Source organism: Marmota flaviventris, chromosome 7 (assembly GCF_047511675.1).
Source record: "Marmota flaviventris isolate mMarFla1 chromosome 7, mMarFla1.hap1, whole genome shotgun sequence".
Classification (NCBI taxonomy): Eukaryota; Metazoa; Chordata; class Mammalia; order Rodentia; family Sciuridae; genus Marmota; species Marmota flaviventris.
This window is the reverse complement of record NC_092504.1, coordinates 96,896,127-97,184,484: the sequence shown is the minus strand read 5'-3', so window position 1 is coordinate 97,184,484 and position 288,358 is coordinate 96,896,127. Positions and strand designations below refer to the sequence as shown.

General features: G+C 38.4%; 5 protein-coding genes, 1 long non-coding RNA gene and 2 pseudogenes across 10 annotated transcripts; 2 read left to right on the top strand and 6 right to left on the bottom strand.

Annotated features, from left to right (window-relative positions):
• Positions 1–37,766: 37,766 nt before the first annotated feature.
• C7H4orf54 (chromosome 7 C4orf54 homolog) lies at positions 37,767–43,121 on the bottom strand. The gene has a single exon (XM_027935401.2). It carries the CDS (start codon positions 43,119–43,121, stop codon positions 37,767–37,769), a length of 5,355 nt encoding a protein of 1,784 aa, XP_027791202.2.
• Positions 43,122–105,820: 62,699 nt separating this feature from the next.
• Positions 105,821–140,383, bottom strand: LOC117794762 (uncharacterized). The gene is made up of 2 exons (XR_004618631.1): positions 140,134–140,383; positions 105,821–106,823 (listed from the first exon to the last, which is right to left on the bottom strand). It is a non-coding gene; the product is annotated as an uncharacterized lncRNA (long non-coding RNA).
• On the bottom strand, positions 121,324–122,688 carry LOC139706534 (zinc finger protein 232-like; annotated as a pseudogene).
• Positions 131,472–131,681, top strand: LOC114092885 (UPF0729 protein C18orf32 pseudogene; annotated as a pseudogene).
• A 16,089-nt stretch (positions 140,384–156,472) lies between the features above and the next one.
• On the top strand, positions 156,473–206,751 carry Dapp1 (dual adaptor of phosphotyrosine and 3-phosphoinositides 1). Its single transcript, XM_027935376.2, has 9 exons — positions 156,473–156,717; positions 174,157–174,279; positions 177,119–177,252; positions 188,030–188,160; positions 198,029–198,076; positions 199,906–199,968; positions 200,753–200,838; positions 203,404–203,491; positions 205,129–206,751. Exons 1-9 carry the CDS (start codon positions 156,617–156,619, stop codon positions 205,195–205,197), a joined length of 843 nt encoding a protein of 280 aa, XP_027791177.1. The 5' UTR covers positions 156,473–156,616; the 3' UTR covers positions 205,198–206,751.
• Lamtor3 (late endosomal/lysosomal adaptor, MAPK and MTOR activator 3) lies at positions 202,007–231,536 on the bottom strand. Of its 2 annotated transcripts, none has more exons than XM_027935378.2 (7): positions 231,411–231,536; positions 231,034–231,079; positions 229,411–229,445; positions 222,270–222,328; positions 220,716–220,849; positions 219,034–219,097; positions 202,007–202,184 (listed from the first exon to the last, which is right to left on the bottom strand). In XM_027935378.2, exons 2-7 carry the CDS (start codon positions 231,040–231,042, stop codon positions 202,177–202,179), a joined length of 309 nt encoding a protein of 102 aa, XP_027791179.1. In that variant the 5' UTR covers positions 231,043–231,079; positions 231,411–231,536; the 3' UTR covers positions 202,007–202,176. The 2 variants fall into 2 exon arrangements, with proteins under 2 accessions (XP_027791179.1, XP_027791178.1); XM_027935377.2 differs by lacking the exon at positions 202,007–202,184 and adding an exon at positions 211,682–217,574 and having other exon boundaries at positions 231,411–231,530.
• Positions 231,537–239,166: 7,630 nt separating this feature from the next.
• On the bottom strand, positions 239,167–281,713 carry Dnajb14 (DnaJ heat shock protein family (Hsp40) member B14). Of its 4 annotated transcripts, XM_027935444.3 has the most exons (8): positions 281,201–281,703; positions 267,004–267,175; positions 259,378–259,523; positions 247,876–248,061; positions 245,871–245,965; positions 244,884–244,993; positions 243,755–243,927; positions 239,167–240,758 (listed from the first exon to the last, which is right to left on the bottom strand). In XM_027935444.3, exons 1-8 carry the CDS (start codon positions 281,331–281,333, stop codon positions 240,634–240,636), a joined length of 1,140 nt encoding a protein of 379 aa, XP_027791245.1. In that variant the 5' UTR covers positions 281,334–281,703; the 3' UTR covers positions 239,167–240,633. The 4 variants fall into 4 exon arrangements, 3 of the variants coding, with proteins under 3 accessions (XP_027791245.1, XP_027791246.1, XP_071470612.1); XM_027935445.3 differs by lacking the exon at positions 267,004–267,175; XR_011708011.1 differs by lacking the exons at positions 239,167–240,758; positions 243,755–243,927; positions 244,884–244,993; positions 245,871–245,965; positions 247,876–248,061 and adding an exon at positions 263,624–263,714 and having other exon boundaries at positions 259,445–259,523; positions 281,201–281,713.
• Positions 281,714–282,816: 1,103 nt separating this feature from the next.
• On the bottom strand, positions 282,817–285,031 carry H2az1 (H2A.Z variant histone 1). Its single transcript, XM_027935477.2, has 5 exons — positions 284,887–285,031; positions 284,379–284,456; positions 283,986–284,099; positions 283,513–283,642; positions 282,817–283,259 (listed from the first exon to the last, which is right to left on the bottom strand). Exons 1-5 carry the CDS (start codon positions 284,887–284,889, stop codon positions 283,198–283,200), a joined length of 387 nt encoding a protein of 128 aa, XP_027791278.1. The 5' UTR covers positions 284,890–285,031; the 3' UTR covers positions 282,817–283,197.
• Between the last annotated feature and the right edge of the window lie 3,327 nt (positions 285,032–288,358).

Genomic DNA, 288,358 nt, shown 5'->3' with positions numbered 1-288,358 from the left:
TTAGGAATGGAGTTGCCACATCAAATATAACTCCACATTTAACTTTTTGAGTACTGTCAAATTGTTTTTTCAAGTGACTAAACTACTTTATATTTCCAAATGCAGCATACAAAGGTTCTATTTCCACATTCTAACCAACATTGTGTCGTTCTTTTTTATTATAGACATTCTAGTGGATATTAACTGGCATTCACTATGGCTTTGATTTATATTTTCTTTTTTTTTTTTTTTTTCTCAATTAAAAGCATTTATTTATATTTTTGCTAATTTAATGGATTCTAAGGCCAAAGACAATCTGAAATTAAAATGTAAGTGTTCTGCTGAAATACAGAATCTTTAGAAAATCTGGCTTCCAAATGATGGAGCTGTAAAATATTCCTCTGCTCCTTTTAAAGAAAAAAAAGAAGAAGAAATGTATAGTAAATTAACTCCAGAGATTGATTTACATTTTAAATATTTATAAGGCAAACTGGCAAGTGAAAAAGATTTAGGGAACAGAGTTTATGTCGATGTTGATATCTGTGAAACTAAAATACAGCTGTAGAATAAATAAATTATTAACTTCATCATGAATGAAACCTTTAAAACATATGGCAGATTTTCACCAACTACTTGCACAAAGAAAAGTAGGAAGGAGAATTACAGTAGCTGAAATAAACTCTTTTTTTTTTTTTTTTTTTTTTTTTTTTATTTTTTTTTATTGTTGGTTGTTCAAAACATTACATAGTTCTTGATATATCATCTTTCACACTTTTCTTCAAGTGGGTTATGAACTCCCATTTTTAGCCCATATACAGATTGCAGAATCACATCAATTACACATCCATTGATTTACATATTGCCATACTAGTGTCTGTTGTATTCTGCTACATTTCCTATCCTCTACTATCCCCCCTCCCCTCCCCTCCCCACCCCTCTTCTCTCTCTACCCCCTCTACTGACCTTCATTTCTCCCCCTTGTATTATTTTTCCCTCTCCCCTCATTTCCTCTTGTATGTTCTTTTGTATAACCCTGAGGGTCTCCTTCCATTTCCATGCAATTTCCTTTTTCTCTCCCTTTCCCTCCCACCTCTCATCTCTGTTTAATGTTAATCTTCTTCTCATGCTCTTCGTCCCTACTCTGTTCTTAGTTACTCTCCTTATATCAAAGAAGACATTTTGCATTTGCTTTTTAGGGATTGGCTAGCTTCACTTAGCATAATCTGCTCTAGTGCCATCCATTTCCCTGCAAATTCTATGATTTTGTCATTTTTTAATGCAGAGTAATACTCCATTGTGTATAAATGCCACATTTTTTTAATCCATTCGTCTATTGAAGGGCATCTGGGTTGGTTCCACAGTCTTGCTATTGTGAATTGAGCTGCTATGAACATCGATGTAGCAGTGTCCCTGTAGCATGCTCTTTTTAGGTCTTTAGGGAATAGACCAAGAAGGGGAATAGCTGGGTCAAATGGTGGCTCCATTCCCAGCTTTCCAAGACATCTCCATACTGCTTTCCAAATTGGCTGCACCAATTTGCAGTCCCACCAGCAATGTACAAGTGTACCCTTTTCCCCACATCCTCGCCAGCACTTGTTGTTGTTTAACTTCCTAATGGCTGCCAATCTTACTGGAGTGAGATGGTATCTTAGGGTGGTTTTGATTTGCATTTCTCTGACTGCTAGAGATGGTGAGCATTTTTTCATGTACTTGTTGATTGATTGTATGTCCTCCTCTGAGAAGTGTCTATTCAGGTCCTTGGCCCATTTGTTGATTGGGTTGTTAGTTATCTTATTGTCTAATTTTTGGAGTTCTTTGTATACTCTGGATATTAGGGCTCTGTCTGAAGTGTGAGGAGTAAAGATTTGTTCCCAGGATGTAGGCTCTCTATTTACCTCTCTTATTGTTTCTTTAGCTGAGAAAAAACTTTTTAGTTTGAGTAAGTCCCATTTGTTGATTCTAGTTATTAACTTTTGTGCTATGGGTGTCCTATTGAGGAATTTGGAGCCCGACCCCACAGTATGTAGATCGTAGCCAACTTTTTCTTCTATCAGACGGCGTGTCTCTGATTTGATATCAAGCTCCTTGATCCATTTTGAATTAACTTTTGTGCATGGTGAGAGAAAGGGATTCAGTTTCATTTTGTTGCATATGGATTTCCAGTTTTCCCAGCACCATTTGTTGAAGATGCTATCCTTCCTCCATTGCATGCTTTTAGCCCCTTTATCGAATATAAGATAGTTGTAGTTTTGTGGATTGGTTTCTGTGTCCTCTATTCTGTACCATTGGTCCACCCGCCTGTTTTGGTACCAGTACCATGCTGTTTTTGTTACTATTGCTCTGTAGTATAGTTTGAAGTCTGGTATCGCTATACCGCCTGATTCACACTTCCTGCTTAGCATTGTTTTTGCTATTCTAGGTCTTTTATATTTCCATATGAATTTCATGATTGCTTTCTCTATTTCTACAAGAAATGCCTTTGGGATTTTGATTGGCATTGCATTAAACCTATAGAGAACTTTTGGTAATATCGCCATTTTGATGATGTTAGTTCTGCCTATCCATGAACAGGGTATATTTTTCCATCTTCTAAGATCTTCTTCTATTTCTCTCTTTAGGGTTCTGTAGTTTTCATTGTATAAGTCTTTCACGTCTTTTGTTAGGTTGATTCCCAAGTATTTTATTTTTTTTGAAGATATTGTGAATGGAGTGGTTGTCCTCATTTCCATTTCAGAGGATTTGTCGCTGATATACAGGAATGCCTTTGATTTATGCGTGTTGATTTTATATCCTGCCACTTTGCTGAATTCATTTATTAGCTCTAATAGTTTCTTTGTAGAGCCTTTTGGGTCACCTAGGTATAGAATCATATCATCTGCAAATAGTGATAATTTAAGTTCTTCTTTTCCTATTTTTATGCCTTTAATTTCTTTCGTCTGTCTAATTGCTGTGGCCAGTGTTTCGAGAACTATGTTGAACAGAAGTGGTGAGAGAGGGCATCCCTGTCTTGTTCCAGATTTTAGAGGGAATGCCTTCAATTTTTCTCCATTCAGAATGATGCTAGCCTGAGGCTTAGCATAGATTGCTTTTACAATATTGAGGTATGTTCCTGTTATCCCTAGTTTTTCTAGAGTTTTAAACATAAAGGGATGCTGTACTTTGTCGAATGCTTTTTCCGCATCTATCGAGATGATCATATGGTTCTTATTTTTAAGTCTATTGATGTGGTGAATAACATTTATTGATTTCCGTATATTGAACCAGCCTTGCATCCCAGGGATGAATCCTACTTGATCATGGTGCACAATTTTTTTGATATGTTTTTGTATCCGATTCGCCAGAATTTTATTGAGGATTTTTGCATCTAGGTTCATTAGAGATATTGGTCTGAAGTTTTCTTTCTTTGAAGTGTCTTTGTCTGGTTTAGGTATCAGGGTGATGTTGGCCTCGTAGAATGAATTTGGAAGTTCTCCCTCTTTTTCTATTTCCTGAAGTAGCTTGAAAAGTATTGGTATTAGTTCCTCTTTAAAGGTTTTGTAAAATTCTGCTGTATACCCATCCGGTCCCGGGCTTTTCTTAGTTGGTAGTCTTTTGATGGTTTCTTCTATTTCCTCAATTGATATTGGTCTGTTTAGGTTGTCTATATCCTCCTGACTCAAACTGGGCAGATCATATGACTTCAGAAATTTATCGATGCCTTCACTATCTTCTAATTTATTGGAGTATAAGGATTCAAAATAATTTTTGATTATCTTCTGTATTTCTGAAGTGTCTGTTGTGATATTGCCTTTTTCATCCCGTATGCTAGTAATTTGAGTTCTCTCTCTTCTTCTCTTCGCTAGCATGGCTAAGGGTCTGTCGATTTTGTTTATTTTTTCAAAGAACCAACTTTTAGTTTTGTCAATTTTTTCAATTGTTTCTTTTGTTTCGATTTCATTAATTTCAGCTCTGATTTTAATTATTTCTTGCCTTCTACTTCTTTTGCTGTTGTTTTGCTCTTCTTTTTCTAGGATTTTGAGATGAAGCATGAGATCATTTATTTGTTGGTTTTTTCTTTTTTTAAGGAATGAACTCCAAGCAATGAATTTTCCTCTTAGAACTGCTTTCAATGTGTCCCACAGATTCCGATATGTTGTGTCTGTGTTTTCATTAATCTCTAAGAATTTTTTAATTTCCTCCTTGATGTCTTCTATAACCCATTGATCATTCAGTAACCTATTGTTCATTCTCCAAGTGATGTATGCTTTTTCCTTCCTTCTTTTATCGTTGATTTTCAGTTTCATTCCATTATGATCAGATAAGATGCATGGTATTATCTCTACTCCTTTATATTGTCTAAGAGTTGCCCTGTGACATAATATATGATCTATTTTTGAGAAGGATCCATGTGCTGCTGAGAAAAAAGTGTAACTGCTTGATGTTGGGTGGTATATTCTATATATGTCAATTAAGTCTAGGTTGTTAATTGTGTTATTGAGTTCTATAGTTTCCTTATTCAACTTTTGTTTGGAAGATCTGTCCAGTGGCGAGAGAGGTGTGTTGAAGTCTCCCATGATTATTGTATGGTGGTCTATTAGACTCTTGAACTTGAGAAGAGTTTGTTTGATGAACATAGCTGCACCATTGTTTGGGGCATATATATTTATGATTGTTATGTCTTGTTGGTGTATGGTTCCCTTAAGCAGTATGTAGTGTCCCTCTTTATCCCTTTTGATTAACTTTGGCTTGAAATCTATTTTATTTGATATGAGTATGGACACTCCTGCTTGTTTCCGAAGTCCATATGAGTGATATGATTTTTCCCAACCTTTCACCTTCAGCCTATGTATGTCTTTTCCTATCAAATGCGTCTCCTGTAGGCAGCATATTGTTGGGTCTTGTTTTGTGATCCATTCTACTAGCCTGTGTCTCTTAATTGGTGAGTTTAAGCCATTAACATTTAGGGTTATTATTGAGATATGGGTTGTTGATCCAGCCATATTTGTTTATTTATGTTACTAAACATGGTTTGTTTTCCTCTTTGATTATCCCCCCCCCTTTACTGTCCTACCTCCCACTGTTGGTTTTCATTGTTATTTTCCATTTCCTCTTCCTGTAATGTTTTGCCGAGGATGTTTTGAAGAGATGGTTTTCTAGCTGCATATTCTTTTAACTTTTGTTTGTCGTGGAAGGTTTTAATTTCATCTTCCATCCTGAAGCTTAATTTCGCTGGATACACAATTCTTGGTTGGAACCCATTTTCTTTCAGTGTTTGAAATATGTTATTCCAGGATCTTCTAGCTTTCAGAGTCTGTGTTGAAAGATCAGCTGTTATCCTTATTGGCTTGCCCCTAAATGTAATCTGCTTCCTTTCTCTTGTAGCTTTTAAAATTCTCTCCTTATTCTGTATGTTGGGCATCTTCATTATAATGTGTCTAGGTGTGGATCTCTTATGATTTTGCACATTCGGCGTCCTGTAGGCTTCTAGAATTTGGGATTCTGTCTCATTCTTCAAGTCTGGGAAGTTTTCTCGTATTATTTCCTTGAATAAATTGCTCATTCCTTTGGTATGGAGTTCTATACCTTCCTGTATCCCAATGACTCTTAAGTTTGGTCTCTTAATGTTATCCCATATTTCTTGGATGTTCTGCTCATGGTTTCTTAACAATCTTGCTGAGCTGTCTATGTTCTTTTCAAGTTCAAATACTTTGTCTTCATTGTCTGATGTTCTATCTTCTAAGTGTTCTACTCTGCTGGTAGTACTCTCAATTGAGTTTTTAAGTTGGTTTATTGCTTCCTGCATTTCTAGGATTTCTGTTTGTTTGTTTTTTATAACCTCTATCTCCCTGTATAATTGATCCTTTGCTTCCTGGATTTGTTTGTGTAATTCCTTGTCGAAGTGATCTTTCATTGTCTGATTTTGCTGTCTAATTTCTTCCTTGATACTCCAGATCATCTGAAGCATATATATCCTGAATTCTTTATCTGACATTCCATCTGCTGCAGCTGTTACCTCTTCTAAAGTTGAGCTGACCTGCATTGCTTGTAGTCCTTTCTTTCCTTGTCTTTTCATACTGCTTGCGTTTCTTTCTTCTTGGTGAAACTGTTGTGTTTTTGAAAGTTTTTCCCCCCCTATATATTTATATTGCTCTTGTATAGTTGAAAAGTCTCCCTTGCAGGTGCGGGCAGGGGCTCAGCTCTGCCCCTCCTCCAATTGGTGTGAGGTGTCTACCACGCCCGCGGACCCCTGGGCCTGATCCCCCGTTCTGTCGCAGGTCTGCCTACCTTGCAGGTGGGGGCGGAGGCTCTGCCCTGCCCCTCCTACCACGCCCGGGGACCGCTAGGCCTGATCTGCAGGTTGGTCGCAGGTCTGCCCACCTTGCGGGCTGGGTGTCAGTTCCGCTCCGCCCCCACTCCAATTGGGGTCACTTGACCACCACACAGGCGGGCTGCTGGGCCTGATCTGGGCGCGGGCGAAGGCTCTGCTCTGCCCCTACTCCAGTTGGGATGAAGTGTGTACCGCGCTGGCAGGCCGCTGGGCCTGATCCACCGGTCTGTCGCAGGTCTGCTTACCTTGCCAGCGCGGGCGGTGGCTCTGCCCTGCCCCTCCTACCACGCCTGCAGACCGCTGGGCCTGATCTGCAGGTTGATTGGTCGCAGGTCTGCCTACTTTGCGGGTGCGGGCGGCAGCCCCTCTCCTCCCCTCTGGCTCGACGACAAAGCGAGAGAGACTCGGGTATCTGTGACTCACCCTCCCTACCAGGGGACCAACTGTTTCCGTCGCCGCTGGCACCGATGAAGTTTTCACCTCGGCCGCTCTCCGATGACATCAGATCTCTGCCATGCTGGCATCCCCTGTTCTATGGCTGAATCCCATTTTCTTCTCTTCCAATAGGCGGAGCTGTGCCCTCTGAGCCGAGCTTCTGCCCTCTATGTGCTGACAGAAATCCCTGTACGGTGGCTCCTGGGAGCCTCTCAATCCTGTTAGTCCATAGCCCTTTCACTTATCCGGCCCCTCCCCCTGTTCCTCCTCCCAGCCAGCCAGCCAGGTCCTTTTCACCAGAGGCGGTTCCCCAAGGATCTGATTACACTTGCAGCCCCACCGCGTGTCCTATATCCCGAACAATGAACACCCTCTCTGTCATTCAATTAAGCCCCAGTGCTGTGGTGGGGTGATCTGGGAACCAACAGTTTAATTTTTCCGGACCCCTTTGGTGGGCACGCCCCCAGAAACTGGCGGCTAAGATCTTGGGTGTCGCCGCTGGTGTTAAGGGGAGGTGGGGATCTGGAATCCCCTCTGCTTCCCTACAGACACGCCCTCGGTGGTTTCCTGGCTGCTTGTATCTGGAGGGGGTGGGAGTCACACACCTGCTAATGTGGATTCCGCTGGGAAGGAATTCTGTCGGCGGAACTCTGGTGATGTCACCACTCTGCTATGGCGGGCCCCAGGCTCCTTGCCGGAGTGTCCGAAGGGAGGGGTGGGAATGGTCTGTCTGGTTGGTTTCAGCTCCCGGTTTGCTATTTCATGAAGGCTTGGCGAGAGACCTCTTCCTAGAGTCCCTGCACTGCTCCTGCTGCGCTGCGCCTCGGAGGCTATCCGCCCTGACGCGGGGGCCGCGTGCAGGCAGCCGACAGTCGCCGAGTCGCGCGGGCAGCGGCTGGCGGGTCTGGACCTCTGCGCTGCGTGGCGGAGATTCACTCGTCTAGCGCAGACTGTCACCTCCAAAAATCCTTCCAATTCCCGGCCGGTCTCTCTTTAGTGGAATTTTGCTAGGAGTTTCTCAGCAGGTCGAATCTAAGCGTATCCATGCGTCTCTCTGACCCCGTTGTTGAGGAGGTACTGAAAGCACTGCCTCCCCTCTCGCCGCCATGTTGGATCCCCTGATTTATATTTTCTTAATGCCTAATGATGTTGAGAATCTTTTGATGTACTTGTTGACCATTTATCTTTTTTAAAGAAAAAGTTATATGGATTATTTTCCCTTTAAAAAATTGAGTTACTTATCTTTTTATTGAATTGCTAACATACTTCACATATGTTAGCTATAAGTCCCTTATGATATATATGATTTGCAAATATTTTCTACCATTCTGTGTATTTTCATTTTATTGATAATATCTTTGAAGCACAACAGTTTGTAATTTTAATGAACTCTGTTATTTCTTTCATTTTGTTTGTGCTTTTGGTATCATATCAAGAAAAAGTCATTGCCAAATCCAAAATCACAAAGATTTATTCCTATGTTTCCTTCCAAGAATTCTGTAGTTTAAGTTTTTAAATTTAGGTACTAGATTCATTTTTGTACATTGTGTGAAGGAGGGGGTCCAAAATCATTCTTTTGTATATGGATATCTAGTTGTTCCAATAGCAATTTTGAACAAATTGTTCTTTCTCCCTTGAATTGTTTTGATATCCTTGTTGAAAATCAATTAACCACGAATAGGGAAGCTCAACTCTGGATCGTTCATTTAATTCCACTATTTGACATGCCATATTTATGCCATTACTACACTGTCTTGATAACTGTTGCTTCATACTGAGTTTGAAAATGGGAAGTATGAATCCACGTATTTTGTTCTTTTTCAAGATTATTTTGGTCATTCTAAGTACTTTGAGTTTCTATATGAATTTTAGAATCCGCTTGTCAATTTCTACAAAGCCCAGTTGGAACTGATAGGGATTGTGTTGAAACTGTGCATAAATTTGGAGAGTATTGCCATCTTAATTATATTATTTTTAACCAATAAACATAAGACATCTTTCCATTACTTATATCTTTAATTTCTTTTAATGTTTTGTAATTTTCAGAGTATAAGCTTTACCCTTCTTTTGATAAATTTATTCCAAATATTTTAAGATTTTCAATGCTGTTATAAATGCAATTGTGGTTTTTCAACTGTTTATTGCAAATATGTAGAAATACATACTTTTTGCATTTATTGTGTACGTATCCTGCAACCAAGCTAAACTCATTTAATAGTTCTAATATCTTTTGGGAGATTCCTTAGAATTTTCTGTTTTAAAAAAAAAGTGCACAGAGATAGTTTTACTTATCTCTTTCTAATCTGTATGGCTTTTATTTCATTTTTATTGCCTAATTTCTCTAAATGCAATCTCCGGCACAATGCTAAGTAAAAGCGGCAAGAGTGCACATAGCAAAGATGACAGTGTTGTGAAAATGTGACAGGCTGCCAAGAGCTACAGAGTAGGAAAGCAAGGCCCAAATCATGCAGTCATCACATTAGTTCTCTTTTCACTAAGTACAAATAAATCAAAGCCCATTTGAAATCATCTCAGTGGCCTCCTGTTAAAGGACGGGAACACAGAATCCAGGGGACCTATCCTAGCATTCAGAATCTGTTCAAGATTCAAATTGGTTGAAACCTCAGCATTCCTTACCAGTGGAGCTGTCCCCTAAATAAGGCAGTGAGAAGAAAAGGGAGCAGGAAAGAATAGAGAGGCCAGGCCTGGAATCTCAGCTCCATTACCTACTGGCTAAATGATTTGGGACATGCGACTCAGGTTGTCATTGCTGAAAGAGGTATGATAATTTCTATTTCACTGTGCTGTTTAAAGATCCAGGAGATAATGCCTATAAAGCATAGTGCATGGCACACAGTAGAATTTGGTTAATGTGTGTGCCATCAGAGATGCAGTGAGCAAGGTTCTCATCAATGGTTATTGATAAAAGAGGTTTTTATTGCACTTTGTTTCTATTCCCCCCTTACAAGTAATTGGAGAACCCAGGGTTATTTCTTCTCTAACTTTCAGGGCTGGGAGTAGTACAGCATTAGGTATCGTTCACACACAACATCCAGGAAGGTGGGACGAAGGAGAGTAAGGCAGAGAAGGAGATTTGGAGCAAGGTACTCCTGTACATCTGAAATCTTACCTCTTCCTCTTATTATTGATATAAAATTTTAAACCTCTAAACTTCTCAGCTTCTACATCTGTCAAACAAGCATCAGCCTATAGGTGGTTGTGCAGATGAAATAAGGTCAAGGGAAAGTGCCTGGCACTTCATTAGTATTCACTAATGTTAACTTTTAATATGCAGTCCTATAGCACTCCTGAGTGTCATGTTCTGACTTTGGGGAGTGAATCTATTTTTTGGACTTTTACTCATGAGCATATGAGATTTGGAAAGGTTACCAGTTTTGTTATTTTATTTACTTATCATGTAAACACTACTTTCACAATATAACAATTTTTTTCATTTTGTGTAAAACATGACTTTTGTCCATTTCTCCATAGGCCCAAGTTAACTTGAGGTTCTACTGATTTTTTTCATCAAGTTCTATTGCCTCTGTCCTCTGTGAATGTGGTAATTAATAAGAGGAAAGAATGAGTATTTTCATGAGGAAGTATGAAATGAGTCTAAAATTCAGTCTCAAAATAGGCATTTTCCAATAAGAAGTTCTTGAAAACCGTATTAAGAGAATTCCATGTCTGTTATGGTTTGGACGTGAGGTATCCCCCAAAAGCTCATGTGTGAGACAATGTTAGAAGGTTTAGAGGAGAAATGATGGGTTGTGAGACCCTTAACCCAATGAATGAATTAATCCCCTGATGAGGATTAACTGAGTTGTAACTGAAGGTGGGTAGGAAATGGTGGAGGAGGTGGGCATTGGGGGACTTGGCTTTGGGGTATATATTTTGTATCTGGTAAGGGGAGTCCCTCTCTGCTTTCTGATCATCATGTGAGCTGCTTCCCTCTGCCACACTTTTCCAGCAGATGTTCTTCCTCACCTCGAGCTCTGAGGAATAGAGCCTAGTGTCTATGGGTCGAGACCTCCAAAACTGTGAGCTCCCAAATAAACTTTTCCTCCTCTAAAATTGTTCTTGTCAGGTCCTTTAGTCATAGCAGCAAAAAAATAAATAAAACAATGTCATAAATGAAATAGATAGTTTTATGAAAGGGAAGAAAATGCCAGAAGACCATACTTCAGCCTAATCATTATCTTTCTCAGAACTTGAGCATAAGACTATTATTCTTAGTCACTATCTCCCTATCAGTTTCTTTTTCTATGCCAAAATCCATGCAAGAAATAGAGTTACTACATGAAACCTTTAAAACTTGATAATTTGAGAAGAACTCAGTAAACTTCATAAAGATATGGGCAAGGTGTAGGAAAACCACAGGGTACAGTGTAGCACCCTGAGACTCAGAACAGCAGGGAGCCTGACAGGTCAAGGAGTGGAAAGAGCTGTGGTTTGGGGTTGAGGGCATGAACAGCCTTCCTTATCTCCACCAGGAGAGAAACAAATACCTGACTTCAACTTCTTCCCTCTGATCACCTGAGGATAATACCCATTGAAATAGCCAGAGGGCAAGAGTTCTTAATGTTCTAGACTAGGCAGAGCTGGTAGAGAGAGTCAAGAGTGGTTTGGAGGGGGGAAATAGAAGAAATCTAGCCCATACATGTGATGGGTTCTTTCCTGCAATTTGTTAATGGAGGGTCCATTAGGATGAAGAAATGTACTAGGTTGAAAAAGAATACCAGCAAGATAGATTGCCTTACCTCCAGAAACAGGGCAACGAGGAAAGCAATACAAATAAAAATAGTTTTGTGCCATTTAGCACAATGGTATAAATGTTACCCCCAAAAAATGTGTTCAAAATCTTGAGGTTGTACTAATTTTCATCATCAAGTTCTATTGTCTCTGTCCTCTGTGAATGTGGTAATTACTAAGAGGAAAGAATAAGTATTTTCATGAGGAAGTATGAGATGAGTCTAAAATTCAGTCTCAGAATAGGCATTTTCCGATAGGAAGTTCTTGAAAAATGTATTAAGAGAATTCCACGTCTGTTATGGTTTGGATGTGAGGTGTCCCCCAAAAGCTCATGTGTGAGAGAATGTTACAAGGAAAAGATAAAGAAAACATCTCTGAGGAGGTGATATTTGAACTAGGCCCCATGATTTCTTTGTTGTTACCTCAGTTACTACTTACCCAGAACTGGCCTTTGGCTTTGGCTGTGTGTATCAGCTTCCTGTACTATCCATGGCATCCAAAACCCCAGGGTGGAGTCAGTCCTGTTTATCTTCAGCTTGGGTGTGTAAACAATTTGCACACTCAGAGATCTTGCTGTACAATTGGAAATTCATAAAAATTCTACCACTGAATGACATCAGTAATCCTTTGCTACCCTCCTATTAATAAAAGTTTAATTTATTCACAATTGACTTGGAACATCACATAAACCTGTAAACTCTTTTCACCCTTCTATTTTTATTAGAAAGATTCCTGCCATAATCTTCTAGGATTACATGTAAAAAGTTGTGGACATCTCTTTCCAGAGTAGGCTTCAGGTTTAAATTACCTGATTTGTTTTTTTAGTGAAACTGAATCAACTCCAGTCTGTTTCAGAGTACCTATTTCCACTTTAAAAAAAAATGTACTTAAATGTATTTCTCCCACTTAGTTTTCTTAAAGATTAACCATGTAAACACAGTCATAAAATAAGAAGTCAGTGTGAGAGAAAATATTCAAATTGTTGAGATATACAAAGATACTTAAAGATAGAGCTGTTCTTATATATTCCTTAACTAGAAAAGAAGACTTTAGCACTTTAATGAGATCTGAAGCACGGTAAATACAAACTACTTGGCTAATCAGACAAGTCCTCCAAATTAAAATTATTTATGCCCAACCAAAGTCTCCCTCTATCTTTATTTCTTAACCAACATTTCATATTGCATTTAAGTGTCAGGTATTACTACAGGCACTTCATAAGAATCAAATCAGATAAGGGCTATTATATCCTCTGTCTATGAGAATCAAAGCACATAAAGTGTTAGAGAGGTTATGTGTTTCATTCTAGCCTAGGATGCATGACATTATGAACAACATTGTCTCTTGTCCCTGCAGGGTGGCTCTCCCAAAGAGACCTTACTCTTGAGTGTTCTTCTTTTCTTATCGTTCTCCTGCCTTTCTGCCTAAATGGATCTTCCAAAGCCCAGCTCCTATCCCATTTCCTGTGCCTAGAAGCTGCCAGCCACAGAGATACCTGCTTCCCAGGTATGCTTATTACATATACCCGCATAGGAATTAACCATACCAACTTGGATGACTGTTCTTCTCCATTGCCTCCTGTTGTTATATTCTAGTTTTTATTTTTTTTAATATATTTGTTTTTCTTATGTAAGTATTTTATCTTCCCAAATAAAAATGTAACCTTCTCAAACTAGGACGATGCATATAGTCTTTAGTATCCTCCATGCAGTGGGTGACAAGTGTTCAATGACTACCAAACTACTCCCAGGGCATTTTTAACTAAGAGTGCTCCTCAAGATGGCCAAGGTGTCATTTGAAGAGGACAGATTTGTGTCACAACCTCCACAGCAAAGCAATGTACTCTGCCTCCATAGCACAGTGCTCTTATTACTCCCCTTAAAAGAATAAAACTAAATAAAATGTCAAAAAATAAAGGCTGGATTTAATTTACTAAAAAGGAGTGTTATAATCAACTTTGTGTTGCTGTGACTAAAAACCTGACAAGAAAGATGGTGGAATAGCGGGGGTCTCTTTCCTGGCTGATCCGTGAAACCCTGAAAGCAGACAGGCAGCTTCTCTGCAAGGTGGGTGAACAACAAAAAAAAGAGGGGGCGCTATGCAGGAATTTAAAACCAGACATTCAAAACAGACCAAGGACACGGGAGGTTGAATATAGTAAGGTAAGGGAAAATATCAACAGCGACATACCTGCTGCTGTGGCCAGGCCAAAGAACAGCCAACGATCCCTCCATGAGCATAGTGGAGGGTAAAGGAACCCATATTTTTGGGAGGCTTGAGGCATGTCTGGGTATGGACTGTTTCGAGATCAGGGACATTGCCCAAAACAAACCTGAAAGACACACTGCATAATATCTGTGTGCAGGGAAAGAAGCGGCCATCTCTCCAGGTAGCCTCATCGAGGAGGACAAAGGAAGGAACCATTCTGCAGCCATGGCACAGGTGCTGGCAGTTAAGGGAGTAGATTCCTGGCAAACCCAATTTTGTCCTGAAGTACAGGCCCAGGAGGCATAGAGTATGCTTAAGTGACCAGGAGAGAATCAAATGTGGAAAGAGGTTTATGCAGGGGACAACTGGTTGCAGAAACCCACTCAGCTCTACTGCTCCCACTCCAGTCGGATTGCTTGGCGGATCTGCTGGGAGAGATGCCTCTGGCCAGGAACTCAGAGGGGTTGGAGCAGGAGAGACTGAGACCAGGAAACGTGGGATCTGCAGATGATGTAGGAAACTAAGAATTGGCTCCCCTACCACAGGAGTGAAACCCAGGGGAGATCCCTGGGGTACAGTCTTCCAGCATGGACTAGCAAGTACTGGGTCCTGGAGGTGAGCAGATTTAAATCTCCAGAACAATTGACATTAACCAAAGAGCCTGGAACCTGCCTAAGCCTAAACCCTAACTCCAGGAATTCCACAAGGGATTACCTCTCTCTCTAGCAATCCAGAGGGTGAAGCATCAAGCTCCAGATGACCCTACCAAAAACTGCTGAAAAGAGAAGCTTAGAATATTTTGAACTTCAATGGAAAGAATTCTTTAACTCTTCATCAAGATCTTTTTTTCCCCACTTTTTTTAAAAAATTCTTTTTCTTTGTTTAATTGACCTTAATGGACACTTATACATTTTTTATATATTTTTTTCTCATTTCTAGCATTTTTGAAGTCAGTTATTTTTCATGGACTAGTTTTTTTTGTGAACTAGGATGTTTGATCAAAATATTTTATTTTGGTATTGTATTCTACTATTTTTTTAAAATTTTTGCTTTATATTTTTACTTTATATATTTTTTTCTCCTACCTGTTTCCCTTGAGTCTCCTTTTCTTCTGCTAACAGCCAATCTCTATCTTTCACTCTTCCTTTAATTTTTTAAACTATCTTCTCTCCTTCTCCCTCATAACCATAATGTCATATATCACTTCTTTTCTCTCCCTGTCCACCATTTAAACTTGTAAACCCTTTTGCAAACTTGTTGTTTTTATTGTAGTCAATAACTGATCATATTATTTCTGCTTATTGTGATAATTAACATTATAGACATCATAGTATGAACTATTTTGTTGAATGCTGTACCTTGTTTGAATTAGTTACAGTTATTATTTGTCTCCTCCTGAACAGTGAGGTACTGGAAACCTTCAGGGACACTGTAAGTCCACAGGGTAAAAACTTAACTGTCTCAGATCCATACTGTTAGATGGGTAGACACACAAACATCGTGAAAAAGCAAGGGAAAAAGTCACCCCAAATAAATCAAGATAATAATCCAATAAGAGAATCCATTGATAGCACAGTGGAGGAAATGTCAGAAAAGAGTTTAGAATGTAAATAGTTAAACTGATCTTCAAAGTAAACATGGTGTAAGGAATAAAATCAGAAAGAAAATACAGGAAGTGAAAGATAACTTCAATAAAGAGGCAGAGATTTAAAAAAAATCAGAAATTCTCAGAATGAAGGAACTGATAAACCAAATTAAAAATTCAGTAGAAAGCATCACCAACAGACTAGACCACTTAGAAGACAGAACCTCAGGCAATGGAGACAAAATATATAATCTTCAAAACAGAGTTGTCCATGGAAAGATGATGTTAAAAAACCATAAAAAGAACTTCCAAGAACTATGGGATAACATGAAAAGACCAAACTTAAGATTTATCAAGATAGATGAAGGTGCATAGATAGAAACGAAAGGAATGCACAATCTTTTTAATGAAATAATATCAGAAAATTTCCCAAACCTAAAGAATGAAATGGAAAATCAAATACAAGAGGCTTACAGGACCCCAAATGTACAAAAGTACAACAGACCCACACTAAGGCACATTATCATGAAAATGCCTAGCATACAGAACAAAGATAGAATTTTAAATCCTGTGAGAGAAAAGTATCAGATTACGTATATGGAGAAACTAATTCATATCTCAGGTGATTTCTCAATCTTTATAGGAATTTGCAATTCCTATAAAGAACCTTAAAGCTAGGAGGTCCTGGAATAACATATACTACCAAGCTCTGAAAGAAAATGGATGCCAAACAACCCTATATCCAGCAAAATTAAGCTTATATTTGAGGATGAAATAGAAACCTTCTATGATAAACCAAAGTTAAAAGAATTCGCAACTAGAAAGCCTGCACTACAGAACATCCTCAATAAAATTTTCCATGAAGAGAAAATGAAAAAAAAAAAAGAGTGAAAACCAGCAAAGGGTGGAACTGCACTAAAGGAATAGTCAATCAAACAGAAACTAATTCAAATTAAAAACTGGAAATAAACCAAATTGACCAGGAATAATAACCTTGAATGTTAATGGCATAAACTGCTCAATCAAAAGACATAGGCTGGCAGATTGGATTAAACACAGGACCCAACAATATGCTGTCTCCAAGAGACTCACCTCATAGACAAAGACATCCACAGACTGGAGGTGAAAGTGTAGGACAAAACATATCACTTACATGTATCACATAAACAAGCAGGGATTTCTATCCTGATATCAGGTAAAGTGGACTTCAAGCCATAGCTAGTCATAAGATATAAAGAAAAGCACTTCATACTGCTTAAGGGAATCATATATCAACAAGACATAACAATCATAAGTTAACACCCATAAATCAAATGTATTCCTATATATCAGTGATGAACCCACTGAAAGAGAAATTAGGAAAACTACCTCATTCACAATAGCTCCCTCCCCCACAAAATTAAATATTTGAGATTCAATCTAACAAAAAAAGTGAAAGATATCTACAATGAAAATTATTGACACTAAAGAAAGAAATTCAAGAAGACTTTAGAAGATGGAAAGATCTCTCATGCTCTTGGATAGACAGAATTAAAATTGTCAAAATGGCCATAATTCCATTTTGACAAAAGCGCTGTACAAATTTAATGCAATTCCTATAAAGAACCCAATGGCATAATTCTTAGAAATAGAAAAAGCAATCATAAATTCATTTGGAAAAAAAGAGACCCAGAACAGCCAAAGCAATCCTTAGCAAGAAAAGTGAAGCAGGAGGCATCACAATACCATAACTTAAATTATATTACAGAGCCATAGTAACAAAAACAGCATATTATTGGCACCAAAATGGATCTGTAGACCAATGGTACTGAATAGAAGACACAGAGACAAACCTACATAAATACAAATATCTTATACTATACAAAGGTGCCATGAACATACAATGGAGAAAAGATAGTCTCTTCAACAAATGGTGCTGGGAAAACTGAAAATCCATATAAAGCAAAATGAAATTCTCTCACCATGCACAAAAATCAACTCAAAGTAGAACAAGGACTTAGACATTAGACCAGAGACCGTGTGCCTAATAGAAGAAAAAGCAGGCCCATATCTTCACCATTTCAGCTTAGGAACTGACTGATTTCCTTAACAAGACTCCTAAAGCACAAATAGTAAAATAGAGAATCAATAAATAGGATGGAATCAAACTAAAAAGCTTCTTCTCAGCAAAGGAAACAATGACTAATGTGAAGAGAGAGCCTAAAGAATGGGAGAAAATCTTTACCACATGCACCTCAGATAGAGCATTAATCTCCAGAATATATAAAGAACTCAAGAAACCAAAAATCCAATCAATAAATGGGCTAAGGAACTGAAAAGACACTTCACAGAAGAAGAAATATGATTTGTCAACAAATATATGGAAATATGTTCAACATCGTTAGCAATTAGAGAAACGCAAATCAAAAACTACACTGACATTCCATCTCACTCCAGTCAGAATGGCAATTATCAAGAATACAAGCAACTATAAATGCTGAGGAGGACATGGGAGAAAAGGTACACTCATACATTGCTGGTGGGACTGCAAATTGGTGCAACTACTATGGAAAGCACTATGGAGAGTCCTCAGAAAACTTGGAATGGAGCCACTAGCTATCAAAATCAGCATACTACAGTGACACAGCCATATCAATGTTTATAGCAGCTCAATTCACAATAGCTAAACAATAGAACCAACCTAGATGCCCTTCAAAAGATGAATAGATACGGCTGGGGTTGTAGCTCAGTGGTAGTTTACTTGCCTAGCATGTGTGAGACACTGGATTCGATCCTCTGCACTACATAAAAATAAATAAATAAAAATAAAGGTATTGCATCCATCTACAACTAAAAGAATATTTTTAAAAAAAAGATGAATGGATAAAGAAATTGTGGTATATATACACAATGGAATATTATTCAGCCTTAAAGAAGAATGAAATAATACAATTTGCTGGTAAATGAATAGAGCTGGAGAATATCATGCTAAGTGAAATAAGCCAATCCCAGAAAAACTAAAGGCCGAATGTTTTCTCTGATATACACATGCTAATCCACAAATGGGGGGCAGCTAGGGAAGAATAGAGGTACTTTGGATTAGTTAGAGGGGAGTAAAGGGAGGGTAGGGGGTATGAGGGTAGGAATGATAGTAGAATAAATTGGATATTTTTACCCTATATACATATATGATTACAAAACCACTGTAACTCTGCATCATGTACAACCAGAAGAATGAGAAATTATACTCCATTTATGTATGATGTGTCAAAATACATTCTACTGTCATGTGCAACTAATTAGAATAAATGCAAAAAATGCAAAAAAAAATCTGAAAAGAACAATTTAGCGGAGGTAAGCTTATTTTGGCTTATGATTCAGAGGTTTAGTCCATAGTCAGCCAAGTCCATTGCTCTGGACCCAAGTGAGCAGAACATCAGGGCTGAAGGTCACGGTAGGGGAGCTGCTCCATTCATGGCAGCCAGAAAACGTTACAGCTCTCACAACCCAATCATTTCACCTCTGAACATTCCTGCATGAAGACAACAGCTTATCCAAACCATAACAGGAAGGAAAACACTCTTTTCTTAAACTATATTTTAAATATGTTCACTAAATTTCTGGAATACCACTAGTGAACTCTGCATCATGTACAACCACAAGAATGGGATCCTAATTAGAATAAGGATAGGCTCCAGGTATATAGAATACATCAAAACACACTCTACTGTCATGTATATCTAAAAGAAAAATTTAAAAAAAGATACTTCCCCCCAATAAATAAATAAATAAAATCTCGAGATGGGCATTTACTACCTTCATTTAAAAAAAAAAAACGTGGAAAAGAGAATTCAAGAGAAACTGTCTCGTTGGGTACTATTGCACTAGCTTAATGGGTCAAAAGCAGAGTTCTCGCCTCAAAATATCAGCCTTCCTCCTGCCCTCCAGGAAAATATTCAACCTGTGGTGGTCACTGCCCATGGTCCATAGCAGCAGTTCTTAAATTTATACAAGAAGCACCCAGAGAGCTTGTTAAAACACAGATTGCCACTTCTCATCCGTCCCCCTCCATTTCTGATAAACAGCCCTGGAGGGGGGCCAAGGATTTGCACTGGAAACACATAAGCATCACAGGTAATGCCTATGCTGTTGGCATGGCAACCACACTTTGAGTGCCCTGCTTGGTTGAGAGCCCTACTCCAGAGAAATTTTACCCAGGGAGGAAGGAAGACACTTAAAATCTTAAGATCATTAGTCTTTCCAGTGTTTATAAACTGCGGGGTGGTGGTGGGTAGACATAAAAGCCAATTCTGTACTTTCTGCAGTAAAATATGTATTTCTACAAATCACAAGGAGCCTCTTATCCTTCCATTTCCAGGATAATATCAAAGGAAACACAAAAGCAGAAGTTTCTATCTGGGGTGTTCACATGGCAACTCTTCATTAGAATCAAATATTTCTAAAGAATTGAGAATAGTGGAATTGGGAATCTCATGTCAAAGTTTTAAGAGTGCTCATGATCTTTATTCAGTAATACTAAGTAGAGAACTTGATCTCATGGAAATACTCAGAGGTGCTTACAAAGATTTACATTTAAAGACGTTCATCACAGCATTATTTTCATAGCCCAAAACGATAAAAAGCCAAATAATTAAAATATGAAATTAGTTAAACATTATGTTGCAACAATGTGAAGAAATAAGATTCAGTCATTAATATTTGTTCCTCCAAGAATATTAGAAAATAGAAGAGATAAATTCATAATATTATGAAGCAAAAAGTAGACACAAAATAACCTGTAAAATATGAAATACCCTTATAAATATTTATTTTTCTGAATCAAGTGCTTAAGAATTCTTTCCCCGATTTTTCAAGTATTCAACTTTTAAAATATTTTCCAAAGTTCCTTCAATGAATTTGCATTATTTTTATAAATGGGAAAAAAATCACAATAAATGGTTTGAGTATTTTTTAAGCAACCTATGTAGCAATGAATTTGAATTTTTGAGAGACAGAAGTGCTAAAATAAAGAGGTATGTTGAAGTAGTTCACATTTCTTAAAAGGTAACTAGAGACTAAGAATAATATGTATTATCTCATTATAATTTTCCCTTTATGATAGTATCTACCATATGTTATAACAGTATATTGTTCTGTAATACTATAGAGTACATGTGCATACATACAATATTCTAGTATGTGATTATGCTAGTTTTAAGAGAAGATAACATAGGTTTAGGAATTCAAAGTAACTTGATAATAAGGGGTTGAAGTGAATTTTGCACCTGGGCATCTCTGACTTGAAAAAACGTGTTCTTTCTTTTTATCCCATGGTGTAAGAGGTAAAGATATATAAAACTTCAGAGAAGATTAAATTCAAGGGATGATCATTGATCTGGCTATAAATTCAAGGGGCAGAAAACAAAATATTAGTTTCTGCTAAGTTTTTGGATGTCTACTTTTTATACTACTTCTGCTTGACAAATACTTACTAAAAGGTTTCGATTGTACTGCGTCCTTCATTCCACCTTCTGCGCCCTTCGGTGACTGACCTGTACCTGCAAAGCCAAACGGCTTTGCTTTCAATCCCTTGCCTTGCTCTGGTTTTCCTGGGGCTGTTCACACCTAGCCCTCTTTACTCCCCTGCCCACCCCATGCTGGGTGGTGGACATGAATCTCTTGTCAGTGGCTGCTGTCCAGTTTCCTCTTTGAATCTCCATGCCTCTGGCAAGGCTTAAACTAGACAGCTTCATCAGCATATCAGGCATGCTCACCATATTTAAAGGCTTCCTGAAATCCTAACCTCTTCAGGAATTAGAGAACCTGGCATATGGTAAGCATTTGTTCTATCCCAAAGAAAGTTGATTCCCTCACATCCAAGCGATTTCTGCCCTCAAGACCCCAAAATATTGCTCAAAACACAAAAAACAAACATGTCCACCAAAACTTTTTGTGGTGGGTGTGGTGGGGGGTGGGGACTGAACTCAGGGGCACGTTACCACTGAACTATATCCCTAGTCCTTTTATCTATCTATCTATTTATTTATTTTTATCTTGAGACACGGTCTCACAAAGTTGCTGAGGTTGGCCTCAAACTTGTGATCCTCCTGCCTCAGCCTCCTGAATCACTGGGATTATAGGGGTATGCCACAGCACCTAGCCCACCAAAATTTTTATAAACTACTCTCATTCTAGGTTTTGCTTTTTTCCCTTAGAATGAGCCTACACTAGAACTCCTTCTTAAAAGTATCTGTTTGCCAGGTGCTCTGTTGAAAGCCTGTAATCCCAGCTACTTGAGAGGCTGAGGCAGGAGGATCACAAATTAGAATCCAGCCTCAACAATTTAGCAAGTCCCTGTCTCAAACTAAAATACAAAGGGCTGGGGATGTAGCTCAGTGGTAGAGCAGCCCTGAGTTCAAATCCCCAGTATTGGAAAAAATAAGAAGTATGTATTTAAAATGCTTCTTAATGAGTATGATTTTTTTAATGTGTCCCCAAATTCTTTGGCACTCTTCCTATTAAGATATGGGAATTGTGTTCCTGATTGTTGAATCTTAGTTCTGCAATTGCTTGTTAAATAGAGAATAGAAAAGTGATGCTGTTCGTGAGATAGGCCTTAAAAAAACTAGCAGCATCTGCTTCCTGCCTCTTGGGATACACACTGTTGGAACATAGCCACCATGTGTTTAGGAAGCCCAAGCAGCAAGAAATTCAAATGAAAAGGAATTCAAGCCATTTGCTCTCCATCCCAGCTGAGCAAACAGCTGACCTCTGGTATCAACTTCTCAGGCATGTGAGTGTATTCTGCAGTCCCTTCTGTACTGCTGTGTGAAGCAGAGAACCTTCCGTGTTGAACCCTGCCCAAGCTGCAGATTCATGAGCTAAATAAATGATTTTTATTGTTTCTAAACCACTAAGTTTGTGGGTAGATTGTTGCTCAGCAATATGTAACTAGACAATAGCATGCTTGGGTTTTGAAGATAAGATCTTCTGGATAGAAGATAAAGGGTCTGCATTAGTAGGGCTTAATTAGGTGGCTAAATTGTTCTATAGAATAAATGACAGTAACCTGGCATGGTGGGACACACCTGCAATTCCAGCTACTTAGGCAACTGAGGCAGGAATATTTCCGATTTGAGACTACCCTTAGCAACTTAGCCAGATCCTATCTTAAAAAAAGAAATGGGGTTGTAGCTCAGTGGTAGAGTGCCCCTAGGTTCAGTTTCCAGTAACATACATACACACACACAAAACAAAACAAAACCAGAAAATTGAAAGTTTTCGAGCCAGCAAACTAGAGAATAGAGGAAGAGGAGGGAGGGCTAAAGGAGAGAGAGCTCTAGCCATAGGGAGAGTGGTTGATGCATCTATGAACTCAACAACCAGTGAAAATTACCTTGGCATGGGACTATTAAAGAATAGGAATTTGGTAGTTCAGGTTTAAGGTGTTTGATAATGCAGCTTGCCTGTCATGTGATGGACCTCTTACTAATCCCTATCCTGTTTATCTAACGCTTCAGCAAAATCCTGCCCCGCCCCAAGCCTGTGAGTCTGGAATACTTGGGATCGGGTCGGTATGCTGTCATAAAAGCTACTGCAGCAACACAAGGCAGAGAACAGTAAGCACCTGAGCAAAATGGAGACCGTAGTTTGAAATGCATTGAAAGGAAAAGCTGGAAGAGGTAACTTGAAAACATAAGGTCTGTAACTGAACTCCTTTTTTCTTGTAGGCTCTGTGTACCCCAAGCCCTGGACATATATGAGGAATCCTGGATATCATTCTTTCTGGGGTATCGGTTAGAGTGTCTTGGGCTTCAGTCCTAAGACTTAGTGTCTTCAGGTGACTGGTGGATGATTTAATAAGAGATACCTCACAGCACTGAGCATCACTTTGCAGGAGGTATTTAAACTGTGTGCCTGTGGTATCTAGTTTTAAGAAAGATGACTATTATTTTCCTGGGCCTCTAGGTGGCCCTCAGGGACACCTGTTGTCCAGGTAACTCTTTGGTGTCGGCAAAGCATCACATACCCGGGTAGGTGCTCCTCAGAATGCTGCTTACACCAGACTCAGGTTGGCCAGGTAAAATTTTCTGAGTATAGGTAAAAACCTATATGAGACTTCTAATTTCCAGAGATGTAAGATCATAAATTTGCATTTTCTTAAGCCACTAAATCTGAGAACATTTCTTGCCACCACAATAGAAATGAATTGAAATTAAATAAAATATTGAGTAAATGAAGGATTCAACCTAAAAACCAGGAGAAAATGAAACTGTTGAAAATGTCCAAAGGATTGTTTTGTTTTGTTGAAGTTAAAAAATAAAGACAAATGATGCATGTTTTCTTTGCAGTCACTTTTACTGGAAAAAAAAAGAAACAACAAAACATTTTTTTTTTCAAAACAGTCAAAATAAAAAAACCAATGCACAAGATTGCACAATCGTTTACAAATGCTGGCAATTAAAGGCAAGTAGTCTAGTCTCACAAGATCCTTGTCTAAGTAGTTTTCTCCATGTGCTGAAAAGGTAATTCTTGGAGCTGTAGAGTTGGATTCAAAGCCCCTTTAGCCAAATTCACTGAATTCTGTCATTGAATAACATCAAACCTCAGGTAGGAACTTTTCTACCAAGATTTCTATGTTGATTGTAGTTTAAAATTTCACATTCTTTCCATATGCCACCAGGTTTATTCATAGTCACCAGTATAATTCAGTCTTCTCCAATGTCCTTCTGTACATATCACACAATGTCCTCTCTTTATTCATACGTAACTTCTACAGTCTTCACATTCTTTTACAGCCACCACTGTCTTTACTATACAATAATATAATTTATACGTAAATACAGAAATGCATATTTTCATGGGTGGGGGTGGGGGTGGGGAAGGGGAAGAGCCTCCTGTTAGAAAATGCATACAAGTATGGCAGGTAGTTCAGGAAACCCAAGGAAGAACTTAACACTAGCTTGTAAAAAGTAATTCAGAAACTTTAAAAAAAAATCAAACTAGATGTGTGTGTGTGCATGTATGTGTGTGTGTGTGTGTGTGTGTGTGTGTTTTATTCTGCACCATTATGAATTAAACAGGAATAAATCTAATGATGTACTCTAGCTGCAACATGAAACACCGAATGCTAACACCTGATAAATGATGCTGTGAACATTCAGTTTTCTTCTGAGATGTGGGGCATACAAAGGAGTCCAATTTTCAGAATCCTCCCCTGGGCCTTGTCCTCATATATGTCACAGATGGACATGATCCCTTTCTAGAGGACGAAAGTCTGCAATTCTGATTAGATTCAAGCTCAAGGCACTATGTAGCAAATGCTACGTGCTTCGTTAATGATTTTATGCACCTGTAAGGTCTACTTGGGACCCAGAAGTTAAAGAATATATAAGCAGTCTCTTGAAAATATATATCTTATCTATGTATATATCTCCTTAGAAATCATGTAAAAGTCTAACATAGTTTATGGGATTGATTTTTTATAAGCAGTTTTCTCAAACAAACTTACACATAATTTTCCCCTTCAACAGTACTGATAAAATACAGGGCACCTTTTTCTTTCAAGTATTTGGGTAAAATAACATACCCTGAGAATTTGGGGTGCAAACCTACACCTTGTAAACTGTAGAATGAAACTCCTCAAGCACCACATAGGAAAATATATAGCATGATAGTTTTATACAAAGACTATTGTTGACTGTGTTTTCCCATGCACTTACACAGACTTATCATGAGGTTATAGTCAGTCTACTTAGGAATCAATACTGTCCTGCAGTCTGTAGTCCAAAATATTATTTCGGGTAGCGTGAACATTCAATTTGTAGCAAACACAGACTTTCATTTCTATGAAGGATGAAGACAATCAAAATGCATTAAATCTTGTGAAGAAGCAAAGATGATAAAGCCAAATCTGAAATTAAGAAAAAGGAACTTCTATCACTTGATGTTTCCTAGTGATCTGAGGATAAATTTGAAATTCAGGTTAATATTTGAGAATTATTTTTATAATGTTTTCAAAGTGTAATTTTTTAGCTTATTTACTCAGTGATAAACATACAGAAAAACTATGTCCTGAGTCTTTACCAGTGTATCTGGGCTTCATTTAATCCTGAGTGCAATTTCAGTGAGTGTTTTCAGGAAAATACATTCTGGAGTATACAATTTTCATATGGATTACAGATGTGTTCAATTTTCCCAAAAACTATCCAAATGGGCCTATTCAATGTGGCCTTTCACCAACAGGAAAAAAATAAAAGAGGAAATGGGTCAAGATTCGTACACAGAGTAACCTGTGATTTTTCTAGAATAGTGAGCCACACCCATAACCCTGAGTGGAAATCACAAAAGCCAGACTCCACAATTCTGATTAGATTCAAGCTCAAGGCTTTCTTTAGGATATGCTTTATTCGTGGTTTATGTATATAAAACATAAATCAGGTCTCTGTGGCTATAGAACATTGTTGGGGTAATAGTTTGAGAGCTTCATAGACTTTTGTTTTGTTCCATTTTTGTTGAAAAGGAAGGGCATAATCACTTCATTCAAATGTCCATGCAACCTCAAGAAATGACTAAGCAATGAAAAGGAGGATGGAAATTTCCCTTACACCTGTGAAAACGTTCTTTTCCTGTCACTTAGGGGAGTAAATGACGTACAGGTTTGTTTAGTATGATGACATTACCACTAGCCAATATGGAACTCACAGAACAGCAACTTCCCATGGACTCAGCCTCTCAGAGCCAACAAATGAAAAGTTCTTTCCCAGTTTCTATCCTAGTTTACCTCAGTGTGAGAACCGAAGGCTCAGATCTGCTGGTGATAAATACTGGTAAATAGCTAATAGGCAGCTCAACCCTCAGCCTTACCCCATTCTCTAGGGAAGGATTGTTCTCCATTTGGAAGAACTGGCAAGTAGCCATGGCTCAGTGCGGCCACTGGGCTTTCTTGAAAGTCCCCTGTTTTTTTAAACCAGTTTCACATTTATTTTGTTACTGTACATATTGTACGCCCACACCCTATGTAAGTTTCACTACTCAAGGTCAAATACTTGAGATTTCACGGTGCTGATTTGAGTGTTCATAGTCTGAAATTTTTGAAATGGATGCTACTTTCTTGTTTCCATATGAAGCGACCTTATTTCCAACCAATCTCTCTCAAAAATGAAGAAGCACTGATGCTTTAAGATTTTTTTCCCCCCAGTGGTTGAAAAATTAAGTTCTGGAGTGAATCTACTCATGTACCTGGGTAAGAAGACCTCTATAATAAAGAAAAAGTGTTTTCCCAAATATGGCACAGAGCTTCTTTTCCATACAGAGACTATGCTTCATATTTCATGTCTCATGGAGATGAAAGCTTCATTTCACAGCTCATTGGCCCAATGAGTAATTGAATTGTGGTGAGATTTCCTGTCTCAAATATTTCTCTTTACACAAAAGAACTTTTTATTTTTTTAATGGGATCCCGCTAAGAAATCCCCTGAAAGTGTCTTTGTTGTTGTTTTTTAAAAAGTCTAGATGAGAAGCATAATTACAAAGTAATAAGATTATATTAATCATATAAAATCCAGTCTCATGAATTACATATAATTCTTTGGCTTTGAGAGCAATTTTTAAGCTGAAACCAAATATTGACAATCATTAATATCAAAATAATGCTTCTGAAAAATTACCAAAATGCCTTGGCTTTAAACAAATAAGTTAATAAAAGGAGACTCCTTAAAGACAGTCTGGGAGAATGTTTAGGTTTTAAAGGGATATTTCTTTAGAAAGGAATTAAGAAATATTTCAATGTAACATCTGTTGAGTGTATATTGACACCTTATAAATTATGACAAGTTAAATAAGTATCTGTTCAATCAACCCTTCAGACTCACTATGAACACTCACTCAAATAGCCTTCAGAATTGGATTACAACGGAGGCAATATCAAATGTCAGTGAAAGATCCAGTGATTTGGATTTTTTAACATCTCTTAAAACCTGCCTCATAACAAGCAAGCACTGTAATTCTAGGTTACTGCTTTGGGGAGGGCCAGGGCTAGAGGGAATCAGAGCCCCTGAATTAAAGAGTTCACATTCTACTCAACTGCCCCAACAGGTCACTCTTCAGACTCCAGTCTGTGAGAGACAGGAGTGTACAACTATGGAGGGAATCACAAGAAAAAAAAAAAAAAAAGGCTACACACTCACAATAAATGTTGGATTTTTAAAGGGAAATAGATATTTTATACCTTTCTGAAACAAAGAACTTAATTTTAAATGCAGTCACTGACTTTCCACTATTCAAAGCCAATCTATTTTAAGGCAACAAATAGTGTCATGGCATTGTACAAATGGGAAAAAATTAAAACAAAGCACAAAAGTTAAAACCATTGTTTTCCACAATCACATTTGAAATCATCCCAAACCCAATAAAAGAACACAGAGCACAAACAAGAGAAGGTTTAGCTGATATATAATTCCAAGAGCAGACCCAATATATTTTACACCTAAATATGTCAGCTACATTTGATATAGTCCAAGAACCTGTAAGGTGATTTGTGATCCAAATTACTGATTTGCTCACTTTGTTTACAACAGAAGCCATCCCATTCTGTTGTGGGTTTTGATTGAAGCATGGCAAACACTTAAGGGATTGTTTGCCTAGTCAGTAGTGCAAGAGGGAGGGAGGCGAACAGAAAGCTTGTCTCTTGTATTAAAGTATAAAAAGAAATAGTTTTACAGGGGGAAAAAAAATTCAACCATTCAATCATCTTAGTAAAACTTAAATAACAAAACTGCCTTTAAGAGAATTGTTCAGGAAAATATGAAAACTTACACACTTGGTTTATAAGAAGCAAAAATTAAGAATTACTCATGTGGAGGAAATTTTTCAGCTGGATTCATAGTGCTATTACATTTCAACTTTTAGAGAGTCTGTATTTCTGTCTTGCTCCTACAAAAAAAAAAAAAGAGTCAAAGAAAAGATGGTTAGTTCTAAACACACATCTCACTTTAAAAGAATCAAGAAAAATGTCAAAATATATTTTATTTATTTTTGATCTAGTTTCATTATAAATAACGGTGAAGCCTACATTTTAAAATGTATTTGTCAAGAAGAAAAACAATTAGACATTACTCTGACTTTAAGAAAATGCCCGCAGTGGAATTTCTCTTTGAAAATTGAACTATTCAAAAAATAGTTTTAGAATTAAGTGTTTAGTTTCATTTAAATCATTTATATCAAGGATAAGACAATATAATATATGTTCCTAAAATTAGCAGGCAGAATTGATATTTAAACTAAATGGAAACATTTGAAATTAACTATGAGTCAGTAACCTAATAAAATGAATAAACTCTACACTAAGGATTCTTGTAAAGTAAATGACCACTAATGAAATTATGTGTAATTACACACAGTGCCTTTGGCTTTAAATAAAATATACTGATTACAACCTATAACTTATTTACATCTGTTCTAGTTCAGCACTGGCAGAGTCAAAACATACTCAAAGTCAGGCCTTTCTTTCTGTTTTTTTTTCTATATAATTTTGTAGATCTATTAGAACTTTACTGAAGGAATACATTTTTAACACCTGAGAGTTGATATTTGGACTTAATATTATGAAGATAGAAATAGATTGGACTACAGGTAGTATTTATTAGGGATTAAAAAGACTCTATCATGGGGAAAATAAGCTGCAAGTATTATCAAATAACAACTATCTAACCAATTATATGCAAGGATCAAGGCAAGGGATATTTTAATCCTGTCATCTAGAAAAAGATCTGTCTAAATACATGCTTAAGAAGGACATCTATAGGAATAATTATGGTTTTACAGCTCATGCATATATTTCACATTTATTTTATTGTTTCATATTTTATGAGAAATAACCTTCATGAATTTTTTGTGTGTTTGGAGATCTCTTCTTTGCTAAACTAAGAGGAAAAGGGGAAGAGAGACGGGTACAGTAGCCCACACCTGTAATCCCAGTGGCTTCGGAGGCTGAGGCAGAAGGATAGCAAGTTCAAAGCCTACCTTAGCAATTTCGTGAGGCCCTAAGCAACTCAGTGGGACCCTGTCTCTAAATAAAATACAAAATAGGGCTGGGGATGTGGCTCAGTGGTTGAGTGTCCCTGGGTTCAATCCCTGGTACTGAAAAAAAAGTGGGGAGGGGAGGACTAAGAGACTAAGAATAATAATTTCAGTGTGGATCAGGGATTTCACAATAACTCTGGCTATGTTCTCTTCCAAGGCAAGGTTTGTAAAGATTTGAGCACTATGTAAAAACACCAAGAGGGTGGTGGTCTATACTCTGGAACAATGACAATGAGAAATGGAGGAGAAATCTGTTTATACAATCTACTAGGATCATATCTGGGGATCAGTGGAGTAGATTTCGCCTGTTTGGATATTCATAGGATACTGGCTCTATTTCCATTAACTTCAGAGAAATTTTGTTTTAAAGTAATGTATCTTTCATATCAAAAGTCATTTGATTTCATGAAAGTAATAAAGTTGTTTCAAATTTTATTAAAGATAAAATAGTAGGAATTGCCAAATTAACCCATCAGAGGCCTCATGAACACTGTGTGTGTGTGTGTGTGTGTGTAGTGTGTGTGTGTGTGTGTGTGTGTGTGTGATAATAGATCATAAAGAAGTCAGCAGAGATAAAGGGGAGACTGTACTGTGTTACCAGGGAGTCTGGATGGATGATTCTCTACAACTTTAGAACCAGGACACATGACAGAGTTCAGCAGGGATGCTGGGTCATATTTTCCCTTGCTCCACACAGCCCTGTGCCCAGACAGAGAGGAAAATCACCACACACAGTTGGCAAGCTAGGCCCAGAGTTGTATAACATTCTGGAAGGCTATGGGGGATACTAGAGTACCCAGATGCACAGCCAATTAGCCTGCCCTGAGGGGACTGTTGGGCTGAGGGCATTGCCTTCAACTTGGGGAAATACAGAGCAATCCTGGGCATAGGCCCTGACATGGCTCCAGGTGTCTGCAAAGACAAGGGCTGAATTTTGCTCTGATGGGGGGCCCTAAGAAGATGAGAGGAGCCTGAGGCATTTATGAGGTTCCAGTCTCCAGAGGATGAACACTTACTATGTGCCATGAACTCTGTGCTATGTCCTCTGTAGTGGGTTTATAATTCAGTCTTCACAACTGTCCTTTAAAAAGTATCCCTGTTTTAGCTGTACGGGGTGCATACTCATAATCCCAGTGGCTCAGGAAACTGAGGCAGTAGGATTGCAAGTTCAAAGACAGCCTAAGCAATTTAGCAAGGCCTTAAGCAATTTAGTGAGACTCTGTCTTAAAAAACCCCCCAAAACAGCTAGGGGTGTGACTCAGTGGTTAAGTGCCCCTGAGTTTAATACCTGGTACCATCGCCCCCAACCCCACAAAAAAAAAAGTATTACTATTTTGTGGATGAGGAGACTGAGGCTCAGGGAAAGCAAGTTACTTTTCCTAGATTAGTAAGTAACAGAACTTGAGTCAGGGTTGCATGACTTCAAGGAACATGTACTTATGTTTTAGTCACAGCCACACAGCTCCCTTCGACTATATTTTAACCCCCTGCCATCCAGGGACTTCCCACGCTCACCTGCACAACCCACACCTTGCTCTCCTTACACACACACACACACACACACACACACACACAATATCTCACCACAGGAGCCACCACCTCTGGGCATCCTGAAACTGGCTAAGATTTCTACTTGGGGCATAAAATGTTCTAAGAACAGCTAATTTTCTAATCAAAAGAAAAACACATATAGAGTAAATTTAGCATATGTGGGACATTATCAGATTTGGGTCAATTTTTTAACTTATTTCCTTCTCGACCTTTCCTGCCCCTTCTCTGAAACTCAACACACACACACACACACACACACACACACACACACACCAAGGCAGTGAAATGACTAGCAGATTCTAGTTACTCTTGGATAGGATTTTCATTTTCCTTTGAATGAAACTGAAGTTAGGAAAATCAGCCAGTCAACCAACAGCTGTGCTTTCTCCTCCACAAGGACGTAAATGTGTCACGTAACTAGTCCTTTACCAAGCTGATTGACCAACAGGCAAAAGGCAGTAGCTACAAAATTTTGGAGAAGCTAGGTAGAAAGACAGACCTGACACAGAAAGTACAGATAAGGGAAGAGAGACAATTCACAATAAAGAAAAAGAGAGCAGAGAGTAAAAGAAGTTGGTGAGCAATGAGTTCCTCTATAATAAGAGCATGAGGATCTGGGATGAGTTCTCTTTGGGTTGTCAAAGAGGAATTAAAAATGTACCCACTTGCTGAAGAATCCAAAGGCATGATGTTAAGTCTTGGCATATAATAAATGATCGATCCACATCAGATATTAGTTTTTGGTTTTTTACTAACCTTAGGGTAGGGAAGAAAATATTAAAAAATAGAATTGTGGAGAAGGGCACAAAATGGTACGTTGGAGGGAGGCTTCCCTCCAATAAAATTGATGGGAAAAGAAAAGGCAAAAAGACATCAAGAATAGAATAAAACGAATTAGCAAATTTTTACAATGATTGAGAAAGTAAAGTACAACCAAGTTAGAGGGAAAGCAGAAATAAATTCATTATTTCATGAGTGTAGTTGTGGGATTAAGTGAAGACAAAACATGAAGCTTGCAGCCTCCATCCACCAGGTCTCGAGGGGCAGTCACATTTCTGTCCTTCCCATGATCCACCAGGGCTGCTCGAAGCCCTGGAGATGCTCAAGTGAAGGAGCTGGCAAGGCCCACCCAGCCCTGCCCTTCAAGCTGTGATAAAAACAAACTACATCATGGGAACAAATTTTTACTCCTCACACTTCAGATAGAGCCCTAATATCCAGAGTATACAAAGAACTCAAAAAATTAAACAATAAGAAAACAAATAACCCAATCAACAAATGGGCCAAAGACCTGAACAGACACTTCTCAGAGGAGGACATACAATCAATCAACAAGTACATGAAAAAATGCTCACCATCTCTAGCAGTCAGAGAAATGCAAATCAAAACCACCCTAAGATACCATCTCACTCCAGTAAGACTGGCAGCCACTATGAAGTCAAACAACAACAAGTGCTGGAGAGGATGTGGGGAAAAGGGTACTCTTGTACATTGCTGGTGGGACTGCAAACTGGTGTGGCCAATCTGGAAAGCAGTATGGAGATTCCTGGGAAAGCTGGGAATGGAACCACCATTTGACCCAGCTATTGCCCTTCTTGGACTTTTCCCTGAAGACCTTAAAAGAGCGTACTACAGGGATACTGCTACATCGATGTTCATAGCAGCACAATTCACAATTGCTAGACTGTGGAACCAACCCAGATGCCCTTCAATAGATGAATGGATAAAAAAAATGTGGCATTTATACACCATGGAGTATTACGCAGCACTAAAAAATGACAAAATCATAGAATTTGCAGGGAAATGGATGGCACTAGAGCAGATTATGCTTAGTGAAGCTAGCCAATCCCTAAAAAACAAATACCAAATGTCTTATTTGATATAATGAGAGCAACTAAGAACAGAGCAGGGAGGAAGAGCAGGAAGAAAAGATTAACATTAAACAGATAGATGAGGTGGGATGGAAAGGGAGAGAAAAGGGAAATTGCATGGTAATGGAGGGAGACCCTCATTGTTATACAAAATTACATATAAGAGGTTGTGAGGGGAATGGGAAAATAAACAAGGAGAGATATGAATTACAGTGGATGGGGTAGAGAGAGAAGATGGGAGGGGAGGGAGGGGGGATGGTAGAGGATAGGAAAGGTAGCAGAATACAACAGTTACTAATAGGGCATTATGTAAAAATGTGGATGTGTAACCGATGTGATTCTGCAATCTGTATTTGGGGTAAAATTGGGAGTTCATAACCAACTTGAATCTAATGTATGAAATATGATATGTCAAGAGCTTTATAATGTTTTTAACAACCAATAAAAAAAAATTAAAAAAAAAAAAACTACAGGCAGTGAGGAGAGGGGAAGACACAGGGGTGGGGGCACTGAAGTCAATTATGCTGAAGTGAATGCGAAATGAGAAACACCATAAGAAAGAAATGGCAAATAAATAGAAAAGAGCCCAAAGTAATTTCTCAAACACACAGCAAAGGAAAAAGGGAACAGTGGGACAGAAACCAGGAAATAAGACCATCAAAGAAAAGTGGCCTTAAGGAAAAAGAGAAGCAGAAAGGATCAGTAACCAAAACAGACCCTGGTATAAATATTCAGGGTTTCAGTCTCAGCTCCAAAGGGACATTGTGACTGAAGAAAAGACTCGGTTCCCTCCTGCAATCATAATACGAAAGGACTGGATTGGATCACCTGAGGACTCCTCTGGAGCCCCTTGGAATACCCCATGAAAACAGCTCTCCTCGAATCCAGCTTTGTCTTCCACTTCAGTGGCTGATGTGTGGAGCTCTGTTTAGGGGGTAGCAATAACTCAAGGAGAAAAGAAAACACCAATAATGTAGGAGCAACATGAATCACACTCAGAAATGAAGAAATAAAGCCTTGCAGAAAAAAAAAAAAGGAGGGATGTTCAAATGAAACAAAATTATTGCAATTCGCTTAGACTGGTACCTCCTCTGTTAGCAAGCAGAGCATTCGTTAGTTTCCTTTTGTTAGTATTCCATGCTTATTTTATTTTTATGCCCTTGCAAATGGTATTTAGTATCAAATCTCAATTAAAAATTTAAAACAGAAATTTGCCTTCCAAGTGGGTGAACAGGAGAAAAGATGAGAATGAATGTCAGGAGAGGAACAGCACAGCCACGTGTCTCAAATGACAGAAACCTAAAACAAAGTCGTCCATCAAAAAGCATCAAAGATCCAAAATATACAAACAAACACAAAAGTCCTCACAAAAATACAGACTGGTGAGGTTTTGCAACTGATGTGCCTGGCACACTGGTGTGTTTCAAATGGGCTGCCTCTGTGGCTATATGACTCCTGGGCCACCGGGTACTAAGTGGTGAACTGCCTTGTGCAATTGTCACAATGAGCAACGGCATTACTAAATAATAATAAAATAAATATATGTTACTAATTATCTTTTTAGATAGGTGTGGCATAGCAAAATTTGAGTACTGGAATATTGACCACAGGTTGAGAAGAAGCGAGAAAAATCCACCCATGAAAGGAATTTTCCTAAGGGAGTAATCAGAAAAAGGAGAGCTGGTAGTGCTCAAATATACACCAGGAGGAAAGAAGGAAAGCTCCCTGTTACAATGTAATGCTAAAAATAGATGGTGAACTGCTTATTCTCTGAGCTGGAAGGAATCTTAAAGGTTATGACAGTTCTTGAACACGGGGTTTGCCGTTTTGTGTGCAGACGTCTTCCTCCCCTGCTGGAGTGTAGTCTCCTGACTTGTGGAACCGCCTTGGGTCACATTGGGTTTACAGCCTTGTGGCAGAGTGGCTGATGAAATGCAGGCACGGAATTTGTGTTCATTGAATGAATGAGAAAACTGGTACATTTCCTTCAAATGTGTATTTTACAAATGTCCAGAAAGGCAAATGGAAGTGTAGATGGTTAATGGCCAATTGTCACTAGGGAAAAGATCCCAGATGTCCTTGCTGGCAGGTCAAAGCTCACCATATCTCCTCTGCCAGCTCTCTTTTACTCTATGCATCCTACTAAAGAACATCAAGAGTGTCCTTGCAGGGACTGTGGTTGGCACCGGAATGAAGAATCAATGCCAAAAGTCCTGGTTCTCTCACTCTCTGGGGACTTCAGCAAAATTATCTCTTTTTAAGTCCCAGTTTCCTTCTCTTGAAATATTGTGACTGGATCAAATCATATATGTAACTTTTCAGTTGAACTGAGGACACAAAACCCTACACTGGGAAAATCCCTGCCACCAGGAAAATCCACAAGACAAGTCAGTTTTTCAAGGAAATATTGAACTGAGACCGTCTTCCAAGACTTTTCACACTGACCAATCACACAAGCATTTGTCAATGTTTTGAAACATTTGAACAATGCTTTAAAAATTTTTCATCCTGAGAAAAGAACTACCCGCTTTTTTTAAAAAAAATCTGACTTTAAAAAAAGATGGTAGAGAACTTTCAAGAGTGTGAGTTTTGAAAGATTTTAATTCATATCTGAATTTGATTGACTTCATTTTTGCTTGTACACAGAAACGCTAACATTGAGTTCTTTTTTTTTTTTAGAGAATTTTTTAATACTTATTTTTTTTTTTAGTTTTTGCCGGACACAACATCTTTGTTTGTATGTGGTGCTGAACATGGAACCCGGGCCGCACACATGCCGGGCAAGTGCGCTACCGTTTGAGCCACATTCCCGCCCAAACATTGAGTTCTTGTTGAATCATTAAATCAAGAAGCCAGCCTGTGTCTAGCTTTCGGGCTATTTACTACCATAAAGATTGTGCTTTCAAAAATGGAAAAATTATCAAAAATCATTTTTCAAAGATGCAAAAGTGTGATTTATATCTGTGTCTGATGGAAAAACTCCAAGCCTAAACTCTCCAGACTCAGCAGACAGAAGAAGGTCCGAGGCTTCTGCTAGGCAGACACCATAGGAGTGTGTCCCAGTTATGATCCCTCCTCTGCTCTCTGTCCCCATTTCCCTTGCTGCTGTACTTCCAGGGCTTCAAATACACCTTGTAGGATTAGCTGGTCCAAAATAGCCCTAGGTAAACATACCACCTGTCCAGGAGATTAAAACGCTTTTGCCTATGGGCTCTTTTTTCCCTTCTGCAAAACTAATCCTCAATTCTGAGTTTTCTCCACTTGCATATTGATTTTTTTCTTTATTTTGTATGCCAAACAAAAGATGCATTCTTTATTCCCTCCACTCCCAGCAATTTGTGAACATTACACAATTCCTGTTGAAAACTCTTGGAGAGGAACAATAAAAATCACCTATTTCTAGTTTGCAACTAAAAGGAGTCTTGTGCTTTCCCCTGGATTCTTGGTGAAAGTCCTAAGGATTTTTGAACAGTGCCTACTGCTGTCTTACAGTCCAATAAATGTGATAATTTAGAGCAATGATCCCTTAATTTGGAAAAGGTTTTATAACTTACAATGCACTGCTCTAGAATGTGACACGCAGCTACATATTGAGAGACACACACTAGGGATAACCCAGCAATGCTAGAGTCTGTCATGCCACAGCTAACATAGCTGGTGAGAAGCTGTATGACTTTTGAGTCAAGTGAAACCTAATTTCTAATTGAAGTTTCTTTCATTGCACAAAACAGCAGCGTTCCTCTGCTCCTTTTCAGTCACACGAGGAAAGAAAAAATGAGGCTTATTTCTACTATAGAGGCATGAGTGGGATTTTTTTTCTTACTTCAATCTCCTTTTTTCATTCACTGACATCTTACTAAAGAGTGAAAGTACTACCTAGAAGTATTTGTGATCTCAACTCTTCCCATTCTGAGGAGTACAGGAATAAGAAGGGCAAGCTTGTCCCCACTGTTCTGACATCTTTACACTCTTGTCTGAAGGTGTCTTTGCCCGGTCTCATGTGTTTGACCTGAAGTGTCCTGGTTCAGACCAGCCAAACTCACTCCTCATATCAAGTTCCAAGGACTGTATTTACAGCAGGGATTCCTGTCTGTGAGTGTGGATTAACCTAGGTGTCAGGAATCTATTTTCTCTGATTTCCTTTGCAGAGGGGTAAGCAATGAAGTTGATTTGTTTCTGAAGGGAGAGAACATATATATGACATGAGGGCCCTTGGGGACTAGCCACGGAGCATGATCAATTCAGTCAGAATAGGACCGAATTAACTCCATCCAAAGAACAACTGCGTCTCCAGAATCTCCCCCTTTCCTGGAGGTCAAAGTGCAAAACTTTGGGGGAGGGAGGCAGGAGCTAAGGATACATTAAAGACCTTGTACTTGCCCAAAGAAAAAGTGTTCTGATCATTTGAAAACCGAAAAGCAATACACTCCATTTGTATAAGAAATTTCAAAAGGAAAATGAGGGCGGGGGGAAGAGGAGAGAGAAGCATTTCTGCAGATTTTAGTAAACCTTCCTACCATGCAAGCGACAGCCTTGGACTCCTCTTACTTCTTGGGGAGCAAACAGATTAAAGGTTTCCAGTGATCTGAAATGTTAGTGTCTGTCACTGTGCTGTCAGAAATTGTGGGGCTTGCTGTACAATATCCAGACCAGATTTTCATCTCTTTTTCCTGCCAAGTTCTACCAAAGGCTGAAGGGACAGATGGAAGGTTCCCTTTCCTCTTATGGGGGGTGGGGAGGGGAGAAACACTCAAGCATTTTGAAAAAGTAGAAGGGGAAAGCCTGGTAAAGGGGATAGAGGAGTCGGGAGAGAAGGAACTTGGAGAGCAAATGAGCTCCTTCAGACATCACATGGGATTTAGTTTTAACTGCCTATTTCTAGAGGCCATCTCTTTGGCTGTAAATCTCCCACTTCAAACACCAAGAAACGGGATTGTTCTTGTTCTCTTAATCCTGACTATCAAAGTAAAATTCACTCACCAGCAGCTGTTCCAATCTGCTTTCTGGTGACTTCTTGTCATCTGTGTTCCACCACAAAGCTCATGGTGGTGCCATCAAAGGAAGGGGGAGCAATGATCCGCGGTCCCAGGGGCTGCGAAGTGATGCTGATGACAGGTTTGCCGTGCAGCTGGGCGAAGCCCTTGGCTCCCACCAGCTGGGATGTGGCTGCTGGGGCTGAGGAGGAAGAGGTGGCAGGAGACTGACCAGAGGCCATGAAGTATGGGGCCTCTGTGAAAGTTGCAGCTGCCTCTTTGTTGTGAGGCTCGGTCGCCATTGAGAGCTCACCACCCCCTGGAGGGTGAGCAATTGGCGTGGGCTGCAGAGCATTGGTGGGCAGCATTGTGGGCAGAAACCCAGGGTAGATCATGTAGGTGGGTCCATAGGCCCCAGGACTCAGGGCCAAGGGAGGCACAGGGAGGGACATGGGAGTCACAGCCTGCTGCTGGGAGGTTATGGGCACATCCACATATTGCCCTGTCTCAGGGTCAAATAGTCTCCGAGTCATGGGCTGTACTGGTGTGTCCACCAGATAGTACTGGCCAGTGGTCACATCCAGGAGCATCTTGCGCTGAGTTTGCTGAGGTGGTGACTGCTGGAAGGGGTCTGTAGGAACAGCAGCTGGGCCTGCAGGAGCTGGGGCAGGCATGCCTGGTGGTGAGAAGCAGAGGACTTGAGGTTGGGCACCCTGGAGGGTAAAAGGCAGTGGCTGCTGGTGGTAGATGGCAGTAGGTGTATGCTCAGGGCTCTGTGGCCCTGAGCGGGCAGCTGCTGTCTCCCGGGGGTTGTCAGGTTTGGTACGCCAAGCTGGCCGGCTGGTTCCACTGACCTGAGAGCCCTTGGGGCTACTGGAGACCTGACTTCGGGCACTCAGTGGGGGTAAGCTACAGAGAGTGGCAGCTGAGGAGATGGGGGCCCCCTCTCTTGCAGCACCAGGTCTACCAGGTAACTCTCCTGCAGCAGAGGTTCCCTTAAGGGGGATAGTCAGGTAATTCTCACAGTCACTATTGCTCTTCTCCAAATTGATGCCACTTTTCCTGTTGGTCGCCTCATTGGGTGGTGCCTGGGTGGCCGGAGAGATCTTGAGGGACCGGAGTCCCTGTGATTTGATGCCCTTGACCACTGAAGAGCTCTCTGGAGAAGGCCCTTGTGGGAACTTGCCAGCGACACCCCCAGTTTTCTGAGTGCTACTGGCACTCACTGTGAACACGTTCCGGTTGCTGGGGAGTGGTGGGAGGGGCTGCAGAGGCTGGGTTCTTTCCACATCTTTGTGGACAGGGGGAATATAGAGGGATCGGGGCCTTTCCCTGGCCATGTTCTCAAAGGCTGCTGCCCGGGCAGACACACTCTCGGTGCTGGGGTTGGAGTTTCTCCTCTGCAGACGTTCCACGGGAGCCCCTCTCAGGACCACAGCACCTTTGTTTCCCGTGCTTCGTTCTTCCACCTCACCTAGTCGTTTGGCCAACTTGTCAGGGTTTCCCTCAGGACCCACCACCCCTTCCCTCTCCTCACTAGCAATGAGTGACAAGACATGACTGTCTGTCATCATGGGCAAGGGATCACTTTTCCGTTTCCACTCATTCCTGTTGAAACTGTACAGCTCTTCCATGGATCTCACTGCAGCAGTCAGCTTCTCCAGGGCATTTCGGGCTGGCTTTGGGGTTTTACCTTCCTCCTTAATGTCCTCCTCCTTGGTTTTCTCTGGGGTCTTCTGAGCAGCAGCCTTGGAGACAATTTTGAGCACAGGCAGGTATGAGCCCTGCTCAGGTTTATTGGGGGCAATGGTGGCCACAGGCAGCCTGCCAGATGCCCTGTGAACCAAGACAGTCCCTTCTGGGGAGGAGGAGTTCAAGATCCTGCTGCTGTTCCCTTTGCCCATGCCTTCTCTGGGCTCCCGGTCCATGCTGTCTTCTCTCTGGTTCACTACAGCCTGGCACGTAATTACCATGGGAGACAGGGATCTGGATCCACCAGCTGCAGGAGCCAGCTGCCTGGGCTTGGACCCTGTCAGTCCCTGCTCTGGAGTAATGCTGCCTTTGTCACTGCTGTCCCCTGATCCTTTGATTAGTTTTCTGACATCTCTCACCTGGTGGAGGGGCCCTTGAGCCTTGGACTTGTCTCTGACATCTCTCACCTGGAACTGGGGCACTTTTTCCAGATTGTCCCCACGGAAGAGTTTCTGCTGTGCCCTGCTGTTGTCCTCAATGGTCTTAAAGAGGTTAGAAGCGCTGCCTCCAGCCAGCTTGGGTGTGAGCAATTTGGCAATATTGAAGTCCGAGCTTGGCTGTTGGACACTCCCCAGCCGGATCTTGATTTCGGGAGCCTTGGGTCTGATCACTGCCGTGGTTGTGGCCTGGGCAGCAGGGTACTTGGTGGCCTGCTTCCCTGGCTGCTTGTCCTTGGGCGTCTGCTGGATGTTGGGGACAAAGAGACGAGACATGATGGTGGACTTGCTGGCAGAGATCTCCCCGAGATCCGCCCTCCAGTCCCCGCCTTTGGGGAGCTTCAGCTTCCCAATGGGGGCTTTCTCTTCCCGCTTCTCGGCCTCTTTCTCCTTCCATGACCGAAAAGCACTGTTCTGACTGCGGAGAAAGATGCCTTTCACAGTCTCTGAGGCACTCTTTTTAATTTCACACACTTCAGTTTGTCCATCGGTGAAACTCCGGCCAGAACCTGCGTTGCCTTCTCGAGGAGTACTGGCTTTGAAAATTGGGGATTTAGACCCCTCCCCACCTGCGTCAGACACACTGACCACCGTGTACTCGGAACCCGCCTCTGAGTGGCGGGAATTCTGCCGCTGCAAGACCCTGTCTCGCAGTTTCTCAGCCCCAGAAGACCCCTCTGCTTCCTTGGAGGTGCCGGGGAGGTTGTGATGAGATGTGTCAGTGACTTCTCCCCTCTCCATTTTAAACTCGTGCTCCCGTTGCATCTTCTTGGAAATGACATTTTTGAGCAGGCTGGATGCAAACTTGGACTTCTTGTGGGGGCCTTCACCGCGGGGGGCAGGCTTGTTGCTCTCAGAGGTCTCTGAGCCATCATCTGTGCACACCGACCCAGGTCCCTTGCTGGAGCCCTTGGTGGCCCTGCAGGGTCCAGTGGCCGAGCTGGCTTTGCTCTCACTGCGTAAATTCAGGGGTTCCAGAAGAGTGACGACGCGAGAACCCGTTTGGATCTGTTTCTGGAAACACAAGGGTGTCTCCACATGTTTGATTTCCCCCTCAACTTTGCTGACCACAAATTCCAAGGCCTTGGTCTGGGACTTCTTGGACTGGATGTAAAGCTGGTCTGCAGGACCACGGGCCCCACTGCCCTTCCTCAGACCTGCAGCCACAGAGGCCGCGCTGCTCCTGAGAAGGCTCTGTTCCACCCTGGCTCCAACACCTCCACATTTTAGGTCCAGGAAGGTTGACCAGCGTCCAAAGCCCACTTCGGAGAGGGTGGTGGAGGACTCACGGGAGCTGATGTTCAGAGCCTCAAAGTAGGGGTAAGCAAGGCTCCGGAAAGCCCGGGAGGTCAGGTTACGCACCTCTTTGTCTGCATCGTCCAGTTCGCTCACGGCACTGGAGGCTCCGCTGGAGTAGTCCACCAGCTCCTTTGCCCGTATGGCCCCGCACCTGGTTTGCAGGCGAGCAGGGACAGCAATGAATTTCTTTGCATGGTCCTGAGCCACGGCTGCAGCCGAGTTTTGCTTCAGTGAACTTGAATTGTGTTCAGCAGCTGTAGAGACTCGGAGGCTCATGTCGCCTTCATGCTTGGCAGCATAAATAATGTTTTGCTTTGCACGCACGTTGCTAGGCTCATTTATAGCCCGGGAAGTTGGTTTGATTGATAGGAGGATCTGGCTTGCTGCACTCCCACAGCTGCTGGCGGTGGTGGCGGCTGCCCCTGAAGCTGCCTCCCGGAGCTCCAGCAAGGGCTCAGGCAGGGTGGCAGTGCCAGGCCCAGTGGGTGGGGGAGTAGGGTCACTGTCGGAGGGGACACTGCCCACTTCCGTGCTGCTGGTGTCACGACCACTGCTGCCTGCACTGAGGCGAACCAGGTCGCTACTGGTGGGGCTGGGTGTCCGGGTGGCATTGGTGCTGGGAGTGGTGCTGAGGTAGCAGCTGTTGTCGTCGTCCTCTTCGGTGGGGGTGGTGACGTCCCCTGGGGTCTCGTCGCTGCCACCAAAGGAAGCATAATCCACGAACGAGTAGATCACGTTGTTGTCCTCGAAATCCCAGCGGGAGGCCAGCCCCACGTCGAAATCCATGTCCTGCTCCACCTCACTCAGCTGGATCTCATGGGTGGTGATATAGTGAGCCTCTTCATTTTGGGGGGGATCCCTGTTACTCTGGGATTTGGCAATAATGTCCCTGCACTCTGTTCCATCTCCTGTCCTCCCTCCCCCTTCCTGCCCTTCTCCTCCTCTTGCTTTTTTCCCTACTTCTCCTCCCTTGGGTTGGCAACTCACTTCGCTCTCACTCTCAAAGCCTAAGGATGAAGAGGAGGTAGCCAGAGCCCCGGATGATGTGGCAGATTCATCCATTTTGGAAAGGCCATGGTCTTCTGCTTTGTCCACAGGGGAGGAGGAGGAGGAGTTGCCACCCTCATCAGTGGAGAGTTGGGAGCTGGAGCGTTCCGAGGAAGCAGGGTTCTTCTGGGGGACTGGAGTCCTGCACTCTGGACTAGTGGGCTCATCCTGGGCTTTCTCCTTTGGGCTCCTAGAGGCTTTCTGATCCCCTGAGCGGCGTTCCAGTGTAAGTTTCACTGTCCGGGGACTCGCCCTCTGGATTCCGGCTGAAGCGCACATCTCCACATATTTTGCTTCTCGCTGGGAGGAGGCTGAAGGCTTGGGAAGTGGCCGCAGCTGCTGCCTGCGCTCCTGGCTGTCTTGCTTTCTGCTCACTGGATCCTGCACTTGCACCAGTCTGGCCTGCGAGTTCGGCTCAGGAGTGGCGGCTTCCATTCTGAGTCCTTGCCCAGGTTCCAGCGACAGGAAGAGGCAGTGGTGAGCACCCGGGCTGTCTTGGGTCCCTCTTTGGTCCTGGAGGGGCCGCAGTGTTGCCTGAAGCAGGGTCCCACGTGCCTGGACTGGCCCCAAGACTGTAGGCACCACTGCCACTGCTGTCACCACCTCCCAGGTCTTCAGCCCCTGTGGCGAGGCTGAGGCAAGGCGGAGGGAAGTGGGAAGGCTCCTGGATGGGGCGGCAGAGGTGGTCTGTGGCTGGGGGGCTGCTGCTCTGGCCGAGACTGCAGCCTGTGACTTGTGGCTGAGCTGGCCTGTCCAGTTATTTGCCTGGCACCGTGGGAAGCTGGGGGTCTGAATGCCATGAGCCACAGAAGAAGCAGCATCTGTAGGTCGACCCCTGGACTCCCAGAAATGAAAGCAAAGCATGTGCTGTTTCTTGTGAAGCCTTGTCCCTTTCCTGGATGGGGCAGGAGAGGGTCACGTCATTCCAGAAATATTTTTAGTGTCCATTCCCTAGTCATATCAAAACCACACTTGAGGGGAAGAGGGTAGAGATGAAAAGAGGCTGGGGGTGGAGGGATGAGGGTTCCAATTCAAATCAACCAAATGTTCTATGTAATCTATTATAGAGATGTCTAGCAAGTATGCAATTATTCTTTACTCACTGCCATCTTTCTCTCCCGAGCCTCTGATTAAATGGATTTTCCCCCTTGTTCTGAAACAAAATTCAGATTTTTACACTGCACTTCAAACCAATTGAGGACACTCTGGAAATACTTCAAAATCTCCTTCATACATATGGTAGCTTTATATTTGCTTCAAAATCTTTGTGTTTCCTTTCTCTTTGGAAAACCAAATCGGAAGAGTTCTGGAAATAAAAACTTTTCATAGGAAAATAATATTTCATCCCTCTTTCCCCAAAGTGGCATTCTATGAAACATAACCTGTTGTTCCCAAATAGGAAGAATCCCTTCTAGAATCCTTGCTGTGATGACTCAAAGTACCAAAGGGCGATTTTCAAAGACCTGAAATTTAGTGCCTTAAATAAATTTTTAATTATAGTCATGAAAAAAGGAGCACCTAGGGCCAAAGCTGACACTACTGCAAATCCCTACAATATCTACTCGATCTCAAAATGTTCCCTAAACTTGTAAAACCATGGCAAGACAATAAGCCCCAATTAAATATAGCCCAGGCTGCAAACTCACTGATTCTGTTTCACTGGCTGTATTCCAGGCCCGCAGGGCACGGAGTCAAAAAGCACGAAAGAACAAGGAATATGCTTACCCTTCATCAGTACAGTGCGGCTTGGAGGGAGGTTCAGAGAGGAAATGTGACCCGCTGGCATGCCCCATGGAGACAAAGCCAAATCCCAGTTCACTGCCTCTGAGCTACATCCATTTCAAACAAGTCAGTAGTTGTGCAGGCAAGTTTGCCAGGAAACCCAAGTGGGGGTCTGTGCTGGCCATCCTCAGAGCAATTCCTTGGGTACTACCGGTAGAGAACCACATCTTGATTTTGGTGAGATCTGGCCCTCATCACCTGCCAGGCCCAACTCCACCACTATACATAGTCTATGTGTCACTTACACCGATTGAATAAAGCACTATTTTAAACATCCACATTTGTGGGGAACAAAAATAACACCATTAGCCAGCCCCTTCCAATATGAATGCCACCCCCACACGGAAAAATGTTCTTTCCTCTGAATAGGCATGTGGGTAGGTATGAAGTGGGAGCCCCGAACAACTGAAGCATCCACCTTCTCACACTTGGGATGTGAACTCATAGCCATCTCCCGACAACTCCCTCTGCCCACACCATTGCCATTAAAAACACTACCCAAAGAAAGACTGGAAATATCAGGAATAAGAGTATGGATATAAAGTCAGAACTCTAGGCAAAGACAGAAGAAAAGAAAAGGAAAAAATGGCACAATAATCTTGGTTTCCTAATACTAGTCATAATAATAATTACAACTAAGACTTAAATAGTGCTTACTACATGCCAGGAACTACTTGAAGCACCTTTTAAATGTGTATATTATTTAACCTCATAAGAACCTGATGAGTTAGATATAATTATTGCACTGATTTTGTAGATGGAAAAGCTAAGGCACAGAACTGTTCAAAAATTATGGAGAAGCGTTCACATCCAGGCAATCTGGTTGCAGAGCTTGAATCTTAACTATTAAGCTACACAGTCTTACTGACTTCTACACTCACATACTATACAGGGTACCCAGATAATCAATTAGAAGAAGGAATTTATCCAATAGGTAATTTTATCTGCATGACCGCAAATAAACCATGCAACAGTTTTGAGGGTTTTTTTTCATATAACCAACCTGTGTACATATTAAGTACTTAGGGATTAAGTAACATGATCCTATAAATAAAATGAAATAAAATATTGTTGGCTTCTTCAGGCAAGCAGAGTGTTTTCTTTTGCTCTGAGGTTGATCGTGCCTTGGCTGATAGATCCTGAAGATGGCCTCAAACACTGTGAAGCATACATACCCCATAGTTGAATAGAAGGCAGAGTTTCTGCCCATCAAAGCAATTATAGTCTAGGGAGGAATTTTTCCAGCACTTTCCATATGGCCCTGTCTATCATGACAACACAACAGATTTCAGCAGAATTTCTCCCAGCAGTTGGCAAACTACAAAATTGCAAGGTCAGATGTCCCAGATGCAGGTTAAATCATAACTTCAATACCCCCAGTTCTGAAAAATCTCCCTCCAGAGTCTTGCTCCCTCAGAGAGCACAGTCCTAGCAAGCCTCTCCAAGAGGCTGTTCTAAAATAGGTACTTACCTTCAAGATATCTGTGTAGCTCTCTTTCTGCTGTTTTATCTAAATGAATGGCAGTACAGGAAAAAAATTAAAGGGAAAACTTTTTCAAATAAATTCAATTTCCAAAAAATCAGTTTTAATTCGAACCACAATTTCTTCAAAAACTTGGAATAGGACAGACTCTACCTCTTAAAAGAAAAAAGTCCATAAATGGAAAAACAGTGACCAAATTTAGGGTAAAACAAGAACGCGAAACTTCTTGCCTCCTGGCATTTTCAGAGTCATTTTCTGGGTGATTTTTTTGTTACAATGAAAATAGATGCTCTCAGTTCTGCTGAAATAACTTTCAGTCCATTGGTAGCCATAGGGCCTTTTTATTCCTTAATGTGACTAGAGTCATTTTTTTTTTACAGATGAACTCAGTGATTGCCTACCTGATCTCACTTCTTGAGCAATTAACAGTGACTAATGTTACCAGCATTAACCCAGGGTAAGTGGGCCCACTTAAGCCAGGCAAGGTATACTTGGTTGATAACTTTATATGGGAATTCAAAGAGCAAGAAAGGAAGTGACTCAGCATCATTATTTTTGTCTCTGTAGAGAAAGTTTCTCAGTATTCCCTGAAAGTCTTGTGAAATGTATCACTGTATGTAAAACTTTAACATGATTAAAGAAATGAAGAATGAAAGCCAGATCATCTGCCAGTTAGGAAAAGGATATGATTATATTCAGGGTCTCTGACAGTGGCATAATGGGATAAATAATATGTCATCGAAAAAGAAGAACAGTTTATCGAAGGTAGACCAAGACCAGAAATGAAGAGAGAGATTAAATGCAAACCAGAAAGGAGACAAAGGACTTTCCAAACACAGACATTCTCAGATTCTCTGGGATGAGTGAGGGGTATTCTTTAATTGCCTTATTTATGCACAATAGTATAAAAGAGGTTTTTCTTTCCTTTTTTTTTTCTTTTTTTCTTTTTTTGAGACAGGGTCTCACTTACATTGTCCTAACTGGCCTTGAACTCTCAATCCCCCTGCCTCAGCCTCTAGAGTTATTGGTATTACAGGTGTGTACCATCGCTCCAGGAGGAAGAAGGCTTTTCTTCTGGCCAGTGCTTAATGCCCTGTGGACAGCTGTTTCTCTCTGGCCCAGGTAGAAATAACATTTGAAGGAAAGGCACCATGTTACCTTTTGTTGCTGAGGGTGAGAAAGAGTATTATTTAGTTTTTGAGGTAAATGTTTTCCATGTTTTGCTTATCAGTCCTCTCAATCATACCATGAAAGAGCAATTATTATTCCCATTTTATGCATAAAATAATTGAGGATGAGTGAAGACATGTGTCCTATATGACCTTTACAATTAATAGTAAGTGTTGGAGCCCTGATTGCAACCCAGCTCTGAGCAACCCAAGCCCACGCTCAGTTGGTGGTTGAGCATTCAGTCTATGAGGTGGAGGTCACAGGGCCAAGCCCACTGCTGGCTACCACCACAACCAGCTGCCTGTACTCAGCACCAGCTGGTCTCCATGGAGTCCAAAGAAACGGAGTGGCAGGATTCGTATAAGACTATCCCTGTGAATAGAAAAACAGCATGTACCATGAGGATGAATAAGTAGCATCGTCTTCTTGTGCAAAGAGAAAAGCACCTTATTGTAGAGTCACATTCACACCGTAGATGCAACCCCTTAGCCATGCCCTTAAAACTTGGAAGGACAGAGAGGAACAGTTCACCACCAGAAATAAAATCTTACTAACACTTAAGCCTGCACACACAGGCCTCAGGTGGCACAAAATAGGTTTGACTTTTCCCCTTGAGCCAGGATGCTCTATTTTCTTCTCTGGTCTTCCTCCTCCTCCTTCTGCTTTTTGAATGGTCTCTTTGGCAGTTTGTTGTCTTTTCCCTACCCCTACTCTTTCTCTCTTTCCTTCTGGCCCTGACTTGTTATCTCAGGCCATAGTTTCCATTGGGTTTCTCCTAAGGGAGCTGTGAAGGTTTTAATGTTTCAGATCTTACTGGATAAAGGAAAATGATCCCTTCCAGTCCAGCCTCAAGGTGGAACATCAACAAGCAAACAAATCTTTCTCTACATCATACTTAAAATAATCTAACTCTCTTGGTCCATCTTGCCCATGATCTCTGTTATCCTAACCTGCATGATGTAGGAACCAGACTTGCCAAAGGTCCCTTCCAAGTCTGGGAAAGTAGCACAGAGAAGATGCCTTATTAGGTTTTAGCAAATTACAGTCAATTTTTCTAACTTGGCATTGAAACAGAATTTAATTAACCAGCCAACTCAGCTGCCTGACCACAGAATCATGTGGATGACTTATTGCTATGATTCTTAACAAGCATTCTTTTTTCCCTTTTATTCTTGATATTATAACTTGGGTCCTAAAATCTTGTTTCTGTCTTCATCTGCTTTGAAAAATGTTTATTTTCCCCAAATTTCTGATTTTAGACATCCACAATTTCAAATATGGACCTCCAAAAATTGACTCAATATTTTATTTTTCAATATTCCATTTCCTTTGAATATTCCTTTGAACATCTCATTTCTTCCCTTGCTTCAAATCACACCTTCAAATCTGCTCAACACTCAAGACCTAAGATGCAAATTAAAGCAACTTTTGAGAAAACAATCTGAACGTTTCTGTCATACAGAATAAGAACATGAAAATAAAAATTTTTTTCTATTATAAGAGAAAAACATTTGCGGAAACAATCCAAACAACTCTGAGCTACTGAATGAGAATTTAAGAGTATAACCATCCCTTTGTTCAGTCTTATCTTCCCACATATACAATTTTGGTGTTTAGTGTTCCATTAGATTTTCTATGTTATTTATAATTTTATGTTTATTAAATATCCAACTCCTTATCTTCAAGTTTTAATCATCACTTCCACGTGGGGTCTTCCCTTTCCACTGTATCTAAAGTGGGACTCAGAATGACCTTGTCATATCCCATCATCTTATGCATTACACTGTTCACCAATTATAAAAACTCTTGTTCTGGTTTATTGCCCATCTTTCTCATCAGAATTTAAACTCATTGCAGGCAGGGATCATGTCTGACTTGTCAGTTGCTTTCATTTCAACATCTAGGACAATATTAGCTTCACAAAAGCAGAATTTTTGTTCTTTCTTTCTACTTTTCTTTCTATCATGTTTTGCCTCTTTTGTTTACTAATATTTTCCCCAGTGCCTAAGAAGGGCCGGGCATACAGTAGGTACACAATACATCTTTGTTACCTCTCAAATAACTAACCAGTAGGAACTCAAAATGCTCTTTTGCCTCCATTATTGAATCAATAATTAAATAGTTTATTACTTTTGGATAACTGGAGAAAAGCTAGCAAAATTATTTAGGGAGAGTCCTCTTTAACGGAATATCTAAGAATGATGTATAAATAATTCATCAAAGCATTAAGATCTACAAGTGTTATTAAGACATTATTTATAGTCACATTTGAAGTCCTTAGAAACACTTAATACTCAAAAGTTAGCAAAAATTACCTTATTATCTTGTTTAACTTCTAAATTTACCTAGCAAAATACTACTTAAAATAAAGCAAATTCTAAATACATTGTTATCAAATAGTGCAAATTCAGAATTAATAAATCCTAAATAATTACTTTTGTTTTATAATTCAACTCAATGGTTAACAAGTCAAACTCAGAATGGGCCTCTTCAGAGTATGCTATTTTCCTTCAGGTTATATATATATATCAGGCACAAGCCTCCCAGGTCAAAAAGGGATCGTTGAATGAATAGTCTTTCAAAGATTAGAAGTTGTTAATCAAGAAAGATGGTTTACTTTGAGCTGAGAACTCTGACCTTATCCTGCCAGCAACCCCGGGTGACCAAGGATGCAAGGAGATCTGACTGTCGCTGCTGAGCATCGAGGCTTAGTGGGATTACAAAGGAAGGAGAAATCAGCCAGATACATTTCAGGCCAGCAGACCCTTCTTGTATTTATGACAACATGTTTTCCTAGTAACAGTTTATTTTGCTGAAAGCATTTAAATAAAAACCTCCAGAGACTCTTTTGAGAAGGTGGTTTTGCATTCCCCAGTCAAACACCTGCCTGATTTTAATGTGCTACTATTTTAGTCCCCATAAGCATATGCTCCCTTCCATAAGACACAAGCTGGTCTCTGTATATTTATCATCCACACAGGCTCTAAAAATAGAAATAGGTGCAGAGGATTGTCCTGGCTATCTCTGTGTGTCCTCAGCAGCTAGGGAAGCAAATTCATGGACAAGAAAACCATTTTTCTCCATGCTAACTCAACACAACACACTTTTGATATGATAGTTCACAAACTCTTTGGAATATGTTCCCTAGCTGAAAGGTCTTCTTGCCCAGTAGTCTCTCTGTTGTCTTAGTGTGACTAAAACAACCTCAGCACAACACTGTATAAGGCCAAACAGTTCAATCAAAACACTCCTAAGCTGCTCTCCCCTTCTCCTCCTTCTCTATTCCTAGTGAATTCTAGGATCAGATAGGGAGAGAGCCCACTTCCTTAACAATCACACTTGTATTAGTGTTGAGACCAGGAGACATGCCTCCATTGTGCCTTCTCACTCCCCAAAGGGTCATTTTAATTCATGGTGGGGCCACAGGCTGCTCACTGGTTGGACTTCTGAGACACAACTTAAAGTAAAAAGCAAGAAAGGCCAAAATTGCTTTTGGAAACCCCTCAAGTTTCCCATAGGTCTTATTTCAGAGTTTTGAGTATACAATTCTGTATAATATAATATGTGACTGCACATAATTATATATGGTATATAATACATAAGTGCACATTTATTCAGTAAAGAACACTTTGCAAAACAACATTTTACAAGGTTGTGTTTCCCACCCCAGTGGTTGAATTTACATAAATCAAATGCACTTGAACTCAAGATGACTCGGCTTCAGGGGTTAGATAAATCTTTTGGCCTCTCACTTTTCTTGTGTGGCCTTGCTTCCTGCTCTGTGTTTGAAATAAGTCCATTTGGAATCAGTTGGCTTTTGGTGTGGTCATCAAGTTTTTTAAAAATCAATTAAATGTATTTTCCATCCCTTATTTTGTGGTATGCAACCAAATTAAATTTATGTAAAATGGCTGAAAGTGAACTCCTATTTCTGTGCATATCTGCACGTGTAGTGGAAGAGAAGGGCAGGAAAGTACCAAGTTTTCCAGCTCCTGAGTGAAGTGTTTATACCGCTTGATACACAAATAACCGTTTGCTGTGGATAGATATATCTTCTCAGTTTGCAGAGCTGTGGTTTTTTTCCAGCCTTTACTGCAACCGGCATGATGAAGACAATGCTGATTACTTGGTTGCTCAGGCAATGGCACTGTGGAGAGATTAAGCATGATCTCCCCTGTATCCGGTAGTGGACAACGTAGAAACTTCTGCGTGAGACATGAAGTAACCCTGTAAAATGGGGGAAATGATAGCTACCGGGATCTGATGAAGATTAAAGGAAGTAATACCTGTGAATGACTTAAAACAGTGCCCAGCACACAGTGAGCTCTCCACTGTTGTTAGCTGTTACTGCTTCTATTCTTGGTCTTGTGCCAACAGGCATCCTGGGAAGGAGTTTAGGTCCCTTTTGGAACCTTCTAGTGATATTTTTATAACTTAGTCACTCAAGATACTCCCAAGAGATATCAGAAGCTTGGTAGAGTTTACTTCTAATGGCAGGTATTTATTTAGAAACAAAAACAATTCCACCAAGACTTTTATCTTATGTAGTCTTTGGGGAGAAAAGATATGGGGTTGTAGTTTTCCTGCCTGGAAATGAGGAGAAATCTGTAGGAACAAGGATTCTATAGGTCATTTAGTTCAATCCACTTTAAAAATGATAAAACTGAGAACAAGAGAGGCACAAGGTCACAAAGATTTGTCACTACCAGTGATAAAGATGTCTTCTTTCCTCACTTGTCAAATTCTATGGAGGACGAAAACTCAAAATCATGTTTAACCATGAGATTAAAATATAGTCCGGTCATCCTTAAAAAGTAAACTCTATGTAGCTTTTTAAATTAATCCTACTAGGAAGATTTAACTTATAAGGTTTATAGATACTTGGCCAAAATATATTGGAACATCTCTAGAAAGAGTTGAATAGTTGATAATTTTCATTATCTCTTCAATATCAGGCCACTTGTCTGCAAAAGAGTAATCAGTATGAACATGAATGACCAAACTTAAATTGCTGAAATTGTGCCTCAGTTGACTCAACAGTATGTATTCCTATCATGGAAATTCCTACAGTATACCTGCTTTTCATGGGCTATAGAAAATGGCAGAAAAGCTAGAAAATGTGATTTGTTGCAAAATTAAATGATTATTATAGATGTAATTGCGCATATGCAAGAAGAAAGCACAGGGCACCAACATACCACCATGATTCATAAACGCAGAGTATCCCCTGGAGGTCCGTGGGGTAACAGTTTGGTCTCAGCTTGCCACTAGTGTGAGCTAGTGAAAACTTTAAGAGGTAGAGACTAGTAGGAATTCTTTGAGTCATTGAGGTTGGGCTTCTGAAGAACATTGTGAGACCCATTTCTTTTCTTTTCTTTCTCTCCTTCAGTTCCAGCCATGAGATGAGCAGTTTTGCTCTACCATATAACCCCACCATGATGTGTTACCACAAAGCCAAAGCAACAGAGTCAAGCCATCATCGACTAAAACCTCAACCTGTGAACCAAAATATTTCTTTTCTCTTTGTAGGTTGATTACCTCAGGTATTTTGTTATAGTGATAGAAAGTTAAATAAAATTACCTGCAAGTTAAAAACAAGGATATTTAAACCTTCTCTATAGCCTTTCTAAGGTACTATTGTGTTTATTTTCAGGAAGCCTTCATAAACTATTTTGACTAAAGAATTTAGACAAAAATAAATTAGTTTAAATTTTTTCCCTGGATAGTATCCTTTAGCAGTCATCTTTTTCAACAACTTTCTTATTTCTCCCATTCCCTTATTTTTCAAGGATAAGTGGATCCTCGGACCTACCAATATCATGCTGTCAATACAGATAGCCCCATCTTGGATTTGAAAAGAGCCATAACAAATATAAGGGCCAGCATGATCTCCTAAAGAATACTGTATATTATGTTCCTTTGTATGATAAACATTTCTTGGACCCTACTGATCATCCATGTATTCCTAGCTTTAGCATAATTTTGCATATAGTGATGCAAATTGAATTAAGATTAAGATTAGAGCTGTTCTTGTAACAAAAACTTAGTGGAAGTTTTTATATGGAATGATTTTTGGAATAGATGGGGGCATATAGCTTCAAAGGAATTCAGAGGAAGGCAGACTAGTAGGGAAATAGAACTCTTCATGGAAGCCATCTGACCACTAAGAGAATCCTGGTGCTATGGCCAGCTCAAGACAGAAAAGGTCCCCGTCACTTGGAAGGGTAGATCCCATTGTTACCATCATGTTGGTAAATATGTCTCAGGAATAATTAAACAGATTAGGCTGAAGGGAAGAAAGATATCTGATAGGGTATATTTTCTGGGTTAGCTGTGCAAACAGTCTGATCTGGTATGGTACATTCTTTGACACTTGTGTCTGGTGCCCTCTAAAGCCAGGATAAACTCAGTAGAAATGAACCATGAAGATACAGACAGAGTCAGAGAGAATTGACAAAACTTTATATTTGAGGGATTTGTTGCAAAAAATGTCATTATTTAAAGGACATCAAGGCCCAACCTGAAATGAAGAGAGAAATGACAACCCAGCAAGGTAGTAACTAGGAGGACCAGATGAGGACCAGGGAGAGACTAGATAGGGAACATGGCTGTACCCCAGGGACTGTGAGTGATTTACCTCTATTAAGCTTTACCCTCACCACTCCACCTGTGATATCAGTGCTCCTATGAGAGTTGTTAATGAGCCCTTAGATTTAACAACAAGGGGCACGTTGTTAAACACAAAGGTCATTTCTCTGCTTTTTTCAGTAGCATTTGACATGGCTGACCATTCTCTCATCTGTTCCTGTAGCTATCGTTGGCTGGCTTCCAGGAAACGTCAGTGGGTGTTCCTCCTGCGTCAATAATTGCTCCTTCTCAGCCTCTTGAACTTGTTCTTTTCTTCTCGGTCTCTGGTCTACTTTTCCTCTCCACATACACATGCTCCCTTTGTGCTCTCACACCGTCTCCTGACTCTCAGCATGATTTATATACCAATGATTTTGAGTGAATATTTCCATCCTAGCCTCTCTTGTGAACTCAGATTCATGTCTCTACTGGGGTATCTCAATTTGAACTCTACCTTATCCCAAAACCTGTTTCATCTTATCCTTCCAGACTTTCAGGTGGAAAACCTAGGTGTAAACATTGACCCCTCGAATTCTCACTTCCTTGCCAATCCATTAGAAATACAGTTGGTCTGTCTGTACACTAGTCTGAATTGCAAATTTTATTGACTAGTTCTCTTTAAAGCCCAACTTAGATGTTAATACCCATACGAAGCCTTAACCAACTTCTACCCCATCCTATGCCAAACTAGTTGCTACTTCTTATTTTCACATCTTTCCTATACCTGTTACAGGTATATTTTACAATATTCACTGCACTGTATGAAAATTAGAATGTACATCTTCATATAGTCATAAATTTGTGATTTTCCTGCTACACTATGAGGACCCAGAGTCTAGTGAATATGTTTTATTGATCTTTATCCTTATAACTAAACAGATTCATATGAGCCTATGGTAAACAATTAGCAAATAAATAACAATGATTTTAGGTCAAGTTTAGTTTATGTGCTTTTATAATTTTTAAATGTTTTTTAAGTAAAGCTAAAGGATCATCATTTCTGCAATTTAAAAAAAATTAATGCAGAAGAATTTAAGCATAATGGCTTGAGGGAGTTTTGTTGTTGGGTTTTTTGTTTGTTTTGTGTGTGTGTGTGTGTGTGTGTTTTGTTTTGTTGTGTTCTGTTGTGTTGTTTTTTACCAGGAAAAGGTTCAGAACATAAGCCCTGAGTTTCTGGCCTTGAACCTTCAGTGTGTCTTCAGGTTTAAAGAAGCAGATTAATCCAGTTGTGCCATCAGCCTGAAGCCTCTGGAAGCTGGCCAGAGCTGCCTTAGAATTTTCCTCTTCTTTTTCTCTTTCTATCTGCCAGGCTAGCTCAGTGAGTCCATTTGCAGAATCAAATGAAAATCAATCCCTTTTATGCAAACCTTCCTGAAGTGGCAAGGCCATGTTTGGTCACAGGAGTGGAGGTTTGTGCGGTGGAAGCTCTGGTGGTGATTTCTCCCTGTGGAGGGCTCGCCAGAGCCCTCCCTCCACATAGCGATGAAAGGGAGGATCAAACAGCTCTCAAAGCCAAGCTCCATTAGACTCGCCTTTTCTAAATATAGCATGCTTCAATAAACACCATTGTGAATTTGCAGTTTGCTTGCTGGGAAGTACATTGCCACCTCCACCAAAATCTCATGCATGCATGTATATATTTACATCTTATTGGACCTCATTTCATCAACTAGAACTATCTGGAAATTCATTTTTTATTTTATTATTTGATATTCATTCAGTTCCTGCTTAGTCTTTTAGATACATAAACTGCAAGAAAAAGACCTCTGACTTGGGGCAGATTGAATGAAAGTGAACAAAATTTAACCAAAGATAAGGCTGAGATCTCTGCAGTTCTTGGAAAATGCCACCTGAGACCAGGTTGCTGAGATCCACTGCCCTGAATCCACCAAGTGACACTTTCACCAACTAAAGAACAACAGGTGGCTCAGATTAAGATGGTGCATTGCTTTATACAAATTCTCCTGAGCAGTGTCTGCTGGTGCAATTAGGGAGATGTGTTCCGTTTGATTTTCTGAAAGAAAACTTTTCCTCTGCACATACACATTCTCCCTTTGTGCTCTCACACCATCTCCTGACTCTCATCATGATTTATATACCATATTCTGGTAAAAGTACTATCCTTATTTTTGGTTTATGCTCATCTTTGATTCTGATGGAAATGAAATCTCTTTTCTGAAACCAACACCTGATCCTTGAGCTTCTGTTCTCTCTCCCCTAAAAAAAGACCAGGAGAGAAAGCACATCAGGTGTGCAAAGCTCAGCAATGATTTAGGATGGGAACCAAGGAACTTGATCTCCAGTGGAACCCATGGGGATCACCATGGGAGAATGTGATGATTTGAGTTGACTTTAACCCAAGAGGTCCTCATGCAGATAGGAGAGACAGGGCCATCCGAGCAACTGCAGAGGAACAGAGTTGATGCTTTTGTATATGGTCTGAAACCAGCTTTCCCCAACTGTTGGGTATACTGCTTTATTTTTTTGTTTTTGTTTTTATGGGGGAGAGGGGCTGGGAATTGAACTCAGGGGCACTCAACCACAGAACCACATCCCCAACTGTATTTTATATTTTATTTAGAGACAGGGTCTCACTGAGTTGCTTAGCGTCTCACAGTTGCTGAAGGTGGCTTTGAACTCATGATCCTCCTGCTTCAGCCTCCTGAGCCACTGGGATTACAGGCATGCACCACCTCGCCTGGCTTGCTTTAGTTTTTTGCATAGAAAAAAGCTCATAACCCCAGTACATCATGACTCCCTATATCATTTGCAAAATTTGTTATTTTTTAGAGGTTATTTGTTCTGCTTCTGCCAATTTCTACTTAATTAGTTTTTCACGTAAACCAAACAAATTAGAGTAACAACTTTAGAAAACAAACTTTTCAGTCTGGAAACAGAAAAAAGAAATAGATATTATATGATGTTAGCTAAATATGAGAGAAGCAATAACAATAAGACAAAAAAGGAAGACAAAATTTTGTGGAATTCTTGTGGTTTGATTTTTTTTTAAATCATTTCTGCTTTTTGTGGCTCTTAGCTATATGTTTATGCTGCATGTGTTAAATCATTCCATCTTCAAAATAAGCAGAAACTAGTGTTTCACACATTTGTCAAATGAGAATCCCGCTTTAGGAAAATCTCTCTTGACTTTTTTTTTTACTCACAAAATATAAATTAGGATATGGTTTTCTTTTTCACAAGGAAAATCCTTTAAGTCAGAATTATGCAGAACAATGTTTTTGCAAATAACTGTCATGTGTTGGAAAAAATCAAAACATCTCAATCAATATCCTGTCACACTATTTATTAGTACCTTGAGCACTTAAGTCCAATAAACTTTTAAGCTTCTATGTTGTTTTCTATAAAACAAAGATAACAACACCTACTACACATACTTTTTAGGAGGAAATGAGACAAGTACCTACCCTGTGCCATGAACATATATATACTTGGCACTAATATTAGGATCTACTTGATACTTTTACTTGCTACTTTTCCTTTGTATCAAAATGCTTCATTATACTGGATTCCATCAAGCATATAATAATTGGATTTTTTTGTAAACTACTATTGTTGCTCAGTTTTAGAATATCATAATGATGAAAAGTATTTAAAAATAAAATTTCATTTGTTTGTATCCCACAACTTCTCAGAAACATATCTACTATGTAAAGCGAAGGGCAGATTCACATATTCATTAACTTCATGTATTTCAGAGTGAAGACAGGGTCTACTTCTAGAAGACGAGCCATCTTTACTAGATGATGTGAAGTCAAGGAACATGCCTGCATCTCAGCCTTTCTGAACACAGAATGAAGGCAAATACATTTTGGTTTGTGGGTGCAGATTATTGAGGGGCTGGCCACTCTAGAGGCTCTTCCAGGTTCCTCTGCAGTCCGTAACCTGAACCCCTGTGTTGGGTACCTTGGCGAGGTGTTTCTGGTGGGACTAATTTCTGGTCTTCCAAGCTACGGCACAATGAAGGAGGTTCTGCTTCAGTCTGCTTTGATGCCCAACCTCCTTGTGGGTCTTCCCCAGCTGCCATCGAACCCCTTGCCACCTGACCTCCTTTCCTATCCCTATTAGTGCCTGCATGGAGCAAGAACTACTTCAATCTTACAGTGGATTCTAAGGGCTTATATACCCAACATTTCTGAAGAAGTTACATAAACTATCACCAGAAATTTTTGTCTGTCCCAACCATAGGGAGAATGGTTGTAGCCTTATACAACTCAAAGAGGCTCCAAACACATTCTAATCTATATTCATAGCATAGCCTGGAATTTTCCAGCATATAGCCTATGTGGCAATACATGGCAGCCCTGATAGAAAAAAAAATGAGGAGCTCTGGAATATCCCTTGAAACTGAATCTGAAGCTTGATCATATGTAAAACCTACACTCTCTTTAGAATTTGGGAAGACCACTTTAATCTTGTAGTCAGATAGCTCTGGAAAGGGTTCTAAGTACAAGCAGGCTTAATACTTTGAAATCTAGCTCCTCTCCTGTATCCAAATTGTCACTGCCTTAGTTCAGGTCTCTATCATTTCCTCCCTAAATTATGCTAACAGCCTCCTATCTGGTCTCCTTGCCTTTAATCCCCACCTCTCATCCATTTATTAGCGTTGACAAGGTGACCCATCTAAATCACAACCTGATCATATCATTCTACTGTTTCAAGCCCTTAATAACTTTCCACTGCCTCAGGACAGCATCCAAACTCCTCAGCTTGGCTAGAAGACCCTTCATGACTCTGGCCCCTGTTCTTTTGCTTCTGTAACATCATGCCTGCTCCAGCCAGGCCTTTACACTTGATACTGTGTGTGCCTACAATACCCCTTGACCTTGCTACCTGCTTTTCCTGACCAAGCCCATCTTGGACACTACCTCCCCTGGGAGTATCTGAAAGCAGAATCAGGGAGTAGAAATTTTAGCAATGAAAATACATCTTAGATCCACAAAGTGTTGAAAAGTAAGTCTTAAGAAAAGTAAGAAAGAAAAAGTCATGCCTGACACCCCCCCCCCACACACACACACATATATACATCTGGTTCACATGGGTTCCTTGCTGACAGCAGATTCAGTGAGATAGATGTATAGAGTGAGGGTCATGCCAAGCTGTGCTGCTGCATTTCTTCCCAACCTCCAGGCAGGTGCCAGGGCTGATGCCCAAGAGATGAGCATTGGTAAGTGCCTCTGGGTGCCAACCAGAGATAACCAGATGACAAGACCCGGTGAGGGGCAGCCACAAGTCATGTGGGAAATACAAGATGGAAAATGTAGCAGAGAAAAATTTAAGCTCAGGAGCAGTATCTTTAGATATCAGTTTATTATTTTAATATAAGAGCACTAGACTCTTCCATGGGTTGTAGATGGTGCTTTACATGGCGTAGGAGTTCCAGATGTTTTTCAAGAGCCACCTCAAGGAAATAGAGGGGATGAACACAGTTTTTCTCAAACACCTCCACTTTGGTGTAGATCCTGTTCTTCAGTGTAAGATAAATCAAGGGTTATGCTGTTTCAAATGCATTGAAAACCCCGAAAAGAGATGTATCAACAGCAAACATTCAATGAGTCAACCTATGCACATCACCTCCTGGAAGTAAATAAGATGTGGTAACAGAAACACTCCAGAGCTATCGGGTGCTGCTCTCATAGACTCTTGTCTCCAGCTTCCTCCTCCCAGAGATCAGTGGGACTTATTCCCAAGCCAGTCAATGCCAGTTGCCTTTTGTTATGTTAGTTGTAGGTATTTAATTAATTGCACATTATATAAGTCAATGAAATATAGTGAAAAGAGGGTTCTTTTCTCCATTAATACTAAGGAGTATTTATATCAGGAAACAAGGCACTAAATAAAATATTGCCCTAGAATTACATATGGGTGAGTTCTCTCTTTGAGGAAAGATTGTAAATATATAAATGGAAGTTACTCTCAGATTGTTTCATAACCATCCTGGAGAACCCCAACCTGGGGTGTGCCAGAAACACAAAAGAGGCAATGACAGAACCCCAAATGGTGTGTTCACATCCAAATCAAGCTTTGGTCTACATGGATGGAAAACAAACAGACTTCTATGTTTTAAGACAAAATAAAATACTTTAATATAAACACTATTTTATGACCTTCCACTTGGATTTTTTAAATTAATTGCTAGTCCTATCGTGTGTGGGTATGTGTGGGTATGTGTGTGTGTGGTGTGTGATAAGAAAATGTTCTTTCTGCAAAAACAAATGATCTCAGAGCAATAGCTCAGAATATATGTTCTGTGGGCATTTTTCATCCAAGCAGAAAAGACACTTCTATTGAAGCGAACCCTGACTGGCCTTCGTTTGTGCAGCTGTCGGGCTCAATGGCCACTATAACACAGACAACACAATCGTTTCCAACTACAACAGGTGTCCTTGATTTTAAGTCTTTCTTAAATTTCAGCAGAGACTGCAGTACGGTCATGGAAAAAACTGTTGGAAGAGAAGAAGAAAGGTAGTTGGGGGTGTGGAGTGAATAATGTGATCTGGACCCTTTCTCACTGGTCATTACATTAGTCATGCCAAAAGGCTCTGCTTGGCAAGCCCAATATGACAAAGATGCATTGATTCTGCTCTCTACTGTGACCAGTCACTGAATGACTTAGATCATTTTTGTTGGGTAGTAACAAGATACCAACCATACAAGCCCTCTTTGCCCAGAGAGCAGTGTAAGAGTTTACAGAAAAATCAGCAGGGCAGTATGGCCAAGGGGTCAAGAGAAATGTACCAAACAGTTGAGCTCATCAACCAAACAAGAGAAATACACGAGTTGCCTGGAAGATGTGCTATATTCTTCCATAGAAAGTATATTCTGAAAACTGATTATAGATACCTGGTGTGTAAAAGAGTTTCATAAAGGACTAATAATTTATTTTCTTATGAGTGTCTGTGACCTGTAACTAAACCACAACCTTTAACAAATAAAGATCATAGCGTCTTAAATTGTATTCAAGCATGAGCCTCCCATAGGCATCTTGTCACCTGGGGGATTCCACCTGGAACTCAGACTAGGTCTTCCAACCACTGTAAAGCTAGTGTTTGCCTCCTACACCCTGCTGCTCTTCTGACCTCTCACCCCTCTTCCTTGTGATAGCCAGTGTCTCTGTCCAGACATATTTTATGAATATTAAAAAGTGCTTTCTATAACACATTTGAAATTATTGTTTATATACAGTTCGGCAAATTGTTTTATGCATCTCATTTTTGGAGTCTGATTTTTTTCCCTCCAGTTTTCTTGAGAGTGTAACTGATAAATATAAATAGTACATATTTAAGATGTCAACTGTGATTTTTTTTCTTTCCACATTTTTACTGGCGCATTATAGTCGTATAGAATGGTGGGCTTTGTTGTTACATGTTCATATGTGCACAAATATAATAATATAATTGGCCAATTTCATTCCCCAACACTTCCTCCCTACCCCCCATCCTCCTACTCCCTGGTCCCTTTCCTCTATTGATCTCCCTTTGATTTTTGTAAGATCCACGCCCCCACACATCATTTCTTTTCCCTTTTCCTTGCTAATTTCCACATATGAGAGAAACCATATAACCCTTGACCTTCTGAGTTTGACTTATTTCACTTAACATAATAGTCTCAAATTCCATCCATTTTCCTGCAAATGTTATAATTTCATTTTTAAGGCTAAATAAAATGCAATTGTGTATATATTCCATATTCTCTTTATTCATTCATCCATTGATGGACACCTAGACTAAATCCATAGTTTGGTTATTGTGAATTGTGCTGCTATAAATACAGGTATGCATAGTATGATGACTTTAATTCTTTAGGATTAACACTGAGGAATAATAAATCTGGGTCATATGGTGGTTCCATGCCTAGAACCTTTGAAGAACCTCCAAATCAATTTCCATAGAGGTTGTACTAATTTACGATCCCAGCAACAGTGTAAAAGTGTTCTTTTTTCTCCACGTCCTCTCCACCATTTATTATTGTTTGTATTCTTGAAGACTGCCATCCTAAATGGTGTGACATAAAATCTGTGTAGTTTGATGTGCATTTCCTCAATTGCTAATGATGGTGAACATTTTTGTATTCAATTGTGATATTTTGATATATGTATTTATTGTGAAATTATTACCCTAATCAAGCTAGTGTATATTAATATAACCTCACAAAGTTTCTCCCCCTTTGGTGGTGAGAACATTTAATATCCATTCTCTTAGCAAATCTTAAGTATACAATATGGTCTTGTTAATGATAGTCAACCACCTAGATCTCCAGAATTTATTCTTCCTGCACAATTCAAACTTTGTACACTTGGATCAACATTTCCCCCATTCCCCAGCCCCAAAGGTGCTATTTTAACTAGATTCTATAAAAAGAATGGGAGTAGAAGATGAAAGGACTAAAAAGAAAATGGAATCATTGGTCCCCATCTGCAGATAAACTTAAGATGCCTACAGAAGTAGTCCGTGTGACCTGTGCAGGGGAGTGATGCAGAGAAATGGATAGATGAGGAAGCCATTCCTTGGGATAGTGGCCTGCCTGCTCACCTTCACTTCTTGTTTGACCCTTGCCCTGAGAAACCACAGCTGACATGGGTGTTGTCATCCCCCAGTAACTGTGTGGATCTGATGGGCTTCAAGTTCTTGTCCAATTCACAGACATGAGAACTAGTTTGGCAGATTTAGCCCCATGATAGCATCTTCATAGAACCCATATGAATGCCTGACAGTTCCCTGAAGTTTGTTGCCATGGTATGAAATCAGTACCTATTTCCCTGCTTGGATCTATAGAACTATTTTTCCATTCCCAAAGGACAGAGCTCTGGAAATAGTGTCTTTAGACCCTCAAAGTAACTGACCATCGATGAGGTCTGCATATCTCTAATCCTTATTGATATTGCTGTTAGGAGGATGGTTGAGCTTTGCTGAAGGTGGTGGGACATCACAGAAGCATCTTCAGATCTTTACCTGGGTCCCATCATGTTCAGCAGAAATTTCTGTTTTATCAAGGACAGACCCCATAGTACAGCTTATTGGCAGTCACATCTGGTCAGTAGCATCCACCACTGTATAGAGGATCTTGATCACTCTTTTCTGCACTGAGGAGTAAATATCAAATTCATATAAGTATCTCACAGTGTCCGTCCATTGTGTTTTATCACCTCATAGCCTACAGGGTTTACATTGTATTAGCCACTAAAGTGTTTCTCTGGGTTCCAGTACTCTTCCATGCCAGATCAGCACCAGTTTATAGTTAGCTATGATGTAGAGTGTGTATGCAGCACCAACTAAAGCTCCCCAAGATTCTGGTATAGCAACAGCCACCCCTATCCTCTGGGCACTTTAGCATTTCTTAGAAGGAAAGTCTAGTGGTGATAAATTTTCTCAGCTTTTGTTTGTCTGGGAAAGTCTTTATCTTGACATCATTTTAGAGTTTAGTACTCTCGGTTGGCAGTGTTTTGTTTTGTTGTTGTTGTTGTTTTGTTTTCAATAAAGAGCTCATTCTCTCCTAGCCTACAGGATTTATGCTAAAGAATTCACTGATGGTTTTATGGGGGTTCCTTTGAACATGACTAGTCATTTTTCTTTTCCTGCTTTAAAAATTCTCCTTTTGTATCTGTGTTTTGGAAATTTGATTATAACATGTCTTGGTGAACATCTTGTTAACTCTATCTGGAGTTCTTTGGGCTTCCTAGGTCTGGAAGTTCATTTTCCTTTCCAGATTTGGTAGGTTTTTTATAATTATTTCTTTTAAAGAGACTGCAGCCCCTTTCTGTTTCTCTACTGCTTCTGAAATTACCACAATGTACATTTTGGATTACTTGATGGTGTCACATAAACTTTTTTCACTATTTATTTATTTATGTATTTGTATTTGTTTCTCTGCATAATTGTAGATGTCCTGAGCTCACCATTTTTTCCTGCTTGATTGAATCTGCTTTGGAATTCTCTATGGAAACTTTTAGTTTAGTCATTGTGTTCTTCAGCTCCAGAACTTCTGTTTGGTTCCTTTTTGTTCTTCATCAACTGTCCTGTTTAGAAATTCTGTGAAGCCCATTTGACAGGGTCCATGATAGGCTTCTATGTATTTACTAAAGATTATTTAGCTAAATGACTCATGTTTTATTTTCTAAAGAAATAAGGAAGAGCATACAGAAGCAAAATAATTAAAATAACATAGAAGGCTAAAACATTTTTAAAAAACTGTTTATAGTATAGTAGATACAATAGCTACTTGGAGAGTGGGCAGGGGGCTGGCATCTGAGGGTTAGAAAACTCTCTTGAGAACAGGAATAGGTCTACTCATGATGAGACTTTCCATTTTCTATGAAGTTCACAGCTAATCTCAGGCTCAATGAGGATACATTTAACAGAACTTGAGTAATATCAGTAAATGTCCCTCAACCTTGTCATTATCCCTAACTGATATCTGCTGTTTATAGCATCTCAGCAAAGATGTCAAATGAATAGGAGTCAGTGTTTTCTAAAGCCAGTCTTTTCTGGTGTATCAGGTGTCAAACGATTATGAGAGCTCATTATACCCTGATTAACTTTCTTGCTTTCAACCTGGACTTTCCCACTGATTTGGGGGAAAGCTGAGAGTAAACTTAATGAAGTTTCTCATATTAAGAGTCAACAGAAGCACAGTTTTTTAAGAGGATCAAAAGAGTCATGCTTCCTAGCTTCCAACCATAGGGAGTTAGGAAGTCCCACAAGAAGGAAACTGGCACTGGAGTCAGATCATGTGCCTGGGTGAGAATCCAGGTCCACTTGCATATCAGCCATATGTCCTGGGCATGACTTAACCTTCCAAGCCTCTGCTTACGCCTGTGTAGGGTGAGGTATTAATCCCTCCATTATAGGGCTAAAGGTAGAAGTAAACAGGCTATGGGCCAGAGCACATGTGTACCATGTCAGACACTGTGCTGGATTTCCAGAGGCTAGACATGTATTGAGCATATGGTCAGTTATTAAAGACTTTTTGAGTTGACTTGATCTCATAAAGTAATTGTGAGACTTAAGAAATAAATATGACACCCAAAAGACTGTACTAGAAAGGACTTGGGAATGTTCTGTGAAATAAGAGACTAAGTAACTCTTTCCACATAAATTTTCCAGGTCTCCTTCCTCAGAAATAGAAACGCAGAGAAGAAGAAGGGAGAAGAAAAATAAGATATTTCCTGAGGCTAAAAATGAAAATTATAAAAATAATGCACACAATATGTCCACATAGCATCATTAGTGAAAATTCTTTTGCAAGGGGTCATGGCTTAAATTCTGGCCCTCTTCATTTCCAGGCTATGGATATTTAGAGAAGTATTTCTGAACCTCAGCACTAGTGACCTTCCAGATTTCACCTGAGCAGGACTGTCTGAGAATTGTAGAAAATTAGCAGCATCCCTGGCCTCCACCTATTAGATGACAGTAGCACCCTTCACTAAGTTGTGACAACCAAAAATATCTCTAGACATTGACAAATGGCCTTTGGATGACAAAATTGCCTCTCCCCTTTTTGTCCCATGGAAACCACAGCAAATTCTCCTGCCTACATTTCTCCCTCGATCCCTCTGCCTCCTGACTGACTATTGCTTCTCCATGTGGTCCCTGTGGCCAGGGTGTGCCACCTCCTCTTAGAAGGTGTGAGTATAACAAAGTATCTTCTCAATGACAATTATTTCTTAATTGCTTGAATTCACCACACCTGAATAACGATAAACTTACATTTTAAAACACTCACATATACACAAAACAAAGCAGCTTTGGGCTTGTCCTGAACAGGTGTGTGCTCTAGCTTCTCAGGCACTCTGTTCCTTCCTACCATGAAGCTTTTATTCTTGCTGTTCCTCCCAAAAGAGACAACCCTCTTTCTCCTGACAGCTTCCCCAGACCTAGGAAATGTCTCCATTCTTCGTATCTCATGGCCCTTAGGAACTTCCTCAGAAGCAGTCCCAGAGCTCCAGTAGAGGTCAAGCCCTGTTCATCTTTCTAATAGCACTTGACTTTTTCTTTCTGACACTTAACACGGTCTGTGTTTATCTGGTGCTTATTTGATTAAGGTCTGGTTTTCCCCTCAAGATTGGAAATGTCAAGAGAGCAACAGCAGAGTCTATTTTTTCTCACTATTGCATCCCTGGCCCACTGCCTGGCACATGGTATGTACTCAATATTTGTTAATTTAACAAACAGATGAATATCAGGAGCTCCTAAAAAAAGAGAGAAAGAATCTTGAAATAGAAACTGAAGTCCAGCGAGAGAAAAATGAAGACAGTCAAGAAATGTACTTTTTTGCAGTTAACATGGTCTCGTTTTCCCTAGGCAACTGTTATTTCAGCAAATAACATGAAGTTGACAACATAAAGGTTAAATAAATTATGATATATACATGTGATATAATATTATTAAAGATCATGTCTATAGTCTGTCTTATAAATATGGCATAGTCCTAGAGAGGAACACTCTGTAGTTACTCATATTATGTATTTATGTTTGTTAACGTTGAAAAATAATCTGATAATACTGTTCAGTAAACAGAAAAGCAGGTTATAGAGTAATTTGTATAGGTTGATGTTTTGTTTAAAATTAGTTTAAATTATAAATGTGTGCTTATGATACATAAGATATTGTGATAAACAATTTGTCTTTATATGAAATATAAAGCTCAATAAAGTAGATACTATTATTATTTCCATTTTAAAGATAAAGAGCCAGGTGTAGTGGCTGTAATCTCAGCAACGCCAGAGGCTGAGGCAGGAGGATCACGAAATCAAAGCCAGCCTCAACAAAAGTGAAGTTCTAAGCAACTCAGTGAGACCTTGTCTCTAAATAAAAGACAGAATAGGGCTGGGGATGTGGCTCAGTGGTTGAGTGCCCCTGAGTTCAATCCACAGTACCAAAATAATAAATAAATAAATAAATAGAAGGAAGCTTTTAGAGGTAAAACATTTGCCCATGATTTGGGGATATTTTAATAGTAATTATCTCTAGTTAGTATCAATTCTTTTTTTAACTTTATTTTCTAAGTTTTCTGCAATAAACATGGTTTAATTTTACAATAAAGCATAGATAACTTTAAAATAATTTAACATATATTTAATGACATTAAAATATGAATATAGGGCTGGGATTGTGGCTCCGTGGTAGAGCACTCACCTAGCACCTGCATGAGGCACACAATTCTCAGCACCATATAAAAAAAAATAAAATAAAGATATTAAAAATATATATTAATATAATAAAATATTCTTCATACAGTGTTAATTGTAAACACAGTAGACTAAATTTTATGTACCAATGATTTCAACTATTATTTTAACTGAAGGTATAATAAGAAATACCTTATTATAAATACTATAAATGAGTACACAGATGATAAATGAGTCTTTTCAGCATTTTGTATTTTCTAGATTTCTTAACAATGATTTCGTATTTGCCATGTTACTAAGCAATTTGCCAAAATTGCCTACTTGGGCTTCATTTCAAACTAAATCCTCCAAAAGGATCTGAGGCAATCACAACTCTCATCCTACAATGTGAAGTGTGTAAGAAAGACACTGTAAATATTTTTATATACAAAAATCAATTTTTATTTCAAGTTCTCATTCTGCAAGAGTGGAAACCTCGAGCTCAGTACATTTGATTCTCCTCTCTTCCCAGCTGACTTCGACTTTCACTCTTGCCAGCACACCCTTCCTAGGGATTAGCCATCGTGTTTTATTGCATCTCAAAATATCAGGGAAAATTAACAGTTGTCAGTATTTCAGAAGGGATCATTCCTCCTCACATCAGTGGTATTGAAACACGGAGTTACAAACAATCAGAACTCAAACCAAACTAACCTGAATTCACCCCTCTGAGTGATCAGCACACTGGTGTTTGCTTGGTAGTACTAAGTCATAAAAATTTCACCCTCCTGTGATTTAAAGTCAGCTGGATTGACGTGACCGCTCTTTCCTCGGGTTGAAGATTTATTATCAAAAGGAGATAGAATCCTCTTTACCTAGAAAGGGTGGTCATGCCAGGTCATCCTGGAGGGAGACACTGAAGCCTAAACTGGCAGCCGCCTTTGCCTACTACCTAGTCTTTCTGCTCTAGAGCAGTTGGTGTTGGCAGAGCCACATAAGTCAGCCTGGAAAGATACAAACACATGCAGCAGTTAACTTTGACTTTCCACACTAAATGTCCTTTGAGCAAGCAAGCGCGCGCGCGTGTGTGTGTGTGTGTGTGTTTGTGTGTGTGTATGCACGTGCATGTACATATATATACAAATATATACATACATTGACATCACTACTTCTTATATAATATTTAGTGGGCTGGTCCCTCAGGGTATTTTCAGTGCCTCCCTACCAGTGCTTGGACCACACTGAACAGTGTACACATTCACTGCATCAATGAATAAACAAGTGATATAGTTAATAAATCCACCTTTTCAGAAAGAGTAAATATACACAAAATACATGCTATAGCTATGACACAAGTTAGGTGTATTTTATTCATACAGTGACACCTGGGGTGTTTTCAGGGAAAAGAGCATAACCAGTTGCTTTCTTCAGAGCTTCAGAGCTGAAACTGGGGAATGTGACTGCAAGAATTTGTCTGAAGGAAGAAACATTTAGGGTTATGCTACACTGGTGTGGGGAGGAGGGGGTGCCTTGATTTGACCTCGGGTGTTCACACTTCACATCAAAGCAGATCTTCTGAGTGGAGGCATGCAGGGCTACCAGACCACCACACAGGGGCTGCTCAACACCAATTCACTTCAATTGAATACCGTTGCTTAGGTTGTGGGACCCGCCAGAGGCAGGGAAGTGCTAACTCTACACAGTGGCTACAGAATGTTAGGGGTCTTCTGAACTTGGCTTTGGAGTCAGGGAAGAATCAATCCTAAATATAGATCTCACAATGAATTCAGGAATTTGGAACTTGGCACCTAGTAACACCTTCTATTTTCATTATCATGGTCGCAATCATTAACTTTGCAATTACATTTATTTGAATACCTATAGCCCAGGCACTATGCCTTGTACTTTGTTTGTAATTATTATAACCTCCCTGGAAGGTATTATTACCTCTATATTACACAGGAGAAAATGAGCCCTGGGAAGGCTAAATAACTTTTTCAAAGCTTGTACCTGGGGGAGAACTTGCCTTCTCAGCTCAAAAATCCACGTACTACCCCAGAGCAGAGGCACATGCCTAGAATCCCAGTCACACAAAAGGCTGAGGCAGGAGGGTCACTTAAACCCAGGATTCCAGGCCAACCTAGGCAACACAGTGACATCCCACCTCTAAAAAAGAAAGAAAGAAAGAAAGAAAGAAAGAAAGGAAGGAAGGAAGGAAGGAAGGAAGAAAGAAATCCATTGACTCCCCTTTACCTCACGTTGCAGTTTTAAATCTAGATTTCAAATAACCCTAGGGGTTCCCCCACCACAGGAATCTACACAAGAGGAGATCATGTTGTGGATGGAATCTAGGTGTCCTCTCCACAGTACTCATTTTGACAAAGCATCTCTGATTTCATCCATTTTCAGTGCTACTCACCATGTAATATTTAGTTTGAAGAAAGCGCTCTACTCTGATTATTAAAAAAATAATAAGAGAAAGAAAGGAAGGGATTGAAAAAGGAAGAACCAATCGAAAGACCAAAAACCATTTGCCTAAAGAAGAAAAGCTTAACTTCCTAATTCTGGGATTTCTGAGCTTTTAGAAACTTTTCCCAAGACCCTATCCCTTATGTAACCACAGTCCCTGTTCCTAAACTCTGATGATCCCACTGGCCATGCTGCTGTGTCTTAAATCCCATTCATGTCCATGTTCTTCATGTTGCTTCTTCAGTCTCCCAAGCTCAGGCTATTTTTTTCCCTTCTGTTCTCTACGTCCAGCTGAATGATGTCTCTGTCTCCTGAAGACTTCACTAGTTTCTGCTGTCTGATGTGCTCTGAAAGTACATAACACTGTCTTAATCCTTCATATGAAACTGATTTTATACTCCCTTGAACCACACTTAGGAGCTTGCATAACATGTATCTTATTCCCACAGACACAGATATGACCCTGAATATTCTAAACTTACTTGGTTTCCTTCTTTCAACTATTTATTTACTCACCATCTTTTTATTCCTTAATAAAAACCAGGGCCTTGTTCTAGTTTGGTTTAATTAATTTTGACAGTTATTTTAAATTTTCAACCTATATATAAATATATATTCATATGAAAGATGTGCCCAAATTAGCTTGAGATAAATCTAACCAAGAACTCGTTTAATCATCAGATAATTTTTATAACATAAAAAAATTCACAGGAAAACAGTTACCAAAATCAACATAAGTAGAAATAGAAAATCTTAATAACCTTGTATGTATTTAAGAAATTGAATTCATAATAAGAAATTTTCCTATACACAAAAAATCCTGTTTCTATTCTCTTACACATTTAAGAAAATAATACCAATTTTACACAAATTCTTTCAGAAAATAGAGATTTATATTGAAAGCTGGACTGCTTCCTACCACACTTTGGTATCAAAACTTCACAGAAATATTGCAAATGAAGAAAATTATAGGTTATCCCTTCTCAAGAACATTGGTGCAAAAATTCTAAATAAAACAGTTTTAATATAAATTGAGCAAAATATTAAAAGCACACTATACTCTGACCAAGTGAAATACAGAGTTGGCCTAACATTAAAAAAATAAATTAATGCCCTTTATCTTATTAACAGAATATATTTTCTCATACATATTTTCTCTACACTAGAAGAAGCTATAAATTTTCATAAAAAGTTCCATGCCAATGCTAATACTTTACAAAAGCGTTTTAAAATAACTAAGGAACAAGCTAGACAAATAATAAAACAATGTCAAAATTGTGTGACCTTTTTACCACAAGTTAATCTTGGAGTCAATCCTAGAGGATTGATACCTAACCATATTTGGCAGATGGACGTCACACACTTGCCAGAATTTGGAAAATTAAAATATTTGCATGTTACAGTTGATACTTCTTCTGGATTTTTGATGGGCTCCCTTCATGCCGGAGAAAAAACTAAAGATGTTATAGCTCATTGCTTACAAAATTTTGCCACTGTGGGTGTTCCAAAACAGTTAAAAACAGATAATGCCCCTGGTTATACTTCTACCTCTTTTAAACAATTTTGCTCAACATTTGGCATTACTCATATAACAGGAATCCCATACAATCTCCAGGGACAGGCAACTTAAAACAAAAGTGAAACAAAATAACAAAAGAAGAATCTTAAAATGGCTACCCATCCTCTCGCCCTGCCCTCAGGGGCGAGCAGTTCACTTACCCTCAGTCGCTCCCCGTGCGAGCCACCAGATGCCGCAGTCTGGCTGGGCACAATCAGGAGCCACTTGTCAAAAGAAACTAACTTTATTTTTAGAACAAAACACGCCAAACAAACAGCCTCTCAGGAAAAACCCCTCAGAGCCTCAACTGCCACCACCGGCTTTCCACAAGCCTGTCTCTCCCCCCCACAAGCTTCTCTCCACCTCCCACAATCCTCCTGCTCTTGAGGCCGATTGGCTGGGTCACGTGGGCAGAGCCAAAAAGTCCCCCAATGAGCAGCTCCGTGGTCTGAAAGGGCAGGGAAACAGTCCAATGAGCATCACCGCAGAGGAGCCAATCAGCTAGATGTTGCTGGGGCCAAGGAGCCAATCAGCTAGATGTTGCTGGGGCCGCTGTGAGCCAATCATCAGCCGGCAGCTGGATTGCTGGCAGCTGGAAGTTTGCTGGGGCCCCTTCGGCTGTGGCTCTCAACATCTCCCCCTCTCTGTTTAAACAACAAGCATGTGGCTTAGGGACCGTGCCTGTTAGGCAGTCCAATTCAACATATGGTCCTTACCCGTCATCGGATGAACTGACCTCTAGGCATCAGCCTCCTGTCTTAGGTTGGTACCACTGCAATTGGATCATACCCGTCACTGACTACCGGTCCAGCATACAGCCATACTTGTGGATAGGCCTTTGCACCAGTGGGGGGGTGAGGTTCTTTGCCTCACCTCTGTTGGCCCCCAAATTTTAGACCATCACTAGTAGAGGAGGATGCAAAATGTCATGACATTAAGCCAATTGAGGGCTCCTTTGAAAAACTGTACCACCGGTGACATCATCAGCAAAAATACCCCAACACTACCACAAGTCGCTGCACCAACAGATAGTTCAAAATGCATACAGGTGAGCTCACAATGTGTCCAGGCAAGTTCTGCAAGCAGTTCAGTGATGGCTATTGTAGAAGGTGTAGATTGGTTTTATCTTTGACTTCACCAGCACTGGGATGAAGATAGGAATTCTGGCAATAATGGCTAAAGAAAAAATTATGTAACATTACAGAAGGCACTAAAAGAAAACAATTTTCTTAACAATTTACATTGTCTTCACCGGCACCAACGATTCGCTTGCTCATAAGCCAGGTGTTTTAGTAATGGCATTGCTTGTTCTGTATTCCCAAAAACTCTGGTAGCTGTTTGAATAAGCCTATCTACAAATTCAGCATAAGGTTCATTAGCTCCTTGTATTACCTTAGATAATTGACCTTGTAAACCTCCATGTCCTTGTAAAGTCTTCCATGCCTTAATTGCATCTGCAGCAATTTGTGCGTATACGCCAGGATCATATGCAATTTGTTGCTGCTGATCCTCATAAGGTCCCTTTCCTAACAACATATCTAGATTTCTCTGAGGATAACCAGCTGCTGCATTTCGCCTAGCCGTCTCCTTGCAAAATTCCTCATTGGCAACCTTCCATAACAGGTATTGTCCTCCATTTAGCACAGCTTTACACATATTAGCCCAATCTGCTGGCGTCATGTTCAAGTTGTTAATGGATTCGACCAAGCTTACAGTGAAGGGTGCTTGAGGACCATAGGTTGTTACAGCCTCTTTTAGCTGCTTCACTGTTTTGAAATTTAAAACTTGGTAAAATCGCTGCCCTCCTGCCTCAAATACAGGGCATGTTAATATTTGAGATCTTGTCTCAGGATCCCAACTATCAACTGCGGGGGTTGGGGACCTCCCAGCATATGGAGGTGGCCTTGTTAGTTGGACACTTACGTCCTCTGGTGATAGAAAGGTGTTAGTAGCAGTCTCCTGTAGAGGTGGTGCTGTTGGTTGGACACTTACACCCTCTGGTGATAGAAAGGTGTTAGTAGCAATCTCCTGTTGTAACTTTCCCCCTGATGGCTTTTTCTGTTTTACACTTTCTTTCTCTGTCTGACTAACTTGAGAGGCCTTCTCTTTTACTTGAATCTTTTCCTCTGTCTGACTAACTTGAGAGACCTTCTTTTTTACTTGAATCTTTTCCTCTGTCTGACTAACTTGAGAGACCTTCTCTTTTACTTGAATCATTATGTCTTCTCCTTCCTCTACCGTTGTCTGAACTGAAGGCTTTGGACTAAGCAAACAAGATATGAACGTCCACAATGGCAATGTGCCAACTGGCAGAGTCCCTGGGCTTTTCTTTTCTATTCTTTTTAAATCTTCACCATGATGGTTCCATTGTGATATATTTAACAACTCCTCCTTAAAAAGCCATGGGCTACATTTTTGTATTGTATCAACGTATGCCCTGACTGCTATTGATTTTACTGGGATGCCTCCTTCCTCTAACAATTTACTTAACACTCTTTCAGTTTGTTTTTTACTAATTTCTGATCCCGTATTTCTACTATAATACAACCCAACAAGATGACGCCAAACAAAACCGAGACAGAATGAAATAAAAAGGGAACAACAAAAAGTCATTATAGCCTTTCTATCCTCCTGACATGTGCATCCGTCCTTTCTCCCTATCTGTTCCTCAGACGTAAATAGTTTTTCCTCAGATGTGAGCGGTTTTTCTTCCGTCTCACTCATCTCCAGGGACAGGCAACTTAAAACAAAAGTGAAACAAAATAACAAAAGAAGAATCTTAAAATGGCTACCCATCCTCTCGCCCTGCCCTCAGGGGCGAGCAGTTCACTTACCCTCAGTCGCTCCCCGTGCGAGCCACCAGATGCCGCAGTCTGGCTGGGCACAATCAGGAGCCACTTGTCAAAAGAAACTAACTTTATTTTTAGAACAAAACACGCCAAACAAACAGCCTCTCAGGAAAAACCCCTCAGAGCCTCAACTGCCACCACCGGCTTTCCACAAGCCTGTCTCTCCCCCCCACAAGCTTCTCTCCACCTCCCACAATCCTCCTGCTCATTGGGGGACTTTTTGGCTCTGCCCACGTGACCCAGCCAATCGGCCTCAAGAGCAGGAGGATTGTGGGAGGTGGAGAGAAGCTTGTGGGGGGGAGAGACAGGCTTGTGGAAAGCCGGTGGTGGCAGTTGAGGCTCTGAGGGTTTTTTCCTGAGAGGCTGTTTGTTTGGCGTGTTTTGTTCTAAAAATAAAGTTAGTTTCTTTTGACAAGTGGCTCCTGATTGTGCCCAGCCAGACTGCGGCACAGGAGAAAAATCATTTGGTCTTTTCCACACACATAGTAAAAACACTGTAGAATACCCAATATCCACACAAAAACCTCACCAAACCAAGGGTAGAATTAAACTTCTTGAGTCCGATAAAAGCTAACAGACCCTACAGCTAACATTATACTTAGTGGCAAAAGATGTCCGTTTTCACCACTTGTATTCCACATGTGACTGGAGGTCCTGGCCCATGCAAGGAGGCTTTTGTTCTCCACTGGACAGTGCTGCCCGGGAAGACAGGCTGTGCAATGCCTGGACACACCTTTGGTTTTCAAGACTCTGGGAGGAAGTAGATACTACTTTCTTTGTTGGGTAGAGCCCAGGGATACTGTCAAACATTCTACAACCTTCCAGACAGGCTCAAAATGTCACCAGTGCCAAGACTGAGAAACCCAAACTTGTGGCGAGGAAAGAAATGAAAATCATATAAAATTGGAAAGAAAAATGTAAAACCATCTGTATCTTCAGATGACGTGACTGCTAATTTGGAAATTCCTATTGAATCTATATTTTAAAACTATTCTAACTAGCCACAGATTTCTCACGTGTCACTGGTAGTAAGGTCGATTTAACAGAGAGTTAATTTTATTTTTGTGTACTTTCAGAAAACAACTAAAAATATTTTTAAATCAAAACAATGAATGTATTAAATGTTCAGAATATATTTAAGACACTCAAGACCTCTAAAGTGAAAACTATAAATATTGCTGAAAGAACTAAAAAAAAAGATCCAAATAAATAAAGACATATAGAATGTTCATGGATCAACAGATATAATGTTAAGATAGTAGTTCTTTTCACATTGATCTATAGATCAAACACAATCCTAATAAAAACATTAAAGCATTTTTGTAGAAATTCACAATGTGATTATACAAGTTGAATGACTTACATTCTATAATTTAAGACTTACAGAAAGGTAACTAATTAAGATAATGTAAAATCATCATTAATGTAGACATTCTATAAATGGATGGAATGGATTAGAGAGTTGGGAACTAGAACAATACATGTAGAATCAGTTGATTTTTTACAATTAAAAACTTAAATAAATAAAAACCTTTTTATTTATAAGTTTATTGTAACTTTTAAATTAGTTTGAGACAAATAGAACTGGAAAAACTAGAATAACTATATGGAAAAAATAAACCTCAATCTCTACCTCAGACTATACATAAAGGAGAAACAGTGAAGTAGACTCTCCATCGTGTCTGAGCTTCAATAAATTATGTTGAAGTTATTTTCAGTTAAAATTATTATTTTTTGCACTATACTGTCCTCTGAGAAGAAAAGTCAAATCTTAAACCAAGATGGGAAATCATTTTCCAGTAGAAATAAGTATTATTCTATTTGTACTACGAAGTAACTATAAGACTTTGAAGGAGAAATAGAAAAAGTACTCATGTAATTTATCATCAGAAGGCATATTCTACCCATTTGCATACTATGCATTTTCTCTGGTTAATATTGTGCTTACGATAATGCTCATGGCTGCCCTTTGACATGAATACTCGTCACAGCCGACACTGATGAACATAGAATCATTTCTGATTAGCCAACCGGGTATGTTGACTCATCAAAATGTGCATCCCCTAATGTTTCTTAATAAAGTAACATGGCAATTCAGAATTTTCTTTCATTAAAATAAATGCAAAAATATAGAAATAATTTTTCTAAAAGAAAATAAACCATACAAATACAGAGTATGCTTATGGGTGAATAAAAATCTTATTGTACTTAATTTGTTAATTTCTAAATAATATCATTATTGTGTGCTAGAGACCTTATCTAGAGATTAATTCTATTCTAAAATACATTTCTATTTTTTCTTGAATTATGGTAGGATAATTTAAGTTGTATAAATTATCTGAGCTACAGTTTACATGTAGTAAATTTTAAGTATCTTATTGAGGCTAAATGATGTTTTTTGTGAACAGGAGTGCCACTTTCAAAATAGAGACTCTGGGCTCTTCCCAATATTAATCTTAGGGAGTTATTGATACTTTAGATATGTCAATTACTGATTCTTCCCTTAATGGAAACTGTATCTATTGTGTTTACAGTAAAATAGTTTTGATGATATTAAATAGTGCAGGTATAAAATTCTAGAAAAGGACATCTCCTAGTTTCCCCAGAGATGAGCCACCCAGCCAAACCTGGGGCAAAGCGTGGAGTTGCTTCCATGAGTTTGGCTGGTATTGACAGTCTCTCTGTTCTGAAGATGAGCTAATACCTAAAGGTCCTAAGCTCTTAACAGGAGCGTAATGAGCAAAACAGATGAGAATGGACACTTTCAAAAAGACAAGATGGAGATTCTGTTTCTCATAATTGGAAGTAAACTATAGAGATTTAAAAGGGGGATAGATGGGGTCTGTCATCAAAGACAGATAAATAAGGATAAGATTTGGTCCTGATGCTAATTTGAAGTAGTAGATTAGGAAGCTAAGCTTATTTTAAGGGTGAAATGAACCTTCATATCTCACTACCTATATCAGGAACACATATCAGGAAAATCATACAGATTAGAGAGAACTAGATGAAGGCTTAAAGCTAAACTTTAGAGCACCAATGTCATAGAACCCTACACAAATGGTGGGCTCTCCATGAAATGATGGCGGCTCAAAAAAGAAAACCTGGGGACACATTGAGAATGGCTTCTTTCTCAAGGAGGCAGTGAGCGGGCAGAGCAGAGAACACAATGACTGAGCAGCCAGGGACCCTGAGACATGACTTTGGAATCTAAACCTGGTAATGATATTTGGAATTAATTTTGAGAGACACTGTTGACAAATTTTTTGGCAGTGCTCAGCCAAATCTAGCAATTTAGTCTAGCAAACTCAGACAAACCAAGATCAAGAAGAAGGAACTAAGATAGGCAAAGCTTTTCTAGCTAAGATGTATGCAGTTAGGTTTAGTTAGATTAGGGGAAGAAATGTATCTACTCTGTACCATCCAATTTTGTAGTAAGGTCAAAGACTAACCCTGCCCAAGTGAACTAAGAGCAAATTTCCCATGCTGGTTGCAGTGAAGGTAGGATGAGAGGTACCATGAATAGACCAAGATGTGGCGTGTGGATGGCAGGGTACATTCTAGCTCAGGAGGCTGGCGTGCAAGAGTAGTATAATAAAGCAAAAATATGAAATGCAAGAAGGGGAGAATCAGAATGAGAATTTTTAACCTCATTTATCCTGGAATTGTCCCTTCACTGATATAGCCATAGATTTGGTTATGGTCATTTAGCAGCCATTGAGACATTTTTTAACTTTCTGAGGTTATTAGTGAGTGATTACTTCTGCCAATACTGAGCAATGATGAAAAGAGAATTGACATAAACTACAGTTTCTGAACACAGCAGTGGCCCTCAGTAATTATCTGCTTTAACCTCACAGCAAGACTTGGACAAGGTATAAGAATGGATTTAATTTATGATAGAATTTTCAAAATAGAACAGTATCTTGTGCAGAGTAGAACGTGGAAACAGCAAACCCTTAATTGACCCAGGCCTGCAAGGCCCCCTTGCTCATCCCTTGGTTCTTTGAGAAACAGTTTTCTCCCCCAGACTACTTTTCCAAAACAATTCCTAGATTGGGGAATGAAACTCCCTTTCCCAAACCTCCAGTCATTCCTTACCCTCTCTCCATGCACACACCTCTCTATGGCTCCAACAGACTGGCTCCTTACCTGACCCCAACTTCCAAGTGTGTCATCTATCCTGGTTTTCACAGCAGAGAAGCTTGGCCAGTCTTTGTTTCTAGATCTGCTCTGGCTGGGTCTTCCTCAGATGCACTCACGGTACCAACAGCCTTCAGAAATAAGTCGGTAACACCTGGCAGTCATATCCACTACTTGCCTTAGCACCTACTCTCAGCCCCAGAGACAGACAGGAAGGGATGGCCACTCTATGCTGGTCACAGAAGAACTCCAGGCTGATGAAGTTACTTCCCTTTAAGTTTGAGCAGATATTAGGACCAACAAATCACACTCAAGAAATATGAATTTGTACATTGGAATGCTAGTTATTAGCTCACTGTAAGAAATACCACTGCCAAGAAGACTAAATTCTTATGCCAACTGGTTTGCGAGATTTATTTTCCATTAGAAAAGCTATTTGGAAAAATGATGAGTGATTTGTTTAGTGACTATAGAGACAAAAATTAAGAGAACCGGATAGCTCTTGGGAGATATTCTGAGAGATTAAGACAGAACCTAGTGAGTAACTTTCCTTTGCCTCTCTAGTAATCTGGATTAACTGTGCACTGCAAAATAGGATTTCTCATCTCCGAGCACAATGAAGATTAGATCTTAAAGCTGCTGCTCTTGAGGCTGTTGATCTTGAAATTGAATATGTCTTTCTCTGAGCATTCATTTACTGGTTTATTATAGTGAAGTGATTTGAAGGTTTAAACATAATAGCTTTACCTTGGAAATCAGATACTCAGATAGAAAATAGATAATCCTATGGTGCCTGAAAGATGCTAGGTGCTCAGTAAATCTGAGAGATGACTGAATGAAGAAACGTGGGTAATTCAAGATTAACTAAATATCCCTGAATAACCTTATAAAAATAGAATTGGAAGTAGACATTCTGTATTGAGACCATTTCTTGGATTTTCTGCTTGTTATGGTCTGTCCCCCAAACGCTCATGTGTTGAAGACTTGGTCCCCAGTGCACCAATGTTCAGAAGTGAAGCTTTTAGGAAGTGATTGGATCATGAGGACTCTAATCTCATCAGTGGATTAATCCACCGATGGATTCATAATCCTTTGGCATTATTGGGAGGTTAAAAATGTAGGAGGAGAGGCCTATTTAGAGAAAGTAGGTTAGCAGGGGTGTGCATTGGAAGGGTTTACTTTCCCTCTCTCTCGCCTTGTTTCCTGGTTGCCACAAGGTGAGCGGGTTTGCCATAATGTCTGCCTCACCGCAGAACCCAAAACCATGGAGTCAGCTGACTGTGAAACATCTGAAGCTCTGAGCCAGAATAAATCTTTCCAGTGGGACAGGATAGCCCATGCCTGTAATTCCAGTGACTCAGGAGGCTGAGGCAGGAGAACTGCAACCAGCCTTAACAACTCAATGAGATCCTCAACAACTTATCTCAAAATATAAAGGACTGGGAATTCAGCTTGGTTTTTAAAGGGCTTCTGGGTTCAATCCCCCAGACAAAACAAAACTTGACAAAGTACATCCTTCCTCCTTTGTTTTTCTGAGGTATTTTGTACTATGAAGAAAAACTGACTCACACATGCTTCTAATACCATTTCTGGGGCTGGGGATATAGCTTGGTTGTAGAGTACTTGTGTAGCATGCATGATACCCCACGTTCCATTTCCTGTACCACAAAAATAAATATTAAATGGAGACTCTAATAATCTAGTTTTTCAGGTCATTGTAAGAGCTATATATGTTCCTTGACTTATGACAAAGCTACGTCCTAAGAAACCTACTATAAGCTGAAAATATCATATGTAAATTGAAAAAATGGTTAATACACCTAAGCTACCAAACATCAAAGCCTAGAACATGGTACACTGTAGAGAATGGGGTTGTTTTCCCTCATAATTGGGAGGATACCTGGGAGCTGTGGTTCACTGTTACTGCTTGTCATTGAGATTATTACGTTAGACATCACTAGCTCAGGAAAGGATCCAAGTTCAAAACTGGAAGTACAGTTTCTACTGAATGTGATTCACTTTCTCCCATCATAAAGTTAAAAAAATTAAGTCAAACTGTATGTGAATTAATACACTTAAAACAGTTATCCTATATCCTGGCATATAGTACAATTCTATAAGTTCATACAATTGAAAATGTATTTTGTTTACCAATACCTCTTGTTTGCGTCTGAGTGGGACCCCCCAAAATATACACAGTGAAGTTGTAAACTCAGAATGAGATTCTATCTGGAGATAATATCTTTAAAGAGGGAATTAATTAAAATGAGGTCATTAGGGTGGACCCTAATCCAGTATTATTTGTGTTATTATAAGAAGAGATTAGCACACAAATAAGGACAGAGGGAAGACAGTATGAGCCTTGGGCCCCACATTCATGGATTCAACCAACTGAAGAGAGATCAAAAATATTGAAAAAATATTGCTTCTATACCAAACTTTATTTGTTATTATTCTCTAAACAATACAGCTTAACAACTATTTACATAGCATTAACAATATATTAGATATTATAAGTAATATAGAGATGATTTGAAGCATACATGCAAACACATGCCATCTTATATAAGGGACTTTAACACCTGCAGATTTTGATATCCAAGGGAAGAATTGGAATCAATCCCCAAAAGATATCAGGAATGACTGTACTTCCAAAAGATGACAGCACTCCAGTTCAAACAAACCATTAATTTGAGACAGAATGGCAATATGTTATAATCCACCAATTTGTTAATTATTGTTTGATTTATTCTATCTCTGATTCTCATACATCAACGAGAAAATATCACATACAATGTTTCTATGGGATCTCTCCTCTGTAGCCAGCAAATATTTAAATATCTCAGAATTAGTATGTTTCTAGAATAACTAAAATTACATCACTTTTTGCATATAAAATCTTAAATTCCTCATTGGAAGATTTGTTTTTCATAAACATCTGATTCCCAATTTCAATGAACAAGAAAATAGGCATTTCAGTAAGCTGTCCACATGGCCCACAAAAAATAGAATGCTCTCCTAGTCAGCCAAGCAGGAAATATGCCTCTTAGAAGTGGGTCTTGGGGAGAAGCATTTCTGCTTCCCCATCCGTCACCCTGGCCCCTGGGTAGAGCTAGGAATCCTCAGATGCTGACTAGCTCATTAATGGCCACACAATGAGGGACCTTCTTCCAGGGGACTGCTCATGAGGGTCAGAGGAGGGTTGTTCTGAATCTATCTACAATAGATCCATTTTTGATAAAACACACAGTTAAGGGAATGGTAGGACATTTCCATTATTGCAGTTAAAAGGTCAAAGCTGCAACTTCATGCTAGATTGCAAAGTCCTTCTATCTTCACTGTCTGATAACAGTTGAGTACAGGTCACATTATGTGCAAATGCCTGACGGATTCTGAGAGAGACAGAGGTTGCTCTCTTTCCTGCTTTCCCAGGGGAGATCCTGAGCTCTTCTCACTAGGGAACCAGTCATCAGCCTGGCTGGCTTATGTATAAATTTCTCCTGAAAAGGCAAAAAGCAGAACCAGAGAAAACTCAAAATAAAATAGGCAATCTTGCCATGCTCGATCGCAACCACACATGAAGCAAAGTAACACCACAGCAAACAAGCTGTGAAACATAGTAAACACACCCTAGCGAGACGAAGATGTGCCAAGTTTGCATGCTTCTCATGTGGAACACACACCAGAGCTTTGAAAAACAAAAAATGCGAGACATCCAAGCTAAGGGGAGTTTAAAAAACAAACAGCAACATGGAGTATCTAGGATGGAGTAAAATATCTAACTGTTATGCACAAAGTGCCAAGGCACCTTGTCGGTGCCACCATTCAAGTTCCAATTTAGTCAGTCATCTTCAGCTGTATTGTGCTTTGATGGACTGCAGTTTTGGATATCTAGTCTCCTGGGACATCAACCTCCATGTGACTTCTGAGCTAGATTTCCTCTGCACCCTTGATGTTAGTGGAGGAAAGCAGATTAGATAGGAGGTTGGAGGGGGCACAAATTGCTTCTCAGACTGTCAGAGAAGCAGCTGTTCCCTCTTAGAGGCAAATCTTCAATCTGAGGATTTTTGTTATGGTGCTTTTTACCTCTTTTCCAACATTCCAAATTTGAATTCTATAACCATCTGGGTATTTTGCATTACTGCAGAAAATAGCTACATCATTGACAAAAATTTTTAAAAATTCTTTAAAGTACTGTATTTAGATAGGACTTTAACCTGAGAATCTGTAGTGTGAGGGATGTTTTTTTTTTCCAGGGAATCAAAAGGCAATTCCCAACCCACAATTACAAAGTTATGGAAAGGTTGCCTGTGACTCTCTCTTGTTCTCTATCAAAGAAAGAAAAGGGATAGGAGAAAAAGTTCTCTTTAGACTTTAGAAATTTTTATCAGTCTGCAAAATCATCCCTACCAAGGGCTTTCCACATTCCTTAGGACCGTGGCAATGATGTACCACCATTTAAGTTCTAACTATAACTTGAACAGGTTTAGTATCCTCCAAAGTTATGTTTTTTTAATTCAGACTCAAACATCTTACTCCCCCAAGCTGACTTCTTTCCTACTTGGCTTAATTTCTTTTGTGCCTGGTGTTGATGCAATTGTTTTAATATAAATCAAATGCGGAAAGATAAAATATTCAAGCATTGACTTTAAATTGCTACAACCACTCTGAAAAGCAATATGGAGATTACTCAGAAAACTTGGAACCGCCATTTGACCCAGTTATCCTGCTCCTTGGTATATATCCAAAGGATTTAAAACCGGCATACTATAGTGATACAGCCACATCAGTGTTTATAGCAGCTCAATTCACAAGAGCTAAGCCATGGAACCAACCTAGGTGCCCTTCAACCTATGAATGGATAAAGAAAATGTGGTATACATACACAACGGAATGTTACTCCGATATAAAGAAGAATGAAATGGCCAGGCACAGTGGCATATTCCTGTAATCCCACTGACTTGGGAGGCTGAGGCAGGAGGATCATGAGTTCCAAGCCAGCCTCAGCAACTTACTGAGTCATTAGCAACTCAGCCAGATCCTGTGTCTAAATAAAATATTTAAAAAGGTCTGGATATATAGCTCAGTGGTTAAGCACCCCTGGGTTCAATCCTCAGTACCAAAAAAAGAAGGAGGAGGAGGAGGAGGAGGAGGAGGAGGAGGAGGAGGAGGAGGAGGAGGAGGAAATAATGGCATTTGCCCATAAAGAGATGGAACTGGAAACTATCATGCTAAGTGAAATAAGCTAATCCCCCAAAACCAAAGACCAAATGTTTTCTCTGATATGCAGCTGTTAACTCACAATAAGCAGGCGCCGAGGGGAAGAATAGAATTTCAGTGTATTGGACAGGGGGGAATGAAGGGATGGGATTGGGGATTTTAAGAATGGGAAAGACAGAGAATGAATAGGACATAAACTTCCTATGTTCATAAATGAATACACAACCAGTGTTACTCCACATCGTGTATAAACAAAAATGGGAAGTTATACTCCATTTGTGTATGATATGTCAAAACACATTCTATTGTCATGTATAACTAAAAAGAACAAATAAAGAAATTTTTAAAAAATTTTAGCCACCTTTTTTCTACATAGTAAAATCCTATTCTATACCAAGGTTCACCTCATATGCATCTCACAGTCTTCACAAATGCTTGAACAGGTTTAGTATCCTCCAAAGAGGATACAGAGTCCCATAACTTTCTCCCAGCCATGGTGCTTGTGCATCTACACTGGCACGTATCTGATCAGAAGTGCCTCTCACCTTTGGATTATAAATTCCTTGAGGAGAGAAGCAAAGTATAATTCCTTTCTACACAATCAGCTCCTTTTCCACAGGTTTCACATCAACAGGTTCAGCCCAAATCAAAAAATATTTGAAAAAAAATGCATCTGTACTAAATATGTAAAGACTTTTTCTTGTCATTGTTCCCTAAACAATACAGTATAACAATTTTTTTCATAGCATTTACATTGTATTAGGTATTATAAATAATCTAGAGATGACTTAAAGTATACAGGAGGATTATGTATATTATTTGCAAACACTGTGCCATTTTATATACACAACTTATGTATCTGAGGTTTTGGTATCAAAGAGGAGGTCTTAGAATCACCTTGTAGGTACTGAGGAAGGTCTGTATTCTCAGGGCCCAACACAGTCACTGGAACTCATCAGACTTCATAATTCTTATTGAGCAGAATTGTCCAGGTTCCATTGAATCAGACAGCACTGGATATTTCTGTTATATGAACACTTGTCTGCAATAAAGGTACTAACTAATGAGGCCTATCTCAAGATAATAATAATAAGGGATATGCCCCTTTGGGGATAATTTCCTATGAAGTTACAGAAACAATGTCAGATCTGAAGCATGATAAGCGCCATTATCCTTGAAATTCAGAAAAGTATTGAGGGAAGGCTGATGCCCATGTCCTTCAACTCTGAAAGCTACAATGCTATTGACAGAATAACCAGAAGTGTGTAGAGCACTTTATTCTGAGCTTTCTCTCTTTCTCTGTTTCACTGAGTGATGTAAGAATGAAAAGGAGCCAAATCCATTATTTGCCTTGCATGCTTATCTCCATGACCATGAAATCTTCTTGGCTGTGCTTACTCAGTCACATATATGAGTAATGCCCCGAAAGGGCTTATCCAGCTCAGAAAGCCAGGGGTCATATGGTTGGTTGGCTTGGTTTTATATGTGGAAGCTAGAGAGGAAAAAAAGTGTGAGGGAGTGGGGCAGGGGGATAGGGGAATCTTAGAGGAAAACAGAAGGGAGATCAGTGGAGTAGCGGAAGGGACCAGGGGAAGAGGGGAAGTAGAAGGGAGATACCAAGGAATGAGATTGACCAAAGTACATTGTATGCATGTATGAATATGTAACCATGAATCCCACTAATATGTATAATTATAATAAACCAATAAAAATTTAAAGGACTTAAATTTAATAAACTTGTATTAATTTTAAAAAAGCCTTATATAAGTGTTTCTACTCTGCTCACACTTGCCTTAACATTTTAGAGTCTCATTCAACAAACATACATAACTGACTTTTTGCTAAGCACAGTAAGTGTTTAAATTGTTGCGATCACTGCTATTTCTCTCCCCCAAATCCAGTCCTATCCCTCAACTCTCTTATTAATTTTGTATAAGGGAACAATGTGCCTGACAAAAAAATTTCACCTTCTACATTTTCTGAGTTGGAGGGTGACACTGTTGCAAAATGACACTGTCGTTGTGGGCAATCATATATAAGCCAAGGGTATCTGGGAAATAGACCTCATGAATTTAAACCATTCTTGGGTCAGTTCTCTGTTTCTCGCAGTTGAGAGAACATCCGACCATATAACATGGGCAATCCCAGTTACAGTTGAAGTGTGGCAGTAATCCATCAGAGGAATGACAGGGCTTAAGTGCTGACACCTCATATCCTGAGCCTTTTATTTCTAGACCAATCTGAAATCTTCTCAGTGGGTGGATGAATGAGAAGAATTGAGGAAATACACCTTCCCCTGTTTGGGGGAAGGAAGAGGATTATAGGTCCATATTATTGAATTAGATGGAAGATACATGTGGGTGTTAGTCCTAAGGGAGTTTGCATGCTAATGAATCCCTTCAGAGCCTGTGTTCTGTGGGGTGGAAAAGAAGTAAAGCTGAAGGATCAATTCCCCAAAACTGACTCTCCTCCTGAGCAACAATCTGGCACTTCCAGGGACATAATAAGAAAATCAGAGGGCACAGAAGGTTTTTCTGACTCTCTAAATCCCCATTTCCTTACAGATACTACCATTCCACTGCCCTTCAGGAGAAGGCATTCCAGGACAGAAATTTCTTTATCAGCAAACAAATTATGGCTGAGAGTCAAAATCATCAGCAGAAAGAGATATTAAAGGAGTGTGATTTAGCAGAGGGTGATGCTCAATGAATCGAAATGCAGATACCCTGCTGCATTTTTGGGTCTCTCCTTTAGAATTATGCTGGCCCTTAGATGATCGTTTTATGTTGCAGGCCTTGTGATCATCGTTCACCTTCGACTGGGAAAGCAAAGTCACTCCCACTGGTCAAGGGTAAATATAGTAAGACGCTTGAAATGCAATGCCTTTGAGAAACCAGGATTCCTCTATAGGGAGCCACCTCATCTCGCTAACAAAGAGACAATAAAGGGACCTCCAGCTGGCCTGATGGGTGTGCTGGAACTCAAACAGCTGCTTCCGGATGTGTTAGTCCCACCTTTCACAGCTTTTCAGCGGAAATATTTATTGGCTCACTCATAGGATAGAAAGTCTTTCCAATTAAGCAAGTCGGTGTAAAGGCCCAAGGTGGGAGCTGGCAACGCTGAAGGAACCCACCCCCAAGGCAACCGGAGTGCTCCTGGTGCGCAGGGATGGTGGGCTGGGCAATAGATACCACCAGTCACAGACATGGGACCATGGGGCCTGGGAGGGTCCTGCTTATCATGTCTCTTATCTCATTTTTGGTATTAGATTCTTTACTATCTCCAATCCTGCATTGATAGGGAGAAAGCATAAATACTCCCAAACAGTTCTGTGTGTGTGTGTGTGTGTGTGTGTTTGTGTCTGTCTGTCTGTGTGTGTGTGTGTGTGGCGCACACACAGAAATATACTTTTATCTTTAGAGAGAAGAAAAAGTGGGAGGAATGAAAAATAAGGGTCTATTTTTCCCTGGAGAAATTACTCAAGACATTTCTAAAGAAATGTATTTATGATACTATCTAAATGTCTTGAGTACAATAAACATATCAAAGAATAGATGGACTAAAATATAAAGAGAATCTTATATGAGGGACTCCACTTATAAAGCAGCTCGGTTTAAAGAGCAGTTTTTTTTCTCTATCACCTGCCTACCAGGTCTCTGCCAATGTGTCTTGCCAAGGCCAGTGACTCAGCAGAGCGTGCATCCAGCAGCTACTGAATGACAGCCTTGGAACAGCTATTCTGGGTCTCTCCACTCTCAGGAGCATATAGTAACCAATGAGGCCTTCTATCTTTGCTCTTGCTGTTTCCATCTAGAAATGTATACCCACTGCTGCACACATTTGCTGAGTATTTCTACATTGCCTCGGTATTATAAAGGGATGCAGTAAAGGGCTGCTATCAAGGCCTCCTGCAGTCTTCAGTCTCAAACCTGCTATTTCTTTATCTGACTTGGCATTTAGAACAGCTGGATGCCTCTAGCCCCTGCCAAATGTAGCTTGGAGCTGTGCATTAGGGATATGCTGCTCTGTGATGTGATTAAGTAAAAGCATATGCTTTCTCTTTCATTGACTTTCTCTGTGCCCAAAGCCGAAATCAGTCCAATTGGTAAAATCCTGATGCAGTAAATGATAAAACCCAAAGCTTACTACTCTTACTGAGAAAGCCCTAACTCAGCTCCCTTGACACCCTAGGGAGAGTTTACACTTTACCTGAAGCCACGAATTTTCCTCTCTGCTGAAAAGCATAAGATTGCCATTAGATGGAGCTCAATGAAAGAAAGAATAGAGGATGGCTTTTTTCTGGATCAGAAAAAGGTTTTTTTCCTGGAAAGTCTATTGGAGCAGTTAAAAGGGGCATGTTTCCTTCTAGTATGTGCTTTTTCAGAGTAAACTTCCCTATAAACCCAGAAGGCAGCTCTCTGACGCTGTTATCAGTGCAAAACATAAGCAGTGACATCAGAAATGAAACTAGTTAAGTGTGAAATATGAGACGCTAGGTAACGATATACAAATACAATAAGATAATCTACCTTACATTGTGTTGAAGTTCAGAATGTACAAGCAAACTTTCCTTATAAGTTATAAAATAGCTCTATCTAGTTTGTTTTCTCTACCCTGCTTCTCAGTCTTCATCACCCCTAGACTTTGGGGGATCCATATATAGAAAAAATTAGCATCAAAGATATACACGGCCTGGAAAAAGAAAGGCAAACTAGTGTTAAATGCTTGAAGCAAGTTTCTCGTCTGGATATATGTCATGATGGGCCATATGGATATGACCAAGTCAATATCTATAGCCAAGCAAGAGTGTTTTCACTTGCTTTATGTCTAGTATTAAATCAGAACATGAAGGCTCAGAAGGTAGCTCGGTGGTAGGGCACTTGCTTAGCATGTGTGAGGTCCTGGGTTTGATACCCAGAACCTCATGGGAAAGAAAAAGAAAAGAATATACCTGCTTCTGCATTATCGGAAAAATATTGTTATGGGAAAAAATCTTACCCTTCTGAGTATCACAGGAGAAAATAATAATGATGTCTTTGTCAACAACCAACCAGGAATATAATTCGATTATATCATAACAATTTATATTACATTGGGAGATACTGGAAATTTATGAAGGAATTTTATTTAAGAACTTCTGTGATTTATACTACAATCAAGATCAAAACATCAAGGGAGACAAAATAAAAAGAAATCATTTTACTACATTGATCTATATCACAAACCAAACCATAGCAAGGGATGTGTATGCTAAGTGAAAGAGAGACTATGAATTTAAAAACCAAATTCGGTTGTATGAACTAATTTGTATCCATCAGTTTTTAGAACAAGTCCTTTTATTTCTTTTTCGGTATGTGTGTCTTCGTCCATTCTGTGCTTCTGTGACAGAGTACTTGAGACTAGGTAAGTTTTAAAGCACAGAAGTTTATTTCTTAGAGTTCTGGAGGCTGGGAAGTCCAAGGTTGAGGGGGTTACATCTGGCAAGATCCTCTTTACTGCATCATCCAATGGCAGAAGGCAAAATGGCAAGAGAGAATGCATGTGAAAGACAGAGGGAAGAAGGTCAAACTTATAATTTTATCAGGAACCAACCTCTGTGAAAATTAACCCACAACAAAGGCTTTGGGAAACACATTCAAACCATAGCAATGTATCTAGACAATTCTCCCATCGAAGCAGGAACTGCCCACTGTCCTTTGCCTCCCATACCATATGCCTCTCTTGACACATCAGAAGAAATCTCCTTTTAAAACATGTTTACAAATCAAACTATACTTTAACTGCACTGGAATAGTCTTTATTATAGTATTGAGGAATATTTTACAAGAAAGAACATTTTATAGAGAATGAATAATTGATCCATAGTAAACCTTTGATATAAATAGAAGTTCATATGCTAAATGTGCATTAAGAAAAATACTCCATCCAAAGTCATAATCTGCAATACCTCCTACAAATATGGCAGACATTCCCAGTTTAGTCAATTTAGCTTATGTTTCCCAGAAAGATTTTTCAGAAGCTTTCTAAGATAATAGCTTGGAAAGTTAAGAAACTAGAGAGCTCTAGTCAAGTAAAACTATCTGAACTCCTCAACTAATCTCAGGTGATGACCTCACATGGTTTTGCTCATATCCACCTGGCTTTCACCTATTCCTATGCAAACACAAAGGTGGTAAGGTATCACAACAACAGACCCGTTACTGAGCTGCAAGGAAGATATTTCCTCCCAAAGAATAAGGGAAGAAATGTCAAGGGATAGGAAGGCAAGAAGGAAGGAGGGTTGGAAGACAACATAGTGTTGTAGTATGCTGTTCAACATCAGATTCATCAATAAGTTCCTTGGTGGAATGTTCATTTGTAGCTCTATTGCTGCATTTAACCCCTTTCAAAAAGAAAAAAAAAGTATATAGACTTCCAAGGACTCAGTGAGGACTGAGAAAAGAAAAGGATCAAGGATGATGTGCAGTTCCTGACTGGGCATACCAGAGGATGATGCTGTTGTTCACTGAGATCAAGGTGGATGCTTCTGCAAGTTCAGGGGTAGATTGATAAATGTGGATGATGTCTATATTAGGTAAGGGTGGTGTCATAAAAAATAGTGGTCCTGTTGCTTTATATTCATATAATGATTCACAGTTCGCAAACTCCTTTCACAAACACTGTCTTATTTAATACTCACAGCACCCCACTGAAATAATTAGACTAATTATCAATAGCTGTGTTTAAGAGATAAGGAAACTGAGGCTCCAGATGCTTCAATGATTTTCCAAAAGTCACGGGGAAAGGAAATGTTAGGATGAGACTTGAACTTCAGGCTTCCAATTCTTAATCTTCAGAGCACTGAACTAGTCATTTTCTCCCTAACTTCATGAATGTTAGGATACTGCTTTTCAGTTAAAGTATATAGCCTCTAACGAAGACAGTAATGGTACCTATTCAGACTGGAACTTCTCAGTCTTAGCACTCTTAGCCTTCTGACCCAGGGGTTATTTTTTACATTGTGGATCTTTAGCAGCATATCTGGCCTCTAGCACTAAATGCCTGTAGCACACCCCAGATTGTGACAACTAAATGTATCTCCAAATATTCCATGGACAACTTGTTCATGGTTGAAAATTGCTGATTTAGTCTACAACCCTAGGCACATAGGAGAGTCCTATAAATTTCTGGTGGAACTTGTTAAGCATTCTGAAGTGTTTTAAATAGAAACTGGCCAAAAGATGAAGTTAAATTGAAGGTTAAGGTCAAGGACTTTGCCTTTTGAGCATTGGCAACAGTTCCCAACAAGTCAGAGTGGATTGTGATGGCAAAGTGTCCTTGTGCTGATCAGTGGGGGAGTTTTATAGGGATGGGTTTAGAAAGAGAATAGGGACAATGTGGCTTTTCAAAAGTAGATACATACACGATTTTGCATGTACTTTCATAGTGAATCAGAGATCAGTGACAGAGGATGCATCGTGTATATTTAATTCATTTAGAAAACCCAGCCACTGAGGAAGAGTTCAGTAAAGAGCTGGGAGGAGAAGGAGCTGAGACTGGAATCTATTTCTATCTCTGCTACTAACCGAGTAGTAAGACCTTTGGCAGGTCACTGTACTTTTCTGGACTCAGAGTCCTCATTCATAAAATGAGGAAGTGGTAATACATTAGCCCTAAGGTACCTTCCACGTCAAACATTTACTTAAGATTTTATGATACAATGTCATCAGTCCCCTGGTTGAAAACCTGGGGACCACATATTGCATGTGTTCCTGAGTTCAAACTTCAAACAAGCCAGAATCAAGCACATGAATATTTCTTTAGTAAAATGTATGCTCGTTCATGCTCGGGGAGATAAACAAAGGTTATTAGAAGCCTTGCATCAGTTGAGGTTACATTTGTTGCCAAATGAGTTTGTCACAAAAGCAAACAAAAAGCCTTCTTGGTTTTCAGACCACCACAGTTCAGATTTGTGGATGCATTTGTATACTTGTGCTCAGTTTTGGTTATTAATAATTGATTAATAAACACCAAAAGTAAAGTTTGCTAAATAAACCCCCAGGGTATGTGTTTTTTTAAATCATCTGGGAGGTAGAGTTTCATTAAAAGATAAAAGATCTTTTCTTGATACTTACTTTTTTGATTCTCAAATTTCCAAGCTGCCACCATAGGCATTCTCTCAGACCTTGATTTTCATTCTAATATTTCATTATTATGCAAAAACTTTTATCCCAGTGATATATATGTATATAGGAAAAGCATGAGTGAAAATTTTAAAAAGTCTTTATTTTCATATAAAAGCACATAATAAATTTCATGAGATACCACCTTACTGTGTAAAACTATAATGAAAACTTACAAAAATAAATCTAACACAAATGATTGAACAAATAAAGTAGTATTGCTTATTTTGTTGGATTTTTGTTAAAGTCACATGAACCTGCACTCTGGTCGGGTAGAAAGAAAAAACATTTCAGTAAGCGTTGTTTGCAGAGGAGTGCTACCAGAAAGCTTGTTGGTCCTGGCTAGCACAGATGTCAAGCACTCAGGATGAACTTCAGTCTTACTCCTGTGGGTCTCAATTCCCAAAATTGCTATTAATAGACCTGCCAACCATAGCACTTTCCATCACTCACTCAGCACTTTCTGTTACACACAGATAATACCCCACCACAGGAAAACACCATTGAGCTAAGTATGTCAAAAAGTCTTTACCAAATAGAAAATGCGTGCCTACTATGCTGAAAGAGAGACGAAGTCAGGTAGTAAGCCAGCAGTTAGAGTCACGCCGTCTCTCAGTGAGGAGCTTGGATCAGATTCCACTTGCCTCACACTCTCTCCATGGGCAGCAAAGTGTAAAGCTTCAGCTTTAGATAGTTCAAGCCATGGAGAAATCGAGACAGAGATTGGGCAAAGGACCAAGAAGGAAGGAAAAGGTAAGGGAGGAGTTGGTGAAATGGTGCTGGTTACACATATTTGCCATGAAATATCCAGCAGTCAGTTACCTGGTTTGTCTCCCTCAATACTCTAATAATGAGAGTGGTAATAGTAATATTTATAAATGTCAGATATTTATAAAGTGTCAAATGTTGGGAGGACAGTGATGAACAAAGCATTTGAGATGCACAGGTTTGTGGTATAAGCAGATAATAAACAAGAAAGAGGTAAATAATTTCAAATAATGATAAATATGGTGAAGGCAATCAACCACATAGGCAAATGGCACTCAACTTGTGCAGAATGCTTTTGAAGGGATACCTGGTGAAGGTCTTCCTAGAAGGTGAGAGAGCTAGGCTACACCCAAAGAAGGAGAATGAGCAGCCTTCAGAGGTGCTCCCAGTGTCAAAGCCACAGAGAGGGAAGGGTTGGAAGATTGCTGAAAGAGCACAGAGGCTGGGGGATGGACTCAAGTAAGTGGAAGGACCCAGGCCTGCAGGGTCCATAAATCACAGTGAAGAATCTGTGCTTTATGGCCAGGGCAACGAGAAGATACTGAGGGAATGTAGCAAAGATGTTATTTGATTTATGGTTTTGAATGAACATGCCAGCTGCCTTGTGGAGAATGAATGGGGAAGAGGCAAGCGACAAAGTGAGAACAGAGGTTAGAAGAATGATTTGGATGAGGGTGTGTTGCAAGAATAGAAGAATTCTCTCAGTCGGATTGGTCTGAGACACTAAGAGTCAGTTAAGGGGAGAATGGGATGTGAACTTTTTCGGATCATTTTTCTCAAAGCCTTTAATCATCATAAATAGCTTTACATTGATTTATACAACCAATGTGTCATTTTTGTATCCTTTTAAAAAAAAATGTTTATTTACTGGTTTGGATGCTTTAAAAAAAATAATCCAAATATAGAGCCAGGTACAGTGGTGCACACCTGTAATCCCTGCTACTCAGGAGGCTAAGAGGATTGCAAACTCAAGGCCAGCCTCAGCAACTTAGTGAGACCCCATCTCAAAATTAAAAAAAAAAATAGAGGCTGGGGATGTAACTCAATAGTATAGTGCCCTTGGGTGACACCATCAGTACCAGAAATAAAGGCGGGGGTGGGTGAGGGAGGGAGGGAGGAAGGAAGGAAAGAAGGAAGGAAGGAAGGAGGGAGGAATCCACAAAGACAATATTGTTAGAGATGTAAGAATTCACACTGACATCAGATGAATTATCTTGTCCACATCCTATAGAATATTAAAGACTTAATTCTATTTTCTTTCAACTTTTATCTTCTGGGTTGAAAATTGTAATATCTGTCCTCATATAGATGCTCCTCCTACCACTCTTTTTTCAAGTTGGTTAGTAACTTTTCTTGAGATGTAGAATTAGCATTGAATCCAAAAAGCTACACATGGACACTATGTTTTATTTTATTTCCTTTAGAGCCAAATTTTACTTTGTTTGGTCATATGCATCATGCTTAAATGGGTCAACAATTATTTGCAGGTAGGAACCATCGGGAATGAGGGGTACCTTTTGTTGTGAGTCTATGTACGTATGATAGCTTTAATTACAGTATTACTAAACTTCTTAATCATGTTTTTCATATGTCTTTGCCAATATTTCCCATCCTTTACTCTATTTTCATGGGTGGTTGAGTGGTCTCACCATTCTCACTAGTGAAATGAGGCCAGATAAGGGACTAAATTAGTTACATATTACTGTGTAACAAATTTAAACAACTAGCAACAATAAATACTTATCTAACAGTTTCTCTAGATCAGAAATTCTGGAGTACATTATTTGGTTGGTTCTGGCTCAGGATCTCTCATGAAATTGCAGTCACAATATCTACAGGACTTGGTCACCTGAAAATTTGCATGGAGCTGAAAGGTCAGCTTCCTGGATGACTCACTCACATGTTCACAAATTGAGACTGGCTTTTGATAGGAAATTCAATTGCTTCATAGGGCTGCTTGAGTGTCCTTGGGATATGGCAGCTGAGAGAGTGAGGGGGAAGCCACAATGTCTTTTATGACTTAACTTCAGAAGTCGTGTTCCATCATTCTTTCTGTAACATCCTATTGGTTATACAGGTCAACCCTTTTTAATGTATACACACACACATAAATACCAGGAGGTGAGAATTATTGCGGGCCATTTTTGAGATTGCCTATCATAGGATGTAAATCAGAATATGAAGGGGCAGATTGGGAGAATGGCCATGGAATGAGGCACACACTATGACAAGGAGACCAACAGTTGCTCTTTTGGGGAAGTCCCACTGGCCAAATGCCGTATCTGGGTGGTGTAGCAATAAATGCCACTGCTGGAATGTAGGGAGTCAAGTAAAGTGTTATGAGGGTGTGGACCAGACATCAGAACATAGCATCAATTCAAGTCAGAGCATGAGATATTCTGATTCAGATAGGTATGTAGCCAGCATCTAGAAAAATACCATTCATTGTTCTGTTATTAAAAAAAAATATATTTACTGAACAACTACTGGACACTAAGGATACAACAGAAAGATAGACATCCTACCATCATGATACTTAAAACCTAGGAAGAACTGTGTTGGTAAAAAGGTTGTTACACTGTAACATGCTGAGTTCTGTTACAACAGGATACAGAATGGTGCAGATTTCACAGGGGACCAAGCACTGAAAGGGGTTACTGGAGGAAATAATATTAGAACCAAAGTTTAAGAAGAGGTGAAAAGACAGGGAGACAGGGAGTGTTCCAACAAAGAGAATGAATAGCACAAAGAGCAAGAACAGTCCTGAATCATGAAATAAGATGTCCCTTTCATAGCAACAAGAAGTACATCTGGAGTTAAACCTGCAACATTGAGACAGGCAAAAAGTGAGAATGGAGTGTTAATCCAGTGGCAGAGTTCAAGATGGGGTTGAGGGACGAGACTACAATCTTGGAATGAAGGACCAGCTCAAGGAGAGGCAAGGATCAGCCCTGCAGATACCAGGATTCTTGGGAATTCTCCAGACAGAAAATGTGAGGCTGGGGCAGACATCTATAGGATTCAGCCACATATAAGATTGAAGTTGTCTTGTAATTGTTCATATCAAAAAGTGGTCATGTGCATAAGAGTGTGGGGACAGAGAGCACTCAGAGTGTACCAGGGAGAGGCCCTGCAATGCAGCATCTGATCAGAAAGAATGGGCTAGTAGATATATGCAGGCATCCTGAGACAAAACATCAAGAAAAAAAAACATAGAAATGGAAATCTGGGGCAGAAAAGGTTGTATGACCAAACCTGCAAACTCTCGACAGATATCCTTCCATATGGTACCTTTGGGCTTCTTGCCAGTAAAAGAGCAGCTCATTTGAAAGCTGCCCCAGACAAGACAAAGAGAATCAATCTATTAGAAATTAATGTTTCAGGAACAAAGCAGAAATGTAATTATGAGCCACAGAACCTGAAGTCAGGTTTTACCTGGGAGAGTCAGACTGAATGCTGTTGCCTTAATTAAATCAAAGGTCTTCAGGATTATCTTTGGAGGCTGCATAGGTTGAGCTTTCAAGTGAGGCTCACCGGTGGTCCCAGTTACAGGAGAAATTATACAGCATGGATATCTGATGATTTCTGAGTCTTGGTCAATTGGAGGCTGTGTATTATTTAGTATAGTGGGTCTTAAACTTTAGTATGCATTAACATAATATGAAATCCTTGCTAAAATTCCATTTTCTGTTGGACCACCTTGAGATCCTCTGATTCAGTAGGTCAGGAGTGGAGCTCAGGAGCCTATATTTTAAGAATATTTGAATGTAATTTGCAGACCAATAAATTGGCAGACTATACTTTGAAAACTCTTACTTGGAACCTAAAATGTAGCATAGTGGTTAAGAATACAGGCTGCCAGGCTATCTGTCTATAGATGCCCAGCCCTGTCACTTCCCACAATCTCCAAAGCCAATCCATAATACTTCTCAGTTGCAAAAGGGGGTAAGAGTCCCCACCTGTCTGGGTTGTAGTAAAGATGAAACAAGTTAATATATAATGCACAGTCCCTGGCACAGTTGGCATATTCAGTTGTGTTATCAATTAACAACTACAATGAATACCAATATTGTTTGAAATAATGCATACCAAAAATTACATGTGAAATTCCAAACCCATTGGCTTTGTACAACAAAGAGGTACATGGTACAACAAAGAGGAAAAAATAAGTAAACATCCACTGCTGTCTCAAGTATCTCTCAAATGTTTCATTATTACTCTCTGATCATCCCAAATCTCTAAAACATGGTACAATTATTTGAAAATGTAAAAATGGGAAGAAGTTAAAAACAATACTGGAAATATCCACCAAATGGTGGTATTTCTTGTCTGTTGGCACTTGATGGACAGTAGATACAATGGCCACTCATTGTGCCCCATTCCTCGTGGCTGTCAGTCAAGAGTACAAAGTTCTTCTGGTGCACACTCAGTGCTGGGTGAGAAGTAGGTAGAAAAGGTAATGAGGCCCTGCTGACCTCTCAGTTGCAAGTTTCCTTGTTTATGGGAAAGAAAAGAGTTATGACAACTTCCACCTCTTTAATTCTCAGCTAGTCTCTCTGTAGGGATAGAGGAAGGAATTATTTTCATGAATGAAGAAGCTGGATCTCACAAAGTGTACATGGCTTAAAAATAAACAAAGTTAGTCTTCAAATGTAGTTTACCCCCCCCTTAGTACTCTGTCTTTCTATAAAATAAAAGGGGGGCTACTAAAAAATTAAATACAAGCCAGGTGTGGTGGCACACATATCTCTAATCCCAGTAGCTCAGGAGGCTGAGGAAGGAGGATTGCAAGTTCAAAGACAGCCTTAGCAACTTACTGAGACCCTGTCTCAAAAATAAAAAATAAAAGGACTGGGGGTGTAGCTCAGTAGTAGGGCACTTCTGGGTTCAATCCCCTGTACTTCAAAAATAAAAATAAAGAAATAAAATTTTAACTCATGATTGATACAGGATTGAGAGAAGAAAGAGAGAGAGGGAGGGTGGAAAGGAAAGAAATAGGAGGAAATCTAGTGGCATCCAGGTATAAAGTTTAGATACCCTTATTTGGTACATATATTATAACACAATTAAAACATTAACCTATGTATTATAGTTTGGACCTGGAATGTCTCCCAAAGGCTCATGTGTGGAAGGTCTCCTGGTGCCGGTGCTATGCTTGTGGGGAGGGAAGACTTCAGGAGGTCTGGCCTAGCTGGCAGAGGTGGATCATTGAGTGTGTGCCTTGGAAAGGTGTATTTTGACCCTGGCACCTGACATTCTCCCTCTCTCTCTTTGCTCTCTGGCCACCATGAGGTGAACAGCTCATGAGGTAAACAGCTCAGCTGATTTTCTCAGGTATTTTGTGGCAGCGATGAAAAGCTAACACACTTTTTTATTTCTAATGGTTTTATTAGTGCATGATAGTCATACATAATAGTGGAGTTCATTTTGACATAATTGTACATGCATGGAATACAATTTGCTCCATTTCAATCCCCAGTACTTCCTCTTTCCCTCCCCTCCTCCTTCCGCCTGCTCCCTTTTCTCTATTCTGGTCTTCCTTCTATTTATTTATTGTTTTTTAAAAAATAGGTGCTTTATAAATGTACATAAAGGTGGAATTCACTGTGGTATATTCATATATGTACATAGCATAATTTGGTCAATTTCATTCCTCATTTCCTCCCTTTTCTCATCTCCCCTCTTTCCCCCTCAATTCCATTCTTCTACTCCACTAATCTTCCCTCTATTTTCATGGGATCCACTTGCTCTACCCCATTTTTTCCTTTACTTTCCTATATTAGACCCTTTCTGAGTCTGGCTTATTTCACTTAGCATGATATTCTCCCAGGACCATTCATTTACCAGCAGATGCCATAAAGACATTCTTCTTATGGCTAAGTAGTACTCTGTTGTGTACATATAACAAAATTTCTTTATCCATTCACCTGGGCTGATTCCAGCTATCTAACACACTAATTATATATAAGGATTATGAGCTATACAGATACACACATGCAAACTTTGTGGGAGTTATTGAACTGAACATAGTACATGGTACAAGTAGAGTTATTCAATGATCATAAAGAAATACTGACAAAGGGTATTTTTATATTTGATTTTTTCCCTACATTTTTTTATTGGTGCATTATAGTTGTACATAGTGATGGGATTTGTTATTACATATTCATATATGCACACAATATAACAATATAATTTGGCCAATACCACTCCCAGCACTTCATACCTGCTTTTGAGAATATATAGTAGGAAAACCATATTTGTTAAACACCTATTCTGTACTAGGAATTTTTAACCCTGAAAAAGACTGGGAAAGGTGAGAATTGGTTTCTATATATATTAACAGAATAATACCTGAGACTCAGGGTAGATTTTTCAGCAGGACAGTATTTGTGAGTGACAGAGAGTTGCTATTTGAACCCAGATCTATGTGACCACATTATGCACACTCTTGCTCCTGCACCAGCTGCCACAAGTTTATAAAACCCAAAGAATTCTCATTTCTTTGTCTCCTGATTCCTCAGTGCTAAGTCTGCTAAAGCTTATTCTCACTATTTGATGTTTCTCCCAAATCTGCTTCTCCTCGGTGTTTCCTCTTCCTGTGATTCCCCAGGCAATCATCCTAATCAGCCAGGTTTAGCTCCTTTCTTCCATTCACCTTCCCCATCCAATCTGTTTGCAAGTCCTGGTGATTCTACTTCTGTCTTAATTGTCATGCCATTCCCCGAGCTCCGTGCACAGGAATCGCCTACTGCAATGCCTCACTATTTCAATCTTGTTGGGTTGAGGCAATCTCTAAATGGCCTGCATTGGTCCCCACCTGCCGGCATTGACTGTTGTGGAAGTCTTCCCCTTTGGGTGTGTACCAGGCCTGGCAATCTGCTTCCAATGAATAAAACATGGCACCTGTGATGGGCTGTCACCTCTAAGATTAGATTACAAAAGTACCCTGATTTCCATCTTGCTTCCTTTTATTGCTTTTTCACTTGCTCTGATGGAGGCAGAAACCAGAGCTGCCCTATGGAAAGGCTCATGGGGCAAGGGACTGGGTGAGGCCTCTGGCCAATGGCCACTGAGGAGTTGTGAGAGAAGAGCTAAACCCTACCAGAGTCGATACTCAGATTCCTGCCATTCAGAAACTGTGAGAGAATGAACGCTTGTTGTTTTAAGATGCTAAATTTGAGCATAATTTTTTAATGCAGCATACCTTCCTCATTCTTCTACATACCCAGGAATTTTTACATCTTTCCATTACCACATTAAACCTCTGGAAATGCCATTCTGTTTATGTCATTCCCATTTTCAAAAACCTTGACTGATTCCTCATCTGCCTTTGGAAAATATCTAATCTTCTCAGCTTGGCAATGATAAGGCTTTATCACCAAGCCCCAGCATGTGAGTTAATAATTAATTAAGGATTATTTGATAGTTGAAGGCAATCGTGTGTAATTCCGACATTAACTGAGGCTACTCCATCCCTTAAGGGCTAAATAAAATTGGCTCCAACTACTGATACTCATTTTGTGGAAAATCCAACATACTTCCCCAAGATTTCTATCAATTCCTGGTGGATTTATTGTGTTCACACTTGTATCTGTCTTTATCTTGCTTCTACTCAATTAAATCAGTGTAAAGATCATCTCTCTACCTCACACACACTCCTGCTCCACACAATGTCAACCCAGATGTGGATCTCAGTTTTTTTTCCTTGACACACACACTGCCACACGTACACACTTCTTACAAGACTGTTGAGTAAAGCAGGTTTTACTTAAATTTGAGGATTTTCCTTACAGCTCAAGTAAGTTCAATTGAATATTAGATGTGACTATTAAAATATTTGGAGGAGGTGGAAAAACAATAAAAATAAAAATTTATTTTAGTCTGTATTTGCATAAAGAAACACTGGAAAGAGCTCACAGAAACTAAACAAGACATCTCCTGTGGAGAGGGAGTAGAATAATGGGGTAGGGAGGGGGAGCTTGGGAGGAATAGAAGAACTCTAGATAGGGCAGAGAGGTGGGAGGGGAAGGGAGGAGGGCAGGGGGTTAGCAATGATGGTGGAATATGATGGACATCATTATCCAAAGTACATGTATAAAGATGCGAATTGTTGTGAACATACTTTATATACAGAGATATGAAAAATTGTGCTCCATATGTGTAATAAGTATTGTATTTGCATTCCACTGTCATATATTTAAAAAATAAAATCAATTAAATATTTAAAAAACCTAATAATAAAAGATTATGAATTGAAAAAAAAATAAAATATTGAAATTCAAAAAAAGATAGGAACAAAAGTTGGACTAAGACGTCATATTATATTCCTCTATGCTTATTATATTCCTCTATGTTATTTTGATTTATGAACCATGTAAATGTATTTTCTTACCACCCACGTCCCACAGGGGTGGTGGAAATGGGGTTCCCTCAGGTGGAATGGGATGGCTGGGAAATAAAAGCTAAGAAAAATAGACCAGGGAAAAAACCACAGAACACAGAAAGTAGTTCCAAAACCAGGGGGCAGGACGGGCAAGCTGACCAGATGGGTCCAGCTTCCAAAACATATAGGAGCCCGCTTCTGCTTTATTTGTACAGGAAACATCAAAAACTTTCCATAGAAAATTCTTCACCAAAATAAGATAAGGCGGGGGGCAGGTAGGTGCTCAGTTCCTAATGGGTTATGCCCATCTCCAGTGCTACTGTGAGGGCCCTTTCTAGCAGGGCAGAGAGGAAGGTCACATGCATTGGTAGAGCCATGGGAAGTTCCCAGCGCCAGACCTATTCCCTCCCTGGCTGCGATGTCCAAAAGAGGTCCTCTTGCATTTCACAGTTGGCTTCCTATATTTTCTTTTTCATAAAATCAAAAATTAAATTGTAAAAGTCACTGAGACACCATCCATTAAGAAAGTCTTACTGTCTACCTCAGGCTGCCGGACCCAGAATTCCTTCCTCTGCCCTGTCCCCTCTCTCCCAAGCCCCTCCACTCTCCTCCTTTTATAGTCTATTCAGGATGGAGTCCTTTTCTGTTCCAACCCAGATTTTCCTCTCTCCTAATTCAATTAAATTCTCTTATGTCCCTGTTTTCAAATTTATCCCTAGGTCTGCCTTTACATATTAAAAACTCATAAATATGTTCATATGAACAAAGTATAAAAAGAAATCTAAAAGTAGTAATTTTAAATGAATTATTTCGGCTCTACCCTCCCTTCCCCAGGGTACAAAATATGTGGTAAGGCTGGGATATCAGAGAAGCAGGGAGAGAGAAAAATCTAATAGATGAAGTCAAAGAATATCAAAGACAAATTCTGAGCAACTTTGCTTGGGACCAACCTGACTGTATTCTCTAGACTTCTCCTGACATTTTTGTTGAGTACCTGTGTTCCAAGTAAGCTAATTAAGCTTGTCTCTGATGAAACAAATCATTTTGTGACTTCCAATTCTTCAGTGCAACTTTAAAACATTAGATTTTTTTTTTTTTGAGCAAAAAATTGAACTGTCACCTCATGCCAGACAATATGCAAACAGCTATTAAACATAAAAAGGTACACAATTTCATTAATCATCAGGGATATGCTGATGAAAACAATGAGATAAACTATAGACTTATCCTAATGGCTGAAATGTAACAGACAATATCAAGTGTTGGCAAGGTCATAGTGAACAAGTGCCAGTGTACTTCGGCAAACCACTTCAGAAAACTGACAGTATCTACTAAAAGTGGAACCTCAGCATCTCAAAAACACCCCTGAGTCCCCCTGTGTCACTCCAAACAGGTATGTATACAATTGTCCCAAAGTCTAAAAGCTCCTTGAAATATCCATCAGTAGTAGAATGGAAAAATAACTTTGTGGGTTTTGTGTGATGAACTATTACACACCAGTGAGAAGGGTGCACATAACATTAAGAGGAAGAAGCCAGACACTGAGAAGTTCATATCCTACAGTTTCATTTCCATAAAGTTGAAAACTAGCAAAACTCACCTAATATTTGAGAAGCCAAGAGAGTGATTAATTTAGGGGGAATGGATGGCAACTGTAAAGTGGGCCTATGGTAATGGAGTATATTTTTGTGTAGGGACTGGTTTTATGGAGGTGTTCACACTGGAAAGATTTATCAAACTCCTCACGTAATATTTATGCACATTTTCTATTGGTGCATGATAAATATGTAAGTTATGAAAAGTTTTTAAGAACTCATCAGCAGGGTAATTGTTAGCATTTGCTATGATTTGAATGTTTCTGAGCCTCTAAAACTCATGGTGGTATTAAGAGATGGTCAGGATGGTTTTGCCTTCACAGATGCAATTAAAAGAGATTTCAGAGAGCTGCCTGGTCCTGCCATCTCTTCTGCCAGGAAAGGACACAGCACTTGTTTATCCCTTTGGCACCCTTTGGCCATGTGAGGACACGGCAAGAAGGTACCATCTTGGGGTCAGGGAGTGTCACTCACCACACGGGGAATCTGCCAGTGCCTTGATCTTGGATGTTCCAGCCTCCAGAACAATGAGAAATAAATTTCTGTTGTTTACAAATTACCAAATCACAGGTATTTTATTACAGCAGCCCAGATGGACTAAGAGTGTCATCCATCCATAGTTTTGAAACTGCCTACCTCATATTCCACGAACACAGATTTTTGTCTGTTTTTTTTTTTTTTTTTTTGCATAAATGCTTATGGAATAAATTAATGAAGCAATTAAACCTAATTATTGGTATGGAGTGATAACCAATGATTTTCATTAGCTATTAAGGATTGTTTTTAGACTGTATATTTAGAATTCTAATTATAAATATCTTTTGGCTATAATTTGAGACATTTTAAGAATTCTAAGTATCTAAGAGTTTAAAAGTCACTGGGATAGAGTGATATTCATAATATACGGAATAGTTTGAGAGACAGAAGAACTTAACAGTTAAAAGCATGTGGTAGCTACGTGCAGTGGTTCACACCTGTAATCTCAGAGGCTCAGGAGGCTGAGGCAGGAAGATTGAGAGTTCAAAGCCAGCCTCAGCAAAAGCGAGGTTTTAAGCAACTCAGTGAGACCCTGTCTCTAAATAAAATACAAAATCAGGCTGGGAATGTGGCTCAGTGGTTGAGAGCCCCTGAGTTCAATCCCCTGTTCCCACCCACCACCCAAAAAAGGATGTGGTCAGGGAATGAATTCAAGTTCCAGCTATGTGATTCATTTGCTCTGTGACTTTGAACCAGTTATTTAACATCTACCAACCTCAGCATCATCTCTGAAATGGTAATAATAGTGCTACCTAATCCATGAGTTAATGGGAGGAATAAGTGAGGATATGTTTGTCAAGCACTTAGCATACTGCTGTATGTATATTGATTGTGTTCCATAAATGTTCACTATTGCTTCAAGTAATAGCCAATTTATTTACATTTCTATGTCATAGTTATAGTATTTTTTAGTTTATATTATGTTAAATTTAACTATCATTTGAAATATTTAAAGCCCTCAATTCCACTGATTATGCTTAATCTTCTTCTTAACCAGCTGTGTAATGTCAGGCAAGTTACTCCACCTCTCTGGGCCTCCAACATCAAATGAGGAAGCTGAGATAAACAATCCCACATTGAAGATTTTGATGATGCTGACATTTTATATACCCATGTTTTGGTTTTCAGGGGTTTTTTTTGCAGGGGGAGTAGGTACCAGGGATTGAACTCAGGGGCACTCAACCACTGAGCCACATCCCCAGACATTTTTTGTATTTTATTTAAAGACAGGGTCTCACTGAGTTGCTTAGAGCCTCGCTTTTGCCGAGGCTGGTTTTGAACTCTCGATCCTCCTGCTTCAGCTTCCCAAGTTGCTGGGATTACAGGCATGTGCCACAGCACATGTTTTGATTTTTATCCCTTTGGAACCACATCCCATAATATCCTCCACTCCCTCTCCACTTCTCATATGGTAAACAAAAGGAATAGCTCCCAGCACCCTCTCCCACCTGCATGTCTCTGCTATTATCTCAGCAGGTCCTTACCTATTTAGAATGCCTCTTCCCCTTAGCAAGCTCTTCTTGATTTCACCCTGCTGGATACCATCTGTCTCTCCCCTAAAATCCTGAATACTTAGTCTATATGTCTCTTGGGACAAGTATCATTCTCTTCCTTGCATTTTAGTTATGCATTTAAATTCTGTCTCTTACTCCAGGCTCTAAATGCTTGTGAGAGAAACATACTTATGTGGCCTGTATGAACTTTGCCCATCAGAGATGTTGAGCAAGAATTTTCTGAATTAATTTATTCACCTAAGAATGTTAGTACTATCCAGCCACTCCTTACACCACAAAAGAAATCTAACATAGGAATGTCTATAAAATATCTGAATAAATAACCAATGTACCATCAATATTTTATACCTCAATATGTTCCTGCATTAAGGTTTGACATGAGACAACTAAAACCACTGTGGCTGGTAATTATCACACCATGGAACCCTAGTCTATGGAGAATGGCCATAAATACCTGTCTGAGAAGTGTGTGTTGTTTCTGAGGCTGAACTTATGCCCCTTCCAAACCAGGGCATCAGAGACAGGCAGGAGGGCTGACTATTTTCTCCTGTTGGTCCTCTTTCCTTTTCTGGCCTCCTGGATGTGACAGATGCAAAGAAAGACTCTGCACAGTCACAGCACAGCCAGGAGAATCATCCCCAGGGAGGGCTCAGTTGACCTTCATTAGTTGCTAACTATCGTTTGCAGGTTGTTTCTAAATTAAGTTCCGTAGACTAGTGGCTTTCAATCTTTCCATGCACGAAGCAGATTGTTCTTTCTCCTGTGAGTAATCCCTAAGGAAGTCACAGCCATGATGATCCATGCAGGGGTGAGGACTAATCTTAAGATTAGAGGAGTTTTCAGGGTAATGGGTTGTTGGTTTGTTTCTTTTAATGTCTGTTTCAATTAGCGATGTAACATAATGGTGTAGGATGCTAGCCAATTGAAATGCAGGTGCTTTGCAACACGCTTTACCATAAAAGGACAGGTTTTGTCAGTAAGGAAATCAGTCGTGACAGTTGGCAGTCGTAAAGACATAGGTAAGCTGGGAACCTCCTTCCCCACATCTCTGCTCTCACTGTCTGGAGAAGCAAATGTCAGACCTCTTGTTCCAGGTGGGGTTTCTTTAATTTACAGTAGAATTTTATATTGCTGAGAATCATAGTTGTGTTGTCGTGAATGATGAAGGATATGTAGTTAGACACCTTCTGCTAGATTTATTAAAAGATGCCTCAGAGTTGAGTTCAGCCCTCCTGGAGAGCATTTTGGAAATATGTATTCCAAGCATCAAAACAGGCCTATCCTTTCCCAGGAAATGGCACATCTGGAGACTTAACTACAAAAAGGTTACGGATTGGTTCCAAATATGCATCTATAAGAATATTTGTATCAAAACTATTTGTAACAATAACAAAGAAAAATATGTAAGTGTGTAACAATAGGAAATTGTGACTTAATTAGGGCACAGTCACAGGCTTGAGCCTGAGTGCCTGTCAGCTCTTTGGAGTGACGGAATAGGAAGGGCATCTACTGAAATACATTCATGATACATGCTCACCTTAAAGTCTGTTTTATTATCTAAACAGAATATTTACTGTGTGGGAGATGTTCTACTAAGCATGTATATGCATCTTATTTAATTATTAAACAATATGATGACCTTGGCAGTACTATTACCTTTATTTTACAGATGATGGGTGCCCAAGGTCCCATGAGTATTGTGTCAGAGCCATGGGGGGTTGGGATAGAGAAATGAGAACAATATTGGAAAGGATCTAGGAAGATTTATTATCTATGATTGTATGGGATTTTGAGTATTGTCATCCTCTTCTTTTTCTTGAATATTTTCTGTGTATTGTTTTCCTATAATGATCCTGAGTTTTTTCATAATGAGAATTGCTTAGTATCTCAACTGTCCTATCTTCTCCTTCTCCTTCTCCTTCTCCATCCACCCCACCCACCCCACCTCCCTTTTTTATTTATTTTTTATATTGAGACAGATTCTTGCTAAATTTCCGAAGTTAACCTCAAAGTTACAATCCCTAGTCTCTGGGATAACAGGTGTGTGCAACATGCTTAACCCTTTCTTCTTTCTGATTCTTTCCAAGATTTTCCAATATATGTGGAAGAGAATTTTGGCTTATGCAATCCTGTTTGGGTGTGGATGTGAGATGTCCCCCCAATAAGCTCAAGTAAGAGACAATACAGGAATGTTTTATTACCTAAACAGAATATTTACTGCATGCTAGACGTTCCACTAAGCATGATTAGATTATAAAATGATTAGATCATGATCGGTGAGGTAAATGATTAGATTATGAAGACTGTGACCCAATCAGTGGGTTAACCCATTTGATGGATTAATAATTTGAATTGAATACTGGGTGGTAATTCTGGGCAGGTATGGTATGGCTAGAGGAAACAGGTCATTGAGGACAGGTCTTGGGGATTTTATCTTGTCCCCTAGCTCCTTGCCCTGTCTTTGTTTCCCAACTGTTATGAGCTAAGCCACTTTCCTTAGCCACTGCTCTTTCACCATGATGTTCTCCTCCACTTCAGGCCAGAGCAACAGAGTTGGCCAGCCATGGACTGAAACCTCTGAAACCATGAACCAGACTTTTCCTCCTTCAAGTTATTCTTGTCAGGTATTTTGGTCACAGTGACAAAAAGCTGACTAACAGATTCCCTATGGCTGGGGAAAGGTAAGAAAGATAAGTATCCATGCAAGGACCTTTGGATCTCTCCAGGTTCTGCTGCAGGGCTGCTGGTCTCTGCAGCTCCTTGGGTTGGTGAACACTAAGGTACAATGAGTCCTGTTGAACTTTTTGGATGATTAAAGTCTTGTCCTGCTATTGAACAGGTCATCCTTGGTCATCGAGATCCTGTTTTCAGGGGTCTCTTCTCAAACATCATTTTGCAGACAAATGATGCTCTATGAGCCATGATGCTCTTCTAGATCAGCACCTGGGCACACCTGCAGTCCAAGAATGATCTGTGTGAGCTGATCCGTGGCTGGCTCCCGATGGAACATCTGTGCCAGCTCTCTGAATGTTGTTGGAAGTGGCCCCGTATCTGGTCCCTCCTGGAGCCTTGCAGGCTTTCTCTAGCACACTCCAGCAGCTGGGCTTCCTCTGGGTGGTTCTCTCTCCTGTCACCATCTGAAGCCTTCCTCCTGCCACAGTGCATCCTGCCTTCTTCTTTCTATCAGATCAGAAAGTAAATCTATGAAAAGTTGTACTAGGCCTAGCTTTTCATATTCTTTAAGTGAAGGTTTAAAAAAAAATTTAGATCTCATTTCTCCAAAATGTCTAACTTTCAAAACCCTCATGGTAGAATCCTATTTGCGATACCAGAAGAAGAATCCTAACTTTATTTCTCTTTGATATTTTTGCTGCAGTGACTCAAAATCTTCCCTAATGAATTAAAGGTAGGAAATGGATGCGCTGAAAAGACATGGGGAAGGTCAGTTCAAAGACATCAGAAACATGTTTCTATTTCACTAGCACATTGCTATAGAAAATATTGGAATTTGGCATAAAGATTGTGTGATTAGGGGACAGGACAAACTCTAAGAGCTTTCAGAGTTATAGAAAAGATCCAAATCAGGAAGGGCTTGGGATAAGTGATTTTGTTTTTCTATGAGGATCTGGGGAAGGGAGTGGGGAGGGGTGGGGGATGGGGATAGGAAAGATGGTGGAATGAGATGGACATCATTACCCTAGGTACATGTATGATTGCACGAATAGTTATAACTCTACTATGTGTACAACCAGAGAAGTAAAAAATCATGCTCCATTTGTGTACAATGAATCAAAGAGCATTCTGCTGTCACATATAACTGATTAGAACAGATAAATTTAAAAGTTTTAAAAAAAGATCTGGGGAAAATAGAACATTTTCTGGGAATGCTAGGTAGCAGTGTATCTTCAAAATGAGAACAGAAAGGCAAATTTGGAGAAATTACATAATAAGTGAAATACTCAGGATACTTTGAAAGAAAAATGAATGAGGTAACTCAGAGGTGAAAGGAATGACAAGAAAGGACAGTAGAGAGTCCCATGCAAGCATTTGCAGCAAAAGTTGTCAAGTGAAAGGAACCTGAGCTTTGAGGTCAAACAGAACGCACATCAAATCTCAATTTTGCCAATCACTGGCTGTGCCAATGAAGCCACTCTCCATTACTGTTAGTTTATTTGAAAGACAGAAATGACAATACCTAACTCAGTGTATTACACAGAGAACAAAAATCATATAGTAGTAAATGAGAGTAAATAATGCATGTTAATTCCCTCATAGCACGTGACGTCCAACAAACTAAGTGTGACTAAACTACAATCAACATCATCATCATTATAAGAAGCAGAAAATAAGCTTAAAAAATCTAGGGGAAAAAAAAACTCTTGGTCAACACCTAGAGAAAGCCCCCCAAGATCATCACAAGAATGATGGATGAAGACTGAGGCTGTAGCTCAGTGGCAGAGCACTTGCATGGCACTTGTGAGGCACTGGGTTCAATCCTTAGCACTCCATAAAAATAAACAAATAAAATAAAGGCATGTTGTCCATCTACAACTACAAAAATAAATTTTAAAAAATGATGGATGAGGGCCAAGAAGGAAGTGAAGGATACACCAGATGCTGAAAGAACTCTATGTGAAGATAAAACGAAAATGAGGATATATATGGGTTCCATACGGATATGAAAACAGGTGTGTAAAACGAGATGCCATGCAACTGAGTGTGGAAAGATCATCTTGCTTCCTCTGATGAGCTACACCGCTCTGAACAAGAGGAAAGGAGGAGGAGGTAGAAGAGGAGAAAAAGAGCATTTACTATATTTAGATTTTATACTGATGAAGATAAGGACCCTGAAATCCTATGCACATGTAGGTTCAACAGCCAGGATGTAAAGTCCTTTCTGAGCACAGGATATGTAGAAACCTTGGTATCCTCATGTAGCTGCTATATATGGCCCCAGTCTCTCCTTCTTGATCATTTTCCATCTTCCTGTGAGAGACAGCTTTAACTGTGGAGAAACCTTTGTGAACTTCTATGTGCCTGGTGCTGTGCTGGGGACACGGCACCCCCTGATCCACACTGGAGAGCAAGACGGCTCCACAGTTGTGATTGGCAATTCAAGTAAGGGGGGAGGCAACCCCAGGAAGGCTTTCTTTGCAACAGCCCTCCATTGGGCACAGTATCTAGGAGAGGTGTTCAGTTTACCTCTCTAGAAAACCACTATTTTTTTGTTGTTGTTTTATTGCCATTCTTTGGCTATGTGGAGCTGTCACCTGTTTCTATCCTGCAGTGTGGCAGTCCCTTGCCCCCAAGCTGAATGTGCTGATGAATCACTGCCTTCCTCTTTGGGCTCTCTCCTCTAGGAGCCCCACACAACTACGTGGCCAATTAGCAGACAAGGCTTGCTGGTTGGTTTGTTGTCTGCTTCCCCACCAGGCAGGAGAGCTTTATTTGGGAACATTCTATGCTTACATGAATAAATGCTTGTTCACCTCCCCCAGCAGTCCAATATATATGTCTGTTCCCATACTATACATAGTTTCACAAGTGGGTTGCTATAATTATGATTGAGAATTATTTTTGATCTCAAGTAATATTTACCTACAACCTGCTTATGTTGGAGGGGGGTGCATGGAGAGGGCTGAAATATCTCATTTTCATCTATGTAGATGTGTATGTAAAGAGGAGCTTTAGTTTAAAAAAAAAACACTTTTGCACATTGCAAGAACTTGGAAATCAAATTTTACATTATTTACACTATAAACATGCTTTTCTCCCATGACACAGCTGCAGAAGTTCTTTATTCAAATCATTTATTGTAGTATAAATATTCTGGCTAAAAGTATAAGCCTTTGGCTCAATCGTTCCTTCAGTTCTCAAAGCTGTTTATTTAACTGGTGATTTAGATCTCCAATTGTATTTATTGGTAAGTTAAAACACTGGTCAGGCTCAAATCCCCCAAAGAGTTCTGAAATTCAAATATACCTATGAAATCAGTTAAATTCATTAGTGATTGTTATGTCCACAATCGATAGTTTTAATCCATTTCATTCAGTTTAATTTGACGAGCTGAATGCTCTGGGACAAGCAGAGGAGAGAGAGAGATATCTTTGAACACTTGAAGGCCTGCTGGGATGGTTGAATCACCAACAGATCATTCAATAGTGTCAATCTGATATCTAAGTGCTATCCGTGGCAGTCCTTCACTGTGGCTGCTGTGGGAATTCAGAGAGGGAACATTTTACTAGTGCAATTTGGAGAAAATCTGGAGGAATGTCACCAGAACTAAGATGAGAAACATGTAGAAAAGTTGATCAGGAGTCTGAGTTCCAGCAAAGAAATTTACCCATACATGTGAAATATGAGTTAGGAAGTAGCAAGAGCTGAGGCCAGAGTTTTAAATTAGCCATGAAACGTTATTATATTCATTCAATTCTTTTCAATTGAAGAGCCTTTAAGAATAATCTCACTCCATTCCAAGATATGAAAAAGAAAAAAAAAAGAGTTTATTTGGTTGAAATGGGATTAAGATCTGGCTATTTCATATGATTCTACCTGAACAGTGGAATTGGCTATGGACAACTTTGTACTGATTAAAAGTTGAAGAACTTAAGCTTTATCTTGTATGGGACAGAAAACTTATGGAGGATTTTAATTGGGTGTGTTTCTGGCTCAGATCTGCATTTTTAGACAGATCATTCAAGTTGAGAGGGTGACAAAGACCAGCTTATTCCTCATCTCAATATCTCTCTCTCCTTTTATCTGGGAACAGTCCAGATGAGAGACAGTGGAGACCTGAATTGGGACTAGAGGACTAAGCAAAGGAGGGAAGAGATTAGAACATGTAATTACTAGATAAAATCTGTCAGACTCATGACTGATTCTCAGTGGGGAAGAAAAGAGGATTAAATCTCAGGCTTTTGGTTTGTGTGACTAGAGGAAATTTGAAGTTGTTAATTCAGATGACGAAAGAGAAAATGAGTGGATTTAGGGTAAAAATAATGAGCTCTCTTTGGACATATTGATTATGAGGTACCTGTGGAAATCCAAGTAGAGACAGTGGTCAAGAAGGAAAATGAATATAGGATTCTAATCCAGGGAGAATACTAGACTGGGAAAGGAGACTTTGGATCATCAGGTCACCAGAGTATGGCAGGGATGGGGGGGTGGTGGCAGGAAGTCAGAAGCACAAGGGTGGTTGATTCTACTGAGAAGCATATAATTCTCAAGGGGACATCATAGAGTCAATGTTTTCTTTACAAGCTTTTCAATTGAAGAGCCTTTAAGAATAATCTCACTCCATTCCAAGATATGAAAAAGGAAAAAAAAAAGAGTTTATTTGTTGAAATGGGAATAAGACCTGCACGACCCTACCTGCCTGTGCTCTCTACTCTTCTTTCTTCCCCAAAGGCAATGCCAGAAAATTCTGAGAAACTGTTGAAAAAAAAAATGAGTGATTTAGACCAGAAGTCAGAAAACTACTTTCCAGGGTCCAAATCCACATACTTCCTGTTTTTGCAAGTAAAGTTTTATTGGAACACAGCCACTCACATTTGCCTTCTAGTTTGTCTGTCTGCTTTCAGGCTATATCAGGAGAGTTGTGACAGGGACAACCTGGATAACAGAGACAAAAATAATCACTGCCTGGCCCTAACCAATAATCACTACTTGGCCCTATCTATTAAATATAGATATAAATCCCACTGTCCTTTTAAAAAAGAGAATCAGCTATCAATGTTCCAAAGAGGAAGATGGATATGTGCCCACCCAAATGAATCTTCATAGGAACAGCAAACTACCACCTCTGAACTTCCTTTCACTATTGAATAAAATAGTTCTTAGTATTTTTTTTACTGTTATCTCTGAAATAAATTTAAAACTGCCTTTATCCTATTTGAGGTAAAACACTGAATTTTTTCTACGCTATTATTAATTGTTCTTTCTTAATTCAAAGACCAATTTTACTCAAAAATCTGAAGTATCGTATACCCTTTCTCCTACAAGTGACGCGGTTTGAAAATTCAGTTTTCCAGGGTGCAGCCACTAGGGAGTTCTCAGAGGGATAAAGCCTGCTGGGTCAGATGTATCTTTTGAGATTACATCTTGCTGGGACGTGCTGGGATCTAACCCAGCCCAAAGCTCCCACCCCACCCCTGCATCTCTTCTTTCACGCATTGCTCCTATTTGTAGGCAACGTGTACCAGCCAGAAACAAGCCAGGGAAGAAGAGTGCAGAACATTCACCCCCGAGAGCTGGTGAGATCGACGTGAGACACAAGGGACCTGGAGGGAAGCCCAGGGACCTGCCATTCCAACAGGTGCAGGCGCTGGGCCCCGCCCCCTTCTCCTCTCCCTCCATTCACCAGGTTCTTCTGCATTTGGCCAGAGAAACGCAGTGCAGGCGGCACACGTGGCAAAGTACTAAATGTGTTTCAGTAGCACCAACTGGGGAGTGAAAAATTTTCCACAGTTCACCCAAAGGATTTTAATGTAGTCCGAGGTCTGGAATTAAAGAAACATAAACTTAATTCTTTGTTGATAAAGCAGTATTGAAAACTGGGCCCCATAGAATTCAATTGATATCCTGAATTTCTATAACAAATTGAACATGGAGACACAAATAATTAGCATGCATTTATTATGTTTAAGAATGACAAAGGATAAGTGTCAGTCACAAGTGAACAAAAAAAGGGGGGGGGGGGTATTTTTATAGCAAAATAAGAACTTTCTGCTAAGATGTGTGAAAGTGTTAGGGTAAAATTTCCACTGTATTTAGTTTAGACCTTTATAGATCACATGAAATAGGGAAGAAAAGTGTGAAGGCAGAAAATAGAATAAATTTATAAAAAGATTACTTAACTCTTTTAAAATAAATGTACCAACCCACTTTCACACCATCTCCACTCTCTTTGTGAATCATTAGTTTCATTTAGTATTGTTAGCCATGTTGATTTTAAATATGACTCAGGACACCATATAGAAGGTTAAATTCAAACTCAAAGAGAGGATGTTTAAGTAACATACACTTATTTGTTAAATACTTACAGAGTTGCTTACTATGTGCCAGGTAGAGTGTTAAGAGCCTCATAAAAGTTGTTGTTTTTGGTTTTTTGGTTTTTTTAGTTAGGAAAGCACACCTGAAAAAGACCTGGGCATTGGTAGAAATCAAATATTTTTTAAAAAGCAAACAATGGCCAAGCACAGTGGCTCATGCCTGTAATACCAGCAGTTTAGGAGGCTGAGGCAGGAAGATCACAAGTCCAAAGCCAGCCTCAGCAACTTAGCAAGTCCCTGAGTAACAAAAGGAGACCCTATCTCAAAATAAAAAATAAAAAAGGGCTGGGGATGTGGCTCAGTGATTAAGCACCATGGATTCAATCCCTGATACCAAAAAAAAAAAAATTTTAAAGCAAATAATGTGTTGATAACTAGTACCTTTCTTGTACTCATCTCATTTCCACAGAGCAACTCTTCTCCTGAGCATTGGTTGCTTTGCTATTAAAGTATTTGGGTGAGAAAAATAATCCCACACCTGAAGACCTGCCTGGCTGTGGCTCTTCATTTTTCCATCCCTCCAAGGGAATGCTTACATTAGTGATCAGTTTTCCTTACTGCAGGGATTATAAGGCAAAAAAAAAAAAAAAAAAAAAATTCCTTGTTTTGGATTTCTATTAAAACAAGTATTTAAATATGCAAATTGTTATACCAAAATGTATTTAATTATAGAATTTGTACATTTCCCAGTTACCAAGAACTTTCTATTCTTATGTGATAGTCGTTTCTTAGAACTGCAGTGACCTCAAGTTTTTTTTTTATTCTTTTCCTTTCATCTATCAGAATATTCTCTTTTCAAAACTCTGTCCTGTCCTTCAGTAGACTCTTCTGAATCCTCTGCATTCCTCTAACTGCTAAATCATTAATCACATCCACACCGTTATGATTCTGTTTCCTTCTTTCTTCAGCTTGCCTATTCAGAGCATTCAGAGACCCGGTATTGCCTTTCCTCCATTTTTTGGTCAGAAGTTTGCTCTTGTCTCTGAATTCTTCAGGGCCTGAAGCCAGCTCATTTCCTGTGAGCTTTATGTGAACTTCTGCTACTTGGCATGTCTGTTTTCCTGAACACAGGCCTCAAATCCTGAACTCACATCCTGAGTTCACTCCTCTCTATAGCTCTTCTTTATTTCCTTATATCATATAAAAGAAGCCTGTGGCTCTCCTTTCACCCACTAGTCTGACAATGCTATTTGTTGAGCTTCTGGTATATGCCAGCACAGGTGTTTTATTACCTCTGATATTCAATGAAGAACAAAACAGACATCAATCCAGTTCTCTTGGAACAGTGTGGAGTAATCACATGTTATTTTGATTGTGCTGAATGCCATGGAGGAAATGAACAAGGACCACTTCACTGAGAGAGAATGAAAGAGCAGACCCACATGAGTAGTCAAAGGCAGGTTTCTCTAATTCTTCTCACATTTAAGCTGTGATCATAAAGACTTTTTTACATTTTTCTGATTTTCTTTGTGGGGGCAGGAATCTTTATCTTGTCCCATAGCCATTTCCCTGCATCTTTTTATAGAGGAGTCCTTCTCTGTTAGCAAAACTCCTAGGTTAACAGACTCTTCCCCATATCTTTTTTCAGAACTGGAGGAATTATCTTTCTGTTGTCATCTCTTATTTTCTAGGGGGGAGAAAAAAAAAAGTCCTAACCCCTGGTGGCCTAAGCCAGGGTCCATCAGCCATTAACTGATTAACTGTGTTTCACTTCAAAATTAAAATCAGATCCTATTGAGAGATTTCTATTTCTACTCCATCCAAACCAGGTGAGCAACTGTCTCCTGTTTTCTGAAGACTTACTCTCTCCAGTTTCTTCCTGGTCCAGGGTATTTTTTCCATATTTTGATTTTTATTTCTCCATTTCTTCTGTTGCCTTCATCCCTTCCTGTGGTATACCAAGTTCTCTAAACCATCCTTTGCATCTTCATCCCACAGATGCTCCTTGATCCTGTGGGCCCTGGCCCTAAGGCACAGTACAGCACCTTAAGTAAACACAGCAAGGCAGGAGGCAGGCCACCTGTAACACCTGCTTTTCCACCTTCTAGCAATGCTGACCTCACATGAGCTAACTTCTAGACTCCACTTCCCTCTGATGTAGGATGAAGATAACCCATCCATATTCATTCATTTTCTTTTGCTATATAATAGAGTACCACAAATTTAGTGGCTCAAAAAACATATGCTTGTTATCTCATAGTTTCTGAGGATCAGAAGTTTGGGGCAGAATATGTTTCCAAACTCCCTTAGTTGGTGGGAAGAATTTGTTTCCTTTCAGCTGCAGGACTGAGGAGCCCAGCTTCTTAGGCTGTTGGCTGGAGGCTGCCCAAGGGGCTGTGAGCCGTTCCCTCCAACATGGCCGCCTCTCGAAAGTCCTCAAGGAGAGTTGTGAGCTCCCGATTGCTGAACATCAGTCTTAAATAACTGATAACTAATCAGGTGACTTTTGCCATATGATGTAACTTAATTAGGGAAATGGCATCCCATTACCTTCCATATATATATATATATATATATATAGGTTCCAAGCAAGTCACAGGTTCACCTAGCACTGTTGAAGAGAGGATAGTACAGGGCAGAGAGATGAGGCCATCTCAGAATTCTGTTCACTTCAGAATTCTCCATAGGGCTGCTATAAACAGACATATTAAATCAAATCATGCATAGAAAGCACTTAACCCAGTGCCTGGCAGGTGGTACATATTCAATTAGCTATTATTATACTGCTTCTTTCTTAGACTTTTTAAAAATATCTACTGGCAGTAGGATGTCAGCTACTTATAACTGAGCATTGGCAGCACCTTTCATCTGCCATTTTATCTTCACAAGATTCTCTTACATCTCTTTCCTGAGCTCCTCATCCCCCTGCCGGTCACTTCTTTGGTTCCCCCGCGCAGCTGAGCCCTGGAATGCATGTCATAGTCTGATCATCAGCTCTTCTCAGGCACATGGTGTCCTAGATGATCTTATGGAAAAAATTGCCTTCGTTCATGTTTCTTTTTTAGTTTTGAACATAGTAAGTATGAAAAAAAAAATGGGAAACTTGCAAAACCAAAATGGAGTCACTCATGTCAATGCTACTTAAAAAAAAAAAAGAGGAAGAAAAAATAAGAAAGAAAATAAACCTGGGCGATTATGCAGAAAGGATTCTTGTACATGATCACCTGAGAGTAAGTATCTCAAAAGGCTCTGCCAGAGCTTACCCAGAGCTCAACCTTACACAAAAGATACTAGTACCAGGACATCTGCCCAGCAGCTGTCTGTCCATCCTTGAACAGGTACTGCTCTTGAAATAATCATTGCGGTCAAGTACTGTTGTTTCAAAAGAGCTGATGCAGTCCTCCCCACTTTTGTCTTTAAAAATGTCCCTTTGCCTCAGTCTCTTCAATAGGCCCATAGTTCGCTCTGGCACACTTATTCCTATGGCAGTGCTATTCCCAAATAAGTATCATTATTCTTTGGAGAATCTCTCTCTGATGGTTTTCCACGGAGTCTGGCCTCAGTGTCTGTTCACACCCCTGCTTTGGCACGTTTACAATTTCCCTGCTGCTATCTCGTGCCTCTGCCTCACCCACGCCCACCCCTCTGTTGCTTTGCAGTACATTTATTTCAAAACCTCTTAAACCAGCAATTCAAAATCAGCAGCTTCCAATGTCTCATTTCCTTTCACTTGAATGAAATGACTGCCACCGTCCTTGTACCAGTGGGCAGGTCGTGTCTGTCCCCAAGGTTCTTGGCATCCCATGGGAGACCGAGAGCCCTGTGTAAAAAAGGAAGCTAAAATTTCATAGCTGGAAAGGCAAAACAATGTTGAGGGTTGTAAGGGTTGCTGTTGTTATTGTCCAAATCTCTCAGAAATGGGCGTGAAAAATGGCAGGCACCAGTACCAGAAAGAAGGATTCAGCCTTAAGGAGAGAAAACATATGAGACTCTGTGGAGGACCACAATGTGTACTAACCAGATTAAAATCAGAGATGAACTCTTTCAGCCTAATGCCCAAACTGAGAGTCCCTTAAAGGGGATTTTAAAAAATGGCAGGCAGGGCAAGGCGGGTGGGGCTGTGGTGTGCTGGAGTATTACTGTGCCCAGGCTCAGAGCTAGAAATGGTGAACAGTAGGCAATAAGGACTGTGAACTGGAGGGACAAAGTATCCCACCAGAGATAGTTTTTGCATCTTTAGCTTCAGCCACACTTGGCTTTAAAGTGGCTCTGCTTTTGTCAACTGGCACATTGGCATGACTGATTCAACTTAGTACGTTTTGACAATTCTGATACCAAAGTCTTGGGTTATCCCAGTGGGCCCTGTTGCTGGGCCTCTGGGGACCAATGATCGCATTTTCCATGTGGGCCATGCTGACTCAAGCCACCTTTAGGTGTCAACTTTGAAGAACAAAACACTGGCTACTTCATTTTTTGGTACCTGAACCCTAACCTGCAGTATTTCTCTTCTTTTCTTACTTTGCCTGCTTCCAAAGCAGTCCCTTAAAGAACTCTGCTTTCAAAAATCTAGTTACATAAATAATATGGACATACACACACTACATATATGTGAGTGTATATCATAACTGTATTGAAATATTTACATATACTAGTGGTTATCCCTGAATAGCAGGTACATTTATTTCCTATAGCTGCAATAAACAAATTACCACAGACACAGTGGCTTAGATCAGCACAAATCCATTACCTTACAGGTCTATGTTTCGGCAGCCCAGAATGAGTCTCCTTGAGCTAAACTCAAGATGTCAGCAGGGCTACATTCTTTTCTGGAGGCTCTCAGGCAGAATCCATTCTTTGGCTCTTTTCAGCTTCCAGAAGCTGCCTGCACTCCCTGGCTCAGGGCCCTCTATCAACAAAGTCAGCAATATTGGACCAGGTCCTGCTGAGGCTGCCAGCTCTCGGGTCTGTTCTGGTTTCCTGTTTCACTTTTAAGGACCCTTGTGATTACATTGGGCACTCCCAGATAAAAGAATAAATTCTCCTCCTGAAGGCCGTTGATTAGCCATCTTAATTCCATCTGCAGCTTTTAATTCTCTTTTGCCATGCAACCTAACGTCTTCACAGATCTGGGAGCAGAATGAGCACACGTGTGTTGGCCGTCACTCTGCCTGCCACAGAAGATCAAGAACTGTTGTTGCTGTCTATTTTGCCTTACGTGTAGTTCTGAATTTCTGAAATATGAGTTAGTCATAGAAGATTCTAAAAAACAACTCACAAAAATATCCAGGTCTCTTGTCCATAAACTCCCTTTCAACATGGCTCCCTTTACATCACCAGCTACCACTACTTTCCTTTGTCTCACCTGTAATTTTCTGAAGGTGGTCACTCATTCTCGCTCCTTTAAATAGTCCCATTATGTCTCTAGAGTTACCTTTCACTTACTCTTTGAATTTTAACTATTTCTTTTACTTCTTTGGTTGGCAGTGGGGGAAATGTTTGTTTTAAAAATCTTCTCCATGAGCATCACTCTCAACTCTTGAACTTAGCATCTTGACGTATTTACAGCATATCATCCTGGTCTCTGATATTTGGAAAAAAAGAATCAGAATTCTCTCCACTGATCTACCTGTTATAGTAATAATAGCTTACACTTAGCATCTATAATGTTTCAGCCACTCTTCTAAACACTTACATATATCAAACCACTCACTTATCATATACAACAATCTAATAAGACAAATGCTATCATTATTACCATTTTAAAGATGGAAATAAGGCACAGGTAAAAGAGAAAAGTGAAGCACAGAGAGGTTAAGTAACTTGCCTGTGGTCACCCAGCTAAAAACAGATGGAATTCCAGAATCCATTCTCTTAAGTATTTTGCTGTATTGACATTCTTGTATTTTTATATCTTCCTCTTCTACATTTTTTTATAAATTCATGATAACTTTTTTCATCTCTCATTTCCTCTGCCCTAATTGCCATTTTTCAAGAAACTAATTTCTTCTACTGACATAACAGGATCAAAGAAGAAAGTATAGCATCTCCCAGGATTTCTATCCTTTTAGGTACATAAATGCCATGAATTCTATGTGAGGTTACTCTGTTATGGAAGAATATTCAGACTGATTTTAAGTATTTGGCTTAAAATTCTTTTAGGTCACTTTTTTGTTTTTCTGTTTTTTTTTTTATTGCTTTCTGCAATGTTGTTAAAGTCTGTCCTGTTATAACCAGGCCAAGTAATATACTCTAAAATAAAATTATATTTTATATTCATTTTGGGAAAGAAAGGAAACCACATATATTGATTGGCTCTTAGGCCTGAAAGTAGAAAGTGATTTTTCAAATGTCTTATTTAACCTTCACCATGGAGATATGAGACAGATGGTCCCATCCCTGTTTTACAGGTGAGAAATGAGCTGTTTTTATCACAGGAATGGAAATCTGACTAACATACGTGATAATAAACTAAGGGAAACTTAGTAAAGCCTGTTTGTTCTGATTCTTGTCTGTGAGTCCCCCATCTTCAGAGATAAGAATGATTCTTTCCTTCAGGTGGATGGCACCTCTCACATGAATCTCATGGCCTGCGTCAAGGAAAGATCAGAAAATCATTCCTGTAAGGCCTCTATTCCTATATCATTCTTATATTCCTAATTCCTCAACATCCCTATATTCGTCTAGAGAAGAAGGTGAGGGAAATGTGGAAATGACCTTCCTAATTCTGTTGTTTCCTCAAAGGCCAAGTATCCATACTTCATATAGACAGTATTTGTGATCCATTTCATGAGACAAGTTTTAATACCTAAAATGCGCAACCAACCCAACAGTAAAGATAGGCAGAAAATAGGAATAGGTAACTCACAAACTAAAAAGATAAAATATATTAATAGACATTAACCATGAAAGATGCATAGTCTGAATTGTGATTGTGGAATGCAAATTTAAAAAATGAGAAAAGATTTTCCTCATTAGATTGGCAGAAAATTAAAAGAACAAAATCATAGCATTTATAAACTCTAGGTAGAACTAGATTTACAAAGGCTCACTTGAATAGTAATTTTTCAATAAAATTGTAATGGGTATGTCTTCAACCTAGCAATTCTATGTTGAAGTTTCAAGTCCCTAGGATTACAGGTGTGCACCTCTCCACCTAGCTCCAAGTAACAAAATTCTATCATTCCATAAATCCATCCTTACTTGATAGAATTTGAACTGTAACAACCATCTCTCTTGTTTTATCACAAGGGATCATAGAAGTTCTCCACACTTTACTATAGCAAATGCACACTGTCTATTTGCCAGATCATCTATAGACACACTCCGACTACAAGAATAAGAAATTCCCAACAACATTAAAACCTCAGAGGCTTTAATAGAATGCTGAAGACAAATAGTAATAAATTTCTTAACATCTGAACATAGAACCATATTGTAAACTGGACAAGAGAAAGTGAGAAACCTCATGTTTGTCTGTCTGTTTGGATAATTCTCAGGATGATTTTAACCATCCACTGGGGCAAGTGGTAGCTTCTAGCCCACTCTGTTTCAGTTGTCCCCAGTTGGTCTTGAGCTAGCCTGTCCTTTTTTTTTTTTTTTTAATATAGGCCAATGATCAATGTATTGCCTCTTAGCTTCAATCCAACATTCTTTGTTCTGCTTTACTACAGCTGGACCTGTAAACATTTCTCCTTTGTCAGGTGGTATAATGGAAGGTTTTGACAATTAAGGGCACTGGAGAGACCAAGATAAGAGGAAGGAGCTTCTTTTAGGGTTGGTTTCCCCCCACCATCTTGTTCAAGAGTACAGCTGCCATCAGTGTCCAGGAAATCCAGTGGCACGTACCCCTTGGTGAATGTTACTGATACCTCATCTCGTGGTTTCTTGGACTGCTGCATCTCAGTGAATGTCAACCATTCATTCAGTGGGCCATAGCCAGTGCTGTGTTGGTAAATATTTAACCAACTGCACACCAAAAATTCTTGATTGTTGCATTTGCTGATTTTCATGGTGTGAATATTCCCTTAACAGCTAATTTCAGTGCAGATTTAGGCAGTGATAATGCAAAATTGGCTCTAGCAAGCCTGTACAGACTGGCTTTAGTATGTCTCTGGATTAGCACACCCTGTCCAGTGAGGTCTGAATTCAGTCTTGTGAGGCTGGAAGGGGAGCTTCTAAGTTTGCTTCCCTTGGCCTTAGAGGTAGTAGCTGTTTCTCATTCTACAATTCTATATTCTTTAGTAGATCATACCCTTTTATTAGTTAATTCTTTATATTAAATTTCCCTTTTCAAATTACTAGTGCAGATTCTGTCTCCTGCTTGGACGTTTGCAGATGTGACCCTCTCCAAGGAAGAGGACAAAAGATCCAGTGTGCCAGGACAAAGATCTAGTCACAAAAAAAATATCAATAACTATCACTGCCTGAGCAGTTATGCTGTGCTAGCATTAGAACTCTACTGAAGTAGGCATTACTATCCTTATTGTATTGGTGGACAGCTAAGAGTCTTGTTCAAGGTCTGCCAGAAAGAAGCAGCAGCACAATTTGGCTATTACTTATAGCCAAAGGCATCCTATGGATATATTAATTTTAATCAAAGGACATGAATTAATAAAATCTTCAATTGACACTACATTGACAGTTTTTCCTAAATCAAGAAAGACACAGGGAAAACCTTAAGATACTTATAACTTTTATGAGATCTAGTCTTAAGTAGCTTAGACAAAAGTACAAGTCTGTCTGGAGACTTTATCATCTTCAATACACTGGGAAGGCTCTTTGCTAGCATGAACTCTCTGATGTCTAATAAGCTCTGAACTCCATCTGTTTCCCACATCCTTTTTATATAAAAGTTTTCTCTCCACTGTGAATTTTCAAGTGCTGACTAAGATATGAGCTTTAACTGAAGGCCTTCCCACACTCATTGCACTCAAGGGCTTCTCTCCTGGATGAATCCTCTGATGTTGAACAAGATGAGCACCCCACCTGAAGGCCTTTCCACATTCACTACATTCATAGAGTTTCTCTCCAGTATGAATTCTCTGATGCTGAATGAGGTTTGAGCTCTGATTGAAAGTTTTCCCACAGTCACTACACTTATAGGGTTTCTCTCCAGAATGAATTCTCTGGTGGATTACAAGATGTGAGTTATAAATGAAGGCTTTCCCACATCCACTACGTTCATGGTCTTTCCTCCCTGTGGGAGTTTTCTTATTTGTGACAACCATCTGCTGAAACTTTTCCCTTGAGCAGGGGACCACTTCCGTCTCTTTGCTTTGGAATTTCTTTGCTGCTGTTCTAAGGTGCCCTCAACTTCAGAGGTAGCTTCAAATGGAGAAATGTCAGTAGTGAGTTTTTCTGAGAACATCTGTGATTCCACTTTGGTAATGGGCAGCTGTGGCAGTGATCCTTTGTCCTTGGGTTCTGGGCCATCTTCTGCAACAACTGATGGAAAATGTAAAAATACCTGTTCACTCTCTGGCAAAGGCTGGGTCTCCTGAGATTCACACTTGAGCTGGGTCTCCTTAGGTTGGAGCTGGATGCTTGGTTCCTCCTGGGCTGGTCCCAGAGATGCCTTCTTCTCCCACGGCTCTTCCTGTGCAGGTCCATCTGCAGGTCCTGGACACCTGCGGTCCTGGTTCAAGTCCTTTCTCTAAATCTTCCAGCACAGTCACAGCCTCCTCTTAATTCTTTGGGTGATGTTCCCCCACCCAGGACCAGAGTTCCTCAGGCAGGATGGTCAGGAATTGCTCCAGCACCAGTAAATCCAGGATCTGTTCCTTGGTGTGTGTCTCTGGTCTTAGCCATTCACAACAGAGTACCTATAGTTGGCTCAGGGCCTCCCTTGGGCCAGGGGTCTCTTGGTAGCAGAGCTGCCTAAAGCACTGGAGGAAGATCTCTTGGCTGCTAGAGTGGTTCCCAGGTAGCCTGGTCTCATATCCCCAAGATTGTTCCTCTTCTTTTGGTTTCAAAATCACAATCTTCTCTTGTTCCTGTGTATCCTGAAGGGCCAGAGTTTTAGCTGATGTTAGTGGTACAGCCATAGTAGCCTGGACTAGCTCTGTAGAAAGCCCACACCAGCTGGGGCACTCCCACAGAGGCAGGGCATCCATCAGGCACTGCCCTGCACCGCGCAATTCCAGCCCCAGCAGCAGCCCCAGCCCCAGCCCCAGCTACAACTCCTAACCCTGTCCTTTTTGAAGGATTTTTCTGGTTGCTGCCTTCCTCTCCATGTGACTAACAGGATAAAAAACATGTGCCCTGAAAATTTCTTCTACTGAGACCCTATAAATATTACTCATTCTGGGCTGGGGTTGTGGCTCAGCAGTAGAGTGCTCACCTAGCATGTGTAAGGCCCTGGGTTTGATCCTCAGCACCACACAAAAATAAATAAATAAAGGTATTGTGTCCAACTGCAACTAAAAAAATAAATATTAAAAAATATATATTACTCATCCTGGGCTGGGAGACCCCTGAATGCAATCAAAGCTGTCATTCACATGAGATTCATGATATTTCAGTCTTAAAGAAAATGCCTTTGAAAGCAACAATTCAGTCTACGTTTTAGATTCTGAAGGAGTTTGGGGAATCAGGGGCAACGAGAGACGGCTCCAGTGGCTTAAGCTTCAATTACATTATATTGAACTTAATTTCTGTGGCTTCCAATCAGCCCCAGAGTATTTACCAAGAGAGGCCACAGTGGGAGGCAAAAAGGGAAGATAATAACAGCCCTAAAAAGACTTGCTTTCTGGCCAAGAAGGTCAAATTAACATCTTCAAAACAGTGAGAGGCCAAGAAATGCAAATTGCCTGGTACTGATAAGAAGTGCAGAAGCAGTTTTAGTAAGAAGGGAGATGAAGTGGTCTGCAGCAATCCAGGAAGGCCCAAGAAACAAAGACCATAGTCGGGCTCAGTGGTACACACCTAGAATCCCAACGATTTAGGAGGCTGAGTCAGGAGGATTGCAAGTTTGAAGCCAGCCTCAGAAACTTAGGGAAACCCTTGGCAATTTAGCAAGATCCTGTCTCAAAATAAAAATAAATAAATAAAAAGGGCTGGGGATGTGGCTCAGTGGTAAAGCACCTCTGGGATCCACCCCCAGAATAAAGAAAGAAAGCAAGAAAGGAAGGAAGGAAGAAAAAGAAGGAGGAGGAGCAGAAACAAGGATGGTGTCTTAGATTAAACTGAAGGGTAAGTGAGCCAAGGATGGCCAGGGTAGGAAGGAGCGTGCTACAGTCAAGATCAGCAGCACAGGCCACACAAGGACATTTCTCAGATGGAGGTCTCTCCTGAGGACCTCCATATGGAGGATGTCCATCTCCAGCCTCCAGCCATTTCCTCCCTTCCTCCAAATCACCTGGGATTCTGAGAACTCCCAAGCCTGAAACGTGTGGATTGTTAAGAGAATATGTGGAAATCTCTCCCCAGAATAGTAATGAGCAGCCTATGGGTCTCTCCACAACATTTTGAAGAAAATAAATGAGCAAATGTCAGATTCAAATAGATCCCTCAAGAAAGATAATTTTAGTTGACTCTTTGGAACTGGAATCCTGTCTGGGCACGTAGGAGCACACAGATATCAGTTACCTTCAGTTACTGAAGAAGAGCAGGTGTCTAAACAAAGCTGCTGCTAGTCAAACCGAATTAAAATGACACTGTACTCCTCCACAACCCTCGGGATTAGTAAGCATGCAGCAGGCCCAAGATCGTCCTCCTTACAGATGGCTTTTGAGGACACCTGTACTTAGTTAACTGTCACAGTCAATGGCTACATCTAAGCCTGACATTTTATCCCGAAAGGATCATAAAGCTGTAATAGTATAACACTGTTGAGCTTAGAACCCAGAAAAGGTGACTCCAGACCATTAGTCCAGGTTCTTGTAACTTCTGGCACATTCCTAAATCTCTCTGAGCTACCATTTAATTCTAAGTAAATTAAGCCAAAATGCAACTTATTTTTTATTTGCTATTACCTTGTCTGTTTGCAAAAAAAAAAAAAATCAGTAAGCATTTCCTCTATGCATATCTCTGCCAAATGTTTGAGGGAGGAAATGAAATACAAGAATGAATGAGGCAAGTTATGCCCTCAAAGACTGCAAATCTCTAAACAAGCTAAGTACAAGAGATGCAAGCTAAATGGGGCAGAGAGCGACTGAGGCTCTATGAGAGGCACAGAATTTGGTAAAGCAAGGCAGATGCTAAGCGATTAATTTTGAGAGAAGTTTTCTGGGATGACTCCTTAGAGGTATTTTTGTCTTGTATTTGAAGAACAGACAAAATTCTTCTGGGTGGACTGGGAAAAGCAATACGCCAAGATAAAAGAAGACTGTAAATAATTGAAGGCACAAGAATACACACAGGCATGATGTATTTGGAAAATGATGAGAGACCAGTGTGCCTAGAGAGGATACAATGCAAAATATGTTATTAAAAGTAGGTTGAAGCCGGGCCCAGTGGCGCACGCCTGTAATCCCAGAGGCTCTGGAGGCTGAGGCAGGAGAATCGCGAGTTCAAAGCCAGCCCTAGCAAAAGTGAAGTGCTAAGCAACTCAGTGAGACCCTGTCTCTAAATAAAAAACACAAAATAGGACTGGGGACGCAGCTCAGTGGTTGAGGGTCCCTGAATTCAATCCCCAATACCAAAAAAAAAAAATGTGGGTTGAAGGTAGATGAGGAGGAATTTAGAAGTCAGACTAAAGAGACGTAATTGAGCAGGATAGAGCATGTTAATATACAAGCAGTCTTGTGCTACCGGGATATAAATGATGAACTGGAGATTTTTTTTTTTTTAAGGCCAGTTAAGACAAGAAATCACCATATTCTTGGAATGAGAAGATGAAGGCCTGACCTGGTCAAGAAGCTGTGAGCATGGCTTAGAAAGAGGCAGATTTGGTGTATGGGCCATGGTGCAGAAAGTAGCAGAGAATGGCTTGGATGTTTCCAGTTGGAGGCGATTGCATGCCATCCTCCCCAGTGCTTTTCACGAACATTCCACCTCATGGACAGGACCACAGCACATCCACAGAGAAACTGGTGCCTATAGATCTAGATCTGCCCCGACCAGAATTAGCTCTCCATAGATTGAGACTAGAATATGATTTCAAATCCAACCATTGGGGGATGAAGATAATTCCCAATGAAGGAGAAGAAACACCAAGGAAAACAGTTCACAGAGGAAGATATCGGAACTGAGCTTCCTGGGGGCCACTGTTGGGCTGAGGAGATCACCCAGCAGTGACTGGACATACTCCCGCCGTGTTCTCACACAGCATTTGACAGAGTGGTGCCTGTGCTGTCAGACATTCATGAACATTTAGTGATATTTTGTATGGTTGGGGTCATTTATTTGTTTGGAAAGTTAACCTTTGGGGAAACTTAAAGATGGTTCTTGTTCTGGGGAATCTTCCAAATTGGAGACAGAAAGATGGAAGATGTGCTCAGCATTCAAACTTTATGGGAAAAAAAAAATTTATGAAACACTTCAGCAGAGTGTTGAGGCAAATGTTACGTGAGATCTTGTAATAGTTCCATGAAGGCCTCAATCTTTGGCCTTGTTAAGGGGGGACCAAGCCTTTGACCTGGTGGCACAGGATGGGGTTCCTTTATGTTAATTTCAGCAACAGTGGACCTTATTTACTTTAGCAATTGCCTTTGGTGTAAAACAACAAGTTGTATTTACTTCTACTCAATCATAGAATATCCTTTTCCCCAAAGATTCTCAGTGAGGGGCAGTGTCACTTGTGACCTTGGGGAGCTCTAAAGAGGTGGCAACCCAGAAGCACACTTCTGTACCCTGCAGCCTACATGACGTGCCCCAGGGAGAGAAGGGCCAACCAACCCTCTGACCATACAGTCCAACAGTAACTGAAAGTAAACGGTTCAGGGAAAAATGTGCAGAAGAGTTCCAGATTTCTCTAAAGTAAAGCTAACTCCCTCGTGTTTCCAGAATATTTGTTATTTATTGATTGAAAATGTTTAAAGGACTTGAATCATTAGAATCAATATTTTTAAGTGATCTTAAAAGCCCAGTATCCAGATTATCATCTCAAACAAATTAGGTGACAGTATTTGCTTTTACTGCATTTAAAAAACATTTGTAAAATATTCTTGAATGAATGAGATAAAAATGCAAAGCATACTTGATATCCAGATCTGGAACTTTCATAAGTTCATTTGTAGTTATACTTTCAAAGTGTATTGAACCAACTGAAACTTTATGATAGCCTATAACACAGAAAGAATATTCATAGCCTAGGGTTCCTATTGTGGATTATAAGATATATGCCTCCACTTATATTAGGCAACCTGCATAAATCTGCCAGCTTTAACCAAAGATAGTTCTTGATTCCTGCATTAGTTCATCATCTTACAGTTTGGGGAAGATTAGAAAATCATCTGAAAGAAAAAAAATGCACTTAGGAAATTCACTACTTCTTTCTTTGATTTTTAGGTAGTTTCCACAAAGATACTGTGGGGTGTTTTTTTTTCTTGCTTTGTTTTATGTGGCTGTTTTTCTTACAAAACAAATGAATAAATGTGGAACAAAGAGAATGCTTTAACAAAACTGAGTTTCACCAATATGTTTGGTTCTAAAAACAAACCTTCAACATGCAAACTTTCAAAAAATGAGTAAACAACTGCATTCTTTGTAAAAATGTGGGATTTGCCTTCTTGCCACTCATGGGAATGATTTTAGGCAATGGCTTTCCAACATGCAGATTCCCATGACACAAGGTCAATGGGGCACTAAAGAGGAAGGCAAAGTACAGACCCTTCTCTGAGCCTTGGGCACCATCTCAAGTTAAATTTCCTCTGCCCTGGGCCTCTCTCAGTTGGCTCATTTCTGAGTCTCGGCCTCTCCTGCTAAAACTTGTCTAAATCTCACAGCTCCTCTGGGTCACATACTCAGTGAAAAAAAATGCCATCTGCACATGTTGCTTCCCATCTTCCTGAGGGAAGACACTGGTGACACACAGTATTTCAGATTTCCAGAGTCATTTCCAGTAATTAACTATTCTTCATGGCAGGAGTCCATGAACCATTCCATTCTATAGATGGTCAGGCTGAGCCCTGGAGATTGAATGACCTGCCCTGTGAAAATCCCTTACAGAGCAATGGCAGAGCCAGGTTCAGAAGGTAGGGCCCCCTAGGAAACAGGTCACTCCTCATGCAAAGTCAGGAAACCAAAATGCAGCCTAGGGTTCAGTTGCAGGGGAGAACTTTTGGTCAGCCTAAATATAGCAGCCTAATCTGGAAGACAGCCAGTGCTCTGGATGCCTGCTCCACCGGCTCACGCAGAACACTCTAGGATGCTTAATTGCCACAGGTGGGTCACACAGTTCTTCAACATTCTTCCAAAAATAAACCATTTCTGAACCTACCTATGTGTTGATGGTATTGTCATTTTAAAATTCAAGGTAAAAAGAGGTAATGGTGAGTCAGAGGGAACAGAGGTGGTTGTTTTTGGATAATTGGAGGTACATTCTGTGAATTGCTGGGAAGTCATTTTGCAAATTGATTTTCTTTCCTCTTTTTAAAAATTTCTTGAAGACATCTATGTGATTTGTCCCATACAGTATAGTTTTGTAAAACCCTAAGAAATGTATTTTCCCTTCTGTGACTCCAATCCTCCCAGGTCAGGTGGGGGCTTTTGTGTCTGCCTCATATTCAGAGTTGTCTATCTGGAGCCTGGAGGTACCTGTTCCATGCAGGGATGTGAGTCTAGCATGTAGACAGTGAAGTCCCTTCCCCACTCCAAAGGGAACCCCCAACTCTTTGGGTGACTCAGGAATGGTAGAGCAGATGGGTATGAGGAAGGTCTATGAAGTCAGACCCGAGTATGAGTCAGGGTTTCACTGCTGACTGCCATTTCCATATTCAAACCTCATGTCATTAGTTTCCATCTCAAAAATAATAACACCGGCCCCTCCTTCTTCAGAGGCTGGGATGATCAGCAGAGGGAATAGTTCAAGTGATTGATTAACATATGATCTCTACTGAGTATAGTTTTAGGAAACCTCTAAATAATCATCTCAAGCAATTTAGGTAATAGAAATAAATTTTACTGCATCTAAAATACTTTCATGCTGGATGCTATGGTGCATGCCTATAATCCCAGGAACCCAGGAGGCTGAGGCAGGAGGACTGCAAGTTCAAAGCCAGCCTCAGCAATTCAGTGAGGCCCCAAATGACTTAGTAAGACTGTGTTTCAAAATAAAACATTAAAAAGGACTGGGGATGTTGCTTAGTGGTTAATCACCCTTGGGATCAATCTCTAGTACCAAAAAAAAAAAAAGTTCATAAAGCATAAGTTGGTATATAGCATTAGGTACAGGGCATTAGGTATGGGTTAGTAGGTAGAGGGTAGTGTTAGTTTTATCAATGACAGGGATCCCACGCTGTAACTCATAGAAAATATTTTATGACTACCAGAAATATAGAGCAACAAGTCTTCTTAATTGTTTTTTTTTTTTTTAATTTAACTTACAATTTAAAGTCAAATGCATTTTCTTCTGCACCAGTAGGTGAGTGGATGACAGTGGCAGGCCAGCTGGAGCCTGGCTCTGATGAACTGGCTCTGTTAAGTGTTATTAGTGGCCTGCAGTATTCTCCTGTGCGTTCTCCTTTCCTCCAAGCAAAAGCCATATGTGCACCTCTCTCATTAACTGTGTAGGGGAGTTTAAAACTCCAGCTGCTTAGTGTTTCAGGCAGGGACCAACAGAAAACATTAATAGGAGAAAAGCAAAAATATTTTGATAATTTTTTTTTTACATGTACATGGAGGACTCATAAGAAAAATGAAGACCCAAAGAAGCAGTGAGAGCCAAAGGCTTTCACACTAGGTTTGGTAAAGAGTAGCAAACCATGAACGGTGCCTAGACAAGGGAACCTGGGCCAGGGAGGTTAATTTTGGAAAAGTGACTAGACAGATAAAGGTTAGTTAAACAAGGTTTGTTTGTACAGATTTCTTTTGGCCTCAGCTCCCCTGTCTCTGGTGTTAAGAATGTTTTCTTCCTCCTGGTACACGGCAGGCACCTTTCACATGACAAAGGCAGTCAGAGTGCCCTTCTGGCATCTGACACCTTTCAAATATCTTTAACTCAAAACAATCAGTGTCCAAGATAAGGATGTTTGGGGTTGGTGGGTTCTGCCCTCTTTTGCCTGCATCCCAAATCTCATGGCTGACCAGTGTCCATTCAGGTCTGTTGGATTACATGTGTGGAACCTTCTACGGCTAAGAGATTTCTCTAAAGGCATAACCTACATGCTGAGTTTCCCAGACCATCAAAGCCCTCAAGTGAGCCTTTCCAGTCATTGGTTAAAGAAGGTCAAAGAAGGCAGGGCAGACGCAGGGAGTTCCCTGGGCTTTGGTCCCACTCTCCAGCTAAATTCCGATGTTTAAGCATAATCCCCAATTAAAAAAAAAAAGAGCTGCTTCTTGCCACTTGAAACTGGCTTGCCCCATGTTTTTTTAAATGTTTTTCTTCTGAAGCTGGGCAGGCAGGGTTGAGTAGCTTGAATTTTGTTTATGTGCTTTTAAAAGTCTAATTATAACTCTTTGAAAGCTACTCTGCAAAGGGCTGTATAAAAGAAGAGCTAGACGGGTGGCCCCCTCATGCTGGCAGGGATTAAATATGCATGTTACTTCCAGGGCTAGGTGCAGCTGCTGTCACTAATGCCACAACAAATAACCCTGAGACAAAGGTTTGCTGGATGCATTGTGAGGTTTTGTCAGGTGCTTAGGACCAGATCTGATAATGGAAGGTGAGTGCACTCATGAAAACATAGCTGCTGCCTCTCTAAGCTAGTTAGGAGCACCAGAGTCTCCCCAAATAATCTCCTTATCTCCTTCTCTGAAAATGTTCCAAGCCCTTCTGCATTCTATAATTAAAAGGTCAAGGTTGGAATCTAAAAATCTCTTCTAATGCCACAGTGAGCCACTTAATAAATGGAGAGTCACTGACTAGTTAGAAGACTGCACTAAGGAGAAAGTGAACAGTCAAGCCTCTCAGAACAAAGAGCTTGGAGTAGGGAGTTGAGTTGTTCATCTTATTACTGGACTAACCCAATGAGGATAAAATAGATGTTCTCATCAAATGTATCCATGGGAGGATCCTTAGGATGGCTACTCCTCTCTTTTCCCACAGCCCCTTCTCTTCACCATAGAACCTACAGTCCACTAAAATTATCTAATGTTTGGGTTAAGAGTTGTCTTTTTTTCCCAGGGCCTATTTTTGTTATTGTTTGCATATGGAAGGGGCAAAGTGGCTTACAGGCTTACTTCTCAAAGTGAGGTCTGTACCCCCAGTGGCATCTGCATCACCCGCGGGCTTGCCATAAATAAAAACCTCAGGCTCCACCTCAGATCTACAGTTGGGATCCATTCTGCCAACACCCCTCCATAAAGTACATGCACAATGAAGTTTAAGAAGCTCTGACCACAGCTTAGAATAACTTCACTTATTGTTGGTTTGCCATGTTGAGAAGACAGTGTATCTTTTCTGGATGTTGAAAGAAAGGTGTGGATACTCAAGATGCTGTACCTCATTCTATCCCTTAATAGAGTTAATTGAATATTCCCCAGGGCCTCTAAGCTTCTCAGTCCTAGGAAAGTTACTGTACCAGGCTGGACAGGAGCTCATTCCCCACCCACCCCCACCCCCCCACCCCACCCCTGCCACCCCCCCACTCCCCCCCCACACCCCCCCACACCCCCCACCACACACCCCCCCCACACCCCACCCCACCACACACCCCCACACACCCCCACCCCCGCCACAAATGGCAGACTTTGCCTTTGGGGCTTCCTGGTTGTGGCTTAGGAGCTGGAGCCTGGGACAATGGTGTGCATTCCTTCATTCCAATTCTGCTCTGGATCTACAAGAAATTCCTGGAGCCATACATATACCAGGTGATTTCTCCTTTTGTTAGTCATATATGGTCTTGAAAAGCTATAAAAGAATCCAGCAATAGAAACAAAGTAAACTGAAAGTAAGAATGGATTGCCAACCAAAGGACCAACAGGAATCCACGATAAAAAGAAAGACTAATACAGTTTTCCCAAAGGATCTCAACTGTATTAAAAATGGATCTGATAATATGAAGCATTTTTTCTGTAATTGTCTCTGACCTTTTTCTCTGAAACTAGGATTCCAAATAGATAGTTTATTTACCTGATACTTATTGAGAAATACATGGTATTTGTATTTCAAATGTACTAGATGATATTTGATGACCTCGTTCCTGAGATCCGTTTCCATTACAGTAGCTTGCCTTTCTATCGCTGCTCTTTTCTTTTAAATATTTTTTAGTTGTTGATGGACCTTGATTTTATTTATTTGTATGTGATGCTGAGAATCAAATCCAGTGCCTCACACATGCTAGGCAAGCGCTCTACCACTGAGCCACAACCCCAGCCCTCATTGCTGCTCTTTTAATAATATGAATGCATAGGCTTGTGCCCGTAAACACGCACTACTTCAAACCTTGGGCCTCCAGCATTCCTTCACATGATTTTGACTACTTTTTACTCTAATTCTACAAGTCCTTCTAATTTGAGTGGAGTAAGTTTTACTGTAAAATAGTATAGATGACAATGATGTGAAACAAAGATAAAATTACCGTTTGACACAATGGAGCAGTTTTATCTGTGAAAGTAAGTAACTACCGTTCATTGCTCTCAGGAAGATAGAAAAGAAGGAAATAGGAGAAATTTCTCTGAAAAATGAAACCTTTTACATACCATGTAATGTATATTATAAAATGATAATGATCTTGCCTTCCTTCCATTCCAACACATGCATTAAACATCCAGTTTAATTTGTGTGTGGGGGTGGGGGGTGGGGGGAGGCCACTGCACCAGTTTGTTTGTAGGGATGCTGGCTCCAGCTGCTAATGGCCAGGTCTCTATGCTTGGGTCTGTCTAAAAATCCCTAGGGGAGGAAGAGGAGTCCCCCATATACTCTGGCCTCTGTCTGCAGCTTTGCTCTGTTCTTAGTGCAGCCTCTGCCTCACGTCTCTGATTGTTTAATGCTATTGCATTAAAATGTTTAATTTTAATGCTGCTGCAGACCCTGTCTCCAACCACCCACAGAGGAAGGGGACCCTTGGCATCCCTCCAAGACCCAGGGCAGTGCACTCTAGCCTACTGTCACCTGCAGGTTTTTGCATCTGCTTAATGGTCAGTTCCAGGTGAGATCATTTGCCTTCAATAGCCACCTCCATGCTGGAGAGGGGACCAGGTGTGTGAGAGATGAGAGGAAAGGGCACCCACAGATGGTGGAAAGTAGTGGCTGGAGGGCAAAGTTGATCACCCAGCACCACGCCTTGGAGGCACTGAAGAAGAAACTCGGCTCAGTTTAGTCTATAATTCAATGTTTAGGGTTTTTTCCCTGAGCTCTGCTACAGTGTGAGCTTCCCTCCATTTCCCTGAGCAAACCTTTGGTAAAGTCTGCTGTGAACAACTCTTTGGCAAGAGAGCTAAGTTTAGAAAAACCCTGTGGCCTGAGGTCAGGTGGTGTGGGGAGAGGAGAACCACCCCAGACAGCCATTGGCTGGCTGGTGACCTAGATTTCAGCAGAGACAAGAAGTTGGGGGAACACAGTGACCCGGAGAGTGTAAGCCCCCAGGATTCGCGGAAATTCCACTGGATTGCCACATCACTGGACTTGTCACATCATTAGACTTGTCACAGCATGTGGGACAGAGGAACCTGGAATTATTATTTTTCTATTGAAAGTAAGTTTTCTATTAGAGGAAAAGATGACCTCAGAAGGCTGAAATGGCTTGGTCACTTAGGAAGAAATAACACAACTGAACATAATTGTGCATTTTCCTTCCAGGCCGCACAGTCTTGCTGGAGAGTAAGCAAGATTAGGTTGAGTGAGGGCCAGCAACAGCCACTGCAATCTGCCCACCCCTAAAGCCATGAGTCCTCACCCGTGGGAACTTGCTTCCTGCTGGGAAATCCTCTCTCTCACTCCCTGAAACTCGGCTCCCATTCCTTTCCCACTTCCCCTATCAGAGTGTCTATGTGTTTGAACTCAAAGTCTGAATGATGTTCAGGACCCCTCGTGTGGGACCTCTGGGCCCCAAGACCATTCATGCTAACAAGTAACCAAGTACCTAAGAAGGCCACTGAGAGCAGGGCAGGATCGCCACAGGGAGCCACCAAGTCCTGTGGCCATCATAGCTGAGTCTCCACTGAGCTGTGGCCAAGAGACACTGAGGCAAGAGAGCAGGAAGCTATTCAGTTGCTGCCATCCAAGAGCAAAAAGCTCTGGCCTTTCCTTTCTGGAAGTTCTCTTTTTCTCCTTAGCCACACACAGATGGCCCAAGGAATGAGTGATACCCTCGCCTTTAAAAAAAAAAAATTAATAACAAACTTTATTGAGGTATAATTTACATAAAATAAAATGTTTCCTGTTAAGCTTACAAATTGTCTTTTATTTGTTTTTTTGTGAGCCTTCCTTAGTGCAGGAGTGTTGACGGTACAAACACCTATAGCTGGTCAGGTCCTGTGGTGCTGAATTTCCCTGTCACGGGCTTAAAACACAAATCATTTCCCTAGCAGCCTGTAAATCTGTCAGGAAACCATTTTCATCTTCAGATTCTTCCAATGCCTCTTCTAAAGGTCCTCAGCCTCTAGAGGGCGTGAGATTCATCTGGGGAGTCTTGTCAAAGATGCAGATTCCAGAGAACTCTATGCTGGTTTGAAGCTGGTGGTCTGCAGACCACTCTGGGAGGGGCTTTGGTCTTCACTGTGCTAACTCCACATTTCCCCCACTCAATCCCAGCTCCTCTGCTCCTCCACAACCTCCATATCTTCAAATTCCCTTCAGGATCATATTTATTCTTTTTATTTCTAGTACATTACTGTCTCAGTCACCTACTGCACCATCTTTATTTTTAGTTTCCCTGATCCCTTTGCAATTCTTTTTTTCTGAAAACATCCTCTCCTTCCTCATAATTCTGTCCTTCGTCCTGATTCTACCTCCTACCTGAACTTCCGGAAAAAAAATCACCTTGTAATACACACACATACACACACACACACACAAAAAAAAAATACATGGTAAGGGAAATTTCACTTTAAGTACTATTAAAATATTTTAAATGCCAAAGATCCCTTATTTACAGGATTAACAGAAAAACCTCAGAAACCTCAGAAGCATGGGCCAGCAAGAAACAGTGATGAAATCTATTTCAAAATTATTGCAATGGCCAAATCGTTTCCCCTTTAAATAGGGAGCTATTCCCAGTTTCCACTGTAATACTCAGCACCGTCAAGATGTTTCACTGTTCCCTGTCATCTTAAATGACTGGATTCTACACTAAAGAGTTTCATTGTCACCTGCATTCCTTACTTTAAATGAAAAGTGAAATGTTGTGAAGGTCCGTATTTACCAAATAGGTTAAGGAAAAAGTCATGAGAACATAATTGAGTTTGCAGGAACAAAAATCATTTTTTTAAGGAGTAAAATTGAAGTTTTAGATTCAAATCACTTTTTACTAATTCAAATTCTTTTGGTGAAGACTTCAAAGCTTGAAAAAAGAGAGAGGAATTAAGAATTGAGCTATTGGAAACTTGGCGAGACAGGTAATAAATTATATTTGAATCATTTAGAAAATTTAATTTGGCATCATTTATAAATGTGGCATTGGATAATATCACTTAAATTTAGCTACTTTAATAAAGAGCTATATGTCTATGGAGTGGTGAGCAAAGGGTCTAATCTCCACACAGGCCCAACCAGAGCCTCCACACAGTGCGGTGTGACTGCCACCTAGTGGCAGCATATCCTCACCACAGGAGTCCTACCGGTGGAGGCCCTGGAGCATCATCAGACTGTGAGGCTGACCCACAAAATAAGGCCACCTGGCAGGGAGAGTAGTTATATTTCCTATAATATCTACTCCTGTAGCTTCCAGGGTTATTTTAAGAAATATGTATTTGTTCGTGCAATTTCAAAGAAAGTCATACAAGGACATGTAAGCCACAGTTTTTACCTGTAGGGAGTTTGTTTTGTACAGGCTCCAAGTAGAGGTTCAAGTTCCCATTAATTTAATTCTAGCTCAGAAAACATTTTGTTGCTTTAAAAACAGCACTAAAATTTGCTGATTTTTGCATCCCAGGACTCAGTAAGGAAAAAAACAGTGGCTAAGTCAGAAGTGTGGGATCCATTCCAACCAGCAGTAGAAGTTCAGGCAAGTGCCTCCATATTTTCTAACCCATTAAATGGCGGCGATTGAAGTAGGCTCTCTCTGAGACACTATCCAGGAAAAGTTCTACTACTCCCATTCATTTCTTAACTTCCACCTCAGGAGGGCCAAAACTTTTTTGGCTAAGCTGTTCTCACATTATCATGGGTGATTTCAAGGTTGATTCATTTTCACAGCTGAATCTATCCTGGTTCCTCTGGAAGGCTAAGAATCCCAGCAACATCACAGCTGATCAATTGGGCAAATAATGTTTGCTGTTTGTCATTGAAACCTATGGGTTAGTACAGTTCTTTTCAGCTAAAGTTAGACCAAGAAGACCAAAAGTATTTGGATAAGGCCTGCAAGATCCAAAAGTGTGTAGCCTGACTCAGTCTCATTTTGCGGGGTGAGTGGCTGCTTTTGCAAATGTTAAGTGCAATAGCTGGTGAGTTTGAGGATTCATCTTAGTCCATGCTTTTGCTAAGCAGAAATCAGTGCCAAGATGATTAAGCATGACCTTTCCATACAGATGGTGCCTCACTTCACCAGCACAAACAGCACCTGTCACATTAACCCTGAAAAGCAGATGTTTACATAGTTTTAAGACAGTGTCTTAAATTGGTAAAGTAAGTGCTTTAATAAAAGACCTGGCAGAAGAGAGCACAATATCATTGAATCTATTTACATTACCTGGTAAGAATGCCATACTGTAATTCTTAGAAATTAGGAGACATTTATACATAGCACTCTTCTTAAGTTATACCTACATGAGCTTTCTTAAAAATTTTGGATTAATGTATGAACACTGCCTTATCTGAAGGCATGTCAATTCACTTTGATAAGATGTGTTTTATTACGAATACACAGTACTCAACAACAAGGCATGGTAGTCCACACCTGTAATCTCTGCTTCTTGGGAGGCTGAGGCTGGAGGATGGCAAGTTCAAGATCAGCCCAAGCAACTTAGTGAGACCCTATCTCAAAAAATACAAAGGACTGGAGCTATAACTCAGCGGTAGAGAGCTTGCCAAGCATGTGTGTGAAGCTGTGGGTTCAAGTCCAAGTATTGAAGAAAATTAAGTTTTCTGGCTTTAATACAATGTATGTGTGGAACATAGCATCAACAACCTTGAATGTTTGTTTCAAAAAGTCACATTATCTCAAAGGTAAAAGGGATTCTAAAAGTGATTGTGATTTAGAATGATTTTCCTCCAAATATAAGAACCATTTTTATCAGACACATACAAGATGGGGTTGGAATAGTTTATTCCAGATATAGACAATAGGAATTGAGAAACAGTAACGAAACCAAGAAGAAGCCAGTCTGCTTTTTATCATTACAAGAAACCAGCAATCCTAAATAATGTCAGGGATGAATATACCTCCCTGCAGAGTTAGACCATTCCTTACTCTCTCCTACAGACTGAATGCTGGTGTCCCTCAAAGTTTGTATATTGAAACCAACTAGTCCCCAGTGTGATGGGTGTGGGGCCTTTGAGAGGTGATTAGGTCAGAAGGATGAACACCTTTTGAATGGAATAAGTGCCTTTATAAAAGACTCTCTCTCTCTCTCTCTCTCTCTCTCTCTCTCTCTCTCTCTATATATATATATATATATATATATACATACACACACACAATGGAATACTATTCAGCATTAAAAGAAAATAAAATCATGGCATATGCAGGTAAATGGATGGAGTTGGAGAATATAATGCTAAGTGAATTCAGCCAATACACCCCAAAACAAAAGCTGAATGTTTTCTCTGATATAAGGATGCTGATTCATAATGGGGTTGGCGGGGAGCATGGAAGGATTAGACGAACTCTAAATAGAGCAAAGGGGAGGAAGGGGAAGGGAGGAGGCATGGGAGGGTAGGAAAGACAGTGGAATGAGATGGACATCATTACCCTAAGTACATGTATGAAGACATGAATGGTTGTGACTCTACTTTGTGTACAACTGGAGATATGAAAAATTGTGCTCTATATGTGTAATATGAATTGTAATGCATTCTGCTGTCATACATAACAAATTAGAATAAAAAATAATAACAAAAAAAAGAATATAAGAGACCCCAGAGAGCCCTGGTCTGTTATTTGTAAACCACCCAGTCCATGGTATTCTGTTAAAATATCTCAAACAGACTAAAACACCCCGACAACCCAACCCACTAATTGTCCTACTTTCTCTGCTGTCTACTTTAATATTGAAGTGACTAAGAGCATACTGCATTCTACTTGTTACAACATAAGTTGCTATTTCATATCTCCTAATTATCAAATCAATATTTTATAATTTAGAAGATATAGAAACACTGTTAAAAAGCATTTGAAGAATTATCCATAATTTACAATTCAGAGCTACTTGCAGCCTACCCTCTGGTGTGTTTCCTACAGTATCTTCTCTATCAGTTTCTTCTTTCCATATTCAGGGTATTTTCTTTATTTATACTAAAGATATATAATAAATCATATTTTTAAATATTGCATAATATTCCACTCTAGGTTGTTTTCAGTCTGTCACTCTTATAATGCAAAAATGAAAATAACTCTATTATGTATTTATAATGTATTTGTCTAATTATTTTGGTAAAAATTCCTAGAAATGTAATCACAAGGTCAGAGATTAAATAAAGGCCTTCTTATAAAGGCCTCAGGATTATATTGCTAAATGACTAGCTTACATACCCAAAGCATATATTAAAATGCTAATCGTTTGAAAACACACCAAAATTTAGTATTATCAGATGAATATGTGCTTTTTTGCGGGGGTGAGGAGGGGACACTCAATGGATTGATTACTTTTATTTTTTAAAATTCGTACCATTTCTATCACAATTTACGTCTTTGATTACTATTGGGATTTTTATTTGCATTTTATTTTTCTTTTTTCCTCTTTTGGTACTGGGAATTGAACTCAGGGGCCCTCCACCACCGAGCCACATCCCCAGCCCAATTATGTCTTTTATTTAGAGACAGGTTCTCACTGAGTTGCTTAGCACCTCACAGTTTCTGAGGCTGGCTTTGAACTCATGATTCTCCTGCCTCAGCCTCCTGAGCCCCTGGGATTATAGATGTACACCAATGGGCCCAGCAGCATTTTCTTATTTATGAATTTCTGCTCAAGTCTTTTGCCCTTATAAATGGTCACCCTTTTGAAACTTACTTTTTACTGAAAGCTGGATGAAGAAACGCTATCTTTAATAAGGTAACATGCCTGGATAACTCTCCTATTGAACAGTCTCCTCTGCTACCAGGGACCCTCTACTGCCAACAGGCCCTGCCCACAGGAATCACGCACTAAGCCTCCTTTCCATTCCTTGAAACTTCACACCTTCTGAGACCACCATCACAGTCCCCTCCGTGGTTTTTCTTTCAGACTGATGGACACTTCACCACACTGGTTGTTCACAATTTCAATGAGAGCAGTAGAATAAAGATGTGCAATAATTAATTTATAGGAGAATGAGATGGGACTTTGAACTCTCTCAATAGTGCTATTTGTTTCTCTTCATGTTATCTAAACTGTCCATCATCTTTTTTTCTATCATGTTCACAGAAATTTCTTAGTAAAAAAGCTAACAAAACCTCCAACTCTTTTCACATAAACTCTTCTCAAGCCACACTCTTTATCCTGTGCTTATTAACAGATCAATTTGAAGCCCCGAAATCTTTGCGTTCAGGGTAAGTGTGGTATGGCAGACACCACCAACAGAATACAAAACTGTTTTCCTCTCTTCTCAGCACCCACCTGGGTTGTATTTCCTAGCTTCCTTTGCAGTTAGGTACAGCCACAGGGACAAGTTGTCCTCAGAAGAATGGAAGTGTTTGTGTGTGTCCCCACCTGTCCTTACTGCTCTCTGGGTTCATAAAACTGAGAGCAACTTTGAAATTCATGTGTTAAAGATGGCACTGCCACTGTCAGTTTGGTTTTTAAATGACTGTGAGGTGGAAAGTTCTTTCCACTGATCTGAATATCCATGCTGGACAGGTATATGAATAAGAAATTAAAAATTAACTTCCTCTGTATTGAACTATTGAACTTTGGGTCTATCTGAAGTAGCAATTTAGATACTGTGACTAAAATAAGAGAAAGTGAAGCATGGGGGTGGAGGGGTCGAGAACGAAATAATTTGTGTCAGTTATTCATCTCTTAACTCTCAATTTCATTCCTGACCTTCTCTGACCCCTTATGTCACAAGGCCTGGAAGCCCACAAACAGTATCTTGCTAATTCACTTATCAGCTGCCTTCCAGAAGGATTTTGCCAACTGGGAGAATTATTTATTTATTTACTTACTTTTTAGTTTGGGGCTGTGCCTCCAACACCAGGAACAGCTAGTAGCAATGGACAGCTGCAAGCACCGAGAACATCATAGACAGTGTTCAGCTGCATCAAAGAGGCATGTTCTCCTGGCTTCCCAGCTGACCGCAGCAGTACCTCCTGAAATCATCAGCGAGTGTGGATTTCCATGGTCTAGTTCAAAGGTGGGCTACGGCTTCTTGATCTTCCCCTTATTCCTCTTGTTCTTCCCACACTTTCACTGCCAGTTCCTGCTTTATATCCTTCTCTGGATGAAACACCTAGAGGAGCTCCTCTTAACTGGACACTCCCATTGTACACAACTTCTCTTCCTGGTGCTGCTCACCACTATGAAGTTCTTTAACATTTCTGATTTCTTCAATGATAAAATTAAAAATAGAAGCTGCTCTAACACCTGGAGACTAAATAATACACTATTGAATGACCAATGGATAGTGGAAGAAATCAGGAATGAAATTATATAAAAAAAAAACACTTAGAGTTAATTGAGAATAGCAACACAACTTATCAAAATCTCTGGGACACTATAAAGGTGTTTCTAAGAGGAAAGTTAATTGCATTGAGCGCATTCTTTAAAAAGGCACCAATTAAATAACTTAATTTTTCATCTCAAAGCCTTAGAAAAAGAAGAACAAATCAACACCAAAAGCAGTAAGACAGGAAATAATTAAAATCAGAGCTGAAATTAATGAAATTGAAACAGCAAAAAAAAAAAAAATTCAGAAAATTGATGAAACGAATAGTTGGTTCTTTGAAAAAAAATAATTAAATTGGCAGATCCTTAATCAAGCTAATAAAGAGAAAGAGAGAAATGTCAAATTACTAAAATTCAAGATGAAAAAGGAAATATCATCATGGACACCAATGAAATACAGAAGATGATCAGAAAGTAGGAAAACTATCCTATTCACAATAGCCTCAAAAAAAATTTTTTTAAATCTAACAAAAGAGGTGAAAGACATCTACAATGAAAATCATAGTACTCTAAAGAAAGAAATTGAAGAAGACCTTAGAAGATGGAAAAATCTCCCATGTTCTCAGATAGGCAGAATTAATATTGTCAAAATGGCCATACTTCCAAAAGCACTATATAGATTTAATGCAACTCCTATTAGGTTCTGAAACATTATTCATAGAAATAGAGAAAGCAGTCATGAAATTCATTTGGAAAAGTAAGAGACTCAGAATAGCCAAAGTAATTCTCAGTGAGAAAAGTTAAGCAGAAGGCATCACAATACCAGACTTTAAATAATACTACAGAGCCACATGGTATTGGTACAAAAACAGACATGAAGACCAATGGAACAGATTAGAAGACACAGAGTCATACTCACATAAATACAGTTATCTCATAGTAGATAGAGGTGCCATAAACATACATTTGAGAAAAGATAGCCTCTTCAACAAAGGTGCTAGGAAAACTGGAGATGTGTATGTATTAGAATGAAACTGAACCTCTATCTCTCACTTTAGACAAAACTCAACTCAAAATGGATCAAATACTAGGCATTAGACCACAAACTGTGCACTTACTAGAAGAAAATGTAGGCCCAACTCTCCATCATGTCAGCTTAGGAACAGACTTCCTCAAAAAGACTCCTAAAGCGCAAGAAGTTAAATCAAGACTCAATAAATGTACAGTAGATGGGGTAGAGAGAGATGATGGGAGGGGAGGGGAGGGGAGGGGGGATAGTAGAGGATAGGAAGGGCAGCAGAATACAACAGACACTAGTATGGCGATATATAAAAACGTAGATGTGTAACCGATGTGATTCTGCAATCTGTATACGGGGAAAAAATGGGAGTTCATAACCCACTTGAATCAAATGTATGAAATATGATATGTCAAGAGCTATGTTATGTTTTGAACAACTAATAATAAAAAAAAGACTCAATAAATGGGGATGGATTCAAACTAAATAGCTTCTTCACAGCAAAGGAAACAATCAAGAATGTGAACAGAATGGAGAAAATCTTTACCACCAGCACTTCAGACAGAGCATTAATCTCCAGGATATACAAGGAATATAAAAAAACTTGACAGCAAAAACACAAATGATCCAATCAATAAATGGGCTAAAGAAATAACAGGCATTTCACAGAAGAAATACAAATGGAAAAAAAAAAAAACGTGAAAAGAAAATGTTCAACATCTCTAGCAATTAGAGAAATGCAAATCAAAACCATGCTAAAAACCCCATCTCACTCCAGTCATAATGGCAATTATTAAGAATACAAGCACATACACATTGCTGGTGGGACTACAAATTGGTACAACCACCCTGGAAAGAAGTATGGAGATAACTTAGAAAACTTGGAATAGACTCACCATTTGACCTTGTTGTCCCATTCCTCAGTTTATACCCAAAGGACTTAAAATCAGCATACTACAGTGACACAGTCATTTCAATGTTTATAGCAGCTCAATTCACAATAGCCAAGCTATGGAACCAACCTAGGTGCCCTACAATAGATGAATGAATAAAGAAAATGTGGTTTATATACACAATGAAATATTATTCGGCCCCAAATAAGAAAGCAATTATGGCATTTGCTGATAAGTGGATGCAGAATATCATGCTAAGTGAAATAAGCCAGTCCCAGAAAACCAAAGGCAGAATATTCTCTCAGATATGTGGATGCTAACCCACAACAAGGGAGGAGAAGAATAGAAGTTCATTGGACTAGACAAAGGTGAATGAAGAAAAGGAAGAAGGGATGATAATAGGAAAGAGAGTAGAATTGAGTATATCTTTCCTAGTTTCATAATAAATAGATGACTAATATAACTCTACATAATGTACAACCACATTAATATGACCTAATTGGAGCAAGTTGTACTTATTCTATGTATGTATAATATTTCAAAATATACAGTCATGTAAATAAATAAATAAATGACATTACTGATTTCTAACTTTATCACTTATTTGTAAATTACAGCTGGGCATGGCGATGTACCCCTGTAATCCCAGTGACTCAGGAGGCTGAAGCAGGAAGATCACAGATTCAAGGCCAGCCTCAGCAACTTAGTGAGACCCCATCTCAAAATAGAAAATAAAAAGGACTGAGGATGTAGCTCAGTAGTAAAGCACCCCTGAGTTAAATCCCCTTTCCCACTCCCATTACAAAAATATGATGGACATGGTAGCACACACTTGAAACCCTATTGTCTAATAAGACTAAAGCAGGAAGATGGCAAGTTTGAGGCCAGACTTGGCAACTTAGCAAAACCCAGTCTCAAACTAAAAAATAAAAAAGGGATGGGGTAGAAAATAGGTCAGTGGTAGAGCAACCCTGAGTTCAATCTCCAGTTACACACACAAGAAAAATAAAATACAAAATCGTATGATTTTGCTCTGCCTCATGAACATGTTTATGAATCCAAATAAAAGTGATTATGGCTACTCTTTATAATTTATAGATTCCTTTTTTTTAAGATTGTGGGTAAATTTCCCCTTACTGATCACACATTTCTTTTTCTGGGCCTTTCAAAATCTTTTGAATATTTTTAAATTCTGATCTAGTCAAATACATTAGTTATTTCTTCCTTTGAAAAAAAGACTAATATGGGGGCTGGGGTTGTAGCTCAGTGGTAGAGTACTTGCCTCACACACGTGAGGGCCTGGGTTCCATCCTCAGCACCACATAAAAATAAATAAATAAAAATAAAGATATTAAACTAAAAAATATTCAAAACTAAAAAATAATATTTAAAAAAGAAAAAGACTAATATAACCTATGGCCACTGAGGGTGATTGTATTTCTTACTCAAGGCCAGAGCTTAGTTGTTTCAACACCACCTGTGGGGAAATAGTTTCAATACCCAGCGGCCTGACTTCTTGTGACCACCAAGAACTGCTTGAATGCCAACAATAGGCTTGGTCACAGGATCCAAGGTGGACACAAATGAAGAGTGACCTCAATATCTCAAGTTAGTGTTTCTTGGGCTTGTATTCATTCACTCTTGGGCCTTTATTAAAACAAGCAGGACCTCTGCCCTTTGGACTACAGATCCTCCCGTTATTTCTGGAAGGGCTGACTTTTTATTTCATTTCAGCTTATTCTTTAGGTAGGTGACTTTGCATAGGTATTATTAGTGAATTTGTGGCATCATAGTTTTTAGGATACTCTCTTTTTTAAAATTTTTAAAAAATATTTTTAGTTGTAGTTGGGCATAATACCTTTATTTTATTTTTATGTGGTGCTGAGGATCGAATCCAGCGCCTACACATGCTAGGCAAGTGCTCTACCACTGAGCCAAACCAGCCCCTTTAGGATACTCTTATAGAAAATAAATGCACTTGAGGAAGCCCAGACAAGCCCTTTTTATATTTTTCATGTTGTAGGGACTGTCTAGTATTCAGCAATATTACACACTAGATGCCAGTAGGCTCCCCACGATGTGACAACCAAAAATGCCTCCAGAGTCTACCAAATGTCTCCTGGGGGGCAAAATTGCCCCAGTTAAGGGCCACTGTTTTAGGACCCATGGATAATATCCTAGTCAAGGTTCTGCAGAGAAATGGAGCCAATAAGATGTGGATGTGAGTGTGAATATTGATATAAATGGCATAGATATACAGGCCAACATATGAAGAGATTGTGATGAAGAATTGGCTCATGCAATCATGGAGACTAGCAAGTCCAAAATCCACAGAGCAGTCTAGCAGGCTAAAGACATCGGAAAGTCAAGAGTTCAAGTCTGCAGGCCAGCTCCTGTTGAAGACGTCTCCTGGGGATATTAGTATAATTTTTTTTTTTTGGTGGGGGGTATTGAGGATTGAACTCAGGGGCACTCAACCACGGAGCCACATCCCCAGACCTTTTTTGTATTTTATTTAGAGACAGGGTCTCACTGAGTTCTTCAGTGCCTTGCCGTTACTGAGGCTGGCTTTGAGTTCTCAACACTACTGTCTCAGCCTCCGAAGCTGCTGGGATTATAGGCGTGAGCCACTGTGCCCAGCTCTCCTGGGGATTTTGTTCCTTAGGTGAGGCTAGTGATTTCATTCTCTTTGGATCTTCAACTGACTGGATGAGATCCATACACTGTATGGAGGGCAATCTGCTATATTCAAAGTCTACTGAGGTAAATGTTAGTTTCATCCAAAAACATTCTTACAAAAATACTCAGAATAATGTCTGATAAAATATCTAGGTACCCTGGGACCCAGCAAGTTGACATATAACAGTACTGTCATGGATAAGTAATCCAAACTCTCAAAACTCTCTCACTCCTAGAGCTCACATTCTAGGCTGTGAACCATGTGATAAGCAAGTGTCTTCACTACCTATCACCAGGTAACAAGCAATCCCAAACTTTATTGTTTAAAACAACATTTTATTATGTACATGTTTTCTTTAGATCCAAAATTCAAACAGAGAGGAGAAGAGATGACTTGTCTCTGATCTTCAATGTCTGGGGCCTCAGCTGGCAAGACTTGAACTTCTTGGAGTGGATTAAATGGCTGGGAGACAGCGATCATCCGGAAGCTTCTTCAATCTGTCTGGCACTCGGACTGGGATGGCTGGAGCTGAGCTCATCTGGGATCATTGACCGAGCACACCTGTGGAACATTCTGTGGGGCTGGGGACTCTGGTACTAACTTTAGGTTCCCAGAGGAAATGCCCCAAGGAAACCGCTGGACTGGGAGTTTACCAAGAGACCAAGTTTCTTCCTATCCACCTTCCAAGTTACACCACCGGGACCCCCACCACATTCAGTTCATCACAGTGAGTCACTGAGGCCAGACCTAATTCAAGGAGGGGGATTATGTATCACCTCTTGGCAAGAAATGGCAAAGACACACTGCAAAACAGAAGAGCCTGTGGATGGGAGATGGATGAACATATAGATATTTAAAATAAGTCAATATTCTATAAAACCTCAGGCAGAGCCAAACAGAACGGGTATTTAGGATGTTTGGACTGAAAATAGGTACAAGGAGTCTTCTGAGAGGGCAAATTTTCTAAAAATCTTCTTCTGGGAGTGCAAATTTTCTAAAAATCATTGAATCGTACTGCACAGGAAATGAACATTGTAGCATGCAAATTAAACATCAATATATCTGCTAAACATGCAATCGGCACAGTACAGGCAGAGAAGAATCAGAACAGATGTGAGTGTTGGCCATGGTGCAGGAACAGGGTCCTAGAGGCCCCCTTAACTTATCAAGTAGCAGAAAGATCTCAGGTATTCAGGGAGGGACAAGATTGGCCAAGATGACTGGGGGATACCCTGGGGCACAGGCAATTGGATATTAAAGAGCCAACCCGGAAGATTTTAGTATTTACTAACACTGAGAGCTTTAAAAACTAGAGTAGGGGAAAAAGAAATGGTAGCCTTGAGGCAGGAGGAGAGGCATTTTAGATAAGGTGGATAAGGAAACCTTTCTGAGAATGTGATTTTTGAGCAAAACAACTGCATGAAGAGAGAGAGAGAGAGAGAGAGAGAGAGAGAGAGAGAGAGAGAGAGAGCCACAGTGAGATCTGGAGTCCGGGAAAGCTAGGAATAGGAAAAGCATTTGCAAAGACACAGGACAAAAATGAGCCAAGCTCAAGGAGGAGCAAGGAAGCAGGGGAGGGTTGCTTGCTGGAAGAGAACGTGAAGCAGGTATTTGTGAAGAAAATACTTATATCCCTATTTAAATAACAAAGCCACTGGAAATACTGGTAAGAACTGGGACAAAATCCCCCAAAGCTAGGAGGTTGATCCTTTTCCAGTGATGAGGCAAGGGAGCTTGGTTGAGTGAATTGATGGGCCCTCAGGCAGTTCTGAGAATGGAGCTTTTTCCAGTGAGAGTGAGATTCCTAGGGAACTTGGGTGCGGGACAAGAATTCTCCTTTCCCTTAGGGGACTCTTGATTTCCCCTCCTTCCCTGGATTGGACTTTGTGAGCTCTGCAATAGTATTACTTCTGTGGTACTTTCTCATACTTGAAGAAAATACCAGGAATTAAGTGACTGGATTAGTGAATGGGACAAACATTTCATATAAGAGAAAGAGGAGTGAGAATGGAACTGAAGATTGAGTAACGAAAGTGGAAGAGGAGGAAGAAGAGAAGGTCGAGAAGATTCCACTGGCTTTCTATTCCTGGTAGATGTCTTTGGTGAGCCTCTGGAGATGGAGCTGATCGTTTGACATGCTTGGACGGCCAAGCTGAGAGACTCAGGAAAGCCAGGACTATTACACAGCTTCTCTGGCCGTGGGCAGCCAGTGGCTTGGGAAATCGGCCCATGGTCACTGCAGTCACTTGCAGCACCAAAGCTAGAAATGGAGTCTCTCGGTTACTCTGAAGCCAGGGGACACAGCTCTGTATTTTCAAGTCCCTTCACCCTGTGGCACTCATGGAGTGCAGCACTTCTCCTCCTCATTTAGATCTCCCTTTGAGAGAGAGCCTGTGGCCAAGGGTGTGGTGAGCCCACAGGCACCTTCAGATGAGCTACCCACTCATGCCAAGGCCAGTCTGTCCCTAGCTGTTCCCAACGAGTGACTGAACACAGTGGGGCTGTGTCCTGTGCAAGCAAACTCCTCTTCTGTTCTTGCTTTGCGACTCCCCACGGGCATGACCAAGTCTGGGGCCCTCTCTGCCCACCTCCCCTTCCTTCTCTTTTGTGTCAGCTTATACTGATGTGAAGACAAAAGGGAAATCTCCATGAAAGCAACACTGAGAGGGCTTTCCCAAATGCAGCCTGGAGGCTCTTAAGAAGTAGGACTTGTACGTATCTCAGGCTGCTTTCTGGAATGTGAATTTTGGTCACCTCCACCTTCTGGTTACAGATGTATGTACATATATGAGTGTTTGTATCTCTGTGCCAGAGCTGCAAGATGAGTGTCAAGACGTTATCAAACTCTTGTTTTGGGATATTTTTACCAACTATACACATCCTTCATCTTCCATTGGTCACACAGCCCTCTAGCCCTTGCATTTTTTTTTTTTTAATTTCAATAAGAGTTTCTCTTCAAACAATTTTAATGACATTATAATGCCAGGTGCAGTGGCACAGCTTGTAATCTCAGTGAGTTGGGAGGCTGGGACAGGAGGATCACAAATTCAAGACCAGCTTCAGCAATTTAGCAAGACCCTCTCTCAAAATAAAAACTAAAAAAGACTGGGGATATAGCTCAGTGATAAAGTACCCCTGGGTTCAATGTCTAGTACCAATAACAAAACAAAACCTGAATCACATTGTAATGGTTTCACGGCTTTTCACCTATGTAAGCACCCACTTTCCTAGCTTCCTTTAGAATATTGATTCACAGCTATCTGAACATGTGTTCCCAATTGCAATTCCTAAGCCTCCCCAATAACTTTTTTTTTTTACTTTATAGTTTCTGACCTTGAATCAATTGATCTTGGATTAGTGTCTCTTGGAAATTCATGTCTGCCTGGTTCCACAGAATGTGACTTTATAGAATCTTTGCAGATGAAATTAAGGTGAGCTTATACTGTATTAGGGTGGGCCCTAAATCCAATAACCTATATTCTTAAAAGAAGGCCAAGTGAAGAAACAGAGAAGAGATGGTAGTATGAAAATAGGCAGAGAGTAAAGAGATGGATCTACAAGCCAAAGATCAGCAAAGATTTCCAGCAACCACCAGAAGGTAGGAGAGAGAAGAACACTTCCTCTGAGCCTCCAGAAGGACCCAACCCTCCCAACACCTGGATTTTAGACTCTTGACCTCCAGAACTAGAGACAAAACAATTCTGTTGTTTTTACCCAACCATTTTGTGTTACTTTGTTATAGTGTTGGAGATCAGAACATGATACCCCCAATACATTACCTTGGCATGCTCAGTGTGTTTGAACTGAAGGAAACAGGAGGGCCTCTAAATCATAAGCTGTCTCTCTCACCTTCTCCCAACCTCCTGTTCCATAGTCTTCTTCCTCCTCTAAAGCAAACCCTAAAATCTAGAAAGGTCATTTTGATCTTTCTTATTAAAGTAGATAATAAGACCCTTGTGTGGCAGGTGTCTTGCCTATACTCAGAGGAAAGGCATGCTACCCAGAGAGACCAAGAATAACTCGAATAGATAAGCCTTGCTTGTCCACCCCCTCCATGCTCCGCCCTCAGTTTATTACCATTAATCATATCCTTTTCATCCAATCATATTTATTCACAACTATTCACTTTTTTTTTTTTTAGAATTAGCATAAAATTTTCTTTGGGCCTTTTGCTCTCTATTTCTGAATGCTCCCATGTCACTTAAAAGTTTGATATATAAATTTGTTAATGCTTTTCTCTTATTAATCTGTCTTTTGTTCTAGGAGTGTCAGCGTGACCCTTGTGAAAGGTATAGGGCTCCCTTACAATGACAGCCCTAGGAAATTAATACACTGGGATCTGAGGCTCTCCCTGTCTTCTTTCCTCTATCTTCATGGCCATTTCCACCCAATAAATCTCCTGTGCTTTTAATTCCATCTAAACACCTACTTTCTAGAATGATCAAACTGATAAACTTCCAAAATAAAAAAAAATAGCCCAATTTTAGATTTTTAACCAAAACCTTCAGAAAGTCTTTTTCGTGAATTCAATGATAGTTGTTGAGCTGTTTCTCCTCTGGAAGTCTGCACTGAGTGGCCCATAAAAAAGAACCAAACTTCCTTAAGTTCTCATTCAGTCTATGTAATAAAGTTCCATCCTAAGGAGTACATCTGTTGGGACCTCTGCTGACCACGGAAGTGCAATCGCTGGGAAAAAAGAAATCCCCAGTCTTATGATTCTGGTTTTGTGATTCTCCATGTACATGACAGTTAGAGCTTGAGAAATGGCTTCCATATACGTGCCTGAGCAGCCCCAAGATATGGCTTCCACAAACACAAAGAATAACTCCCCAGCAATGGGGCACACATATCTAATGGGGTATTGTTTCTGTAACTGGGGTAATGGGGCTCTGTTTCTGTAACTAAGGTAACGGGGCTCTGTTTCTGTAACTGGGGTGCCTAGGCTACCCCAACCTGGGGGACTCTCCGATCTCTGATTGGCCCCTGCCTTTGCCCCCACCTCCCTTCTCCTCTCTCTATATAAGTCCTCTCCCTCCACAATAAACTGAGTTGCTGCACCATCTCGGCTGACTCAACTCCCGACTCGGTGTGATTTTTGCCAAGCTGGGTGGAGGGCCGGGTCGCAACACTTACCCTCTTGCTCAGCCCGGAGACACTCACTAGCTGGTCTAGTGATTCTCCTCAACCCCTGTCGGAGGGCGGTCCCACATACATCAATAAAAAAAAAAGTTTCATCTCAATAGAGTGGCAAAAATGTAATAAAGATACATGGGGTACATGATGGCAGTAGAGAGGCTTAGCAATATGGAATGTCACCTAACCCAATCTGCAAAGGAGAGGGTCAAACATAATCATGAGACAAGGTAAAACTGAGGCTGAGGGTTGAAAATGAAAAAGGAGTTGGCCAACCACAGCATAGGAGAAGAACATTCTAAGCAGAAAGAGAAGGTAACAAAAGCACATAGATTCTTTAAAATATATATATATATATATATATATATATATATATATATATATATATATATATATATTAGTTGTAGATGAACACTATACCTTTATTTTAATTGTTTTATCTTTATGTGGTGCTCAGGATCAAACCCAGTGCGTCACTCATGCTAGGCAAGCATTCTACCACTGAGCCACAACCCCGGCCCCCCCACATAGATTCTATATGGTACTAAAATTAAACAGTTTATTCATCTTGGAGAAGAAGAAAAATGATGAAATACCCAGATCGCTTGTCAAAATGGTCTTTGGGCTGTGGTACAACTGAGGACACACTGTGAAGGGTGGAGACATAGTTCTTCAACTTCCTCCCAGCCCTGCTCCTTGCCCAGGTAGAGTCCTTCCTCAGGGTATTTGAGACACTCCTGTCTGAAGTTTGGACTTAGACATACACAGACATGACTGATAGTTCGATGAATTCAGCAGAATTCCGTTGCTTAAAATCACCACTTGGAGAAAACCTTCTATGTAAGGAAGGAGTCGGATATGATCCCATATTACTCAACAGTAGGACCTAAAGAGTGGTTCTGATTAGAATATGAGAGAATTTTCAGACAAACCAAGACTGATCCAACTCTCCGGAGGTGCGTGTGCTAAGGCAGTCCTCATATAGCCGAAACTCACTAATTTCAGAAAATGAGTCTCCTCCAGGCTGCATGATTCTGGAATTCCATTATCCTCATTTCACTCCCTCAAAATGAGTGAACACAGATATTTAGAGAGAGACAAGGAGAGTACCTCGCAGACCCAGCTACTTTCCCAAGGAATGTGGAGATCAGAAAGCAGTCAGGACACCAATGTAGACAGAATGTGGCCTGTGACAGCCTAGTACAGAATTATCAAATGGTGAGGAATCCAGAAGCAAGTGGTGATGGGATCCCACATGCAGCAGCAGAGACTAGACACTCAACCACATGTCAGAGATCAAGAGCAGGTCAGCACATCACATGGCCGATGTGGGTGAGCAGAGGAAAAAAATTGGCCTAAGGCAAGTAGAATGACTACTGAGAGAAATTATGGGAACAGCAGCTAGAACAGTGGGGTGACAGGCGTAGCAGAGGCATGTGATCAGTCGTAACCCACAAAGACCCAAAGGAGCTCTCAGCACCACTTGGATATCCATCTGCCTAACTGGTGTCTTCACTCGGCTTCTCTCCTTTATTCCTTGAAGATTAAAATTAACCTTTATGAAATATTTACTGAGCATCTGGGAGCTCACACCATGGGTCAAGCTGAACTTTTTTTCAGAATTTTAAATCATTCAGAAAATCATGCATCTTCATCAGTTTCGACTATTACAACAAAGTAGTACAACTAGGTAGCTGTGTGTGTGTGTGTGTGTGTGTGTGTGTGTGTTTGAACCTGGGGTGCTCTACGACTGAGCTACATTCCCAGATTTTTTTATTATTATTATTGGTTATATTAAGACAGGGCCTTGCTAAGTTGCTGAAGCTTGGTTATATTAAGACAGGGCCTTGCTAAGTTCCTCAAACCTATGATCTTGCTGCATTAGCCTCCCAAGTCACTGTGCCTAGATCCTTAGACACTGGGCTTTTAAATAACATATATTTACTTCTCATAATTCTGGAGGCTGTAAATCCAACATAAGAGTGCCATCATGTTCAGGTTCTGGTGAGGGCCGTCTTCTAGACTGCAGTCTGCTGTATACTCACTGTATCTTCACATGGTGGAAAGAGTTTGAGAGAGTTCCTTGGAGTCCTTTTCATAAGGGCACCAACCTCATTCATGAAGACTCCGCCTTATAACCTAATCATCTCCTAAAGGCCCCACCTGCTAATGGTATAACAATGGGGGTAGGATTTCAACATGTAAAGTGCACACAAACATCCACTTTTTTTGGGGGGGGTATCATTTTGTAAAGAATATATTGGGACTGAGTATGGTGGTGCATGCCTGTAATCCCGACAGCTCCAGAGGCTGAGTCAGAAGGATCATGAGTTCAAAGCCAGTCTAAGCAAAAACAAGGCACTGAGCAACTCAGTGAGATCCTCTCTAAATAAAATAGAAAAAAGGGCTGGGGATATGGTTCAGTGGTCGAGTACCACTGAATTCAATTCCTGGTATCCCCTCAGCCCCCCCCCCCCCGCAAAAAGAATATATTAGAAAGGTAAAATCCAAAGTCTTTATGTTTTTCCTTTCCCTTTCTGAGGAAACTCCCTTTATTTCTGTTTCTAGTTTCCTCCTCTCCCTGCAGAGGAAGGTTTAGGGTGAATTTTATACCTTCAAGTTGGTGCCTTACAGCCATATCCAGATAGCCTTATCCAAACGTACAAAGAAACTAGTACTGCTTATGTGGACCAAAGAAGAAAGTGAAACAGGGACCAGGGAATTTACAACAACCAATTGAACTAACCTTTCAGATGTGAACACATATTTGCAACAGAGAATACAGAGGTGATGATTTGAAGTCAAACTTCATGGCATATTTTGTGGGCTTTGTTTTTGTTTTGGTCGCCTTTTTTTTTTTTAGTTTTCAATGGATCGATTGATTATTTATTTGTTTGTTTGTTTATTTATTTATTTATATGTGGTGCTGAGGATAGAACCCAGTGCTTCACACACACCAGGCAAGCACTCTACCACTGAGCCACAACTCCAGTCAATGGCACATTTCTTAAAAGCAATATGGCAGTTCTGAACTTGTCACAGAATTAAGAGGAGAAATGGAAGCCTTTCTTTTGGAGAGCTGACTTGGAAGGGAAGAACAATGGTCAATTCTCTCTTTCTCTACTGTTCCCTGTTCCACTCGAATACAAAACAAACATTTCTTCTGTTTCATGGGTGGAGAGAACAGGCAGTGAGTGACTGAAGGTCCCTCAACACTGAGCTGTAATCAACTTGGTCCATAGTAACCCCAAGCCAGGGTTTTCCTTCTCAGATTATATCCTTTATTTCCCACCTACATAAGTAACAGAGAAGAAGAAGCCATATTTGGTCAACTGCAAAAAGTCAACCATGGGAGGTAAGAGGACCAGGTCTACTCTGCGGGGAGCTCGAGCAGGACTGGCATTGATGGCAGGCAAGTGAAGAGCAGACATGGCAATATTTGAGCTTTCTGTAGAGATAAATAAGTTAGGAAAAGATCAAGAGAGTCTTTAGCTATATGAAGAAGTTTCTTTTCAAAACTTATCCTTAGAGGGGTACCAACTGTCAGAAGCTCTTTCTTCTAATGAAGTTCAAATATACCCAAAATAACTCTCCACAAATTCTCTAATTTTTTATGAAAATTTTTATAATTTGAATGTGATGGTAATTCTAGGGCAGGTCTAACATTTCTTTTTTTTTAATTTTTTTTTAGCTGTTGATAGACATTTATTTATTTATTTATTAATATGTGGTGCTGAGGGGCTGGAATTATGGCTCAGTGGTAGAGCGCTCACCTAGCACAGGCGGGACCTGGATTTGATCCTCAGCGCCACATAAAAATAAAGGCATTGTGTTGTGTCCATCTACACCTAAAAAAAATAAATATTTTTTTAAAAAATATGTGGTGCTGAAAATCGGACCCAGTGCTTCATACATGCCAGGCAAATGCACTACCACTGAGCCCCAGCCCCAGCCCTAACATTTCTTGATAAGTAAAATATTTTTTCAACAAAGAAAGCAGGGGAAGTGGCTCAGGGGTAGAGCACTTGCCTAATGTGAATTCCTGTGTTTGATCTCTAGTGTGTACGCACACACACACACACACATACATCATATATATACACATATACACACAAACATACATATGAATATTTTTGTACTCATATATGTACATACACAAAAATATATGTGTGTATAAATTCATATATATAACATATACAAACACACATTTTTTTTTCAACAAAGAATAAGATGCTCCAAGATTTTTAAGACGAACTTGATCATTTATGTCCATTTCGTGTCTAAGGCCAATATGGAAAAATTCAGTGCTGTGAATCAGCAGGATTGAAAAAGAGATTATTGAAACAGCGAGTGAAGTATGTGGTTTTCAAAAATATACCTTGGGAAGGGATATGAAAGCAAAAGTTGAAGTCTCTTTAATAAAAATAATTATAATATCTGAAAATCTAATGTAAAAGCACATTACCAAATATTTTTTACAAAAGTCCAGTATTTTGTTGAAACCATTCAGTAATGCTATAGCAGATAGTACTGCTAAAATACTAAATGTGTAGAGAGTGGGGCGGGGGTGGCAAAGAAGGGAAGGATCTCTGGAAAATAGAAAAAATGACAAAATGGGGGGATGACATCAAAGGAGAAGGCAGTAAAATGGGATGGCTAAAGGAGAGAAGAAGGCAAAAAATTGAAAAAGAATAAGAGGTCATCTGAGCAAATTCTGCTACTTTCCTCCCCACCCCCAAAAGACAAGTTAACAAAGAGGAAAAAAAAAAACAGAATTTGCTAAAATGGGAACGAAATAGATACTAAAACACTAAACAAAGGGCTATAGAAAGGGAACAGGAAATCTGGTGCTCAGGCCGTTCCCCTATCTCTACTGTGTGCACATTTGGTACCTCCCTGGCCTCTGTTCAAGGGCACAGTTGATTCCTCTATGAAAAACCTGTAGCCAAAAGAATTTTAAACGTTGTTGTACCATCACGTGCATGTGATCAGAGCTTACTCGACCCAAGCTTTCCCTAGATACTCAGGAAAAGTAAGCCAGGGTTGCACAAACCAATGGGAAACAGAGGTCACAAGGAAGAATTTTAAGGGTGGAATGACACAGAAGTACAGAACAGCCTTTAGCGAGCATCTAAATCCTTTAGGAACCACACTGCTGTCTTGGTGTCTGTCCAGCAAAGCAGTCCTCCTCATACTTTAACACACTGGATAAACCCTGAGTTCTACACTCTTCACCTGGCTAATGCTGCTAATTCTCAGACCACACTGAAAAAATAAGTTATAGGGCATCCTGGTGAACCTGAGTTAGTCAGGTCATGGCGAGGTGGTGGTGGGGAGGGGTAGGCAAACACACACTCATACACACACACACACACACACACCATACACACGAGTCAGCACCCAAAAGCACATTCTTTCCAGCAGGTAACATACAGAGATAAGGACAGAAGCAACATATATTATTCACTCATAACTGAACTTTGTTCTATTTCCCAAGGATTGAGTCTCTGCAGTTACCCTTTAAGACATCCAGGCAAATAGAATTCTCCTCTATTACACAAATATAGACACAAAGACATACCAGGTGTAAGTCCAGTGAATTATAGTATGTCCCATTAGGTGAACTTAAGAATAACCTCTATAACTTTTTCCTACCTTCTTTTCACCCTATTCCTCTTTCATGGAAGAAACATGTCTCTGAGTAGTCCCAAGCTGAGTATCAAGGGTATTTCAGAAAGTTTTAGTGATTATGCAGAAATATCAAGACAGTGTTAAAATGTACACTTCAGGGCTGAACTGATAGTTTGACTCTGATTTCTCCACCAGCTCTACAGATGTTCCTGACATGGAAGCTTCCTTAGTGCTCCTTGTGTGCATAAGAGAGAAAAGAAGGAAAGTGAGTGAATGAGTATATTCATTCTCCCTAAAAACCAGAAGTTATAGTTTGGCCCATAGTGTTAGGCAGAAGTTATAGTTTGGCCTCATGGAAAGAGTTTGAACTAATGTCCTGTACCAGGTGGATGGTCCCCTCTATGTCTCTGACAGAAACTGCCTGCCGGTGATGTGTGTGGGTGTCCCAGGTAGCTACCTAAGTTTGCATACTTCCTGACTGACAGAACACTCCTGCCAGAGCCTCAGGGCCAGGGTGGCAGAGTCAGTGGGAGGAGTAACCAAGTTTCACTTCCTCACTGTTTGGAGACTCACAGCCACAGCAGGCTCCCAGTTCACCCGAGGAGAAGAGTCTAAGGAGCAGCTGAGCCCCTCTCTCCTCTTCCCCACAGCACCTGGCAGGGGCTTCACAGGCGGACGGAAGGGCACGAATGGGCAGAGCAGAACTTCCAGAAGGGAAAATGAGTACCCAGGATCCCTTGGATCTGTGGAGCAGATCAGATGGAGACGCTGAGCTGCTTCAGGACTTGGGGTGAGAGAGAAAATCCTCTTTTCAAAGTGTTTTCTGGGTGAACTTAACCCCTACTCCATCCTGAAAGCTCAATTAATGATTATCCTTAGCTCTTTCTTTCTCTCTGCCACCTCTGTCTTCTAAACTGGCCACTTTATTTGTCTGTGTGTGTCAGGTATCTTCCCTTTAGGGGCCTAATTCTGTTGTAAAAACAGATTATTTTTTCCAAATGTGAAAGCAGATAAACATAGAACATGGGACAAAAGTCAAATATTGGACATTCTTTAAAAATAGGGACAGAATTGGGATGTGTGAGTTGATGTTGCCTAGTTTCCTTGATATTGCTCTGCTTTACAAATAAATGTGCTCTTAAAGACTTTTGTACAGTGATCTGTTGACAGGCTGTTGCTGGTAAGGTAAACAGAAAGCCTACCCTACTGTAAGTGAGAGGGACTTTTTCTAAAGAGAGAGAATGAGGAAGTTTTTGCCCCAATCTCATTAGTTTCTTTCTCCTCACACTGCATTCATGAGTTCTTTCTTGTATGTATATCTGTAGGGGCAACTTTGAGCCTTTTAAATACCAATAGAACAGAATAAAACTTCTGCCTCAAATAGGTAAGTGTAGGTAGGTGGAGTCATCAGAGTTCTATTTTAAAGAGGGACTAGATGACACAGCTCATGCAGGATATTTACTTCAAGAAACAAGTATTACACAAGAGAAGAAAAGGGAATTTTCTAGAGAAACCAGACCTCCCACCTAATGTACTGGGAATAACCCTGTGAGACTGGTTTTGACACCTGCATTTCCAAAGAGGCCAAACCTGCACCTTCTGCCTGGGTCAATAGCTCTAGATAGAGCTTCACAACCCAACAATATAGAAACTGTTGTCATCTTCTTACAAAGAATAAAAACAAGCACCAAAGGGAAGTTTGAATAACTTGCTTATCTTTCAAACATCAATGTCAAATATCAATGAAATGGCAAAGCTGGGATCCCAAGGGCCATGTCTTTAACCAAGGAAAAACTGAAAAAGAATTGTATCTTTTTGTGTTGTATTACTGTGAAATTTCTCAGTGACTCCTTTCCTTGTGTGTGTGTGTGTGTGTGTGTGTGTGTGTGTGTGTGTGCTGGGGATTGAATCCAGAGGCATTCTACCACTGAGCTACATCCCGAGCCTTTTTTATTTTCTATTTTGATTCAGGGTCTTGCTAAGTTGCTGAGACTGGGATGGGACTGTTCATCCTCCTACCTCAGCCTTCTGTGTCACCCAGATTACCGGTGTGCACATCATGCTCAGCAGTAATTCCCATCTTTAGATTTTAAAACTGAGGTCTCAGAATTGATCTACCTTCTTATGACAAATCAGATGCACTAGGTAGAATTTTCAAAAGGGAAACTCCTGCTACTAGGAAGTCAGAGTTCCATAATATCTCTGTCCTTCTCTATTGAATCTCCAAAGAGAAAAGGTAAAGGCCCGCCCCTCCATGAGCATCTAAAACAGGTATCACTAAATCGAAGTGCTCAAGCTAGACTTGGGGTGTCAAAACTATATTGAATCATTAAGCTCTAAGGCTTCACCCTGTTTTGTTATCTATTGACAGCTCACTGTAGTAAGAAACCCCAAGGGAGAAGAGAGACAGAGAAAATATTCAATTTTGGCCCTAAACTAAACAAATCCTTAAACCCAAGATCTGTGCTTGAGTCCTATTGGTGCACACGTAGATGTCAAAGGAACTGTAGGATGTCCCTGTAGACCACTGTGCTGCCAGGAGGAAGACACTATAGATAAACTCCACATTTCCTTCCCTGTAAAAAGAATAGACACTCGATACTAAGTCCAGAGTCTCCAAGAAAAGAAAAAAGTAAAAAAAAAAAAAAAGTGCATTTGTGTCTAGACTTCTTCTTTTCAGAAAAACTGGAAATTCATTAAACATATGAGTTGAGTTTAGTTTTAGTTTTTTTTTTTTTAAAAGAAAAACATGGGCAAAACTACAGGTTGTAGTTATCTGGGGAAACTGCTTATCACTGTGGTTCTCCATCTTTGCTATGCGCCAGAACAACCCAAGGAGTTTTTTTTTGTTTTTGTTTTTAAATTCCTGGTGCCCAGACTACGCAACAGACAAATATTCTTGGTATCTCTGGGAAAAGCATTTCTTTCCAAGTGATTCAAAAGTGAGGCTGAGACTGAGACTCACAGCATAGAATATTTACTCTCAAAAGCATTGAGTAAGTGTGGTTTTATTATTTACTTTAAGTGTGTTGGGTGTGTACCTGAATCTTCAAATCACTAATAAATGTTGTTTTGTTTTGTTTTTTTACGGGGGGGGGGGGGTCATTTTGGTTAATAACTTACTTAAGGTATATTTTACATACATAAAATTTACCATTTCAAGTGCATAGTTCAATAAGTTTTATTAACTTTAAGGAGTGATATAACCATCACCATAAATCAGCATTAGAACTTTTTCATTCCACCAGAAGAACTCTCAGGAGCATGGTTCCCCTAGGGTAGGATGGGGAGTAAACAAAATCCTGATTTCTACAGTTTGTCTATTTCCCCAATAGAGACAAACTCAAGCTAGTTGCCTCTACCAAGGAATGGACAAGTTCAAACTGCCAAGGGTTTAATATTTTTAATATTAATATTTAATATTTGCAAATCAAATATTTTACGATTAACCTGAGCCAGTATTTAGCCTTCTAGCACATCACTGATATGCTTTTCATAGGTAATAATTTAAATAATCCTGACAATGACTTGTTGCCTTTGACAGAATTGTGAATCTAAATGAAACTTGTTCTTTGAAGCTTTAACTTACTGAGGGTATTGTCTGGATCAAACCTTCTGATTAATTCAGTTTTTTAAAAAACTCCATAAAAAATGATGTCATGTAATTGATAGATAAAAGGTAGATGGTTTTATTTTTTAAAAATTATTTATTTTCATTGGTGCATTTTAATTATATATAATAGTGACACAGGGCTTGGCAGCACATACTTATAATCTCAGGGGCCACAGTGGCTGAGGCAGGAGCTTGAAAGTACACAGCCAGCCTCAGCACGTTAGGAGGCCCTAAGCAATTTAGTGAGACCCTGGGCCAAAAGTAAAAAGGGCTGAGGGATGTTGCTCAGTGGTTAACTCCCTTTAGGTTCAATTCCTGGAAACAAATAAATAATAATAATAACAACAACAACACGTAATAATAGGAAGGTATCTGACTTTAATGACTTAAGTTTTTAACTATTTTCAGTAGGTTATTTGAGTAGTTTGGTAAATTTTATGTTATATTTTTGATAGCTATACACATAATTTAGTGGTTAAATTATTTTAAAAAAGCATATATCAGTCTTAGTTCTATTTTTCTTCAAGCTCTAGAATATATAAGTTCTGTAAATTGAACCCTGAGCTGAAGTAAATTCATCATTTTCTTTCCAAGTCACTTGCTTAGAGCACAGGATTATTATTCTCTCAAGTCCCTAAATCAAGCAACTCAGATGCATTTCCATCCCTGTCTCATTTATAGTGTCAGTCCAAAAGCATTTATTTTCTTTCAGCCTAAGTGCATTACTGTACCGAAAAGCGAAGGAGGAAGAGGGGAGAAAAAAAAACCTGTCCTAAACTGTGGCTCAGTTTCACTTATACTTTAATGGTGTGGGATTAGGGGGAGTGGGGAGGGGGTGAGGCCTGTTCCCTAATGTGCCACCAGTGTGAACAACTGTGGGTAAGAAGCAGACAGAGATTGTGGTCAGGTCTTCTCTACTTTCAAAATCAAGACAGGGATTTGGTGCAGTGATGGAGGCTGCATTCAACCCCCTTCCCCTGGTCTCTGCAGCCTCTGGCCAGACCCAAGTGGCCAAATGGATCTGGCAGCTCCCCTTGCCCAGGACCCCCAGGACCCCCCACCATCCCCGCTGGCTACTTCTGTTCCCCACTAGAAAGGAGGATGGGGACTAGTGAGCGCTCTGCATCCAGTTCTTCCAGTCTTATTTTGTAATGGATTAAGAGCCAACCTTTGGGGCTGGGCTGGGGCTCAGTGGTAGAGCACTTGCCTTGCACACATGAGGCACTGGGTTCGATCCTCAGCATCACATAAAAATAAATAAATAAAATAAAGATATTGTGTCCATTTACAAATAAAAATATATTTAAAAAAAAAAACGAGCCAAACTTTGAAGATGCCTACACAAAGCAGCCCGTGTTAGATGCTAGAACATCCCAGCTAGCTGGGTTGGATCAGCTGGACAAGAATAACATAGAGCCCTAAGAGAACAGCATAGAAGAACTAGTGGAGGTTTCCTGGTGGTCTTCTCAGCCCCAGATTGGCGGGGGTGGGGGTGGGGTGTGCAGTTAGAAGATTCCTGTTTTGAAGACAGATTCTGAGTAAAGGATGATGATGAGTTTCCAATGATTTTAATTGGTAGTAGGAAGAACAACAGTTGGCATGGCAACTTAAGGTACATAAATGAAAATATCAGCAAAGGTTAAGATGTATATAGATTAAGCTTTCCATGAATTTGCTTGAGATATAAGAATATTTCAAGAGCAGGTCCTTCACCAGAAACAATTTGGAAAGCAAAAGACAGGAAAGGCTGACGTTATGTCAGTTTGTCAGACTTCCTTAAGTTACTTTTAGCCACAAACTACCAAGAAAAGCCCTCTGCCCCTCACAGTTTAAATCACAAGGGTACCACTCTGGCCCTAGACCAAAGATCATAGTGAAGCCCAGAAGCTGGCTAATCCTTCCATGAAACTAATACAACTGTCATTTCCAAACCTAAAGGAAACACTACAGCTGCTTTAGAGATTATCATATTCCTTTAAAAAAAAGAAAAATGTATATACATACATACATACACACACACACACACACACACAGACAAATTCTGTGTATAAGGACTTATGTTTTTTTAAGCTGTAATTTTTAGCTTCTGGAATTATATGGCCTGTTTCTCTAATAGAAATACAGGGAGCTGTTTAAAAATTTAAAATGTTATGTCACCTCCAGTTAACCTTAAACACACTCTAAAGGAATCTACAAAGTTCCCTTTCTGTGAAAATTCTGTCATCTTGGATTCTAAAAATGGAAGGTGATTCTTCTGCGCTGTTGGTAGTATGTAACTAGTATGCAGTAGGCGCTCCTCTTGAGTTAATTGAGTTTCCACTTCAGTTTTTGTGTTTTCTGTTCCTTGGTGGGTGACTTCCTTCTCCTTACTCATGGAAATCCATGCCCCCCCCCCCCTTCTCCACAGTGGGCGGGGCTGCTCTCCAGTCTTCCTCTCTCCTGTGGGTCACCTGTTGAATGGGGACACTAGGCAAGGCACCATGGGGAGACTGAAATAAGGGAAAAATATCTGTGCGGCGACAGGAGGCAAGGCAGGCGTAGTTAGAATGCTCTGCAGTGTGGGCTGGGGGGCCCCAGCAGTGGCCAGAGAAAATGCTCCCTGTGGTGGTATGGAAGATCACTGGAAGCAGAGAAGATGGTCTTGTTTGTCAGTTGAAGTCAGAAATGGTGACATTTGATACAAAAAAAAAAAAAAAGGACAAAAACCCCCAAGAGTCAAGGAGTATAAGTGGCAAACATGCCACCGAGAAAATAGAAGGAGCCCACAAAGCTTCAGGCCACCCAGTCCCTGGGACCCGTCTGGACCAGTCCCACCTCGCTCTGTGAGGAGCTTCCACCCCATCTTCCCCCTTGTACTTCTATTTTCTTAATGGACTCTTGGACCTTTTTTTCTTTTTAAGCCCTGGATTAATTTCTGTCTTTTACAATTCCCCTTAGGCTAAATAAATAAATAGGCTAAATTCCTATTTCGAGGCCATAAACTTCTGGCTCTTCCTCCTAAAGTGGACCTGATTGAAACTAGCTATGGGGTACGTGAATGGGCAGGGTCTTAGCTCCCTGTCTAGCTCACCTCCAGCTCCTCTGTGGTCTGGGTCCCCCGGAGGCCCTGCCACTGGTGCCTGCCCACTTCTCTGTTTAAAACCAGTTACGCCTGAGGAAAGCAGAAGAGCCATCGTCTAATTCATCTTGATATCAATGATGTAAGAAAATATTACTTGTTAGAGACACACGTTGAATTATTTAGGGTTAAAGTAGCCTGATGTCTGTAATTTCAAGCTGTTTATCAAAAGATATGTAGATAAACAAAAACATGGCAAAAAGTTACAAACTATTATAACTAGTCTGGCGTAGTGGGATGCATGCCTCCTACCCCAGCGATTTGGGAGCAGAAGGATTGCAAATTTGAAGCTGACCTCAGCAACTTAGTGAGACCATGTTTCAAGGTAAAAAATAAATGGGCTGGTGATGTAGCTCAGTGGTAAACCAGCCCTGGGTCCAATCCCCCATACAAAACAAAAACAACAACAACAACAAAATTATTCTAACTAAACTATGGGGCCTGGGGGTGTAGCTCAATGGTAAAGCATTTGCCAAGCATGAGTGAAGTCCTGGGTTTGATCCTAGGATGGCAAAAGCAAACAACAAAAACCCTCCCTATCTGAAGCATTGATTTTATTTAAATGTGGGCATTGTCTATTTTACTATTTATACTATTTTCTACTTTCTTGTATATCTAAAATTATTCACAATAAACAGTTAAAATTGCCATAATATATATTCATTATCAAAAACTAAAGGAATAATGCATTAAAAAATATCAACCATGTTCTAGCAACTAAATTATATTGTCCAATTATTTCCAGTTTTGTAAAAATATTTTTCTGTGAACATACACACTCACTGACACACACAGATTGAATTGCAACACTGTGGCAGTACTATGTGCATAATATTGCTCTTGCTTCCTGGTTGTATACTTTTCATTTCCTTCTCTGTCTCAGAGCAGTTGTGGGTTCCCATCTTGGGCCAACCTGCAGCCCTGTGTCAAAGTTTGGATTTTTAAGTTGGTCCAGATTCAAGAGGGCCTGAAATAGATTTGTCAATGAACAATATGGAATATTTGCAGGCATGTGGAATTCCATGGTCATCATGTTTTATTGTGAGATAGATTAATTTTGGGCAGTTGAGCATATAGGTGGCAGTGGTCCAGAGCCAAGAAATCTAATTAGGCAGTTTACAGATTGGTGAATGAGAAACTAGAGTAAAAATTGATCTGGAACAGCAAGGAAGGAACAGGAGCGGAAACCAGTAATTCCATTACGCTAAGAATGATAAGAGATTAACATCCAAACAAAACTGGTTCTGCTTTTGTGTATTTTTTCAAAATGAAATCAAAGATATTTTGAAAACCTTAATGTCTCACACAAGAATTTTTAAATTTGTTCTTTGTTTTATCACTATAAATTTCTAGAGCTGCCTGGGTTCCATGTTACTGTTCTATTTTTATTTGCTACTGGTACTTAGTGTTTTGGATTGATTCACCAAATAAAATTGGAGCCATTTTGCAGATGTTAATCCTGAGGTGCTAAGGGGTTTGGCCATCTGTTTCCCTTCTCCTTTTGAGGTGAACCCCTTAGGAACTGAGCAGAAATGTAGGTTATTCATCTTTGTCCTCTCTATCCTGGCCTACCACTTGACAAAGAGCAGATGTTTAAGTGTTGGTTGAATTGCTACAAGTTGAGTCGAAGCCAAGGCCAGAACTCAAGACTCCTGACTCCAGCCCATGAGCTGTCCACCACACCAACCTGGTAATGGATTTGCATTCATCACCCCAGAAGCATTCAGGCCCCTCATGCCAACACTTTTTACTGATGGGATAAACTGACATCAGTTAGAGGTATCATCTGAACCACAGACTAGCGAAGAGGTAACCAGTAAAACAAGGATCTGACTGTATTTTTTACATCCCCCAAGACTGGGACTCTTTCCTGCAGCTGTAGCTTCTTGAAAGTGTCTTTCTCTGTCTCCTGTACTAACCCACAATGGCAGGTTGTCTGGCAACCACAAACCAAAGACAATAAACTCAGAACTAACATTTTATGAAATATAGGGTACAAGAGTAATCACTTAATAATCACTTAGCAATCATTAAGTGAAGAGTCAACTAGATTTCATTCAAAGCCCCTTCCCCACAAATCCCTGCTAAGAATCTCTGGTTTTGAATCCCTGCCCATCCCATCTAGGCCTTCTCAGATTCTTATTTGTGGAATGTTTTTTCTAGTCCAAACCAGGCATTTCCTGTACCCAACCACCAGGATTCATGATGCTCTTTGGGTCTTGTAGCCATTCCTCCCCTGTGCGTGCTGCTGGGAATTGAGTAGGACCTTTGTTGTGACGAGATGCAATTTCCACTCCTCCTTCAAGTCAGTGGCCATGTCTATCCCTCAGGTCACTCCAAGTCACAGGCTTCTCTGGATGTGCCGACCCATCTCCGGATAGGCTCTATAAGTCTGCCCCTACGCCTACCTACCTGTGGTTCTCTGCCTGCATCTCCAGTTCACTGGGTCTGTATGTGTGTGTCCTAAGTCACTGTTTCTAGTATCGTTGGCTGTTTGCATGAGCCTGTGGGCCTTTATCTGTTTTTGTTTTTATGTCTCTTTCTATATATCTGTGTACAGTTCTTTGATAATTGTGACTCTGACTCTTTGTGCCACTCTGTGTCTCTGAATCTCTGAGTCTCTATTCTATCTCTATCTCACTGTTTCCATCCCCCAGAACTTCTGGTCTCATTCCTCAGACTCCTTCAAGAACAGGTTTTTCCTGGTCTCTAACTCCCACAGAGTTCTCTTCTCCCTTCCAACAGGGCCCTGACTCCCACCAGAAAACTTGGGACCTGCCTTTAGCTGATGGCTAACATAGTTGGCTTTTGTCATCGCTCAAGTCTGTTTTCTAAAGCCAGGGACAGATGGCCTCACCATTTAGCTCTGCTAGTAGCATTTGTAAATGTGGGCATTTACAATAGTGATCTAGAAAGGCACCACTGTGCTGAGTCCATCACAGAAACATCCCTTCTGAAAAGATTGTCCCACATCACACTATGCCTGAATGCAGCCTTATTAGAAAACTTTCCTGATCCTTGGTTCTCTCTGCTTAAACAGGGTCCATCACTCTGATCAGTGGAAAGATAAGCTCACACCTGTGAACATGTGACTTCACATGCTTACAAAGACAATACCATCTTGTCCTGGATATACCTAACTATGAGACCAATCATAGGACCAAAAGCTCTTGAGCTAAATAAAACAGTTCCTTATCCTAAACTCAGGATTTCTCTTGCACAGAGGATCAGGAGCTTTATCTTTCACAAAGTCAAAGTGTCCAGCACCAACTCTATAAAAAAAAAAAAGAAGGTAAATAAAACAGCACCCAGAAAATCCCATGGAATAACTCAAATGCTGAGGTTTTATTAGCCAAGTAAAGATTGCCTGGAGAGGGAGAGCCTGATAGGCTCATCTTGTCTTCTATCACTGTTGTGCTCAGGACTGTGAGACTCAGCTATAGCTTCAGCAAAAACAGGAGACAAATCAATTAGCTATGCCAGCCATGGATTTAGAGAAGGGAATGATGCCTCTATTAGTTTTTGGTCTAGAGAATTCAAAGGGTGTGTCAGTGTCATTCAAAAGTGAGAATAATTTTGAAAATGAAGACTAGAGAAATTTCTCTAAAGATGAGTTCTTTCGTTGGTTCCGGGCCTTCTAGCGATCAGAAGTTTCTCTTCTCGCCTTGGATTGAAATGTAAATCCTCTTTGCAGCTCTCTTGGGACAGAGTCTTGGTTCTATTTCACTTCTTTTTGTCAGGAAGAGGAAGAATATATCATTAAATCTGTGAATAATCTGTAGACACAGCTTACTAAGAAGTTTTATCATCAAAGATGCACAATCTAGGCTGCTTCTCAATCTTGGGACAGCCCACTCTCCCTTGAATATGTATCTACCTTCCTAAATAAATCTGTCTACACCTTAAAAAAAAAAAGAAAGAAATGCAATTTTTAAAAATATTTATTTTTTAGTTTTAGGTGGACCCAATATCTTTATTTTATTTTTATGTGGTGATGAGGAACAAATCCAGTGCCTCATACATGCTAGGCGAGCTCTGTACCACTTGAGCCACAACCCCAGCCCAAGAAATGCAATTTATAAATGGAGGCGTGGCTCATATTTTAAATTGCAAGCTTTCTGGCCCACCAGTTCTTGCAGCATTGTCTTGCATTGAGTCCCCAACATGGACTCGCTGTTTCAACTAGGCATTCTGTTGCCTCAATATACAGTGCATACATGAACCCCCATGTCTTTGCTCATGCCATCCTTCCTCTTAGAATGTCCTTTTTTTCTTACTAATCAATTAAATATCCAACCTTCAAGCCCTGGTTCCTGATCTTCTTCCTTCTTGAAGTTTACCCTGGTCATTCCAGCCCTCCATGAGCTCCCCTCCCATACCATTTACTGTCCATATCACTGAAATGGGAGCTATTTGGCAATTTCTGACTATGCTCACCTGAAGATCCTTTCCTTTTCCTTTTGATGAGTACCAAAAACCAGTTAGTACTTTGTCTTGCCCCTCTCTCCAGGTACAAACACTGAACTATCAAGTTTATTGAAGTGAACTGAAGTTTTTAGGGCCAAGAATCCTTCACATCTGTACTTCTCCAACTCTAAACTGCATAACAATCACCTGGACCTCAGCAGGTTGAGAGTAGGACCTGATGTGTGTTTCTAGCAAGATCCCAGATGATGTCGATGGGGTCAGTCCACACTTTGAGTCGCAATGCTTTGCAGGGCTTTTCAAACACCACGTGCCAAACAAAAACAAATACTGAGTGCAACCTCTTTGAGGTCTTAGAGTGAGTTTAGTGAGTCACAATGATATTTATTCAAAATGAATAGACATGAAAGTATTCAAGTAAGTTGCATATGGAAGGATCAGTGTTGTTTCCTGCTACTCCGTGTGTGTATATTTGTGAGATATATGTGTTGGTCAATGTAGGGACTGATATAAAATACATTTTATATAGTGGGTCCGAATGAACCCTAATATTATATACAACTAAAAAGAACTAATAAAAATTACTTTTGAAAAATCAAATGGGATAAAAAAACATTGAAGCTTTCAACATGCTGGAGCAATTTTCCAGAAGGTTCTAGCACAAGGAGGCACTGGAATGAAAGCAGAGAAGTCTACATGGAGGACCAGCTTTCTGGATCTAGTCTGCGGGCTTGCTCTGTGGTTCAGTTTATTTCCTGTACCTTACCAAGAGGCAACTATGAAAATTCTTTAGTGGGTGGGTGTTTCCTAATTTGTTGCTGTATCATGGAAGGGATAATACCACTATTTCCTTCAAAGTCAACTGCTAGTTTTAATAATTTTATAAACCCAGTAGTAATATTCTTTTGAAGCTTGATTAGTCTCTGTTCTGTGGACTCTTAACCTTGAGACAAATTGTGAAAATGTGTAGGCCTTGGGGGAGAAAAGAAGAATATAACACATTGTTTTTAATAGATTGTTATAAATAGTAATTTCTTGCTCTTTTTACTTCTTCAGGGAAAGTGAGACAAAAATAATTTTTAAGGTTCAGAAAAATGAACCTTTTTTCCCAATGTATACATAAAGCACCTAGGACAATGTCTGGCATATTCATAATATATGGTATAATTTATAAAGCTCATAGTTTTTTCTTATCTGAAAAAGTTAAAAAGTCATGTAAAAAGTTTATAAAAATAAGAACACAGTGTTGGGGCTGGGGTTGTGGCTCAGCAGTAGAGCACTCGTCTAGCACATGTGAGGCACTGGGTTCGATTCTCAGTACCACATAAAAATAAATAAAATAAAGGTATTGTGTCCAACTTCAATTAAAATAAATACATTAATTAATAAAAAAAGAACACAGTGTTGCATGTGTGAAAATAAGGTTTTCTTTGTAGGCCTTACTAGTAGTTGCCTTAACAGATGAAGATATGGAGGAAGCTACTTGGGTGAAATCACATAGTTTTTAAATTAAAATTGATTGGAGCTGATGGACTAGCTGAGAAAAGACTTGAGGCAAAGGCGTGGGTGAGATTCTCACTGACACGCTATACATTTGTGGTCTAAGGTAGCATACTTTTTACTTGGTATTTCCCAGTAGTAAATTGGTTTGTCATTGATTTAACTCTAAAAACATCGCCCTTCTAAAACCAGTAGAGGAAAAGAACCTACTTGGGAGTTTTAATTAACAGTAGGTTCAGCATGAATCAGTCACACCATGCAGTTGTGAAGAAACTAATGTAATGCAATCTCAGGCTTTTTATGTGTGACCAGCAGCAAGAACAAGAGAGATGCTAACCTTCTCTGTTTTGAATGCCAGCACTTATCTTTAAGATAGAAATTTAAAATACGGAAGATATTCAGAGGAAATGGGTCTTTGGATAATAAGGTCCCTGGATGATAAATGAACTGAAAGTCTGTCATAAAAAGAGTAGATGAAGATGATGGAAAAGAGAAAAAGATACATTCAAAGTTCTCTCATCTATGTAACTCCAAGAAGTAGCTCTGGGACCGTCTTGAAAGCTGTACATCAGGGGTGGCAATTCAACGGAGGCAAAAGTTTTCTGTCCCTCAATCATGCAAGAATGGCTAATCTTTCCTCTATAAGTACTGAATCCCCCATCATTAGAAATATGTAGGTAAAGATTAAATAAAAGTCTGTAGGGTTTCAAAAATTATCCAAACACTACAAAAATTGAAAAGAATATAGACTAAGCTGATGGTTGTAATTTTTTCTGTAATGAGGAATTATATATGATTTTCATTTACTAAGTTAAACATTTTTAATTGTTTGGTTAAAAAAGAAAATAGAAACAAGCCAGGTGCCATGGTACATGCCTGTAATCCCAGCTACTTGGAGGGGAATTGCAAGTGTCAGACCAGCCTGGGCAGTTTAGCAAGATACTTAGCAAGACTCTCTCTCAAAATAAAAAATAGAAAGGGCTGGGGATGTAGCTCAGTGATAAGGCAGGTTCAATTTCCAGTAACAGCAATAACAACAACAATAGTAATAATATAAGAGATAGAAATGTGATTTTTGTAGTCATCAGAAGCAAGTTTACAGTGAAGCCAGTGAAGCTCCAGCTTTGGGTCCTCTCACTTGTGCAGACTCCAGTGATGTGGATAGTAGATGCCAATTCACAATATTTAAGACCAGAAACTGCTGAGTGTGATGGTGCACACTTGTAATCCCAACTGCTTTGGAGGCTGAGGCAGTAGGATCACAAATTCAAAGCCAGCCTCAGCAACTTAGCAAGAACCTCAGCAATTTAGAGAGATCCTGTCTCAGAATAAAAGATAAAAAGTTGTGGGGCTGTGGCTCAGTGGTTAAGTGCCCTTGGGTTCAATCCCTAGTACAAATAATAATAATAATAATAATAATAATAATAATAATAATGAAAGAAGAGAAGAGATTGGAAACTGTACATAGTCATAAAATGCTCTAGAACTGGGCTGGGGTTGTGGCTCAGTGGTAGAGTGCTTGCCTAGCATATGTGAGGCAGTAGGTTTGATTCTCAGCACTGCATGTAAATAAGTAAGTAAGTAAATAAATAAATAAATGGTCCATCGACAACTAAAAATAAATAAATAAATAAAAATGCTCTAGATCTTCACAACTCACCTATGAAAGCAACCTGATAAATGTTCCTCAAGTTACCAACAATCCTAAAAACTTCATACCAATATCACACTGTGAAACTGAAAATAATGTTTTGTACAAGTTAATTCATGAAAATTAAGTTCTTTTTCTCGGATTTGTGTTGTTTGTGGTATTTGTCTGTCCCCCAAATTTTACTTTCACACACAATTTTTCAGTAAACACCTTTGCTCATATTTTCTCCTGTTTACATGTGTTTCATTAAGTGGACACTAGAAGTAGCATCTCTACCTGAGGTTCAGTTATGGGAGATATGCAAAATTCTCCTCCCAACTATACACTTACTAATAATGGATGATAATATCTATTACCCCCCAAATTTCTCTAATATTTAGTACTGTCTAATCCTTCTCTTTTAGATATCTGGTGGATAAAGAAAAATATCATATTGCAGTTTTAATTTACATTGACTCGATTAGTAGTGAAATTTTATTTCAATTTGTATTTCCCCTTCTATGAAAGGTTTTAATTTTCTCTTCTTTCCATGTATACATTTTAATTTTTACTATATTTCTTTATAATCAGAAAAAAAGCAATACTTCAAAAATCACTTAATACTTTTCAAAGCCTACTTTATTGTCAGCTCATTCAAGGAACATGGTTTTGATTTTTCTTCCTAGGACATCCCTTGGGTATTTTATTCCTTCTTGCATATAGTTTGCAAAGTACTTTTCTTTTCCTACTGACTAAATTAATGGTTTCTTGAAGCTCTGTCTGGGCTTTTTCATTTTTGCACCCTTATCTGCCTAGCACAATACTTTGCACAAGGATTTGCACAGATGTGAAGCAATTCAAAGATACAGAAGGTTCATTATGGGAACACTACAAATTTAACTTTATTTGTAACTTTTAGTTCTTTATGCACATAGACTCAAACCATCATTACCAAAGGTAAATATATTTCTTAAAAGGACACACTGTGTTATTTAGGTCCATATCCACTTCTCTGGCAGATGTGTTCATCAAAGTGTTCTCAGAAGGGAATATATCACTCCACTAAAAGGGGAAGTTGAGACCTTAGAGGTAGAGCTGTTTGGGGAATGAGAATCCTCATTGCATCATCAATATGGCCATGTGTATTCAGCTTCCTGGAAAGATCCATATTAGGTTGCCCAGGCTCCAGAGTCCATGAAACCAAGATGACAACATTGATTCAAGCAAAGCTGCCACCTGGAAATTAACGCTGTAAGGATTTTCCAAGGTGTCTTTTGCTTTATACTCAAGTGTTTCTTATGGATTTATGGTATATAATTAAACGATTATCACAAAAATTCTTAGTAAAAATTGTCATCAGGCTAAAATTAATATTAGATTTCTGTTCATGCTTTAAACACAGACTACAGATGCTATTGAAAAGACAGAGCGGTGATACACACCTATAATCCCAGCACCTTGGGAGGCTGAGGAAGGAGGATCACAAATTCAAGACAAGACTCAAAAATTTAGCAACACCCTGTCTCAAAACATAAAAAGCACTGGGGGTACAGCTCAGTGATAGAGCCTCCCTGGGTTCAGTCTTCAATCTTCAGCAGCACAAACACACAAACACACAACCCACAACACACACACACACACACACACACAACCCACAACACACACACACAAAGAGAAAAGAAAAAAATTCAACGAAATGTGCAAATCTTTTATGTTTTAAAATTTTGTGAATCAATGTTATTTCAAATAAGTAATCTACTGGCTTCAATTAAATCTTATGGTGAAATGTTCATTCTGAGGTTAATTATTGGCAAAATATACTTTAAAAAACTTTTGACCTTGCAGAGATTTTATGTACCAAGAAGGATTATCATTTTGGTTTTAGTTGAACTTGAAGCTTGTTATAGCTTCCCTTGTAATCCTTCCAGCTGTGCTTTGAAAGCATTTTATAGTGAACAGATTTGAACTTGTCTGGGAATCAGTTCAATGAGTGAGATTTCTCTGGGAAAACTACTCAGTGGGTTTTCTTATAAATGCCATTGCTATCAGCTAACAAATACATTTCTTAAACTGAATAAAAGCACCTCTGTCCAAAAGAGGAAATAGGCTAAAGAAACATGTATTAGGAAATGTAGGTTTAAGAAACAGATATCTTGAACATCTATGTAGAAACTTCCTTCCACAGATGTACTTTATTCTTTATCACTAATGCTAAAATTTCATGCCACAGGAACATCATAGCCTGTGTGGCTCATGACAAGGTCCCTCACTGCCAGAAGAAAGTTCTTGCATGCTCTACACACCTCTTCAATAGCACTTAGCTCATCATGTTGACATGACCCGTCTAATTGTCCATCTCTTCTTCACTGCCTTGGATTGTGGGTCCTTTGCCTCAGTTATCTTCAACTATCTGTTATCTGGATTAAATGGAGAGGAATAAAAAAATATATTTGAACAAAAATAAAATCGTATCACAGAGGGTTCATTGCAAGTTATGACTTTGTGATTTTCAATGGCTTTATGACAGTAACTAACCTTCTGAGTCTTGCTGTTTGCTTGTCTCAGTCACTCCACCTGTGTGGACATGTGCAGTTCTCACAATTGGCCTAAGAGTTCCAACTATTAGTTATCCTACTTTGGACATGAGGAAACTGAGGCTCATATTGGTAAAGTAACATGCCCAAGATCTTGCTGCCAGTAATAGATATTACCTGGCTTGGGACCTGGGCAATGAGATTTCAGGAGCCACAATTTCAATTGCCACACTGGACTTTCATTACAATGTCCTTAAAAAATCATGAGAAAGTCCCGTCATTAGTAGAACATTAGGAGAAAAGAACAAAATGTCCAGCAGTGTCCTAGAATGGCCTTATTCCCATAGAGTTAGGAGTGGGGGGACAGATCTGAATGCCAACTAGAGGCATAGAATACATCGTAGTAGGAAACCCAGGAAAATGATTAGCATTTGTATCTTCTGGAGAAAGAAACAGGGGGACTGCATCTTAAGACTGAAAAAAAAAAAAGATTTTATTTTCACCATGCCTTGTTTTGAATTATTTGGATTTTTTTCTTTTATCATAGATATATGTTACCATTTCTAAAATACAAAGATCAGTTAAAACACACACACACACACACAGAGAGAGAGGTATATGAATGTGAATCTCCTTGGGACTTTCCCATCTCTTCAGGTATTTGTCAGTATGACACAATATTTGATGAGCCTGCACTCACTATAAAACACCAGAATTCTTTACAACTGGCTTCATTTCACTCAAGACAGTGGACTATAGTTCAATAGCTTAGTGGCTTTTCCATGAAACAGTTTCATACTTGACAAAAGAGAGAGTAAGAGGCAGAGACCAAAATAAAGAAAGAAAATTAGTCAAAGTCTATTTTTATGGCTGTTTTGGATTGGACTTTTTAAAAATTTCTATTCTTAAATCAACACTCTCTATTATTTTGATAAGACTTCCTTATGAAATACCACAAACTCAACGGTTTACCCAACACTAGACTTTCATCTCACATTTCTGGAGAAATTTAAAACCAGAGTGACAATAGGATTGTTCCTTCTGAAGCCCATGAAGCTATCTCCTAAGTTTCTCTTTCTATAAGAGGACACCAGTCACATTGGGTTAAGGCTCCCTTTAATGTCCTCATTTTAACTAGATTAATACTTATCTCCAAATAATTTTGTATTCTGAAGTACTGGAGGTTAGGGTTTCAATATGTGAATCTTTAGAACACAATTCAACCCATAGCACGCTGCTTTAAGCCAACTCTCTGTTCCCTGCTTCAGCCTTGTTCTGATTGGGCTGAGAGCTTGGTCTCTGGCCTACCTATGATGGGAAGCATATTGGTAAGGAATCTTGAGAGGGAAGCCCAGTGAAGAAGTCATCCTTTGGTTTTCTGAGTGAAAGTGCTGTTTTCTTTTTTCTAGGTGGTATCATGGCAACCTCTCACGTCATGCAGCTGAGGCTCTTCTTCTCTCCAATGGATGGGATGGTAGCTACCTTCTGAGAGACAGCAATGAGCAGACTGGACTGTACTCTCTCTCCGTGAGGTAGGGTGCTTAAGGACTCTTGAGTTTGGCGTGGTCCCATCTGTCATTTGATGGCTTTCTTGTCACTCAAATTGCCAAATAACAAAATTCCCTGATTCCTTTTGGGCCACCAGGTGAGATTGCAAACTCTGAATGGTGAGACAATTGAAAAAAAGAAAATCCTGCTTCATCTGGCAGGAAAAGGATGTCAGAGCTGGAGGAGACTTTGGAAATTATTTAATCTCAACCTCTCACGTGGCTGGTGAAGAACAAGAAACCCAAAATGGTCGAGTGTCTGGCATCCAATAAATCAATGACAGAAAGAGCACCACAATCGAAATCCCTGAGTCCAGGCCTAGTGTCCTTTTCACTATTTCTTGCTTCCCCTGGAAAATCAGAATTTGTGACTATACAATGTCCATAGCCACAAACTCAAGTGGGCAATATGCAACTTTAAAATGTTTCCTACAAATGGGCTCACTTTCTTTCTTGAGGCTCCATTTTCCCCAAATGGTTCAGTCCTTTCAGGATGTCTCTTCCCCACCTTCTTCTTCCTGGCTGGCTTCCCAGATCAAAGAGGCTGACCCAGCTCGTGGTAATCAGGAGGGGTGGCTGGTTCCCATCAGCCTCTACACTTGTTTCTGCTGACATACAGCAAGTCCTTCTTGGGCTCTTGGGCAGGTTTCCATATCTCCATAGGTTAGACTAGAATGTGAGGTCCCCACAAATTTCCCTCATCCACTCACCCCTGATCTCAAACTGCCCAAGAGTTTGTGTGACTGTCTGATGGCAGCGCCATGCACCCTTGGAAGAAAGTCACAGGTTCCCTTCACAGTGAAGTCCTCCAAGCTAATCCAGCATGGGAAGGTTTTGTTTCTCTCCTGCTCTATCTACATGGCCCATGCCTCCTTGTTCCTAACTCAGTAGCAGTGTCTGTACTCACTTCTGCTGTTGAATCCTCCTTTGTGTCTAGTTCAGTCATAGCTCCTGTTTGTTCTTGTTTCTTGTGTTTAATCTCTCTCTCTGATAGGGGGACATGACTGGTCACAAAAATATTTCCCTAAATAACTAATGACAAGTTATTTATGCGCTTAAAAGCCCATGATTAACATATTTGCTTATCTGCTCTCTAGGCTTAAGGCTTCTGTATTTGTTTTCTATGCTACAAATGAATTTCCAAAATACTTAATGGCTTAAAACAAAATAAACGGATCTCTCACAATTCCTGTACTTTAGAAGTTCAGAAACAGTGTGGTGGGATTCTCCAGAAGTTCAGAGTCCTTTATAGCCAGGTAGCTATAAAGGTGTTGGATGAGGATGCGGCTCCTCGTTTCCTCCTTCCCTCCTTCTTTCTCATTCATGTCTTTGTTCCCATTTTCCTTTTAACTGTCAACCAGAGACCAATGTCAACTCCTCGAGGCTGCCACAGTTCCATGCCATATGGCCATCGTGGGCTGTTCACAGCAAGGTTATTGCTGTCTTCCAGTCCAGCCAAGGCACATCTCTCTGGTTTCTTCTTTTATGAACAGAGAAAATAATTCATTTTACAGAGATCATGAGATTAGTAAGGGTTACCCAGGTAATCTTCCCATCTTAAGGTCAACTACTTTGAGAACTTAATGACCTGCAAAGGTCCTTCGTAATCACATCTAGAGTAGCTTTTGATTGGATAAATTGGAACAAGATGTCTGTGTTCTAGGGGCTTGGCATTGAGGCCATCTTATCAGGCTTCCTGTCACAACTTTCATTCCCCAATAGTGAATCTGAGGTCTACTTGAAGCGGATGGGAGCATAGGCAGAGCACAACAGACTCATTAGAGAGTCAAACAGAAAAAAGCACGATCATTAATACTTCTCATGCTACCTTGTCACATTTTGCTTATAAATTTTCTAAATAACATGGATGGGAAAATTATGAAACCAAAAATGGAATTCCACTCAGGTGGCAGCAAGATTCTGATTGTCAACCACGTTAAAAGTTCATCAGATGGTTAGGCTGCTGATGCTTTATTGAATGGATCCTCCCCAAATCTCAAAACACATGTGGAATTATTGGATCAAAGAATATTAACGTTCCACTTATGTGTGTCTCATTTGAACAATGAGATCATAAGCTTCTTCTGCACAGATAGCATGTATATATTTCATCTTCATGAAAAATTACAAATAAATCACTGGGGGGAGACCCAGCGATCTTGGTTTTAACCTGCAGGTGATCACCTGCAGGTGATCCCAAGGCACACTAAAGCTGGAGTGTGGGCATAGGCCCCATGGAGAGGAATAGTGGGAGATGAAGCTAGAAAGATAGAATTGGATCAATTAAAGTGGGGAGAGATATATATTACTTAATGTTCTACCTCATTTCAAAAATGAAGTAGAAAATAAAAATGTAGGAAATTGGATATTTTACTCAATAGGCAATGAAACAGACAAGAAAAGAAAAGGGCTGGGCTCAAATAACTGAGTGACAGAAGCAGAATTCTGACTGATCCCAGACAAGGAAGAGAGGAAGACCAAAGACGGAAAAGAAAGTGATGACAAGGTTAAGTGCCATTTCTATCATCTCTATTCCCTGCTCTTCTTAAACTCATGTCCCTTAGAGGATTAATTTTCAAAGCCTTTCAGTAAGACCTAGAGAGGTAGGGAGAAGTGTCTCTTGTCTTTCAGTAGAGTAAAAAGTGCCAAAAGCAATTAGTGATGGTCTTTAAAACTGGCAAAGATCTCAATGATTGCATTTTTAAGAACTGTATATTCAGTTATTAAAAAAGTTAACGGTGATGCTAATACCCAAGACTATGCTTGCCTTCAAAAAAGATATTCATTTGTTAAATAACATTAAGCACTTCTTTTTTCCTTTCAGAGCCAAAGACTCTGTCAAACACTTTCATGTTGAATATACTGGATATTCATTTAAATTCGGCTTTAATGAATACTCATCTTTAAAGGACTTTGTCAAGCATTTTGCAAATCAGCCTTTGATTGGAAGTGAGACAGGTAAGCTGTCTAAGTCCATTTTCTGTTGCTATAACTGAATGCCTGGGGCTGGATGATTTGTAAAAAAAAAAAAAAATGTTTAGTGTATGGTTCTAAAAATCTAAGAACATGGCGTCAATTTTGACTTGGCTCTAGTAACTTCATGCTAAGTCATGACACAGTAGAGAGCATCACATGGTGAGAGTCAGAGAGGCTGAGAGGCCTAGCCAAATCAGTTTTTATAAACAAACCTATTCTTGAGATAATCTATTAACCCATTAATTCATTAGTCCATTAATCATAAGAATGGGTTAATACATTCGTGAGGGCAGAATCCTAATCACCTTTTAAGAGATCCTATCTTGTCCCACCTCTTAATATCATAATGGGAGGCTGGGGATATAGCTCAATTGGTAGAGTGCTTGCCTTGCATGCATAAGGCCCTGGGTTCAATCCCCAGCACCACACACACACACACACACACACACACACACACACACACAAATTCTTTCATATCATAATTAAATTTCAACGTAAGTTTCAGGGCAGACAAACCATATCCAAACCATAGCATAAATATTTGAAATATTATTTGAAGATGAAAAAGCAAACTATAGTACACACCATCCTGGTACTGGAATTATCCAACTTGTGTGTCTAGATTATTTAAAGAAGGTAAATAAAAGCCCACTTCTGTATCTGTGACATAGAATCACAATTTCATTGGCCTCAATGGTGATAAATCTCAGTTAAATCAAAGTCTGGGAAATTCCAAGAAGCTATAGCACAAGAGGAACTCTAAAGTTAATTAAGGCCTACTGCCATGAGCTTTTTAGTACTTGTTTTCTTGGTAAACTTGTCAGTGGGCTTTCTGCTGATTTCTGTGTGCGGGGAGGTGATGCCATCATTAGCTTCTTCCTTTTCTGCTATTTATGTGGCCTGGAGAGACCCTGATATGAATCATACCGTGTCTAGTACACATGAAAACCACAATGGAAACCTCAAAATGGTTGCTTTGCTTTATACCAACATCACCAGGTTTATAATAAAACGTTCTCATCTGCAAAGTGGAAACTCTAATCTTCTTCTTTTTTTCCTGGTATAAATTCTCCCAGTTCACCCTGAAAGTTACTTCACCATTTAACCTGCACTTATTCTCAGAAATGGCAAGGAGGGCTGTTTATTACCTGCTTACCTTGAGCTTGGCAAGCATTTCAGTGTCTCCAAACTCTTCACTCCTCTTGTTTTAAACTCTTGTCCAAATCTACATTTGATTTTTTTTTTTCTTTAGTCCTTGGTCACTGGGAATAGAGAGGAGATTTTTGAAGCTAGGGCTTTGTTAGGATTACCTCTAATTTTGTCCTTATCTCTGTCGGCCAGGTCCTGGTCCAATGCAGAGTGTTTGGGTGAATGAATAAATGAATGAGTGGATGATTGTGAGTGGGAACTCCACAGCTTTCAAAGCCAATGGTATTTTTCTGCCTTCTCTTCTTTCTAAGCAAAGTCAGCTCCCTTCTTTTAAACTCTGTCTTTATGCTCTATTTTCAATTCCTTTCATCATTCTATCTGTTCCTTCCTGGACCTTCTCCCAATCAGTAGGAAAAGTCCATATTCTGCATGCTGGCAGATTTCAAAGCAGTTTGAGATCAAAGTGAATGCAGTGCATTCTGGTTAGACCTTTCAGACACTGCTGCAGTCACCAGGCAAGAAGATCACCTGAGCCTGCTCCAAAGCAAAGGCACCTTGTCCCTGCATTGGGGACAACGTTCAGCTTCCCTGTAAATACATTATTCTGACTAAAGAAGCCTTGTGACTAATGCATTAGGGATTGTAATGATTTATAATCGTGGCTCCTAGAGTAGATTCTATAAAATCTGCTGTACATTATTATTACTAGAGTTACTATTTTTTTTTATTACAGGAAAACTATGATTGTTACCCTCTCCTTGCCTTTCCTCTGTTGTATTCATTATCCAGTGAAGAATTTGCTATTTGAACCCTTGCTTCAGGCCCCTTGTGTTGATGGATATGTACTCACTCCCTGGCTTCAAGCCCTTAAGTTAGATTCGGCTAATTCTATTCCCCTTATCTGTCCCAGCCAGATGAAGGCCAAGCCACCGAAGCTGGAAACCAGAGGCCAAACCCATGACAGAGGAGTGTTCCAATCTTTCCCCTCTGAGAATAATAGGCCTCAGGAAACAAGATAATGTGCTGAAGTCACCATGAGTCTTAAGCCCAGCAGGTCCTCAGAAGTCACAGAGTCACTACTGTGGCCTACGAAAAGTGGTGGATGGAAACTAGGATGCCACCTTCTAAAAATAGGCCTTTTCTTACTCATTTAAGAATTGGCTTCCGGCATTGGCTCCCTGTGATCAGGAGACACCAAGCTGAGGATTTCTTGTGTTCCCATCACACAAAGTACAAATCCTTAGGGCTGGGAATGTAGCTCAGTGTTGGAGTGCTTGTCTAGCACGCCTGAGACCCTGGACTTAATCAATCCCCAGCACTGGAGAAAGAAAAAGAAAAGAAGAGCAAACTCTCAAATCCTTTATGTTAGATTCAGATCTTCAGGGAACACATTTGTCCACACAATGAACAAGGTCCTGGCAGGGCTTTCACATTCAGATTCCCAGAATGAGTAGGACTAAGATCTGATGTGGCCAGCCACTACTGTCAGCCAGTCCCAGACCCAGTCTCACGCTGCAGGGCCTAGAGAGTGAGTTTATTAAGGTGAACTTTTGTCCACTGGCATTACCTCTGAAGGCAAGAGAGGGAGTGTCCAAATAACCAAAGGCTTACATTTTTTTCTGAGTTATATACCGTATCTTCAGCAGATTGAAATCAAAGGTACTTGACTGTGTCTTAAGAAAATCTTTACCCTCAAGGTATATGAAAGTGTGGACCTAAAAAGGTGAATGTTATTTTAAAATATTTTTTTCTTCTTCTACTGCTATTCACTACTCTTTAAACTCTCTGGGTATGTTTCCTAATCTAAAGAACAAGGGATTCCTATACAAGATCGGAGGGACCTGTGTCAGTTTTCTTTAAAAAAAAAATATTTTTTTTAATTATGGACGGACACAATAACTTTATTTTATTTTATGTGGTGCTGAGGATCGAACCCAGTGTCAGTTTTAAGAATTCCATTATTGCCGGGCATGGTACTGGGGAAAGCCTGTAATCCCAGCAACTTGAGAGGCTGAAGCAGGAGCAAAATTCAAGGCCAGCCTCAGCAATTTATCGAGGCCCAAAGCAACTTTGTGAGACTCTGTCTCAAAATGTAAAAAAATAAAAATAAAAGTAACTGGGGTTGTGACACAGTGGTTAAGCACCCCTGAGTTAAATCCTCCGTAACAAAAAAAAAAAAAAAAAAAAAAGATTTTTTTTATTATTGTAATTTCCCCTTTCCCTTGTTATAATCTGCATTTAATCTTTCTACTCTCCATTGAAGTTTAAGTTCACTCTAATTTCTCCTACGAAGACCCATAAACATTGTCATGATACATCCGATTCTCAAAACCCAATAATTTCCCAAATACATAACAGAGATAATGCAATGTACTCACTTACTATGATCTGCCAATGACCCTTTTATCTTCCAACATATTTTGCAATTCATTTTTTAAAATAGCTTACTTTTTGCATTAGTATGTAAGCTCTACGAGGAGAGGGATTTTTTTTAATCATGAATGCTTCCTGATGTAGCCCAGATTGGCAGGAATCTCTACTCATCATTCCCACAGTAGGTCACATTGAGCACCATTCTCAATGCATAACAGTTTGCCTGCTGACACCGTAACTAGCAAATGCCTGACAATTTTAACTTCCAAAGTTGATACAAAGCATAATTTGAAAGGGTGTTTTGTGTTGTATATATATTCAATAATGATAAAATTCAGAATTTGTCTTTCATTTGTAATAGCAGGATATTGTGTAAAACATATTCATATTTGTCCATGACTTCCACCTCAACTCAATAGCCTCTGATATTTGAGAAATATTTTATTATTTAAATATCTTTGATCTGTTACTAATGTTCACTGTATCTTCTTGTAATTAGCCAAATTTCATGTATATATTCTTAAGAATACAGACAGCGCTTACCTTTCTACTTAAAAGTCTAAATATTATTAGAAAAAAATTGGCTTTCATTCATAAATTCAATACTTTTTATGTGATGTGGTCATGTACAATTTATTACAGTGTGTGGTGACTTTAATCATGAAATCCACGTGAAAAACACAGTCAAGTGCTGTGTTTATGCTTACCACTTATTTATGTATTTGTGTATTTTTGTATTCATTTTGTGCTTACTCTTTATAATACTTGGTTCTTGGTTTTAAAGATCCTATCTTGTTCTTTTGAAAATGTCAAATTTCCACTTCACTTTTTTGTTTTGATATGGGGATCCCCAACCTTTTGATTACAGCCACAGCTATTCTTATTCTGTGAGATCAGCCATCTTACCCAAGTGGCATTTTAAAATAATGAAGTCAAAATTAAATTTAATTAAAATATCGCATGATACTTCTGAAAATAACTAAATTTACAGGATTTTAGAATAGGAAGGGAGTTTGGAACCATTTGATTTCTCTTTTACAAAGGAAACTGAGGACTGATGGAAATGTTAAAGCAAAACCTCACATCTCCTTCCTCAAGCTGCCTCCTAAAGAATCTATTGTTTTTAATCTTTGACTTATACGTGGGAATTCTTGACCACAACACAGTATACCATTTATCATACCATAAAGATTTCATGCTGACTGCACCTGAACTGAGAATAATTATGGCATAGTAAGTGAACACATGAATTCCCAGTTCAAATCCCGCCTCTGCTACTTGCCAACTATGTGTCCCCAAGCAAGTTACATAACCTCTCTGACCTTTGGTTGTCATCACCTTATAAAATTGAGCTGATGGTACCAGGTGTGATAGTGCACACCTATAATCCCAGCCGCTCAGGAGACTGAGGCAGGAGGATCACAAGATCAAGGCCAGCTCAGCAATTTAGTGAGGCCCTAAACAACTTAGTGAGACCCTGTCTCTACATAAAAAATAAAAAGGGCTGGGTTGGGGCTCAGTGGTAAAGCACCTCTGGGTTCAATCCTCAGTACCTCTTCCAAAAAAAAAAAAAATTGAGCTGGTGGTAATTGTTCATACTACCATATCTTGTGAAGACTGAATATAGACACACAAAAACATATAAAATATGTAAAATATATAGAATAATTTTTGGCATAACATAAATATTCCAGCATTATGTCTGGCATTTAATAAAGCCCTTTACTGGTTGTTAATTCCATCAGATTCTAGGCAAGAGCTGTAAATTCTTTGGTATATCATGAAGTGTTTATTTAGGGACAAATTAATTGAGGTTTATCAAATGTTCATAATGTCCTCAGACTTTAATCCAGTTCCTTGTGGGTTCCTATGAATGGTACAAACAAGGGCCCACTCTAATAACAGTGACCTGACTTGACTTGGATATTTGAACAGAATCTTCTCCTGCCCTAGGTAACTGCTCTACTTCCCCTCTCTCAGTGTATTTCTCCCAGTGAGACTGAAAATTGAATGTTAAAGCCCATTCAGATATAAATGAATGTGGGATAAAGTCCATTTGTAGAGCAGGTAGCAAAGAAGGAAGGAAGAGGGTCTTAGCCTGGAGGTGGAGCATGCCTCTAATCCCAGCTGCTCAGGAGCTCAAAGCCAGCCTCAGCAATTCAGTGAGGCCCTAAGCAATTTAGCAAGACCCTGTCTCAAAATAAAAAATAAATTTAAATAAGGGTCTGGATATGTGGCTTGATGGTCAAGGGCCCCTGGGCTCAACCCCAGTATCAAAAAAGAAAAAGAAAAAAAGAAAGGAAGGAAAGAAAACAAGGGCCTTGAATATTGATGTACGCCTGGGCCAAGAGACCCACTGCCAATTGGCAGGAGAAGACAGAACCCATCATGCCATTTGCAGCACTTGTTTTCTGAACCTGAAGGCAGTAATGAAAAAAAAACATGGGTGTATGTGATCCCATTTTAATTTTGTTCAGCAAATATTTTATTGAATGCCAGCCATAAGATGGGCATTGTTAGCCACTGATTTATAGAGAGAGATGAATTGATATCATTTTTGTCCTCCAACACCTCAAGAGTCCAGCTGAGGAATGTAATGACTAAGTACCAACTTGATGGTATAAAGGAAATACTTAAAAGTTTCCCTTCAGGAGTTCTGTGCCCTCTGCGCTGCACTCTATTTCAGATACCAAAATAATGCCCGAGGCTTGAGGCTGTTCTTGTCTTTTCCTGGCTCCCTGCTGGTACACAAGATAGGAGTCCTTGAATGCTGTCTCATATTGTTGCACACAGAGTTATTGATGCACCTCTTACACATCACTGTGTTATCATTCAGCCAGAGCAAGCTAGAATGTCTGCCCCCATCCAGCTCTGCTCATCTCAAAAATGAACCTCTGCAGAGCATGTCTGAAACCTAGTTTCATGTCAAGGGCAGGAAACAACAGTCCCCTTCATGCAGCTCAGAAACTGAAGTGAAACTTGCAGCCAAGTTTCCAAGGCCTGTGGTTGTTGATCTTCCTCCACCACCCCCTGCCTCCCGTTGCTTTTTATCTCTATCTTCCAACCAAGTTCTGGGTTCTTTTGGTCTAAATATCACCAACCCAGAGTTCTTCTTTTGGAGCCAAGGCACTATCTTGGACCTTGAGGGGGAGATTATGAGTCCGTGGTGGCTACATTAGATAAGTTTCTTTTGATTGCAAACACAAAAACTAACTCTAGCTAAGTGAATTAAAGAAAATATATAGTGTAGGGGGAGCACAGTACAGAGAGAAGATTGGAAATTTTTTTTAGAAAGATACTAATATGTCCTCCCAGAATTAAAGGGCAAGTCGAACAACCAAGAGGCAGGAATCATCTCATCAGTTGTGATGGCAACTCTGAGGTTTCCAGTGAGTTGGAAAGTCTGTCTCTGTCTAGCCCCTGCTCATCTCCAAAATGTACCTCCGCAGAACGTTACTGAAACCAGGTTTCATGTCAAAGGCAGGAAACAACAGTCTACTTCATGCTTTTCACACACTGAAATTGGTGGCCTTCCTTCCAGAGAAGGAAGTAAGGGGACACACAGGAAGTAAACCTAATGAGTGTGGCCCAGATTGCATGTTTGTGGGCGAGGGGCCATTGCCCGGTGGTTCTGTAGGGCTGGCGGGACTCTATCTCTGTAGAGTGGAATGGGACAGTCTCTATAGAAAGGGAGTCATCCGAAGCCTAGCAGCCAGGCCAAGATGTCTATATATTTGTTCTTCCTTGGACAAGAATGTTCAGCTAAAGTTCTGTCTTCTTTGACACCAGACTTTTATTTATGGAAGGTACCATTTTATAAGTAGTTTGTCATTTTCTTCCTTCCACAATTGAATCTAGCCTCATTCATGGTTTTACTAGTTAAAAAATCAACCTACAGTTAATTCCACTCTTCTAGTTGACTCAATACTACCTCCCTGAATCAGCTTTTGTTGGGTTAAACTTTGGAGGAGGTTTCCAAAATAGAATTTCCCTTCCAATGGAGATTTTAAAGAGTCATGTCTAAAGTTGTCCTGCTCTTGGCATAGCCCAGGGGAGCTGTGGGCCTGGGAGCCTCATTCACCCCAGGCTTTTCCCTGACTTAAGTCTGAACTACTGTAGCATTCATTCATCCATTCCCTCGCTCATCAGGCCTTCACTGCGTCAGAAACTCTGAAGCATGGAGGTATAAAGAAGAATTTGACACCACAACAGCTCTGAAGGGGTCCAGAGAACTTTGAAATGAAATAGGAAATGCAGTGACTTTCTAATATCAAGTGGTTGAGGTCCTGCAGGTTCAGGCAACTACCCCAGCCCAGAGACCTTCATACTGCAGCACACCTGGTTCCTATGGTTCTCCTCTCTCCCAGAGACTAAGTTTGGGGTCCACCAGATAATGGCCATCCAAACACATGCAAACACTTCTCCCCTGACCTGTGAATATGGTATGCCACGTGGCAAGAGAGAATTAAGTTTATAGGTTGAATAAAGACTGCTCGTCAGAAAACTCTGAGATGATATTATCCTGGATTATGCAGATGGGGCCATTGTAATCACAAGAATTGCTGTAAGTAAAAGAGTCGGGCAGAAGAGGAAGAACCAGAGAGATGGCGACATAAGGAGGACCTGACCTCCTGTTGCTAGCTTTGAAGATGGAGGAAAAGTCAAAAAAAGATATCCTTTAGACTAGAAGCTAGAAAATACCAGGGAACAGCTTCTCCCCTAGAGCTTCAGAAGGAAGGCAGCCTTGCCATTACCTTGATTTCAGACTAGTGAGATCCATGTCAGATTCCTGTCCCCCAGAACTGTCAGATAATAAATGTTTTGAACCAATCAGTGTAATGATTCCCTACAGAAATAACAGGAATGCTGGTAAGAGTATGCAAAGGGTGTTTCTGGTAATATCCATCAGGTATATCTTTCTATTTTCACTTAAAGCATTGTTTTAATATTAAGTATATGGAATAGGGTGAAATTTTGGCATTAACTTTGAAGATAGGACAAGAACTCAAACTATTTTGTGGAGTTCTCGATACCAAAGTAGAATGCTATCTACCATTTTTATAATTGTCCACAATCACTTCTTTACCTGGTGTGAAGAAAGTGTGACTGCTCTTATAGTCAGAGATAGAATGAAAGCTTAGAACAGTCATCCAAGGTCAACGGGACAGCGTAGTAGTGGTGGCAATCCAGCCCTGTGCTCTGCCTCTGCATCCAGGGCTCTTTTTGCCGCTGAAGGCAATTCTCTGGGGTAGGATTTCAGCAGCCCTCCCCAAGTTCAGCACACAACAGCAATGGTATCCGTGTTTGCGTGGCCCCTGGACCTGCTCAACGGCTGCTCTTGATTTAGGTGTTGCTTTCATTCTGACTGTGAAACTGTAACTGGCCCCTTCTCCTTATATGACTAGATGTGTTCCCATGGAAGGGTCACATTGACAAAAGAGAGCACAGACAATGTGCAAGAACAGGATGGGGCCTCTGATAACAGGGCAAGCCATTTTTCATTATGATCCCAATGCAACTGACCTGAATGGGAGGCACAAAGAGGAGGGGCCACCGCCTTCGTTCTCTGAGACTGAGATCAGGGACTTCTTTTTTGGCTTTTCTCAACATGTCTTTTCATTTCATGGCAGCACATTGTGTGGGCCCCAGGTATCAGAAGCCACAGTTCTGTTTTTTGTAATCAGATGTTGTATGTATTCAAGCATTGTAAAAAAAAAAAAAAAATTATATAGATTCATCATTAACATTAGGTTTTGTATTTTTTTTAACCACAAAGGAAGCATTTTTTTCTTTTCTCATTGTCCTCTTGTACCAAAATTTAGTGTCCATATATTCTGTTTTTAGCCTTTCTTTCTTTGCAGTACTGGGGATTAAACCCAGGTGTGCTTTACCACTGAGCTATATCCCCAGACCTTTTTATATTTTTATTTTGAGACAGGATTTTGCTAAGTTGCTGAGGAACTCCTCAAACTTGTAATTCTCCTGCCTCAGCCTCTGAGTTGCTGGGATTACAAGTGCGTGCCATGGTGCCCAGCTATTTTATATAATCTTTCAAATCATCTCTTCAAAGATGGCCACTGCTGGAAAATATCACCTCTCCCAATCCCACCCTTTTCACCCTCTGTCCCTTTACCCTGTTCTATTCATTTTTCCACAACACCTCTCACACATGACATTTTTTTTCCCATTCTTTTTCTGGTTCCCCTCCTAGAATATAAGCTCTAAAAGAGCAGGTGCCTCACGTTTGCTGTTATCTCCCAAGTGCCTAGTCGGTGCAGGGTAGAGCAGGGCTTCATGAATATCTGTTGATGAATTACCGAATTCTTTACACCTCCTCTGTCTAGTGCCATCCTCGACCTGCTGTAGAAAAGACCTTAGTGAAATAAAAAGCAAGAAGCCATAGCAAGGGAGGAAAGTCCATTTCGTTCACATTTTTTTGTAGTCAACGTTTCTAGTTTCTGATGGACTCATTGATCAGGGGAAGGAGGCAGCAGAGGAAATATCAAAGTGTTAAGTCAGAAGTGTTCGAAGCTTCTGTACAAAGTTCCCAAGACTCAAGGTCTGGCCCCTGGGCTGAGCCTATTTAGTGCCTGGCCCTTCCTCCAGACGCAGTAGAGGCAGTCACAGGTGAGCACCAGCTGACTGGTGTTCTGTTCCCTTAAGCAAAGCAAAGGTTTCGTTCAGTTAATTGACAGAGTGGTAGAAGAAAGTGAGGAGAGGGCTGTTGAGTCCCCTTTTTTGAGATCCACTGATTTGTTACAAGTTTGTTCTGAAACTGCTAGATCCTCCTGTACCCCAGGGCATTTGTTTATTTGTTTTCCTGGTTTCATAAACCCCACCTGGAAGTCTTCCAGTTACTGCTTAAGGGATCAATGGTATCTCCTCTTTGAGAGCCTCCTGAATACTTCTCGTGAGGTTCTTAGGAGCTCTCAACATGCTTGGCCTATGTTGCTTCCACCGGTCTCACCACCCTCCTAGTTTAAATGACTATATCCATTACTAGTTCAGAGCTCTAGGAGGCCAAAAATCATCTCTACCAAGCTTGCTGTCTCAGTGTCCAGCTCAAGTGTCTGGCATGCGGTAGTTATTCCACAAATGTTGAGAAAAATGAATAACTGAACACAAGAGAAAATGAGCAACTTTACAATCCAGTCATGGGCATCCAGTTAGCATTTTGGATCTTCCTTCTGGGGCTATCATTTGATGATACATATATATTTTTTTTGTCCTTATTCAGGCACTCTGATCGTTCTGAAACATCCCTATCCAAGAGTAGTGGAAGAACCTTCCATTTATGAATCTGTCAGGGTTCACACAGCAATGCAGACAGGAAGAACAGAAAGTGACCTCGTGCCCACTGCACCTTCTGTAAGTAACATCAGTCTAACCATGAGCTCTTTCATTGTCTGGAAGTCAGTAAGAGTTGTAAGAGCAGTAAAAGTTGAAGTTTTATTCACATAAAAATTCTAGCTTGGGATATAAGACTTGGGACTCAGTTCATCTGATCCAATGTAAATCATAAAGAATACAATGATTGGGTTGGGGGTATAGCTCAGTGGTGCTTATCTGGCATGCCTGAGGCCCTGGGCTCTATACCCAGCACCACAAATACACACAAACACAGGCACACATGTACACAGGCACACACGTGAGCACACTTGTGAACACACAGGGCTTTAGCAACAAGATGTTAAATACTTAGAAAATGGCACTTAAATGTACAACCTAGAAGAATGAGAGTTATATTCCATTTATGTATGATGTGTCAAAATGCATTCTACTGTCTATATAACTAATGAGAACAATTTTTTTTTTAAAAGTCGAGCCGGGCGTGGTGGCACACACCTGTAATCCCAGCAGCTCTGGAGGCTGAGGCCGGAGAATCGCAAGTTCAAATTCAGCCTCAGTAACTTAGTGAGGTGCTAAGCAACTCAGTGAGACCCTGGCTCTAAATATAAAATAGGGCTGGGGATGTGGCTCAGTGCCCCTGGGTTCAATCCCTAGTACAAAAAAAAAAAAAAAAGAAAGCAAGAAAAGAAAAGAAAAAAGAAAATGGCACTTAAGTTCCGATCTTTAGATATCCAAGCAAAGTTCATGGTAGAATGGGTGAGAGCTGTGTTTAGCTATTGACTTAACAGTTTTCTTTGACAAATGTCTTAAATTAAGAAAAAAATTGTCTTTTACATTTCAACCCTCCACGGAAGAAAAGTGTTCTCCTGCTTTACTATAAAAACTCATGGTGTTATTTTCTTCCTAGCTCTTTTTTCCTGCACTGACTGAAAACATTTGCACTTCTTTGCATCGGGGGCCATTGTTCAGCTGCAGTGCAACTAGAGCACTCGTTGTCCTTCAAGAGTCCATTTATGTTTGTTCTGTGAACTGTGACCCTGCAGATCCCTCCCTGGCAGCCCCTTCTCTTCATTATTCCCAGGGCTCTTCTATTTGCTGCCTCTTGTTTGCTGAACATTATTACTACAAGAAATCTGGATTCATGTGGTGGATAAAGACAATACCCAAATTCTAAGTAGCAATCATAACACTTGAAAAATAATCACTTGCAGATACTCAGCTACAAACCATATTAAAACAGATGTGAGTGCTCTGTCTCTGCAGTTCTTTTTCCACCCTGCTGCCAGAGAGATCTTATTATTAAAAAGCAGATTCACCACATAACCTGCTTGTTTCATATCCTTCTGTGGTGCCCATAGTCTTCATGGCCCACATACACCCTGCTTGCCCTCTGGCCTCATCTCATGCTACTTCCATGCTTATTTGACAAAACCTGCCTCTCTCAAACAGCATGCATTTCAATAAGTTGTTCCTTCTGCCCTCCCTGTAGCTGAAATGCCTCCAACGCTGTTACTGTCCACTCAGCCCTCAAGATTAGCATCCGGGATCAGTGCCTTCCAGGAAGCCTTCCTTGACTCCATCAGCTTCTTTATAAATGTTCCTTTTCTGGCTCTGGAGCCTGCTATTTACCTATATCCAAGAATTATCACATCATAATGAACTACCTGCACATCTGTCTCACCCCCACCAACTTGACACTTCTTTTTTTTTTTTTTTTTTGGTGCCAGAGATTGGACCCAGGGACACTTAACCACTGAGCCACATCCCTGGCCCTTTCTATTTTTTATTTTCAAATAGTATGTTGTTTAGTTGCTCAGGGCCTTGCTAAGTTGATGAGGCTGGCTTTGAACTTGCAATCCTCCTGCCTCGGCCTCCGAAGCCACTGGGAATACAGGCGTGCACCACTGTACCCAGCTACCCTGACACTTCCAAGGACAGGTTTCATAGCTTGTCTTTGGAGCTTTATAGCCCAGCCAGTTCATGGTACTCTTTACATTTTTCTTACTCTGCCACATCTTCTCAAAAAGAAAAATCCTAGAAATCGGTCAAGAAAGATATTTTGACTTTGTTACAGTTGAGGAAGAAAGTATCCATCCTCAGAACTAGAAACACTTGGGAAAGTAAGGTGATAAATAACTTAAAGTCAAAAGAAAGTAAAAATCAGATCAAGAGCCTACAATGTGTGTCTTTTATCAAACAGTAAGATGCAGATAATTCCTCCTTTGAAGGGTTGATGTGAGCACAAGATGTAGCATACTTAGTAAAAATAAGCCTCTTGAGATAAAATTCTGGAAGCCTTGTTAATTCTTTGCTCGCTCCAACTATCAGATGAATTCACCTGCCCAGAAAAGTTTGTATAATGCTGTTTTTAAATAGTAGTGAGTGGTTGATTGACAGTGACAATGATAACTCACACTATTTAATGAGAATCCCATGAAGTTTATTGTACATTTATTTATTTGTTTATTTATGTGTTTATTGGTACTGGGGATTGAACTCAAGGGCACTCAACCACTGAGCCACATCCCTAGCCCTTTTTTATATTTTATTTAGAGACAGGCTCTCACTGAGTTGCTTAGTGCCTCACTTTTGGTGAGGCTGGCTTTGAACTCGCGATCCTCCTGTCTCAGCCTCCCTAACTGCTGGGATTATAGGCATGTGCCACCACATCTGGTTTATTGTGCATTTATACAGGCAAAACAACAACAACTCTAAAAGGCTTTCGAGTGGATTCTGAAACATCTCTCATTACTCCACTATGGACTCCTTGATGACTGTACATGTGTGGCTGTGGAAAGAGTTCTGATCTGATTAGAATTATTGTTTATACTGAACACAAAGTTTTCATCTTCACTGGTTACCCCAGAAAGCCATAGGATCATGCACCTCTGCCTCCAATCTGACAGCTCTGAGGGTTTTCAGACTTCTGCTTTCTCCTGTGGAAATGCAGTTCTTGCACAAGCTGTCAGTGAAAGTAGAGAATTAAATTCTATTTACAGGAAAAAGAACTTCCTTAAAGCAAAAATGAAAGATGTCCCATTGACCAGAAATATAAGTGCTTATATGAAGTTAACATTCTTTGGCAACTGCCTTTGGGGAAATTACTATTTATGACATATAAACAACAAGGCATTGCAATGCAGATGTATCTCAGTACTCGAGTGCTTACCTAGCATAAATGAGGCCCAGGGTTTAAACCCTCACACACACACATACACATATACCAACAAAGCATTGAGTTTCTGAGATGAGGTTTAATTTAATTAATTTATTTATTAAACAATTTCAACAATTTCTTTCTTTCTTTTTCTTTTTTCTTTCTTTCTTTCTTTTTTTTTTTTTTTTTTTTTTTTTTGTACTAGGGATTGAACCCATGGGTTTTTTACCACTAAGCCATATCCTTGGCCCTTTTACTTTTTATTTTGAGACAGGGTCTTGCTAAGTTGCTTAGGGCCTGGTTAAGTTGCTGAGGCTGACCTCAAACTTGCAATTCTCCTGCCTCAGCCTCCCAAGTCAAGTCACTGGGATTATAGGTGTTCAACAGTGTGCCCAACTAAACAAACATCTTTTAAGTGCCTACCATATATACAACACTGAGAGTTTGGCAATAGGTTAGGCAAAGCCCCCCACTGCAAGGGTTCACATTCTAGTTGGGAATACATCACAAAACAAAGGACAAGGAGAAAAGATGGAAACCCAGGAGGCCTCTCGGAGGAAGTCACATTTGAGCAGAAGCTTCACGGAAAGGAAAAACACATGTGGACAATGATACCAGGTGCAATCTGTCATCCCAGTGATTCAGGAGCTGAGGCACTTAGATCAAAAGTTCAAGGCCATCTTTGGCAACTTAATGAAACAAAAATGGCCTCGAACTTGTGATCCTCCCACCTCAGTCTCCCAAGTAACTGGCATTACAGGTTTGTATCACTGCACTATCACTGTGGTGTTTCAGAGACCACAAGGAGGCAAACATGCCTAGATGGAGAGAGAGAAAGTGGTGAAAGATGAGATTACTGAGGCAATGGAGGGGAGCAGGTCCTGTAAGACAATGATGTTCTCAAAGAACAGTACAGTACATCCCAACTGAGTTTGTGAAACTTTATTTTAGTTGCCACAATGCTTTGGGACATACTAGCCTCCGTGGGTGTCAAGAACTGTGAAGAGTCCAAGATCTTATCCTACTTACAAGCTAACAAGTTGGCCTGACACAGTTTCATGGATGCTACTAGATGACACAAGCCTTCTGGGTCAGAGACAAGGCCGGTAGCTTCTTACAGCAATAGCATCATCGGAATATTGGCATTTGAGTTTCTAACCTGTGCTGAATTCTAATTCCCACAGGAGTACATTAAAAGGGCCAAGTGATAACTATATACACAGTGGGTTGTATTGTAGGAGAGGAACCCTGAGCTTTGGGAACCCAAATCTTTTATAATGCACACTAGCATGTCTGACTTTTGGTTTTGAGGGAGATATTATTTCTGTCTTCCAAGGTTGTCTGTCAGGCAAACATACTTTTAAAATTTGATCTTTAATAAAAGGATGTTAGTGCCATGCTTTTGTGACATACAAAAACATAAGAGACCCATGGAGAATTGCTTCTCAATCATGGGAAGGATCATGGAGGTTAAATATTGGGCAATTCATGAAGAATTGTCAAATCTAAAATGTCAATTTTTCCTCCTTTACATAATATGAAATGTTTCATAGCATGTGGCAAAGGATTTTTGTTCCAAGTGTTGATGAGAAATTATAAGAGAGTTTTAAAATGTTCCTTAAGTTTTTACTTTTTAAAAAAGATCCTTCTCACTGTACATGGAAACTGGAGTGGGAACTAAGTAAGAACACCTTTCAAGAGGCTATTACAGCAGTTCAGGGAAGAGATGGTATTAACCTGGGGAAGGAGGATAAGAGTAGTAGTTAAAGTGCAGTGAAGTTAAAGTATGAACTAGTCAACTTCAGGATGTATTTTGAAGGTAGAAGAGACAAGACATACTGATGAATTGAATGTGATACAAGAAATCAAGAGGAACAGAGTAAATAGTCCTGCCACTTCCGAATATAGCTAAGACTAGAGGAGGACTGAGTTTGGAAATGGAAATGAGAAATTCTGTGTTGGACATGTTAAATGTGAAATGTCAAGTAGTTATGTTGGTAGAGAGTCAGTGAGATAATATTTCAAATTCCTGGCATAGAATAAGTCTTATAAAAACTTTAGCTTCATTAGCTTCCCTTTTGTGGTATTTCACATTTTAAACAATTCTCTCCTTCTAAAAATTGTTTCCTTTGCTTCTGCAACATTGTTCTATATTTTGTGATCTCTGACACATTTTATAGTTCCTCTTCTTAGGCATCTCCCTTGCATGTTGGTGTTTTTCAGTATTATTATTCAATCTGTGAAGTTTTTCTCACACTTAATATTTTGCTGTTTGTCCTTCCAAACACATATGTTAGCTCGCTCTCTCTCTCTCTCTCTCTCTCTCTCTCTCTCTCTCTCTCTATATATATATATATATATATATATATATATATAATATTATATATGAGCTTTATATTATATATATAATTGTACATATATAATGAGCTTTATATTGTAGAGTTATAAATATGCTTATTTAATTATATGTTATGTTCAGCTTTCATGTCTTTACATAGTTTCCTAAAACATCATTAAGAAAATTCTTTAATATTCCATTATTTTGGTACATCAATTTATTTAGTAATTCCTCTATTAGGTTTTTATGTTCTGTTTTTTATAATGATTCCAAGCCTACAGAATAATTAAAAGAATAGTACAAAGAACTCTGTTTTTCCTGACCCATTGGGAACTAAATTGACTACATGATACCCCATCACTCTGAAGTCTTCCGTGGCACATTTCCTATAACAAGGGCATTTACCTACATGATCACACAGAACCATTCAAATTAGGAAACTAACATTAATACCATGCTACCATTTTATCCAGAGATCTCATTCAAGTTTCTCCATAAGGTTTTCTCCATAAGGTTCTCTATAGGGAAAAGATTCGATACACAGTTACAAATTACACTTATTTGTCCCATCTCTTGAGTATTCTTCAAGACAAAACATCTCCTCAGTTTTTCCTTGACTTCATGTCTTTGACGTTTTTGAAAATTAAAGGTCAGTTATTTTGTGAACTGTTCCTCAATTTTGGTTTATCTGACACTGAATCATCATTAGATTTGAGTTCTGTATTTTTGATAGAAATACCACAAGAACATGCTTTGTGCTTCTCATTGCAAACTCTCACATGGATACAATTTCAGTTTGTCCCATTAAGGTGGGTGTTGGAAGACTTAAGCAATGTATGCACTTAACATTTCTTTATTTTAAAATCATTTTCCCCTTTTTTTATTAATAAATATTTGTGGAGGTTTTAGAGACTATACAAATATCCTACTCCTCATCAAAATTTTATCTACCAATTTTAGCATTTATTGATGTTTCTTTGCTGTTTTAATTATTACAATGATATCAACAAATGGCAAGTCTCTGATATTAGCTGTTATTGTACTGTAAGGGAAATATTTTTATTTTCCACATTTATCCAATCCTTTTTGTATTGATAGGTTATAATCATGACTATCCTTATTTATTTTGATCCTTTAAATTTCCCCAGTCTTTCAAGATGACTTCTGTGTTCATATGGTCTCAAAATGCTTTTATAACTTTCTGATACAGCAGGATATTCCAGACTTATATTTTCCTTGTTCCCAGCTCTGGAACCAGCTAATTCTCAATAAAAAAGAAAGAAAAAAAAAAAAAAAACTTGCTCCTTTTTCTGCAAAGTGGTGCTTTAGAAATCAACATTTGAGCAGTATTTGCTTATTTTCATTGCAGTGTCATTCTGCTAACCACTCAATGAAAAGGGAAAATATGCATGCATCTACATATGAATCCACACGCACTTTTTTTGGTCTATATCTACCTATCTATTCATCTGTCCATATATCCACTCACCTTCCATGGGTTCATAACAGTACCTTCAATCCTAATCCAGAACCACGAAGCTCATTCTAGTTTTTTCCTTTTTCATATTGTAATAACCTTGTCCCACAGTGAGGAATATTGACCCCATTATCCTCTATACATTTACTTCTATGATAATCAGCTGAATGGAAGCCATCTTCAATTGATGCTCTTTTTATCCATGACCCTACTTGGACACCCTGCTCACCCAACTCAGGCTCTAACACCCAGTTCCAGGCCAATGCCATCCCTGCCCTCACTGCACATGCACTCCATGACTTGTCTCTAAAACTGTGCACCATCTACCACCTTCACCACTTTGAGCAGAAGCTCTCCTCACCTTGCTGGGCTTTAACACTTCCCTCCAAGCTGCTGCTGACCCATCACCACCATCATTCACAAAAATATTCCCTGTACACTGCCTGGACTCTACCACCCTCCATGAAGGTGCACATGTGCCACCACACACTCACACTACTGCCTGCTTGCTCCACCCCCAACCCATGGCTTTTTAAAGAAGGTAGTCAGAAAGGCTGATCCTGTATTTTTAAACATTAAGCTTGTTTCCAACTTGGGAAAGATGTTCTTATAAACATCTTTTTTTTATAGATCATAAATTTTTTAAAAGACAAATCTTCTATATAATTATTTCATTTCTTATAATCTGAGACCCTGGAATAAAATTAATATTCTCAGCTCTTCAATTGGTAGTTTTCCATTTATCAAAACCATAGAAAAATGCTAGACTAATAGCATATTATTTGGGTGGAGGTGAGATAAGTGAACAGCACTATTCCTTAGCTTGATATCAGTGAATAATTACATTAAGGTCTTTTACATAACAATTTACCCTTAATTATTTTAATTCTATAGAGAGTAACCTGCAACCACCCCAAATGGTAATTTTTGCCATTGCTCTATATACCTAAACTCAATTCAATTGGATCAATTCCCTTAACATCAAAATAAATAATATTGATTATATGATATCAAATTCATCTATATTGTTTAGCATTGTTTAAATGAACACCTGGGAAGTCCATCCTTACTTTTATGCCACAGCACTTTTAAAAGTCACTGGATATTATTTCTTGTTTTAATTCTTTGTACTGTGGTTGGTGATTGTTCCTCTTTTTATTTGGTAGGCAAAATTCATCTCAGGAAAAAAATAGTCTGGAAACTCCCATAAAAAGAACCTTGACATCAACCTAGTCATTTCCCAGTTTTTGTTTTGTTTTGTTTTGTTTAAAAAAACTCTTTTTTTAATATTTATTTTTTAGGTGTAGATGGACACAACACAATGCCTTTATTTTTATATGTTGCTGAGAATTGAACCCGGGTCCCACCTGTGCTAGGCGAGCACTCTAACATAAGATCATATTAGACAAAACATCCTATGAGAAATCTAGTTTCATCAGGAATTTATGAATTAATTTCTTGATTTAAGGTTCCTTGTCTCATGCAGATATCTATTCATGCAGTCCCTGATTGTTCATTATATTTCATAAGTTCTAGGTAACATTTGGTATTGATTTAGTAGTATGTGAGTTAAAGGAAACGACTCATTCCCACTTCAAATCCCTTTTGAATAAATCAGGTGTGAATAAATCTGCACTCCTGAATATCTATTCCATAGATATGAGCCTTAAGAAATGGTTTGCAGCCATGCACAGATGTACATGTCTGTAATCCCAGTGGCTTGGGAGGCTGAGGCAGGAGGATCACAAGTTTAAAGTGAGCCTGAGTGGGCTGGGGATGTGGCTCAAGCAGTAGCGCGCTCGCCTGGCATACGTGGGGCCCTGGGTTCGATCCTCAGCACCACATTAAAAAAAAATAAAATAAAATAAAGATGTTGTGTCCACCGAAAACTGAAAAATAAATATTAAAAAATAGTCAGCCTGAGCAATTTAGTGAGACCTTATCTCAAAATAATAATAATAATAAAGGCTTGGCTCAATGATTACATGCCCCTGGGGGTTTGATCCCTGGTATAAAAAAAAAAAAAATGTTTTGGAGAAAGTAGGGAAATGTGGAGATGGAAAGAATATGTGATAAAATAAATGTTGGAAATGCTACTTCTGAGGTTCCTTCTTTAAAATTTACAAAGCATATTAATATAATGCACACCCTGGGAAACCCCAAAGTAAATAAATCCTTTTACTTTTCTTAATCCAGTTTCCAAAAAATGCAGTCATTTCTCTGTACCTGTGGGGAAGGGTTTCATGATCTCCATGGATACAAATATCCTCAGATACCCAAGTCTATTATATAAAATGGCATAGTATTTGCATATAACTTATGCACATCCTCCCATGGACTTTAAACCATCTTAGATGAAGTAATATCGAATATAACATAAACACTATGTAAATCGTTGTTAGAATGTATTATGTAGGGAATAATGACAAGAAAAAATTCTGTGTACGTTCAGTACAATTTTTTTTTCCAAATACATTCAATTTGTGGTTGAATCTGAGGATGTGAAACTGGTGGATAAGGAGGGCCCACTATGGTTGACCATCGATGTGCATATGTGTGTTTAGGTGCTAATTCTCCTGCAACAGTACAAGCTGCTGGGTTACACATAACACGCTTCCACAAACGCTGACTTTTATAAGTGAAAAAATGTGGTTTATTATTTGCAAATTGCTAGCTGCAGTTAGCAGAGAGCCTTTCCCTACTTGTCTGTTGCTATAAAATTACACCAAATGATCCAGTCTAAACAATCTCTGACAGGATGTGGAAGATTTTCAAGTGCCTGGTGAAGAATGAAAGACCATCATTTAAGGATCAAAAGCAGACTTGTTCTTTATTCATAATAAGACAGTAATAGAGAGACAGACATCATGCTGTGACTGTTCTGCACTTCACTTAGTGCTTCTTTCTTTTTCAGCTGGGTACCAAAGAAGGCTACCTCACCAAACAGGGGGGCCTCGTCAAGGTAAGGAAGTGCGTTTTTTGCTCATGCCAGCCACAAAGAAGGAGAACATGTCTCACAGACTCAATTCTCATTTTGACAGTCCTTTTTTAAACAGCATAATTGCCAACTCATTTTGACCCACTTATAATTTTACCTATTTGAAAGAGTTCACTTTTATGACTGATTAGTCAAAATTCTGGAAAAATACTTGCTTATTCTTTTAGAAAGCCTTACATTGGTTTTCTACAATGAATACACCAGAAGCCATGTCATCCTTTTAATGGAATGAGAGAGGATAAAGGTGGTATGATAAGGCAGAATGCTTCTGTTCTTTCCTTTTTTCTAACAAAGAAGTCAAAATTATATGAAATGTGGACTAAAGGTAGGCCCCAAACATCACTGACGATAATAAAACTATTTTAAAATCCCAAAGAAAACATAATTTAGAGCTTTATAAGTCTATTGTATGCAACTGTCCCCCATTTATGTGATTTGCCACAGTCCGGCTGCAGCAAAATAACCAGGGGGTGACGAACAACTTGTGTACGTTGATACAGCAGGAGTGGGAGCCGTTTATTGTAGGACAGGAGGGGTATTTATACATTCCACACAGCTTATCTAATTAACATAAACTAGATACAGCAGTCAACCAATAAGGAATCTCCACACTTAATGGCTTGCTGGCATTACTTCACAAACCACTCCCTCTGGCAAAATGCCAGGCGCCATCCTGACTTGTTTACAGACCCTAACATTGATTGTCTTCTATCTCATGTTAGTGCATCACGGAGACCTTCATGAAGGGACTGCGTCTGCTCCTTCCTATATGCAGAGTAGGGACACTTAGCCTCTTTTTTCAGGGGTACTGGTTTGCTTGAATCCAGCCTAAACATTTGGTTGTGTCCCTACTAGGTTGGATGCTTCCTGAAGACTGGGGATATTCACATTTGAGCATATTTATTCTTAAATCCTGTTATTTCTTTTAACTAGTTACATTGCCACCCAGAATGTATAAGGATTCTTTTAGTATAGAAGAAGGTGACAGTGGCAGCAACAGTTTTGCCATAGAATTCTTAGGCAAGGTTTATATTGTCATGTGGTTTGAGTTTTCCAAACCTTAATTGGCTTATTTGTAAGACAAAAATAATATTTGGCATTGTTATATGTGGATTGTCTCTTAAATGAGGATTGTGTACACACACACAAACATATACATCTATATGTATATATGCACACATATATACATATGTAATTAAATATATTTAATATATGTATAAACAGTATATAATATTTAGGGCTGGGGATATAGCTCAGTCAAGTGCTTGCTTTGCATGCACAAGGCCCTGGGTTTAATCCCCAGCACCCTCCCCCCAAAAAAGTATATAATATTTAATGTAAGTACATGTTGAGTTCAATCCTCAGCACCACATAAAAGTAAATAAATAAAATAAAGTTACTGTGTCCAACTACAACTAAAAAATAAATATTAAAAAAAGAATAGTATGTATTTCACAGAAAGTGCTCAAAAATGTTATCTATTGCTATTATAAAAGTTAATAATATAGAAATTTTAGTTGTTTGTTATAATCATCTTGAATATTTATGAGAGGCTACATCTTTTTTTGTTTAAATAGGCTAATAATTTCCCTGCCGTCTTTATGAACTTAATGCATGGAATCAATTTTAATTATGTATTAGATATTTTGAAAATATTTTCTCAGTCACACAATAATTTTCAGACTTATTTTTATCTAATCTTCTAGATACTTCAAAACTAAAAGTAAACTATCTAGTTCAGATATTGCATTCCTGTACTCAAAACCTATAAGTTTTAATTTTTTTTTCCTCAGACCTGGAAAACAAGATGGTTCACTTTGCACAGAAATGAACTGAAATACTTCAAAGACCAGATGGTGAGAAACATATTTTTCTTTAAAAACCAACTCTCTAGATAAAAGGAACATCTGCCTCTAAAAATCCCTGAAATTCTCCTTCTGTCCACCTGAAACAATAAATGATTGGAGATGAGTTCCTGATTCCTGATATGAGTAGAGTTCTTTTGCAAAGACAAGATGTGTATCCCAGAGTTGCCCTATTGCCCTGGCTGAACTATTGTTCTCTAGGGCACATAATTCCTTCTGTGTAGGGTAGCAGAATTTTTCTTTTGCTACAATTTGTTAACTATCACTCTCCAGCGATTTCTCTGTTTATTAAAATATGTCCATTCCCATGCCCATTTTATTATGCCAATTTAAGATTATTTTATTTCTTCTCACTTTCTTTATAAAAAAATTCTGAGAAAGTAGAAGTTTTAAAAGAGAGAAAAATAACACTCCCTTCCATGGGTAAAAATCCATCTCTATCAAATGTAAGTTGATAGAGGCAATGTCTTTCTTCTTAATGCTTACCTTCATGAAAGGCTAATTCTAAAACCAGAGGTGGGTAACTTTACTTCAAAAGTCTTTTCCATATATATATATATATATATCAGTCCTCTTAGAGAAAAAAAAAACTGACAGTTGTACCTGGTGGAACTCTTTTTTTAAAAATTTGTTCTTTTTAGTTATACATGATATATGTATACAAACATGGAGTACATATTATTCTAATAAGTCTGATTAGATGATAAATGATGGATGGATTGATGTGATTATTTTTATGATGATGTAGGTTGCTCTTTCTGTTTTATTTTTTAAGTCTCCAGAGCCAATTCGGATCCTAGACCTAAGGGAATGTTCAGCTGTTCAATTTGATTATTCACAGGAAAGGGTAAACTGTTTTTGGTAAGTTGGTTTTTCTTTCTTTTCTTTTCTTTTTATAAATGAAATGTTTTTAAAAGTCTTCTTTTCAGACACTTATTTTAGCTCAGGAATAAAAAGCTGTATGACTTAATGTCTCCTTACGTGTGGAACTGAGGGATGTGGATTCAACATCACACAGTGCATACATGTTAGGCCTTTTTTCAGCTGTGTGTAAAATATTACCTCACGTAAAGAGGTCTAAACAAATTGGCAGAGCCAGGCGCCTGTTATCCCAGCAGCTCTGAAGGCTGAGACAGGAGTTCAAAGCCAGCCTCAGCAAAAGCAAAATGCTAAGCAATTCAGTGAGACCCTGTCTTTAAGTAAAATACAAAATAGGACTGGGGATGTGGCTCAGAGGTCAAATACCCCTGAGTTCAATCCTTGACACCCCCCCACACACACACACACACAAATTGGCAAGTGGCCTGGGTTTGGCTGTGTGCTATAACATATATGATATAAATTCTGCATTGTGAACATTCACATCTTTTTGTTTGTTTGTACTGGGGATTAAATCCAGGACCATAACATGCATTAACTAGGCAAGCACTCCACCAGTGATCTATACCTTCAACCCTTTTTAAAATTTTGAGATAGAATTTTTGCTAAATTACCCAAACTAGCCTCAAACTTGCATTCTTCCTGATTCAGCCTCACCCTCCCTGTATTATAGGCATACCTGGCTATTCACGACTTAGCTTTCTTTCTTTCAGGTTTTCCTCCAAAATTTTAATTATAATTTTGTTGACTCCAATGATGGGCAACTTATATTATTATTACAATTTATGGCAATTGCACAAAAGTATTTTGTTCAAATATTAGCATATTATGAACTTTTTCTAACTGGAAGAAATAAAGTATCTTGAGAAAGGAGTGTCTTAATTTTTACCAATTTATATCTTCAAATTGTTTGTGTATACTTAAGTTGGAAGACATGTATACTCTTTACCTAGATTCATCAATGTTTTGTTATATTTATCACTTTTTTTTTTCCTGAACCAATTGTAAACATCATGGCTAAAAGCTTAAGTATGTATCTTCTGAGAATAAACATGTTATCTGCAGAACCATATGTCATTATCACACCTGACAAAACTCATGGTAATTCTATAATATCAACCAGCAATAGACATCTTTTTAAAAAATTGCATAAAGGTGCCATATGAGCTAGCAGTTTTATTTTTCTCACGTAACAGGAAATGGAGAAGCAGGCAGCTTCCACAGCAAGGCCAAGTCCAGTGTCTTTGCAGTTTTCTTGGTCTTTCCTCATGATGGCTACTTCAGAGCCAAGTGGCTACTCCAAATTTAGGCCACTTGTTTTCATAGATCTGAAGAAAGATGTAGGAATGATGTAAGGCTACATCTGTCCCTTTGTACCAGGAAAGCCAATCTTTCTCCAGAAAGTTCCCTATAGACTTCCCCTTATAATTCACTGGCCACAATGGGGCCATCATCATCATCATCCCTAGCATCAGGGAAGGCTAGAAAAGTGAGAGCATAATCATAATTGACCAATTAGGATTCATTGCCTGGGGTTCTGTTAGCAAGAAGAAAATTATCTGTATTAATGGGTACCTAAGGGTCTCCCACAAAGAGTATCAATGACAATTCTAGAAATCAGTTTCACAGAGTGTGTACAATACCAGTATCACCCCTCCCCCTGCATTGTCTACTCACTCCTCAACTGAATCTCACATAAGGTTTTGCCTTCTACACACAGACTCTTACTACTCAGCATTAATTATTGGTGTCAACAAAATATGTTAGTTGGGCTATAGAATAATAGAGACCTTCTGAATTTTAGTTCAAGCCTTTTTTTCACAAACGATCTTAGTATTTTTCATCTAGACTGAATGTCCAGGAAGGATGGGCAAGATATAAGTTAGGGCTAGCCCTTATCATGCCAGTGATTTTGACTGTATAATCAAAGATAATCAAATGATGAATTACTACATATTTAGAAATAGTCCTCTGTGTCAGTAGGAAATTTTATCTTCCTTCCAGTAGACGTTAACTCAGGGTCAGAAATGGGCTAGTTGAGGAGCTATATTGTCTCTTTTCCTCTCCTAAATAACTGCCTACATCCACTGAAGACGGGGTTTTCCTCATTAAAGCTAGATACCACAAATGAGTTCTTTCCACAAACTCTCATCTGTCCTGCGTATTCTTTGAATCATATCACAGGTTCTGAATCATCTAAGAACCCAGTTGACACATAAGTGTTATATATAAGCCTGTACTGTGTGTTCAGTTCAAGATATGTATAGTGAAGGAACTGGGGCAGCCTGGACATAGTTTTTTCCTTTTTTGAAGTCTCATTAGAGAATATAAACCTTGCCTGTAATGATAATAGGGATCTACAACTTCCTACATGTTTCTGCAGTTTGTTGGCAGCTATAGCGCTGTCTATACTAGTTCTTCAAGTTACTTCTTACTCAGGTCCTTTATCGATTCTTTTTTCTCTTGGAATATTCTAATTAGTGTTCCACTAATACATGTTCAACCTACCACCTGGAGTAGCTAACATTCTTTATTTTGTCTTATCAGCTTAGTATTTCCATTCAGGACATTTTATCTCTGTGCAAAGACAGGAGTAGAAGCGGATGAATGGATCAAAATATTACGATGGAAATTGGTGAGTTATAAAAAGTGTTTAAGTGTTCAGTCCCGAGAAATGATGTTGAGGATTTCAAACGTATTTCTGTTGAGTCAGACTATTCCCAAGAATCTAAGGGATGTCATTTGCAGGCTTATGGAATAGTCTGTTTCTTCTCTGGGGGACAGAAAAAAAGATGGAGACATGATTGTAAAAAGAAAGAGCTTATTTGAATCTCAGCCCTAGAGCCTTCCCTAGTGCCCCAGCATCTGTCACTTTGCCTTTAAGGTGTGCAGATTAGTCCAGGTTTGTCAGGAGGAGGGCATCTGGGACTAGAATGCTCATAGAGGAAAGCTGACTTATTTCTCTAGCTAAAAAGTCTTCTAAATGGTGAGAAATTTTCCTATAAATACTATGTAGGAATCCATTTTTTTTTTTGTTATAGCAAAATACTTTAGGCAATTACTTATGAAGAAAAAGAAAAATCAGATTGCCAAAAAGGAAGCCAGAGAGTGACAAAGGTCAGCCAGGCTCAGACATTTATATCAACTTGCTTTTGTGAAAATTCACTCCAGGCAACCAGTATTTCCTTCCAAGGGCAGCGCACTCCTGACCCACAAGCCTCCCACTAAGCCCCACCTCTTAAAGATTCCATCACCTCTTAATATTGCCACCCTGGGGACCAAGCCTTTTCATATAGATCTTTTAGGGACACACTTAAACATACCAACCTACAGCATACCAATTAAAATCTTTGATGTTTTAAAAAATGAAACACTTGTTTCCTAATTATTATTTATGTGTGTGAAATTATTTGATAGGCCTGGTACTGTGGCACACACCTGTAAGGCTTGGTAGGCTGAGGCAGGAGGATCATGAGTTCAAAGCCAGCCTCAGCAATGGTGAGGTGCTAAGCAACTCAGTGAGACCCTGTCTCTAAATAAAATACAAAAAATAGGGCTGGGGATGTGGCTCCGTGGTTGAGTGTCCCTGAGTTCAATCTCTGGGTACCGCCCCCCCCCCCCAAAATCATCTGATTGGTGTTTCCTCATATCTGAGAATCTTGTTGGATAGGCCTTTCTAGATACTGGGATTTCTGCTCTTGGTAATTTTTTCAGTTTGAAATCTAAACTAATATGCCACTTATTTTGAGATTGTTCTGATGTATTTGATATTCAGTGAGGAAATACTTTGCCTTATGAAACCTTTGTTCAGATATGAATTAATCTCTTCCCTTTCCTATCCAAGTGACACATAATCATTATAAACAAAGTAAAAATATATCAAATGCACACTTTCAGATTTCTCCCTGTGCAAATATTTAAAAACAAAATTTAACCTTTCTCTGGTATTATTTACTCATTCCACTTAGCAATATATTATAAGCATCTTTCCATATCAACAATTTTAGATTCTTATCATCCTTTTTGATTCACTGAATAGTGTTGCATTTTATAGATTATTGTAAGCATTAGACTAATTCCAAAATTGTACTTTCTAGCAACCGCTTTATAAATGTCTCCTGGGAAAAATACAGAAAACCAGATTAACGCAGGGAGTGGGGCGTGACAATTTATAGTTGCGAGGCTTCTTTAGTAATCAGCATGTCTTATTTAATATTTTAGAGATTATTCTTGATATCACTTTATAATAGATACACATGTGTTTTATTTCAGTCACAAATCAGAAAACAGCTGAATCGAGAGGAAAGCACAATCCGATCTCAGTCATTCATCTTTAAATAGATCTTTCTCACCAAAGAGTGGCCTTGGCCCTGAGCAAGGTGGAATGCTCCCTGGTATTGTGATACATAGCAGGATTCAGATGAAAGCTGACCAAGGATTTTTCTTCAAAAGCAAATCAAAAGCAGATACTGACCCGGACCCATATACCACGTTCACAGACTCTTGGGAAACTGCTGCCATTCCAAGATGTCGCCATGTCCAGCACACTGAAGCAATTGTTCTGAGAGAAATCAATGGACCCCCACCTCCAGGTCTGCTCACTCTCAGAACACATAATGCAAGATGAAGGGATTTTTGTCTTTACTCCAAGTAGCCCCCATGCTTGCTGACATGAGTTGTCGAGTTCCACTCTGGGTCAAGGTCAGCTCACTGACCTTGAAGTTGTGCTATTATGCAGGAAGTAAACAGTCCTATGTTTGGAAAGCTTAGACAGCTTCTTTATAAAGTATATGGAGATAGCAGACATCAAGGATTTTTTGAAGGAGAGGTTGTTTTTTGCTTTTTTGTTCTTTATACAAAAGTCAAAAACTGTTTCCAAAACTAAAATGGAACCTGCTTATTGTTTTTATTTTTCTCTTCTAAAAGCCTTAGAAATCTAGTGTGTCTTTCACTTCTAATGATAAAACTATGAGAACTAAATGTCCTATGGGCAATTATGTGGGACAATAAAGGTACATGAAGATACAATTTAAAAACATCACTTGACTATTTTGGGGGAAATGTTTTGAAGCGTGAAAACACATAAATTGAGGAAGGGTAACAAAGTGGTAGATAACTTGTAGTTCATAATAATTATTATTTTATTTATAATAACAATAGAGGACATGTAAGCAGTGGGTTATCTTTATCTGACATTTCTCCAAATGATCTGGAAGAGATTTCTCAAAGTGTGTTATAACAGTCCCTTTCCTATAATGAGCTATATAGGGTTAACTTCTAAGCCCCCTGGGCCTTACTAAAGAGCAACTTCTATTGCCAGTTGAGGGAGTAACACTAAATCTACATGAAATATATAATAATGTGTTACACAGCTGTTGCAAAGAAGAGTAAGAAGACTGAAGTGAGAATGAAATGCTGGTGTCTAGAGTTCATAAGCAGATTCTAACTCTTTCTAATATCTTTATCGATCCTGCTTTTTGAGGCAGAAGTTTATGGTGCAAAGGTATGATATAACACTGCTCTTGCAGTCCCAAGGGATACCTTGTTAACCAAGTTCCCTCTATTATTTAAGCATTTAAGACTTGGAAATTACAGTACATATTGTATGTTTCAACAAGGTTTTTAATGTATTTCATATGTTTGTATTATATGGGATAAAATAGATGTCAAGTTAAAATGTATTATGTCAAGTTTGCAAAGTAATATCAAATAACTCTCATATACATCTATAGATGTATACTATACATCTCCTGTATGATTTCATGTATGGTTTTCTTAAAAACAAAGGTGTTGCTTTGTGTAGGTAATATTGATTTTGCTTTTTGTAAAACATACCATGTTTATTTATATTCTTTGTTTCTGTTTAATAAATAAAAAGCACAATTTTGCTGTTCATGTAGTAGCACATTTTCAGTCTTTGAAATTTAAAAGAAATACAATTGATGAATATCACAAAGCAATTATACTGAAGTTAAACTATGAGCCACAAAAGACTGGAAGTTGAAGAAGTAGTTTCAGTCCTGCTGGGTGTGATGCTGTATGCCTATAATACCAGCAACTCAAAAGGCTGACACAGAAGGATCACAAGTTCAAAGCCAGCCTCAATAACTTAGCGAGGGCTTCAGCAACTTAGTGAGATCCTGTCTCATAATTATAAAAAAATAAAAAGGGCTGAGAATGTGGCTTATGGATTAAGCATCTCTGGGTTTAATCACTAATAACATAAAGAAAAAAAACGAAATAGTTTCATTCCTTCAGGAATTCTTAGTTAAATTATGTACAGGACAATAAGCAGATATGTAGTGACAGTGCATAGAGGTAAATAATATAAATACTGTAAGAGAGGTACACAAAGCTATTTGATGGAAAGCAAGCTTCAATAGGAACAAAACCATTTGTGGTAGGTTCTGACATGGGGAGTTAATGCATATATCCACTAAGCACTTAGGACCAGGTAAGCTTCTTCTCTGCAGTCTCCTAAATGGGTTATCTTTATCTGATATTTCTCCAAATGATCTGGAAGAGATTTCTCAAAGTGTTATAACAATCCCTTCCCTAGAATAAGCTGTATGGGGTTAACCTATATGCGCTCTGGGCCTTATTAAAGAACAACTTCTGTTGCCTGTTATGGGAGTAACACTGTCTACTTGAAATATATAATAATGTATTATACCGCTGTTGCAGAGTAGAATAAGAGGTCTGAAGTGAAATTTTAACTTCCTAAAGAGGCTGCACTTCCAACTCCTGAGAGGAGCCGGGTGAGGGGTCCTCAGCTATTTCTCCAAATCTAAAACCGGGGAAGATGTTTGTGCCAATGGCAGATCAGAGCAGGGGGATATGGAGAACAGTGAGTGAGGTGCCCATATGAGGCCCCATCTGCTAATGGTATGTGCTTATCTAAAATGAAGTGCCCCAGGACACTGTCAAAGCATTAGCAGTTACTCTCAGAATTCCCTCTGGGAGATCTTGATACACAAGAGCAAAGTTCCCTCTGGAGCAGTAGAGTCACCCCCTTGGATGGAAAGTCCAGTACTGTTTCTGAGGGAAAGCAGCCCCATTCCAGAATCACTGGCTATCAGGACACTCAGTGGAGCAGGATCATCTTCCTCCACCCTGTGGCATGCAAGAGAATGAGTTGGGTGTGCAGGTCATGGAATTAGGCTTGTGTCCCACTTCAGGCAGACAGCAAAAGAATTATTCTAGTGAACATCAGTCCTACTTCTCTTCCCCTCCACCTCTGATTGGTTGCAGAGTAGACCCATGTTTTTACCAAACTCTTCCCAATCAAGGGTGCTATAGTGCCTACAGAGTGTCATGTGTGGGCCAATGCTCTGCTCACTACAGATTTGGCTGCCTGGCCGTGATTTCAAAACCATCTGTAGGGGAGGACCAGATTTTTATTTTTTAAAATTTGGAATCTATCATAGAGATTTTGTAAAATTCAATTAAAAATGACTAGAAAAGTGAAATAAAAAGCATAAATATCACAAACCCAAATTTTGTTATCAGATTCAAGAGACATAAATTTACTATGTCAAATTGGTTAAGTTTTTAAAGCACTCACTCCCAATTTCTGTACTTATCTTGTAAATAGTGTGCAGAATGCCCCATCTGTTGAGCACATTTTGAGTAGCACAGGTCTAAGTAACTAGCAGGTGAAAGAAAATGAGTCTTCTTGAGAAAAGAATCCACCTAAAGGTAAAGAGGCCTGGGGTGCAAATGTTTGGTTAATGGAATATGGGTATCATTATAGGGGGATGGTGATTCTAAACACATCCTTGCCTGTTACTTGGGCCTTCCTCTGCAAACCTAAAGGAGGTGTTTGACTCAAGTCACCAGGGGAGAGATGTTGAGATGGAAGTTCTATCATATTTAGAGTGCGACAACATCTTTGGCCTTCGTTGTAGGATCCAGCAGCCTCTGAGGGTACTCACACCCTCAGGCAGAAGTAGCAGCAATGACCAGGGTTGAGGGGCATAGCTTATCCCAAAGGGTGGGAACAAAGCAAAGTAAATTGGCAGATGCCACGTGTTTTAAGAGTACATGTGTAGCCAGGTGTGGTAGCAAAGGCCTGTAATCCCAGCAGCTCTTGAGGCTGAGGCAGGAGGATCACAAGTTCAAAGATAGCCTCAGCAACTTAGCAAGGCCCCAAGCAACTAAGTGAGACCCTGTCGCAAAAATATAAAAAGGGCTGAAGATGTGGCTCAATGGCAAATCAGCCCTGGGTTCAATTCCTAAATGTCTAAATTAATATATTTTCAAAAAAAAAAGAGTACATGAGAAGGGTTGTATGGGTACCCCTGGAAATATCTGAAATGCATTTGAGAGGAACTGGATTTTCCACAGGGGTGAAAAAACAAGAATGGAGACAGAGAAGTGGGCATAAGGGGGTCCGTAAACTTATCTTGTGGTTATTTTCTTAGTCCAGATACATGCTTGTCATAGACATACTCAACAACTGGTAAGGTCCCCCATTGATTCCTTGACTTGTGAAATGAGGGCTATTATAGCAAGAAAGGCCAATTGGAAAACATTAGAACTACCTCTGCCTGAGAAAATAATAAACAAAAGTAATACCACATTCCTGGAGGGACTTTAAAAATTAGTGCCACCATCAAAGATGGGGTAGAGGTGGTGATTCCTTCCACAACCCCATTCAGCCCATCAATTTGTCCAATGCATAAAACACATAAACTTACCCCAGTGGTGACTCTAATTGCAGCTGCTGTTACAGACATGATTTCACTGCTTGAGCAAGTTAACACACCCGTTGGCCTAGTATGCGGCTATTGATCTCACAAAAATAATTTTTTTCCCTCAATATCTGTTAGTAAATACTAGAAAGAGTTAGCTTTCAGCTGGTAAGACTGACACATCTTCACTGTTCTGCAGCCAAATGTTACAATTTAGTTCACAAGGACCTTGATCACATTTCCTCCTACTAGACATTACACTGGTCCATTACATTGATGACATTATGCCAACTAAACAAGAAGTAGCGAAAACCATAAGCACTTTGGAAAGATATTTTTGTCTCAGACCATGGGAAATAAATCCAACAAGAATTCAGGTGCTTTCCAACTAAGTGAAATTTCTGAGAGTACAATGGCATAGAGCCTGTCAAGATTTTTTGTTTCCTTGTACTGGGAATTGAACCCAGGGCTTCACATGCCAGGCAAGCAATATACAACTGAGCTACCATTCCTAATCACTTTAAAAATTTTTAATTTGGAACAGGGTCATGCTGAGTTGCCCAACCTGGCCTTGAACTTACACTCCTCCTGCCTCAGACTCCTGAGTAGCTGGGCTTACACAACAAGCCACAGTGCCCAGCAGGGTTTCTCTTTTAATAGCAAGAATAATTTACATTCAACTGCTCCACAACCAAAGATGTGGCACGATACTAATGGATTTTTTGGATTTAGAAGACAACATATTTCTCATCTTGCTTATGGAATTCAATGGTCTTACCATCCTGAAGCAGCTGGCTTGACAGCACGGTGGAATGGCCTTGATTCTAAATATGTCTAAATTACATGTAAATAATATTTTTTCCATAGCCAAGATGCAGAGTTATGGAATCAAGGGGTGGGAATGAAAGCAGCACCTCTCAATATTATCCCTAGTGTCCACTAACACAATTTTTTGCTTTCTGTCCCCATGTTCTTATACTCTGCAGATCTAGAAGACTTTGAAGAGGAATGCCTCCACTAGACACAATAATGATTCTATTAAACTGGACGGGCTGCCACTCTAACAATTTAGGCTCCTTCTTTCTGAATCAACAGATAAAGAAAGCAATTACTGTAATGGCAGGGGTCAGTGTCCTTAGTATTAGGGGAAATTTGGCTGTTACTGCACAAAGGAAGTTAAAAAAAAAAAAAAGTAAGTCTGGAATACAGAAGCTCTGCCAAGGGAACCTTAGTACCATCAACCCCTATGATTAAAATAATGAAAACTTACAAAACCAAATTCAGGCAGGACATCTAATGGCTCAGATTATTTAGGAGTAAAGATTTGGATTAGCCCACCAGGCAGAGGCAACAACAGCCAACATGCTTATTGAGAACAAAGGGAATATGGAGTAGGTCATGAAAGGTAGCTACAATCACCAGCCAAAACCATGTCCAGTTGGCAGAACTAGGACTGTGATTACATATTTGTTTTTTTTTTTTTTTTTTTTTTGCTGTTTGTGTAACATATTATACACATACATATAGGTTGACTATCTTTTTTTTCTTCTCTCCCATATCCTCTTATTATAACCTTTTTTTTTTTTTCCTGGTACCAGGTATTGCTTAACCACTGAGCCACATCCCCAGTTCTCTCCCCAACCCTTTTTAAATACATTTTATTTCAAGACAAAGTCTCACTGAGTTGCCAAGTGCCTGGCTAATCTGCTGAGGCTGGCTTTGAACTCAAGATCCTCCTGCCTCCCAAGGTGCTGGGATTACAGGCATGCACCCCCTGCTCATATTTTTTTATAATCTTACATAAAATGTACTAATAGCAGTTGACCTTACAACACAGAATAGCAAGGAGAAAAGTGAGCATCACCCATGAACCTCACATCTTCCTTTGGGGAATGGTTGCATATTCTAGGAATCCTCTAATGGAAATATTCTTGGTTGTATGTAGAATAGTTGTATCAGGTTAGAAATATGATTTAGTTATTATTTTTATTTTGAAGTTAAAATATGGTTTGAGATGCATACAGATGCCAAGATAACTAGGAGTGGACTCTGAAGGTTGTTTGATGTGCCAACTTGGCAAGTGCTTTAGTCAACTTTTTTGCCGCTGTGAATAAAAGACTCCACCAGCACAATTGTAATGGAGGAAAAATTTATTTGAGGGCTCATGGTTTCAGAGGTCTCAGTCCATAGACATCCAGCTCCATTCCTCAGGGCTCAAGGTGCGGCTTAACATCAAGATGCATAGGGAAGCAGCTCGCGCGATGGTCAGAGAACAGAGAGACACTCCAGTCACCAGATACAAAATTTATACCCTGAGACCATGCCCCCAGGGACTCACATCCTCCAGCCACACCCTACCAGCCTTCAGTTACCACTCAGTTAATTCCCATCAGGGGACTAATTCATTGATTGGATTTAGGCTCTCATAATCCAGTCATTTCTCCCCTAAACCTTCTTGCACTGTCTCCAACTTTAGCTTTTGGGGGACAATTCACATCCAAACTATAACAGCAAGGATAAACTGTTATTATTCAATCAAACATGAATCTAAATGTGATTATGAAGGTATTTTGTGATTATGAAGGTTAGTAAGATGTGCTTACTAACTACAATCTCTTGAATTTAAGTCAAAGAGATTATTCTCCATAATGTGGGGAGGACTCCTCCAATCAGTTAAATGGCCATAAGAGCAAAACTGAGGTTTCCAGGAGAAAAAAATTGTACTTCAAAACCACAGTAGCAGGTCTTGCCTAAAATTTTCAGCCTTCCAACGTGTTAGACAATTGGACTTGCCAGTCCTCACAAATATATAAACCATTCCTTGAAATAAACAGGATAAATATATATTCTAACTGGTTCCACTTCTTTAAAGGACCCTAATACATTTTTCTTCCCAAATTATCTCATAATTTTGTTTCTTGCCGAAATATTTTTATTAATTTATTTTTATTATTTTTGAATAGTTAAAAATTCAAAAAGTACAATGAAGTTTACAGTGAAAAGGCTCACTCCTGAACAGATAACCAGGTAATCTTCCACTAATTCTTTCTTTCATGCACCTCTTTGGAGATTATCTAAATATACAAATCATCTACCATAAACAACTTATGAATATACACATATATTTTTCTTCATACACATTTTATCATGTCAGTTTCAAACCATGCTTTTTTCAATGAACATTATGCCTTGGAGATCATTTCATTTCAATACCTGAAGCACTTCCTTATTTCTTTCTCCATTGGGAAAATGTAGCAATTTATTTCACCAAACCTCTATCTACAGTGGGAGATTTGAGAGTGAAAAGAGCACCATAAACAATTATGCCAGAAACAAAAGTACATATAAATTGGTGTTGTTCAAAAAACCAGAATTTGCCATTATCCTATCAAGGGTAGATATTTAGGTAGCTTCCAACCTTTGACAGTATCAAGTTGCAAAGTCTAGGCTTATAAATATGTAATCTCACACCTCTATATGCATTGGTAGGACAAATTGCTGGAAATAGAATAGCTGGACCAAAGATTGTGTTACTTCTACTAGCAAGACACAAAAAAATCTGTCACACTTAATGAATAATTCCTTCCCATTAATTTATGATGCCATCTTTATAATGTTTTCAGTCCTTTACAAAATTTTAGGAAAATTGTTTGGGGATTAGTTCATTCCATTGATCTACCTAGTTTTATACCATGCAACTAGTTTCATACTGCCTTCTAAAAATAATCTAGCTTTTTTCTCCTCCACTTATTTGTGCATTATCATTGTACATAATGACGGGATTTGTTTTTACATATTAGTACATGTGCACAGTATACTTTGGCCAACAGCCCTCCCTAGCACATCCCCATTCTCTCCCCTTGGTTCCATTCCTCTATTCTGATAGCCCTTTGGTTTTCATGTGATCACCTCTACATTTTCCTTTCCTTTTTCATCTCTAGCTTCCACATATGAGGGAAACCATATTACACCTGACCTTCTGAGTTTGGCTTATTTTGCTTAACATAATGTTCTCAAGTTCCCTCCATTTTCCTGCAAATGACATAATTTCATTTTTTCCTTATGGCTGAATAAAACTCCACTGTGTATATAAAGCACATTTTCTTTATCCATTCATCTGTTGGTGGATATCTAGGCTGGTTCCATAGTTTGGTTATTGTGAACAGTGCTGCTATAAACATGGGTATGCACGTATCACTATAATATGATGATTTTGGGGGGGCGGTGGGGAGGTTCCTGGGGTTTTGAACTCAGGGGCACTGAACCACTGAGCCACATCCCCAGCCATATTTTGTGTTTTATTTAGAGACAGGTTTTCACTGAGTTGCTTAGTGCTTCAACGTTGCTGAGGCTGGATTTAAACTCCTGATTTTCCTGTCTCAGCCTCCAGTGCTGCTGGTATTACAGGCATGCACCACCACACCTGGAAAATTCTTTAGGATTGATACTAAGAAGAGGTATAGCTGGTTTATATGGTGGTTCCATGCCTAGTGTTTTGAAGAACCTCCATACTGATTTCCATAGTGGTTGTACTAATTTACAATCCTAACAGTGTAAAAATGTTCCTTTTTCTCTATATTCTCCCCAGCATTTATTATTGTTTGTATTCTTGATGACCGCAATACTGACTGAAATGAGATGAAATCTCAGTGTAAATTTGATTTGCATTTCCCTAATTGCTAATGATGTTGAACATTTTTCCATGTATTTGCCATCTATATTTTTTCTTTTGAGAAGCGTCTGTTTAATTCATTTGCCCATTTATTAATTGGGGATTTTTTTGGTGTCGAGTTCTTTATGTATTCTAGATATTAATCCTCTGTCAGAAGAGTAGCTAGCCAAGATCTTTTCCAATTCTGTAAATCCTCTCTTCACATTCTTATTTCTTCTGTGCAGAAGCTTTTTAATTTGATGCCATACTATTTCCTGAGCTTTTGGGGTCCCATTAGAGAAAAGTTGGTGCCTATGCTCCTATGTTGAAGTGTTGACATTATGCTTTCTCCTAGCAATTGCATAGTTTCTGGTTTAATTCCTGTACCTTTGAGTTGATTTTTGTGCAGGCTATGAGATAAGGGTCTAGTCTCATTCTTCTATATATGGCCACCCAGTTTTCCCAGCAGCATTTGTTAAAATGGCTGTCACTTCTCCAGTGTTTTTGGCAACTTTGTCAAAGATCAGATGACTATAGTGCCTTTGTGTCTTCTACTCTGTATCATTGGTCTACCATTTGTTTTATACAAGTACTTTGAAGTTTTTGTTACTATAGATCTTTACTAATTTGAAGTTAGGTATTGTGATGGTTCCAGCATTGCTCTTTGACTTAAGAATTGCTTGGCTATTCTGGGTCTTATTCTTCCAAATAAATTCAAGGACCAATTTTTTTCTAGTTCTGTGAAGAATGTCACTGGTATTTTGATGGGGACTGCAGTGAATCTGTATATTGCTTTTGGTACTGTGGCCATTTTAACAGTATTAATTTTTCCTATTCATGAACTAGGGAGGTCTTTCTTTCTTCAATATTCTATAGTTTTCAATGGAGAGGTGTTTCACTGCCTTCATTAGATTATTCCTAGGATTTTTTTTTTTTGGGGGGGGGCCACATTGTGAATGGGATTGGTTCCCTGATTTCTTCCTTAGCAGATTTATTTTTGGATATAGGAAGGTTACTGATTTATGTGTTAATTTTATAATCTATTACTTTGCTGAATTTAGTAGTCTTTTGGTGGAGTTTTTTGGATCTTCTAAGTGTAGGATCATATCATCAGCAAACAGTGAGAATTTGACTTCTTCCTTTTCTATTTTTATTCCTTTTATTTCCTTCTCTTAACAAAATAACCTAGTTTCATGTTACTTTTTCAAAAAACTCGGGGATTTTCACCAAACTGTAGACTAACTTATTAATTATACCCTCTCAAATAGAATAGAAGCAGTGGTAACATGAAAAGATTTACTACATTTATTAGTTTTCCTGGAGTTTTAAATTTATTACCCTCAAATTAAAATTGGGCCACCTCATTTCTAAAACACTGCTTCATATACCATTTCATCATCAAGACATTATTAGATAATGATTTAGATAATGGAAATTCTATATTTTAATGTGCTTTTCTAATGTTTAATTAGGTAGTAACAATTAAACTACTTATAGTTTCCTACAGAGAAAACACTATCTGGCTGTTGGCGCATGTCTGTAATATCAGTGGCTTGGGAGGCTGAGGCAGGATGATTGCAAGTTCAAAGCCAGCCTCAGTAATGGCAACCGAGGTCTCACTAAGCAACTCAGTGAGACCCTGTCTCTAAATAAAATACAAAACAGGGCTGAGGATGTGGCTTAGTGGTTGAGTGCCCCCAAGTTCAATCCCTAGTACTCCCCCAAAATAAACAAACAAAAAGCCTATCTGGTTGCTATTACTTTTTTTGTAAAGCATAGTTTTTGTCCATTTTATTTTTGAAGTGCTAGAGACTGAACTCAGGGCCTTGAACATGCTAGGCAAGAACTCTACCACTGAGCTACATCCCTAGCCCTCTAGTCCATTTTAAGTATTCCTGTTTTGTGATTCTACAATACCATCTATACGGCTTTATTACAACATATTCTATACCTGTTTCCTTTACCAAACAATAATTTCTTTAAAGGAGGATATCACAAGTTAATCTCATTTGTGTTGGAAAGGAAGAGGAAGGAAAAGCAGCACACTGCTTGCCTGAATGCTTCACTACATAATTTTAGGGACTGCATTCAAAAACATTCCATTATGAAAGTCAACCTCCAGGGTAGAGAAATATGGTATGAATAATGCTTCTTAGAACTGTGCAGTGTGGAAGCGCTAAGGACTGGCACATAGGAGGTGCTCAAAGTATATGTACTGAATTACACTAGTGACAAACTGTCAAAGAACCTAGAAGGAAATTAACAACCTGAAAGATGTACTGCATTCCTTCTGAACCTAAAAAGGTCATATACTAGAACTGTGATACTTATTTCAAGGAGATATTAGGCTCACAGATGAGGTTTGTTTTCTAATTGACAGTTTACACTTGGTAAAACAATCTTAAGATCAATACCTGAAAAAAACGTTCAAAACTTATTTGTGTAGTTGAATGAGTGAATTAATTATGTTATTTACACTTTGGGGAAAAGTCTGAAAAAAACAAATATCTATATGGTGCTCAAACTATATTTTTAAAAATACTATTTTATTTAAACTCATGTATGAAAAAAGACTATACTATCATGTTTATATACATACTGATACTGGAAACAGAATTCAATAACAAATCACATTTGAATCTTATAAGATACACAAACATTAAAACACTGATTGGTTATAGAAAGCAAAGTAGGAAAAAAACACCATAAGCTATAATTTTTCTTTTCATTAAAGAGCAGCACCCTCTGAGAAGAATGAAATTAGTAATCTTCATCTATACTACAAAATAATATATCCAAATGAACGTTAGTGATTGTACTGATTTTATTACTTTTACTAAGCTACTTTGTCTTCCTCACATCAATGTAAAGAAATAAAACAATATAAAGAAAAATATGTCATTATTATTCACAATAAAAAGGGTCTGCTGCATTCCTGCAGGCCTGGGAGTATTGTACAATAGAGAGCACATAATGGCTCAAGTGGATCAATGTACCATTTTGATTCTGATCCACTGAATAGAATCTCATTTATATCTAGTGACTGGACAAACTCCATGGGAGCTGTGATAGACTGAACCATTTCTGTGGTATCCCCAGATCTCACTAAACAAGAAAAGACCTTATGCAAGTAAATATAACAATTGATCTGTCTATACATTATAGGCTCTTTCTTTAGTATAAGGTTGGGGAAAAGGGGCCTTTTCGAGTACATAGATAAAAGTATTATTGTGTTCTAAAGATTGCTGGATTGATATTGTTACAATAAAGACCATATACACATCAGAAAACATTTTTCCATTAAGAAACTTCCACAACTTTTATCAATTCTTCAAATAATGGAGCAAGTTCCTTTTCTAGGCTGACAATTAGTCCTAAAACAAAGGGATTTGAAGAATTAGAAAATGTCAGAAAAATGTTCCTGAAAGTCATTAACTTAAATTCCCCCTTTTCCAAAATTTAGTTGCTAAAAAATAAATCAGGCACATTTTCTCAGAAATAAAACAATTATTCTAATTATGAATAAAGTAACCCCAAATCCTAAGTTCCATTTTAATCTACTATTAAAAAGTAGATGGATAAAAAAATATTTGTTTCTATTAGTAGATACAGATGAATTATATGCACTGTAATTTGTTAAGAGTTTTGAAAGGAAAATCTTAATTTATCTGTTTCAAAATATGCATTGATTGATGATAATACACATTATTTTTACTAAATAAGAAATATTTTTTTCCTGAGCATATGTTAACATTACATCAAAAGAGGTAAATGGGCTACTTCAATATTGATCAAAGGACAACAAAACTGAATAAATTCAATAAAGCTAAGACATAAATGGGTATTTCAAATGAAACAATAAAGACAAATGGTAGAGTATAAAACATATTTACATATTCAATGATAAATCTCAGAGAAAAATTCACCTAGAAATTAGCATACCTAGCATTCCCTTAATTTAGGTTCTAAGTACTGTCTGTACATTATACAATGTATAATAACTCGATTATTTAGTATGGGATAACTTGTGACTTAAAAAAAAAAATCTCACTTTACCCAAATAGGTGTGAAATATATCAACTCAACTAAACAATACCATTATTTTACACATATACACCCAGTGAAGGGTATCGGATATCACAGAATTTTACTATTCTCTATAGAAAGTACAGCTTCTTAGTATTTGTTCTCAAATTCTTCAGCACTTAAGAATGGGAATGTCTTCATTCTATTAAAGCTCTTTAAATTCTCAATCATCTTTCCCATCATCATTAGCAATTTAAAAAATTCTAATTTAATTGATTGGTCTATATGGAGGTAAATCATCTTTGATTATTTTGTGGGTTTTGTTTGGTTATCTTCTCCACCCTGTTTGCTTAAACTATTTTAATAGGAACAAGATGTAGCACTCAGGATAACATTTAACTTCCTTCCTATCTCAAAAACTTTATTTGCTTTTTGAACAAGAAAATAAGCTCATAAGATATAGAAAGCAAATATCAGCTCTATTATACAGATATGGAAACCAAGATTCAGAGAAATTATTTCCCAAGGTCAAGGGAAGTAAATGTCAGAGCTAGGCAGTTTTCAGAATTGAAATTTATTAATTCTATTATACTGCACAGATACAGTAATATAAACAATTAAAAGCTATATTTAAGGGGCTGGGGCTGTAGCTCAGTGGCAGAGCACTTGCTAGCATGTATGAGGCACTGGGTTCAATCCTTAGCATCATATAAATATAAACAAAATAAAGCCATGCTATTCATCTGCAAGTACAAAAATATTTTTTTTTTTTTAAAAAAAGCTATATTTAAGGTAACAAAAACACACCTGTATTGGCATTGCTGCTGGCTATGAAACTCACCACCAAAGGCAAACGATTGAACTGAACCACCTACAAAGAAAACAAGATCTAAATAATGTTACATTGTAAAAATGTAGTGTAACTCAACTGAAATTCTGAATCTTTCAAAAATTTTTAAATAGGCAATGTTATTAGCCTAACCTGGTATATTATATTATAAAATATAAATAATCTCAAAGTAAATATTTCCAAAAAATGGACATACTTGATATCTTTTAGAGACATTAATACCACTTAGCCCAAAAAGTTTTCAAGGTGAAAGTTTTCAAGTGTTAGTTACATAACAGAGGTTCAATGAATAATTGATAATAGCTAAAGGTAATAATTTCTTAGTCATTCAAGTACAGCAATCCCCCACCCTTATCTGTAGTATCCCTTTCTAAGGTTTCCAATACCCACAATACAACCATGTTACAAAAATATTAAGTGGAAAATTCCAAAAATAACTCATAAATTTTAAATCGCATGCCATTCTAATAGCATGATGAAATATCATACTGTACCACTCTATTCTGGCCAGGAAGTGATTAGCCCTTTATTCAACATATCCAAAATGTACATGCTGCTATCCACTTTAGTCACTTAGTAGTCATTTTTGATCAGCTTGATTATCATGGTAGTGCTTGTGTTAAAGTAACCTATGGGCTCAAGATGCAAAAAGCAATGTTGGCAATTCAGATATGCCAAAAAGAAGCCATGAAGAGCTTCCTTTAAGTGAAAAGATGAGTTTTCAACTTAATAAGGAAAGAAAAAAAGTTATACACCAAGGTTGCTAAGACCTATGGCAAGTTATATCGTTAATCTCTTACTGTGCCTAATTTATAAACTAAACATTATCAACTTAAGTTAACTACTTTTTTAAAAATTGAGCTTCAACTAATTCTTATTGGTGAGTAGGTCAGATGATTTGATTATTTGTCCTAATTCATGTGAAAAATACACAATTTTAAAATTTAAAATGTCATTATATGTCATCCATGGCAAATGAGTTACATTCTAGGAAACATGTCTCTAAAGCAAAAAGGATTAAATAATTACTAAGAAAATGTAGCTGGAGATCAAGAGACATGTAACAACATGGGCTTTCAAAAAATAAAAGCACAATTTTAATTTCTTCCCCACAAATAATAACCTCATTTGTTATATATGCATTTCAAACAACAGAATTTACAACAATAGAGGCTAGAGATGTGGTTCAGTGCTAGAGTTCTTGCCTACCATGCATGAAGCCCTGGGTTTGATCCCCAGCACACACAAAAAAAGGGCAATAATAACAAATTTAAATAACATCATTTGACTTTCAAAGAAATAATTTTATCTGTCACAACAACAAAAAAGTGTATTGTTTGAGAAATCATAGCTATTTATTTAGCTAATGGCACCATCTATTGGAGTTAACAATGATCTAACTTACCCTGGAGTTGATCTAACTTACCCTTTTGGAGATGACACGTACTTTATTTTAAAATCTTTTAAGAAACCTTAAGGAAATTACTACAGTTTTAACATAACCAACTTGAAGGTTAAAATTTTAAAATTTCATCCCCTTCAAAACTAAATATTTAGCATCACAACACAGGGCTATTTTATATTAAAGATATCGAAGGATAATTAAAATCAGAAAACTATTTGAGAATAATGAACTTACCTGGTAAGAGTTATAGTAACATATAATGCTTTTATTTTTTGAAAGCCCAAGTTTACTACCTTGGTCAGTAGCAAGGGCAAAAGTAGATAAGAAACCAGGTCTCAAAGCATGTTCTGGAGCATTATCATTGGCCACTGGAAAAATAAGCAATTTAAGTAAAAATTATGCAAAGAATGTGGTACAGAGAAGATTTACATCACTCCCTTTTAAAAATAAATCCATAAAAAAATGAGCAAAAAGTTACATTTTACAATATTAAAAACCATACTACTAAACTGGGTCTCATAAACTTAGATGGGAAAAACTGCTTAATCAGAAGTTCAGTGATAATAACTAAGGGAGAAAATGGTAATTCTTGCATTTTAAAATTTTTAATAAAAATAAAAATGTCTGTGCTGGGTATAGTGGTGCACACCTGTAATCCCAGTGACTCTGGAGGCTGTGGCAGGAGAATCTCAAGTTCAAGGCAAGTCTGAGCAACTTTAGAAGGCCCTAAGCAACTTAATGAGACCCTGTCTCAAAATAGAAAATAAAAAGAACTGGAGATGTAGCTCAGTAGTCAAGTGCCCCTGGGTTAAATCCCCAGTACCCCACCCCCAAAAAAAGTTCGTATTTTTTTGCTATCTATCTAAGACATAAACCATAATCAACACATTCAATAAACTGAATATTCTGGTTATCCAAGAGCTGTGCTAGAATAAAATAATGAAAAAAACTACAAAAACTTTAGCACTCATAAAACCCAGAGCAGCAGCATCTCTCCTAAACATTAATAATCCCACAAGTGGCCGGGCACAGTGGCGCACACCTGTAATCCCAGTAGCTCAGGAGGCTGAGGCAGAAAAATTGTGAGCTCAAAGCCAGCCTCAGCAACTTAGTGAGGTACTTAGCAATTCAGAGACCCTGTCTCTAAATAAAATATAAAAAAAGGGATGGGAATGTTGCTCAGTGGTTAAGCACCCCTGGATTCAATCCTTAGCACATACACAAAAAATTAAATAAATAAATCCCACAAGTGGCTACTTGTTTCAAGTTTCTCACTTTATTGTCATGAGCAACTAATAATAATAATAATTAAAAAAAAAAAGGCCTGAATGGAGTTGATTGTATCAATAAGTGTTGAGTGCAAGGCATTACATAGATCCTTGGGAGAACCTTAGAGCTAAACAATCATCAAAGATTATTCTGTTCAAAGTCCTCATTACAAAAGTAAGAATGGGCAGTGGCCTGACTATGGTCACCCATGTTGTGTGGTGGGTTAGAAAACATGCTGGACTACACATCAGGAAATGATGGTTTCTAGTATTTCCTTGTCACTGATTCATGTGCAACTTTGGATCAGCAATGTACTCTTTTCATTTGATCATCTTCATTTATAAAAGTAAAGAACTAAACCAGGAGACTTCTAACCTTATAATTCTAAAGTCTAAAAGCAAATATTTCTTCTAGAACTAGACCATCTTCTGAATTTGTTGAAATAATTTTTATATATTTGCCTTCTGCACTAATCAGATGTAAATACATTTTTAGTCCAGAGCAAATATTCACGTTTACCTTTAATTACAGGTACTCCATCTCTATCTGACACAACAATAGCATGGAGTCCTTCAACACTAGAAAAAGAAAAAAAGGCAAAATATTATAAAATATTCCGTTTTTCTCAAAATACATACCTCAAACTCATAATGGTAATTCTCATGTATTTCTGAAAAAATGACTGGGGTCTCAATTATTAATATACTATGCTCCTATAATGTGTTTGCTAAAACTCTTTCAAAAACTGAATGAATCTGTATCACTAACATGTTTAAAATCTCTACATGTTTGTATTATTTAGGTAAAGATCTAAAAAGCTAATTCTCCATTAAAATTGCTAATGGATTATCATTCCATGGTTTATTTAAGCAGAAAAGGTTATTAGTAGGGTTATAGGATTAAAAAAAAAGAAAAATACCTTTCCCTTTCTCTCATTCCTTCTAATATGTATAACTAATTAAAACAAATAAAAAAAAGAATGATGAAGTAACTGTGTATCATACTATTTTATACTATATCATTACTAATATTGTTTAATCCTGAAATTATCTGATTAAAATATATTTTAGAAAAATAATAAAACAAATATATTCTTCTAATCTCAAAACTAGGTCATATAAACACGTATCCTATAGAATCACACATGCAAATCATTTTGTGAAGTTATAAACAGCAACATAACTTGAAAGGAAGGGCAAGTTAAATAAGTAATAATGATATACACATACAATGACATACAATGTAATACTTTGTAGACTTAAAAAACAAAGTTCTTTGTGTGCCAGGAGGGAATAATCTCAAAGTATATTCTTCCAAGTGAAAAAATATCAAGTTTTGAATACAGTGTGTAAAAGAAACAACAACTTATATAATGTAATGTGAAGGCTTGTTTTTGTGTGTATAAATACACATGCTTACATTCCTTGTTAAGTGTAGGTACATAAAAAATAACAACAGTCATCTCTAACAGGGAAACTATGTGGCTGGAGCACAAGGATAGGAAGCTTTTCACTCTATGTTCCTCAGTTAATATTTTCTTTTGCAGTGCTAGGGAAATAACCTAGGGCCTCAGACATTCTAGGCAAGTGCTCTACCACTGAACCCATCCCCGGCTCTTCAGTTAATTTCTGTACCCTTTTTTTTTGAACTTTATATTGCCTACTCAAAAAATGAGCAAATTTAAAGAGGTAAAAAGAGTACTATAAAAATGTTTAGAAAAATTTGTGCCACAACAGGTAGCTTTTTTCCCCTAATATCCATGGTAATTAACTTAAATAGCAACTAATGCACCAAAAGAAAAAATTTGCTGGGCATGGCAGTATACAGCTGTAATCCCAGAGATTGGGGAAGCAGAGTCTCCCCAATCTTTTGAGGAACCCAAATCTGAGATAGCCTAGCAATTTAGTGAGGCCCTGTTTCAACATTTAAAAAGGCGAGGGTAGGGGGTAGGAAGGAGATGACAATATAGCTTATTGTTAAAGTGCCTCTGGGTTCAATCCCCAATACTAAACACTAAAAATTTTAAAATAAATAAATAAAACGACTTTCTTTTTAATCTATCTATCTATCTATGTAAGGGGTGGGGGGTGCCAGGGATTGAACTTAGAGGTACTCAACCACCAAGCCATATCTCCAGCCCTATTTTATATTTTATTTAGAAATAGAGTCTCACTGAGTTGCTTAGCACCTTGCAATTGCTGAGGCTGGCTTTGAACTCAGATCCTTCTGTCTCAACCTTTGGAGCTGCTGGGATTACAGGAACTGGCAAAAGGATTTTCTTCTTAATGGGTTGCAAATTACAGAAATACAAGTCCAAGAAAGGAGAACAATTTGCTTACACTCTTAAAGTAACCATTTTTAGAAATGAGGTCACAAATATAAAGACACAAGTTGTTCTCAATTATCGACTGTAAACAAAGAGCTCCACAAACAGATTTACTAAAAATTAAAAATAAGTGTGATTCACTAATAGACATTATATTTTTACAAGGAATAAATTAAATTTTACGGAACATTCTGTAGAAATCTAAACTCTAAATAAAATAACCATTCTTTTTCTAAAAACAATATTAATCAGTAATCAAAGACAACATACTGGGGCTGGGGGTATAGCTCATTGGTAGAGCATGTGCAAGTGAGAGCTTAGTATAATAAAGGCCCTTGGTTCAATCTCCAAGCTCCCTTCCCTAACTACCCACAAAGACTTTATACTTAGCTTTTTCATATAATTATGAAATATTTGGTTATTTTAAAACAATGACAAGTTGTGATTATAAAAGCCTGATGCTTCTTTGGGTCATAGCCAGATTTTAAAATACAAATCCAAGAATGATACTTAACAGAATTCAAAAGCGCACATTCTATTAATGTCTGTAGCTGACTGACTTGGCTGTTGAGAAGCACAGCGCACACAGCGCTGAGGAATCTGTTCATAGCTAAAGATTCAAATCCATGCATCTAGCAACAAATCAAAGTGCTCACACTATTTCTTCCTTCTTTTTGTTCTTGGAATACAGTAAGCCTACTTTAAGATAAGATCACAATACAAGTAAAACTGGACTCAGTCATTATGAAAAAAAAAGATGACATTAATTCCTTTTCTGTCATTATGGAAGAATTAATTATCTTTTTACAAATATTCTTACACTGAATACACCTCTTGTAAGGGCACTACCATCTGATGTTTTCCCTTGGGTTAAAATATAAAAGAGACTGGGGTTGTGGCTCAGTGGTACAGCGCTTGCCTAGCAAGCGTTAAAGCAATGGGTTTGATCCTCAGCACTACATAAAAAAATGAATAAATAAACAAAAGAAAGGTACTGTGTCCATCTATAACTAAAAATATTTTTAAAAAGATAAAAGATGTCAGAATTCAAACTTGTCAATTACTTTTCAACTGTTTTTGATGAACTTTAAGCACTGCTCAGAAATAAAATGAATATATTTTTTTAACAATTCTTAAGACAGCTTCATCATGCCCAGTGCCATAGTGCATCAAAAGCTGATAATGTGAGATCCTCAATGTCCGAATCAATTTTATTATTTATAATCAGACCATGTAATTAGAATTAATTATTGCTCATCATTACCCTAGGCACATGTATGATTACACCAATGGTGCATTTCTACACCATGAGAATTGAAATGTTGTACTCCATTTGTATATTATGAACTGAAATGCATTCTGCTGTTATGTACAACTAAGTAGAACAAATTTAAAAAAAAGAATTAATTATTGCTTTGTTTATTAGGTCTCCAGATGAATAAAGAGCATCTAAATGGTGACTATATAAGTTAAAAACACTGAATGCAAAATTTTTTTGTTTCTTCAACAAGTAGACTCTTAAAATAGCATTTTTAAACTGGTAAGTCTTCTAAGTGGATAAATTATGCTTTTATTCCCATATTGTGTCACCAGTATAATAAGAGTGTTCTCCCACCCCCTCAATTTAGCACCTTTCAAATGCCAGGGTTCTAACAAGATAACTACAGATAAATACAGAAAGCTTTCATTTTTGCTAGTTCCAGTTTGCATTTTTCAGTTATTATGATTTAGTTAATACCACCTCCTGCCCATAACATGGGTGGAATTTCAATTACCCTCACATATTTACTGAATTACTGCATAAGCTACAGACTTTGCTAACTCTTCACATTACCATTAGGATAACTATGTAATTAACAGATGTACTCTGTGATCTGTAACCATCCACATCACTTCTTCCAAAATGTGTTCATGACTGGTCACTGGGCATCTATCATGCAGTTCACAAAGAGACATAACAAGGCATACAGCCCTTGTCTCCCAGTATAAACTATGTGACATTAAAAAAAAAAAAAATAGATAATCTAAAGAGGGAAGTAGCCAGCAAAGATGAACTACAGAAAGGTAATGAAAAGTTAAAATGTTGGAAGTGAAATTTGAAATGATGGTAAATAGTTAACAGAAGAAAGAGCTAACAAAGGGAATGTGGATTCCATCACAATTAGGGGGATTCTAGATACATAGCCAGAGGCACTCAGTGAAGGTAAACTTAATGACATAAATTAGGAAACCAGATATGATAAAAGTCCCAGAGAAAGTGATTCTGGAAAAAAAATAATAAAAAAATTAAAGGACTCAGATATTTCACAACCGTGAAATTACAAAGGATAAAAGTAGGCAGCTAATCCAAAATTATTAGACTATGACAATTCACCAAGATCTAGAAAAGAATCTAGCTCCTTCTCTGAAAGTAAATGAAAAGCAGTTAAACACTGTTTTTACTTTTTATGTTTTCTTTTTTTGGTACCGGGGATTGAATCCAGAAGCTCTCTACCACTCAGTCACACCCCCAACCTGTCACCCCACCCTTTTAAATTTTGTTATTTCGATGCAGAGTCTAACTAAGTTGCTAAGGGCTTCACTGGGTTGCTGAGGCTTACCTCAAACTTGCAATCCTCCTGCCTCAGCATCTCAAGCCACTGGAATTAAACACTGTTTTAAACTTACTCTTGATACACTTTTTTGCAAAAACAAACAAACAAACAAACAAAAAACTTAATTCTCAATGTCCCCAATGTTTTAAATTATTGTACTAAGCAATTATTCATTTTAGTATTTGTTTTCATTCCCCTAAATATTTATAAGTAACAATAAGACAATTTTAATGTTCTTTAAAAATTTAAAGGTCATAAAACAATTGCTATTTTCCCTGATTTCTAAATTATTTTCAGCATGTATTGTCATTTCTACAGACCTATATTAGCATGCAAAGCTAGGACTTCCTGTATTGTTGATTACTGGGTTAAAAAGAGAATCAACAATTTGTCTCTATAGTTTGCCAATATTACGAGGAAAAGAATACAAATGAATTCAAGCATTATAGTAACACAAAATCAATTACTTCATAGTTTAAAACCTCAATATTTTTTTTCCTGAATACATGAGAAAAATATAACAGTTATATTCAAAACCAGAAAATAATGTCATTAATTTCCAGTGATCTGAAATCAGGCGAGTTACAGGCACATTCCATTAGAAAAAGCACACTGGAAATTCAAGCAAAAATCCAAATATAAGGTGTTTTCCCCTATCTACAAAAATACATTGACATACACAACCTTTTATAACTTCAGATTTGGGAGATAAGAAAAAATTCTCACCACAAATTCTGCTATATTACTTTAAAGTTATTCAATAAATTCTGAATCACTTCCTTGTCGAACATGAGAATCATATACCTCTCTTGTGCCCTCAACTGAGCAAGTCTAAGTTATCTGAAAGAGTGCAGAGGAAAGCAGCACTTGCTAAGAAAGGCATTTTCTACATTAAACTAAATATGAATTTTAAATAAGTGACAAAGTCCTTTGAATTAGTAAAAATCTAGAAGAAAGTTTGTTAACCTTAATACAAGAGCTTAATTTAGAAAATAGTACATGAAGTAGACTGTGTGTAGGCAAAATAAAGCCTTGTATCCTGAGCAAGAGCAACACAGGAGGCATCATCACATTACCTGATCTCCAGACCTATACAAAAACAGCTTGATATTAGCATCAAAACAGACATGAAGACCAGTGGAATAGAATGGAAGACACAAGAGACAAACACACAAACTTACAGTTATTTGATACTTGACAAAAGTGTCAAAAATATGTGGTGAAGAGCTGGGGTTGTGGCTCAGCAGTAGAGCGCTCATCTTGCATATGTGAGGCCCTGGGTTCGATCCTCAGCACCACATAAAAATATAGACAATAAAGGTATTATGTCCAACTACAACTAAAAAATGAATATTTAAAAAAATATATATGTTGGAGAAAAGATAAGCTTCTTAACAAATGGAGCTGGGAATCCTGAATATCTAAATGTACATGAATAAAACTAGATCCCAATCTCTCATCCTGCACAAAATTCAACATGACGTGGATCAAAGACTTAGAAATTAGACAGAAACTTTGTAACTGCTAGAAGAAAACATAAGGTCAACACTCCATCATCATATAGGTACAGGCACTGACTTCCTTAAAAAGAACCCTAAAACTCCAGAAATATAACCAAGAATCAATAAGAGGAATGCCATCAAATTAAAAAGCTTCTGCACAGCAAAGTTTCCCCTTAAAAGTAGGAAACCATTAAGAACATAAAGAGAGAACCTACAGAATCGGAGAAAATCTTTGCCAGATACTTCTCTGATAGGGAAGATCCAAAACATAAAAAACTCAAAATGCTTACACCAAAAAAACCCAAATAAACAAATTAATAAATGAACCAGAGAAATAAACAGAAATTTCTCAAAAGAAAAAAAAAATCAGGTCAGACACAGTGACACATGCCTATAATTCCAGCAGCTCAGGGGGCTGAGGCAGGAGGACTGCAAATTCAAAGTCAGCTTTAATAACTTAGCAAGGCCCTAAGCAACTAAGCAAGACCCGGTCTCAAAATAAATTTAGAGTTTTTTAAATTTAAATTAAAAATTTAGAGTTTTTAAATTTTTTTTTTTAAAGGCCTAGGATGTGGCTCAGTGTAAAGCACCTCTAGATTCAATCCCTGGTAACAAAAAAACAAACAAACAAACCTATACTCACAGAATTCATATCACTCCAGTCAGAATGGCAATTATCAAAAACACAAGTAATAACAAATATTGGCTAGTATATGGGGGAAAGGTATAACATAGATTGTTGGTGGGATTACAAATTACCACCACCACTCTGGAAAGCAGTATGGAGATTCTCAAAAAACTAGGAATAGAACCACCATAGGACACAACTATCCCACTCCTTGATATTTATCTAAAACAACTAAAATCAGCATTCTATAGCAATATAGCCACATCAATGTTATAGCAGCACAATTAACAGTAGTCAAATTATAGAACCAGCCCAGATGACCATCAAGATGAATAGATTAAAAACATATGGAATATATACACAACAGAGTTTTACTTGGCCATAAAGAATGAAATTATGTCATTGCTAGCAAATGGATAGAAAAGCCACACAACTCCTCTAGGCTTCATGTTATTTATCTGCAAACTCAAAGAACACCACTTATGATACCTACAGTAATGTTAGATATTTAAAAGTGATAATAAATATCATACAAAATATCTTTAGAGAAATAATATGCCTCATAAAATTAACATGCTATGAGGAAGTTATGCAATAACTGGTTTCTTACCTTGGTAACTTCTTATACAGGAAACGCTTCAGGTCCTGAAAGAGAATGTTTAAAAGTAATATTATATAGCTTCCACTGCTTTTCTAGACTTGTCCTATCCATCTTTCAGGAAACTTAAGTCATCATTCGTAACTTTTCTTGCTGGCATTTTATCTTTCTATTTCTGATTTTTATATTTACTAGTTTTATAACTTAGAGCAAGTTAACCTTTTGCTCTAAGCCTTTAGAGAAATAATTCATTATTGGTTGAATAGATAATCATAGAACCTATATAACTATTGAAGTTTATTGAGATGTATGTATTAGTACCAGCTGTAAAGCCAGTTCATACTTTTCATAATACATTTACTCCTGTAGCTACTGGTTTAGAATACATTATGAGCTGGGTGCCATGGCACATGCCTGTAATACCAGTGGCTTGGGAGGCTGAGACAAGAGACTCGCAGGTTCAAAGCCAGCCTCAGAAACTGTGAGGCGCTAAGCAACTCACCCTGTCTCTAAATAAAATACAAAATAGGGCTAGGGAGGGCTAGGGATGTGGCTTAGTGGTGTACCACCCCTGAGTTCAATCTGTGGTACCAAAAAAAAAACCCAAAAAACAAAAAAAACCCACAAAAACAACAACAAAAAAGGAATACATTATGAACTTTTTTCTACATAAATAGACAGATTTTCCATTCTTTCTTGGAGGAAGGGTACCAGGAATTGAACTCAGGGGCACTCAACCACAGAACCACATCCCCAGCCTTATTTTGTATATTTTTATTTAGAGACTGGGTCTCACTGAGTACTTAGCACCTCGCTTTTGCTGAGGCTGGCTTTGAACTCGTGATCCTCCTAGCTCAGCCTCTTCAGCGGCTGGGATTACAGGTGTACGCCACAGGGCCCAGCTCCATTGTCCTTCTTAATGATCCTAAACAAGTTAATTAACTTCTCTAAGTTTTAGCTTCCTCATATGACTAAAAGAAAAAGACAATATATCAAGTGTTTATTCTGCAGAGAACATATTTAGGACTAAAGAAACAGAAAACTTTTATAATCTGTTTTATTACACACCCTCACCTGATGAATTTCATTGTCAAACCATATATAATCGTAATCTGTACCTACATATGACTCATATCTGTTTTCCAAATCTCTAATCCGTGCTCTTCTCCAAACCTGAATGATCATTTTATTCCATGTTATCACCACCAGTTTACTTTTGCTCCCATCTTAAACACACACACACACACACACACACACACTCACACAGAACTTGACTTGCGATTCGTACAATGCAGCTAATGAAATTATCATGACTGCTGACTTTAAAAAAAGGATCCAGAGCACATGTCCTACATACTGACAGGAAAGGCATCATTCAGAATTTCAAATGGTAAATATAGCCTTTTTTTTTTTTTAAGGCCCAGGAGGATTGGGAAAGGGGAGAATACAATTTTCTCAACCAGAAACCCAGGACCCTTAAAATCCAATCATATTAGTCTCTCACACCTGATCCTAACCCGGAAGAGAGACCAAAAACGAAACAAAATTTCTGTTTGGGAAGCTCTACCTCTTGATGCTCAGTAGCCTCCCCCACGCCCCCGGGGCCCTTCCTCTTGTGTGGGGGTATCAACTCACATCCGCCATGACGAACCCCTTTCTCCCGCAGGATCAATCTCCACGCCTGGAAGAGAAACTCCCTGTGACTCTCCCCTCTAGGCTTCTTCGCCCTCCCGGTGCCCCCACATTAAACGGGGGATTAAGTCCTCGTCAGGGCCGAGCATGGTTCCGCAGTTCTAGATCTCGGACCACGGAGGCTATGCGAGGGGGTCGGAACTTCCCAACACCCGGTCAAGTACCCAGCCTGGATGTCTCACCTCCGCCCATTGCACCCCTGCCCCCGCACCCAGAAGTCGAGGCCCAACGAGGAGAAGTGGCGGCCTCTCCTCTTCAAACTCACCACCCACTTCACCCCGGGCCCAGGCCTGAGCACCGGGCAGAGCGGCGCCAGTTACCTGGGTTTCTTGACTGCTGGATTAGCTCAAAAGCTGTACAGAAAAGGCTCCAAAAACAGGTTCCTCGCAAAGCACTGTCACATGATTCGTGACCTGGGCGGCGCTCCAGGAAGCACTTCGTTGGCGATGACACAGGATTTCCCGCGGAACGGGCGGAAATTGCAAGCGCGCCCAGTCGCTCCTCGGGCCCCAAGCGTACTGCTTTCTGCGCCTGCGCGCTGCGCGGCTCCTTGCGGCTCAGTCTCCGGGAGAACGTTGCTGTGATAGAGGTTTCCCACGGGGTGGCTGCGCCGCAGTTCCTCCGGAGAGTGCCCATGAGGGTTCGTGTTATTGTTTCTGAAAGCTGGGTCTTTGTCCCCGATGCCGATCTAATAAGGAGGCGGCTTGGAGAAAGAGGAAAAAAATGGTTTATTGCTTTGCTAGCAAAGGAGAAATACGGAACTCCTGTCCCAAAGGCTGTGATTCTGCCCATCAGCAGGAACAGAGGGACTTTTATATCAGAGGAGAGATCAGGAAGGAAAAGGTTAGGGGGAAAGAAGATCAAGGAAGAGATCGGGAAGGAGAAGGTTGGGGAAAAGAATGTAGGGGAGAATATGGTTGGGAAAAAAGAAAAAAAAAATTAAGTTTCAAAGCCACAAGGGATATAGTCAAAGCATCAAGCGAACCCCTGTTACATTATGAGGCATTCTTGTGTGGAGAGGATGCAAAAGTTTCATGGGTTTTTCAGGATCCCTTATCTTAAAATCTTTCATTGTAGATAAAGAAATTTGCGGGACTGGTGTTAACGACCAGCACGCACTAGATCGCCTGCGATTGGAAGTCCGAAGAACTTAGGTTTCTGACCCCAGTTGCTTACTTTCTCTCGACTTAACGGCAGATGCCTCCCTACAGGCTCTTTATTCCAGGTCTTATCCAGATTTAATCAAGGAGCCCTGTATCTCTAGCCTCTACTTTTAATGCATGCAGTCGCTGACCTACCTTCTTTAATTGGCTCTTTCCTCTTTATTTTTGTTTGTGTGTGTGTGTGCCATGATTGCACATTTAACAAAAGCCTGTGTAAGTAGTAGGATCATCAGAAATCTTAATAAAATGGGAGGAGTCGCCAGTCACCTTAGCCCAAGGTTCTCAACCTCTGCACTATTGACGGTTTGTGCCAGGTAATTTGTTGTAGCAGGCTGCACTATGCAGCATAGGACATTTAGTAACATCCCCAGTCTCTGCTCACTAGATACCAGTAGAAAATTCCCTGAGGGCCAAAAATCTTACCCCAGCTGACAACTGTCTTAGCCCCTCCTAGGAAAATTGAAGCTCATGGCTTTACTAGCTGATTTTTTCTGATCTCATTTCTTGCAGAGTAGTGTGTCTTGAAAAATGAGATCAATGGGAACTTGTTTACAGCTGATCTTCATTTCCAATCCTTAAAAGTAGGAATGCAAAGGGAACTAATTCTAGTTCAAGATACAGTGAAAGCAATTGGTTATTTCCTATAGTTGTAGGAAATCTTATGGATTAGTTTGTGGGTTTTTTTTTTTTTTTTTTTTTTGAACATGCTGGAATTGAACCTAGGGCCAGCACTTATTGTGGTCTTCTACTCAGTTATTTCCCCAGCCTGCTAGTTATCTTTGAAAGAAACTGTAAACTTCAGAGCTCTACAAATGACCTCCTAAGTGAACTTGACAGATAAACTGAAATTGGCATCATTGAAGATCCATTCCTTTTCCTTATTTTAAACCCTTTTTACTTACCTTCTGGAACACTGCACTTCTTGTCTCAGGTCCCTTTTCCTTGTCAGATGATGGCATTTTCTACTTATCTGTTTTGCTGCTGTTTTTCTCTCCACAATGCCCTGAAAATGTGTAAATATGTACCTTTTGTCTGTATTAATTACATTTTTAGCTGTACATTTAATATTAGATACTTTTACATTATCTTGCTGCCAGGCTCTAAAATTCTCCTAATCAAAACTATCCTAATGTCTGTATTAGTACCATGATTCTGCCAGTCAGGATTCTTGTTTGATCTTCCCTATGATGTTTGTACCTGTATGTTTCTTTTTGCAGTACTGGGGATTAAATCCAGGGTTTCTCTGTCCTTGAACTCCTTTTCCTTTTTTTTGGCCAAGGATGGGGGGTGAGAGACATAAGGTCTTGCCAAGTTTCACAGGCTGGTCTTGAAATTGTGATCATCCTGCTTCACCCTCCCAAGCAGCTGGGATTACAAATGTATACCACCATTCCCCACTGTATTTTTTTCAATTTTTGACTTAAACCTTTATTTCTGCTCAGCAAGACCAAATCAATAGCTACTTGTGTTAAGTCAGCTTTCTGTCATTAGAACAAATACCTGAGATAATCAACTTATAAGTTTATTTTGGCTCAATTTTAGGAGTTTCAGTCTATGATCAATTTGTCCTATTACTTTGGGGCTATGATGGCACATCATGACAAAACCACTTACCTCATGGGCAGGAATCGAAAAAGACCACAAAGACTATGATCCACAATCCCCCAAGGGCATACCCTTGATGACCTGAAGACATTCTACTAGGCCCCACCAATTTAAAGTTTCTACTAACTACCAATAGCACCATGCTGTAGATCAACACTTTGCCATAAGGACCTTTCCTTTAAGGGACAATTAAGACCCAAACTATAACCCCACTTAATAATAGCACATAAAACATATTATTACATGTTCAAAAATTGTAGACAATGATAAAGCTAACAGTTTTTAATGAGGGCCTAATGTATCAGTGTTTTACTTGTGAACACATTCTAATGAGGATCCTCTACTGTAACCAAATTGATTACCTCAAACTTCCATTACTTTCTCATGCTTATGCCTAGACTATTAGGCTGCAGAAAATTCATACAACTGTCAACAACCCACAGAAATCCTCTTTTTTACTAGCCAAATTATCAAACTCAGTGCCTCACACATGCAAGGCAAACGCTCTACCACTGAACCACAACCCCAGCTCAAAACTTGAGATTTTTAAGGGAGGAGTTACATGATCAGATTGGACTTTTAGAATATCATTTTAGTTACCATTGAAGACTGGGGGCAAAAGTGAATGTAAGGCAGGTAGAAGGTTTTTGTCAAAGGAGAGATGATAGTAACTTGGTCAAGATCATTCAAATCATCTTCACTGTCCACTTCTGCTCATCACTTTCCCCTTCCCCCACTTCATATGCTTTCAAGAAACCTGAGGCTTACCATTTCATAACCACTACAAACCTACCAGCATTTAAATTTATCCTCTGTGCATTAACTTTTTGAAAGAATGCTGGTGCTCTTAGAAAAGTTAATTCTTACATCTTTCAAAGGAGTCTATATCCTGTGACATACCAAGTTCTTAATGTTATTACCCTCTTTTTCTCTATCTTCACTTTCAATTTTGACTTGCCATTTTCCAGAATAAAAAAAAAGATTGCATGGTAATGAAAAAATAAGAGTCTTCTGGAGAAACCACATTCTCTTCCAGTTACATCATTCTTCTCTACTCTCTTGTATAGCCAAATGTTTGGAAAAATTTAGCCTGGTTCCTAATTGATGTCACCATATTATCCAAAATCCAATCAAAGAGTTATGTTGGTCTATTTCCTAAATACCTCTAAAAATTTATTCATTTATATTTACTCCTTCTCTGGTCCAAGTTATGATCATCTCTCTTTTGACAAAACCTTCTAGCTGCCTTACAATCACTTTTGCCCTCCAGTCTTGTAACTAAAATGATATTCTAAAAGCCTCAATCTGATCATGTAAACTCCTCCCATAAAAACCTCAAGTTTTGAGCTGGGGTTGTGGTTCAGTGGTAGAGCGTTTGCCTTGCATGTGTGAGGCACTGATTTTTATCCTCAGCATCACATAAAATAAATAAATAAAGGTATTGTGTCCATCTACAACTAAAAAAAAAAAAATCAAGTTTTTTGAGATAGTGTTATCACCATGGCTGGTCTTAATGAAAATCCAGTCCCTTATTTTAATTCTCTCACTTACCCTGGAATCCTTATGTTATAATCATGTAAGTTTGTTTTCACTTCTGAAGTTTTTATGACTTTACCAGCTTAGTACACACTCTGCCTGAAATATTTCTCTAGCATTCACCTCACTCCTACTTACTTCACATTTTGTGTCAGTTGAAGCTCCCTTTCTCAGAAGAACTTTTCCTGATACTCCCAGAATAGTTTAGGTCATGCATGCTGGCATTTTTATCTTGTAATTTTGTATCACATTTATCAAAATTATAACTATTTACTTGACACTTATTTTCTTTGCTACGTATAAATTTCATGAGAGTCTTTGTCCAGTCTTTCATATGAGTCATGTCCAATGATTAATTCCTTGCACCCAGCTGATTACCTGGGATATAGCAGGCATTCATAATTTATGGCTGAATAAAATAATGAGCATATTATGAGGCGGAGGCAGGAGGATCATGAGTTTAAAGCCAGCCTCAGCAACTTAGTGAGGTCCCAAGCAATTCAGTGAGACAGACCCTGTCTCTAAATAAAAGACAAAAAAGAGCTGGGGATGTGACTCAGTGATTGAGTGACCCTGGGTTCAATCCCCAGTACCAAAAAAAAGTATAAAACATAATAAAAATGAATCTTTACAGTGAGAACAAACCTTTTTATTAATATATTGAGATAAACTACAGAGACTAAAAGACAAAAAATTCATCATAAATCATTCAGTAGAACATTCATTAAAAATCAAATGCATTTTAACAGTTCTCACACAGAAAATTTTATTTTGTATAAGTCTGATATAACATTAAATATTTTACAAATCAGACATTTCATCTTTAAACCTAATTATATAATCTTGAATGCACTACAAATAAAGTAATATCTCCTTTACCAGTTTCACATCACTCAACTTACATAAGGCTTCCATTAAAAATTCCATCATACCTTGAAAATTACCTGTAGCTTTTTAAAACAAACTAAAACTAAACTTTAAATAAGAAAGTCTTATGTAGCAATCTAAAAATCAAAACAAAGCAAAAAAAGGTAAGAAGCATTTCTTAATATAAATTACAAAATATCAATTACATTTCTTATCATTATTATAGTCATCCAATCTCACAAACAATTCATTTTCAAAGCAATGATTAAAATACTCCAAAGTCACTGAAAATGTTTACTATTTTAATGGTGCTCTTAAATGACTAAGTAGAATATCAGAACATATAGAATCTTGTGAAGTAAATGAGACCCGTATTCATGCCAGGTGTCATCTGCTATGCAGTTACTAGACATCTTGGCAACTAATCATCCCAATTTTTAATCACTTACTAAATTAAGATACTTTAAGAAACACTTCTTACCTTTATATATTTCCAGATTGCTAGATTTAGAAAGATACAATTATATTTGAAGTATGGGCCTTACAGTAGGAATTTGCATTAAAATATGAAAAAAAGATCAACTGAAAGAATTTACACCAATGAAATTCTGTGGACTGATTTTCAAATTTAGAAATATGAATATCCACTGCTAATGGAAGCCCTGCTATGTGCAAATGTAGTGTGGTATAATATATTATTAAACAATCACACATCTGAGGTATTAGCTGGAAGAAAATATATATACACTTATACAGGTACACATCCACAGAATATTCACAAATCTATTGGCCCCAACACCAGCAGATAATCAAATTAAATGAAAAGGAATCACATACCAACAAGAAAAAGGAATTTATTTTAAAAAATGTGGTTACATAATCCTTAATATAAGGAGTATGTTTTGAGGAATTATCTATTTAATAGTCATGAACCAAAAAGGAAGCCTAAATTCTAGGACTGTGTTGCCTGCCAGATTATTAAAGGGGCATGCAAGAATGAAAAGCCTCATTTTAGCCATAACTGAAAATCTGAATTCAGGAAAATTTGAAAGTTATTGCCAGACTACTCCTTTCTCTTTCAATAATTGACAGAGAATTTTATGTATTTTTGATGAGGCAGTAGCCCAACACAGCCAAAAGACAAGGTTTTCAGCTATTTAGTGAAGATTAAAATTCAGATTTGTTATTCATTTCACTAGTTGTTCAGATGAGAAAAAATGTTATGAATTCCCTTTCAGTTTGCTTCACTTGGATGAAGATGGGTAAGTAATACAGGTAGTAGTGAACCCAAGCTTCACATGCAGAAGCTAAGTAAATGTACACATTCTTCTCTTTTTAACCATTTGGTCCTTTGTAATAATACTCGTTTAACTGGAAAGATGGTTCCTTTGGTCCTCAGGTCATTGAGAAATATTTCATTGCCTTCACAAGGTATGAGATTTTTTTAAAATCAAACATAAGCATACAATAAGTAATATTAAATATCTGCAATTTAAATCATTACAGATCATCAGAAGGGAAATCAAATAATCATTTCTTTTTATTTTACATACCAGTGTAAAAGATTTAACAGGAAGAAAAATTAATCATGAAAGTGCAATTAAAGGTAAGGACTAGCATTCCATATTCCTGTTCCCGTGAACACCTGAGCTGACACAAAAGCAGAGTCCTTTAATGCGTTATCATAAAATGCCTTAAAGATTTTACTTTTCTCTACAAAACCTTTATGAATCATAAAGAAACATGTAACAATTATGAAACAAATAATTAAGAATTCCAATATAATCTGTTCCCCAAATCAGTTATATTCACTTAGATTATTAGATAAATAACTTGAAATTTCTCATTATTGAGAATTCAGTTGTCTTATTTGATCAAAGTAAGTTCTAAAACTTACAAATGACTAAAGACTAGCACCGATCTATCTGGGAACTAAGGAAGCCAAAAAGAAGAGGAAAGATACTATTTCCTTTTCCTCAAACCCTCACGAAAGGACAGTAGTGCATAAAAAGGGATAAACAATGTAAAGAATAAAAACAACTGCTGCCAAACTTCCAAAATATCAGCTAAAGAAGCTAGTTAATAAGCAAAATTAAAGGGCTTTTAGGTGGTCTTTAAAATGATCAAATCAAATTATTTTAAAGCTCTAGCTAAAAATAAGATGGCAGAATACTGGGAGTTTTATCATAAAGGAATAAGAAATATGAAAATCTGAAATCTCAAGATATCTAAAATCTTGCTTTTAAAGATTAACCCAAAATTTTAAGTACTTATTAGGTCTTTATACCATGATATAGGTAACATTAGGGACTCAATCTTTCTTACATACCTTATATGTGGCTTAAATTGTCAGGCACTCTATAATCATTTTCCACAGTTGATTTGAAAATTTAATTTTCAAACACATTTCCCCTAACAGATTATCAAATAGAATGTATCAATAAACCTGAAATATAATACTGTCTGAAAGTCATGTATAACTTTATGATGTAAAACTTAATTTGATAACTTCACCTATCCCCTCAAAGCAGGGATTTAAGGAAATAAATCAGTCAATAAGAAGTATCAATCACAACAGTGTAAATTTTACATTAACACTGGAAAAATAAAGGTGAAATTTTTTTCATTAAAATTTTTATAAATTTCTGATACATATGAGCTTTCAAAGGTACTTAGGATGACTTTTTTTCTTTACTCATTCTACATGCTCAAAAAATACTTAAATTTATATATATATTTTTAAAGCACTGTTTTTTTTTTTTTAAAAGGTCACATCTTTTAAGCAAGTTGGGTAAGTTGTCCAGGTTTCCTAGGACAGCATGTTTAGTTTAATGTACTGATTTAATTAGGCATTATCTACTGATTCACCTGGAAAAGGGGAAACAAGAACATTTTTAAGAGAATATCATTTTAGTGGTTTTATTTAACAAACGTCATAAATCAAACATACCCAGAAGAAAGAAATCCTTAAATAAAAGAACAAAGCCACTCATTCTAGTATTCTCTCACTCACAAAAAAAAAAATTACCCAAAACTGTTCATGTTCCCTTAACTGAGTACGAAAAAGCATCAAAATATTATACCTGTTAAACATAGAAGACTAGAAATCAAAATAGTTTCATTTTCAATATATAGGCACCAAAAACTTCAATTTCCAGCTGTTTTTTCTCTAACTTGTATTATGGATTTAATTACAAGGAGCTTATTCCTACATAATTAATTACTCAATGGTTAGAGTAGATTTTAGCTCAGAATTTCTTAAGGATGATTTGCTATAAATCACTATTCTACCTGCTACTGTATTTCTGCCCACTGTTGCATGTGGCCATAAAAATCATGCTCTGATCAAATAAGTGAATTGTGATCTACTTACATGTTTCAGAGTTGGCAATAGGGTTAAAAGGCACAAGGCTATAATTTGGTAGTAATTTTTCTTACTACTTATTTGTAGAATTCATTGACTTTTGGATCCTGCATTTTTAAATGATTACTAAGAAACTTAAGTTTCCATAGGGGGAAAATTAGGTGAGTTCTCTCCATAAATTTTAGCAGCCTTCAAAGACACATAAACGAACAGCTGGGGCCTTTTAATTACTGGACTTGCAAATGGCATAACTGCAATTTACTGTTGAAGACCCTTTTAATTTAATATTTATAGCCATTTCCTCATATTTTCTTTAAAATCTATCAGCATAGCATTTCATTTCTATGCATGGATTAGCAATTCAGAAAACTAAATAGCAAACTGATACATTATACCAGTTCATTTATCTCAATACATATTTTGGAATATAATGGCAATATTAAAAATATCAGTTCCCTCTAAGCTGATAATGCTATATAAGATTTTACATAAAGTTAAATAGTTTTTGTTTTCTTTCTTTCTGAAAAAGTTTCATTGTTTAAACTCCACATACTCAACACCTGACAGGGAAAAGTTGTGTCATATAACATTTATTCCACCAACTTAAAGGAAGTGTCTTATGGAGCTAAACACTAAAAGAATTTAAATAAAAGGCAATAATCTGTATGTACACAAAATGATCATTCCATAAATATTTACATGAGGGAAAAGGTAGAGAATCACTAAAACTGAATTGCTACAGGTATGAGAATCCTTTCTCAAGACATATTTAGTTAGGAATCATATAAGCTTTTAAAATGAAAATAATTGCAGAAACATAAATACTAATTTTAGTTGTCAGTTCTTACTATTTAAAGGAACCAATAGGTCATAAACAGCCCAAGATTTCAGGAACCAACTATTCAGTTCAGTTTTTAATATCAAATCTTTTTCTTCAGCTCTCATGATGAAATTAAATTTACAGAAGAGATAAAGAGCACGCTGAAAGGTATAAATAAAAATTCCAGTTCATCCTCCTTTATAAAGGCTAGTCAGCCGCTCCAGTTCTTTACAGTTGTCCATGCTCAAGGCATCTGCCTTCCTTCGGAGTCGATCATCGCGGTATACTTTTGCTGCATACTGCATATCTGTTTCTGTTAACAAAGAAAATATTTTGCTAATTAAATAACAATTCACATCAACTGCATAAATTCAAATCATGCTTCATAGAAACCTTCAATATACTTCTATTAGCTTTTTTAAAAAAATAAAGAAATACAAGTTCTATTTTTAAAAGCCATTTTAGTAGATAAAATTTTCTCTAAAAAATGACAATTTTACCTAAAGACTAGCATGTAAAACAAAGAAAAGAAACAAGAATAGAAACCTTGTCAACTCATGTCAGAACACTTTACCCTCACTCCTGAACCCAAGTATTTTTTTTTTAAATCACTGCTCTGAAGCATCATCTTTGCCTTTTATCCCCAAAATATCATATGCTATTCAATACTAATGATTGTTCTTGCTGTGATGTTTTTGTTACGGTTTCGGATAATCTTAAAATTTAAGTAAAAAAAATTAAAATCTTGCTCTTAGTTTACTCAAACAAATATATAATGTTACTGACGCAACAGAGGAAAAATGCTATTGTTACATGAGCATAATACTGATAGACAACATAAGCACTTCTGAGGTTTCCTCCAGTGAGTGAGTAGCACAGTTACTAATAGGAAATACATGGACTACAAATGAAAATTATCAGGGAAGTTAAGTTACTCTCAGTCCTTCCATTGTTTATTAATACTGCTAAAGGATGGGAGAACTTAAAAGCTATGTTAATTTAAAAAAAAAAATAAGTTACTTTGTAGAAAAAAGTGGCCAAGTAGAGGCCACCTGGTCAGAACCACATTTCAAATATACTCACTGGTAAAAATGTAGTATTTCATATGTAATAATCTCCAAAAACAAACTTTATTCAATCAACTGGGCTAAGAATTATTGTTCAAACAATATTACTCTATACCTTTTACTTACACATAATAATGTACTTATAAAATTCATTTGCTGATAACTCTTCCCAAAACTTAAGAATTGTTAAACCAAAGTTCACACTGCTAATGAATGACAGAGTCTAGATTCAAATACAAATCTCCAACTTCTATATTAACATTCTTTTCATCAGAACATTTCAAATTATTGCTTGTATTGTATAAAACACGTATTTTCCAATTTAGATATTAGAGAAGTGACTCTGAAACAGCGGGAAAAAACTGGCAAAAGAATATCTGTTGGCCAACAATGGTTTTGATGACTTAATTTATAAAACTACTTTCAGGGCTGAGTGTAACAGCCCAGTGGTACAGAACTTCCCTAAATGTACTAGGCCCTGAATTTGATCCCCAGTACTTCAATGAAACAACAACAACAAAAAGATAATTCCTTCTAATCAATGAAGGAGCATTTAATTAATGAACTGAGCTCTTCCCATTTTCATCATCATTCAAAGCCCCAAACTTACAAATGTACTGAATTTCAGTTTTATTTTGAAAAAAATATCAAACCAACACAAAAGAATAGTACAGCAAATATCTGATACTATCATATTGGACCAATTTTTCAGAGTTTGGTCAAATTTGCTTTAATCTTTCTCTCTACGATAAAGGCTGTTGTTAACTGTTCTTGTGGCCTTTTTGCAGAACTACTGAGAATATAATGCCGATATTATACGATATTTCATTCTTACACTTCAGCATTTTTCTGCCTAAACCAGAGCATTCTCTTATATAGACACAATATAATTATCTAATTCAGGACTTTAACTAATACACTACCATTATCTAATATATTATCCATACTCAAATATTACCAGTTATACCAATAATGTCCTTTATAGGTACCTCTCCCCAACTAGGAGCCAATCTCTCTAGTGATGTCTTTTAGCTGTGATGTCTCTCTAGTCTTCTTAAGCCTCAAAGAGCTCTGTCTTTTCTGTTTGTTTGTTTGTTTGTTTTCTGGGTGCTGGGGTGGAACTCAGGGGCATTTTACCACTGAGTACCATCCCTATTCCTTTTTATTTATAGTTTGAGACAGGGTCTTGCTAAATTGCTGAGGCTGGCCTCCAACTTAAAATACTCCTGCCTCAGCCACCATGCCCAGCACAAAGAGCTTTGTCTTTTATTTCATTGACAGTTTTTAATAAGAAAGCTGCTTTGTATTTGAATAGCATTAAAAACATTGAATTAAACTTCCAGTAGAAAATTTAACAAACACATATAAATGCATACCATATAACTGCAGACAACTTGGTTAATGGACAGAATATGGGCTGAAGGATCCTATTAATACTGATCCTGCCAGAGTGCTAACAGATTAAACTAGATTAAGCCAAGCAAAAACACTTAGAATACTATGAAATAAACAATAATAAATAAAATATTGAATACCTATGGGTAACAAGACATTATGCTGAGTGCTTACTATAGATTATCTGTTCTCGAAAAGGTTAACTGAAATTTAAATAATTTGGTATATATAATATTGTTAGAGCCAGTTATTTTGTGAGGCAATCCCAGAACTGGCACTTTAACTACGATATTCACTTTTTTGATCAAATATTTATTGATAACAATAACACAAGTACCACTAAGTCCTTACTGTTAACCAATTACTGGGTTACTGGATAACCACATGTATATAAAACACAATACAGTCATCCCTCAGTATCCATGTTACATTGGCTCTCGGGCCCCCCCCAGATATCCAGATATGAAATGGCACAGTGTTTGAATAAAACCTATGCACATCCTCCTTCATACTGATATTAGGCATTATAAGCACACTACTTATAATGTCTAATATGATAGAAATGCTGTCATTAGTTAGTTATATTGTATTGTTTGGAGAATAACAAGAAATAAAGGCTATACAAGTTTAGGATAGACAGTTTTACCCTTGAATATTTTGATGGATGACTGATTAAATCCACAGATAAGAAACCCTCCACAATAAGGTACTGACTATATTTCATCTAAGTACTGAGCACAGATTAGGTCCCAGGTAATTGCAGAACATTCCTTGAATAGGGAAATCTACAGTGATCAATTCCAAAGACTGAATAAGTTTAAAAATATTAAACATTTCACAAACTTACTTTGCTGTCTTTCTTTCCAGCAATTATTTCGAATATTAGTCACATAATCTTCTTCTACACTCTTTTCTACTTTTTGTAATAACATTCCTTTATATTCATTTTTAAAGTCCTTGTTGACATAGTAAACAACGCCCAAATTTTCTGTTTGCATTTTAATGGTTTGCCCTGATCCACTGTAAAAGAGATGATTGTTATTTTAATTAAAATTAGACATATTAATATACTACTATAAAATGAGGTAATAAAAATTATTAAAAAGTTAATATTAGTAATATTATACATTTTCTCAAATTACCTAAAACTGATTTCATGTTATAAAAAAGTAGCCACACTTTTTTTTTTTTTTGGTATTGGGGATTGAACTCAGGGGCACTTAACCACTGAGCCACATCCCCAGCCCTTTTTATTGTTTGTTTGTTTTGAGACAGGATCTCACTAAGTTGCTTAAGGCAACTAAGTTGCTAAGTTTCTAAAGCTAGCCTTGAACTTCTGATCCTCCTCCCTCAGCCTCTCCAGTCACTGGGATTACAGGCATGCACCACCATGCCCAGCAAGTAACCACACTTTTAATTTAATATGCTCTAATAAAGTCCTCTCAATTTTTAGTTAATAAAAGTCTTATACGTAAGAAATGATAAGTTATTTTAAGATCAATCTTGATTCTAATACTGTAGAATCACTGCCAATATGATTTTACAAAGTTTCCTTTATACTCAGTATTTTATATTAAAGTTGTCTAGAATTGATGTTGTATTAAATTTCCCTTATGTACTGACCTCTTAAAATCATTTTCCCCTTAATGACACAAATCTACATAAGATCAATTATTATATTTTTATCTTTAAGGTATTCTTGATTTTCAGTTTTTGTCCCTAATATCAACATATTTCCTACCACATTAAATTCAAGTTCAAATATATAGAGCACTTCTGTCCTTATCTACAAGTGGAACAGAAACGTAAATGACATCATACAAATTTATCACATATATAGCTATTTTAAAAATCAGATATTTTAATATTTAATACACTTGTAATAACAGATTTGGCACTTTAAAAGAGCAAAGGAAGGCCCTTTAAAGGAAGGGGGATAAGACAGCAACAATAATTTTTTATAAAACTTTACTTACGATCTGGGATACAAGGAATAAGGAGGATTGGAGACCATCAATTGGCTTAATAATGACACAAGGATCAATACGATAATGGGCATCAGCTGGATAAACACAGAAAAACCTCCCTATAAAAAACCATAAAAAAATAACAAATTATAATATAACTGTAGTGGCCAATTATCCAATAGTTGTTATACATAATTAAGAGGAAGAAAGGACATTTGAGATCATTCAGTATAATACTTTCAAATCTGCCTGATCAGATTCTTGAAATTGTAACTTTCCAGGCACATCATCAAGAGATAGTGATTTGAAAAACACTAATAGAATCTGATCTCACTTTATAGATAACAAAGTCCTTATCTCTCTCACACACATACAGTAGAGATTACCAATGTGCTACGGATTGCAAAATATTTTACCTTGGATGTGGGGGTTAAAGATAGAAATTGATGAGTGGCAGAGCTAGGGCATAGGCATATTTGTTTCTGGTCTAGTGCCCTTTCTGTTTACCTTTCCAACTTGTGACCTAATTGTTATAAGCAATTAGGCATAACTGCATTACAGAGTAAAGCAAAGTTCCTTCTAATTTAAGTATTTTTCAGGATGAATTCAAAACATGTATGGTACATTTGTATCCTCTTTAGAATCACAGAACACCAATCTGAAGGGGTTATATTGCCTTAACAACTAATATCATTACCTCCACCCCTGTTCCTACAATATCACAAAGGGACTGGGGACATAGCTCAGGTGGTACAGTGCTTGCCTCACATGCACAAGCCCCTGGGTTCAATCCCCAGCACCACAAACAAACAAACAAAAAACACATGAAAAAATATCACAAAGGGATTTTCTAGTCTCTATTGAACACTTTTGGTAAAAAAAAAAATATATTACTTCTTAAAACATCTTGCCCTATTTTTTAGATAACTCTAATTGCTTTTCCTAAGCTGAAATTTGCCATTCATTTTTTGATTTTTAATCATGTCATAAACATACGTCTCCTCTCTCTTCTTCTCTTTCATGTCCACTATGTCGATGCTGATGTTGATGACTATAACCAGCTCGGCCATTTGAAAATGAATGTACACTACCTAGAAAATTAAAACCAAGGTTAAATTAGGGAGAGCAAATATGATAAAAAAATTACATTGTCCTTTACATATATTAATTAATAGGTGTTTATTTTGAGCAATGAATGTTTACTGCCCTCTTTTCTTGTGAGTGAGGTATGGATAGAAACAGGAATAATTCTTTCCCAACTCTGCCTCCTTTAAAGTAAGGCTGAAGTTTCTTACTTATGAAATATATTCTACATATCTAGAAAACTTTTATTATATAGTTGGTTATTTTTATAAACCTTGGATCCTTACTCAGAAACTTTGATTTCTGTATTTAAATGAGTCACAAACACCTCTAGAAATCAAAATATAACATTCTGAATAATTTTTTTTAAAAAGCTATTTAATATTCCATAGAATGTGTGCCATAACTTACTCAAAAATTTTCTTGCTGATAGATATCAAATTGTTTTTAAACATGGCGATGAACCAAAATTGACTATTACTGACAAATCTGGCAAATTAAGCTATGTTGTAACTAGCAAGGAACTGCAAATTAACTATCAAAAACATTCACAAAGGCCTGAAAGATTTCTGATTGTTCATAGCATATTTTCAGTAAAAATTATTAGTTTTAATAATTTTTCAGTAAAAGGAATTATGTATTCAAATATGTCAAAATAAGTTACATTCTTAGTTAATTAATGTGTATTTATACATCCTCTTTTCTTCAAGGACACTTTGCAAAAATGTCCTATCAATAATGATAATCTTTCTCACTAATATTCAGAGAAGACCACCATGCCAAATTATACTGCTTGTTCATAAAAGAGTATCCTGTTTTTGAATAGGATCTTTAACTCAACACATTAAGTAAATGCTGTAAATAAGCCTGGAGCTATAATTTTAACTATCTTAGAGGAGATACTCTCAGGGCTGGGGATATAGCTCAGCTGGTAGAGTGCTTGCCTCCTAGGATTCAATCCCCAGTACCACAAAAAAAAAAAAAAAAAAAGAGAGATACTCTCAAAGAAAATTAATTTCCACATAAAAACTCATAATAAATGTAAGCAGAGTTCACTATTACTTATGTTGGCACTGTAAAATCTATTCATTTAGTGGTCACTACAATATTTCATTTTGATAGCCTAGTTTAAGTTATTATTTCTATCCTAATGTTAAAATAAACAAACAAACAATAACAACAACAATAACAAAACATGAGTCAGACATAGTGGTACACACTTATAATCTCATCGATGGGGGGGGGGGGGGGGGCTGAACAGGAGGTTCCCAGTTTTGAGGTCAGTCTGGGCAATTTAGTGAGACCTCATCTCAGGAAAAAAAAAAAAAAAAAGGAGGAAAAAGGCAGGAGGAAGAGTGTAGCTCAGTGGTAGAGTACTTGCCTATCATGCACAAGGCCCTGAGTTCAATGCCCAGTACTGGGGGTGGATGGGGAGCGGGCAGCAAACACTTTTATGTATAAAATGTGATAAGACTTTTTACTATTTCATTGGAACTACCTCAATATATACATCCAAATTAGCAAATTTATAATTTCCTTAATAAAATATTTGGAAAGTTCTCCAGAGAACCACTGCCAAATAGTTATCCAGGCTATAGGATACATCTCATAACTATAACAACACTTACCTGAGACACTGCCACTAGATTTCCTGCTTCCACCCCCTTCCTTCACCTTTAGATAAAATACTTTAAAATACTCTTCAACTAATTTTTTAAATTCAAGTCTGTTCTAGGAAAAAGAGAGGCTATAGTAAAAGTAGTTATCCTAACATTTTTCTCCTACCTTCATGGAAAGCCATCACAGGAATCTAGCACTATGAGAAATGCAGGGGAGAAAGCAGATAAATTTCTAAATAGCCTAATAGGAAGGATCTCTTCTTCGTAAAATGTAGTATTTATAATTAATATTAATTTACCTGAAGGAAATCCACCACCAAAAAATATATTAAACAAGTCTTCTGGAGTTATATCAGCTTCACAACCTCTATGGAAATTAAATCTGCCATTGTTTTGGTGATTACATGCTTGGTCTTCACTGCCCGTGAGATCATACTGTTTTCGTTTTTCTGGATTGCTTAAAACAGCATAAGCATTTCCAATCTCTGAAAAAGGAATGAGTAAAAGTTGGTAAGCAAAGTTCTTATTTTATAAAAGACTGACCCATAAGCTACTGTCACCTTAAAAAAATTACTTGCGTGGACTGTGACCGTGGCTCAGTGGTATAGTGCTCGCCTAGCATGAGTGAGGCACTGGGATCAATCCTCAGCACCACATAAAAATAAAATAAAGATACTGTGCTCACCTATAACTAAAAAATAAATATTAAAAACAATTACTTGAGCTGGGTGCAGTGGTGCATGCCTGTAATCTCAGTGGCTTGGGCAGCTGAGGCAGGAGGATCACGAGTTCAAAGCAACTTAGCAAGGCGCTAAGCAACTCAGTGAGACCATGTCTCTAAATAAAATACAAAAAACAGCTGGGGATGTTGCTCAGTGGTTAAGTGCCTCTGAGTTCAATCCCTGGAACCCCTCTAAAAATTTTCACTTGAAACTAATGAAGATTATAAAATACTAACTTTATAATTTGACAAGTATAACATTAAATTATTAAAATTAATTTTTAAAATATTATACATTGTTTGAAATTACATATATTATTATCTTTCTTTTTTATTGTCATCTCTCAATACAACTTTTCATACTTGCCAGGCAAGTCTCCTTACTGCTTTGTAAAAAAAAAGGAATGACCATCTACCTTTCCTAATAATTAGAAATATCCTATTCCTAATATTTCCTAATATTCTCTAAAATCTTGTCTCTTCCTTTCTGAGTGCCCTACTAGCCATTCATCAAGATTGTTTAAGACAATAATAGCAGCAGTATTTATCATTTATGATGTAGCTATTAATTCTGCACCCCATACCTTACTACATTATCCTTTAACAATTCCACTTTACAGATGAGAACTTTGGGTCTCAAAATGGTAAATTTGCTCAAGGCCAAATTCTTCTCAGCACAATGATATACTTTCACTACTCCATGAAACCTATACCACAAACATTTTGTTTTACAGTACTGCCCAGAATGAGCTATTCTTTCACTCTATTTCTAAATGATTTATCTTCCTTAAGACAGTAAACTCCATAAGATAGGGCCTGAGTCTGTTTTTACTGCAATGTCCCAGGATCCAGCATACAGTCTAAATTAATTTTTGAATAATACACAGTCCTCAGTTTTCCTATCTCATTTTGGTAATTCAGAGGTTTCTATGTCCCATCTCCTAATCTCAAGTCCAACAAGCAATGGTACATTAGTTATGAGAATGTCTTCTTGTAGCAATTAATAAAAGTTATAATGCTTTGAAGCTAAAAGTAGGAACTACTTTCCTCTTCTCATTCTGACACTAATCATTTCATAAATGCAGCTTGCTTCTTTAACTACACTATATGCCACTTGCATTAAATATGGAATATTTAAAAAAATACTTTTGTGATCTATGTGGTGGCTGCCTTAGGTATTCAAAGAAAACTGATGCTCATTAGGTAGTTGGTTCGAGATAATTACAAATTACACCGAAATTAGTTACACACATATAGTCTGGAACTTTTCCTGATATGGCTTCCTAAAACTGGGATACAGAGATGATAGCTTTCAAGAGATCTGTGAACCTTGCCTGATGAAAAATTAGGTGGAAGGCCATCTACCTGAGGAGATGCTCTCAAATATCCTTCAAATCCTCAAAGAGATTGTGACTTAGAAATGTAGCCACCACTTGTAATGTTTTTTCAATGGAAACCATAATAAGAAAGCAAAATAATGTACTTACAAACAATACACAGTATTAATCCATACCTAAAAAACGAAGTGTATCTACCCATCTCTGCTAAAGTTGTACTTCCAGTAACGGTATCAGTTTTAGGATTTAACATCAATAAACTAAATTTCATAATGCTATTACTTTTGAAACTATTAATATGTAGGTAACCCAATTCTATTTTTAAAACTTCTCTTTTTAAAAAAATTATTTCTAAACATTAAGATATTTAAAAGATATTTGTGAAAGTCATAATCTATACATAATTATATCCATAAAAAAATTTGCTTTATACACTGTGACCAAAGTAATTTTCTATTCATTTATTTTGTGCTATAGGCATAATCAAAAGTTTTTTTAACAGTTCCTTATTATCTAAAGAATTAAATCCAACATTTATTTGGTGTTCAAAAGCCTTACACAATACATTTCTACCTCACTGTCATTAATTACACCAAATGGAATAATATATAAATGGGACTGTATCATAACAATTATGTAAATAGAGCAAAACTTTTTGGAATTGTTTTTTTCAGTCAGCATACTTCTCTAGAGATTGAACTAGGATGTTCTATGTCAGTAACTTCATTCCTTTTTATTAATATAATATTTCATGGTATGAACACAGCACTGTTTGCTCAGCCATTCATCCACTGAATGACATCTGGGTTGTTTCTAGTTTTTAGCTATTGCAAATAAAATTGCTATATACCTTTAAACGTAGGTTTATGTGTACACAAATTTTTATTTCTCATTTCTGATAGTTGTTTCTTATGAAACTTCAAAACTGTTGTACAGAATGTGTCATTTTACATCCCATCAACAATGTATGAGCAATCTATTTTCTGCATACATACAAACATTTGGAATTGTCATTATTTTTTTTTACTTCAGCCATTACAATAAGTATGCAGTGATACCTCATTTTGGTTTTACTTTGCATTTCTCTAACAGATAATGAATGATGTTGAAAATCTTTTCATACACTTCTTTACTATGTGTATATTAGGTGAAATGTCTCCATCTCTTTTGTCCATTTTCTAGTTGAACAATATTATTTTATTTTTGAGTGTTGGGAGTTCTTTATATATATTCAAGATACTAGAACTTCAGCAGGTATGTGCTTGGTAATTATTTTCTCTTACTTGTAAACTGTCTTTTCATCTTCTTAGTAGAGCAAAGTCTTTAAAAATTCTCAAGTCCAACTGATCAACTGTTCCTTTTAAGAATTCTGCTTTTGGTGTCATCTTAAGAATTATCACTGGTCAGCCCTGGATCCTAAAGATCTATCCCCATAATTTTTTTTTTTTTTTTTTTTTTTTTTTTTGCTAAAAGTTAAAAAGTGTTGTTTTATATTTACCTTTGTGATCCACTTTGAGAAACATTTTTTTGCATAAATTATGGTTTCAGTCAAGGTTATTTATTTATTTGCCTATGGATATGCAACTATTCTAAAATCAATTCTTTAAAAGGCTATTTTTCTTCCATTAAATTGCTCTTGCACCTTTGTCAAAAACCAGGATATATTTTTATGGGTCTACTTCTGGATTCTCTATCCTGTTCTATTAGTCTATATGTCTATTTTCTTCCAGTACCACACAATTTTGGTTACTATAGATGGACAGTAAGTCCTGAAATCAGGTTCACTGATTAGTCCCACTCTTGTTCTTTCAATAAATCATTTTAGCTCTTCTGAGTCTCTATTTAAATTTTAGAATAAATATTGCTAACTGCAAAAAGGATTAAGACAGAAATTGTGATAAATCTGCATACCAACTTGGAGAAATCTGGCATGTTTTCTATGTTCAATTTTCCAATCCAGGTACATGATATTTTGCTTCATTTATTTAGGACTTCTCTGATTTCTTTCATGAATATCATGCAGCTTTCACCATAAGTTTTACTAAATTTTCAGACAAGCATTTACTTTTTAATTAGTGATTGTGAATGTTAATGAATTTTAAATTTCAGTGTCTCCAAGTTGCTAGTATATAGAAATACAATTGATTTTTATGTTTATTTTGAATTCTACAATCTTATGAAATTCACTTTTTTTTTTTTTTTGGTACTGGGGATTGAACCCAGGGCCTTAATGCATGCACTCTACCAACTGAGCTATATCCGCAGCCCTGAAATTCACTTTTATTAGGGGGGTTTTCTGTAGATTTCTTGTAAATAGTTACAATTTTCTCTCTTACTATATCTAATCTGTAATCCTCTTATTTCTTCTTCATATCTTAATGCAATGGCTAGAAATCCCAACACTTAAATTGAATATGAATAGTAAGAGGGCACATTTTTCCATCACTAAATATGTCAGCTATAGATGTTCAGGAATTAGTCTTTATTAAATTGAGGTAGCCCCCTTCTATTCCTACTTTTCTGACAGTTTTTGTCATGAATGGGTGCTAAAATTTTTCAAATAATTTTACTGCAACGAATGATATAATTGTAGGGTTTTTTTCTTCTTTCTTTAGCCCATTTACACAGCGATTTTATTAATTTTTTAAATTTATATATAATAGCGAAATGCATTACAATTCTTATTACACATTTAGAGCTCAATTTTTCATCTCTGGTTGTATACATAGTATACTCACACCAATTCGTGTCTTCATACATGTACTTGGGATAATAATGATCATCACATTCCACCATCATTAATTACCCCATGCTTCCTCCCTTCCCCTCCCACCCCTCTGCTATTATTACTATTATCATTATTATTTTGGTGGTACTGGGGATTGAACCCAAGGTCTTACACATTTTAGGTAAGCACTCTACCACTTAGCTACATTCCTACCTGCTAGATTACATTAATGTTCATATAGTGAACAAAATTTGCAACCTTAGAATAAACCCCACTTGGTGTCGTAGTGTATAGTTCTTTTTTAATATTGCAGTATTTTAATAAGCATATTTGGGCTTATTGTATAAATGAGATTAGTCTGTAAATTTCTTCTTTTGTAGTGTCTTTGACAGGTTTTGATAGCAAGGTAAAATATTTTGTCAAATGAATTGAGAAATATTTTCTCCTATATTCTGAGAGAAAATATGTAGAATTACTTTTAATTATTCTCTAAAAATTAGGTAGAATTTTCTAATAAAAGCATCTGAGCCTAAAGATTTCTTTTTTAGAAGTCTTATAAATTTAATTTACTGAAAAGTTCTATAGGATTATTCACATTTTCTATTTCAGTTGTTATTATTTTTTATTCTTTATAGAATTGATCCACCACATCTAACATGCAAGTTTGTATATGTAGAAGTATATTACTCTTATTATCCTTTAGATGTCTGCAGAGTCTGTGGTGATATTCATGTTTCTGACAGCATTTCTGATGGTGGTCACTTCTAGCCTCTTTTTTTCTGTCAGTATGTCAATTTTATTGATCTTTTCAAGAAATTACCTTTTACACTACTGGTTTTCACTATAGTTATTTTGTTTCCAATTTTATTGATTCCCATTCTTACTTCCTTTCTTTTTCTTGCTTTGGGTTTATTTTGCTTTTATTTTTTTAATTCTGTGAGGGAGAAACAAAGAATTGATTTGAGACTGTTCATCTTTTCTAATATATACATTTAGCATTTTCTAATATATAAATTTTGCATATAAATTTCCTCTTAGCATTGCTTTAGCTGATCCTCTCAAATTCTGGTATTTGTATTTTTATTTAGTTCAATTTATTTAGTTCAATTTTCCTTTGAGACTTCCTCTTTGACCCACAAGTTATTTAGAAGTACACTATTCAGTTTTCAAATGATTAGACATCTTCTTATTTTGTTAACTGATTTTTCTTTGATTCCACTGTGGACATACAATGTGTTCGTGATTTCAATATTTTATCAGTTAAGATTTATTTTCTTCTTCTTTTTTCTTTTGTTAAATATATGTATGGGACTGAACCAGGGGCACTTTACCACTGAGCTACATCCCCAGCCTTTTTTTTTTTTTTTTACTTTGAGATAAGGTCTTGCTAAGTTGCTCGTGGTGTCAACTAAGGTACTAAACCTGACCTCAAATTTGTGATCTTTTTTCCTCAGCCTTCCAAGTTGCTAGCATTGCAGGTATTCACTACTGTACCTGGCTGTGAAGGTTTAATATGACCCAGGAAATGGTGTATGTTGGTCTATATTCCATGGGTACCTGAAAAGAATATGTACTCTGATATTGTTGGATAGTGTTCTGTAAATACCGATTAGATATTGTTGGGCGATGGTCATGTTTAGTTATTCTGTAGCCTTACTGATCACTGTCTAATTGTTCTATCAACTGTTGATAGAAAGGGGTTGAAGTCTCCAACTGTAACTGTGAATTTATCTATTTGTCCTTCTAGTTCTATGAGTTTTGGCTTTACATATTTTGCAGCTTCATTTCTTAGTGTATACACATTCATATTATAATGTCTTTTTGGTAGATTCATGCTTTTATCATCATATAATGTACACCTCTGGTAATTTTTTTACTCTATAAAAACTCCTTAATATCCACAGTGCATATACTATAATCCCAGTTAATTGGAGGCTGTGGCAAGAGGACTGCAAGTTGGAGGCCAGCCTGCGCAACTTAGGGAGACCCTGTCTCAAAATAAAAATAAAAGGGATAAGGATGCAGCTCAGTGGCAAAACACTCTTATACTGGGGGGAAAAATAAAGAATATACTAACTTCTACTTTAATATTTACATATCTTTTTCAATCTCTTTACTATTATGAACAAAGAGATTTTCTTACAGACAATATTTAGTGACCTTGTGTTTTCTTAATTCACCCTGCTAATCTTTTTTTTTTTTTTTTTTGGTGGCGTTAGGGATTGAACCCATGTACATGAAGGCAAGCACTTTACCAACTGAGCTATATCCCAGCCCACTAATTTATCTTTTAATAGGTACATTTAGATTATTTACATTTAAGGAAATTACTGGTAATTAAGCCTTATGTCTGTCACTCACTTTTTGGCTTTTCTTCTGTTTTCTTTTTCCTTAGTTCCTATGAGTTACCATTTTTTAGAATTCCATTTTGATTTGTCTCTAGTGTTTTCTGAGTGTTTTTCTTCTAAACAGCTCTTTAATGGTTGCTTTGGGCATTATACACATAACATAATGATTTTATTATTTAGAAGTATAGAACCCTTATTTCTCTTCACTTCATCTTTTCCCCTTTGTAACACAATTGTCTTATATATCTTGTTTACATTTATTTTATATACTTTTATCTGTCTATGAGGCTGTGTCTTTTTTTTTCCCAGTGTATTCTTTGTTGTTCAGATTGGATAATATCCATTTTTCCATTTTCTAGCTCATCAGTTCTTTCCTCTATCCATCCTATTGTGGTTATTTCAATTATTGATAGTTTTTATTTAATTGTAATATTCCATTTTCTTCTTTCTTTGTTGAGATTATTTATTTTTTGCTTGTTTCTGGCTTATTTGTAATTGCTCAGTGAAATGTTACTTTGAAATCCTTACTGGGGGGGCTGGGGTTGTGGCTCAGAGGAAGAGTACTCGCCTACCATGCATGAGGCACCGTGTTCGATCCTCAGCACCACATAAAAATAAAAGATATTGTGTCCACCTATAACTAAAAAATAAATGTTTAAAAAAATCCTTACTTAGCAGTTATAACTTTTCTGTCATCTTCATGTAGGTATCTCTTGATTAACTTTTTCTTGAGATCCTGGTTCTTGGAATAACAAGTGACTTTCAGTTGAAATATTTATATTGGCTATTATGAGATTCCGGGTCTAATTTAAACTTTGTGTTTTAACTGTATTCCTCTGACAGCACTCTGGGAGAGTAGGGGGGAACATGATCTCATTACTTTCAAGTAAAAATAGTAGTTCAGGCTTCCCTCTTGGACTCTGATGACAATCCAAGCAGGGCATGGGGGAGCCCCTCATTACTGCTGAGTGGAGCTGGAATTTCCAGTTTCCCATGAAGACTCTACTTATGTCTACCTGATTAGGAAGAGAAAGGCTGCCTCATTACTGCTCTCTATGTACTTCAGTGATACCATAAGTATATGGCTTTGTTACCTCTAGATGGTGGGGAAAGTCCTAGCAATCCACTAGGCCACATCTAATACCACCCCAGTGGGAAGGACAATGATCACCATTGAATCTCTAGGTAAGGGCAGAAGTCCTGAATCCCCTAAGTTATCTCTACTAACACTGTGAGGAAAGAATGGGAAGAGTGAAAAAGGTGGGAGCTTTTCTTACTGCCTAGTACAGGTGAAATTCCAAGCTCTCAACTCATCTGTCTGTCACCACCCCTGCAGGGGGAGTGGGTGTTAGAGCATCTCATTACAGCATGGAGATGGTGGGTGGTCTGGGGTCTCTACTTAGCTTTGGCCATTATGGATTAGATTAGGGTCAGATTTGTCTGCTATGGAGTTACTATTATTTTTCTTACTTGGCTGTCCCTTTCCTGGTCATTTGGCGGAACAACAACACAACTTTTACAGGGCTTTTTTTTGGTCTATGCTCATTGGTGTTTGGGGGTTACCTGATCCTCCAACACCCAACCTGGAATACAAGGGACAAAAAAGAAATAAACACCCAAGCAGTTCACTGCCATGTTATTTTTTCTAGATATTATTAAACTCAAGACCTAATACAAGCAACAGCACCTGATTCATAACTATTTTTCAAGAAAGCACTTAAGCAATTAATGCCCTGTTACTGAGTTCACATAGATGCTAATAGGCAGAGGTACTATTCAAATAATCTCTGAAATACTTGAGAGTCAGAGATAATATAAACTGGTTGTCTTTTTGTTTGTGTTGGCAGTGCTGAAGATCGAACTCAGGGTTTTGCACATGCTAAACAAGCATTCTATTACCGAGCTATGTCCTAAGCCTGAGCATGTTTTAATGGCATCTATGTCAGCGAGAAAGGTAATATAAAAAAACTGAATATATTTAGATATATTGTGAAAATCACTCTATATGTAAATAAAATCTTTGCTGCTTTTGAAAACTTACAATCCTAACTGGAATGATCAAACAGCCACATATAGTACACTTACCTTGAGAAATCTTTTATTTTCAAAGCTTCACAAAAACATACAAATGAAACATTCCCTTAATCAATTACTTCTTCCTGTTCTTGGAGAAGACGCAAATCAAGTGGTTTCCATTTTTTATAAAATAATCTTTCCAAAAGCTATCAATCTACACTTTAACTTTCATATAAAAGAAATGCATATTGCCTCTACTTATAGATAGAACAGTTTGGGCTAGGGATGTGGCTTAAGCGGTAGCGCGCTCGCCTGGCATGCGTGCGGCCCGGGTTCGATCCTCATCACCACATACAAACAAAGATGTTGTGACCGCCGAAAACTAAAAAATAAATATTAAAAAAAAAAAAGAGATAGAACAGTTCGATATTCCAACACCAAGTTAAGATCAAATGAAGTAAGATGATTCAGAAAGTAATGACAAAAATCCTTTGTGCTAAATTAACGAAACCTGTCATTTCTGTATGATGATACTAGCTGAATGATGTTCAAACTATATCTGCTAACCCAAGCATCTATGGATTACAACTTGGGTTTTCTATCTAGTTTCTACTTATCAGCCAATTCCCAATTCTGATCCTCTTTGGGACTAATAAATTGGCATGCTGGCTTACAGATAATCTCTTGTGTATTGAATAATGTAAACTTCTCCCCTAGAGATAAATCACCTTTCAGCATGTTGATAAGTTTCTCATTTTGCAAAAAAGAGCATTAAAACTCTGAAAGACACCACTCCTAAGCACAACCACCTTTGCAAAATCCTGTTGAACTGGATGTAGTAGTACATGACTGTAATCCCTACTACTGAGAAGGCTAAAACAGGAGGATTGCCAAGTTCAAGGCCAACCTCAGCAACTTAGTGTCTAGTGTGCTTTAGGCCCTGGGTTTCATTCCCAATACTGTAAAACACAAATTAAAAACAAACAAACAAAAACAGCCCACTGAAAATCTAGGTGGCTTTGTGGAATGACATTTATGCAGTTCATCTCTTTAAAATGCAACTCCAGTTGTAGAAATATAGGTGCATACACTTAGTATTAGTCAAAGACCATAATGCTAATATGACTTCAATTTAGAAGTGGGAGAAATAAAATATTTAATGTTCTTAACATTAATGAAGAATTAATACTGATATCACCTAGCAGATCACACAAACATGCAAATAATCCATTGTCAAATATTTCTAAGATTTTAAAATTAAATGCTCTTATAATGTGGAACTTTTAAATTGGGGGTAACATGATAATAAATTATTTAAAGATGTCAGTGATTTTTCTGGTTAACTGCTATATATGTGAAATACATTTTGTTTACTAAAATTTAAAATTCTTTGTAAAAATTATGCACCTGCAATAAAACAAATTAAATATTTATTCTACTTGAAAATTTTACCAAAAATTTCCCAACTTTTTGTACTGTTGAATGAGAAATTAACCCAAGTGCTATTATCTGTGTTATTTCTGTTTAATAACGTAAGGTCTATATTTGCAAGACAGAAAATAACAGCCCTATTTTCTGGATCCATTCTTTAGGTAACTGACAGAAGTATGATTGTTAATGTTTCTGAATAAAGGAACTTTTCCTGTACTTTCAACATGCCACTTTTAATTTAAGGAAACAAACTGAGAAGGCTCTCCCTGTCACTGTGGTATTTTACTTTCACCAGCACCACTTTGGCAGTGCTTTTATTGGAACACATTAGTAATTCCCAAATGTATTTTCTTGGCAACTTCTTCCAAGAAATAAAACTATTTTGTAAACAATTTTAATAGTATTTTTATGAAAGATCAATTGAGTCTTCCACCTTTTCAAAACACTAAAAAAAGATTACCTCCTTTCTATTATTCTAACGCCCCATCATTTTATTGAAAACATAATACACCTATTCTAACACCTCAAATTCACACAAAAAAATCACAAATTTAAGCATTTTTACTATAAATTATTAGTGAACTACAAATAAGTTGTAACAAAACACAAAATTATAAAATAGTGCTGACACTATTTACCAAATTGACCAAAAAACAAAAAAGAACCTGAAAGAATATTGAGAAATAAAATAAAGAAAAAATGAATTGTAGGAAGGAGAAAAGAAACCAGTTTTTAAAAAGTAGAAGAAAATCACATCAGAACTACATATAAAGACTGCAAAAGTGGCCGGGTTTAATAGAAATATAAGAATACTAGAGAGAGAGCTATTCTAACCAACACCTGAATTCTAGACAGTCTATAGCAAAAACTCAAAACTACATTTTGCTTTTAGTTGACTTTAGAACCAGATGGCAATATGCTAAAAGTGCATGCAAAATTATCACTCTACTTATTCACAGTAAACTAGAAAGCATGCATGGATACCTAAAAAAGTTACTTTGGACTATGTCAAAACTGGCACGTAGCTTTTGTGAAGCCAAATCTGCACTTGTTTGACTCTACATGAAATAAGTTGATACTAAAGTTTTAAAGGGTTTGCAGATCCATGCTTATGCTGATTTCTAAACGCACCAGTCCAAAAGCAGAATTTAATATTCTGAAACACTGTCAAGTAAAATCTAAAAAAGCTTAGTAAAGTTGCTTTAAAAAGTTTACTTTACTTTTAAAAGCATCTGTTGCTCCAGGTGCATGGTTTTTGTCTGGATGAAACTTCAAAGCAAGCTTTCTATAAGCTTTTTTCAAATCTTCATCACCAGCATCTTTTGTAACTCCAAGTACTTCATAGTAATTTTTACATTTGTTAATGCTGTAAACAAGAAAGTGTATTACAATGTAAATTTCAAGGAAGAATGTCATATAATATCTCTAATTTTCAATTTATTAAAATAGTATAAAGAACTATCTGTGGATTGTTTTCTCAAAATCTAATGATGGCTTATCCCTTTAAGGGTTGGTTTGCTTCATTCTCTTGACTGGTCATAGACCATTCCTCCAATCTCTTCTCAGTCTAAGGAGAATGATCCATGAGAATGTCCTTAGTGCAATTTATCACAACTAAAGAGATAACTCTAGATGAAGGACAGCACATTCATTGTAACTAAAATGAAAGAGTAAGAACAATTTATAGTACATTTCGATGGATTAAAAAAAAAAAAATCCAAAACTGCCCAAAAGTATGTCAAAGCTAAAAATAAATATACATTACTTTCCAAGAATTTTGTTATTGCATAATGTAGATCTAATGAAGTATCAGTGCAACAGTTTAGGTATGTAAATCAAAGAAGTATCCTATGGTTTATTCCTGAAGGTACATTAATTCAGCATGATTATGCTAATGAGAATTTATCTGAAACTCTATGAAGAAGACACTGGGGCTTTTGTAGATAAAATACAACAAGGGACTAAAAAATTGTTTGTTACACTTCATTTCCACTGTGATGAGCACACTCCTAAAGATGATTTACATAGTGTATACCTGAAAGATGAAATAGACTTAAGCCTAGAGTACTTAAAGTACATTAATAGCTGAAAAAGAATACTCTGAATGGAGTAAGACTGTTAAGTACCTTGGTATGCCAGCATTATCACACATCCGGAGTTGCAGATCAGTGGTAGAGTGTACACAGCATGTGTGAGGCTCTGAGTTCAATCGCCAACATCAAAAGAGACATGGTACAGTTTCAAAATTTTTTGTACTTTGCAACTTTAGTTGTGTTCCATGTATGTATGTCTTGACAGTAGTAGTAATGGGTAAAATAATCTGAGGCATAATTGGTCACAGGTAACAAAAGAACTTCAAAGACTGACTCAGAAAAGACACAAGGCTCATCTGTTTTAATTAACTACTAAACTACTTGCCATCACAGTGCTTGTTACATGGAAGGTTCTCAGATATTTTTTTTTAAGTGAATGAGCCTTAGCTCTCCTTTAATAATGAAAGCATTCATTCTCTGTTATATGAACTGAGGTGTCGGCAAGGGGCAGGAGGGGGATGAGTGGGAGAAGGCATTATATATAAGAGCATAGAAATGTATAAAATTTTTATAAACACACCAACAAGAATCTGTTATACCACCTTCTTTATAAAATTAATAAAAATTAAAATTCTATTTTTTCTACTTTAGATACTTAAAATATAAACACAAGTCAGTTTTACTTCAAAAACACAACACTTCTTCTATTCAGTCAATCATACTTAATTGAATAGCAACTATGCCCCAATGTTCTAGGCACTTGAAATACATTAGTAAACAAAACAGAAATCCTCACCTCTGGAGACTCATTTTCTTAGATATGTTTAGCAACTATTTAACAGGAAATAAAGAGAGGAGGGTGGCACTCACCCTAATACCTACATCCATGGTTACCTAATACCTATGTCCATAAAGCTTGAAAAATTATTTTAAAACCTGACTTGAATTTCTTTTAGAGGCAAAAATCTAACCCAAAATTAATGTGATGCATAATTCAGTCTTCATTTATCCAATTTGGGTGAAGAGTTGCATGTTTTGCTGTCAAAGTGTTGCTACTTGTATATGGTATATGGGCTGCTGCTTCAGATCCTGCTGTTATATAATGTCTATAATTATCATTAATTTTCTAAAAGATGAATAATTCTAAGTTCCAAACTATTTGGTCACAAAGATTTCATATAAAGAATTAAAGGAGTTTTATTGTGCTGATTATTTTATACAAATTACTTCATTTATTATTACTATTCCTATTTTTTAAAAATATTTATTTTTTTTAGTTGTAGTTGGGATACAATACCTTTATTTATTTTTATGTGGTGCTGAGGATTGAACCCAAGGCCTCTCACGTGCTAGGTGAGTGCTCTACCGCTGAGCCACAACCCCAGCCCCTACTATTCCTATTTTGCCAATGAGGAAATCAAGGCTTTGAGTGGTTGAATAAGTTGTCTAAAGTCACACAGCCAAGTAATACATGAGCATAAGGATTTATTTCTTTAACAAAAATTTACTGACCATTTACTTTTAGCTAGGCACTGTTTCAGATGCTACAATGGTGAATAAACCAGTCAAAAAAAAAAAAAAAGTCTCTAGTCTCATTAACATTAGAAATGGGAGAGGATAAGCAAGAAATAAATACATAAGTAAAATATAAAGTATATCATATTGTGATAAACATTTGGAGAAAAATTAAGGGGTAAAGAGTAATATAAAACAAAGGGGTAAACTTGCTATGGTATTTTATTGTTGGTACTGGGGATTGAACCCAGGGGTGCTTTACCACTGAGCAACATCCCCCAGACCTTTGTTTCTATTTTGATAGGGCCTCACTCAGTTGCTTAGGTCCTGGCTAAATTGCTAAGGCTGGCTTTGAACTTGTGATCCTCCTACATCAGCCTCTGGAGTAGCTGGGATTACAGGCATATACTGCCAAACCGGCTAACCTTGCTATTTTAAAGAGGGTAATTGGAGAAGCCTCACAAATAATGATTCTGTTTGTTTGATTTTAAAATCTTGCTGTCTCAGAACCAGAATAAAAAAGACAAAAGAGCCCCTTCAGACTCCACAGTGACTCTCCTCTCCCTTTCCACTTCCTTCTTATAATCATTACTTAAGCAGACTCTCTTCCCTCCTAGATATTTACAAATATTCTTTCTTGATGGCCGGAATGCTCCATCTCTGCCTTTGTTTTGGCAAATTATTACTGAATCCAGGGCCTCAGGAATGTCAGGCAAGCACTCAGCTACTGAGCTACATTCCCAGTCCTTTTTATTTTGAGACAGGGTCTCACTTTATTGCCTGAACTAGCCTCAAACTTGCAATCCTCCTGTCTCACCCAGCCCTACTTTTTTCTTGTTTAGTTTCTACAACTTCTTCAGACCTCAGTTTAATTATTTTTTCCCAAGATACTGATAAACACTGAATAAACCTAAATACTTAGAGGTCTGATGCCTCTCTTAAATGCTTCCAAAGCCCTCTAAAATTTAGTTTTATCCCAACAATTACCACAATGTATTGCCTGTTTACTTTTCTGACTACTCTTCTAGAATAGAGGCTCTTTTAAAGGCAGCGATTATGTCTTGTTCTCTATATGTGTTGGATGATTGGACAGACAGGATGGATGGAGGGATGGATGGAGGGATGGAAGGATGCTCAGATGGAATGGACGGGTAAAAAGAACAGAAATGGTGATGAATGCTATAGTGAAATGTAGCTGCCAACAGAGTCAATTTGGAATAGAGAAGAAGCAGTTAAAAGCAGATTGTGCAATAAGAAATAGAGCTAAGAATACAGCAGAACTACCTGAATGCAGAAAAGATAGTGATAAACACTGAAAAATCCTAAAGCCATTACAATTTGACTTGAATATATAAGAGGTTTAATTATATTCCAGATTAACACTCTAAAATTGTTTTGTTGATAGTTCCTGAGCACAAAAGGTTAAGCAATGGAAAAAGCCAACTGGGGAAAGGGTTGATAGATTGTATAGGAAAAAATAGGATATAATTCTCAGTGTTCTAGATATACCTCATAAACCTGAGACTTGACAAGAGAGAAAGTCTAGACAGGAAAAACAATTATTTCACTAATTCTTAGCTGTATCCAGCTCCACCATATCTTTCCTGCTGTTAATTTTTCATGACATATTGGAAGAAAAATTCTTGAGAAGCCAGAACAAAGATGTAAAGTCGCTAATGGACAAGATGACGACTATGTATTTCAAACAATGCTCCCAGTACACTTCATTCACCTATTTTTTCACATCTGAATAAGAATTACCATTCACATATCTACTTTCTTAGTGTTGTTCATCATGATCTTTCTCACCATCTATATGTATTTGTCACAATTTTTACAGTCTGCTCTTTTCTGAAAGATTAGAACCTTCTTCAACCTTACCAAAGAATAAAAAATAAATTAAAAAGGGGTAACTCACACATGCATGCTCTGTCTTTTGCCACATGATGCCCCGTGCTGCTTTGGGACTACGCCAGCAAGAAGGCCATCAATAGATACAGCCTCTCAACCTTGAACCAGAACCATAAACCAAAATAAACCTCTTTTCTTTATAACATAAAAAAAGTGAAACACAGGGACAACCCATTACCTATTTTGGAAGGGAATATTGCACAAGGCCAAAAAGATCTGCATGGAGATTAATAATGAGAAAAGTATGTCTAGTCCAGCCTTTATGTGAGTGAGAAAGGAGGGTCATCTTTCAATTCTCTTTTTTTATGTGTTATACCTGATTATTTAAATAGGCTCCAAATTTAACTGGTGTTGGAGGAAATACTTATTTCTGAGACAAAGGATTATTTCTTTTACAAGTTTAGCAAAATGACTTATTTTCTTTTCATTTAAAGAAATAGAGCTTAAGCCAAATCTTAAAATTCAAATCCCTATAATTCTACTAAATTAAGAGTTGTACAGAAATGTTCTTAGATACATATAATAGCTCTATTAATGATTTCATGCTAATCTTATACTTTTAAATAAAGATGGTCTTTTTCAATTATATATTAATAGCTTGTTCAAATAAGATCCATGATACTTTCCTCAATTATTTTTTAATATTTTGACTCAAAAACAACAAATAGAGGTTAATTTCACAGTATACTAGTTAACTAAGTTATAAAATTTTTCTTCAATCTTACTATAAGGTAGCTCTTACTTATGCAATGAATACAGTATTATTGCATGGCTTCTCCCTATTGAGTCAAATTGTCACTGAGCAACTTATTTGCACAATCGTACTCACCAACAAGGTAACATGCTTTTGTGAGAAAAATCCCCTGTGTATAGGTAAAACAAAACACAAAACCATACAGCATGTGTTTGCTTTTCTGTTCCTCACTAAAGCAACGCTTATGAAAACTAACACAATGAATAAGTACTATATGATTCAGCAAAACAACTTTTTTTTACTTTATAAATTTTTAAAATTTGTTTTAATTAGTTATACATGACAGTAGAAAGCATTTATGCACTTTGACATATCATACATTAATGGGGTATAATTTCTCATTTTTCTGATGGTACATGTTGTAGAATCACATTGATCATGCAGTCATATATGTACATAAGGTAATAAATATGTTTCATTCTACTATCCTTCCTATCCCCAAATCCCCTCCCCTCCCTTCACTCCCCTAGCAAAGCAACTCTTAAGTAAGATACTGACTTAAATATTTTGAGTAAACCTGGGATGCTCCTAAAAGAATGTTCCAACCACATCAGTCCTAAAGGGAAAAAATACATATTTGTTAAATAAAAGAATATAATAAAATTATTGAGTTAGAGAATAAATCTCTAATACAGATATAATACTAAACTAATTTTACTACCTATGAGGAATTCATGGCCTCAAAGTGTCTGCACCTTCAATGATAAATCAGCAATCTTTCCATTCCCTTTGCTTTCTTCTTTGCATACATCTCATACTTCTACTACACCGCTCAAGCTTTCAACCTCTCTCTTCTAACTCTTAGAAAACAGAATATAAGCCATCAGACAAAAACTCCCTCAATATTTTATGTCTGTCTTCCAACTCTGATAACACACAGAGTATATCTACACCCACCATCATCTTTTATTCTTCTAATCTCAGGATGTACCTAGCCCCACCTAAAACCAAGACCTTTGGATTTAGGAGAAACATACACATATAAAATCAATCAATACTGAAACAAAGGTATAAAATATCTCTTCCTTACTTATTTATATCACACCTTGGGCTACTCCCACCCTCTGACATTAGGGTAGAAGAGATGAAGAAATAAAGATTTTTAAAACTAACAACAGATTTAGAAGATTATTTATTCCCCAAAACTTTGAACTACAGTTTTCTCATGAAACTTTCAAACATGTAGATAATTCTATATTCTAGGACGGGAAAATAATAACCAAAAAAAAAAATTGCATAATATGCATTAACTTTATTCTGGATCCTTCATGGAGAATATGCTCTACCAACATAAAGTAAAAGAAAATACAATTTGTTTTAGGATGTGGTTTCCAGGAATGTTTCATCACACTGCTTTCCTAAAGCTTTTTCTGAAAAAAATCCAAAAGCTGGTCAGTCTCTTACTTATTTACTTATCTCACTTATTCAGCCATGTCTGACACAGTACTACAGTTAGAAAAGTGCTTAGCAGCATTATGGATATTCTCAAAGTGCATACAAATCAAATACCCTTTATCATGGCTTTACCATGACTAGGGGGTCCTTCTTTCCTTATGACCACATCCAGATAAAATATTATAATCCAGATTTATATTTAAATATAGATAGAAAAAAAACAAAATACAAACATATTGATATTTGATTTATAAGGCATGGTGACATATCACTTTCCTTAATAAATAAAGCTTGCATCTCAAATATACTTCAATTACTAATTACGGTAAGTAAACAAATGAGAAAAAAAGGAGTATAAAAGGAGGAAAAAAAGGATAAGAGAGGAAGAAAAATTTTAAAAAGAGAAATAGGAAATGGCAAAAGGAAAGGACTTAATCTAACTAGTTTTAACTACTGTTTACTTAAGTTATGCTATAATTCACTCTCCAGAGAACTATCTGATTAATCACTGTTTGGATTCAATCATCTTTAAACTTTAGTTTCCCTAGGAAAGTAACCTTGACACAATATCAACACAACTTCCTTTAAGTTGTAGCAGGAAACAAAACAGTCTATTATTCTGCGTTCTTTTTACTACCTGAAAACTTTGCCTTATTTATAAAATCAGTAAGACCAGATCTCCAAACCTCAGTTCATAATTTTTCAACTCTACCTAATTCTTCTGCTTTTCATAGAAGTGTATCATGAGGTAAAAATAAAACAGAGATAGAATAATCTAAGTAAAAAAAATATTAAAAGAAGAAGACATTATGGTGGTTGCACATATTTGAAGACAGCCTTGAAAAAATATAAATAGAAAAAAAATCCTTCATTAATATATGTATGAAACTGAAAGCTGTTGATATTGCTCTCAATTTTCCTCATATGAAATTCTCCTACTGCATTTATATATATGTAAGACCAAACAACTCTTCATCTTCTTTCAGTATCATGACCTCAACAATGTACTGTGTAAAAAATTGAAACAGTTTTCCTTAAAAAAAAAAAAAAAAGTCTGAAGCAGCTTTGTAACACAGTTAATTTAAAAGATGGAACCTTCCATAAAGCTGAAAACTTTACAGACTAATTTCATAAGGATATGAAGCAAAAAACACTGGAGTTAATTCCTTTGTTCTGTTGGAACATCAAAAAATTACACTGGTATCAATTATAAATTGAGACATAAATCATATTCCTACCTGAGAACTCCATCTATTTGGTCTTTGGTATAGCCTTTTCCACTTTCACCACCACCAGATATGCTGTCCTTTGTGCAATTGGGTTTGCTCTGATCACCAGCACCTGATGGTTTTCGGCAATGAGGGCTATTTCCAGCAGTGCTTCCATTTTTCATAATTATCTCCAATAGTGCTGTACAAAGATAAAGTACGTTATGCCTGTTTACATCAAGTTTCATATATAAGATCTTAAGAAGAAAGTTTTAAAGCAGACAAATTACAAACTGTGTACTCCAAAAAGATCTGCCATAGGGTCTTCTTAAATAGCAAGTATTCCCTTACATACTTAACTGTTTAAAGAACACTATTCACCATGTAAAAACTGAATGTTAAGAAATTTAAAGTTAATAACTTGAAATTACTATTCTTCAATTATTTATGACAAACTTTTATTTGTTAAGTAAAATTACAGAATACCAAAAGATAGTCTTTAAGTAGCTAATGAGATTATCCAGAAAGAAACAGAAATTAGACTTGTTTATTTCTCAACAGCAACAACAGGAGCCAAAAGACACTGTATTATTTTCAAAACACTCAGGAAAAAAAATAACTGTCAACTTGGGCTCTGCATTAGTCTTCCATAATGTGCACAAGATAAAAACATTTTCACAAAGAATGAGAAACTTTATTGCTAAGAGTTGCACTGGATAATACTGTAATATTTACATTTCAGACAAAAGAAAAATGTTTCCAGTTAGGCTGAGGTACAAAAAGAATGGTGAACAAATATTGCAGTAAATGTGTAGCTATAAATCTAAACAATGAATGTATGAAACAACAATAATTGTGTTTAGGATTTGCTTTAAAATGATCTAGGGAGACCTGGGTTCAATCCCCAGCATCACACACACACAAAAAAAAGATAGAAAAAAATGATTGGGGGGGGGGGGGGGGGGAGAATCAATACAAATTGGGGTTGAGCAAATGTATGAACTCAGATTGGCTGTATATATTCAAAGTGGTTAAGATAAATTTGTGAGTCAGGCACAATGGAACACTCCTATAATCCTGAGGACTTAGGAGGCTGAGGCAAGAGGATTGCAAGTTCAAGGCCAGTCTTAACTACTTAGTCAAACCCTAAGCAATTAAGTAAGAACCCATTTCAAAATAAAATTAAAAAGGGGTAGCATGTGACTCAGTACTAAAGTGCCCCTGGGTTAAAGCTCTAGTACAAAAAGAAAAAGAAAAAAAAAAAAAAGATGGGTGATAGTGATAATATTTTCTTTCCTTTTGTATATGCTTGAAATGTTCCATATTAGAATTTATACTACATTAAAAGTTAACAAAACTAAAAGGAAAAAAAGAAAAAATTTACCATCTTAATTTTTTTTTGTGGGGGGGGGGGCGGGGAACAGGGTTTTACTATGTTATCCAGGGAAGCTTTAAATTCCTGGTCTCAATTCATCTTCCCACCTCAGCCTCCCAAATAGCTGGAACTATAGGCACATGCCACCACATTCTGCTTTTTTGAAGATTTTAACACATTTCAATTAATAAATGACATAAAGTAAATTCAACTGATGAATATTCATTTTTTCCTGGCACACAGGAATGAAAATAGACCATATTATATCCAGGCCATAGAGATATCTTCTGAAAATCTCTAAGAACTAGTGCCATATGTACCACAATCTATAAGCAAAATACATTTCAGTAAAAAATCAATCATAAAACTTTAACTAAAAAACACACAAATGTGGTGGAAATAAAAAAAAAAAATCCACAAAACTCATCAAAGAAATAATCATCACAGAAATTTGAAAATACTTAAAAGAATAACAATGAAAACACTGTATCTCAAAACTTGTGGGTCAAACAGATATCCACTTGTTAAAGAGTTAATTTGGGCCCCCTACCTCACACCATACTCAAAAATTAACTCAAAATAAAGCATACACTTAAAGGTAAATAGCTAAAACTACAAAACTCTGGTAAGACAATATATGAATAAATCTTTGTAACTTTGGTTTAGATAAATACTCTTACATGCAACATCAAAATTGCAAAGGAAAAAGTAGGCAATGTGCATTTAATCAAAGTTAAACACTTTTGTACTTCAAAAGCTATCATCAATAAAGTGAAGAAAATCCACCGAATAGAAGAAAATATTTGAGAATCACATCTGATAAAAAAAAATGTGTCAGGAACATAAAAAGAAGTCTTACAATTCAATAAGAAGGCAAAAAAAAAAAAAAAAAAAAAAATTAAAAGCATGGGGTGAAAGTCCAGCAAGGTGATGCATACCTATTTCCAGCTACTCAGGAAGGCTGAGGCAAGAGGACTGCTTGAGCCCAGGAGTTGAAGACCAGCCTGAGCAACATAGGGAGACTCTGTCTCAAAAGGAAGAAAAAAAAAAAAAAAGCAACAAACAAAAACTATGGCACAAAGAACCTGAAAAGACATTTCTCTAAGAGATTTAAATGAATGACCCATATGAAACAGTTGCTCACTGTCATTAGCCACTACAGAAATGAAAATCAAAACCACAGTGAGATACCAATGCACATTCATTAGAATGGCTTTAGTCAAAAAGATGGACAATAATTAGTGCTGACAAGGATGTGCAGAAATTGGTACCCTAACTACACTGCCTGTGGGAATGTAAAATGGTGCAGCCGCTTTGAAAAATTGGTAGTTTTTCTTAAAAAATTACCATTTGACTCAATCTCATTACTAGTTATATACCCAAGATAAACAAAAACAAATATCTGTACAAAACTGGTTCATGAATATTGACAGCAACATTATTCATAACAAAATAGTGGAAACAAATAAAAACAGAATGTGAACTATCTAGACAATAGTATATTATTTGAAAATTTAAAAAAGGTACTGGGTACATGTACAACATGGATAAATTGTGAAAACATTATGCTAAGTAAAAGAAGTCAATAACACAAAAAATGCTGCATGAAATGTCTACGCTGTATATCTATTTATATGAAATGTTCAGAACAGGTAAAATGAGTTAGAAAGATCAGTTATTGCCAATTGTAGAGTATAGGGATGGTGAGGAGAGTATAATTGAGAAATTAAGTGTGGTGGCTAATGAGTATGGGGTTTCTACTTCTTTTTGTTGTTGTTGTGTTTTTAAATATTTTTTTTAGTTATAGTTGGACACGATACCTTTATTTTTATGTGGTGCTGAGGATCGAACCCAGTACCTTGCTCGTGCTAGGCGAGCCACAACCCCAACCGCATCTTCTTGTTCTCGAAACAGAGTCTTACTATTGTTGCCCAAGTTACCTACAAATTCACGATCCTCCTGCCTCAGCCTCCTGAGTAGCAAGCACTACAGGCATACACAACCATGCCTAGCCTGGGGTTTCTTTCTGAGGTGAGAAAATGTTCTAAAACTAATTGTTATGGCGATTGCACAATTCTGTGAATATACTAAAAACCCACTTAGTTAAAGTTAACTATATACTATAAATGAGTGAATTATATGGTATGTGAATCATCTCAAATAAAGCTATTTTATGTATGTATTTTAAAAATTCTAACAGTGCTGTTAGCAAATATGTAAATATGTAGATATTTATTATTTATATAAACTTTTCTACCATTCATTTTCCCTGGTTAATAGATTTAAGAAATCAAGGACATAGGAAATTTAGTTCTTATAAAATCTATTGTTATAGATGGTAGAAAAATACTAAATTTAGACAGCAATCTTATAGTTATTAACAACAGAAATACAATACATAGTCAACTATTAACTGTAGTTTAGTTCGTACTTAATGCAATCACAAGGGAAGTCATCAGTCTAGCAGGTAGTCGTTCACAACATTTAAACATGAAAAATTTGGGGGGAATTCTGGGACAAAGGCTGTGACAGCAAGTTAAATTTTAAATTTCTCCATATTCCCTCATAAAATCAGAGCAATTAAATAACAAAGTCAAAACTTCATGCACAAAACACCCAAATACAAGGTAGGGACTACCACCAAGCTAAAAAGATCTGCGGAGATATTAGAAATGTGTGAGAAGCAGAAAATAGCAATGGGGCATTTGCCAGCCGAAAGAACAGGAAAAAAAAACTCAAAATAAGCAAGAGGCAAAACTAAGCAAAGTGTGTTAAAAAGAATGAGTTTTATGATAGCTATAATATAAAAATAGCATCACAACAGCATGAGTGCAAGGGTCTACAATAAAGACTACAGGCACAGAACACTCCAGTTACTACAAACTGATAAAACCAATCAATCAAAATTCTCTTCCAGAACAAGGAGAAACTGCTGCTGGGAATAGGACCTAAACTGAAGAGGATAGAGACAAAGGGAAAAAAGAAAAGAGAAACTCCAGATTAAAGTGGTGAAGGAGAAAGGAATGAGACATTCTCAAATAGCAAGGTGACATTCTTAAACATTTTATACAAAAACTGAAGGATCGCTGTGTATTCAGAAAGGCTAAATTAACATCACATAAAAAAGAATAAAAGAACATTGTGGAGGTCTAATACAAATTATTATAAGGAAAAAAAGAGTAAGTATAAACAAATCTCTAAAGACAATGATGGAACACTACACAGATTTTTCTCATCTACTAATACTTCAAAACAAGATCAAGGGGCTTTAAGAAACAATACATGATATGAAAGGATAAACACGAATAAAAATTACAACCACCTCAGAAATTATCTATCCAGAACTTAGGTGCAAAAACTCAGGAAAAAGCCAAAATAGAAGAAATAGAGTTATAAAAATACCAGAAAAATTTATGAGAAAGACGATATAAAAGGATGGAAATTTAAAAAATTAAAATATTTTAAATTAAAAAAATTTTGAGAGAAAATGACAAATACTGAATGTATCTGAAGAAGATCCAACATATGTACAACAGGTATTCTGAAAAAGAAAAATAATAAAACAAATATAACAATAATATACTAAAACATCTAAACTATACAAGGCTAAATCACATACCTAAGAGTACTAAGAATAACTAGCATAGCAAAAAGACACATTCTAGTAAAATTAACTCGGCATCTAGGCAAAAAAGAGCAAATGATATATAAAGAAATAAAAACTTAAGACTGGTGTGGTGGCCATGCCTGTAATCCCAACCAGTGGGGAGGCTGAGGCAGGAGGATCAAAAGTTCACCCTCAACAACCTGTCTTGAAATAAAAAATAAAAAAGGATTAGGAATGTAGTTCAGTGGTAGAGTGCCATTGGGTTCAATCCCCAGTACCCACAAAAACAAAGAAGTTGAGGCAGGAGAAGCATTTGAGACCAAGAATTCAAAGCCAGCCTAGGCAACATATTAAAGATACTAAGCCCAAAAAGAAATAAAATAAATATCCCAGTTACCAAGAAAGTCAGAAGCTAAAGGCACAGAGGCTGGCACAACATAACCTGGGTTCAATTTAGAGCCCTTCTTTTAAAAAAGAAAGATAGATAGTCATTAGATTTTGCTCATCAGTAATACTTGCAAAAAACAATGGAGTAACATATTTAGATACCCCAGGAAAGAAAATGTGGGCCAAGGACTCTGTATCCACCAAACTAACAACATGGAGTAAATCCACAGACGAACTGTTTTCAACATTCTAGAACTTAATGAGCATAGTTCCCATAAACCCTACCTAGGAATCTACTACAAAACAAATTTCAGGAATCTAAAATAATTTATGTATATACACACACACACACATGTGTGTATATACACATATATACATATGGACTGATGTTGAGCATTTACTCTATTAAATACTTATAGACTTAAGACTAAATGATGGTTGAGAGAGAATGTGTAGTATGTATGCTACATAGTAATGATGTTATGTTCTGACACTATAGATATAGTTCAAATATCTTAAGAATGGTGAACTAAAAAAATTATTGGATGTCTTGCTTTCCTTTCTCTTTTGTCAGCTGGGGTTGGCAGAACCTAAGAGGCTTGGACCAAGGAAATTTATTGGGACCGAAGAAGCAGTCATAACTAAAAATATAGCTAAGCTTGATAGGGCCTGCACTAACAGTTAACAAGGCAACTTTTCAAATACAGGGGAAAATGAATAAGTAAGTGGGGAACCACTTTTCTCATTGCCAGAGAATAGCAATACAAATAGGAAAATGCAGAGGATTGAATAAACTCTATGATACTACACTGAAATGAAGTTTGTGAACACGTGTGTGTGTGTGTGTGTGTGTGTACAGACATCAAAATTAGTACTGATCAAACTACTATAGATGTATGTCTACATTAAACATAACACACATATGTAGAAATGCATATCTACACACACACAAACACACACACACACACACAAAAATTCACACATACATGTATTTCCTAGTTCTGTCCACTCAGAGGATCAGGAGCAATGATCTCTCTACAGCAATGAGGCCTATCTAATGACTGAATCTTAGTTTCTAAATACAACTGTCTCTTAAAGGAAACAGCTCCTTGGAGAAACAGCTGATTTCTAGGACAGAGAAGTAAAAAGAAAGTATGCAAATTGTTTTGTGCCAGAAAGTAAAAAATTTCAAAGAATGATGAAGACATGTCAAAAAAGACACAGAGCCAGGCTCAATGGTGCACGCCTGTAATCCCAGTGACTTGTGAGGTTGAGGCAGGAGGATTCTGAGTTCAAAGCCAGCCACAGCAACTTATGGAGGTTCTTAGCAACTCAGCAAGACCCTGTCTCAAATAAAATATGGCTCAGTGGTTGAGCACCCCTGGGTTCAATCCTTGGTACCAAAAACAAAAACAAAAAGACACAGGAGCCAGGGTGAAAAGGTGCATTATTTTATATCAAAACAAATAATGATAACAGATTAAATGGGTATCTATGAATCCATCCAGATAAATAAGCCTAAATGCCATCTAATATATGATAGAATTAGCAAACTGCCATTTGGCAACCATCAGAAATTTATTCAGAAAAGAATAATCAATGAATGTTACAAGGATATGATAAAAGTTTGTTGAGGAAAAGGATGTTTATAGTTTCAAATTATTTCCCCACAAAGTATACATTAATTACCACAGAGAAAAAATAAACTTCATAAACTTTATAGTAGAGAAAACGGGCAATCACCAACTTAGCAAAATGATCAAAGTAATCTCAGTAAGGACCAAATCAAAAATTGTGTGTCTCCTGATATGTTACACTAAGAATAGAATACCACTTGTATGGTACTCCTAACAAAAGTTCATATGAGGAAATAAGTCAAACCCAAATATAGGGAAATTCTATAACTGGCCTATCCTCATCAAAAAAGTAAAAGTCGAGAGAGAAAATAAAGAAATCATGATATCTTGAGGAAAAAACATACCCACCAAATAAATGCAACACATGCTTTTTTGTCATAAGGGACATAACTGAGAAAACAGGCAGCATTTAAATGAGGTACATGCATTAATTTCCTAAATTTGATGGTTATAATGTGGTTAAGAGTGTCCTTGTCTTAGAAAATATACACTGGCCAGGACACAGTGGCACACACCAGTAATACTAGCTATTCTAGAGGCTGAAGCAGGAAGATCACAAATTCCAGGCCAGTCAGGGCAACTTAGTAAAATCCTCTCTCAAAATAATAAAGACTGGGGATAGAGTACCCGTGGTGAAGCACCCTTGGATTCAACCCTCCAATACCCTCCAATATATGTGTGTATAATATATACACACACATATACCTATATAAGTGTGTGTGTGTGTGTGTCATATATAAGTGTGTGTGTGTGTGTGTGTGTGTGTGTGTATATATATATATATATAGAGAGAGAGAGAGAGAGAATTATTCAAAGGTGATGGGACATCATGTCTACAACGGAACTATTAATCACTTCAGGAAAAAAATACAATAAGAAACATTGTGGGTGTGCGTGTATGTACACACATGTACTTAGCAGTGGGAGGTAGAAGAGGAAGAATATGATAAAGCAATGTAGTAACATTTTTTAAAAACTGGAAAACTGAAATGTATATGGGAGTTGGTGCTATTCTTTGTATGAAGTTTGCATTATTTGTTAGTCATGCATTGCTTAACAAGATTTCAAGAGAAATGTATTGTTAGACAATTTCATCACTGTGAAAACATAGTGTCTTATATAAACTAAGACAACTGATATAACTAGGTATTATAATGTTAAGAGTATATGCAACCTGCAGCTGATCAAAATGTAGTTATGGGGGACATGACTGAATTTGTATAAATCTGTTATTATTGTGACTTCTATAAGTTTGAAATTATTTCAAAATTTTATAAAATAGGAAAAGAGGGAGAATATATGTAAAGAAAACATAACTGTCTTCAATAATTATATTAATGGGAAAGTACTGATAAATACTACTATGAAACGATTATATATACGATATGGCATGAAGCAAATAATCATGGTATGTTCTATAATCTCCCATGTCTTTGAGAATCAGGATTACAAATGAGGTAGAAAGGAGATAGAAATATAAATTTTTAAAGTTTACATAAAATCCTGAGGTACTTAGCTGAAATTAGAAGTAATAGTATAAACATATAAACCATATCATCTTTAAAAATAACACACATTCACACATAAACAATATATATTTTCTACTTCTGGGCACTGAAAAACCCCCAGACAACGAACAACCTAGATGTCATAGTATCCTTAGTGCTCATATTATGATGGAAGAAAAACATTTTCCACTAAAAAAAAAAAACAAAAACAGTTTATAAGAGATGTAGATAATTCCAGGTCTGCCACAGAAAAATGTCCTGAGGAGCTTGAACATTTTGTTATACCAAAGAATAAAGTTAAGTATTAAAGACTACTGGAGATTTGTCTATAGAACTGTGGAACTATTATCATAAAGGGGATCCCACAAGCCAAAAACCTAATAAAATACTAACAATTAGTTGCTTTTAGAGAATAAAAGGTAATAGGCTCCCTTTCTCAAAAAATGATTAAAAAAAAATAAAACAAGCATTTATTATGCTTTTCCTATTTGGTTCATACAACTGCATAACCATAAAACAGGTGAGAGTAGAGTGCCCCTTTATGGAAGTATTTTAGCTAATACCTGAAGAAATTATTTTTAAAGTATGAAGCCAGATAAGAAAGTGATTATTTATTTTTAATATTTACAGATGACCACAGGATCCTATGAATGTAGTTAGAGGCTATCCGTAAGTCCCCTTTCATTTTTAGCATAAAGAAGTTCTTCTAGTGTTCTAGTGACATCATCTGTACTAATAGCTGCATTCTGGATATTACTAAAGCAGGATCATGCAGTTGTTTCACATTTTCAGGAGTTATTATGACACTGAAAATTTTGTACAATTTTCTACACAGTCTCTGCCTAACAATAGCTGTTTACACTAAACTCTTTTAGTAAAACTCTCAACAACTGATATTATTTGTGAGCTTCAAAACCCAGTTTCACCTTATAAAAAGTGAAATCAGAATTTTCTGTATTAACAATTACTGAAATGAATGCCTGAAAAAAATAACATGATTCTTCTAATATACTGCCAGAATTTAGAACACACTGGATTTTTCTGATTTATGTAATGTCATCAGTCACATGAAATCTCATTTGCAGTAATGTACAATATCATAAACAACAGTTGTGCAAACTACTTATAAAACAAAGTTCATTTACTTTTTGGTTTTAAAACTCTCTGAGTTCATTTTTTGCATTTACCTTCCAGATACACTGAGATTTTAACATAACCTGCATTTAATTAATACATATGCTTGGTTCATTAAAAAAAAAAAAAAAGAAGTAGTAGTAGTAAACATTACTTAAAAATCCCACACAAGAAGAAAAAAAAAACATACTATTTTCATATTTTTAACTCTAGTCACTCTCACTGGCTGGCCACTCAGCTTTACAGACAATTTCAAAGGAAAAAAAAAATGCATCTGTAGCTTAACTTTATTCTATTGTTGATATACTGTGGATATTCTTTTATAGCAATAAATATAGTCCTCAGCATTTTTAATAGGTAAATAGTATATAAGTGCAGTAAAACTTATTTTGTCAATTCCCACTGATGGACATTTATATTCGTCCCAAATTTTTGCTCATCATAACCCTTAAATCTGTATTTTAAACACTTAGTGTGTTATTGAAAAGCTTCATTTGTGAAAGTGTTAACATGGAATATCATGCAGTTATAAAACTCTTATTTAGTTATTTAACAAATCCTCTTTATTGAGAATTGTAAAATTTTATAAATAAATATCATTCCAGAGACCTGTACATGCCATAAGTATATGTAAAACAGCATTAGGTATTATGGTAGTAAAACGAATGACAAAAGTTAAAATGGCTCAAGACTTCTAAGGAATTTTTAATCTAAAAGAGGGAGAGATTTTATACAAACAATAAAGAAATGAGGGCTAGGGATGTAGCTCTGACAGAGCATTTGTTTTTCATATGATTTAAGGCCCTGGGTTTGATCCCTAGCACAGGGAAAAAAAAAAAAAAGCAAAAACAAAAAAACAAAGAAATGAAATACTGCATGGCAGAACTAAATGCTAAGTAAAGCATAAAATATGGAGTTCAAATCCCAACTTAAATTAATCCTAATTTAAAGGAATTATTTTGTCCTCAAATAAGTACTAAAAAAATGGCATGAGACAAATACACTGTGAACTGCAAAGCATCATGCAGGGTGTTTTTATTTTTTGCCATATAATAATACATGACATTCTTATTGTAATTAAGATAATAAAATATCCTTACAATAACCCTGTGAAAACTGAGGCTCAGGAAAGGAAGGAGGAAATGACAGTAACCAAATCATTATTATGCCCAGTAGATACTTAACATTTCCTCTAGAATATAAACTCCAAGAAAACAAGAACTTTTGTCTTATTATGCACTGAATCCCTAGTTCCTAGAATACTGCCCAGCACAGAAAAATATATATTCAAAAATAATCTCCATTTTATAGATGAAGGAAGTAAGTTCAAGAAGATTAAATGACCTACCCAAAATCACACTACTTAATAATTAAGGTTCAAACCCAAACTCAGTATTCTTCTTTCAACTCTAATGTGTAAAATAGTTTTGACTACTAGATGAAATTTGGAAATAATTTTTTAACACTTAATTTCATCATACAGAAATAACTTTAGAATAGATAATCTGTACTAATAAGTTTTAATTAAGTCAAATAGAAATAAAATGCAATTATTATAAAAAGAATAGGTTGGAAATATTCCAGATGTATGCTTAAAGTGCTTTGCTTATTACTATGAGACAAAAAGGGAGAGAAATTTTCATTTTTATTAGATAAAATTTTAAAATAATATAGCAAAAAATAAAGGAGGAAAAATTTACCTGTTATCTCTCACATGAGGGGAGGAAAGGATTACTTTAATTGCTACAGTGCAGACAGATGCTGAAAATTATAGATAATCCATTCATTAAACTTACCTATTCATTAAAGTAGATGCAGAATGGTCTTTTATGAAGCTATAGGCCACCATTTGATTCAATGAACAATAAAAATGTTTTCCTTTTTAAAAAATAATCTATAATCTGTCCCCCTATGAAAGACTCAAATATTAAAGTAGCAATGTAAAACATTAAAACAGTGAAACTATAAACCTTTACCAAAGTCCAAAACATATCAATAATTCAATAAACATACAATCTAAGAAACCAAAATGTAACTTACTTTTCTGCCTACTGAGATTATTTTTCCAGAAATTTATTTATCCTGTGTGGTAGCTATTCATGTATATTAACACTCCCAAACCCAAACTCAACTCATTGTATAAAAATATTTAAAAGTTGTACAATTCAAGAAGTTCACTGCAACAAGTACACTGTACAATAATACTGTCAAATAAAAACATTGAAAGCAACAATGTCCTAGATCCCTTTGGAGATCAAGTTTTTCCTCAAGGAAAACTCTTACCAATTTTTTGAAGCGTTTTATTAATCAGACTTGTTACCTGACAAGAAAAAAATTTTAAAAGGATAAAAATCCTGCAATTTATTAGTACTCAGTTGTAAATTTTTCCATTTACTGAACTATAAGAATAACAGAAACCATACTAAATACTTTCTTTTGCCTTAGTACAGGTACATCCAGAAGAAGTGAACTTTTTTGGGGGGAGGGAAGGGTAGTGGGGATTGAACTCAGGAGCACTTGACCACTGAGCCACATCCCCAGCCCTATTTTGTATATTTTTATTTAGAGACAGGGTCTCACTGAGTTGCTTAGTGCCTCGCCATTGCTGAGGCTGGCTTTGAACTCATGATTCTCCTGTCTCAGCCTTCCGATTTTTTTTTAATATTTATTTTTTAAAAAGTTGTAGGTGGACATAATACCTTTATATTTATTTGGTGCTGAGGATTGAACCCAGCACCTCACATGTTTTAGGCGAACCCTCTACTCCTGAACCACAATCCCAGCCCCAACGATTCAATTTTCTGAAATACAAGAGTTTTATGGTAGTCTAAAATAGGTAATATCAGGGATAACATTTAAAATCTCATAACCAACAGCTCTAGTTTTCTTCTACACTAAATTTTTTTATCAGGGTCTTCCACAAATGTTCTAGATCTTTCCCTGTCCTGAATTCTTAAATTATTCCAAAAAATATCTTCTGAGAATATTTGACATAAAATACTTTTATAAGTACTTGTACATAACTTTATTCCAGCTCACATCAACCCTGTGATGACATTTCATGTATAAAGAAAGCTAAGAACCTTGTCTCTGGTTACAAGATGTTAGAGACACAGTCTGCATCTCAACTAAGGTTTTCAACTACCCCAATATCATACCCTATCAACTTTACTAGATAATTACAAAATGCCCTTATAGTACATTGGTATCACTGACTTTCACACTTATATATCTTAATTTTCCCAATGGTTATGGTCTTTAAAAGCAACAACTGTGTTGTTGTTATAAGATGAAAAAGTTCAGAAGATCCTTTACACAACGCGCATATATTTGATGCTACTAACTCGTACACCAAAAATGGGTAAGATGGTAAATTTTGTGTTTTTAAAATTTAAAAAAAGCTCCTTTCTTTTTCTTCACCTCCTGTATTCTCTGATAAGAGTTCAATTATAATGTTAATGCAAAGGATAGAGAGAAAAGCAAAGAGCACAAGTGTTTCAACAATGCAGAAAGTAACAAACCAATAAAATAGGTAGTCCCACATTCTTCTTATCAGTAATTTTGTTCTTAACCTGGAAATATTTTGAACCTCAACCAAAATATTATCCAGTGAGTAAGGCAATAAAGGGTAGTGGTTAAAGGCCTTTTGGAATCCCAAAGCTCAGCTACTATTCTGACTTTGCTACTAAGTGTTGTGTGACCTTGGTAAGATACTTTCATTCATTCACTCATTCGTTCGTTTACCAAAAATATTTTCATATGGGTAATAAACCTGGGAAAATGACTCCTGTACTTATGTATAGGACTGTTCTAAGGAGTAAATAATTCACATAAACATGCCAGGCACAATTATTGGCACTCTGTAACTTTGTGTGTGTGTGTAACTTTGAAGTCTAGAGAGTAGGACAATGAATAGGATAATTTCAACTTAAGTACACTGTTACTTAAAGATTAATCTATTTTGTCGAAATTATGGTATTATCAAGTCAGATGCTATTTAGCAAATCATTGCTGACTCTTGATCAATCTTTCAAAGTGTATGCTCCTCTCTTTTAAAGAATCCGTCTCTCCCAGGGAAAAGCAATGTCATCTCAGGTATTCGAAGATGTTTGTTATGGAGACAGCTTTCTACAAAGCCCAGAAGATGGTGAAATCTGAGATTAGCCATCAGAGTTCCTTGATCCTCTCACTTCATTAGGGGACTAGGCCTTATTTGGGAGAGAGGGGACCACATAATCAAACACCCATATAAAACTGCCCTACGGTAAGACTGGACCAGTCTCCTCCTGGGGGAATGAGGACTGGGCATTTTCGAAAACGGTTCGGGGAGCCTACAACTCTTGCGGTCAGCAGAGCGGCGGCGACCCGCAGGCAGGCTGGTGCAGAGGGAGTCTCGGACAGCCTATTTCCAGGCGGGCCCGGGCCTGGCGACCGCCGGACCGCCGGCCTGCTCTTCCCCAGGACCCCACGGCGGCTGGCAGGCCCGGGCCCCGCCAGCTCCCGCAGGCGCGGTGGGGTGGGGGCGAGCTGCGCGACGGCCAGGCCCCAAGGCAGGAGAGAAGGGGCACTGAGGTCTCACCGCGGGCCGAGGGCAGAGGGTAGAGCTTCTCGGCCTTCTGAAGGAAGCGCTGGGCCTTCTCGCGGTTGCCGGCATTCAGGGCCTCCCGGGCGATCTCGACACATTTCTCTGCCTCATCCCGGTTCCCCTCCATGGCTTGCGCCTGGTTCCCTTTCCTCGGGAAGAACAGCTACGACGGGGAAGCCGCCGCCGCCGCCGCCGAGGAGGCGAGGCCAGCCCGGGTGGGGGCGTGCGGCGGCGAACGGGGAGGAGCACAGGGGACCGTGGCGGCGGCGGCCCGGGCGCACGGGCGGGCCTCGCAGCTCCGCCTCCTCACAGCGGCCTCCCCGCCCCCCGCGGGCCGCTACGGCGCGAGCCGCATCTTCTCCAGCCCCGGACCGATCTCCTGGGCCTGGGTGTCCCAGCCCACGTGGCGGCCGATAGAAAGAGCCGACTCGTTCAGAGCCAAGGAGCCCACCACAGCACGCGGGCGACAGCAGCCCCACGCGGAGAGGGGTGGGGACGTGGCCGCCGGCATCGAGAGCGCCGTGCCCCTTGACCTCCGGGCGCGGCCGGCGTAAATAGGAGCCCGCCCTGCGTGCGGCCGGGACGGCGGGGTAGGGGAGGAGACTCAAAAAATTCCCAGGGAGCGAGGCCCCGCCTCTGGGCCCCTCGTCCGTGGGAGGATTAGGTCAGGTGAGGATCACCGTGTCAGTCCCACACTTGGCATTTCCGGCACGTCAGAGCGTCGTTGGACCCTAACCCTGGGGCTTGCTTTACTGCCTCATTCCAGACTGTACCTCTGTAGTTTTCCAAAAGATACAAATTTAATCTGGAATTTGCAATTATTCTGGTGAAAGCAGATCCAAGCAGCGGTAATCCTAGGCCAAGATAAAAAGGACCAGCTCTTTCACCTATTAATACTTCCTTTTCCATTTTTATAACATTACCTCTAGGAAGCACCATGTCCTGTTGATCTCAGTGATGGGAAAAGGACCACTTAGAATGTTTGGCAATGTCCACATTTAAAGTTTAAAAAAATGTTTTTCAGAACTTGTATCAAAACGTTAAAGATCCACTGCAACTCAACCACAATTTTTACATGTTGAGTGGGTCGAGCTATTGTTAGCAGCATCAACTACTATCCTTACTACTTACAAAGGAATTCTCATTATCTATAAAAAAATAAAAATGAGTATATTCCCGAAGTTATGACTGATTAACTTTCAGACTTCAAAACAGTGCCTGGCACCCAGAAAGCAGTAATTCTACCTATCCTAAACTGAAAAGTTCTTAATGTGGAAGTAGCTATGCAGATAACTTCCCCACCTACCCAAGTCCATCAGTTAACTGTGCACTGATGTAGTGCTGTCACATACTGACAAGCACAGGCAAGGCAACAAACAGTGCAAGAAAGAGCAATTATCCCTCTCCAGTTCCTGCCAAACTTCTAAAATCTTTTAAGAGTTCATTATATAATGTAAAAAAAAAAAAAAAAATACAGTTGGTTACCTGACTTTGGTGATCTAGAGAGTAACTGTTTAATTCCTAAAGGAAAAAAATGTGCTTGATTATTGCTGTATGAGATGTTCCAAAGAACCATTTCTATTACAATCAAACAATTTTAGAACAACTAGTTTGGGATATGACCTTTATTGAACTTATCCACCAGAGTGGAAATAATGTCTGTACAAAACCAAATGTTTGTTACTATAACTTCTGCATCACAATTAAAATCCAAACAGTTTTTTAAAAACAGTCAACTCAATCAAAACCCACTACTTCAGAATCAATAGCTTCTTTGAAGCCACAGTAACACTTAAATATGGTTAAGACTCGAATGCAGAAATTTGGTTGGTTGGAAAGCTAATTAAACTTCCAACTTGCTCAAATAGAATTACAAAAAGGCAAAATTGTGTTTTTTTTTTTTCACAGAGATACAGTCCACTGGAATCACCAACACTGGACAGCTGTTAAGAGTATTAGAGTCCTGAGATAATAAGGAATCCAGGCATCCTTTAAACAGTCTTCTGTTGTCCTTTCTTCCCAATCAGAGATTTGTGGATATGAGGGATGACACCTAGGAGAGTGACATGGATTAATTCTTCTGTCAGTATATTTTTTAAATGACAGTATTTGAAACCAAGGCAGTTGACTGCTCAATTGGTAGTCTTTAAAAACCTAAAAGTTCAAATATTGAGTTATACAAAAAAACTCAAAACCATACTGCATCAATAAAAATATACTTAACATCCTCTTCCAGACTATAATCCATTATTAAAGCTAAAAATTCTTTCCTTTTCTAAGTTTACTTAAAAATTTGAATTACATACCACCACCAGCAATTGTAGCCTTGATGAGAGAGTCCAATTCTTCATCTCCACGAATAGCAAGTTGCAAGTGACGAGGGGTGATACGCTTTACCTTTAAGTCTTTTGATGCATTTCCTGCCAGTTCAAGTACCTAGAAGGCAGAATCTAATCAATCTTCCAACTTTCCTCAGCTAAGATCCATAAAGCAGTATCAAAATCTTAACGAGCGGAAATCTACCAAATTTTCGAAGCCTCCCCCAAATAGCCTGAATGGCAAGATATGCAAAAGCTAAGGGCACGCAATTATATTTCCAAGAGCAGCAAACTCAAGCTCAGTAGGATCCTTATTAAGCACCAGCTCCCTCTAGCGTTCTCTTTGGTTTCTCGCCGCGCTTAGGGCCTGGGAGTTTTCTTGCATCACTTTCCTCCTTCCCTCACGCTGCTTTCCCCCGCCCCCTAAACCTTTTCCAGATTACAGGCGTACACCCATTTACCTCTGCGGTGAGGTACTCCAGGATGGCTGCGCTATACACAGCGGCAGTCGCGCCCACACGTCCATGGCTGGTTGTCCTAGATTTCAGGTGTCGATGAATACGGCCCACAGGGAACTTAATTTTAAGCACACAAACAAATGCATAAAGATAATGAGTCAAATACGGGCAAATTACACGCGCGCCAAAGCAAGGGGCACGGACACTGGTGCAGCAACGCGCCCTGGCACCTACACACGTGATCGATGCCCCCCCATATTTATCGTATCCGCAAGCTTAAGTCGCGACACCCCATCACCCACGCAAAGATGAAACGCCCATCCAGAGCAATGATAAACAAGAAAGGAGGTGCAAAGAAAAAGCCATGGCAGTCACACTGCACAAACAACTACTGACCTGCAAGCCGGCTCTCTGCGAGCGGGAAACCGCCTTTGTCTTGGCCTTTCCGGAGTCCTTCCCAGCCTTACCACCAGCCTGGAGCGCGCAGACGCCCGCGAGCGGAGGAGGAACGGAGAATATAGAATTACCAGGGCGGTGCGCCCCTCCCCCACCGCGCGTCCCGGGCGCGAGCGCGTCCCCGCGCCCCGCCGGGGTCTCTGGCCCGCCGCGCAGTGCAACGGCGACCCCGCCCGCTGCCCCCCGCCGCGCGCCCGCCGCGGCCGCGCGCCTCCGCCCGCTGGCCCCCAGCGGCGCTGCGCGCGCCACCCAACCCCAACCGTCGCCGCCCGCCGCGAGATCGGGGGCTGCTCCGCTTGCAGCCGACAAAACACCTCCCCCCGCACTTCCAAATCCTGTCTCCGCGCGTTCCCAACCGTCGCCACTTCATTCCCATCCCCGTGTGTAACGGGTTTTTCCCCCGCCGTCAAAAAGCCGCGGAGTCATCGAGCGTCTCTTCGAAGTTTACCATCTCAAATTCTGCTGAAGCTCAGACAAGCAAGGCAGAGAAAAGGCGAGAAAAGGCTAGTCAGACACACAGCGAGATCCCACCACCTACTCCTTCGTCGCACCGCGATTCAAACTGCGCTGTCTCCCGCCTTCCCCGCTCCCTTTATACTGCAGAATGTTCCCTCATCCGGGAACTCGGATTGCTCATCCCACCAATGGCTGCCACCCGCCCTCGGGACGCGTCCTTGAGGCCTCAGCCAATGAGCAAGCGAAGAAAAGGGCGGAGGGGCGGGTGCTTTAAAACTCGAGCCATGATTGGGGCATGGGGAGGAGGTGGGGGAGGGCGGAGGGATGAGACTTGGGGAGAAGAAGGGCACAGCGGCGGGAGGAAAGAAACAGAGCGATCTAGGCTCGGTGAGCGCGGAGATCAGCCGGTTGCTGTCACGTGTCTGAAAGGAGGAGCTGAAAGGCCCAGGGGAGGAGCACGCGGTAGTGTCTCCTGCCCCCACCCTGGTCCCCTAGAGGAGTTCTGGTGACCACGTGAAGTTGCCTCAGGGTCTAGCCCACCCTTCTCAACTCTTAACCCCGAGCTCCTAGCCAGCAAAGATCTGCTTCCCCGCATTCTTCTTCCGAGACCCGGGGCTCCTGGCATGCTGCTCCCCTGCACAGTCTCAATTCCCGGAGGCTCCTCCTGTCTGACAGGTGGCACAGACATGTTCAGTAGAAGAGCTCAGGTCTGCCCTGACCCGGCGAACCACAACCTTGAAAGAGATTCTGGGTACCCCCGCCACACACAGGCGAGTCCCCTGCCACCGACTGCACTTCATTTTCTGCTGAATCTTTCACCCTTTCTTTCCTTACAAATAGTTCCGCGGGAACAAATGGTGGAGCCAAGTCACCTCGCCGGTCACAAAAGATCATTTTGTCTACCCACAGGAAGCTTGGGGTGAGGCGGTATTTTGTTTTTCCTTTAATCAAATCATGAACCTTGTTTTTCTGGAGACTACACATCCACGGGTTATATCAATAATGTAGTGTCTAAAGTTGATTTAGTGAAACCTCAAAGCTATTATGTGTCAACTTTTCTACACTAAACATTTTGCTACGTGACAAATGTTCGGTAAATGTCAGTGGGGTAACTAACATGATTCACAAGCAGTTACAGATGGTCCATGTAATCAATTACAAATGGTGGGCTTAAAAAATAGTACTGTACTCACAGTGCTATCATAATGCCTGCTACAGGGCCAACTAATAGATTAATAACACCTGCATATATTTCAAGCTGCTTGGGGACAAGTAATGATCTATAGTTTTCGTATTTATTGTGCTTAATAGTGCATTACACTTTTAACATAATCAAATACTTTCAACGTGGAGAAAATTTTGAAAGGAACTCTGAAGTACTTTAGATTCGATTTTAATTTGAAATTTAATTTTATCAAAGAATCTCCCCATATCTGGGAGATAAATTCTAGAGAAGAGGTACCCAGTAATTTTTATAATAAGATTTAGCGATTCTTCTCCATGGAACTAAGGAATTATTATGATGTCATCAGTAACAAGAATGTAATGGCAATAGAAAGCTGTGAAACGTGATGTAATAGTTAACCTTGGCTCCAATGAGGCTTCATGATGTATAGCTCTCTAACCAAAGTTAGTATCTTCTCCAATTTAAACAATTATTTATGAGCTCTTTTCTTTGAAGCCTAACTAAAGGAATTCACTGTGGCATCATTGAATAGTTGTTGAGAAGCTGAATTCAGGTGCACATAGTCATGAATTGTGCCTCTAGCTTCTCCTGCTTCATCTTAGTTATTAACCTTTTGGAGCTTCAATTCCTCCTGCCACTCCCGCCACCACTGTGGGTGTGTGGGTGTGTGCCCTGCCTTGAACCCAAGGGCACTTAACCACTTAACCATATCCCCAGCCCCTTTTTTTGAGACAGGGTCTCACGGGGTTGCTTAGGGCCCTGATAAGTTGCTGAGGCTGGCTTTGAACTTGTGATCCTCCTTCCTCAGCTTCCCAAGCTGTGGGGATTACAGGTGTGTGCCACTGTGCCTGGCTCAAGACCTCTTTTTTTTTTTTTAATATTTATTTTTTTGTTGAAGTTGGACACAATACCTTTATTTATTTATGTGGTACTGAGGATTGAATCCAGGGCCCCATACTTGCCAGGCAAGCTCTCTACCATTGAGCCACAACCCAAGCACTCAAGTCCTCTTTTGAAACAGGTATAGTATGACCTATTTTCCACATATTTGTTGAAAGATTAGAGAGAAGGTATACTATGAGTAGCATGTAGTTGGCACATAGTAAGCACTTGATAAATAACTACTATTCTGTTCTACATGGGATTCCAGAGAGAGATGAAATAAAGTATCTTTTATTCCTAAATCTTTTTTTCCTGACTAGTATATTTGCTTCCACTGACTGAAAGTAGCAAACCTGAAGCCTATCCAAAATATACAAAACCAAATCACTCAACATCCAAAAATCCAAAATTGGTTTAATATACCCAATAAATTTCCTTGTCCTTGAGATAACAAGACAATATTTGTTTCCCCAAATAATAATTTCCTACTTCCTTTCCTGCCCTGGAAAAGGTGTAATGCAAAAATGTTAATATTCTTGGCTTACCTTCTCTCTAATTGTATTCATAATAATATATGTATTTGTAATAATACATGTATTTATAGTAATACATGTATACATAATAATATATGTATAATATACCAAAACTATGTAATTCTATTTGTTCAATGCCATATCAAATTAGCTACTTAATGAATTTTCTTCTGTCACGAGAAACGAAAAACTAATATGAAGTAGATGCCCCCACTATTATTATCTTTAACAGCCTTTTCCTAACATCCAAACTTTCTCTCAAACATATTTGTTAACTACTATTGTTCATGACATTTTCTGTAGAGAATTGGAAATTCTCAACTGGGGAATTTTTAATTTTTCAACTATGTCTTGCATTAAATACCTCTTTTTAAGTAAGTAGGAACAGATTTCCCATTTACGTAAAAGGATTTTAGTTATATTTATATAGCTGTAGCATTCTTCATTAAAATCCGCTTAGAATCTTGATTCTTGCTGAATGCCACAGTACAGGCCTAAGATCTCAGCCATTGGGAGGCTGAGGCAGGAGGATCACAAGTTTAAGGCCAGCCTCAGCAATTCAATAAGACTGTCTCAAAAAAAAAAAAAAAATTTTTTTTTAAAGACTGGGAATGTAGCTTAGGGGTAGAGCACCCCTTGGAACAATCTCAGTACCCCCTTCCCAAAAAAACCCTTATTTTCACTTAGAACATTCACTAAAAATGTGCTTTTGAGGATTCATTCAGAAAATGAGCTCCAGTGTGATGTAATACAAAATATTAACCAAGAATAAAAGAATTTGGATTAAGTCTGGGCAGCTACTCACTAGCTATATGCCCAGGAATAATTTAAACTCTTGAGCCACAGTTTTTTCATTGATTGGA

Excerpts from the sequence above, each read along its gene's own strand:
- Dapp1 (XM_027935376.2), top strand. The coding sequence starts at position 156,617 with ATGGGCAGAGCAGAACTTCCAGAAGGGAAAATGAGTACCCAGGATCCC. Across the intron at positions 198,077-199,905 it reads AACAGGGGGGCCTCGTCAAG|ACCTGGAAAACAAGATGGTT; the intron begins GTAAGGAAGTGC and ends TTTTTTCCTCAG. Across the intron at positions 199,969-200,752 it reads AATACTTCAAAGACCAGATG|TCTCCAGAGCCAATTCGGAT; the intron begins GTGAGAAACATA and ends TTATTTTTTAAG.
- H2az1 (XM_027935477.2), bottom strand. Across the intron at positions 284,100-284,378 it reads CGCAGAGAGCCGGCTTGCAG|TTCCCTGTGGGCCGTATTCA; the intron begins GTCAGTAGTTGT and ends CTTAAAATTAAG. Across the intron at positions 283,643-283,985 it reads TGGAGTACCTCACCGCAGAG|GTACTTGAACTGGCAGGAAA; the intron begins GTAAATGGGTGT and ends TCTGCCTTCTAG.
- Dnajb14 (XM_027935444.3), bottom strand. The coding sequence starts at position 281,333 with ATGGAGGGGAACCGGGATGAGGCAGAGAAATGTGTCGAGATCGCCCGG. Across the intron at positions 243,928-244,883 it reads TATTCCTTGTATCCCAGATC|TGGATCAGGGCAAACCATTA; the intron begins GTAAGTAAAGTT and ends TCTCTTTTACAG. Across the intron at positions 240,759-243,754 it reads CTGGAAAGAAAGACAGCAAA|AAACAGATATGCAGTATGCA; the intron begins GTAAGTTTGTGA and ends CTTTGTTAACAG.
- Lamtor3 (XM_027935377.2), bottom strand. Across the intron at positions 222,329-229,410 it reads CTGTATAAGAAGTTACCAAG|TGTTGAAGGACTCCATGCTA; the intron begins GTAAGAAACCAG and ends TTCTTTTTCTAG. Across the intron at positions 217,575-219,033 it reads CAGCAGCAATGCCAATACAG|GACTAATTGTCAGCCTAGAA; the intron begins GTGTGTTTTTGT and ends CCTTTGTTTTAG.
- C7H4orf54 (XM_027935401.2), bottom strand. The coding sequence starts at position 43,121 with ATGCTTTGCTTTCATTTCTGGGAGTCCAGGGGTCGACCTACAGATGCT.